The 288358-nt window shown below is 34.4% G+C and overlaps 11 protein-coding genes across 17 annotated transcripts in view; 4 read left to right on the top strand and 7 right to left on the bottom strand.

The window, feature by feature from the left end:
• Nucleotides 1-15190: 15190 nt before the first annotated feature.
• On the bottom strand, nucleotides 15191-34097 carry LOC102802946 (centrosomal AT-AC splicing factor-like). Its single transcript, XM_085497549.1, has 9 exons — nucleotides 33935-34097; nucleotides 33411-33583; nucleotides 31698-31863; nucleotides 31296-31382; nucleotides 30022-30095; nucleotides 25382-25667; nucleotides 18233-18344; nucleotides 17963-18095; nucleotides 15191-15624 (listed from the first exon to the last, which is right to left on the bottom strand). Exons 1-9 carry the CDS (start codon nucleotides 34070-34072, stop codon nucleotides 15540-15542), a joined length of 1254 nt encoding a protein of 417 aa, XP_085353675.1. The 5' UTR covers nucleotides 34073-34097; the 3' UTR covers nucleotides 15191-15539.
• A 2995-nt stretch (nucleotides 34098-37092) lies between these two features.
• Nucleotides 37093-57297, top strand: Copg2 (coatomer subunit gamma-2). Of its 2 annotated transcripts, NM_001184936.1 has the most exon segments (23): nucleotides 37112-37265; nucleotides 38349-38398; nucleotides 39404-39484; nucleotides 40955-40963; nucleotides 41078-41149; nucleotides 42994-43149; nucleotides 43299-43391; nucleotides 44153-44356; nucleotides 44474-44514; nucleotides 44659-44713; nucleotides 45126-45272; nucleotides 45865-45975; nucleotides 46215-46388; nucleotides 47053-47296; nucleotides 47586-47661; nucleotides 49256-49359; nucleotides 50790-50918; nucleotides 53216-53278; nucleotides 53414-53556; nucleotides 54633-54801; nucleotides 55206-55303; nucleotides 55914-56049; nucleotides 56290-57297. In NM_001184936.1, coding segments are annotated over 23 exon segments (2628 nt in total). In that variant the 5' UTR covers nucleotides 37112-37225; the 3' UTR covers nucleotides 56523-57297.
• Nucleotides 57298-61217: 3920 nt separating this feature from the next.
• Nucleotides 61218-125713, bottom strand: LOC102804806 (tyrosine-protein phosphatase non-receptor type 22-like). Its single transcript, XM_085496729.1, has 18 exons — nucleotides 125505-125713; nucleotides 123110-123212; nucleotides 115228-115292; nucleotides 114291-114428; nucleotides 113353-113421; nucleotides 112775-112837; nucleotides 112374-112516; nucleotides 112010-112076; nucleotides 111289-111366; nucleotides 110990-111103; nucleotides 91295-91337; nucleotides 90637-91200; nucleotides 79015-79095; nucleotides 74887-74935; nucleotides 72031-72097; nucleotides 68795-68948; nucleotides 68490-68549; nucleotides 61218-63906 (listed from the first exon to the last, which is right to left on the bottom strand). Exons 1-18 carry the CDS (start codon nucleotides 125601-125603, stop codon nucleotides 63818-63820), a joined length of 2046 nt encoding a protein of 681 aa, XP_085352855.1. The 5' UTR covers nucleotides 125604-125713; the 3' UTR covers nucleotides 61218-63817.
• A 30-nt stretch (nucleotides 125714-125743) lies between these two features.
• Nucleotides 125744-134842, top strand: LOC100372566 (translocon-associated protein subunit delta-like). Its single transcript, XM_002732479.4, has 6 exons — nucleotides 125744-125854; nucleotides 130898-131019; nucleotides 131723-131800; nucleotides 132076-132165; nucleotides 132298-132363; nucleotides 134705-134842. Exons 1-6 carry the CDS (start codon nucleotides 125791-125793, stop codon nucleotides 134807-134809), a joined length of 525 nt encoding a protein of 174 aa, XP_002732525.1. The 5' UTR covers nucleotides 125744-125790; the 3' UTR covers nucleotides 134810-134842.
• A 1850-nt stretch (nucleotides 134843-136692) lies between these two features.
• On the bottom strand, nucleotides 136693-151608 carry LOC100372715 (uncharacterized). Of its 2 annotated transcripts, XM_006813679.3 has the most exons (7): nucleotides 151341-151608; nucleotides 146727-146969; nucleotides 143363-145113; nucleotides 142928-143025; nucleotides 141709-142549; nucleotides 141190-141290; nucleotides 136693-138719 (listed from the first exon to the last, which is right to left on the bottom strand). In XM_006813679.3, exons 1-7 carry the CDS (start codon nucleotides 151504-151506, stop codon nucleotides 138596-138598), a joined length of 3324 nt encoding a protein of 1107 aa, XP_006813742.1. In that variant the 5' UTR covers nucleotides 151507-151608; the 3' UTR covers nucleotides 136693-138595. The 2 variants fall into 2 exon arrangements, with proteins under 2 accessions (XP_006813742.1, XP_085352854.1); XM_085496728.1 differs by lacking the exons at nucleotides 146727-146969; nucleotides 151341-151608 and adding an exon at nucleotides 145318-145335.
• A 97-nt stretch (nucleotides 151609-151705) lies between these two features.
• Nucleotides 151706-161600, top strand: LOC100372866 (pre-rRNA-processing protein TSR2 homolog). Of its 2 annotated transcripts, none has more exons than XM_002732481.4 (6): nucleotides 151706-151924; nucleotides 154944-155034; nucleotides 159130-159221; nucleotides 159313-159441; nucleotides 159850-159997; nucleotides 161081-161600. In XM_002732481.4, exons 1-6 carry the CDS (start codon nucleotides 151814-151816, stop codon nucleotides 161155-161157), a joined length of 648 nt encoding a protein of 215 aa, XP_002732527.1. In that variant the 5' UTR covers nucleotides 151706-151813; the 3' UTR covers nucleotides 161158-161600. The 2 variants fall into 2 exon arrangements, with proteins under 2 accessions (XP_002732527.1, XP_077863481.1); XM_078007355.2 differs by having other exon boundaries at nucleotides 151811-151938.
• A 1648-nt stretch (nucleotides 161601-163248) lies between these two features.
• On the bottom strand, nucleotides 163249-178456 carry LOC100373014 (NEDD8-activating enzyme E1 catalytic subunit-like). Of its 4 annotated transcripts, none has more exons than XM_085496725.1 (15): nucleotides 178405-178456; nucleotides 175837-175954; nucleotides 175595-175675; nucleotides 174805-174887; nucleotides 174477-174557; nucleotides 173950-173993; nucleotides 173143-173207; nucleotides 171905-172066; nucleotides 171240-171342; nucleotides 170565-170678; nucleotides 170329-170419; nucleotides 168784-168865; nucleotides 168495-168595; nucleotides 165856-165974; nucleotides 163249-165600 (listed from the first exon to the last, which is right to left on the bottom strand). In XM_085496725.1, the coding sequence occupies exons 1-15, from the start codon at nucleotides 178416-178418 to the stop codon at nucleotides 165494-165496; spliced, it is 1365 nt and encodes a 454-aa protein (XP_085352851.1). In that variant the 5' UTR covers nucleotides 178419-178456; the 3' UTR covers nucleotides 163249-165493. The 4 variants fall into 4 exon arrangements, with proteins under 4 accessions (XP_085352851.1, XP_085352850.1, XP_006813743.2 ...); XM_085496724.1 differs by lacking the exon at nucleotides 178405-178456 and adding an exon at nucleotides 177989-178138; XM_006813680.3 differs by lacking the exon at nucleotides 178405-178456 and adding an exon at nucleotides 177989-178138 and having other exon boundaries at nucleotides 171911-172066.
• A 197-nt stretch (nucleotides 178457-178653) lies between these two features.
• On the top strand, nucleotides 178654-190404 carry LOC100373159 (PRA1 family protein 3-like). Its single transcript, XM_002732483.4, has 3 exons — nucleotides 178654-178847; nucleotides 180840-181057; nucleotides 182964-190404. Exons 1-3 carry the CDS (start codon nucleotides 178669-178671, stop codon nucleotides 183101-183103), a joined length of 537 nt encoding a protein of 178 aa, XP_002732529.2. The 5' UTR covers nucleotides 178654-178668; the 3' UTR covers nucleotides 183104-190404.
• Nucleotides 190405-190618: 214 nt separating this feature from the next.
• LOC144347228 (C-C chemokine receptor type 5-like) lies at nucleotides 190619-202989 on the bottom strand. The gene is given in 4 exon segments (XM_078007352.1): nucleotides 190619-190878; nucleotides 200776-200974; nucleotides 202209-202631; nucleotides 202633-202989. Coding segments are annotated over 4 exon segments (1239 nt in total).
• A 6249-nt stretch (nucleotides 202990-209238) lies between these two features.
• Nucleotides 209239-224379, bottom strand: LOC100373309 (plexin-B-like). The gene is made up of 22 exons (XM_085496652.1): nucleotides 223333-224379; nucleotides 221299-221537; nucleotides 220522-220713; nucleotides 219866-220028; nucleotides 218743-218868; nucleotides 218234-218334; nucleotides 217920-218052; nucleotides 217306-217589; nucleotides 217165-217272; nucleotides 216887-217007; nucleotides 216673-216801; nucleotides 216234-216335; nucleotides 216037-216130; nucleotides 214416-214603; nucleotides 214153-214301; nucleotides 213894-214017; nucleotides 213642-213784; nucleotides 213337-213510; nucleotides 212749-212842; nucleotides 212357-212641; nucleotides 211435-211611; nucleotides 209239-211169 (listed from the first exon to the last, which is right to left on the bottom strand). Exons 1-22 carry the CDS (start codon nucleotides 224377-224379, stop codon nucleotides 210450-210452), a joined length of 4893 nt encoding a protein of 1630 aa, XP_085352778.1. The 3' UTR covers nucleotides 209239-210449.
• Nucleotides 224380-268079: 43700 nt separating this feature from the next.
• Nucleotides 268080-288358, bottom strand: part of LOC144347233 (uncharacterized) — a 22968-nt gene continuing 2689 nt past the window's right edge. Inside the window, exons 2-8 of the mRNA XM_085496723.1 lie at nucleotides 281291-281377; nucleotides 279943-279980; nucleotides 279551-279634; nucleotides 274090-274251; nucleotides 273655-273723; nucleotides 273009-273110; nucleotides 268080-271152 (exon numbers count right to left, since the gene is read on the bottom strand). Coding sequence (XP_085352849.1) covers nucleotides 270820-271152; nucleotides 273009-273110; nucleotides 273655-273723; nucleotides 274090-274251; nucleotides 279551-279634; nucleotides 279943-279980; nucleotides 281291-281377 — 875 coding nt within the window. The 3' untranslated portion in view covers nucleotides 268080-270819. The remainder of the gene's footprint in view (nucleotides 271153-273008; nucleotides 273111-273654; nucleotides 273724-274089; nucleotides 274252-279550; nucleotides 279635-279942; nucleotides 279981-281290; nucleotides 281378-288358) is intronic.

Below are 288358 nucleotides of genomic sequence, written 5' to 3'. Positions count from 1 at the left end.
TAAACAAAAAGTGAATGAATATTACAATTATAAATGGAACCAAGATAATCAAAGACCAGATTCAAAACTAAGAACTTATACATTAATGAAGAAAAATATAAATACTGAACCATACATTAAAATCCTTGATAATAAAGAAAACATTGGTCTATTAGCAAAATTGAGACTGAGTGCCCATAAACTAAACATCGAGATGGGAAGGCACAAAAGACCAAAAATAAAAACAGAAGACAGAAAATGCACTAAATGCAACCTACTTGAGGATGAAATTCATTACATCACAAAATGTAAACTTTACATAGATGAAAGAGAGTTGTTATATTCACATTTTTCAAAGAAAATTAACAATTTTCAACACTGTACAAACAAAGAAAAATTCATTCATATATTGAATACAAACAACACATATTTACTAACAGAGCTTATCAAATTTATAGAAACAGCAAATACCATTAGAGAAAACCACCTAATGGGTCATTAATATTTGTTTACACTATTCCATGTATTTGTATTGTAGTGTATTTTAGATATCTAACTTGTTATGTTTATTTTAACACCTTTATTACATTTTATAAACCAAAATAGATATGTAATTCATTCTAAAGAATTATCTTATCTTATCTTAAAGGTCCGGGGGCACACGGACGCACGTACGCACAGGTGTCAATCCAGACGACTAGTCCGAGTGGGAACTAAATATTATACCTACATCGGATTTTAATCAGATTGGGTGGGTGTTGACATGTTGTTTTATTGCGTACTGTTCTTTAATAAATAATTGTCATCGTGGTCGCAGTACATGTTGAACAATGCGAAATTACAAAGCTCTGCTAAACGCTATAAGATTCCTACCAAAAAGCGTGATGTGTTTTCTTTTATTTTTTTTTATTTTTATTTCCGACCAAATATACAAAATCTCCCGTTAGGAGTATTCATACCACTTTATTTTGTGAAAGGTGGAAAAAGTTTACCACAAGCGGTTAGGTTAACATTGATATTATCTATTGTAGCTATTATCGTCAGTTTGTTTGCATAACGCTGAGTGGCGTTGCCATGGTGGCCTATTTAAGACCATGCTATGTACAACAGGACTTATTGTATGTTGTGTTAATAGAAGCAAATATTCAACGTTTGACTATTTTATTCGTAATTTTATGTGATTATTCGCATTACAATGGGATGTCCCTGAATCATCCACTATGACCTCGTACATTCGTCGTGGAAAAGACATTTTTGTCAGGAATTTCACGGTCACACTTTTGAATAACGAGCTCTTTCATTTTGTAAATATTTTGTATTTATTTATAGTGCATGTGTTAATATGTACTTAAACTGGTAAACCTGAGAATCGTGTTTGACGACTGCTACACATTGTGACGCCACATCTTTATGCGAAAGCATACATTTGCATACAATGGACTTAAAAGGCGGTGGTCGTCGCGCCACGCATGTGCGAGATATGGGTCTCTTATGAACAAAGATGTCGACTTTGTCTGGTGTGCAAAGTATAAATATGGACATTACCAGACTTTAACTAAGTCATTTCTGTAGTGATTGAATGGCATCATACATGCAACGACCACCGCACCTTAAAGCAGAGGAGTCGTCACCTGCGCATGCGTCATATGGCCATAGCGTGTCATTGTTCACAAACTAGCGTCAACCAACGAGCTTTTGCGTTTTTAGCGTGTGTTATCGTCGCTTGGCACTCAATTCCCGCGCATGCGCAGGTGACTACCCTCCCGCTTTAAATTTAAAAAAACCTTGTTGTCAAAGGAAACAACTGTCTGTAGAGTATTCGCAAAATGTATTATTTTATAAACTTTAGATTATTAAAAATATTGTTAAATTATTATAGATGTTTCTACGCCATAAATGTCTTACTACATCTTTCTTGTTTGAACGCCCATTTATAAAATGGTATGACCGAGTTTATACGCGCAGATTCGATCAACTGAGTGGTCAGTCTACGTCGTCTGACCAGGTGAGCACGTGTACCGACGAGAAACTACAAGAATGATCGGACATAGATTAACTGCCCGAACGTTAACAGCGGTAAGTTACTGTATGCTTTTTTGTGTCAATATCCATACTTTTATGTATATTAGTATAGCTGTACACTGACGACGTCATACATGTCCAACGTGGCGATATATTTCACCAATGTAATATAGACATAGACTTAATATTTCCCCGGATTTTATTTTTCAAAACATGCAGTAAGTTGATGGGTATATCAAACTCGTGTCAAGCTATTTTTTAGTATTACAATTTGATATCAAGAAATAAAAATGGCCAATATGTGTTCCTTCTATAACATCAAATCAAAAATCAAAAAGACAGACATAAATATGGAATAGTAAAATCAATCAATAAAAAATATGGATTTAGTCTATGGGGTAATAATAATAAATGATAACCTCGAAATGTACTTCATATAAAAAGTTTAGTCATTGTTCTGTTAGGGTAGGTATAGGTAATATATAGGAATTGTTGCCAACAACAAATACTAATACACAATGCAAATGAGATACCGTTGCTTGTCAACTCAGGTATGCATTGTGTGTACATATAACCAAATGTCTATTGTAGTTATTAACATATGAGTTAAACTGTTAAAGTCGATGGGGTCGCATATGGGTTTCTTGGGCGAGCACATATTTCGATAAAAACACACTTCCACAAATTATTCGGATTTAAGCATTCAGCCCTGAATTGTGTTTTTCAATTGGGTTTGAATGTCAATAACCATGACCAATGTCCATTGGACGGTTTGACTTAAACCATAATATGACCAATTCCATACAATAACATATATCAATACTAATACTATACGTCATCTTATGGCATTTGATATTACACGTCCTCACAGTCAAAATATCGATATACACAATGTCTTATATAGTCGTTCAATACGTGTTGATCCATGGTGTTGACATTTCTTATCAGTGAATTAAATCTAATTTGTGTTTATTCTAGTCCGGTGGTTCACATGAAATTGGCGTTAAATGTTGTTGTATTTTCTATTTCTATTTCTGATGTTGTTTGATATCTTTAAATTGGGCGCTCATCATGTCTGACATGTTTAATTCCAGTTACGATTCAATGTTTACATGTATGTTATCTCAGAATCTCAGCGTTCAGCACTGATCTTGGCGTCGCGACCAGCCATGTGCCCCAAGCGAAACTAGCTTGGTCAACACCCGGTTAATCTGTTCACATATGTTAAAATTAACTCCTGGTCGAACCTTTGGTGCACATGCGAACACCGTGTGTGTATGTATGTATGTATGTGTTTATTTTATTTTCAGTTGATTGTAATTGCATTGATTATTAATATAGACATCAATAGCGCACTGTTACAAGACGGTAAATGCAATTTACGTTTTCAATTTGTGGATGATAACACATGTTGTGACAAATGCTTTCCAGGTAAGCCATCGCAATAACAATGTTTATTATAGTTTCCGTTTTCATGGATTAGTGTGTACGTTCAATATATTTTTTGCGTATGGATATTACAAATTCTTATCACAAATATGACCCACCAGTTAGTCATGCAATATTATATGTAAATATATGATCATATATCACATACAAATTTTTAAATCTGTATAGCAGAAATTTTTCAAATATTTATTTTCCAATTAGTTATAAAAAACAAAACCGTGCAATTAGAACTAAAAGATTTTAAATACTTTTCTGTTTAATATCTACTTTGTTATTTTATATTGAACCGTTAAATATTACAGACACTGACATATTAACATTAAAATAATATGTAAATGTTTGACAGGATTCTTCATGAGCAAGGTTTGGAATGACGTGGATCCTAATACAACAGAATGTAAACCGTGTCCAGCCGGAAGTTATACAAGTCATATAAACTACCTGTCAAGATGTCTACCACACACTCCATGTGGAACGAGAGAAAAGGATCTTTCACCTGGGAACTCCACATATAACACTCAATGCGCGTGTAAAGACGGCTATGAATTATCGCCAAGCGACCGGTGCATTGCAGGTTGTTTATTCTAACACATTTGATAATGAATGTTAATATTGAATATAACGTGAAAGTGTTGATTAGGTTGGGAACATTACACATTACAACATTTTTGTGCCAAATAATATACTACAAGTGAAGTATTTCTTGTAGCAACGTAAATGAATAAAGGTTTCTTTCTTTGTTATCTTAAGTATCCGATGAGAACGAAGATGAACAGATGGAAAATGGGATGGCAAGATTGGCAACAACGACTAGTTACATATTAACATCGTGAGTATACAACAAGCAATATTGGTGTATACTTAGACTGTCGTCAGTCTAGTTTATGCTGTAAATTTTACAGTAGTCAGTTTAATTAGTGATCAGCCACATGATTTATAAGGCTTGTTGTTCATGCTTGTACTTTGTCACAGTGTAAGGGGATTCTTTCACTGCTAGTATGGAGTAGACAAGACAATAGTATTGGAAATGAAATACACAAACATCAAAATATCGAGTTAAATCTCCTGGTTTTAATACCTCTCAAAATAATTACAAGGAATAAAGCACAGACAAATACAATGAATAAAGTCACTAAAATAGGGGATTGCATTGGTGATAACTCACAGTTCCAGGATGTATTAATGGATGACAGTCAATGGCTTCTGCAACACAACAACGAAGAAATACACGAGTCTTGCTTGCAGAGGAACGCTGGTATTCTGGAGGACACCGCTGAAAGCAGAAGATCGCAGAGCAGTTAAAGTCTCACAGAATGATGATTGTAGCCTGTATCACTAATCAAAAATTATCGTAGCAGAACACACAGGAAAATAAGTTGAAGTGACGGACACCAAGTTGAAATGATCGACCCAAACTGTCCTGAGTCTGTCTAATTAATAGGCATGATTCAGTGTCATCCCTGGGTTTTCACATAAGCCAATCAGAATGTGGTCTAGCTAGCAGCTGTGTCACGTAGGCAACTTTGTAGATCATAAACATCCTTTGTTATTCAAATAACAGCACACCTGGTAGATTACAATTCTCCATCCAAAATTGTAAACACAATTTGTTATGTAAATTACAAGCACACCTGGTAGAACCCACTGTCCTTCCAGAGCTGAAAACAAGTATAACCTGTCAATCACCTTTATGACAGTTATCACAGTGCGCACAGTTTCTTCCCATGATTCCATGCACACTTCCATTTGCAGGGTTTGAGGCAATATGACAAAAACATAAAATAACGGATGCTGACATACTTCCGCTTTTTGGTGTGTATCTGAGCATGTTTTTTTGTTTTTTGTTTACTTTTGCATGCTTCATACAGTGTTGTATTTTCATACAATTAAAAGTATTCATAGAGTTCATGTCAATACGTGTTTAGTCCAGAATGAATTATCAGATGTTTGTAGAAAATAACATGCATTTCCAACCGTAATCATTTCAATAATACGTGTGGTGTCATGGCCATCGTTAACAATACAATATGATATAATTGTTGGTAGTTTTATTTTCGTTTACAGCATATAAGAGTTATGCCTGTTTTAATTACTGTGACAATCGACGTGGTGTTTTAGTCGGTGTCAATTGAAATGCATGTCACATGACAGATAACGACTACAGTGTGTGACCAATATTTCGAACTTACATGGCAGAACGTCTCCAATATAAAGTATGAATTAACGCCTGGGTGCTTCTCATTGGTCTGCTTTTAAATCATTTAAAGCAATATGTTGAAAATAATTTGTCAATGTTTTAAAGAGTAGGTTCCATATTACAAATAATGCATAATAAATGATTGTATACTTCGTTTTATCAGGATGCCAACGCATACTATGACATCCAAGCAACAAACATCAAGTAGACACGTATCTCCAACTAATCGAGAGGCCAACGAGACTGAATTGGATGAAATGAAACGTGCGACTGTGAAAATCAACAGTAACGGCTCTAATGATTCATTAAGATTTGTTTGGATTTTAATGGTAGTACTCGTTGTTTGTGTTCTAATTATTGCAATTCTGGCTATAGTAGTTTGTAGAAAGAAAGAACCATATATTGGTAAGTATTTCGATGGGAAATTACTAAAACGTGTTATATACCTCAATCCTAGGTCAAAGTCAGTAATTTCCATGTGGGAATTGTTTATGAAAAAATGTTGTTTATATGTTCTGTCAAATAGATATTTTTTTATTTAACGAAAAAACACCATTACATATTTACTTACCTTTCTCGCCGCTTAATACACGATCATCAGAAACCACCAGGATGTGATCTTCAGAGTTCGTCGATAAGGCCTATTCTGTTTAGGGATTATTAAAATGGATATTGATGTCGATTACATGCTACGTTATTCCAACTTCTGATAAAGTTTTATTTTGAATATAACTCCCAATGTGTGCGCCGTTGAAAGGAAATGCTCTATACGAGATTGGTATGATGGTAGATACCTGATGTGTGTTATTCACAATTAATGATGACGTATGGAGTATTCATGTGTTGTTTTCTTAATGTATACAGTAAATGAAACTTGTACAGATCAATTATTAGACAAAGGGATTAATCGCGGGTAAGTACATTGTACATCTATAAAAGATGTCTTAATTGAACTCCCATACATATTTAATACAGATATTATAGTCCAGCTTTGTTTTGACAGTCTGTACTATTTTCCAGTAATCACACCGATCAGATTCCTATGACAACTACAACACGAATCGACAGAGCAGGGTCACCTACTGAGTGTTCCTCGTTAGAAGAAGATAGAGATGCAACAGATGATGATATTACTCCAATTGAAACGGCTACTGGTGTGTATAAAAATGACTTGCAACAGATTGTATTGGAGTTACAGTGAATACATGAAATCACTATTTCTTTGAAACTGCAGGTTTCAACTATTACCGGTATCTGAAATCGAAGTCACCTTAGCGTCTATTTTACCCTATTATTACGTCACTCATTCTTGTGTTTCGACGCACGCACTCTCACAATGATTTACTCTTTCGGAATTACTGTGGGCTGTAGTAATTCAGTTACAACAATAAAACTTAGATCTCGTTGAGAATGAGAGAATACACGTGACCGAATATTATGCCATTCTCCATGGATTTCGCGTATAAGTACAGATCTTGGTACAGTAGATGACGATAACGGTAAAGAATAAAACAAAACCATGTCACGTGGCTCCCTCGATCTCAGCGACCATTTGCAAATAAAGTATATACATGCATATTCATATAATTCAAACTACAACCAACTCTAAGCGTATCATCTCTTAGAGCATCCTATTAATATAATATATTTATAAAAAATCATAAAACGTATATGCAACTTTCAGTTATATGCTGACAAATTACATCATTCTAAATATAACAATTTAAATAATATACAAACTAAAACTTATATGTACTAAATTACAGAAAATGGTCCTGGTTTCGCTGAAACTGGTAATGCTCAAAGTAAGACTAGTCTACATAGACTAGGTAGGTATATGTAAATTATTCATCATATCATGTAAAATGATTTCATGTTTAAACGATTAGTTGTAATCCACATCCAAAACATACAAACCTGTTGTGACACAAATTTTAAATGAAAATTTTACAAAGTTTTACAAGTGAAAGTGGGACAGTGGCGGATACAGCAAAATGTATTGGGGGACCAAGCTTCACTTAAGATATACGGAGCAAAAATCGCAGAGAAAGCTATTCGTAATCCAGTTGATATGAATCGTCATGCGTTGGGGGGGGGGGTGCCCCCCTGCCCCCTGGATCCGCCACTGAAGTGGGATTATGGGAACATCACAGGCTTTAATCTGAACATGAACGTTATAATAACCAATTATTTTCTATATCTACAGAAAGTGATGTACATAATCAAGCCATGAGCACTGTGGTCCAGATTTATGCATAGATATATTTTCATTTCTTTATACCATTTCAAAATGTCTTTTGAAATAATATTATTTATAAATGATTCAACCAAACATTTATTTACCGTCAATAAAAATACTAATTCCTAAGTTTGATTCTGAGACATCTTCTGAATAATGCATAGTAATGTAGACTTCAGGACAACAACATTCTATTGATAAACAATTATTGTTGCAATATTATAGTAAATAAATTAATGTATTCATGATTATATAAAATTTACATATTTAGCTTTTCCTTGTATTTGAAATGTTTTTAGAGCAAAGTATTACCTAATTCCAGCACTGGGACAGTAACGTACATGTCATGTTTAGGTGTATTACGTAATACATGGCATTTCCTTCTCAGATCTGAGAGAACGAACACCTTTGCATAGTGTTTGCCAATTTGATTTTGTTTTGTTAATTTTGAGCAAAGGAGTCATTATTTCTCATTTTCATCATACAGCTTTATTTTGTGAAAAATAAACAAATTCAACTTCGGCATTCAAAGGATTGACTAAAGATGGACTTTCTTACATTTCTACAGTATTTCAAATGTCCACATAATTTTTTTAAAAATGAAATATTGTACATATGATCACACTTGTTTTTCTAGGAATATTTAACTTTTAGCTTTTCAGAAACAATTAGAAATAGCGATAATCATATTATGTCATGTATTTTGAATAGTGAATATATATGTTTTATGGTTACAAGTCTTGTGGAGGAGACATTTTCATACTTAACGTTTTGTGCATGTTATGTTATCCTCTTTGGATATGGCGCTATTATTTTAGTAATAAAATACAATTTGGTTGTCAGGCATGTGGTAATGAGATGTAGCACTGTATTTCCATATTAGTTCTTCAACTTCAACTACAATGAAACCACTTATTATAGTCATGTATCTGAATATAGTCTGATGCACTGCAATGACTATATGTTACAAATATCAATAATTGTTATCACTAGTCATTATAGTGCAAGCTGATACGCTCCCGTTATGCAACATTGCATTGTCCCTGTCTAACGTTGGCCAAATTGAAATTACGTCAAAAACAAAAATGTTAGATTCCAGAAAATATTAGATATTTAGCCACATACTTAAAAGATGATTTAAATATCAAAATACCAAGGCATAAACAAGTGTTTATGTTAAAGAATAAGCATTATTTACGTTATAGTTATTCAGTTGGTGTTCCAAACATAAAAACTCTCGGAGTTTGTATCTATTGGATTTAACGTTTTTACACAATGTAGGCATTTTCTTTTCTCAAAAGAATGTCCAAGTCTCTGCATTTTGTTCTTAGAAAATGATACCGATTAGCGAGAAGCATACAAAAACAATGTGGGAATACAATTTAAATGTCAACTACCGGGGTAAATAGCTCAGTTATTACACTCTTTAATGATTCTTCAGAAAAAGTTTATTCATGATTGTCTACACAAGTAGATGAAATTACTTTCCCCAATAATCATAAATACGGTTTTTATTTAGTGAATTTATTTTTCTATTAACATGACAGTAAATCTTAAAATCACAATTAGTGATTCAAATATTTAAAAGTTTGAAGAGAAAGTTGTCAATCTTGTGAATATGTAGTACGTGTATTTTATTTGCTTTATTAAATAGCATATATGGTTATATAAATTACAGAGGTGTATTTATAGCCAACATAAGTAATATTTTGTTCATTTAGTAAATAAATATATACAAATATGCTCTTTTATTTATATGCTTGCAATAGTGCAGAGTATGAAACCCTTGTTCACTCTGTGTAATGTTGTTCAATAATACAACCTTGTAATAGAATATATATGACAAATAGACAAAGCATGATTTTAAAATATGAAAAGTAAAAAGAACTTTCGACTTATTTCAAGAATTAATCACATTAATTTATATTTACAGTCTTGACAAAAGTCATTAAAAACACATTTAATGAAATAATGTCATAATTAATTTTGATTACAAACAAGTTTTAGGATTGAAACAACAGTGAGAAAGCAGTCTACAGAATGTCCTTGATTGATGTAAATATCTTACAAAAACATTGGTGCCTAATTTGTTTAATTATTTTAAGGGACATAATTTCCAGCTGTATTCAGATATTTTAGTATAAAAAACAATGCCTCATCGCAGAAAAAACGTGCTGCATTTAGACGTGAATAGATTCATAAAACATGCAAGATAACAGAACATCTTAGTTGGCTTTTGCCTAAGAATTTTGTACAGGTGTCTGTCAAAAATTGATGATTCACTGAGACAAATATATACTTAATATTATATTCATTGTGTAACTACTGTATTTAATCAAAGAAAGCTTAGAAAGAACTCCCATGTGCTGAGACTATTGGAGACACATTTAATATAATTCGAAATTACTTAGCTGAAAAGTAATTATGCAAATCAGAAAATTAATATGACCAGATTTGAGTGTAAAACTAATGAGGTCTGCGCAATTTAACAGAAAATCTATGTCTCCAAGTTTAATTGAAATGTGATTAGAACCAAAAAATTATGAATTATTATGCTTATTAGGGAATTAATATGAACAGATTTTTACCCCAAACTAATTAGGTTTGTACATTGTCCTAGAGCATCTTTGTACTAAGTTTCATTGAAATGGAATAATTAGTACCGTGAAAACTCCAAAATTTCGACCCCTCTAAAAATTCGACCGCCTATTTATTTGCCGGGTTTCGGTGTTTTATTTACCTCAAAATTTTCGACTCCACTAAAAATTGCCGACTCATTCTTATTCGAAAATTGCGACCAGTTTTAGTTTTCCCCCAAACGAAAAAAAACACGATGTGAGCGTTCAAACGGGACCTTCCTCAAAGGCATGAATCCGGGTTTCTGATTGACTGAGAGATTTTTATTTTATTGGTAACGAAAATATATTCTAAATAAACGAAGTTTCAAATAAAAACGAACACAAAAACCTCGGCATGCTGCGTTTCTGAATTGTTGATTATTATTACTCAGTAGTGATTATAATAATGTACACAAAATAAATTTGTTGAATGGTTATGAAATACAAATAAAAGTCAACTTAGTTTCATCGTAAGCGAATGATTCCGGTCTCGTATAAACGTTTGATGCTGTAGGATATCCGCCATGTTCTCTTAGGTCAAATAGGTCAAATCGCTAATTAACCAATCAAAAAGCTGGATGATGCCAACGTGTTCAAATTACCATAGCTTATTTAAATATGTTAATGTTATTGAACGCAATGCGGAAGAGATTGATGTTGTAGTACGATATTTTGGCTTGGATTTTGATGCGAAAACGGCATGATTTTTTTTAAATAAAAAAATTAGTTGTTTTTAAAAAATAAACTGGTCATCTGAAGAATAATTTAACATTGTTCACAGTGATAACAGCTCATTCTCGAAAGGAAGCTTACCCGCTCACGCTAGTCACGATAAAAATCATACACGTGTACTCTTGAATAGACAGACGTCAATGACTACAGTAAAACTTAGACTCTATTTTAGCCGGCAGGATTGATTGAAATGTCCGAAAAATGACGCCAAAATACACCTTAAAAGTCCCATTTTATTTTCTTAAATCCCATTTTATTTTTTAATCCAAGGGCGAATTTACGGCAGAATTTGGTCCCTCAAATAAGGGACACGTGAGCTTTGATTTTAACCGGATACATTGCACTGGGTCGGGGAGATCGTTTGCTAAACTTCCATGTATCTTTTGTCCAATGGGTACCTGTACTTCGAACATTCGCAAGTTTTCCTAGGTAGTGCGAGACAGCTTTGTCTTTTGACCTATTAGTTTTGTGCTGACCTCTTCTCCGCGTCTTGATGTTTTGTTTTGCTTGTCATAATACTCACTGATTGATGACTTTGTTTAGATTTTGAGTTACAACTCGGCCACGACCTTTGCTTTTACCGTGAAACATGAGGAAGTTTACGTCAATTGACGGACATTGCATTTTTTAAAAACTAATGAAGCACACTGTCTATCATCCCCATTTTTTTTGCTGATTTCTATTCTGAAAAATTCGACCGTCCGAAAATACACCTTAATTTTGACTCTAAAAACACGTCACATTTCTAACACCAATTATTTAAAACCGGTCGAAATTTTGGAGTTTTTACGGTACTTTAGATATCAGTGTGAAAGCTTAAAATTGGTTAATTATGCAAATTAGGTAATTAATATGTACAGATTTTAACCCACAATTATTCAGGTCTGTCTATTGTCCTACAGCATCCATGTACATTCATTGATATGTGATGTATAGTACCTGAGATATCAGTGTGAAAGTTGGTTAATTATGCAAATTAGGTGATTAATATGCACAAATATTTACCGGAAACTAATTGGGTCTGCATAATTCTAGATTCATTGAAATGTGATGATTAGTACTTTAGATATCAGTAGAAAAGCTGAAAATTAATTATGCAAATTAGGTAATTAATATGCACAATTATTTACCCTAAAACTAATCAGGTCTCTGCATAGTCCTAAAGGATCTATGTACCAAGTTTCATTGAAATGCGATGATTAGTACTTGAGATACCCGTGGAAAAGCTGAAAATTAACTAATTATGCAAATTAGGTGATTAATATGCACAAATATTTATCGAAAACAATCAATCTCTGCATAGTCCTTGAGTATGTAAGTACCAAGTTTCATTGAAATGTAATGCTAACTACTTATATCAAATGCTGAAAATTAATTAATTATGCAAATTAGGTAATTAATATGTACTGATATTACCATAAAAACTATCAGGACTGTGCAGTGTCGTATGACATCTATGTACCAAGTTTCATTGAAATGTGATGATTAGTACTTGAGATATCAGTGGAAAAACCGAAAATTGACTAATCATTATGCAAATTAGGTAATTAGTATCCACGGATTATTACCAAAAACTAATCAAAACCTAGCATTAGTTCAGAGCATCTATGTACCAAGTTTCATCAAAATCCAATGAGTGGTTGTTTAGATATCAGTGGAACAGTCATGGAACCACTAAAAAATAGCTAATTATCATGCAAATTAGGTAATTAATATGCACGGATTTTTACCAAAAATTAATCAAATCTGCGCATATGTTCAGAGCATCTATGTACCAAGTTTCATCAAAATCCAATGAGTGGTTCTTTAGATATCAGTGGAACAGTCACAGAACAGCTAAAAATTAGCTAATTATCATGCAAATTAGGTAATTAACGAGCATGGATTTTTACCAAAACCTAATCAAATCTGCGTATTGGCCCAGAGCATCTATGCACCAAGTTTCATCAAAAACCGATGTATGGTTCTTGAGATAGCAGTGGAACAGTCGGACACACATACACACACACACACACACACATACACACATACACACACACATACAGACACACTAACTGCAAAGACTCCCATTTTGTGCTTCGCACATGGGAGTCAAAAAGTAAAAAACGCCCTCTATGAATAACTATCATGTTGCAAGCTCTGCTTTGTATGCAAATCAACTCAAATAGTTGGTATCCAGTGGAGAGAGAAGTCAACAGTACCGTTTCCTTCTGAGAATCTACATCTTCAAACACTGCAATCTTTGTTTTTGAAGTACATTTTTAAATTAGTATTATAAAAGTTCTATCATTCTGTTCTAATAGCTGAAACAAATTTTAGTGAATTTTGATTTTCAATTGTAGAATGAACTGTTTGTCAAATACAGAATACATATTTTTTAGTACAATTTTCTTTTCAAAATGTGGATGCAACGTTTTACTTTTTATGTGTTGTTTTTTGATTTCATAACTTTGGACGTAGTTTTCTATTGGCTTCAGATCTTGATCAAAAGTTTGGCACCCAATTCATACGAGTGCTTTTATTGATTTTCTGACATCTCATTTTCTGTTAAGGTTTTATTGGTAGGCTTGCAAATGTGTACAAGACTCAAGTTGGTTTTGAAACCCAGTCTAGTATTTCCATGGAATTTGGGATACATTACCATGGATATTATTACTGTACTTCCCCGATCATAAGCCCCTCTCGAGTATTAGCCCACGAGTAGAGGGCATCCCAAGTGTTTTTACCGGGCATCGATGACATTTATTAAAATATGCATGTAAAAAGTGTAGTTTTCGAAATGCCAAAAATGTGATTGTCAAGTCGTGAAACCTGGTCATAGAACATTATTTTACTTTTCTGAATAATCATGTCCATTGAGACTATCGTGAATTGGGTGTGAATGAGCAAACTATTGTTCGACAAGACTTGTTGGCGAATACTTTCTCCACCCTCAAAAATTGCATATCAGCAGCTTTTAGGGAAAAAAATCAGTTTTTTGTTGTCAAAGTCAACATTGTGGTAATTCACTTCTGCATTGTGTTTAAAAAATTACTTCGTCAATAATCAGAAATCTTTGTATGAAACGGCATTTTGATTGGTTAACGAAAGACGTAAATGGTTAGGTCAAAGGAAGTTGTTTCAGGTCAAATCATTATGAAAAACATTATGGCGGGAATTGCTTTGTATCGAGTTTGCATACAATTGAAAACACTCTACAACATAAATGATAAAAATCTTGCCTGCGACAGTTTCAATCCCCACAGACCCTACCCATTTTTTCACTGTAAATTCAGACAGTACATGTATGTAAACCGTATTGTAATAAAATGTGTGTATTATTATTCATTGTACAAAGTGTCATGGAAATCAAATAGTTTTGCATTTTTTTCCTCAAAAAAATGTAATATTTCTCCAAGACGAAAAATGTAATTTTGACAATTTTTCGTGGGTGGTCCTCGAGTATAAGCCCATCCCCTAATTTTCCATATTCAGGCCCCTGGGCTTATGTTCGGGGAAGTACAGTACAAGATAAATGATTTGCTTCATTGAACACATACAAAAATGCATATTTCCACTGAGATCAGTGACCTTTGATGTTTATCACCAGTGATCAGTCAAGTAGAAACAGTCAAAATATTTTATCAGATTTTCTCAATTTTTGCATGATATTTTCATACAAGACATCTGTTTTTCATATTAAGGGAAGATTTTAACTGATGAATGAAGTGACCAAGTTTGATGAAGTTTGGAATACAATTAGTAAAGTTATTGTGCACACAACAACAATTATTAACGACGACGCCGCCCATGGGCAACAACGACGACAATGATGGACAGAAATTTTTCCCTTAATATACTTTTCTTCCATGTTTGATGATACAGGTAAGGTAAAAACCCTGATAAACTTTAAAATGTAAGCATTTATAACAAATGCATTGGTGTAACATATTGACTCACAATCAATGTCAAACATACAGTAAAGAGAAAAATCATTTATTGATAGAGTCATTACTTTACAGATTGAATCTTAAAAGTGGGTTAAACATCTACAAATAGACTGGTGAAAATGTGATAGACTGCCCTCTAGAATGTCAATCAGTGGAGATTGATGACGAGTGGAGAATTTGGCAATTTCTATACTGCCATCTATAATATATACAGAGAGATGTCAGCAGTATGTGATGCCCTGTAACAGAATCTTGACAAAGCATTGTCAACTTGTGGTGTTTTAGCACAAGCAGAGATGTCATTCAGTCAGTCATGGTGAATTAAGCAACACTTATAAGAACAAATCCATGAAAAGAAATTTGCTACATAATGGCTAACTAGTAGCTACAGATGAATGACTTGCTAACTTTTGTTTCTTGTACGATTTTCTGTTTGTTGATTCTCTGCGGTACTCATGTCTGCAAAGTGACAAGAGAACATGAATAACTTAGCATTACCGAAGGTTATCATAAATTGCATGTACCACATATCTATGGAAAATAGATAATAATTGACAACATGATTCTTAACAGATATCTACCACATACCATGAACTGTCACTGTAACCTTTGATGTACCACATACCTACACTGTTATATCCTTTGATGTACCACATACATACACTGTCATACCCCTTGATGTACCACATACCTAGACTGTCATACCCCTTGATGTACCACATACCTAGACTGTCATACTCCTTGATGTACCACATACATACACTGTCATACCCCTTGATGTACCACATACCTAGACTGTCATACCCCTTGATGTACCACATACATACACTGCCATACCCCTTGATGTACCACATACCTACACTGCCACACCGCTTGATGTACCACATACCTAGACTGTCATTTCCTTTGATGTACCACACACATACACTGCCATACCCCTTGATGTACCACATACCTAGACTGTCATATCCCTTGATGTACCACATACATACACTCATTTCCTTTGATGTACCACATACATACACTGCCATACCCCTTGATGTAACACATACCTAGACTGTCATACCCCTTGATGTACCACATACCTACACTGCCACACCGCTTGATGTACCATACCTAGACTGTCATTTCCTTTGATGTACCACATACATACACTGCCACACCGCTTGATGTACCACATATCTAGACTGTCATTTCCTTTGATGTACCACATACATACACTGCCATACCCCTTGATGTACCACATACCTAGACTGTCATACCCCTTGATGTACCACATACCTACACTGCCACACCGCTTGATGTACCACATACCTAGACTGTCATTTCCTTTGATGTACCACATACATACACTGCCATACCCCTTGATGTACCACATACCTAGACTGTCATACCCCTTGATGTACCACATACATACACTGCCATACCCATTGATGTACCACATACCTAGACTGTCATATCCCTTGATGTACCACATACATACACTGTCATTTCCTTTGATGTACCACATACATACACTGCCATACCCCTTGATGTACCACATACCTAGACTGTCATACCCCTTGATGTACCACATACCTACACTGCCACACCGCTTGATGTACCACATACCTAGACTGTCATTTCCTTTGATGTACCACATACATACACTGTCATTTCCTTTGATGTACCACATACATACACTGCCATACCCCTTGATGTACCACATACCTAGACTGTCATTTCCTTTGATGTACCACATACATACACTGCCATACCCCATGATGTACCACATACCTACACTGTCATACCCCTTGATGTACCACATACCTGGACTGTCATATCCCTTGATGTACCACATACCTAGACTGTCATATCCTTTGATGTACCACATACCTAAACTGTCATACCCCTTGATGTACCACATACCTACACTGCCATATTCTTTGATGTACCACATAACTAGACTGTCATATTCCTTGATGTACCACATAACTAGACTGTCATACCCCTTGATGTACCACATACCTAGACTGTCATATCCTTTGATGTACCACATACCCAGACTGTCATACCCCTTGATGTACCACATACATACACTGTCATTTCCTTTGATGTACCACATACATACACTGCCATACCCCTTGATGTACCACATACCTAGACTGTCATACCCCTTGATGTACCACATACCTACACTGCCATACCCCTTGATGTACCACATACCTACACTGCCATACCCCTTGATGTACCACATACCTACACTGCCACACCGCTTGATGTACCACATACCTAGACTGTCATACTCCTTGATGTACCACATACCTAGACTGTCATACCCCTTGATGTACCACATACCTAGACTGTCATACCCCTTGATGTACCACATACCTAGACTGTCATACCCCTTGATGTACCACATAACTAGACTGTCATACCCCTTGATGTACCACATACCTAGACTGTCATACCCCTTGATGTACCACATACCTACACTGTCATATTCCTTGATGTACCACATACCTACACTGTCATATTCCTTGATGTACCACATACCTAGACTATCATACCCCTTGATGTACCACATACCTAGACTATCATACCCCTTGATGTACCACATACCTACACTGTCATACCCCTTGATGTACCACATACCTAGACTGTCATACTCCTTGATGTACCACATACCTAGACTGTCATACCCCTTGATGTACCACATACCTAGACTGTCATACCCCTTGATGTACCACATACCTAGACTGTCATATATTTAATCTACCCACATAACTACTGTCATGTTCATCTAACAACCCCTTACCTAGACTGCCATCTTCTCCCCTGATTCCAAACTCTACCAAATGATGGTAGCCATTCATCATTGGTGGGTATTTTATGATCAAAGTTAGCACCAACTCGATTTGGATTTAGTTTTCGCTTTCGTTCTCTTTCCACTGATGAGAAATGAATAAAATTTACATTAGTAATATTAACAACATACTTAGTCTAATTAGTTTATTTTCAGGAATAAACTGCAAGGCTCAGCTTTACAAATTACCAAGACACTTGATTATCAATCTATACAACATACAATGTTTTAAGAAGTCCTCTTCTGTAGGACCAATCACAGGCACTTTCTCTTCATCATCTTGTAACCATGGTGGCAGTGCTCCAGTGTGTATATTACCATCTTTACTATTACCCTAGTAACATAGAAGCACAAAAGAATAGTTTTGTAAAATGTTTCCCAATCAAGTTTAGATTATTCATTTGTGATTTTGAAATTACACTTATCCAATACGCATTACCACTTTTAGCTTACAGCTTACACTGTAATGAATTAACATAATATGACATCAAATAGACAGATGAATAATACTCATATTATGTTTCAGTTTGAAATTGAGGACACACAGCAAGTCAATAACTCAGTACATCTATAGTGATATAGCCTTGACTCGTTAAAAAGAGTTACTGCAACAAGAGTGTCAAATTATTGTCACTGTAACAATATTTCACTAATATAAGTTAACACCTGCAACCAGTAAAACATTATTGCTCACACTGAAAATTACAATTGTTTACAGAAAAATCTGTAACTCAATCTTAAACAAAATAATGATGGCAACAACCATACTTCGAATTTATCTGGGTAAGCGCCCAGGGTCCTGAATATGGAAAATTGACAAAAAAGAGGGCTGGGCCTATGCCCAAACATCCCCTGCGAAAAAAAAAGATAATGTGCGAAAATTGACACACAGATCGAACTGCGACAGGGAATAGAATAGCAAATAAAAATATGCGAAAATAAATGAACAATTTGGAACATTAAAAGTATAACAAAAATAGTTTATTGCTTATAATATGAGCAAATAAACCAGAAATATTAAAAATCGACAGTGAGGAATCATTTGAATTAGGATTTCCCCATTGACAAACAAGCCCAATAGGAACTCAAAATGAACTAAAATGTCAGGCGTTAAACATACATAGGGGTCATACAAGATCAATAATAATTTAGACATTAAAAATTATGAAAGTTCATAGTTGTCTATTTGTACATTCATTGCCATCTTCGTAAAAGTCAAAACCCTCAAGTCGGCAAAGCATGTCACAGATATAATAGCTCTAGAAGCTCATTCATTAAAAAAAAATGACCGCCAGTCAGCCATTTTGAATCTGAAAAATAAAATGACGTGCATCAGGAACTCGTAATGTCTAATTTATGTTATAAGTTTGAACGAAATCCATCCAGAAATGTTTTATATTTGATGATTTTTTTAGCACAAAAATGGCCACCATTCTGCCACTTTGAATAGGATCGTCAAACAAATATATCTGTATATCTATGACATAATGTATAATGAATATTAAAAATTTGAACATAATCAGTAAAAGTATGGCAGATATATGGCTTTAGAAGCCCATTCATTAAAACAAAATGGCCGCCAGTCAGCCATTTTGACTCCAATCTGAAAAATAAAATGAAGTGCATCAGGAACCCGTAATGTCTAACGTATATACCAAGTTTGAACAAAATCCAACTGTAAGAAGCCGAGAAATACCTAATTTTGATGATTTTTAGTACAAAAATGGCTGCCATTCGACCATCTTAAATCAGATCGTGAAACAAATTGATGTGCATATGTATAATGTCATGTATGATGTATGTGTAAAGTTTGATTGGTCCAGGCATTTCTGAAATACAGGTCCGGACGCATACATACACGCACGCATACACACGCACGCACGCATACACACGCACGCACGCATACACACACACACACACACACACACACACACACACACACACACACACACACACGGACGGACACAGAGGTCAAAACATAAGTCCCTGTTTTCAGACTGTGTCTGAACAGGGACTAATAAAGAGACAAAACAAAAGGGGGTCGTGGCTACAATGGCACACAATGCTTTTGTTTACCATCAATCATCTTTGACCTTTAAGCATCTGCTTAATGATTGGCTAAGAATGACATCACTACTAGTGTTTCATCAAAGAGGTCAAGTCAACATTGCTTTCTTATCAGACTAGACACTCATCAATCATGGTGAAAGTTACCATTCAGCAAGTTCTGGCGATTGGAATGTCTCACTATATGGATATCATTGTGGGCTTGAAATAGGAAGATTTGCTTTTTCTCCAAAGACAGAAGAAAAATTTTCATGACAGAAATGTAATAGCTGTTATACATGTATGTGGTATTTTTAAATCTGTTGTCAAAATAAATGTACAGTGTAACAATAAACTGCGTAAAATGATACACCATTGCGTGGAGAGCTGCTATTTGTTATTTCTAACTGATATCAGGGAGAATACCTTGTTCATATGGGCGGGCAATTGTTATAATCTTCTTGATGCACTCAGACATTTTTACACTCTAAGGACGCAAGCAAAGATTTTTATTTCCAAAATAATAATTTAATTAAAACGTCAGTTTGCATTTATTCAACGGCGGCACTTACGAAGGCAAAGACTGTTTCCCAAGATGGTCGACTATGGTATCCCTTTGGAGTGTATTGTTTGTTTCCTTCGGCAAATACCACCGCTGCCACTGTCGTTTCATTCTAAATGGTCCGTTGAAATTTACTGGTTGCAGGTAGCTTGTTTTTTTGGATGGGATATATTTGACCGATGTGTTGTACTTTTCTAACAAGGACAGGAGATCGCCCCCTTTGGCGTTGCTTCGTCCATAAGCAAAAGGTTTCAGCTCCTGTCAAAGAAAACCCTGGTTCGTGCATGGAAAATTTTATTAACCCCTGTGTCCATGGATTCATGGGTCATGCAAGCATTACGAAAATTTTACTTGGATGTTTTTCAGGCCTTTTAGAATGACGACCGTCTTCAAATATTGTCCACTCATGGACACGCCCAAAACAACAGTAAAACATGCCCAAACATTTTTCTCAGCCGCATAACAGCCCACTGCCACAACAGACTTATATTTTATTATTTGCACTATTCATCTCTACAGTTACTTCTCTGTTTCAAAAAAAAAAAAATTTCAAGTTAAATAAAAATGTGTATTCTTTTTTGTCAACTTCAATGTACTTAACACCAATTACAATATCTGGTTCTGTTCCTGTCACTCATACTCGCTGTCAATGCAAGTCTTGATCACTTGTCATCCTTTTATTCACTATACAATGATGGTGTGGAATGCACACCATTAAATCTAACAATAGCGTGCGCATTCAAATATTTTTTAGTGAAATGATGTTAGTGCAGTGACATGCGCTTACGGAAGTGGAAAATACAAACAGACTTTCTAGTCAGTTCATGGCCATGGCAAAGGCGTTTCGAAGTCTCGTCACAGCCATAATAAAAACATAGTTGAACTCTGGTGACCTTGCCCTTTGTTATATAATATAATTCCCTTTATCATAGTTTGTTTCAATATAAATATGCATTGTCATAATTAATTTTGAATACAAACAAGTTTTGGGATTGAACCAACAGTGGGGAATCAGTCTATCGAATGTCCTTAAAAGATGTAAATATCTTACAAAAACATTGGTGCCTTATTTGTTTAATTATTTTAAGGAACATAATTTCCAGCTTTATTGAAAGTAATTGAGATATTTTAGAATAAAAACAAATGTCTCATTGCAAAAAAAAAAGTGCTGCATTTAGATGTGAATAGATTCATAAAACATGCAAGATAACAGAAAAATTTAGCTGGCTTTAGTTCAAGTATTTTGTACAGGTGTCTGTCAAAAATGAATGATTCACTGAGACAAATATGAACTGCCTCATTGTGTGACTACTGTACAGTGTTCTCCACAATCCAAATTAGCTGGTGGGTGGCCTAATTAGCATAAATTTGCATATTAATTTGCATATCATTTACATACAGCATTCTCGCATTTATGACATGAACTGCAATACACACTAAGTTATTTACTATTCTCTTTTTAATTTAATTTAATTTAATTTAATTGGAACATGTTACAATTTTTTGAAATACAAACACATTGGTCACTATCAATATTTACGAAATGCAAAAAGTTTGAAATCGGTGATTTATGCGTTCGCAAATTATTCTGCGTTCATGAAATGCAATTCGAGGAACCAAGAGCAAGTACAAAACATAATTGAGTTATAATGTAGAAAATATACGAGATGATTTGCCCACGAAGCCAAAACAGACAATTTGTCAAAACAAAATCCATAACATTTTTATTTGTGGCATCAGTACTCACCCGTGCCGACGGACGGTAAGATGCATTTACGCATGTACGGCCACGATACGTTGCGTTTTCACACATTGTTTTGGAATTCAAGAAAAAAATGCTAGCAATCGGCAAAATAAAAGAATCTGATATGTTCTCGAAAGATTAGACATAAAAAATAGATAAATTGAAAAAAGTACGTGGAAAAGATAACTAAAATATTATTCAATTACAAATACTCGCGGTAAACTAATCCAGCAGCCATGTTTGATGTTTATTACCGCTTTCCGAATTCAGTACACGAACACCCAGAATGCGCTGTTCCCCTATGCAACTTAGATACTAAATCGTTACAGCGCCAACAGCGGTGGGAAGCAGACGGCCGTTGAATGGGGTAGGCCAAAAGGTCATCAGTTTGCCTTCTCCATGCTGTTTTCACAATGAAAATCGAGCGAACGTTGTAAATACGGCTAGAATTAAAATTTTTGTTCGAGTTTACATGAAATCTGCTAATATATTTGTTTATTTTCTGTGCATATACATTTCGTTCGTATTTAAATTGAAACCACTGTAGTTGCGTATCGTGAGCAATAAGTGGCAACAATGTCGGGCGACAATGAATTCAAGCGATTGACACATTGCCATGAATACACTTGATAACTGCTTGCAGACTTCCAATGGACATTGTTTATGTTTGGACTGTTGAAACAATAGCAAAATAAAGGGTTGGGCAACTACTCTTTTGTTTAGGCTTGAGAAGAACAATGCAAGCATTTTACAAATAATTTCAGCTGGATGTACATTGGTGGGCGGGTGTTGAGAGTTACTGGGCGGCCTAAAACCCCTTGTGGAGAACACTGCTGTATTATATGAAAAGTAAAAAAAACACCCTTTATGAATAGCTATCATGTTGCAAGCTCTGCTTTGTATGCAAATCAACTTAAATAGTTGGTGTCCAGTGGAGGGAGAAGTCAACAGTACTGTTGCCTCCTGAGAAACTACATCTTCAAACACTGCAATCTCTGAAGTGCGTTTTTAAACTAGTATTATAAAAACTCTATCATTCTGTTCTAATAGCTGAAACATATTCCTGTGAGTTTTCATTTGTCGAATGAACTGTTTGTCAAATACAGAATACATATATTTTAGAATAATTTTCTTTTTAAAATGTGGATGAAATGTTTTGCTTTTAATGTATTTTTTATGTATTGTTTTTGATTTGATAACTTTTGACTAAACAGATTTTCTATTAGCTTCAGATCTTGATAAAAGTTTGGCACCCAGTTCATAGCAGTGCTTATATTGATTTTCTGACATCTTGTTTTCTGTAAAGATTTTATTGGTAGGTTGGCAAATGTGTATCAGACTGTGCAATCTCTCCATGAGTTGGTTTTGAAACCCAATATGGGATTCTGAGATACATTACCAAGGATATTATTACAAGATAAATCATTTGCTTCATTGAACACATACAACAATGCATATTTCCACTGAGATCAGTGACCTTTGATGTGTATCACCAGTGATCAGTCAAGTAGAAACAGTCAAAATATTTTATCAGACTTTCTCAATTTTTGCATGATATTTTCATACAGGACATCTGTTGTTCAAACTCAGGGAAGACTTTATACTGATGAATAAGGTGACCAAGTTTGATAAAGTTTGGAATAGAATTAGTAAAGTTATTATGCACACAGTAACAATTATTAACGACGACGACAACGACGACGACGACAACGACAACGCCGGACAAAATTTTTCCCTTAATATACCTTTCCCTTCCATCTTTGATGGTACGGGCAAGGTAAAAACACATGAGGTTGTTTTGTGCCTGTCAATACTAGTATTTCTAGAACACTGCATTTTCATTGGTCGAATTGTGTATAAAAAGTCGTCAACTTAATAACAATATTATATTCTGTTGACAGTGATTGATCACTCATTACATCATGGGAAAGAAGAAAGTTGCTATTCGCTATGTACTTGCTGTTGGAATGCCACATTACGGTAGCTCACTACCATTGGGTACTTCACATCTCCTTCGCCGAGATTTCTAGAATCTTCACGATAAAGACACAGTTGCCGTGACTTTTCGTGGAAAGAAAGTTTAAAACGTGATGCAGCACGATTATTGGCAAAAATAATGGACTTGAATTTAGCTGCTGGTGATTGTTACTATCTTAAACCAAAGTCAAAAGCATTCTCACACTCACCGAGGGTCAGTGTTGCGCAGTTTTGCAACATTGGGTTTCTTGCCAATGATCAGGGGATTCCAAAAATTCAAGATAACCTACGCAATTGCTATTTGATGTCAATATCCCATAACGTCTTTCATGACATGTTCAAACCAAACGGCCAGTTTCAGGGCCACCACATCTGCTGGGAGTATACCAATTACCATGTTATATTTTCGTTATTTTTACCGAGAAAGATGACACTGGGTGACATTATAGTGAAATTTTAGGTGGTCTACTTTTTAATTCAGGTGTCTTGGGAAGCCTGCTGTGCGTAACTGTAGCAACTAGTAAAAATGTATAAAATTTTAGTTTAGCTTCTGCAATAGTTTCTCTCGTCTTGGGTGGTCCAACTGACAACGTGGAAAGTCAGGATTAGTTAATTTTTCAATGAAAATAGAAGTCCCAAAAAAATATTAGATGATCATTTTTTTGAAATTTGAATCCCCCAAATAAGCGCCCACCAGCTGTGAAACCACCCAGGGCGATTTTTCGGATTGGTGAATATACGATAGAATCCGGTACTAATGCATTTACAAAAAGAAAATATATTTTTAAATATAACTACAGTAGTGTATTCAATGCTAACAACAGACAAAAGAACTAGAGCCAAGTCACTACATACCAATATCATTCTAATAAAATTTTCTCTCAATACCACAATATATATATAATCATACATAAATCATGAACTGCAGTTTACTTTGTTGCATTCCTAAATATATACATAATCAGTATCTCCCTACAGATGTGCAAATAAGAAAAACAAAATATGTCGACCTGAAATAATCAGAGACAATGTCATTACATACCTGTCTTTGTATTACTGTAAGTCCCCCTGATGACTTGATACTGACTGTCTTTACATGACTACACATCTGTGATTCCTTGGTTTTCTCATTCACCGATATGCCAACAGTGTTGGTTGTCATACTAGTCTGTAGCCATGGTAACACAGGAGTACTTTGAGATGACGTAGGAATAATTTGACCAGAATCAGGTTTTGGACTTGATGGAACACTGTGTGGTAGGACTGACGCTGAGGTAGCAGCAGGGAGAGTGTTGGTGCTGGGTTTACCTTGTATTGAGTAATAGTCACTGAAAAAAGAAAACATCCAGAAAGTAAACAACAAATACAGTACTAGTACCAAGGTACTTGTCTCTAATGCACTAGATAATTGTTGTACAATTAGTAAATAAACTGTGGCTTGCCCGAACTATGACAAATTGTGTACAAAATTATTACATTTATAATGGAGTATATCCACAACGATTAGGCAAATGAGCCAAAAAATAACATAACTTGGCTGTTATGGCTGCCAGAATTTCACTGAAACAAAAATAAACTTATTTACAGGGGCAGACCATTATTTCTTGGCTTTGTACTATGTCTAAACACAGTCCCTCAACACCCAGTTAGGAAACGCTATAATTGTTCTAAGGTGTGAATTAATCACCTGAATTCCGTGTTGAAGTGCGTGTTGTGCTTGTGGGAAGACAGCAGTGACATCATAGCATTTTCTTTGAGCTCATTTGAAGCACTTTTGTTCTGTGTTATGTCTACAAATATTCCATTTTTTTAAGCAAAGTCGGTAAATTTTATTTAAAGGTACAAGTCTCTGTGTGATCATATCGGTTTTGTGAAAAGGCATGTGTAGTTTAAAATCCATATTCATTATAAATAACGAATTTTTGTTTTTTTATTTCAAATTGTTGCTGCCATGTTCATTCATTATTAGTGTATGCGTTACGGCAATAATACCACGAAAGTTTCAACCCTGGTAAATCACGTTACCAACCCAAAAACAAACAGTCGTTATTAATTTGTAATTTGATACTTTTGGGCAATATTTTGTACCTTGTGCATAAGTGCCAGAAAGGTGTTCATTTCAGTCGTTCATTTTGCATTTGTTTTTGCCGTGTTGTATATGAATCAAGACGACTGTGTCGCTAACAAAAAATGTTATTCCATGAGAAATAGGAACAACAAAACCTTAAACAAGAGTTGGCAGAGCCATCTCGATGCTGGGAAAATAAGAGCTTGTTTTAATGAAAAGTATACATGAGGGTACGTGTTATTATTTATTTATTTTGGAAGCTCAATTTTTAACTGAAGGAATTAAACTAAATTAAATATTCATGTTTGTTTATTTTGAACCTTAGAAATGAGTACTGTTCAACTCCGGACGTTTAATTGTACTTAGCGTATGTTACTATGACAATCAACCAATTCGAGAAAAACAGTCGACATGACTAAATGCAAGGCCACAGCAAAATCGATGTTTCATTGAAATAAAAAAAAAAATAGAGAACTCTAAGACAGAAAGAGAAACACGAGTGATGTAATCGAACAAAAGGCATTACGGCAGCCACGTTTGTTTCATTTCGATCAATACAGTATTACCCACGATGCACTATTCCCATAAGCGCGAGTATGTGGAAGTTTATAGCCAAGCGTACAGTGGTCAAGAACAAGGTAAGAAATTATGTGACAGATCAACTCGATTTGCCGCCAATTTCCGGGTTCGGGTGCGTTTCATATAATATATATATATAATAATATTATCACTTTTCAGTCCTTGTTGAGGCACAAACTTATTCAAATGAGTTGGTAAACAAGAGACGATGGCAACTCCACGTTGTAGCAGATTTACACACTACTACAGTTCGACTAAAGTTAACAAACACCTTGGTCAGTCACACAAAGTCCCCCAAATTCAAAAGGGATTTTTAAATGTGTTTGGAACACGAGACGAACAATTGTGCATACATAGATGACGACTCTACGTTATGAGGCAGCGTGAAAATAACAATCTAAAACTTTGCTTGCAGATTTCCTGGGGCAGATTCACATAATACTACAGTTCGAAATACGTTCACTTTTATCAATAACTGAAATAAACACAAAGCCCAAACTATCAGAAAACACATAATTAGAGTGATGGTTTAACAAAATAACTTATCATTTGTAAATTCAATCCATTGAATCAAAGAAAGCTTAGAAAGAACTCCCGTGTGCTGAGAGTATTAGAGACATAGTAAAAATTAATTCAAAATTACTTGTACTTGATGATAATGATGGAAAGGCTGAAAACTAATTATGCAAATCCGAAAATTAAAATGAACAGATTTGCGTGTAAAACTAATTAGGTCTGCGCAAAGTAACATCTATGTACCAAGTTTCATTTAAATTATGAATTATTATGCTAATTAGAGATTTCAACCCAAAAACTGATCATATTTGTACATTGTCCTAGAGCATCTATGTACAAAGTTTCAATGAAATGGGATGATTAGTACTTAAGATACCAGTATGAAAGTTGAAAACTGATTAATTATGCAAATTAAGTGATTAATATGCATAAATATATACCAACAACTAATTGGCTCTCTGCATAGTTTATATTCATTTAAAGGTGATGATTAGTGAAAAAGCTGAAAATTAAATAATTATGCAAATTAGGTAATATGCACAATTATTTACACCAAAACTAATCAGATCTCTGCATAGTTCTAGAGGACCTATGTACAAAATTTCATTGAAATGTGATGATTAGTACTTGAGATATATGTGAAAATTCGAAAATTAACTAATAATGTAAATTAGGTGATTAATATGTACTAATATTACCCTAAAAACTATCAGGTCTGTGGAGTGTCCTATGACATCTATGTACTAAGTCTCATGAAATGTGATGATTAGTAGTTGAGTATCAGTGGCAAAGCCGAAAATTTACAAACATTATGCAAATTAGGTAATTATTATGCACAGATTTTCACCCAAAACTAATCAAAGCCTGGTATTAGTTCAGATCATCTATGAACCAAGTTTCATCAAAATTCAATGAGTGGTTCTTTAGATATCAGTGGAACAGTCATGGAACAGCTAAAACTTAGCTAATTATCATGCAAATTAGGTAATTATTATGCACAGATTTTTACCAAAAACTAATCAAATCTGTGCATTGGCCCAGAGTATCTATGCACCAAGTTTCATCAAAAACCGATGTATGGTTCTTGACATATCAGTGGAATAGACACACACACACACACACACACAGACACACAGACAGACACACACACATACAGGTGTCCCATGAATTGTGGAGCCACCATTGGATTAACTTTTAATATAGTTAAATAAACTTTTAATATAGTTGCGATATGAACTCGATTAAAACGCGTTCCTATATAGGGTTGCGTTTTAATTGGAGTTTAATTAAACTCAATTACAATGCATTACAATGGAGAATTGCATTTTAATTAAGTTTAATTAAACTAGAGTTGAATATCCTGTGACTGAACATAGAAATGTTTGCGAAGCTTAGGTTTAGTATCGGGGTAAGGTATGGTACAATTATATTAATATTAATATAACCTGAACCATACCTTCCCCAATACTAAACCTAAGCTTCACAAACCTGACTTAAATTTGATTAAATATTAATATATATTATGAAATATTGCAGAATTTTTGTTTTCAAGATGGCGATACCTACTATTGTCGCCGTTATGCTAAGAGTATCCTATTGTATCGACCTTGGTATATGCACATTTTCGCTTAAACTATCGTATGGCGAGTACTATTTGGGAGTTAAATATCCCAAAAATGACAAATATTATTTGCATTGCTGTTCTCTTATTTTTTCATTCGTTTTTTTTTAGTTAAAAATTCAGTCTTGTTCGTGGTCAGGTGCCAACTTGAAGCCATACACTACGACGATGGTGGTGACGGTGTTGTCTGTGTTTTTGCACATCCTCTTCATGCATATATCCTGCATCTACATACTGGGGTCCTTTTTCCATTATGTTATCTGAAATCGATGAAATCTTTGCATTTTCCCCATATTTCTTTAGAATAAAAAGCCCAGAAGTCAGAAAGTTGAAACTTCACAGTGGTGAAACTTGAAAATAAAGTTGTTTACGCCTGCACAAAAATGAATTTTGAGGTATTCTGGGTGAAAATGATGTCATACCATATGCTAATTTTATGTTAATGTAGACAGTGTGAATTATCGGTACCAGTAAGCTAATTTTAAGAACGCGAATACGTTAGCTAATTTTAAGAACTCGTAGCGTTCCTTAACCGAGTGTGAGGAGACAGTGGTCTAAACAAAAATATAGTAAAGTGTATCAATCACCCATACTGAATTACACCAGTTTGAATAAAATTAACCCAGTCATAGCAAATAAAAAAAAAACAGATAAGAAGGATGAAGTTACATTATTTCTTTTCTGATTGAGAAACAATAATGGCACATGTACGAGTCGTTACATCTTGTCTTTGAATCCAAAACAGCTCTGAAATGATCAAGAGTTGTTTATGGATGGATAGCTTGAAGTTGATTTTTTTGGAGCTACATACATCTAAATGAGGGTCTCAAAAACACTACATTCATGTGCAATATGTTATGATTATCAGTGTATAACTAACATAGTGAAAGGTACTCACCTACTACTGTGCTGATATAGTGGATATGATGCTGTAATCTGACTTCTGCTATTACACACTGATGTGAAAGCAATCTGATTGATTCAGGAAAAATAATACTTAAACAAAGCATAGTGAAAGACACACATATTTGACAATAAAAATAGTCCCTGTCACATATTTGACAGTAAATGACATAGTATGTCACATATTTGACAGTAAATGACATAGTCCCCGTCACATATTTGACAGTGAATGAAATAGTCCCTGTCACACATTTGACAGTAAATGACATAGTACGTCACATATTTGACAGTAAATGACATAGTCCCCGTCACATATTTGACAGTAAATGAAATAGTCCATGTCACATATTTGACAGTAAATGACATAGTACGTCACATATTTGACAGTAAATGACATAGTCCCTGTCACATAATTGACAGTAAATGACATAGTCCTTGTCACATATTTGACAGTAAATGAAATAGTCCATGTCACATATTTTGCAGTAAATGACATAGTCCCTGTCACATATTTGACACCAATATGAATGTCGTATGTTAGACAGGTGATGTCATATATAATATAGATATGAATCTCTCAGGGCTTCAAATTATCGGTAGCACAGACAACCAAATTATATTCCAGGGCTACCATTTTCTGAAATTAACAGCCCAACTGTACTACTAGTACTTGTAAGTTTCAAATAATTAAAATTGTCTCGCCACTTATATACCAAAATAATGATGTACGAGTTGTCCTACACAAAATGTGCTGATTCTTTTCATGTATTCACAATTGTGTGCATAGCTTGAAGTTCCAAACCACTGACAACATTATTGTCCAGCTATTAGCTTTAGAAATTGGTAGTACACTCATTTTCCAAAGAAAAAAAGCCAATCCTATATCAAATGTTATGTATTTTATATCACAGACAGTGGAGATATGAATGTCCTATCACACTTTGAGACTGGCATGTAATGAATTTGATAAATGATTTAGTTATTTTACTGACAGCTGTAATAGAATCATTTAAATATACATAGCTAATCACAGAATGTTTTATTTCATTTACAAAACAGTGAATTTAAATGGAGTGAATATCCAAGCGACATCAATTCCACTATACTAATACACCCAGTGATAATTCCCATTTTCAAGTAATTATAATCATGAAGAAGGATAGTGGATAGCAATATATATTAAATAATATATTGTTATCATGTAGTTGACTTAAGCTCATAAGGTTAATATTTGAAAAAAATATATATATATGGATACGACTTAGGTACCATATCACTGTTGCCATGGAAATCAGTTTTCTCTGGTTGTAGTAACTGTTGTCTTTTCTCTTCTACATTCACCATTTTCATAACTTTCTGAAAAAAAAATAAGAAAAAAAAATTAATTTAGTTGGTAAATTACATTCACAGGGACACTTTGCTTCTAAAGCCAGCATCACCTTCAAAGTATACCTGTGAACAACATCCTGCTATGTTTGCATTTCATATCATCATAAGACACAATAGTACTCATTCAGTCAAATCAAATTGTAGATGATTTGAATTTAGGTTGAATTAGTGAAACAAAACATTTTTTTGGTTCTGTGCGGTTCTGAAACAAACAGAATTAAAATATTCCCATTTCAAATACAATAGTATTCATTTAACATACAAAGTCAATGAAACACTTACCTCTTGAAATATTTTCTTTTTATTATTTTTAAATTCTGTTACAACTGATTTAATTGATTGTTGGTATTTAATCCAGTGATCTTCTGTAAATATGTATTTATCCTTCTCATTTTTATCCAGCTTGTGTTCCCATAGAAACTGCTTCACATTTTTCAAATGGTCAGCGCTGAAAATAAACAAGATGTAATTATTGGAAATTATTATTTATTATTTTAACAATATGCACGTTTTTCACGAACCTCCAAATGAGCTTGTATTTGTAAATTAATCCAAAACTTGAGTTACTGATAAATCTAAAAGACACTTTGCAAGAAATTAATCAGTCCAAATATTCATTGGAGAATCATCAATATTTTATCACATTTTGGATTAATTTAGTCTATGCATGCATGCTCAGAAGGTTGATATTTGTAGGCTTGAAATTTGTTCCTCTAATTAGTGTAATGTATATGTATGTAACGCTCACCCTACTTCCAAGGTATGTACACTGTACAGATATAGAGGCTATATTCTGCTGTAGTTTTATGAACAATATTTTATCTCTTGTATGGTAATTTTGCTACCATCACCTGGCTTTGGATGCTGATACATTGAACTCGTGCGTAATAAACACCAGCTTACAGACCTTTCTACATAGATAAACTACTAGTACCTGGTAAGTCATCACTTTATTCTCAGACAAATAATAAATAGACTGGCAACATGGGTATTTCTAACGTATGTCTCATGTTTACTTTTGCGATAACGTTTTAAGCTTATAAACAACTGGGAGAGATAAGAAAATGTCCACGAAGTCACGCGAAAACGCATGATCCCGAAAGATAATGCAGTGTTTCAACAAGAAGTGACACGAAAAGTCAGACTGAAGTTTCATATTTTCCTTACGTTAGAGATCCCCGCCAGCCCACAGACATTCATAAAACAGGTTCGGGTAACAATAAAACAGAAAGTATAAAATTCAGTTGCAGGTCAAACTAAATAGCAGTGGAAATAAACCATGTGGAAGTAAGTAATCAGCGTAATGTTGCTACACACATGTACAAAATCAAAATATCGCATTAGTACTATTTCAAGACTTATATTAATTTTGCCGCGATTTAGTTAACTAGTACACTACTTGCCCTGATGTATCATACTTTCAAAGGCTTTTTAATACATGATCGGCAAAATTTAATAACATAAGATCAGCTTTGTTGTAAACATGGCAACGAGAACTATTCTGGAAAAATAGAGTCACTATCGGAAAAAATTGCTGTGTTCCGGTAAAAGTCGTTCCTTTTTCTTAATTATACATTCAAGAAAAAAACTATGAAGATAGTCTATACTTTCAAATAATCATTCTTAAAATATGGTCACTTTTGGCTAAAAAATATATTATTTCGCAACTCAAAGTAAAACTCTTGCTTCCGGGTGGTCTGATCTGAAATGAATACAGAGAATGACTAAAATGCAAGTAAACGTAGATTTACGATGTGTGTACTCGCCATTTGGCACAATTTGGCAAAGCGTGGGACAGCAGTGTAGCCAAAACGCATGTTCGCTGGGGATTAGGCCGATTGACACCTTTACAAAAAAGCGTTGCCAGTCTGTTTATTAGTTTTCATCATTTTGTTATACATCAATCATGTAATCTTTCTTGTGGATATGATAATTTGCGAGTGAAATTATTTCCAACTCAAATGCAGTTACTATAGTTAAATAATATTTTCTCACCTTAATAAATGTACGATAAATCCTTTGAAGTTCAAAATAATATCTTTGTTGCTGAAATCTTTACCATGTTTCTGTATTTCCTGTGCACACATATAACACCAAAAATTGACTTCAAGTAAACTAGTATTATTGGATACTGTAGGCTTTTTAATCTCTGACTTGGCTTCTTTGATCTATAAAAACACATTAAATGGATTCACATCCAGTACTGAAGTAAGTAAATGATGCACCGACACTACTTCGTCTACATGTCAAGTAAGCTTCTCTCTTCACGTGAAAAGAAACAGTCATGTAGCTCATCTCCTATAATATTAATTGTTGACTAATTGCGAACAGTTTGGTGGTAATCAACAGTAATTTGAAACAAAGTAGGTAATCACTTTTTCTGATCGTACAACATCCCGGGCAATTCTAGTGACTGTAAGTGCATGTGACGTTTTACGGTCGACAGCGGCGCCGTTAATATCACAGTCAGCTGGCATGTTTCATATGTGTGCGATAAAATATGAGTAAATATATCTCACTTTTTTACAAAATCTTCGTAAAGCCGACTGTATCCTGTCTTTATGACGTTTACTGTACACGTGTTTTCTTCCATGGTCGTGATTTATTCGGCAAAATTCACAAAAGTCGTACGAATCGTTTGCACCGGATGAAGCCATTTTAAAATACCCACAATGCAAATCGCCATAACATGGTCTTTAACCCCAGGTTCAAAAAGATTTTCATTGTGCAACTTCAGGCGGCGCTCATCGGCAATTTCATTATGTAGCTCACATGCAATGTTTGTTCATTCACCAAAGTTATTATTAATATTAATAATAAAAAGGTTAAGTATATCAATCCCAACAATAATATAAGTTATATCAGAGGTACATTAACAATAAATACTTGATTATATTAACATGGAAAGTATACCAAATTTATGACAGGGTCACAATGACCCGCAGTCACGAGTGAAAAAGCGCTTGTCAGTTATATAACCATTACGGAAATGTATATGCTCGGTTCAGTCACAGCATAGAAGGTACTAACAGTTAGTACCTTCCACGGTCACAGTCACAGTGAATGGACTGTGGTTCAGTATATAACTCACAAGCGCTGTTTCACGTGTCACCTGACTATGACAGAGAATAATCATAAGGGACAAGCTTACAAGAAATAAAAAAAGCACTTCGCTTTTTTACAGGAAATAAGATGAAAGTTCCATTTATAGTAAACAAAAATAGGTTTTTACACTTTACAGATAAAGAAAATTCATATTTACATTTTTATAACATATTTGATAATTTGTGTTTAAGAATCAAAATTGGAAATTGCGTACAAATTACGACATTTAATGTGGAGAATGCTTTATACGCTTACAAAAAAATCTTTGTACAAATTACGGACGAATAAAATAGCTGATTACATTTTACACATTGGCCATATCTACGAAATTAAGGTTTTTTTATTTATTTAAATTACATTATTACGAAAATAAAAACAAATGATTACAGCTAACGAAAATACCCCTTATCGACCCTCTGATAATGCGTGACAAAAATAACCGATCAAAATATCCCGACGTTCTGTACAAACCTTAGAACTTTCCGTGAACATTCATGAAATTATAAATACAAAGCTAAAAAATCGCTTAAAAGATTCGTACAATCTAATTCTGACTATGAAAACATATATTACTAAAGTACGAAGCTAAGACTACTACAGTAATCTGCCAGTGAGTACGAAGAGAGTAGTCTAGTTCAGACCGCTTGGATTAATAATACATGTACATAGTTTTAGTTATAGGAAGCCGACCACCGTGTTTCATGATAATTCCGTTTGCTAATAAGTAAAAAAATAATTACACTGTCAATCTCTGATTCCGACTCTGGTTACTACAATTTCGCGTCAGAACCATTTGTTTCAAATTCATTCTCAATGTCCCACAAAAGCACTGGTTCGTATTTCATCGGCAACTAGTGATAACGAACCTGGCTTTCATATTAAAATTCTGAAATTGATTGTACAATGAATAAAACCATGATGTAATATCAATAGTGTGGGCGACCGTGAAATTGTCACTTACTAAGAATGAAAACATCGCATGTTTATTTTCTTCACCGCTAATTTGTTAATGATAAATTCGCTGTAATTTGTTTTTCCTTTTCCTCTGTGTGTAATAGTTATAGCTATTTCAATGAGAAAATGAATCGTACGTGAATCAAACCGTACATGGGAAGTTACTAATGTCCCCATATTTGTGTCTGCAGTATTACACTCGTTCAAATCACACCACATGCCTATTTTGGATCAACTACTTCTTTGTACACTTGCCATCATGTCATATAATGTGCTTGAAATTTAAACAAATACTTGTTTATTCAGAACACAGAAGTTGGCTCATTATACAATAACTGAACTGCGATAAACAGGGCAATGTTTGCCCTCACTGAGCATCGCTCGTCGCGTCTTCTATGTTTATTTACAGATATGCTGCCTAGAATCACATCATGTGGAAGTTTTTCTGTCGGCATTTGAAGACTTTGACACATTTCAAGTAATGTGTGTACTTTGATAAATCATCAGAATCGGTCTGCAAATTGCAAAATATCCACATCAGGAAATTCTTGTTTTGTTCTGTGCATTCGGTTGTGTTTGAGTTGGCAGGAGTTGTACTAGGGTGTCATGGAGACACCGAATCGCACGTGATCGCACGTAGGATTCCGTGTTCGGCGATCGAAGATTAGTTTACGATATGTTCAGCCATTATACACACCCATTCGAACTATTACTACGACCTATTACTAGATCAACTATTTTACCTAAGTTACCACGTTGCTTGACTGGATTTATTCAAAGACACTAGAAAATACATTTTGTTTTGTTTTATTGTAGTGAAAACTATAGATAACTTAGTCTATATACACCAACTTTCGAAGGCCATAACTTTCAGATTTGGCAAACTACTAATCGCTTGTTATTTTTTAAATATATAGTGTTCGACATATTGTTATCTCGAGTTAAAAAAACGGATCGAAATTTATCCCACAGACGGAGTATTTCGTTGTAGCTCCGTAATTCGCAAAGGTAATATTCCTTTAATATTGTGTATGACCACGTATAGAAATAAGCAATCAGTTCGCAAAATATAAAATAATAACAACAACTGTCATGGAATTATATTGAACAACCTTAATAGAGAAAGAAACAAGTATTATATGGTGATCCATGCTTTTTACATGAAGTCTAACATGTTACCTTGAATACATTACGGGGATAATCCCAAATGGGCATATTTTGTCAACGCTTTAATGATATAATTATATTTCATAAAAGAGTCGCATTTTGATGATTATTTTAAATTTACAAAGATGTAAATTACTGGAATCTCTTTGATGTATTAGTAGTCGTAAATATAAATTCGGTAAAGTACAAATCATCTGAGTCTATCTGCAATAAATTTTCAGCCTGAGGAGTACGGTATTAAATCGATCTACCCGATAGAAATAATAGCACAACCAAATCACTACCAATTGCGTGTCACGTGAATAGTTGGTTTACACATCGGCGTACTGAGAGGATGTAATTTTACTCGACAACGAAAATTTAATCGAGTATTTGTCTACTGCCCCCTACTAAGTACCACTTGTTTTTATTCTCCCACAATGCATTGTTGTCAATATACTTCCGTATGCGCATTAGTATGCGCAGTACACGTTGTAAGTGACGTGGCCGGTTCTGAGGTGTACAATCTTGTGTGGATTACCTTATTTGTATGGTCTCTAATACTAGTATCTTTTTGCTGTTATATTCCGATATAATAATTAATCATGCACATGTTAAAAAGAGACAAGAAGGACGAGGAAGATGGTAAGTTATTTTTCAAATTGTATGTATTTGTGGGTGTAGCAGAAATTAAATCGATATCAGCATCATTCATTCATCGTTCAATGTACACGATGGATGTCACAGTTTTGGGAGTTTTTTCGTAGCTTAAGACATTCACGAACCGATGGACAGTTTGTTGATGGATTACAGATCAGTATACACGTAGTACGGCTACCATCAACGGCCAGTGATATGCTATTCGAGTAATTATGAAGACTCGTGTAGTTAAAAAAGCTCATGGTAGTAGACTGTTAATTGCTTGATATTTTAGCCTGGAACAGAATTATCAACACGAGCACTTGTCATAAAATTGATCCGGATATTCACTGATTTATAATAACAATATTCGAATTCACTGCTCACATAATCACGTAATACTACTGCTACTACTAATATACATACAACAGTCATTTATTATGTAACCTAACCCCCCAACTTTCTGGTTGGTATACATTAACTATTTAGATGATATTTCAGCCATAAACTTTAAATTTTAGATTTCTAGTTATAATCGCCATCTAAAATTTCAAGATATGTCAATATTCCTACTTAGCAAACTTATGCCGACTGCACACCTTGCGACTATGAATGACCTGCAACTAAATCATATAGTCGAATTAATCTTAAGGTGTGATCATGTTTATGACTGAAAGTTTGTTGTTGTTGACTATTCACTGTAATTCTTGAATCTTAGTAAATAGTCGTCAACCGTAATTATTATGCAGTGTGCAATGCCTATTCACGACTATAGACGACTAACCAATTATATTTCTTCATATTTGTCATGTGATATCCAATAGTCTTTACTGAAAATCATTGCAGAAATGATATTGATAAGACAGATGAATGATTATATACAACTTTATCAAGTATATCCTAGTGATTAATAAATACTTTGGTGTGTTTGCAAGTATTCACCATCAGAATGTACCTGCAAACACAAAATGTACAATGTTAGTGAAATGAAAGTTCTTGGTTGTTACCACCACAGTTGAGTTCAGAAGAAAATCTCAATTTTCAATGTTCCCATCAGGTGAATACAAATATTTGTATTATTTATTTCAGGATCTTCTAATCCATATGCTAATTTAGAGAAAAGTGCTGTACTACAGGAGGTAAGTTTATGCATGTACACATAACTCAAATAATAGACTGTGTGTATGCATTTATCTGCTCATTTATTTGGCTGATCCATCACAGACCTATGGATGTAGAGATGGGGAGTGTCATACATATAGGTATGTACTTCTCCACTAGTTTTTGTTGGATGTGGGTTTCAATTCAATCTTTTTGCTGTTTGTAGATTGATTTTTTATTTGCATAGAAATTATGAACCTAGAAATTGTGTTCTATAAAGAAGATGCAGGTGAGAGACCCCCCCCCTCCCTCCAATTGCTTTGTTGATTTTCATGTGTACCAATGTTTTACAAAATACACATTCTAATTTCGTTGTATACACATTGCTAATAGATTTCTTCCTCCCTGACAGCTTGTTTATGCATTGCCTTGTGGGTATGGTAATAGACTACAAAAATTAAGTTTAAACATTAATTGTTTAATTGTTTGATTTATATGAAGTTATCACAAGGATATCTAAAGTATGCTACGACTGTTTAGAAAAAATATCAACTGACATGATGTGGCGGCATACTGTCTGAGTACATGTTTTTTTTGGTATTCTCGTAAAAAAACTTATTAATATACATCTTCTTGATTTTCTTGACTTTCTCACAATGAAATTTGTTTTCAAAAATGGCACCATTTTGGAAACCCTACATGATTGTTCCATATTTGGAATTAACATTTCTTTTAAATTTGGATGCAGATACATGTACCCCATCAAACACTGCTAAATTATTGCTCACTGTAACTTTCATAGAGATACTGTAGATGTATAATAATAAATAACATTGTATCAAGACTAGGTAGATAATTTACATATCAATGGTAACTAATTTACATTAATGGTGGCTAATTTGATTATTAGTGGTAGTTAATTTGAATTTTATTTTATTTTAAAATAGATATATGATAATGGTTATTATATAAATATAGAATTGTTCTTTTTGAGCTAAAGGAATACTGAAGGAACTAACACATTTATTTTTTTTACTTTGTAGGCAAGGACATTCAATGAAACTCCCATCAATCCAAGGAGATGCTGTCATACCTTAACCAAGATATTGTATATTATCAATGCGGTCAGTAAAATTAATGTTATAATTGGTTATACTGCCTTGTTGTGTTACTATGAGTACTAGCATGCCTACATTAGAGATGATGGAAAGACTTTCCATTGTACCCCCTCTCCCAATCCTAACTCTGACTTTCGCCCTACCCCCTCCCTCCACCCTCCAAATTAATTGTATATGCCCTTTTTGAAAACACCTATAGTTATCTTGAGGTGTATACACAGTGGAATTGGAGGAGGGTTGAGTAAGGGTAAGAGATGGAGTACAATGGAAAATATTTCTGAAAGGACAAGGAGTGCAAGAGGTTATAAGTTGACTCCCAAAATATATACCTATTAATACTTTACATCTCAGGCATGTATAGACACTGCCTACTGTACTTATTATGTATAATTTCAGACTGCCTTGTATTAGATGTATAGCATTGTCATCTCATGTTGTGATCTAGACAAGGAGACTTTATGACACCTGCATACATACATACATACATGTACATACTGAAAAATGGGTTATTATAGCACCAAAAACAATAGAAATTACCAGTTTGTAAAAAGCCATATCTACATATGTTCTGCTTTGAATTACATCATCAACATTGACACATTGCAGATTATTGGTATCATACTTTGGACACAGAAGTGCTATATAAACCTGTCACCTCTTTGAAATGTTGTGACAAAATGTATATTACACGTTTTATATACCATGTAACACTTGTCTTGAATGATATACTGCGCATTTTAAAGTTCATTATTTCTATCTTAAATAGTTGACAATTTTACTGAGATGCATGTCTTGCATGCTTATAATAAATAAAACTACTTTAATAGGCGGTTATTTATTACTTCATAGTTGGGTGCTGCATGTAGTTGGTTATGAATATCACCACTATTTGATTCACCTCCATTGATGATATGCTAATGTTCAGTTGGATATCACTTATTAAAAACATTTTTCATAAACAATGCTTGTGTGATCGATAGCACAACAGCTCACTGCTACATTAGAAACTCAGCACTCAAACAAAATAATACATGTATTTGTGTATTAGACATTAAAATATGACTTAGTTTGGCCATACACACACCTCTGTTAATTACATATCTATTACTAATAGAGAGAATACAGTATAATACTCTGGACATTAATTAACTTGCATCATGTATTGGAAAAAACTGATGTCTGATCATCACATGCATATCATAAAGACCTGAGCCAATCATTTGCCTGATCATTGAGAATGATACTGATAATGATAAATATTTAACTTAACCTGGGTACCATATAGTGCTTTCTTGTACTCATTTTTTGTGTAATAAGTTTGTAGAATGAAGTGGTCTTGTTCCATTCGCACAGTATATTCAATCTCTCATGTCACAACCTCCAGAAGTTTATATCATGCATGTTACCAATTTTGTTAATTTCTTCAATTTCTTTCTCTTTCTGTTTTTGTTTTTATTTATTACTGGATTTGCCCAGGAGCATGAGGTAATTCTTTGCTTTGTTTGTGTTGATAATGTTGCCGTATATATGTATGTGCTGACACATTTTTGAATGTCTACTCATGCAATGTTCTCTAATTGTCCCTCTTTTATATTTTAGGGGGAACATCTTGGAACAACCGAAGCTACTGAGACATTCTTTGCAATGACCAAGCTGTTTCAGTCTAATGATGTAAGTAAATCTCAAGATATTGGTCTAGGGGCCATGGTCAATCAAATCAGTGGTCTAGGAGCCATGGCCAATCAAACTAGTAGTCTAGGAGCCATGCCCATTAAAACCAGTGGTTTAGGAGCCATGGCCAATCAAACAGTGGTTTAGGAGCCATGGCCAATCAAACCAGTGGACTAGATGCCATGGCCAATAAAACTAGTAGTTAAAGAGCCATGGCCATTCAAACCAGTGGTTTAGGATTCATGGCCAATCAAACCAGAGGTCTAGGAGCCATGGCTAATAAAACCAGTGTTTTGGGAGCTATTGCCAATCAAACCAGTGATCTAGGAGCCATGCCCATTCAGACCAGTGGTCTAGGAGCCATGACCAATGAAACCAGAGATTTAGGAGCCATGGCCAATCAAACCAGTGGTTTAGAGGGCCATGACCATTCAAACCAGTGGTCTAGGAAGAAATGGCCAATCAAACCAGTGGTTTAGGAGAAATGGCCAATCAAATCAGAGGTCTAGGAGCCATGGCCAATCAAACCAGTGGTTTAGGAGCCATGACCATTCAAACCAGTGGTCTAGGAAGAAATGGCCAATAAAACCAGTGGTTTGGGAGCCATGGCCAATCGAACTAGAGGTCTCAGAGCCATGGTCATTCAAACCAGTGGTTCAATAGCCATGACCAATGAAACCAGAGGTCTAGGAGCCATGGCCAATCAAACCAGTAGTTTAGAAGCCATGGCCAATCAAACCAGAGGTCTAGGAGCCATGGCCAATCAAACCAGTGGTTTAGGCGCCATGACCATTCAAACCAGTGGTTTAGGAGCCATGGCCAATCGAACCAGAGGTATCGGAGCCATGGCCATTCAAACCAGTGGTTCAATAGCCCTGACCAATGAAACCAGAGGTCTAGGAGCCATGGTTGATCAAACCAGTGGTTTAGGAGCCATGGCCAATCAAACCAGAGGTCTAGGAGCCATGGCCAATCAAACCAGAGGTCTAGGAGCCATGGCTAATGAAACCAGTGGTTTAGGAGCCATGACCAATCGAACCAGAGGTCTTGGAGCCATGTCCATTCAAACCAGTGGTTTAGGAGCCATGACCATTCAAACCAGTGGTCTAGGAAGAAATGGCCAATAAAACCAGTGGTTTGGGAGCCATGGCCAATCGAACTAGAGGTCTCAGAGCCATGGTCATTCAAACCAGTGGTTCAATAGCCATGACCAATGAAACCAGAGGTCTAGGAGCCATGGCCAATCAAACCAGTAGTTTAGAAGCCATGGCCAATCAAACCAGAGGTCTAGGAGCCATGGCCAATCAAACCAGTGGTTTAGGCGCCATGACCATTCAAACCAGTGGTTTAGGAGCCATGGCCAATCGAACCAGAGGTCTCGCAGCCATGGCCATTCAAACCAGTGGTTCAATAGCCCTGACCAATGAAACCAGAGGTCTAGGAGCCATGGTTGATCAAACCAGTGGTTTAGGAGCCATGGCCAATCAAACCAGAGGTCTAGGAGCCATGGCCAATCAAACCAGAGGTCTAGGAGCCATGGCTAATGAAACCAGTGGTTTAGGAGCCATGACCAATCGAACCAGAGGTCTTGGAGCCATGTCCATTCAAACCAGTGGTCAATGAAACTTGTGGTCTAGGAACCATGGCCATTAAAACCAGTGGTCTAGGAACCATGGCCAATAAAACCATATATTTAGGGATCTTGGCTAACAGAATCACACTTCATACCTCACAGCTTGGTAGTAGGTAAATGTACTTTGTATGGATTAGAACCAAATGAGGTTTTGTATGTACAGATAATCAAGCAAACAATATATAATTTCCAAATTGACTTGTTTTTCTAGCCAACCTTGCGCCGTATGGTATATTTGACTATCAAAGAGATGGCTAATATTGCTGAGGATGTTATCATTGTGACCAGTAGTTTAACAAAAGATATGACTGGAAAGGAAGATCTTTTCAGGGCTGCAGCTATCAGGGCTTTATGTAAAATAACTGATGTAAGTTTTTAAAATATTAATGTATCTTTGGATTTTATTTTCAAGTCATCTTTCATTAAGTGAATTTTCACTTAAATTTATGAACATTTTCTGGCACAATATTAAAGTGACTTACAGTTTGAATGATAATACTGCACTGTCTATTGTAGAGTACAATGTTACAAAGTATAGAACGTTATATGAAACAAGCCATTGTTGATAAAGTACATGCAGTGTCAAGTGCTGCTTTGGTCTCATCGCTGGTAAGTATAGCCATGTAGATCATAGATAACTGTTCAAAGAAGAGATTTTCATTATTTCGTCAACTGATGTGGTATGAACAACTGAGCATGCTTAGAATAAATAATAATGTAAATAGCTTAGATTGTAATGCTAGGGTTTTTAGCGATGTCATGACCTGGTCATGACCTAGATCTGAATCAGTGACAGATGGGTCGTACCATTACCAATCTAAGTGGAAAATGTAGAGGGGTGTCAGGGCTACATTTTGATGGGAATTATAGTGGTGATAATGAAACAAATCCAGCTCTGATCCTGGTAATATACAAAGACCTGAATTAGCAAAGAAGTCAAGTTGTTATTAAAAGTACATCAAGGTTTACTCAGATTTATCAATGCAGTTTCTTGAGCATATATGAGACATAGTTTGGTTGCACTTGTGTACTCTGAGATTTTGGACTCGAGTCAATGAAAGTTTTCAGTTATCAGATTACGGGAAATCATTTTATGATGAGTTGTACCCACATAGAGTACATATGAATTCAATTGTTTGCAGATGTTCCATGTATTATTTTAACATGAGTATTTTATAATTAAATAACTGGGACTGTGACATTCATGTCTTGTTATCTTTTACTTGGTTTTTATCATTTCTAAACCTCTAAATAAAACTTGTTAATAAATAAATAGAAAAAAATCTGATATTGTTGAGGGTGTAGTGTTTGACTACTTGTTAGGGTGTGCATAATGTCTTGTACATTTCTCTATATATTTATCATTTTAGCAACTCATGAAGACAAGTCATGATGTTGTCAAACGCTGGGTAAATGAAGCAACAGAGGCTGTTTCTAGTGATAATATGATGGTACAATATCATGCATTAGGATTACTCTATCATATTAGAAAGAATGATCGTTTGGCAGTATCCAAACTTGTATCAAAGTACACCAGACAATCACTCAAATCACCATATGCAGTCTGTTTACTGGTAGGTATTGTATTTACATCTTCTGTTTTTACTAAAATTCAATTTTGTGTTTCTATAATATCACTGTATGAATATTTTTTAGACAGCTGCAGTCATGTACTGTATATATATTTTCAGATCCGTATTGCATGCAAACTTTTGGAGGAAGATGGTGCTGGGTAAGTAGTCAGTAATACTATCAACCAAATTTAATAACTATCAAAAATGGATGCTGCATTACCAGTGTCATTAAACACAATGGCTGCCAAAGAATGAATTTTACTTTCAATTCTGTGGATAACCCAATATGTTGTTTCTTACAGGCATGACAGTCCCATGTTTGATTTCATTGAAAGCTGTTTACGACATAAAAGTGAGGTGGGTATTAAATATAACATAACTAATTTGTGCATTGTATTTATCACTTTAAGTATCCAAGTAGTGTATTTGTAAGGTAAATATAATTATTGCCAAATGCCCATGGTTGCACATGTCTGGGAGATTGTGTCTTCAATTAAATTACAATTAGCTATGCTAATAGCATAGTGTGATGTGTTAAAAAATAGAAATGATAAATCTGTGACATGAACTTGATAGTTGGACCACGTGAATGTGGCGTTTTTGAATGTTTGGCACGAGTTCATGTATGTGTGAATGATGCAATGTATGTAACATTGAATCCTAATTGACATGTGGTGGATGTGGTAATGTTCTCTAGTTATATAATGTGTACATACTTTTGTTATCTTTGGGTATGACTTTATATAGTGATTCATTTTGTGTATTGTAGATGGTGATTTATGAAGCTGCTCATGCCATTGTTAACATGCATAACACCACAGCAAGAGAATTGGCCCCAGCAGTCTCTGTTCTACAGTTATTCCTGAGTTCACCTAAACCAACACTCAGATTTGCTGCCACTAAAACGCTAAATAAGGTGAGTGTGAATCTCTCATATAATGGTAAATAACATTAAAATAAGATCTCGTTGATGAGTTAGCATTACAGACATGTGAGGAAGTAAAACTGGATATAGAACTATAACATTTTGGGATGTCTAATCCCATAGTGTAGTGTCATTTCCAGCATGCCTTTATTTCTTTCTGCAGATTGGTACATGGTTTTAAATATCAACAAAAAGTAACCATTATCACTAAGCCTTTTTTAGGTTCCCCTCCAGTGCCCCTCTCCTAGTCTTTTAAGATTTCTGACTGATGGTCCTCCAGCCTTGGCACAAATACAAAACATCAAAAGTTTCTGTTACTTAATTATATAAAATGAGTATTTTGTTCAATTTCATAACCAATTTCTGATCATGGACAAGAATTATTACATAATGTTTCTTTTTGAGTTAATTTAGGTTGGCTTACTGATTTTTGCAAACATATATAGTATTGAAATCATACATTTCTAAATCTGTTCTGATTTTCTCTCTGATTTGACCTCAGTAATTTTGATAATTTAGCAGAACATGCTATTGACAGTGATATGTTATTAACATGTGTTTTACACTTAATAATGTCATCAAGGTATCAATGACACATCCAGCTGCAGTAACTGCCTGTAATTTAGATTTGGAAAACCTGATAACAGATGTGAATAGAAGCATTGCTACATTGGCCATCACCACACTACTCAAGGTGAGTTATAGAATCAAATATTGTTATCAATAACATGGCTTTAATTGATACAGTCGTAATCTGTCCTAATCTATAAAGTGGAACATGTAGAACTGTTATAAAATATATTTTTTTGTGTCTGTTCATTTATATTAGAGCCTTTTCTCTGATGTGCATTGAATGTGTTCAAATATTTATTATGGCACCATATAGAGAATGTTCTTTACAGTGACTTGTATAATGTGTTGTTGTTTTTGTAGACTGGTAGTGAAAGCAGTGTGGATCGTTTGATGAAACAGATTTCAAGTTTCATGTCTGAGATCTCTGATGAATTCAAGGTCGTTGTGGTTCAAGCAATCAAGTCATTATGTATGAAGTATCCTCGTAAACATCCAGTCATGATGAACTTTCTGTCCTCTATGCTCCGTGATGAGGTAAGAGTATGCTGTATGCACTGTAATATACCCTTAAATATTGTAATTAATTTTTGTTTTTTAGTGATTGGCAATTTGTGTTTCCAAAAATCAACATTTTAACATGTCATCAACCATTTCATATTACTACTAAATACTAATAGTCTATGTCATTTACAATGATATCAGTGGCCATAGATAGTTAGTTATTATAAACGGCAGTACCATATGTTTCTATCTGGCAGTTCATAGAAAGATGTTTGACTAGTTTACATAATCAGTAGTATCTAGAACAGAATTTAAGATTTGTAATTTTAGTTGGTGTGATAAGCCACTAGACTTAACAAGCATATTACCATGCAGTAAAGAAACAATGGTTTATTTAATGATTTATACAGCAGAACTAGCTGTGTAGTTCCCTCTCTTTGTGTAACTGTCGTACTGTTCCATCCACTCAATACCTTTTCCTGCACATCTCCATTGTTATAAACCATTTACATTTGTATTTTGTATTGTTTGTCGACCACAAACGAATATGAGTTAAAACAGTTACTAATTTAGAAAAGCCAGTCAATGCTAGGTGAGCTATGAGAAGTAGGTGTAACCTCTTCCAAACCTAGATGGCGGTTTATTCCCTTTGTGTATTGGAGAGTAAATGAATGTATATTATTATTGTTAAATCTAGGGTGGATTTGATTACAAGAAATCCATAGTGGATACTATTATATCTATCTTAGAAGAGAATAGTGAAGCTAAAGAAGCTGGATTAGCTCATCTCTGTGAATTCATTGAAGACTGTGAGCACACGTCTTTAGCAGTGCGTATATTACATTTATTAGGACGTGAAGGACCACGTGTCGCACAACCTTCTAAGTATATTCGTTTCATATACAATCGGGTCATCTTGGAAAATGCTGCTGTACGAGCTGGTAAGACAGCCATTTATCCTCCTTGTCTTTTCCTGGAGAAATCTATTTACAATCTATTTAATGTCCAGTCAACTCTTTCTTGTCTACATGGCTTATTTTGACATTTCTATATTTAGTACAATCTTCTACTTCCTATCACTGGAGTAAGACTCTAAATAAGTTCTATTAGATAATTACACGAGCTGTATGGTTACATGCTATTCAGTTTGAAACCATTGCAGGTTTTGTAGAACTTTTTGAAGAAAGGGTCTGTTAATAAAACAGTTAATAAGAGTCTGTATTTTCCTAGCTGCTGTTAGTTCTCTTGCTAAGTTTGGAGCCAACTGTGAAGACTTGCTGCCCAGTGTATTGGTGCTGTTGGAAAGGTGAATATATTGTTATAGGGTTCACATATGTCTGAAGATGGGTTTAAAGAAATCTTTTTCATGAAATAATCTGTGTTAAATGGTCCTTACAAGATTTCTTTGTAGTTGCAGCAATATCAATAAATTTGGTAAAAAGAAATTGAAAAATAAATGTCAATTGCGTAAAACGAGGAGTGAATGCGTAATAGCTGTGACATAAATAGAGACTCGTTCGGCTTTAGCGTCGTTGGCAATGAAACCAATGTTGCAATATTGTAGCAACCCGTACCAGGGAGAGTGGTTGAAATCACGTTGTTTTGGCTTTATAAAATATTTGGAGCTTGCGAATCCATACAATGTAACTTGGGCCAGCAATTTTGCAATGTCATGCCAGGATGTCACGCCGAAGACTTCTAATTTTTTAACCATCTTTCATCACAGCTATTGCATTTCTGTCATGAAAATTATTCTTCTGTCGTTGGGAAAAAAATCTTCCTATTTCTAGCACATCGCAATATCCATATAGCGAGACATTCCAATAGCCAGAACTTGCTGAATGAAAACTTTCATCACGATTGATGAACGTGTACAGTCTGATGAAAAAGCAATATTGACCTCTATGATGAAAACTAGTAATGATGTCATTCTTAGCCAATCAGAAGCAGATTCTTAAAGGTCAAAGATGATTGACAGACTGTAAACAGAAGCATCGTGTGCCATTGCAGCAGAGTCGTTTGCCGTGAGCCATTCAGACATGAATTAAAAGTGCAATGACAACGAAATCCATGAATTAAAAGTCAAAATTGTTTGTGACATTGACAAACTTTAGGACGAAGCTGTAGGGATCTTGTTCTACAGTGACAGTGACACCGACTTGGACTTTGGGGGTTTTGACTTTGGCGAAGATGGCCATGAACTACAAAATTTTTTGTCAAACAACTATGAACTTTCATAATTTCCACTGTGTGAATTCATAAATTATTATTGTTCGTGTAAGACTGTGATCCGGTATTTGTCAAAACCGTAAATAATTTTACGCAGTTTAACCCTGGACGTTTTAGTTCATTTTGTGTTCACGCATATTGAGTGTGTTCTTTGGCAGGGAAATCCTATGAATGTTTCTTCACTGTCGATTTTTATTATTTCTGGTTTATTTGTCACATTATAAGCAATACATTATTTTTGTTTTACTTCGAATGTTGCATATTGTTCATTTATTTCTCTTGCATGTTTTTGTCGCAGTTTGATCTGCGTGTTGACAATTTTTGCGAATTTTTGTTTTTTTTGCTGGGGATATCCGGGCAAACGCCTATCCTTATTATTTTGCAATTTTCCCCGGATAAATACGGTAATTGTAATCAATTTACTATGATTTGATTTGATCATGAACATATACCACCACATATTCTAAATGATAAATCATGCATTAATCAGTATGATTACATATGTAATCAATAAGGTGATATCGGGGGGGGGGGGGGCAAGAGCAGTTTTTTTAGTTGAGTTGGAGGTGACATTCATGTGTACTATTAATGTAGATATTTCAACCACCCTAGATACTATACCATGAACAAAATTAACAAGGTTCTAATACTTTACCTATGTTATTTTGTAGATCTTTGCTTGACAGTGATGATGAGGTACGTGATAGAGCTACACTATATTTGAGTGTTCTCAAACAACATCAGAAAGTACTGAATTCAGCATACATATTAAATGGTAAGTATATCGAGTATTAATATACTACACATATGCAAACTAATTAGCAGATCATTTTTGACAGTTTGTATCTTTCTAATATATTGTTAATATGTAGAAAAGTGTCCAGAATAATGTTTGGAAAACAATTGTTGACTTTTGATATGAACAGCAAGTGAGGAAATTTGTTTCCTACCAAATTAATTCATAGACGTTTATGAAAGTTGAATGGATACTGTCACCTCGTATAAATAACTTTTCAAAATAAATACATATCCTATTTGCTCTATTCAAAGCACATCTACAATATAAGTGTATGTAAACCAGCATACTGAATCATAAACAAACCTGTCATTTATGTAAATGCACGTGCTACTAATAGAGAAACAGTTACCTATTGCTGCAGTAAGCTTTTATTTTTTTTATTATGTTACATTTAAGAGGCTCATATACTTCTTGAACACTGCAAATATCTGATCCATAAAGCAACAGATTGCTTTATTAGTCCCCGTTCGAACGCAGTCCGAAAACGGGAACTTATGTTTTGACCTCTGTGCTTCTGTGCGTTCGTGCATGCGTCCGGACCTGTATCTTAGAAATGCGTGAACCAATCAAACTTCACACATACATCATACATAATATTATACATATGTACATCAATTTGTTTCACGATCTGATTCAAGATGGCCAAATGGTGGCCATTTTTGTTCTAAAATTCATCAAAATCAAGCATTTCTCTGTTGTTTACAGATGGATTTTGTTCAAACTTGGTATATACTTTAGACATTATAGGATGTTGAGACACATCATTTTGTTTTTCAGATAAGATATATCTCTGACTTGCTGTGACTGATTATGTTCAAATTTTAAATATTCATTATAAATCATTTCATAGATATACAGATATATTGGTTTGACGATCGTAATTAAAAATGGCCGAATAGTGGCCATTTTTGTGCTAAAAAATCATCAAATATCAAGCATTTCTGTCATTTATGGATGAATATTGTTCAAACTTGGTACATACATTAGACATTACGGGTTCCTGATGCACGTTATTTATTTTTTAGATCATATTCAGAATGGCAGACTAGTGGCCATTTTGTTTTAATGAATGGGCTTCTAGAGCCATATCTCCGAATGCTTTGATTGACTATGTTCAAATTTTATATATTCATTATACATGTATTCAAAATGGCTGATTTTGTTTTAATTAATGCTGTTCCAGAGCAATATCTCTCAATACTCGTTTGACGATCAGATACAAATGTCAATCATTTGAATGTTAAACAATCATCATAATCATATTCCTGACATGTTTATATTCCAGCTATATTACTATAAACAAAACTATATATCTTAAACTAACGGGGACTGTGCCATGCATGGCTTGTTTGATAGTCATTATGTTTGGTATTCATGATGCTTCAATGCTTTCACTATTTTTTCAGCCTTGAATGTGTCCATCGTTGGTTTGGAGAGAGCATTACATCACTATACCACTGAGCCTTCTGATGTAGCGTTTGATATCAAGAGTGTGCCATTAGAGACTCAGCCAATCACTGAACAAAAGACACCAGGCAAGTGTATTACATTTTCAACTCATTTTGCAACTTTTACTTCATATATAACTTACAAAACTAAGCTGTTTTTTTTCTAGATTTTCAGTATGGCCAACTCGAAGCCATGTTTGTCATAACATAACATGACCCAGACCATTTGTCTTTTTCTTTTTAATTGTCCAACAAACATACTTGATAAACAGTCACATCTATTGTGGCTTTCTGTCATGCCCAGTCACATCTATTGTGGCTTTCTGTCATGCCCAGTCACATCTATTGTGGCTTTCTGTCATGCCCAGTCACATCTATTGTGGCTTTCTGTCATGCCCAGTCACATCTATTGTGGCTTTCTGTCATGCCCAGTCACATCTATTGTGGCTTTCTGTCATGCCCAGTCACATCTATTGTGGCTTTCTCTCATGCCCAGTCACATCTATTGTGGCTTTCTCTCATGCCCAGTCACATCTATTGTGGCTTTCTCTCATGCCCAGTCACATCTATTGTGACTTTCTGTCATGCCCAGTCACATCTATTGTGGCTTTCTGTTATGCCCAGTCACATCTATTGTGGCTTTCTCTCATGCCCAGTCGCATCTATTGTGGCTTTCTCTCATGCCCAGTCGCATCTATTGTGGCTTTCTCTCATGCCCAGTTGCATCTATTGTGGCTTTCTCTCATGCCCAGTCGCATCTATTGTGGCTTTCTCTCATGCCCAGTCGCATCTATTGTGGCTTTCTCACATGCCCAGTTGCATCTATTGTGGCTTTCTGTCATGCCCAGTCACATCTATTGTGGCTTTCTCATATGCCCAGTCACATCTATTGTGGCTTTCTCTCATGCCCAGTCGCATCTATTGTGGCTTTCTCTCATGCCCAGTTGCATCTATTGTGGCTTTCTCTCATGCCCAGTTACATCTATTGTGGCTTTCTCACATGCCCAGTCACATCTATTGTGGCTTTCTCACATGCCCAGTCACATCTATTGTGGTTATCTCTCGTGCCCAGTCACATCTATTGTGGCTTTCTCACATGCCCAGTCACATCTATTGTGGCTTTCTCTCATGCCCAGTCACATCTATTGTGGCTTTCTCTCATGCCCAGTTACATCTATTGTGGCTTTCTCTCATGCCCAGTTACATCTATTGTGGCTTTCTCACATGCCCAGTCACATCTATTGTGGCTTTCTCTCATGCCCAGTCACATCTATTGTGGCTTTCTCTCATGCCCAGTTACATCTATTGTGGCTTTCTCACATGCCCAGTCACATCTATTGTGGCTTTCTCACATGCCCAGTCACATCTATTGTGGCTTTCTCTCATGCCCAGTTACATCTATTGTGGCTTTCTCACATGCCCAGTCACATCTATTGTGGCTTTCTCTCATGCCCAGTTACATCTATTGTGGCTTTCTCTCATGCCCAGTCGCATCTATTGTGGCTTTCTCTCATGCCCAGTCATATCTATTGTGGCTTTCTCCCATGCCCAGTTACATCTATTGTGGCTTTCTCTCATGCCCAGTTACATATATTGTGGCTTTCTCACATGCCCAGTCGCATCTATTGTGGCTTTCTCACATGCCCAGTCGCATCTATTATGGCTTTCTCTCATGCCCAGTCACATCTATTGTGGCTTTCTCTCATGCCCAGTCACATCTATTGTGGCTTTCTCTCATGCCCAGTTACATCTATTGTGGCTTTCTCTCATGCCCAGTTACATCTATTGTGGCTTTCTCACATGCCCAGTCACATCTATTGTGGCTTTCTCTCATGCCCAGTCACATCTATTGTGGCTTTCTCTCATGCCCAGTTACATCTATTGTGGCTTTCTCACATGCCCAGTCACATCTATTGTGGCTTTCTCACATGCCCAGTCACATCTATTGTGGCTTTCTCTCATGCCCAGTTACATCTATTGTGGCTTTCTCACATGCCCAGTCACATCTATTGTGGCTTTCTCTCATGCCCAGTTACATCTATTGTGGCTTTCTCTCATGCCCAGTCGCATCTATTGTGGCTTTCTCTCATGCCCAGTCATATCTATTGTGGCTTTCTCACATGCCCAGTCGCATCTATTATGGCTTTCTCTCATGCCCAGTCACATCTATTGTGGCTTTCTCACATGCCCAGTCGCATCTATTGTGGCTTTCTCTCATGCCCAGTCACATCTATTGTGGCTTTCTGTCATGCCTAGTTACATCTATTGTGGCTTTCTCTCATGCCCAGTCACATCTATTGTGGCTTTTTCACATGATGCCCAGTCATAACTATTGTGGCTTTTTCACATGCCCAGTCATATCTATTGTATTTTCTATCAAACAGGTGATGCAATGCAGTCCAAAACTGCTGATAAAATTGCTTTATCAAGACAAGATATCTATTCCGGTAAGAATTAAGCACTTGCATGTATATCGTATTGCACATTAAATAATGCATGACTGAAACTTTTATTTTGGAACAATCTTCATTTGTTGTTGTTTTGAGGCTAAACAATATGTCATTTCTGTTGCTTCTTTGCAGAACAATTGTCAGCTATTCCTGAATTTGATTCACTTGGACCATTATTCAAATCATCGTCTATGCCTGTTGAGTTAACAGAATCTGAATTAGAATATTCTGTACATTGTATTAAGCATACCTTCAGTAATCATATTGTGTTCCAGGTAAGACACTGACACCTATCTATTGTGTGCTTCATTGTCACATACACAATTTATTTTGTTCAGTGTTCTGATCCATTACTAGAGGCACATTTCTATAACAATGAAACCAAGTTTATGTTTATGTGAGTTGACAAGATTTCTTCAATAGTTCTCTCTCTTTCAATAGTTCTCTCTCTTTTATAGTTCTCTCTCTTTTAATAGTTAAACCCAATTTAAAGCTTGAGGTTTATTAGCTCCGCTGTCAACTTTGTCGAGCGGAGCTTATCATATGAGTGATTGTCCGTCGTCGTTCGTGTCAATGTTTTACTTTTTCGACTTCTTCTTGAAAACTACAAGCCTGAATGCTTTGATACTTGGTGTATATGTACCTTGGGTAGACCTCTCTCAGATTTGTTCATTTCATGATCATATCTTCAATTCTCTAATTTTGGTGAATATTTTTGGTAAAAAGTGATATTTTCGACTTCTTGTTAAAAACCGCATGTCCAATTGCTTTGATATTACATATATAGGTACTACATGTGGACCACTCTCAAATTTGTTAATTTCATGATGATATCTTCAATTCTCTAATTTTGATGAATATTTTTGTCATTTTTGGTAAAAAGTGATATTTTCGACTTCTTGTTAAAAACCGCATGTCCAATTGCTTTGATATTACATATATAGGTACTACATGTGGACCACTCTCAAATTTGTTAATTTCATGATGATATCTTCAATTCTCTAATTTTGATGAATATTTTTGTCATTTTTGGTAAAAAGTGATATTTTTGACTTCTTGTTAAAAACAGCAAGTCCCATTGCATTGATACTATGCATATTGTTAATTTTCTAATGATATCTTCTGTTCTTTAATTGAAATGTGCATTGCTAACAGCGGAGCTATCTCAGCCGAGAGGCTGCTTGTTTCTAATTTGACGCAAAAAATGGGGTGGTTTGCCTGCTGTTGGTGGTACAGTATCTTGTTCACGCAAGCACTGTCTATTTCTATGTATAAAAAAATATTTAACATAACTTTTGTCTATAAATATATTCAAGAATTGGAAGATTGATTTCATTATGTTTTGTTTTAGTTTGATTGTACAAATACACTGAATGATCAACTACTTGAGAATGTCACGATTCACATGGATCCTTCTGATGGTTTTGAAGTTGTAAATTATGTGCCAGCACAGTGTTTAAAATATAATACACCAAGTACTACATATACCTGTGTTAAAGTTCCAGATGATCCATTGTCAGGTATGTACAGTACTATTGTAGGGATACTGACAGATGCATTGTGGGAAATTATCTCAACTTATCGTTAACCTTTTCACCTCCAAGTTTATTCCTTCACACATGTTGAGACAATGTTTGTAAATTTTCTGTAATTTCAGTTTCAATTTAGGTTTTACTTTCTTGAAAATAATCTGTTTTAGATTAAAGTTAAAACATCGACTGCTGTCATTGAAAGCCTTCAAGGATAGTCACGAACTGCCGATGTCCAATATATAAAAACAGGCAACGTGTTAAGGGTACAGTGTATGCTTGTGAAATATGACAATAGTTTATAGTGACACCAAGGTTTCATCTATTGTACCTTAAAAGACATGCCATCAATCTTATTATACATAGTTCATCACCCTTTGTTTTACTCCCAACAGTTACAAGTACATTGAGTAATACAATGAAGTTTCTTGTGAAAGACTGTGATCCTAATACAGGTGAACCTGACCATGATGGATATGAAGATGAATATGTGGTAAGTTTACTAGTTCTACGCCGACTCATAGCTGGCTTGTCAGATTACAACTGAACCATGTATCAGCTGGCTTGTCAGATTACTACTGGACCATGTATCAGCTGGCTTGTCAGATTACTACTGGACCATGTATCAGCTGGCTTGTCAGATTACTACTGGACCATGTATCAGCTGGCTTGTCAGATTACTACTGGACCATGTATCAGCTGGCTTGTCAGATTACTACTGGACCATGTATCAGCTGGCTTGTCAGATTACTACTGGACCACGTATGCTATACAGTTGTAAAGATTACAATCTGATTGTTTAATTTGCACACTGAAATGACAACTTTCATTTGCTTGTCTTGGCATGTTTACATACTAATTATTGGACAGTTCATGATTGTTATCTACAGTTCTGCAAATTTAATATGATGTAAATTGTACTAATGACTGAACTCCATAGTAAACAGTGAACTCTACAGTCCATTAAAAACAACTGGTGTGATAACTGTTCATAAAAGTGTTAGTTAAAAAAATAAGTTCTGTTTTGGTTAAATAAGAATTTGTAGAGTTCAAATTAGGAAACTTATTATTGTAAAATTAATGCATGTTTTTGTTTTGTACAGTTGGAAGACATTGAAGTTACTGTGTGTGATCATATACAACGGGTTATGAAACCAAACTTTGGTGCATCATGGGAAGAAATTGGTGATGATAACCAGATTGAAGAAACATTTGCTTTGTCAGCTAAAAGTTTGGCAGGTATGTACTTGGCAAGTGAAGTGGGATTCTTTGTAAGGAGTTCTGCTGTCGATGTCTTATTCCAGAGGTCCCACTGTCAGTGTTTTATTCTAGGGGTCTCACTATATAAGTGTTTTATTTGAGAAGTTCCAGGGTATAATTGTAGATATTTTGTTATAATGATTTGCTATTTATTAATGGCTATAGAAGTGTTTACCAAACCAATTCCCATGCTTACATGAATCATCTCTTTATTTACAGAAGCTGTAAAGAACATCATAAGTTTCCTTGGTATGCAGCCATGTGAGAGGTCTGACAAGGTAGCTGAAGGTCGTAGTTCACACACCTTGTATTTAGCTGGTGTATATCGAGGTGGCCATGATGTTTTAGTAAGGTCTAGATTAGCTCTGATGGAAGGTGCTGTTACCATGCAAATTACTGTGAGAAGCACTCAACTGAGTGCCAGTGAGGTGATTGCTTCTGCTGTGGGATAACTCTTTATCTGGGATCTAATGGAGTTGCTAATATTGTATTTTCATCTTCATCGTATATTTCAGTGGACTGGTTTAATATAATATTATTACTACTAAGAGAACATGTTTGCTTTGAGAAATTTTACAAAACTTTAAAATTGTTGACTGATTATAAGATTTTTAGCAAGCTATGTAAAACATTGCCAATTTTGACATAAGCATTAGATGACTTTTCAGATCTCCGAGCATCTTCTCTGCTTGCTTATGTATGTTCACAACAGAAAGGGAGTCGTTTGTGAGCCTGTTTTGGTTTAGTAAACATACTTGTTGTCTCCCATGTATATCTTACAAACATAAGTACAAGTACGGATACCAATATGTTATAAATGGACTGAAAAACATGCATACCATATTATGAAAACTTCTTTACTTTCCAATATGGATGGCCAACAATACTGAATCTTCATGTCTGGCACAAAACTCAAACTATTACAGTAAAATGTCTGCTTAAAATTATATATTCCTGCTGACCAGAAGAGAAGTGAAACAATTTTGACCCCCCCTTTATATGTGCATCGTAGCTAAGCAACCAGAGAATTCAGAACTTGTCAACTTTAATAATAAAAAAGAGTGACGAAATATGAATTATTTGTTTACACACATTGTAGAATATTGTTTGGTGATTGCAATTAACACCCCCCCCCCCATGATGTGGTATTTAAATTTATCCATTTTACAACCTGTATACTTACGCTATATCAGTTACATTAAGTGGAAATAAACAGTGAGAATACAACTTGTATGGTTTGTCAATGGTTTCAATACAGTTCTGATTATCAAATATCTTTGTTCCCTATGAAAAGCATGTGGGTTGTGATATCACTACAGTACTGGCTGTGGGTTGTGATATCACTACAGTACTGGCTGTGGGTTGTGATATCACTACAGTACTGGCTATGGGTTGTGATATCACTACAGTACTGGCTGTGGGTTGTGGTATCACTTCAGTGCTGGCTGTGGGTTGTGATATCACTTCAGTGCTGGCTGTGGGTTGTGGTATCACTGTAGTGCTGGCAGTGGGTTGTGATATCACTTCAGTACTGGCTGTGGGTTGTGGTATCACTTCAGTGCTGGCTGTGGGTTGTGATATCACTTCAGTGCTGGCTGTGGGTTGTGGCATCACTGTAGTGCTTGCTGTGGGTTGTGATATCACTTCAGTGCTGGCTGTGGGTTGTGGTATCACTTCAGTGCTGGCTGTGGGTTGTGATATCACTTCAGTGCTGGCTGTGGGTTGTGGCATCACTGTAGTGCTTGCTGTGGGTTGTGATATCACTTCAGTGCTGGCTGTGGGTTGTGATATCACTTCAGTGCTGGCTGTGGGTTGTGATATCACTTCAGTACTGGCTGTGGGTTGTGATATCACTGCAGTACTGGCTGTGGGTTGTGATATCACTCGTGTGGGTTGTGGCATCACTTCAGTGCTGGCTGTGGGTTGTGATATCACTTCAGTGCTGGCTGTGGGTTGTGGTATCACTTCAGTACTGGCTGTGGGTTGTGATATCACTTCAGTGCTGGCTGTGGGTTGTGATATCACTACAGTGCTGGCTGTGGTTGTGATATCACTTCAGTGCTGGCTGTGGGTTGTGATATCACTAGTGCTTGCTGTGTGTTGTGATATCACTAGTGCTTGCTGTGGGTTGTGATATCACTTCAGTACTGGCTGTGGGTTGTGATATCACTTCAGTGCTGGCTGTGGGTTGTGATATCACTACAGTACTGGCTGTGGGTTGCGATATCACTACAGTGCTGGCTGTGGTTGTGATATCACTTCAGTGCTGGCTGTGAGTTGTGATATCACTTCAGTGCTGGCTGTGGGTTGTGATATCACTTCAGTACTGGCTGTGGGTTGTGATATCACTTCAGTGCTGGCTGTGGGTTGTGATATCACTACAGTACTGGCTGTGGGTTGCGATATCACTACAGTGCTGGCTGTGGTTGTGATATCACTTCAGTGCTGGCTGTGAGTTGTGATATCACTTCAGTACTGGCTGTGGGTTGTGATATCACTTCAGTACTGGCTGTGGGTTATGGTATCACTGTAGTGCTGGCTGTGGGTTGTGATATCACTTCAGTGCTGACTGTGGGTTGTGATATCACTTCAGTACTGGCTGTGGGTTGTGATATCACTTCAGTACTAGCTGTGGGTTGTGATATCACTACAGTACTGGCTGTGGTTGTGATATCACTACAGTGCTGGCTGTGGGTTGTGATATCACTTCAGTGCTGGCTGTGGGTTGTGGTATCACTGTAGTGCTTGCTGTGGGTTGTGATATCACTTCAGTACTGGCTGTGGGTTGTGATATCACTTCAGTACTGGCTGTGGGTTGTGATATCACTACAGTGCTGGCTGTGGTTGTGATATCACTGTAGTGCTTGCTGTGGGTTGTGATATCACTTCAGTGCTGGCTGTGGGTTGTGAGATCACTGTAGTGCTTGCTGTGGGTTGTGATATCACTTCAGTGCTGGCTGTGGGTTGTGAGATCACTGTAGTGCTTGCTGTGGGTTGTGATATCACTTCAGTGCTGGCTGTGGGTTGTGAGATCACTGTAGTGCTTGCTGTGGGTTGTGATATCACTTCAGTGCTGGCTGTGGGTTGTGGTATCACTGTAGTGCTGGCTGTGGGTTGTGGTATCACTAGTGCTGGCTGTGGGTTGTGATATCACTTCAGTACTGGCTGTGGGTTGTGATATCACTACAGTGCTGGCTGTGGTTGTGATATCACTGTAGTGCTTGCTGTGGGTTGTGATATCACTTCGGTGCTGGCTGTGGGTTGTGAGATCACTGTAGTGCTTGCTGTGGGTTGTGATATCACTTCAGTGCTGGCTGTGGGTTGTGAGATCACTGTAGTGCTTGCTGTGGGTTGTGATATCACTTCAGTGCTGGCTGTGGGTTGTGAGATCACTGTAGTGCTTGCTGTCGGTTGTGATATCACTTCAGTGCTGGCTGTGGGTTGTGGTATCACTAGTGCTGGCTGTGGGTTGTGGTATCACTGTAGTGCTGGCTGTGGGTTGTGGTATCACTAGTGCTTGCTGTGGGTTGTGAGATCACTTCAGTACTGGCTGTGGGTTGTGATATCACTACAGTACTGGCTGTTGTGATATCACTTCAGTGCTGGCTGTGGGTTGTGAGATCACTGTAGTGCTTGCTGTGGGTTGTGATATCATTTCAGTGCTGGCTGTGGGTTGTGAGATCACTGTAGTACTTGCTGTGGGTTGTGATATCACTTCAGTGCTGGCTGTGGATTGTGGTATCACTAGTGCTGGCTGTGGGTTGTGGTATCACTGTAGTGCTGGCTGTGGGTTGTGGTATCACTAGTGCTTGCTGTGGGTTGTGAGATCACTTCAGTACTGGCTGTTGTTGTGATATCACTTCAGTGCTGGCTGTTGTTGTGATATCACTTCAGTGCTGGCTGTGGGTTGTGGTATCACTGTAGTGCTTGCTGTGGGTTGCGATATCACTTCAGTGCTGGCTGTGGGTTGTGATATCACTTCAGTGCTGGCTGTGGGTTGTGGTATCACTGTAGTGCTGGCTGTGGGTTGTGGTATCACTGTAGTGCTGGCTGTGGGTTTTGGTATCACTGTAGTGCTGGCTGTGGGTTGTGGTATCACTGTAGTGCTTGCTGCGGGTTGTGAGATCACTTCAGTACTGGCTGTGGTTGTGATATCACTTCAGTGTGGGTTGTGATATCACTACAGTGCTTGCTGTGGGTTGTGATATCACTTCAGTGCTGGCTGTGGGTTGTGGCATTACTGTAGTGCTGGCTGTGGGTTGTGATATCACTACAGTACTGGCTGTGGGTTGTGATATCACTACAGTACTGGCTGTGGTTGTGATATCACTACAGTACTGGCTGTGGTTGTGATATTACTTCAGTGTGGGTTGTGATATCACTACAGTGCTTGCTGGGGGTTGTGATATCACTTCAGTCCTGGCTGTGGGTTGTGGCATCACTAGTGCTTGCTGTGGGTTGTGATATCACTTCAGTGCTGGCTGTGGGTTGTGGTATCACTGTAGTGCTGGCTGTGGGTTGTGGTATCACTGTAGTGCTGGCTGTGGGTTGTGGTATCACTGTAGTGCTTGCTGTGGGTTGTGAGATCACTGTAGTGCTGGCTGTGGGTTATGAGATCACTGTAGCGCTGGCTGTGGTTTGAGAGATCACTGTAGTGTGGGTTGTGAGATCAGTGCTGGTCGAATGTTGCTGACTGATGGTAAGGACAATCTTGCTACCTGGCTGAGTGAAAGTCTTGGGTCAAGGCAGACCCGATAGGCGCACCAGATTTTACCGTGGACACATCTTAGATTTCGATGTGTCTAACATCTTAGAATGACCTAAAACTCCAAATACAGGTAGTTTAATGTCATCCACCAGAATAACAAAGCTTGATTTTAAATATTCAAATAAATTAAGAATTTTGAGGCATCTCAAAATCTGGTCGAAAGGGAACTGAAATGCACAGGTGCCACTTGATGTCCTTTTCTACCAGTAGAGGGCGCTTACTTGCATAGTGCACATCCCGACAAATTGACAACACCCTAATTTGTAAAGTAAGGTAAACTTTACCCAAATATGGTAGTATAATGGTTAATTGTTATAAACTAGGCATCCCATAAAATTAAAAAGAACCTATGACTTATTCAGAAATCACGACTCAAGTCTTGTGTGGAACTTTTGACATACTATTATTTAATCAGAATCCTCTATCATGGTGAAAACACTATCACAACTGAGTGTTTGGAACTGCTCGTTTCTAATGCATTTATTATATTACACCTATTACTTCACACTCCAATTTAGGCTTCAAGTACAATTTATTGTTTACTGTATTACAATTTGGAAACTGAATTAACATGTATAAATTAAAGCTATGACTGAAATAGCCTCTGATAATCATGCATGTAATTTGTTACACTATCATTTCAGGCACACATGTAATGTATACAAAAATAAAAAGTCACATATATCAAAGGGCAATCGTTAAAAATAATATTTTTATAGAGCAATGTTTCTGTCATATGAATGAAACAATAAAAATATACAAATTAATGCATCATAAAATGAGGACAATATTATTCTAAACACAATAAAGATATGACGCAAACATTCTATCACAGTTGTTTATTATGATGGAGAGTAATATCTGTCTGACACCAATACATGTCAAAATCCAGAATGCATGAATCTTGTTAAATGATTTCCAATATTAAGAATTTAAATGAAATAACAAATATGTAAACACCACTGCACTCATTCAATCACTGGCAATATCAGTGTAAGACACTGCAACTAAAACATTCAACTTGCTTTCTATGCTAGTAATGTGTTTGGATTATTTTCTTGATTGTATTGTTATCCATTAGGAATGGATGACTGTTGCTTGTTAGGATGTGAAAATCATAAATAAGCTCTGCTGTCACAGAAGATGAGCACACTCTCTACTCCTAGCAACTTTAACTTAAATTTCAGTTAACAATTACTTATACATGAAGTTATAATTTGGGTCTGGTCTGTAAATGTGGGTGCGGTCAGATCACAAAAATACAATCAGTCATCAATAGAGATTCTGTGATTTTCTGTCATCAAATCTTTACATTGACATCAAACTGTGTCCAGGGCATTTATAAGTGTATACATTTGCAAGTCTTTAAATGTTCTTACTAGCACTATGATTGGGGAAGGGGGGGGGGTGTCCTCACACTCGGTAGTTCTCCCAAATGAGATTTATTTTTAAATTCTGTTTTCATTCAAGAATTAGCTCGATATGTGCTTCTGCTAAAAGGTACATGTAGTTAATTTGTCCTTCTTTGAAATATATATTAAACCATCTGAGAATAAAAACTAAACTGCAGGGCAGTATGTGGTGAGTAATATGCAGCTATGATGTGTATGTCATTTTGTCAAGGTAATATTTACTTGTTTTTAAATTACAAATATAAGTAGTACAATTAATTTGAATAGTAAATGCTGTTATCTCATTTTTTTTTTTTTAGATGTCAGTAAATCAGATTGGTTTAGCTACAAATTTGGCATTTGCCCCACATTTCAATAAAACCATTTTCAAGAAGGCATTTTTTAAAGAAACTTATAAAAGTTTTGTAACAAAATGTAAATTAGAAGTCATGTTACATTATATTCAAGTTGTTATGTACTATAGAAGTAATACACACCTTGTTATGCGAGTCTGTGTGTCTTCCTTTTAATCATATTCCAAAATAACTTAATTCCTACCTAACCATTAGCCATGTCACTACTTCTAGTCCAAAGATTTAATTTTTTTGTTAGGTCAAATGTCATGCTAACTATTGTGATTGGTCAAATGATATCAAATCACTTCAAATTCATAAAAATTTAATAAAATAACCTTCTTGAAAATAATTTTATCAATACGTACTGATTTAAAAAAAATCTTTTGAAAATGATTACTTTGATTGCATTTATTACAGATATGTAAACAGAACATTGCATTCATACAACAATAAACTTTAAAAACAGGCATTTTTTTTTTACTTCATCATACACAATATTCTTTGATCTAGCTTACTGGTTAGTTAATTGGTCCTGTGTTTATTATTTGTTTACATTCTTCCAGCTTTGGCAAAGATTCTGGTCAATAGGTTTCATTCCATTCACACAAATTATGTGTGATTTCACATTATTTTTATGTTTAAATATTTAGAATAAGCAATATATTTTAGGTTATTATTTTTTTTAATTGACGCAGTGTTAATTATCAAAGCTATAAACAACTGTGCATTAATAACTGTTATATATATTATATATATGATTTACAAAGACAGCACTGATATACATACATATTCCATCACAAACTGTTTCACAGTTGATACCTAACAAATTCTTTCATTCTTACATTTCTTGTAATAATTCATTTCTAAAATATTCACATTTATATCATATTGCGTAACATTTCAAGAATGCATGTATATCCTCATTTATTTATTGGCAGTCTTGCATAATTAGTTGATATTAATTACTTCAAATGTGCTGAGATAATAAGTTGTAACCGCCAAGATGGAGCTGTGACCATCAATATTATTTAAAACTGACTATTGTGTCAGATTATGTAAATTACATTTACAATGTAACAAAAATGCCCACATATACCAGTGTTCAATTCTAGCTGCCAATCTGGTGATTTGATGCACACAAATAAATTTCAAATAACAAGTCAACACTCAGTTTTGTGGAAGTCACATGACTGTATTCTACCAATTAGAATTCAGTTGAAGTGTGGCACCCACTAATGTTTAATAATGGGTGCACTTCGTCCTTTCCATCTTTGGGGAGGTTCTCTTGGCCCTGCTAAAACAAACAGCCTGTTAGGATATCCTGAAAAAAACAAAAACATGGATTCAGAATATAAAATAATTAATATAATATTAATATAAAATAATTTAAAACTGAATATAAATAAATACACATTATACATCTGAAAGATCACCTTGGGTAATGTTTTTACACTTTTTTCTGAACATTGTTTCGTACAATCAACAGTTTCCACGCCCAGCATTAACACTGATCTCATACAGTAGTTCAATTTACACTTTACTGTAAATAATATTAATTTGGAAGACCATACTAATTCATGCACCCAATTCAATTTGAATCAAAGAAAGCTTAGAAAGAACTCCCGTGTGCTGAGAGAGTATTGAAGACACATTAAAAATTACTTTTACTTAAGATATTGAAGGAATAGCTGAAAACTAATATGTAAATCAAGTAACTGATATGAACAGATTTGAGTGTAAAACTAATAAGGCCTGCGTAATGTAATATCTATGTACCAAGTTTCATTGAAATAAGACTGGAACAAAAAAAATATGAATTATTATCAGAGAATTAATATGAACAAATTTCAACCCAAAATTAATTGGGCCTGTCTATTGTTCTAGAGCATTTATGTACCAAATTTGATTCAAATGTGATGATCAGTAATTGAGATATCAGTGTTAGGTGATTAATAAGCATAAATATTTACCAAAAACTAATTGGGTCTCTGCATAGTTCTAGGTTCAGTGAAATGTGATGATAAATACTCTATAAAAGTTTCATTAAAATCCAATTAGTGGTTCTTTATATATCAGTGAAACATTCATGGAAACTAATTATGCTAATTAGGTAATTAATATCCACAATTATTTACCCTAAAACTAATCAGGTCTCTGCACAGTCCTTAAATAACTATGTACCAAGTTTCATTGAAATGTGATGATTACTACTTGAAATATCAAAAGCTGAAAATTCATTAATTATGCAAATTAGGTAATAAGCCATTTTTCGCAAGCTGCGAGATCATGCGTGACCACAGTTCACGCACCTTAGCAACCAATTGAGTCATGTGATACAGGTCAAACTTTCAGGTCAATATGGCAGCAACCACATTGTCCTATGTGTTGTAAACCTCATCTTCAAGCAATATATCTGTCCCAATGGGAGTCAAACGGTGCGCTTACGGCGAATGTAAGAGTGATTCTCATTTTCAGTACAACAATTATATGAATGCTGAGTTTATTTTGCGATTCCCTAAACCAAAAACGCAGTCTGAAAAGTGCGATTGATGGATCAGTGCCTGTTCTCGGACAAATAATTTTGGTCGACACAGAATCATTCACGACATGTACATGTACGCTTGTTTCCTGCATTTTGAGGCAGGAAAGGATCATTCGGAGTCGTATTTAACCCAGCAAAAGCGATTGCGAGAGGTGACGAATGTTGTGTATTCGATTGAGGACATCGCCGAGCGACAATCAAAAGAAGCGCCGGAAAACATTGAAACCTGTTTAATAGGGTTTGCAAGTTGTACTGATCGGAACTTTACCATGCTTGTTTTCATGCCAATATTTATTGTTTTAATTTTATGATCGTGTATTTTATTGCGACCCCGAACAAAATGTGGTTTAGCATGGGATTGACCATTTTTTTTGTTATTTACAACTCACAAGTGTACATCTTAAATTGTCTTATCATTAGTATCCCGATGAAAATAGCTATGCATTTAATGATAACAATATTGCCACAGAGTTAGGGAATACCTCTCCTGACAAAGAGCTAAGCCTGAATGTTGGCAAGTGAACTAATTCTATTACTAAGCGCAGAATTAAATTATAATATTTAATACTCGTACAATTTAATACTTATACTACCGGATTTTAAAATTAGTTTTAACAAACTTCCATTCTATGCCGAAAAGTTATGAATTTTCAAGCATGCTTGTTGTTTACAATAAGCAATTATATTGACTGTCATTTGTACATGTATGGATGCTTGTGCGTATCATGCAGTGTCGACAGATTCCTGTTATCATTTGAACTAATGTGTGAATCATGCAGTATTGGTCGTTTCCTGTTATTTGGAACCTCAAAAGCTGCTCACGCTAGTAATGGTGAAAGTAGCAGTAATGTGAAGTACTATTATGTGCCTTTAACATGAGATGCCAGTACACAGACAGATGTTACATTTGAACATGCCTGTCACCAAACAACTTAAAATCTTCGCACGAGTTGTAGGCCCTGAGCTTCTTCCGGTCATAGTCGGACTGATAACACATTAAATCATCGGACAATTCGAATTCTGGAACATTCCTGAAATCACTATAGAGTAGCCCGGTAATTTCAAAGGATCGATGAAATTGTAACCAAGTTTGCTAAGTCTTGAAGCAACGTAATTTCTTAGGATCATGACACAAAAAATCAGGGTCTTCCTCAAGCTCCAAATCGTGCACAGCTTCAGCGATTACAAGAAGAATATTCTTTTTATTATTTACGCAGGAAGTTTTTGAGCTGTGGCACGGTCATTCTGTTGAAGTCAGCCATGGTTGAAAATGTGAAGCAAATGCAATAAATCATTCAGAAATTTAACGCACGAAACTAGATACACGCTCGTTTTAGCGCTATTTTGATTCAAAGCTTGACCTGTATCACATGACTAGCAACCGGTTGCTAGATAATTTAACGGCCTTGCGAGATCTCTACCGAAGCGGAAAATAGCCTATTAATATTTACTCATATTATCCTAAAAACTATCAGGTCTGTGCCGTGTCCTATGACATCTATGTACCAAGTTTCATTGAAATGTGATGATTACTACTTGAAATATCAAAAGCTGAAAATTAATTAATTATGCAAATTAGGTAATTGATATGTACTAATATTATCCTAAAAACTATCAGGTCTGTGCAGTGTTCTATGACATCTATGTACCAAGTTTCATTGAAATGTGATGATTACTACTTGAAATATCAAAAGCTGAAAATTAATTAATTATGCAAATTAGGTAATTGATATGTACTAATATTATCCTAAAAACTATCAGGTCTGTGCAGTGTCTTATGACATCTATGTACCAAGTTTCATTGAAATGTGATGATTACTACTTGAAATATCAAAAGCTGAAAATTAATTAATTATGCAAATTAGGTAATTGATATGTACTAATATTACCCTAAAAACTATCAGGTCTGTGCAGTGTCCTATGACATCTATGTACCAAGTGTCATTGAAATGTGATGATTACTACTTGAAATATCAAAAGCTGAAAATTAATTAATTATGCAAATTAGGTAATTGATATGTACTAATATTACCCTAAAAACTATCAGGTCTGTGCAGTGTCCTATGACATCTATGTACCACGTTTTATTGAAATGTGATGATTAGTTCTTGAGATATCTGGAAAAGCCAAAAACTGATTAATCATTATGCAAATTAGGTAATTAATATTGCACAGATTTTTACCATAAACTAATCTGCACATTGGTTCAGAGCATCTATGTGCCAATTAAATTTCATCAAAATCCAATGAGTGGTTCTTTAGATATCAGTGGAACAATCATGGAACAGCTAAAAATCAGCTAATTATCATGCAAATTAGGTAATTAATATGCATGGATTTTTACCAAAACCTAATCAAATCTGTGCATTGGCTCAGAGCATCTATGCACCAAGTTTCATCAAAAATCAATGTATGGTTCTTGAGATATCAGTGGAACAGACACACACACACACAGACACACAGACAGACAGACACACTAACTGCAAAGACTCCCTTTTTGTGCTTTCCACACAGGAGTCAAAAAGATATTAATCGTATTTTATTTGATCTGTTTAAAAAATATTAAATATTTGTATCCTTTTAATTTACACAATGCGCAATGCGTGTAAAATAAGGAAGCATTGCTCTGAGAACTTGCATGACTTTGGTGCCATGTTGTGGAAAGTTCATCATTACCATTTATGGATAGTCACGGGTAACCCAATGCATGAATTCATATCTTTGATTGAGTAGCTGTTTTACTCTATGTCAGTACAAGCATACCAGACACAAAAAACTTTCAGTTGTGTAATTTTAAATTTCTGATTGCGATATTCTGACTTTATTATATATTTCTTGTGGAAAACATGTTTATCTTTTTTTTTCAGAATTGAATAATTTCTACAAAGCTAAGATTTTTGCTATACCTGTCTATGCTGATTTGTATTTTATTAATTACTCCCAAGATATTTGTTTCTATATTTATTCGATGTGTTTTGTAGTGCCAAAAAATCACTCAAGTGCTGGCTGAGCTTTTGCCATGGACAATCTGTCGGATATAATATACCATGGATTGATGATACTGACTACCTGGTAACTAAAAACTGATTTCAGACAAAAGCTAATTATGTATATATATATACAATTATGTACCAAAGTTGAAATTTATTCCATGCATACATATAACCCTCATAAAAGACCTTTTTTTTAAAAAGTCAAATCACACAGAGCTCCTCATTTATCAAGATTTACTTTTTTAACATTTAACAAAAAGTTGACATGCTCACAAATCTATGTCTAAAAGTTTGGATGTGTATTTAGTCTGTGATTGGCTGACAATGTAAATGTGATAATCTGTTAGCCAGTGTGTAAATAATGCTTACCGAGATGGTTTTCAGGGGCCTTGACATTGAATGTCGGAATGTGCTTTTTTTGTGCATTTTCTGTAAAAAGGTAGAAAATAAATAAATAAATGAATAAACATAACATGAATATCACAGACTTGTTTTTTATATTTGTACGGTTTGTTTGGTTAAAAGACATTGCTGAAAAATGTTAAAATGTATAAAGTAATATGCAAATTAGGCAATTAATATGCATATATCATTGCAAAACTGAATCTGTAGTTTCTTGAGATATACCAGTAGGTTGGACACAGTCAAATACAGAAAATGAGAATAAAACTTACTGATAACTTCTTCTAAATCTTCTTTTTCAGTGGGTTTTATTTGAGTGGGCAGTAGTGTTGTATCAGGAAAAGAACGTGTGGGAACTATTGCTTCTTGTCGTTTAACATCACAGTTAGAAGTTCCTGTAGCATCTGATTTTTTTTTTCCCGGCATCTATAATAAAAACATTTATAATCAAAAATCTACTGTAATTGTAATCACACATCAACATCATCTCTCTATAATCTGTTACTATTAAATTATTATTAGATATCATTTCAAAATATCAGTTTTTATTTGTTATTCAAAGTAAATATAAGATGTGAGAATGATCATCAAATCAATGTGTGATTTTATGATAGCTTAATAGTGACCTGACATGGTTGTTGATGGTAATTGCGCCCTCACCAACAACTCACTCAAACACAAACTACACTTGATATAATGCTGTAGCAAATAAAAGCTGCAGAAATGTTGTACTCTTCGCACCACATCATCAATGAAATTACTGATAAAATCAACAAAATAATAGAACCGATCATTGGTAAAATAATCAAAGTGTCTTTTCGAGATACAAGGACTTGATACATTATGTATTTGTTTGTATGTCAGCTAATTTTTAATTCTGACTGCAGCTACAGCATTTCAAATTAAAATGTAAAAATTGATATACTGGCTATTATGGAATGGCTGTCATCAACAACAAGCTTGACAAACTGATTGGTGCACACCTTGTTTGTGATAACAGAAAGCTACACTATCGGTGAGGGCGCAATAACTATTGCCAACCATGACAGGATAGGTATGATTTCTAATGCTTTATTACTACTAGCCATTAATATGTTGCACTGTAAGCAGTAATAAGTTAACTGTAAGTAATTGTATCTGTAATCACTTGTAACTGTAAGCACTTGTAACTGTAAACAGTTGTAATTGTAATTGTTACTGTAAGCAGTTGTAACTGTAAGTAATTGTAACAGTAAGCAGTTGAAGCTGTAAGTAATTGTAAGCAGTTGTAACTAGGTAATTGTAATTGTAAGCAGTTGTAACTAGGTAATTGTAACTGTAAGTAGTTGTAACTGTAAGTAATTGTAAGCAGTTGTAACTGTAAGTAATTGTAAGCAGTTAAAGCTGTAAGTAATTTGTAATTGTAAGCAGTTGTAAGTAATTGTAATTGTAAGCAGTTGAAACTGTAAGTAATTGTAACTGTAAGCAGTTGCAACTGTAAGTAATTGTAAATGTAATCAGTTGAAACTAAGTAATTGTAAGCAGTTGAAACTGTAAGTAATTGTAAGCAGTTGAAACTGTAAGTAATTGTAAATGTAAGCAGTTGTAACTGTAAGTAATTGTAAATGTAAGTAGTTGTAACTGTAAGTAGTTGTAACTGTAAGCAGTTGTAACTGTAAGTAATTGTAATTGTAAGCAGTTGAAGCTGTAAGTAATTGTAAATGTAAGCAGTTGTAACTGTAAGTAATTGTAAATGTAAGTAGTTGTAACTGTAAGTAATTGTAACTGTAAGCAGTTGTAACTGTAAGTAATTGTAAGCAGTTGAAACTGTAAGTAATTGTAAATGTAAGTAGTTGTAACTGTAAGTAATTGTAAATGTAAGCAGTTGTAACTGTAAGTAATTGTAAGCAGTTGAAACTGTAAGTAATTGTAAGCAGTTGTAACTGTAAGTAATTGTAACTGTAAGCAGTTGTAACTGTAAGTAATTGTAACTGTAAGCAGTTGTAACTAAGTAATTGTAACTGTAAGCAGTTGTAACTGTAAGTAATTGTAAATGTAAGTAGTTGTAACTGTAAGTAATTGTAACTGTAAGCAGTTGTAACTGTAAGTAATTGTAAGCAGTTGAAACTGTAAGTAATTGTAAGCAGTTGTAACTGTAAGTAATTGTAACTGTAAGCAGTTGTAACTGTAAGTAATTGTAAGCAGTTGAAACTGTAAGTAATTGTAAGTAGTTGAAACTGTAAGTAATTGTAAATGTAAGTAGTTGTAACTGTAAGTAATTGTAAGCAGTTGAAACTGTAAGTAATTGTAAGCAGTTGAAACTGTAAGTAATTGTAAATGTAAGTAGTTGTAACTGTAAGTAATTGTAAATGTAAGCAGTTGTAACTGTAAGTAATTGTAAGCAGTTGAAACTGTAAGTAATTGTAAGCAGTTGAAACTGTAAGTAATTGTAAATGTAAGCAGTTGTAACTGTAAGTAATTGTAAATGTAAGTAGTTGTAACTGTAAGTAGTTGTAACTGTAAGCAGTTGTAACTGTAAGTAATTGTAATTGTAAGCAGTTGAAGCTGTAAGTAATTGTAAATGTAAGCAGTTGTAACTGTAAGTAATTGTAAGCAGTTGAAACTGTAAGTAATTGTAAGCAGTTGTAACTGTAAGTAATTGTAACTGTAAGCAGTTGTAACTGTAAGTAATTGTAAGCAGTTGAAACTGTAAGTAATTGTAAGCAGTTGAAACTGTAAGTAATTGTAAATGTAAGCAGTTGTAACTGTAAGTAATTGTAAGCAGTTGTAACTGTAAGTAATTGTAAGCAGTTGAAACTGTAAGTAATTGTAAATGTAAGTAGTTGTAACTGTAAGTAATTGTAAATGTAAGCAGTTGTAACTGTAAGTAATTGTAAGCAGTTGAAACTGTAAGTAATTGTAAGCAGTTGAAACTGTAAGTAATTGTAAATGTAAGCAGTTGTAACTGTAAGTAATTGTAAATGTAAGTAGTTGTAACTGTAAGCAGTTGTAACTGTAAGTAATTGTAATTGTAAGCAGTTGAAGCTGTAAGTAATTGTAAATGTAAGCAGTTGTAACTGTAAGTAATTGTAAATGTAAGTAGTTGTAACTGTAAGTAATTGTAACTGTAAGCAGTTGTAACTGTAAGTAATTGTAAATGTAAGTAGTTGTAACTGTAAGTAATTGTAACTGTAAGCAGTTGTAACTGTAAGTAATTGTAACTGTAAGTAGTTGTAACTGTAAGTAATTGTAAATGTAAGTAGTTGTAACTGTAAGTAGTTGTAACTGTAATCAGTTGAAGCTGTAAGTAATTGTAACTACGCAGATTTAACTGTAAGTATGGTAATTGTAAATGTAAGCAGTTGTTACTCTAAGTAATTATAAACAGTTTTAACTGTAAGTAGTTGAAGCTGTAACTAATTTATAGTAACTGGAAGTAGTTGTAGTACATTCAATATTAAAAAGTTACAAAATCAAATCACTGTGTTGAATATGGATAAATAATAACTGAATAACACATCATCATTACCTTCAACTTTCCAAATGCTCCTTTCATCTTGTCAAGGATATGTGTTCCACCACCGTGTTCCATGTTGCTGTTAGATAAGAACATGTAATGGTGTTATCTATGTATACAGCCATCTGCAACGTCATGTACTATCACAAAAGAAGTATGATACATACAAACAAGCAGTCTGTCGGCTGAGATAGCTCCGCTGTTAGAATGCACATTTCAATTAAAGAGCTGAAGATATCATTAGAACATAGTTGAACTCTGGTGACCTTGCCCTTTGTTATATAATATAATTCCCTTTATCATAGTTTGTTTCAATATAAATATGCATTGTCATAATTAATTTTGAATACAAACAAGTTTTGGGGTTGAACCAACAGTGGGGAATCAGTCTACCGAACGTCCTTAAAAGATGTAAATATCTTACAAAAACATTGGTGCCTTATTTGTTTAATTATTTTAAGGGACATAATTTCCAGCTTTCTTCAAAGTAATTCAGATATTTTAGTATAAAAACAAATGTCTCATAATAATAATAATAATAATAATAACTTTATGGCATCCTTAGAAATACAATGTTTCTATCAGTTAATAGCAATAAAGATTAGTTGTGATAACTACTACTACAAAAAGAAAGTTAGTTGTTAATAGGATAAAGCAAGTGTTACATATCAAATGGCATTTTCATTCCTTGATTGAAATGCGTTATGAATATAATTGCCAATCTTTTTTATTATTACATCATCTTTTGAAGTCATCAAGAACTTAAATTTCTGGAGATCATCCTGTGTTTCTTCTGGAAATGTAATGTCTTGAATGATTTGTTGGCGTATTACTTTATATTGTGGACATATCATGACAAAGTGCAGTTCATCTTCTATTTTATTCTGTGTACATTGTTTGCAAATTCTATTTTCAGTTGGTATTTTTGGTTGCATATGCCTCCCTTTTTCTATTGCTAGATTGTGATTACTAGTTCGAAATTTTGTCATTGAAATTCTTTGCTTCAAATTTAACACATCCAAGTATTTTTCAAAATTATAAGAGTCTTTGAATTTTTCATAAGTTCTCAGTTTTGTTTTTTCGGTTATATTTTTTCTCCAGAAATTTATGTATTTTTGTTTGACAACTTTGCCAATTTTCTGTATATGTTTTGTTAACAAATCATTCTGTTGTTCTCGTGAAAAGTTCATGTTGTTCATAATTTTTTGTATTGAAGAATACCATTGTAAATTGGATTTCTTTTGTTCAAGGTATGCTTGTTTTGTGATATTATTGCCTGGTAATTTACTGATACGAGTCCAGTATTTTATTAAATTGATCTGAATGTCTACTAAGAGTGGGAATTCTCCTACTTCAGCTCTGCATGCAATGTTTGTCACAAATTTGTTCAATCCTAGTAGTTGTTTGTAAAAATTCAATTGTGTTTTTTCTGTTATTGTTTTGTCATTGAAAAAAAAAGTGCTGTATTTAGATGTGAATAGATTCATAAAACATGCAAGATAACAGAAAATTTTAGCTGGCTTTAGTCCAAGTATTTTGTACAGGTGTCTGTCAAAAATTAATGATTCACTGAGACAAATATGAACTGCCTCATTGTGTGACTACTGTATTATATGAAAAGTAAAAAAAAAAACACCCTTTATGAATAGCTATCATGTTGCAAGTTCTGCTTTGTATGCAATAGTTAGTTGGTGTCCAGTGGACGGAGAAGTCAACAGTACTGTTGCCTCCTGAGAATCTACATCTTCAAACACTGCAATCTTTGAAGTGTGTTTTTAAACTAGTATTATAAAAACTCTATCATTCTGTTCTAATAGCTGAAACATATTCCTGTGAGTTTTCATTTGTCGAATGAACTGTTTGTCAAATACAGAATACAAATATTTTAGAATAATTTTCTTTTTAAAATGTGGATGAAATGTTTTGCTTTTAATGTATTTTGTATGTATTGTTTTTGATTTGATAACTTTGAACTAAACAGATTTTCTATTAGCTTCAGATCTTGATCAAAGTTAGGCACCCAGTTCATAGGAGTGCTTATATTGATTTTCTGACATCTTGTTTTCTGTAAAGATTTTATTGGTAGGTTTGCAAATGTGTATCAGACTGTGCAATCTCTCCATGAGTTGGTTTTGAAACCCAGTATGGGATTCTGAGATACATTACCAAGAATATTATTACAAGATAAATCATTTGCTTCATTGAACACATACAACAATGCATATTTCCACTGAGATCAGTGACCTTTGATGTGTATCACCAGTGATCAGTCAAGTAGAAACAGTCAAAATATTTTATCAGATTTTCTCAATTTTTGCATATTTTCATACAGGACATGTTGTTCAAACTCAGGGAAGACTTTATACTGATAAATAAGGTGACCAAGTTTGATAAAGTTTGGAATAGAATTAGTAAAGTTATTATGCACACAATAACAATTATTAACGACGACGACGACAACAACGACGGACACAATTTTTCCCTTAATATACCTTTCCCTTCCATCTTTGATGGTACGGGCAAGGTAATAAAAAAGCATAATATAGCTCTGCTAGTTAAACAGTTGAAAATAGCTTAAAAAAATTAACACATTTGTCAAAGACCCACCTAAAGTGCCTAAGTATGAAATATTAAAACAACTGGGCTAGCAATGTTTTAAGAAGTCAGAAAAAGCACAAAGGTACATATATACCAAGTATCACACCAAGCTGTTTTCAAAAAGGAGTTGAAAATGTAAGGCTGGCGAAGATGAGCACAGGACAATGACAGTTAATCAACTAAGCCAACAGCTCAAAAATGTTTATATTTGATAGCAGTGTATAAATAAAGTTTAAATATAGGTTACGATGCTCTGATTTGTATAGATACCTGGAATCATTGCTTGCTATGGATACTGTCTCTTCATCATCATTATCACCTAAGAAACATTGTATAGATAGTATTATTATAAATCCGTCATTAGAAATGCCATACAGAGGTGTCTGAAAGTGTTATGAATGCATTTGAATATCTTTTACATCTTTACATCACATTCAAACTATTTCTTTTTTAACATTGGACATTAGTGAATTCCATCACTACATACAAGCGATCGTACAGCATAACACATTTATCTCTATCACTATTATCTCTCATTAAATCATTATTACAAGCAGAAAGAGTTTTGCAAAGTATGCATTCAGGCATTACGATAACCTGTGCTATGCATCTGTTGATATGACCATCATACTACCTTCATACATACTTGCAGTATTCTCTTGATAACCTTATAGGTATATAAATGTAAACAATTATGAATGCAGTCAAGAATGAAATTATCAACTCTTCCCCATATGCCATGTATTCACAAATAGACATTACTGCGAGTTGAATTCAGATTTTGCCCTACTGAGCATGGTAATGAACATACTGGTATATGCAATGCATTATGCGACAGAACTTTGTGTATAATATAAAATTTACAAGTTAAATAAATGTTATTCTGATCACAGGTAACATATATAGGTTCAACAGTGCTTGAATCTCATGAATATAAAAATCAGAAGATGCCTTCCCCAAATTTTTATTTGCATATTCCAATATGCCCCAAAAGTGCTAATTTTCCATATGTCCCAATAGTGCAAAGTTGAAAATTTCCATATGCCCCTATAGTGCAAGTTTGCAAATTTCTCATATGCCCCAATAGTGCAAAGTTGAAAATTTCCATATGCCCCTATAGTGCAAAGTTGCAAATTTCTCATATGTCCCAATAGTGCAACGTTGCAAATTTCCATATGCCCCTATAGTGCAAAGTTGCAAATTTCCATATGCCCCTATAGTGCAATGTTGCAAATTTCCATACATGTATGTCTCAATAGTGCAAAGTTGAAAATTTCCATATGTCCCAATAGTGCAACGTTGCAAATTTTCATATGCCCCTATAGTGCAAAGTTGAAAATTTCCATATGCCCCTATAGTGCAAAGTTGCAAATTTCCATATGCCCCAATAGTGCAAAGTTGCAAATTTCCATATGTCTCAATAGTGCAATGTTGCAAATTTCCATATGCCCCTATAGTGCAAAGTTGCAAATTTCCATATGCCCCTATAGTGCAATGTTGCAAATTTCCATACATGTATGTCTCAATAGTGCAAAGTTGCAAATTTCCATATGTCCCTATAGTGCAAAGTTGCAAATTTCCATATGTCCCAATAGTGCAACGTTGCAAATTTCCATATGCCCCTATAGTGCAAAGTTGCAAATTTCCATATGCCCCTATAGTGCAATGTTGCAAATTTCCATACATGTATGTCTCAATAGTGCAAAGTTGAAAATTTCCATATATCCCAATAGTGCAAAGTTGCAAATTTCCATATGCCCCAATAGTGCAAAGTTGCAAATTTCCATATGCCCCTATAGTGCAAAGTTGAAAATTTCCATATATCCCAATAGTGCAACGTTGCAAATTTCCATATGTCCCAATAGTGCAAAGTTGCAAATTTCCATATGTCCCAATAGTGCAAAGTTGAAAATTTCCATATGCCCCTATAGTGCAATGTTGCAAATTTCCATATGCCCCTATAGTGCAAAGTTGCAAATTTCCATATGTCTCAATAGTGCAAAGTTGCAAATTTCCATATGTCCCAATAGTGCAAAGTTGCAAATTTCCATATGCCCCTATAGTGCAAAGTTGCAAATTTCCATATGTCCCTATAGTGCAACGTTGAAAATTTCCATATGTCCCAATAGTGCAACGTTGCAAATTTCCATATGTCCCAATAGTGCAATGTTGCAAATTTCCATATGTCCCAATAGTGCAATGTTGCAAATTTCCATATGTCCCAATAGTGCAATGTTGCAAATTTCCATATGTCCCTATAGTGCAACGTTGAAAATTTCCATATGTCCCTATAGTGCAAAGTTGCAAATTTCCATATGTCTCAATAGTGCAAAGTTGAAAATTTCCATATGTCCCAATAGTGCAACGTTGCAAATTTCCATATGTCCCAATAGTGCAATGTTGCAAATTTCCATATGTCCCAATAGTGCAATGTTGCAAATTTCCATATGCCCCTATAGTGCAAAGTTGCAAATTTCCATATGTCCCTATAGTGCAAAGTTGCAAATTTCCATATGCCCCTATAGTGCAAAGTTGCAAATTTCTCATATGTCCCAATAGTGCAACGTTGCAAATTTCCATATGCCCCTATAGTGCAAAGTTGCAAATTTCCATATGCCCCTATAGTGCAATGTTGCAAATTTCCATACATGTATGTCTCAATAGTGCAAAGTTGAAAATTTCCATATATCCCAATAGTGCAATGTTGCAAATTTCCATATGTCCCAATAGTGCAAAGTTGCAAATTTCCATATGCCCCTATAGTGCAATGTTGCAAATTTCCATACATGTATGTCTCAATAGTGCAAAGTTGAAAATTTCCATATGTCCCAATAGTGCAACGTTGCAAATTTTCATATGCCCCTATAGTGCAAAGTTGAAAATTTCCATATGCCCCTATAGTGCAATGTTGCAAATTTCCATATGTCCCAATAGTGCAATGTTGCAAATTTCAATATGCCCCTATAGTGCAATGTTGCAAATTTCCATACATGTATGTCTCAATAGTGCAAAGTTGAAAATTTCCATATGTCCCAATAGTGCAACGTTGCAAATTTTCATATGCCCCTATAGTGCAAAGTTGAAAATTTCCATATGCCCCTATAGTGCAAAGTTGCAAATTTCCATATGCCCCAATAGTGCAACGTTGCAAATTTCAATATGCCCCTATAGTGCAAAGTTACAAATTTCCATATGTCCCAATAGTGCAAAGTTGCAAATTTCCATATGCCCCAATAGTGCAATGTTGCAAATTTCCATATGCCCCTATAGCGATAATTTCCATATGCCCCAATAGTGCAACGTTGAAAATTTCCATATGTGCCTATAGTGCAAGTTTGCAAATTTCCATATGTCTCAATAGTGCAAAGTTGAAAATTTCCATATGTCCCAATAGTGCAACGTTGCAAATTTCCATATGTCCCAATAGTGCAAAGTTGCAAGTTTCCATATGTCCCTATAGTGCAAAGTTGAAAATTTCCATATGCCCCAATAGTGCAAAGTTGCAAATTTCCATATGCCCCAATAGTGCAAAGTTGAAAATTTCCATATGCCCCAATAGTGCAAAGTTGCAAATTTCCATATGTCCCAATAGTGCAACGTTAAAAATTTCCATATGCCCCTACAGTGCAAAGTTGAAAATTTCCATATGCCCCTATAGAGCAAAGTTGAAAATTTCCATATATACCAATAGTGCAAAGTTGAAAATTTCCATATGCCCCTATAGTGCAAAGTTGCAAATTTCCATATGCCCCTATAGTGCAACGTTGAAAATTTACATGTCAGTATAGTGATAATTTCCATATGTCCCTATAGTGCAAGTTTGCAAATTTCCATATGCCCCTATAGAGCAAAGTTGCAAATTTCCATATGTCCCAATAGTGCAAAGTTGAAAATTTACATGTCAGTATAGTGATAATTTCCATATGTCCCTATAGTGCAAGTTTGCAAATTTCCATATGTCCCAATAGTGCAACGTTGAAAATTTCCATATGTCCCTATAGTGCAAAGTTGAAAATTTCCATATGCCCCTATAGTGCAAGTATGCAAATTTCCATATGCCCCAATAATGCAATGTTGCATTCCTCAATTCATTCACTTCACACTTTTCAATTTAGGTAATTCAAATACCTCAAAAACTTTTATGTAAATTTACCTAGTATTCATATCAATAATAATAACTGACTTTTTCATTCTATGTCAAATATGATGAATAAAATAAAATCCACTGCAAACATTTTTCCAAATTTGATATCAAAATAGCAGCTCATTTTTGTATGTCAAAATTGTGCAAACAAATTTGAACTTTTTAATTTTTCATGTATTTCTCAATAGTTTCCATGGTTTATTGTGCTATTAGTAAGAGCATTTTATATGCTTAGCAGTTATGAAGTTACTTACCTATAAACTGCTTAGATTCCTTTGTCCTATCTGGGAGTGCAGGGGGCAAATCCTCATCCCCTGTAGACACAGATCTAGGAGCTACATGATTAAACACAATAAACAATAATTGTGTTACTGTCACATTTTATCACAACTATGTCTTACAGCAAGTCTCAGAAGTATTGGCACAGCCAATTTGCAAACTTGAATTTGCTAACTGCTTGGGATTTGACTAAACAGTTGCCTTTCGAATCTCGTTGATGCTCACTTGTGGCACCTGTCTGGGATACCCCATTTTTTAAAGATGATTTGCTGTATATACCTGAGACATGAAAACACATGAAAACCTCATGACGCCAAGAATTTTGAACACACACAAATAGCCATCTAACTGTAAGACTGTCAGTGATTAGCACCTAAAAGTGTGATGACTGCTATTGTTGGTTTTCATAATGAGTCTGAAAAAAGGCAGTTTTGCTTCATGAAGGGACGTTCAATCTTATAAATTTTAGCAAGTTGTTATAATTTCATTGATGTAACCATGTTGAACCATCCATGCTCTGTATAATGTCCTTTATTTATATTATACTACATCAAATCATAGAATTTAGTCAATTCGCTAGCGAGTTTGCAAATTGGCTGCCCCAATACTTCTGAGACTTGCTGCAATAATATCAGACTGATTGGAAAGATTATAATAACATGTACTGCCTTATTAGCACAACAGTACTTGCATGTACTGCTTCATTAGCATGAGAGTACTTGCATGTACTGCCTCATTAGCTACCCATACTTGCATGTACTACCTCATTAGCTACCCATAATTGCATGTACTGTCTTATTAGCATACCAGTACTTGCATGTACTGCCTCATTAGCTACCCATACTTGCATGTACTGCCTCATTGGCATAACAGTACTTGCATGTACTGTCTCATTAGCATAACAGTACTTGCATGGACTGCCTCATTAGCATACTCGTATTTGCATGTACTGCCTCGATCATTAGCATAACAGTACTTGCAAGTACTGCCTTATTAGCATAACAGTACTTGCATGTACTGCCTCATTAGCATACTAGTACTTGCATGTACTGCCTCGATCATTAGCATAACAGGACTTGCAAGTACTGCCTTATTAGCATAACAGTACTTGCATGTACTGCCTCATTAGAAAACCAGTACTTGCAAGTATTACCTCATTAGCATAACAGTCCTTGAAGTACTGCCTCATTAGCATACAAGTACTTGCATGTACTGCCTCATTAGCATAACAGTACTTGCAAGTACTGCCTCATTAGCATACCAGTACTTGCATGTACTACCTCATTAGCATACCAGTACTTGCATGTACTACCTCATTAGCAAAGCATTACTTGCACATACAACCTTACTAGCATACCAGTACTTGCATATACTACCTCATTAGCATACCAGTTCTTGCATATACTGCCTCATTAACATACTGGTACTTGCATATACTACCTCAGTAGCATAACAATACTTGCAAGTACTGTCTCATTAGCATACCAGTACTTGCATGTACTACCTCATTAGCATACCTGTACTTGCATACACTACCTCATTAGCATGCCAGTACTTGCATGTACTGCCTCATTAGCTACCCATACTTTCATGTACTACCTCATTAGCATACCAGTACTTGCATGTACAAACACATTAGCATAACAGTACTTGCAAGTACTGCCTCATTAGCTATCCGTACTTGCATGTACTACCTTATTAGCATACAAGTACTTGCATGTATTGCCTTATAAGCATACCAGTACTTGCATGTACTACCTCATTAGCATACCAGTACTTGCATGTACTACCTCATTAGCATACCAGTGCTTGCATATACTACCTCATTAGCATACCAGTACTTGTAAGTACTATCCCATTAGCTACCCATACTTGCATGTACTACCTCATTAGCATACCAGTACTTGCATGTACTACCTCATTAGCATACCAGTGCTTGCATATACTACCTCATTAGCAAACCAATACTTTCATATACAACCTTATTAGCATACCAGTACCTGCATATACAACCTTTTTAGCATACCAGTACTTGCATATACTACCTCATTAGAAATACCAGTACTTGCATTTACTACCTTATTAGAATACCAGTACTTGCATGCATGTACTACCTCATTAGCTACCCATACTTGCATGTACTGCCTCATTAGTATGACAGTACTTGCATGTACTGCCTCATTAGCTAGCAATACTTGCATGTAATGCCTCATTAGCATAACAGTACTTGCATGTACTGCCTCATTAGCATGACAGTACTTGCATGTACTGCCTCATTAGCATAACAGTACTTGCATGTTCTGCCTCATTAGCATGATAGTACTTACATGTACTGCCTCATTAGCTACCCATACTTGCATGTACTGTCTCATTAGCATACCAGTACTTGCATGTACTGCCTCATTACCATACCAGTACTTGCATGTACTGCCTCATTAGCATGACAGTACTTGCATGTACTGCATCATTAGCATGATAGTACTTGCATGTACTGCCTCATTAGCTACCCATACTTGCATGTACTGCCTCATTAGCATAACAGTACTTGCATGTACTGTCTCATTAGCATAACAGTACTTGCATGTACTGCCTCATTAGCATACTAGTATTTGCATGTACTGCCTCGATCATTAGCATAACAGTACTTGCAAGTACTGCCTTATTAGCATAACAGTACTTGCATGTATACTGCCTCATTAGTATACTAGTACTTGCATGTACTGCCTCGATCATTAGCATAACAGGACTTGCAAGTACTGCCTTATTAGCATAACAGTACTTGCATGTACTGCCTCATTAGAAAACCAGTACTTGCAAGTATTACCTCATTAGCATAAAAGTCCTTGAAGTACTGCCTCATTAGCATACAAGTACTTGCATGTACTGCATCATTAGCATAACAGTACTTGCAAGTACTGCCTCATTAGCATACCAGTACTTGCATGTACTACCTCATTAGCATACCAGTACTTGCATGTACTACCTCATTAGCAAACCATTACTTGCACATACAACCTTACTAGCATACCAGTACTTGCATATACTACCTCATTAGCATACCAGTTCTTGCATATACTGGCTCATTAACATACTGGTACTTACATATACTACCTCATTAGCATAACAGTACTTGCAAGTACTGTCTCATTAGCATACCAGTACTTGCATGTACTACCTCATTAGCATACCAGTACTTGCATGTACTACCTCATTAGCAAACCATTACTTGCATATACAACCTTATTAGCATACCAATACTTGCATATACTACCTCATTAGCATACCAGTTCTTGCATATACTGCTTCATTAGCATACTGGTACTTGCATATACTGCCTCATTAGCATACTAGTACTTGCATGTACTGCCTCGATCATTAGCATAACAGTACTTGCAAGTAGTGCCTTATTAGCATAACAGTACTTGCATGTACTGCCTCATTAGCATAACAGTACTTGCATGTACTGCCTCATTAGCTACCCATACTTGCATGTACTGTCTCATTAGCATAGCAGTACTTGCATGTACTGCCTCATTAGCATGACAGTACTTGCAAGTACTGCCTTATTAGCATAACAGTACTTGCATGTACTGCCTCATTAGCATAAAACTACTTGCAAGTACTGCCTCATTAGCATACAAGTACTTGCATGTAATGCCTCATTAGCATACCAGTACTTGCATATACTACCTCATTAGCATACTGGTACTTGCATATACTGCCTCATTAGCATACCAGTAATTGCATGTACTGCCACATTAGCATACCGGTACTTGCATATACTACCTTATTAACATACTAGTACTTGCAAATACTACCTCATTAGCATAACAGTACTTGCAAGTACTGTCTCATTAGCATACCAGTACTTGCATGTACTACCTCATTAGCATACCAGCACTTGCATGTACTGCCTTATTAGCATACCAGTACTTGCATATACTACCATATTAGCATACTGGTACTTGCAAGTACTGCCTCATTAGCTACCCATACTTGCATGTACTGCCTCATTAGCATACTAGTACTTGCATGTAGTGTCTCATTAGCATAACAGTACTTGCATGTACTGTCTCATTAGCTACCCATACTTGCATGTACTGTCTCATTAGCTAGCAATACTTGCATGTACTGCCTCATTAGCTAGCAATACTTGCATGTACTGCCTCATTAGCATAACAGTACTTGAATGTACTGCATCATTAGCATGACAGTACTTGCATGTACTGCCTTATTAGCTACCCATACTTGCATGTACTACCTCATTAGCTACCCATAATTGCATGTACTGTCTCATTAGCATACCAGTACTTGCATGTACTGCCTCATTAGCATACCAGTACTTGCATGCACTGCCTCATTAGCATAACAATACTTGCATGTACTGTCTCATTAGCATGACAGTACTTGCATGTACTGCCTCATTAGCATAACAGTACTTGCATATACTGCCTCATTAGCATGACAGTACTTGCATGTACTGCCTCATTAGCATGACAGTTCTTGCATGTACTGCCTCATTAGCATGACAGTACTTGCATGTACTGCCTCATTAGCTACCCATACTTGCATGTACTGTCTCATTGGCATACCAGTACTTGCATGTACTGCCTCATTAGCATAACAGTACTTGCATATACTGCCTCATTAGCATGACAGTACTTGCATGTACTGCCTCATTAGCATACCAGTACTTGCATGTACTGTCTCATTAGCATACCAGTACTTGCATGTACTGTCTCATTAGCATACCAGTACTTGCATGTACTGTCTCATTAGCATAACAGTACTTGCATGTACTGCCTCATTAGCATGACAGTACTTGCATGTACTGCCTCATTAGCTAGCAATACTTACATGTACTGCCTCATTAGCATACCAGTACTTGCATGTACTGCCTCATTAGCAAAACAGAACTTGCATGTACTGTCTCATTAGCTACCCATACTTGCATGTACTGTCTCATTAGCATAGCAGTACTTGCATGTACTGCCTCATTAGCATAACAGTACATGCATGTACTACCTCATTAGCATGACAGTACTTGCATGTACTGTCTCATTAGCATAACAGTACTTGCATGCACTGCCTCATTAGCTACCCATACTTGCATGTACTGTCTCATTAGCATACTAGTACTTGCATGTACTGCCTCATTAGCATGACAGTACTTGCATGTACTACCTCATTAGCATACCAGTACTTGCATGTACTGCCTCATTAGCTACCCATACTTGCATGTACTGTCTCATTAGCATACTAGTACTTGCATGTACTGCCTCATTAGCATGACAGTAGTTGCATGTACTGTCTCATTAGCTACCCATACTTGCATTTACTGCCTCATTAGCATACTAGTACTTGCATCTACTGCCTCATTAGCATGACAGTACTTGCATGTACTGCCTCATTAGCTACCCATACTTGCATGTACTGTCTCATTAGCATACCAGTATTTGCATCTACTGCCTCATTAGCATAACAGTACTTGCAAGTACTGCCTCATTAGCATACCAGTGCTTGCATATACTACCTCATTAGCATAGCAGTACTTGCATGTACTACATCATTAGCAAACCATTACTTGCATATACAACCTTATTAGCATACCAATACTTGCATATACTACCTCATTAGCATACCAGTTCTTGCATATACTGCCTCATTAGCATACTGGTACTTGCATATACTGCCTCATTAGCATACTAGTACTTGCATGTACTGCCTCGATCATTAGCATAACAGTACTTGCATGTACTGCCTCATTAGCATGACAGTACTTGCATGTACTGCCTCATTAGCTACCCATACTTGCATGTACTGTCTCATTAGCATACCAGTATTTGCATCTACTGCCTCATTAGCATAACAGTACTTGCAAGTACTGCCTTCATTAGCATACCAGTACTTGCAAGTACTGTCTCAATAGCATACCAGTACTTGCATGTACTACCTCATTAGCATACCAGTACTTGCATGTACTACCTCATTAGCAAACCATTACTTGCATATACAACCTTATTAGCATACCAATACTTGCATATACTGCCTCATTAGCATACTGGTACTTGCATATACTGCCTCATTAGCATACTAGTACTTGCATGTACTGCCTCGATCATTAGCATAACAGTACTTGCAAGTACTGCCTTATTAGCATAAGAGTACTTGCATGTACTGCCTCATTAGCATAACAGTACTTGCATGTACTGCCTCATTAGCTACCCATACTTCCATGTACTGTCTCATTAGCATATCAGTACTTGCATGTACTGCCTCATTAGCATGACAGTACTTGCAAGTACTGCCTTATTAGCATAACAGTACTTGCATGTACTGCCTCATTAGCATAAAAACTACTTGCAAGTACTGCCTCATTAGCATACAAGTACTTGCATGTAATGCCTCATTAGCATACCAGTACTTGCATATACTACCTCATTAGCATACCAGTTCTTGCATATACTACCTCATTAGCATACTGGTACTTGCATATACTGCCTCATTAGCATACCAGTAATTGCATGTACTGCCACATTAGCATACCGGCACTTGCATATACTACTTTATTAACATACTAGGACTTGCAAATTCCCTCATTAGCATAACAGTACTTGCAAGTACTGTCACATTAGCATACCAGTACTTGCATGTACTATCTCATTAGCATACCAGCACTTGCATGTACTGCCTTATTAGCATACCAATACTTGCATATACTACCATATTAGCATACTGGTACTTGCATATACTGCCTCATTAACATACTGGTACTTGCATATACTGCCTTATTAGCATAACAGTACTTGCATGTACTGCCTCATGAGCATTACAGTACTTGCATGTACTACCTCATTAGCAAACCAGTACTTGCAAGTACTACCTCATTAGCATAACAGTACTTGCAAGTACTGTCTCATTAGCATACCAGTACTTGCATGTACTACCTCATTAGCATACTGGTACTTGCATATACTGCCTCATTAGCATACTAGTAATTGCATGTACTGCCACATTAGCATACCGGTACTTGCATATAATACCTTATTAGCACACTAGTACTTGCATATACTACCTTATTAGAAATACCAGTACTTGCATATACTACCTTATTAGAATACCAGTACTTGCATGCATGTACTACCTCATTAGCATAACAGTACTTGCATGTACTACCTCACTAGCATACCAGTACTTGTATATACTACCTCATCAGCATGGCAGTACTTGCATGTACTGCCTCATTAGCTACCCATACTTGCATGTACTACCTCATTAGCATACCAGTACTTGCATGTACTATCTTATCAGCATACCAGTACTTGCATGTATTGCCTTATAAGCATACCAGTACTTGCATGTATTGCCTTATAAGCATACCAGTACTTGAATGTACTGCCTCATTAGCATACTGGAACTTGCATATAGTGCCTCATTAGCATAACAGTACTTGCATGTACTGCCTCATTAGCATAACAGTACTTGCATGTACTGCCTCATTAGCATGACAGTACTTGCATGTACTGCCTCATTAGCTAGCAATACTTGCATGTAGTGCCTCATTAGCATAACAGTACTTGCATGTACTGCCTCATTAGCATGACAGTACTTGCATGTACTGCCTCATTAGCATAACAGTACTTGCATGTTCTGCCTCATTAGCATGACAGTACTTGCATGTACTGCCTCATTAGCTACCCATACTTGCATGTACTGTCTCATTAGCATACCAGTACTTGCATGTACTGCCTCATTAGCATACCAGTACTTGCATGTACTGCCTCATTAGCAGGACAGTACTTGCATGTACTGCCTCATTAGCATGATAGTACTTGCATGTACTGCGTAATTAGCTACCCATACTTGCATGTACTGCCTCATTAGCATAACTGTACTTGCATGTACTGTCTCATTAGCATAACAGTACTTGCATGTACTGCCTCATTAGCATACTCGTATTTGCATGTACTGCCTCGATCATTAGCATAACAGTACTTGCAAGTACTGCCTTATTAGCATAACAGTACTTGCATGTACTGCCTCATTAGCATACTAGTACTTGCATGTACTGCCTCGATCATTAGCATAACAGGACTTGCATGTACTGCCTCATTAGCATGACAGTACTTGCATGTACTGCCTCATTAGCATGATAGTACTTGCATGTACTGCCTCATTAGCTACCCATACTTGCATGTACTGCCTCATTAGCATAACAGTACTTACATGTACTACCTCATTAGCAAACCATTACTTGCACATACAACCTTACTAGCATACCAGTACTTGCATATACTACCTCATTAGCATACCAGTTCTTGCATATACTGCCTCATTAGCATACTGGTACTTGCATATACTGCCTCATTAGCATACTAGTACTTGCATGTACTGCCTCGATCATTAGCATAACAGTACTTGCAAGTACTGCCTTATTAGCATACCAATACTTGCATATACTACCATATTAGCATACTGGTACTTGCATATACTGCCTCATTAACATACTGGTACTTGCATATACTGCCTTATTAGCATAACAGTACTTGCATGTACTGCCTCATGAGCATTACAGTACTTGCATGTACTACCTCATTAGCAAACCAGTACTTGCAAGTACTACCTCATTAGCATAACAGTACTTGCAAGTACTGTCTCATTAGCATACCAGTACTTGCATGTACTACCTCATTAGCATACTGGTACTTGCATATACTGCCTCATTAGCATACTAGTAATTGCATGTACTGCCACATTAGCATACCGGTACTTGCATATAATACCTTATTAGCATACCAATACTTGCATATACAACCTTTTTAGCATACCAGTACTTGCATATACTACCTTATTAGAATACCAGTACTTGCATGTACTGCCTCATTAGCATACCAGTACTTGCATGTACTGCCTCATGAGCATGATAGTACTTGCATGTACTGCCTCATTAGCTACCCATACTTGCATGTACTGCCTCATTAGCATAACAGTACTTGCATGTACTGTCTCATTAGCATAACAGTACTTGCAGGTACTGCCTCATTAGCATACTAGTATTTGCATGTACTGCCTCGATCATTAGCATAACAGTACTTGCAAGTACTGCCTTATTAGCATAACAGTACTTGCATGTACTGCCTCATTAGCATACTAGTACTTGCATGTACTGCCTCGATCATTAGCATAACAGGACTTGCAAGTACTGCCTTATTAGCATAACAGTACTTGCATGTACTGCCTCATTAGAAAACCAGTACTTGCAAGTATTACCTCATTAGCAAAACAGTCCTTGAAGTACTGCCTCATTAGCATACAAGTACTTGCATGTACTGCCTCATTAGCATAACAGTACTTGCAAGTACTGCCTCATTAGCATACCAGTACTTGCATGTACTACCTCATTAGCATACCAGTAATTGCATGTACTACCTCATTAGCAAACCATTACTTGCACATACAACCTTACTAGCATACCAGTACTTGCATATACTACCTCATTAGCATACCAGTTCTTGCATATACTGCCTCATTAACATACTGGTACTTGCATATACTACCTCATTAGCACAACAGTACTTGCAAGTACTGTCTCATTAGCATACCAGTACTTGCATGTACTACCTCATTAGCATACCAGTACTTGCATACACTACCTCATTAGCATGCCAGTACTTGCATGTACTGCCTCATTAGCTACCCATACTTTCATGTACTACCTCATTAGCATACCAGTACTTGCATGTACTACCTCATTAGCATAACAGTACTTGCAAGTACTGCCTCATTAGCTATCCGTACTTGCATGTACTACCTTATTAGCATACCAGTACTTGCATGTATTGCCTTATAAGCATACCAGTACTTGCATGTACTACCTCATTAGCATACCAGTACTTGTAAGTACTATCTCATTAGCTACCCATACTTGCATGTACTACCTCATTAGCATACCAGTACTTGCATGTACTACCTCATTAGCATACCAGTGCTTGCATATACTACCTCATTAGCAAACCTGTACTTTCATATACAACCTTATTAGCATACCAGTACCTGCATATACAACCTTTTTAGCATACCAGTACTTGCATATACTACCTTATTAGAAATACCAGTACTTGCATTTACTACCTTATTAGATTACCAGTACTTGCATGCATGTACTACCTCATTAGCTACCCATACTTGCATGTACTGTCTCATTAGCATACCAGTACTTGCAAGTACTGCCTCATTAGCTACCCGTACTTGCATGTACTACCTCATTAGCATACCAGTACTTGCATATACTACCTCATTAGCATGCCAGTACTTGCATGTACTGCCTCATTAGCTACCCATACTTGCATGTACTGCCTCATTAGCATACCAGTACTTGCATGTACTACCACATTAGCATAACAGTACTTGCAAGTACTGCCTCATTAGCTATCCATACTTGCATGTACTACCTTATTAGCATAACAGTACTTGCACGTACTACCTCATTAGCGTACCAGTACTTGCATATACTACCTCATTAGCAAACCAGTACTTGCATATACAACCTTATTAGCATACCAGTACTTGCATATACAACCTTTTTAGCATACCAGTACTTGCATATACTACCTTATTAGAATACCAGTACTTGCATGCATGTACTACCTCATTAGCTACCCATACTTGCATGTACTGTCTCATTAGCATACCAGTACTTGCAAGTACTGCCTCATTAGCTACCCGTACTTGCATGTACTACCTCATTAGCATACCAGTACTTGCATATACTACCTCATTAGCATGCCAGTACTTGCATGTACTGCCTCATTAGCTACCCATACTTGCATGTACTGCCTCATTAGCATACCAGTACTTGCATGTACTACCACATTAGCATAACAGTACTTGCAAGTACTGCCTCATTAGCTATCCATACTTGCATGTACTACCTTATTAGCATAACAGTACTTGCACGTACTACCTCATTAGCATACCAGTACTTGCATATACTACCTCATTAGCAAACCAGTACTTGCATATACAACCTTATTAGCATACCAGTACTTGCATATACAACCTTATTAGCATACCAGTACTTGCATATACAACCTTTTTAGCATACCAGTACTTGCATATACTACCTTATTAGAATACCAGTACTTGCATGCATGTACTATCTCATTAGCTACCCATACTTGCATGTACTGTCTCATTAGCATACCAGTACTTGCATGTACTACCTCATTAGCATACCAGTACTTGCATGTACAACCTTATTAGCAAACCAGTACTTGCAAGTACTACCTCATTAGCATACCAGTACTTGCATGTACAGCCTTATTAACATACCAGTACTTGCATGTACTACCTCAATAGCTATCTGTACTTGCATATACTACCCTATTAGCATACCAGTAATTGCATGCACTGCCTTATTAGCATATCAGTACTTGCATGCACTGCCTCATTAACATAAAATACTTGCATAACAATAACAATGAGAGCATTCCCTTCATCTACCATTGGTGTGCATGCATGACAATCATTATGCATTCAGCACATATATTCTGTTCTTCTCTGTTGTAGATTAAATAAATCAATCTTATGTTCAATACCTGTAAATTTTGTAGATTTCCTACTCATATTAACAACCGCATACTGTATATTATCATCATCATCATCATCATCATCATTATTATCATCATCATCTTCATCATCATTATTATCACCACCCTTTTTAATTTCTTCATATGCAGCTTCCTTCTTTTGTGTGCCACCAGATGGCGGTATTCTTCCATGCAGAGCACTCAACTCAGCTGCGATACGCCTAATATCAGGGTTCTTTCTTTCACCACTTTCCTCTTGTTGAGTAAATTTTGTTTGTTTTTCTTTATTGTCTTTCATTTGCACTTCTTCATATGGGTTCTCATCTTTTGGATGTTGATTAAGTGGTTTATTATTCGCAAGTGGTTGTTCATTGTTTAATTTAGCCAGTAACTGGTCTTTAACAGAAGACACCATTCCAGGTCTGACTCTTTGGTACGTCATGCCACTGTCATCACTAAGATTCTCATCAAAACTTTTAGCTTTAGGGGGTATTATAGGTTTCTCACGGGTTTGTTTTGTGCCACGCATTGCAGGAACTGGTTTCTCATCTTTTTGTGGTGCTGGAAAGACATCTGATTCAAAGGAAAAAAAAAAAAAAAATTAATAAATCAAACACATTTACAGTCTTTGTACATCTCATACTAAATGAAAATACTCATATCATACCTAATTGTTTTATTGTGTTTCTACCCGGAACTTCATGTTTTTTCTAAAAAAGAACAGATTAAAGAATGATTATAGAAATGCTGATGTGTTACTTATACTATTTGTACCGGGAGGTGAGAGGGGGAGAGTATGTCCAGCAATGCATACATAATAGACTCAGAAATTTGATTTGCTTACAATGAAAATAAATTAATGAAGCAACACACAGAACTATTGGTAGTAGGCATACACCAGTGATGTATTGTGTATGTATGTATACTGTGAGTACACTAGTAATGTATTGTACATATACCAGTGATGTATTGTGTATGTATACTGTGAGTACACTAGTAATGTATTGTACATATACTAGTGATGTATTGTGTATGTATACTGTGAGTACACTAGTAATGTATTGTACATATACCAGTGATGTATTGTGTATGTATACTGTGAGTACACTAGTAATGTATTGTACATATACCATAGATGTATTGTGTATGTATACTGTGAGTACACTAGTAATGTATTGTACATATACCAGCGATGTATTGTGTATGTATACTGTGAGTACACTAGTAATGTATTGTACATATACCAGCGATGTATTGTGTATGTATACTGTGAGTACACTAGTAATGTATTGTACATATACCATTGATGTATTGTGTATGTATACTGTGAGTACACTAGTAATGTATTGTACATATACCAGCGATGTATTGTGTATGTATACTGTGAGTACACTAGTAATGTATTGTACATATACCATTGATGTATTGTGTATGTATACTGTGAGTACACTAGTAATGTATTGTACATATACCATTGATGTATTGTGTATGCATACTGTGAGTACACTAGTAATGTATTGTACATATACCATTGATGTATTGTGTATGTATACTGTGAGTACACTAGTAATGTATTGTACATATACCAGCGATGTATTGTGTATGTAAACTGTGAGTACACTAGTAATGTATTGTACATATACCATTGATGTATTGTGTATGTATGTATACTGTGAGTACACTAGTAATGTATTGTACATATACCAGCGATGTATTGTGTATGTATACTGTGAGTACACTAGTAATGTATTGTACATATACCATTGATGTATTGTGTATGTATACTGTGAGTACACTAGTAATGTATTGTACATATACCAGCGATGTATTGTGTATGTATACTGTGAGTACACTAGTAATGTATTGTACATATACCATTGATGTATTGTGTATGTATACTGTGAGTACACTAGTAATGTATTGTACATATACCATTGGTGTATTGTGTATGCATACTGTGAGTACACTAGTAATGTATTGTACATATACCATTGATGTATTGTGTATGTATACTGTGAGTACACTAGTAATGTATTGTACATATACCATTGATGTATTGTGTATGTATACTGTGAGTACACTAGTAATGTATTGTACATATACCAGTGATGTATTGTGTATGTATACTGTGAGTACACTAGTAATGTATTGTACATATACCATTGATGTATTGTGTATGTATACTGTGAGTACACTAGTAATGTATTGTACATATACCATTGATGTATTGTGTATGCATACTGTGAGTACACTAGTAATGTATTGTACATATACCAGCGATGTATTGTGTATGTATACTGTGAGTACACTAGTAAGGTATTGTACATATACCATTGATGTATTGTTTATGCATACTGCGAGTACACTAGTAATGTATTGTACATATACTGTTGATGTATTGTGTATGTATACTGTGAGTACACTAGTAATGTATTGTACATACACCAGTGATGTATTGTGTATGTATACTGTGAGTACACTAGTAATGTATTGTACATACACCAGTGATGTATTGTGTATGTATACTGTGAGTACACTAGTAATGTATTGTACATATACCAGTGATGTATTGTGTATGTATACTGTGAGTACACTAGTAATGTATTGTACATATACCATTGATGAATTGTGTATGTATACTGTGAGTACACTAGTAATGTATTGTACATATACCATTGATGTATTGTGTATGTATACTGTGAGTACACTAGTAATGTATTGTACATATACTGTTGATGTATTGTGTATGTATACTGTGAGTACACTAGTAATGTATTGTACATATACCAGCGATGTATTGTGTATGTATACTGTGAGTACACTAGTAATGTATTGTACATATACCAGCGATGTATTGTGTATGTATACTGTGAGTACACTAGTAATGTATTGTACATATACCAGCGATGTATTGTGTATGTATACTGTGAGTACACTAGTAATGTATTGTACATATACCATTGATGTATTGTGTATGTATACTGTGAGTACACTAGTAATGTATTGTACATATACCATTGATGTATTGTGTATGCATACTGTGAGTACACTAGTAATGTATTGTACATATACCAGCGATGTATTGTGTATGTATACTGTGAGTACACTAGTAATGTATTGTACATATACCATTGATGTATTGTGTATGCATACTGCGAGTACACTAGTAATGTATTGTACATATACTGTTGATGTATTGTGTATGTATACTGTGAGTACACCAGTAATGTATTGTACATACACCAGTGATGTATTGTGTATGTATACTGTGAGTACACTAGTAATGTATTGTACATATACTGTTGATGTATTGTGTATGTATACTGTGAGTACACTAGTAATGTATTGTACATATACCATTGATGTATTGTGTATGTATACTGTGAGTACACTAGTAATGTATTGTACATATACCATTGATGTAATGTGTATGTATACTGTGAGTACACTAGTAATGTATTGTACATACACCAGTGATGTATTGTGTATGTATACTGTGAGTACACTAGTAATGTATTGTACATATACCATTGATGTATTGTGTATGTATACTGTGAGTACACTAGTAATGTATTGTACATATACCATTGATGTATTGTGTATGTATACTGTGAGTACACTAGTAATGTATTGTACATATACTAGTGATGTATTGTGTATGTATACTGTGAGTACACTAGTAATGTATTGTACATATACCAGTGATGTATTGTGTATGTATACTGTGAGTACACTAGTAATGTATTGTACATATACCAGCGATGTATTGTGTATGCATACTGTGAGTACACTAGTAATGTATTGTACATATACCAGTGATGTATTGTGTATGTATACTGTGAGTACACTAGTAATGTGTTGTACATATACCGGTGATGTATTGTGTATGTATACTGTGAGTACACTAGTAATGTATTGTACATATACCATTGATGTATTGTGTATGTATACTGTGAGTACACTAGTAATGTGTTGTACATATACCGGTGATGTATTGTGTATGTATACTGTGAGTACACTAGTAATGTATTGTACATATACCATTGATGTATTGTGTATGTATACTGTGAGTACACTAGTAATGTGTTGTACATATACCGGTGATGTATTGTGTATGTATACTGTGAGTACACTAGTAATGTATTGTACATATACCATTGATGTATTGTGTATGTATACTGTGAGTACACTAGTAATGTATTGTACATATACCATTGATGTATTGTGTATGTATACTGTGAGTACACTAGTAATGTATTGTACATATACCATTGATGTATTGTGTATGTATACTGTGAGTACACTAGTAATGTATTGTACATATACTAGTGATATATTGTGTATGTATACTGTGAGTACACTAGTAATGTATTGTACATATACCATTGATGTATTGTGTATGTATACTGTGAGTACACTAGTAATGTATTGTACATATACCATTGATGTATTGTGTATGTATACTGTGAGTACACTAGTAATGTATTGTACATATACCATTGATGTATTGTGTATGTATACTGTGAGTACACTAGTAATGTATTGTACATATACTAGTGATGTATTGTGTATGTATACTGTGAGTACACTAGTAATGTATTGTACATATACCATTGATGTATTGTGTATGTATACTGTGAGTACACTAGTAATGTATTGTACATATACTAGTGATGTATTGTGTATGTATACTGTGAGTACACTAGTAATGTATTGTACATATACCATTGATGTATTGTGTATGTATACTGTGAGTACACTAGTAATGTATTGTACATATACCATTGATGTATTGTGTATGTATACTGTGAGTACACTAGTAATGTATTGTACATATACTAGTGATGTATTGTGTATGTATACTGTGAGTACACTAGTAATGTATTGTACATATACCAGTGATGTATTGTGTATGTATACTGTGAGTACACTAGTAATGTATTGTACATATACCAGCGATGTATTGTGTATGCATACTGTGAGTACACTAGTAATGTATTGTACATATACCAGTGATGTATTGTGTATGTATACTGTGAGTACACTAGTAATGTGTTGTACATATACCGGTGATGTATTGTGTATGTATACTGTGAGTACACTAGTAATGTATTGTACATATACCATTGATGTATTGTGTATGTATACTGTGAGTACACTAGTAATGTATTGTACATATACCAGCGATGTATTGTGTATGTATACTGTGAGTACACTAGTAATGTATTGTACATATACCATTGATGTATTGTGTATGTATACTGTGAGTACACTAGTAATGTGTTGTACATATACCGGTGATGTATTGTGTATGTATACTGTGAGTACACTAGTAATGTATTGTACATATACCATTGATGTATTGTGTATGTATACTGTGAGTACACTAGTAATGTGTTGTACATATACCGGTGATGTATTGTGTATGTATACTGTGAGTACACTAGTAATGTATTGTACATATACCATTGATGTATTGTGTATGTATACTGTGAGTACACTAGTAATGTATTGTACATATACCATTGATGTATTGTGTATGTATACTGTGAGTACACTAGTAATGTATTGTACATATACCATTGATGTATTGTGTATGTATACTGTGAGTACACTAGTAATGTATTGTACATATACTAGTGATGTATTGTGTATGTATACTGTGAGTACACTAGTAATGTATTGTACATATACCATTGATGTATTGTGTATGTATACTGTGAGTACACTAGTAATGTATTGTACATATACCATTGATGTTTTGTGTATGTATACTGTGAGTACACTAGTAATGTATTGTACATATACCATTGATGTATTGTGTATGTATACTGTGAGTACACTAGTAATGTATTGTACATATACTAGTGATGTATTGTGTATGTATACTGTGAGTACAGTAGTAATGTATTGTACATATACCATTGATGTATTGTGTATGTATACTGTGAGTACACTAGTAATGTATTGTACATATACCATTGATGTATTGTGTATGTATACTGTGAGTACACTAGTAATGTATTGTACATATACCATTGATGTTTTGTGTATGTATACTGTGAGTACACTAGTAATGTATTGTACATATACCATTGATGTATTGTGTATGTATACTGTGAGTACACTAGTAATGTATTGTACATATACCATTGATGTATTGTGTATGTATACTGTGAGTACACTAGTAATGTATTGTACATATACTAGTGATGTATTGTGTATGTATACTGTGAGTACACTAGTAATGTATTGTACATATACCATTGATGTATTGTGTATGTATACTGTGAGTACACTAGTAATGTATTGTACATATACTAGTGATGTATTGTGTATGTATACTGTGAGTACACTAGTAATGTATTGTACATATACCAGCGATGTATTGTGTATGTATACTGTGAGTACACTAGTAATGTATTGTACATATACTAGTGATGTATTGTGTATGTATACTGTGAGTACACTAGTAATGTATTGTACATATACCATTGATGTATTGTGTATGTATACTGTGAGTACACTAGTAATGTATTGTACATATACCAGCGATGTATTGTGTATGTATACTGTGAGTACACTAGTAATGTATTGTACATATACTAGTGATGTATTGTGTATGTATACTGTGAGTACACTAGTAATGTATTGTACATATACCAGCGATGTATTGTGTATGTATACTGTGAGTACACTAGTAATGTATTGTACATATACCAGCGATGTATTGTGTATGTATACTGTGAGTACACTAGTAATGTATTGTACATATACCAGCGATGTATTGTGTATGTATACTGTGAGTACACTAGTAATGTATTGTACATATACCATTGATGTATTGTGTATGTATACTGTGAGTACACTAGTAATGTATTGTACATATACCATTGATGTATTGTGTATGTATACTGTGAGTACACTAGTAATGTATTGTACATATACTAGTGATGTATTGTGTATGTATACTGTGAGTACACTAGTAATGTATTGTACATATACCATTGATGTATTGTGTATGTATACTGTGAGTACACTAGTAATGTATTGTACATATACCATTGATGTATTGTGTATGTATACTGTGAGTACACTAGTAATGTATTGTACATATACCATTGATGTATTGTGTATGTATACTGTGAGTACACTAGTAATGTATTGTACATATACCATTGATGTATTGTGTATGTATACTGTGAGTACACTAGTAATGTATTGTACATATACTAGTGATGTATTGTGTATGTATACTGTGAGTACACTAGTAATGTATTGTACATATACCATTGATGTATTGTGTATGTATACTGTGAGTACACTAGTAATGTATTGTACATATACCATTGATGTATTGTGTATGTATACTGTGAGTACACTAGTAATGTATTGTACATATACCATTGATGTATTGTGTATGTATACTGTGAGTACACTAGTAATGTATTGTACATATACTAGTGATGTATTGTGTATGTATACTGTGAGTACACTAGTAATGTATTGTACATATACCATTGATGTATTGTGTATGTATACTGTGAGTACACTAGTAATGTATTGTACATATACTAGTGATGTATTGTGTATGTATACTGTGAGTACACTAGTAATGTATTGTACATATACCATTGATGTATTGTGTATGTATACTGTGAGTACACTAGTAATGTATTGTACATATACCATTGATGTATTGTGTATGTATACTGTGAGTACACTAGTAATGTATTGTACATATACTAGTGATGTATTGTGTATGTATACTGTGAGTACACTAGTAATGTATTGTACATATACCAGTGATGTATTGTGTATGTATACTGTGAGTACACTAGTAATGTATTGTACATATACCAGCGATGTATTGTGTATGCATACTGTGAGTACACTAGTAATGTATTGTACATATACCAGTGATGTATTGTGTATGTATACTGTGAGTACACTAGTAATGTGTTGTACATATACCGGTGATGTATTGTGTATGTATACTGTGAGTACACTAGTAATGTATTGTACATATACCATTGATGTATTGTGTATGTATACTGTGAGTACACTAGTAATGTATTGTACATATACCAGCGATGTATTGTGTATGTATACTGTGAGTACACTAGTAATGTATTGTACATATACCATTGATGTATTGTGTATGTATACTGTGAGTACACTAGTAATGTGTTGTACATATACCGGTGATGTATTGTGTATGTATACTGTGAGTACACTAGTAATGTATTGTACATATACCATTGATGTATTGTGTATGTATACTGTGAGTACACTAGTAATGTGTTGTACATATACCGGTGATGTATTGTGTATGTATACTGTGAGTACACTAGTAATGTATTGTACATATACCATTGATGTATTGTGTATGTATACTGTGAGTACACTAGTAATGTATTGTACATATACCATTGATGTATTGTGTATGTATACTGTGAGTACACTAGTAATGTATTGTACATATACCATTGATGTATTGTGTATGTATACTGTGAGTACACTAGTAATGTATTGTACATATACTAGTGATGTATTGTGTATGTATACTGTGAGTACACTAGTAATGTATTGTACATATACCATTGATGTATTGTGTATGTATACTGTGAGTACACTAGTAATGTATTGTACATATACCATTGATGTTTTGTGTATGTATACTGTGAGTACACTAGTAATGTATTGTACATATACCATTGATGTATTGTGTATGTATACTGTGAGTACACTAGTAATGTATTGTACATATACTAGTGATGTATTGTGTATGTATACTGTGAGTACAGTAGTAATGTATTGTACATATACCATTGATGTATTGTGTATGTATACTGTGAGTACACTAGTAATGTATTGTACATATACCATTGATGTTTTGTGTATGTATACTGTGAGTACACTAGTAATGTATTGTACATATACCATTGATGTATTGTGTATGTATACTGTGAGTACACTAGTAATGTATTGTACATATACCATTGATGTATTGTGTATGTATACTGTGAGTACACTAGTAATGTATTGTACATATACTAGTGATGTATTGTGTATGTATACTGTGAGTACACTAGTAATGTATTGTACATATACCATTGATGTATTGTGTATGTATACTGTGAGTACACTAGTAATGTATTGTACATATACTAGTGATGTATTGTGTATGTATACTGTGAGTACACTAGTAATGTATTGTACATATACCAGCGATGTATTGTGTATGTATACTGTGAGTACACTAGTAATGTATTGTACATATACTAGTGATGTATTGTGTATGTATACTGTGAGTACACTAGTAATGTATTGTACATATACCATTGATGTATTGTGTATGTATACTGTGAGTACACTAGTAATGTATTGTACATATACCAGCGATGTATTGTGTATGTATACTGTGAGTACACTAGTAATGTATTGTACATATACTAGTGATGTATTGTGTATGTATACTGTGAGTACACTAGTAATGTATTGTACATATACCAGCGATGTATTGTGTATGTATACTGTGAGTACACTAGTAATGTATTGTACATATACCAGCGATGTATTGTGTATGTATACTGTGAGTACACTAGTAATGTATTGTACATATACCAGCGATGTATTGTGTATGTATACTGTGAGTACACTAGTAATGTATTGTACATATACCATTGATGTATTGTGTATGTATACTGTGAGTACACTAGTAATGTATTGTACATATACCATTGATGTATTGTGTATGTATACTGTGAGTACACTAGTAATGTATTGTACATATACTAGTGATGTATTGTGTATGTATACTGTGAGTACACTAGTAATGTATTGTACATATACCATTGATGTATTGTGTATGTATACTGTGAGTACACTAGTAATGTATTGTACATATACCATTGATGTATTGTGTATGTATACTGTGAGTACACTAGTAATGTATTGTACATATACTAGTGATGTATTGTGTATGTATACTGTGAGTACACTAGTAATGTATTGTACATATACCATTGATGTATTGTGTATGTATACTGTGAGTACACTAGTAATGTATTGTACATATACTAGTGATGTATTGTGTATGTATACTGTGAGTACACTAGTAATGTATTGTACATATACCAGCGATGTATTGTGTATGTATACTGTGAGTACACTAGTAATGTATTGTACATATACTAGTGATGTATTGTGTATGTATACTGTGAGTACACTAGTAATGTATTGTACATATACCATTGATGTATTGTGCATGTATACTGTGAGTACACTAGTAATGTATTGTACATATACTAGTGATGTATTGTGTATGTATACTGTGAGTACACTAGTAATGTATTGTACATATACCAGCGATGTATTGTGTATGTATACTGTGAGTACACTAGTAATGTATTGTACATATACTAGTGATGTATTGTGTATGTATACTGTGAGTACACTAGTAATGTATTGTACATATACCAGCGATGTATTGTGTATGTATACTGTGAGTACACTAGTAATGTATTGTACATATACCATTGATGTATTGTGCATGTATACTGTGAGTACACTAGTAATGTATTGTACATATACCGGTGATGTATTGTGTATGTATACTGTGAGTACACTAGTAATGTATTGTACATATACTAGTGATGTATTGTGTATGTATACTGTGAGTACACTAGTAATGTATTGTACATATACCAGCGATGTATTGTGTATGTATACTGTGAGTACACTAGTAATGTATTGTACATATACCAGCGATGTATTGTGTATGTATACTGTGAGTACACTAGTAATGTATTGTACATATACTAGTGATGTATTGTGTATGTATACTGTGAGTACACTAGTAATGTATTGTACATATACCAGCGATGTATTGTGTATGTATACTGTGAGTACACTAGTAATGTATTGTACATATACCAGCGATGTATTGTGTATGTATACTGTGAGTACACTAGTAATGTATTGTACATATACCGGTGATGTATTGTGTATGTAAACTGTGAGTACACTAGTAATGTATTGTACATATACCGGTGATGTATTGTGTATGTATACTGTGAGTACACTAGTAATGTATTGTACATATACTAGTGATGTATTGTGTATGTATACTGTGAGTACACTAGTAATGTATTGTACATATACCAGCGATGTATTGTGTATGTATACTGTGAGTACACTAGTAATGTATTGTACATATACCATTGATGTATTGTGCATGTATACTGTGAGTACACTAGTAATGTATTGTACATATACCAGTGATGTATTGTGTATGTATACTGTGAGTACACTAGTAATGTATTGTACATATACCAGTGATGTATTGTGTATGTATACTGTGAGTACACTAGTAATGTATTGTACATATACTAGTGATGTATTGTGTATGTATACTGTGAGTACACTAGTAATGTATTGTACATATACCATTGATGTATTGTGTATGTATACTGTGAGTACACTAGTAATGTATTGTACATATACCATTGATGTATTGTGTATGTATACTGTGAGTACACTAGTAATGTATTGTACATATACCATTGATGTATTGTGTATGTATACTGTGAGTACACTAGTAATGTCTTGTACATATACTAGTGATGTATTGTGTATGTATACTGTGAGTACACTAGTAATGTATTGTACATATACCATTGATGTATTGTGTATGTATACTGTGAGTACACTAGTAATGTATTGTACATATACTAGTGATGTATTGTGTATGTATACTGTGAGTACACTAGTAATGTATTGTACATATACCAGCGATGTATTGTGTATGTATACTGTGAGTACACTAGTAATGTATTGTACATATACTAGTGATGTATTGTGTATGTATACTGTGAGTACACTAGTAATGTATTGTACATATACCATTGATGTATTGTGCATGTATACTGTGAGTACACTAGTAATGTATTGTACATATACTAGTGATGTATTGTGTATGTATACTGTGAGTACACTAGTAATGTATTGTACATATACCAGCGATGTATTGTGTATGTATACTGTGAGTACACTAGTAATGTATTGTACATATACTAGTGATGTATTGTGTATGTATACTGTGAGTACACTAGTAATGTATTGTACATATACCAGCGATGTATTGTGTATGTATACTGTGAGTACACTAGTAATGTATTGTACATATACCATTGATGTATTGTGCATGTATACTGTGAGTACACTAGTAATGTATTGTACATATACCGGTGATGTATTGTGTATGTATACTGTGAGTACACTAGTAATGTATTGTACATATACTAGTGATGTATTGTGTATGTATACTGTGAGTACACTAGTAATGTATTGTACATATACCAGCGATGTATTGTGTATGTATACTGTGAGTACACTAGTAATGTATTGTACATATACCAGCGATGTATTGTGTATGTATACTGTGAGTACACTAGTAATGTATTGTACATATACTAGTGATGTATTGTGTATGTATACTGTGAGTACACTAGTAATGTATTGTACATATACCAGCGATGTATTGTGTATGTATACTGTGAGTACACTAGTAATGTATTGTACATATACCAGCGATGTATTGTGTATGTATACTGTGAGTACACTAGTAATGTATTGTACATATACCGGTGATGTATTGTGTATGTAAACTGTGAGTACACTAGTAATGTATTGTACATATACCGGTGATGTATTGTGTATGTATACTGTGAGTACACTAGTAATGTATTGTACATATACTAGTGATGTATTGTGTATGTATACTGTGAGTACACTAGTAATGTATTGTACATATACCAGCGATGTATTGTGTATGTATACTGTGAGTACACTAGTAATGTATTGTACATATACCATTGATGTATTGTGCATGTATACTGTGAGTACACTAGTAATGTATTGTACATATACCAGTGATGTATTGTGTATGTATACTGTGAGTACACTAGTAATGTATTGTACATATACCAGTGATGTATTGTGTATGTATACTGTGAGTACACTAGTAATGTATTGTACATATACCAGCGATGTATTGTGTATGTATACTGTGAGTACACTAGTAATGTATTGTACATATACTAGTGATGTATTGTGTATGTATACTGTGAGTACACTAGTAATGTATTGTACATATACCAGCGATGTATTGTGTATGTATACTGTGAGTACACTAGTAATGTATTGTACATATACCATTGATGTATTGTGCATGTATACTGTGAGTACACTAGTAATGTATTGTACATATACTAGTGATGTATTGTGTATGTATACTGTGAGTACACTAGTAATGTATTGTACATATACCATTGATGTATTGTGTATGTATACTGTGAGTACACTAGTAATGTATTGTACATATACCATTGATGTATTGTGTATGTATACTGTGAGTACACTAGTAATGTATTGTACATATACCAGCGATGTATTGTGTATGTATACTGTGAGTACACTAGTAATGTATTGTACATATACCAGTGATGTATTGTGTATGTATACTGTGAGTACACTAGTAATGTATTGTACATATACCATTGATGTATTGTGTATGTATACTGTGAGTACACTAGTAATGTATTGTACATATACCATTGATGTATTGTGTATGTATGTATACTGTGAGTACACTAGTAATGTATTGTACATATACCAGCGATGTATTGTGTATGTATACTGTGAGTACACTAGTAATGTGTTGTACATATACCAGGGATGTATTGTGTATGTATACTGTGAGTACACTAGTAATGTATTGTACATATACCATTGATGTATTGTGTATGTATGTATACTGTGAGTACACTAGTAATGTGTTGTACATATACCAGCGATGTATTGTGTATGTATACTGTGAGTACACTAGTAATGTGTTGTACATATACCAGCGATGTATTGTGTATGTATACTGTGAGTACACTAGTAATGTGTTGTACATATACCAGCGATGTATTGTGTATGTATACTGTGAGTACACTAGTAATGTATTGTACATATACCATTGATGTATTGTGTATGTATACTGTGAGTACACTAGTAATGTATTGTACATATACCAGTGATGTATTGTGTATGTATACTGTGAGTACACTAGTAATGTATTGTACATATACTAGTGATGTATTGTGTATGTATACTGTGAGTACACTAGTAATGTATTGTACATATACCAGCGATGTATTGTGTATGTATACTGTGAGTACACTAGTAATGTGTTGTACATATACCAGCGATGTATTGTGTATGTATACTGTGAGTACACTAGTAATGTGTTGTACATATACCAGCGATGTATTGTGTATGTATACTGTGAGTACACTAGTAATGTATTGTACATATACCATTGATGTATTGTGTATGTATACTGTGAGTACACTAGTAATGTATTGTACATATACCATTGATGTATTGTGTATGTATACTGTGAGTACACTAGTAATGTATTGTACATATACCAGTGATGTATTGTGTATGTATACTGTGAGTACACTAGTAATGTATTGTACATATACCAGCGATGTATTGTGTATGTATACTGTGAGTACACTAGTAATGTATTGTACATATACCATTGATGTATTGTGTATGTATACTGTGAGTACACTAGTAATGTATTGTACATATACCAGTGATGTAAGCAAATAACACCGAATAAACGGCAAGGTAAAGACTATGTCTAATTATAGTAAACACGTACTGCGTGCGTGACTCGAACCGGCGCTCGCGTACGGCACCCAATCGCCTAGCTTCACGCCACTACACGTCTTCCCCTCGGCCACCTGGCATCCCCAAAAAAGGATGCTTAATAACCGAACTTATTACGTGCAGAGAACACGAAACCCGTTCACGCGATCCGCGCCACACAGCGTGGCCAGAATGCGGCAAAGGCCTTCAGATCTGGCTGTAGTAGGATGGTGAAAGTAATGGTACAGCATTGTAACAGTGAATAAGTACTGAGAAATAATTCTAAACTCATAGTTGCTGTCGACATAGGAAGTAAAGTAAGCAAATAACACCGAATAAACGGCAAGGTAAAGACTATGTCTAATTATAGTAAACACGTACTGCGTGCGTGACTCGAACCGGCGCTCGCGTACGGCACCCAATCGCCTAGCTTCACGCCACTACACGTCTTCCCCTCGGCCACCTGGCATCCCCAAAAAAGGATGCTTAATAACCGAACTTATTACGTGCAGAGAACACGAAACCCGTTCACGCGATCCGCGCCACACAGCGTGGCCAGAATGCGGCAAAGGCCTTCAGATCTGGCTGTAGTAGGATGGTGAAAGTAATGGTACAGCATTGTAACAGTGAATAAGTACTGAGAAATAATTCTAAACTCATAGTTGCTGTCAGAGAAGAATCACACTAGTAATAACACTAGAATAACACTAATAATGAATAACACTAGAATAACACTAGTAAGAATAACACTAGTAATGTATTGTACATATACCAGCGATGTATTGTGTATGCATACTGTGAGTACACTAGTAATGTATTGTACATATACCATTGATGTATTGTGTATGTATACTGTGAGTACACTAGTAATGTATTGTACATATACCAGTGATGTATTGTGTATGTATACTGTGAGTACACTAGTAATGTATTGTACATATACTAGTGATGTATTGTGTATGTATACTGTGAGTACACTAGTAATGTATTGTACATATACTAGTGATGTATTGTGTATGTATACTGTGAGTACACTAGTAATGTATTGTACATATACCAGTGATGTATTGTGTATGTATACTGTGAGTACACTAGTAATGTATTGTACATATACCATTGATGTATTGTGTATGTATACTGTGAGTACACTAGTAATGTATTGTACATATACCATTGATGTATTGTGTATGTATACTGTGAGTACACTAGTAATGTATTGTACATATACCATTGATGTATTGTGTATGTATACTGTGAGTACACTAGTAATGTATTGTACATATACCAGCGATGTATTGTGTATGCATACTGTGAGTACACAAGTAATGTATTGTACATATACCAGTGATGTATTGTGTATGTATACTGTGAGTACACTAGTAATGTATTGTACATATACCAGTGATGTATTGTGTATGTATACTGTGAGTACACTAGTAATGTATTGTACATATACCAGTGATGTATTGTGTATGTATACTGTGAGTACACTAGTAATGTATTGTACATATACCAGTGATGTATTGTGCATGTATACTGTGAGTACACTAGTAATGTATTGTACATATACCAGCGATGTATTGTGTATGTATACTGTGAGTACACTAGTAATGTATTGTACATATACCATTGATGTATTGTGTATGTATACTGTGAGTACAGTAATGAATTGTACATACACCATTGATGTATTGTGTATGTATACTGTGAGTACACTAGTAATGTATTGTACATATACCAGCGATGTATTGTGTATGTATACTGTGAGTACACTAGTAATGTATTGTACATATACCATTGATGTATTGTGTATGTATACTGTGAGTACAGTAATGTATTGTACATATACCATTGATGTATTGTGTATGTATACTGTGAGTACACTAGTAATGTATTGTACATATACCATTGATGTATTGTGTATGTATACTGTGAGTACACTAGTAATGTATTGTACATATACCATTGATGTATTGTGTATGTATACTGTGAGTACACTAGTAATGTATTGTACATATACCATTGATGTATTGTGTATGTATACTGTGAGTACACTAGTAATGTATTGTACATATACCATTGATGTATTGTGTATGTATACTGTGAGTACACTAGTAATGTATTGTACATATACCATTGATGTATTGTGTATGTATACTGTGAGTACACTAGTAATGTATTGTACATATACCATTGATGTATTGTGTATGTATACTGTGAGTACACTAGTAATGTATTGTACATATACCATTGATGTATTGTGTATGTATACTGTGAGTACACTAGTAATGTATTGTACATATACCATTGATGTATTGTGTATGTATACTGTGAGTACACTAGTAATGTATTGTACATATACCATTGATGTATTGTGTATGTATACTGTGAGTACACTAGTAATGTATTGTACATATACCATTGATGTATTGTGTATGTATACTGTGAGTACACTAGTAATGTATTGTACATATACCATTGATGTATTGTGTATGTATACTGTGAGTACAGTAGTAATGTATTGTACATATACCAGCGATGTATTGTGTATGTATACTGTGAGTACACTAGTAATGTATTGTACATATACCATTGATGTATTGTGTATGTATACTGTGAGTACAGTAGTAATGTATTGTACATATACCAGCGATGTATTGTGTATGTATACTGTGAGTACACTAGTAATGTATTGTACATATACCATTGATGTATTGTGTATGTATACTGTGAGTACACTAGTAATGTATTGTACATATACCATTGATGTATTGTGTATGTATACTGTGAATACACTAGTAATGTATTGTACATATACCATTGATGTATTGTGTATGTATACTGTGAGTACACTAGTAATGTGTTGTACATATACCGGTGATGTATTGTGTATGTATACTGTGAGTACAGTAATGTATTGTACATATACCATTGATGTATTGTGTATGTATACTGTGAGTACACTAGTAATGTATTGTACATATACCATTGATGTATTGTGTATGTATACTGTGAGTACACTAGTAATGTATTGTACATATACCATTGATGTATTGTGTATGTATACTGTGAGTACAGTAATGTATTGTACATATACCATTGATGTATTGTGTATGTATACTGTGAGTACACTAGTAATGTATTGTACATATACCATTGATGTATTGTGTATGTATACTGTGAGTACAGTAATGTATTGTACATATACCATTGATGTATTGTGTATGTATACTGTGAGTACACTAGTAATGTATTGTACATATACCATTGATGTATTGTGTATGTATACTGTGAGTACACTAGTAATGTATTGTACATATACCAGTGATGTATTGTGTATGTATACTGTGAGTACACTAGTAATGTATTGTACATATACCATTGATGTATTGTGTATGTATACTGTGAGTACAGTAATGTATTGTACATATACCATTGATGTATTGTGTATGTATACTGTGAGTACACTAGTAATGTATTGTACATATACCATTGATGTATTGTGTATGTATACTGTGAGTACAGTAATGTATTGTACATATACCATTGATGTATTGTGTATGTATACTGTGAGTACACTAGTAATGTATTGTACATATACCATTGATGTATTGTGTATGTATACTGTGAGTACACTAGTAATGTATTGTACATATACCATTGATGTATTGTGTATGTATACTGTGAGTACACTAGTAATGTATTGTACATATACTAGTGATGTATTGTGTATGTATACTGTGAGTACAGTAATGTATTGTACATATACCATTGATGTATTGTGTATGTATACTGTGAGTACACTAGTAATGTATTGTACATATACCATTGATGTATTGTGTATGTATACTGTGAGTACACTAGTAATGTATTGTACATATACCATTGATGTATTGTGTATGTATACTGTGAGTACACTAGTAATGTATTGTACATATACTAGTGATGTATTGTGTATGTATACTGTGAGTACACTAGTAATGTATTGTACATATACCATTGATGTATTGTGTATGTATACTGTGAGTACACTAGTAATGTATTGTACATATACCATTGATGTATTGTGTATGTATACTGTGAGTACACTAGTAATGTATTGTACATATACTAGTGATGTATTGTGTATGTATACTGTGAGTACACTAGTAATGTGTTGTACATATACCGGTGATGTATTGTGTATGTATACTGTGAGTACACTAGTAATGTATTGTACATATACCATTGATGTATTGTGTATGTATACTGTGAGTACACTAGTAATGTGTTGTACATATACCGGTGATGTATTGTGTATGTATACTGTGAGTACACTAGTAATGTATTGTACATATACCATTGATGTATTGTGTATGCATACTGTGAGTACACTAGTAATGTGTTGTACATATACCATTGATGTATTGTGTATGCATACTGTGAGTACACTAGTAATGTATTGTACATATACCATTGATGTATTGTGTATGCATACTGTGAGTACACTAGTAATGTGTTGTACATATACCATTGATGTATTGTGTATGCATACTGTGAGTACACTAGTAATGTATTGTACATATACTAGTGATGTATTGTGTATGTATACTGTGAGTACACTAGTAATGTATTGTACATATACCATAGATGTATTGTGTATGTATACTGTGAGTACACTAGTAATGTATTGTACATATACCATTGATGTATTGTGTATGCATACTGTGAGTACACTAGTAATGTATTGTACATATACTAGTGATGTATTGTGTATGTATACTGTGAGTACACTAGTAATGTATTGTACATATACCATTGATGTATTGTGTATGTATACTGTGAGTACACTAGTAATGTATTGTACATATACTAGTGATGTATTGTGTATGTATACTGTGAGTACACTAGTAATGTATTGTACATATACCATTGATGTATTGTGTATGCATACTGTGAGTACACTAGTAATGTGTTGTACATATACTAGTGATGTATTGTGTATGTATACTGTGAGTACACTAGTAATGTATTGTACATATACCATTGATGTATTGTGTATGCATACTGTGAGTACACTAGTAATGTATTGTACATATACTAGTGATGTATTGTGTATGTATACTGTGAGTACACTAGTAATGTATTGTACATATACCATTGATGTATTGTGTATGCATACTGTGAGTACACTAGTAATGTATTGTACATATACCATTGATGTATTGTGTATGTATACTGTGTGTATAGTAATGAATTGTGTTTGTGGCCATATAGAGACAGAACACAGAGTGTTCTTGAAAAGGTTTGATTAAATAGACGGAAATAAGTAAGGTAATCACCTCATTGAAAAAGAAAAACATTTTCAACATGATTTGCAAATAAGCAAGAACACTCTGTTCTTTGATTGAGTGCAAGTAATAAGAGTTTTGGTGTGTGACGTAGAATTTAACAGCTGAGTGAAAACCTTGGTCAATTGGTGTCTGAAATATAGCTTTAAATGCACGCATGGACACATGCACAAAGCCTTAACCATAAATCCATATTGCGGACCTTGTTTGATCAAAAACTAACTCATTGACATGTGGTATTTCTAAAAATGTTAATGTCATTTATTTTTGTGATCATGAGACCAATCAATCCTTGTATTCGATACAAATCTGATCATATTTACCGGATTTTCACACTGAATGTTTTCATAAGTATGTCCAGTAAGATTCTGATGTTTACTCTTTATTTCTTCAATCATTAACTCTGATACAGCGAGATGCACAAACTCATATTGATCCTATAAGGCACAATTTACATGTACTTCAGGTCAACATGTAATTATCATATTATAAAGTCAGACAAAATTACAATAAATACTCTCCACAAGTATGTACAGTCACGTTGTATTGTAAATGATAATATCCACAGATGGGTGAGACAGGAAATGTTAATTATGGGTAAGTTTATGAGATTATAGCTTACCCTGGTTTGTACTATGGCTGGGCGTTGGCGTCTCATATTATCAATGAGATTGAATAAATCAAATGTTTCCTCTATTTTCTGTAAGTAATAACAAAAGTGATAATTGTCAGACCACCAAAGACACATTAGATTAAATAGTTGATATAGTGAGCATATGAATGACAATAGGATTAATTAATCATATGACAATTTAACAAATAGACAGACATAACAAAAGAGATTAAATTATGTGGATGGTTTCAAGTCTCACCAGAATTTAAATATTGCATAGAGATGAAGAAATCACCAAAAGTCACTTCCACTATGATTTATGTAGGATGGACGTACATATACCATCAGCATCAAAACAAACTTCACATACATATTTTCCAAACAATTGTATTAAATCCCTTTTCTTAGATCATCAAGCCATTGTTAAATTATCATATGATAAATCACAAATCCACCACTAATCCAAAAATCCAACACTAATCCAAAAATCCAACACTAATCCAACACCAAACATAAGCCAATCCTACATGAATTATATAATACTTTCACAGTTATGTAAGTTTTTCAAATCTTGATCTTGTCTTGATGTAATAAAAGGTTATATGTGTGGCCTTTGCGCATATGTGATCTCTAATTTGTTAGCAATAAGCCCACGCAGAATTGACAGCCATGACTTAATATACTTTAGTAATGCACAGGTCAAACCTTCCAATAGACTATATAAACTTACTTCCATTTCTAACAGTTTCATAACTAAGTCTAGAACAATAATAGCTCCAGTTCTGCCACAACCAGCACTGTAAAGAAAAGCATATTGTGAATCAGTAGGAGCAGCTTAATGAAGAATTCTTTATTTTCGCTATTTTTGCTGGATAGATGATTCAGTGAGAATAGAATCCAGCAAATAGAGTGAGAAACACAGTTTTCTGGAAGTGAGAAACAAAGCTCCTTGGGAGTGAAATGCACAACTCTGAGAAAGTGAGAAACACCTCCCTGAGAGTGAGAAACAGCATTGAGAAATATTATAGCTCCCTGAGAGAAAGAAAAATACACCTCCCTGAGACTGAGAGGTTTTATGAGTTAGCACAACTTACCTACAATGTATTACTATAGGTATATTATCATGAGGCTGCAGTTTTCTAAATGCCTTTATCATATTTATGATTGGCAATGAAGATGACGGTATACCATGATCCGGCCAGGCTTGATAGTGAAACTGAGTAAATTTACGTTGTTCCTAAAACAAATTGGAAAATAATGCTAATGACTTTAAATGGTATGGTTTTATGGATTAAAATATTATTGTATGCATTTTGTGTGTGCTGAAGCTACATGCAAGTAGCTGTTAAATACATGAGTTGTAGCTATGTTAATAAATAAGTAAGCAATAATTATAAAAACTATCAGCTTTTATGAAATGTTTTCAAATTTTCAGTGAAGCCCGTGTTTGTGTCATCCCCCCACCACTCCAAAAATAAGAAGGCGTATTACTTACATCACCCTTTCGTGCACAAATTTCTCTGACCACAACATTCTGACTCAAACGCTTTTCAGATGCCTATTTAAAACAAAGAACACACGGCGAGTAATATATATATGTATATACAATAAAGTCTATTTTGCATATTGAGAAGTACATCTATTTTGCATATTGAGAGGCACATCTAATTTGCATATTGAGAAGCACATCTAATTTGCATATTGAGAAGTACATCTATTTTGCATATTGAGAACATCTAATCTGCATATCCAGAAGTACATCTAATTTGCATATTGAGAAGTACATCTAATTTGCATATTGAGAAGTACATCTATTTTGCATATTGAGAAGTACATCTAATTTGCATATTGAGAAGTACATCTAATTTGCATATTGAGAAGTACATCTATTTTGCATATTGAGAGTACAACTAATTTGCATACTGAGAAGTACATCTATTTTGCATATTGAGAGTACAACTAATTTGCATATCCAGAAATACATCTATTTTGCAAATTGAAAAGCACATCTAATTTGCATATTGAGAAATTTGTCAATTTTCTAGAACAATGTGCTATAAAAAATGTGTTTACCAAAGTTATTGTAAATAACCCAAAAACCTTCTCATCATCTAGTTCTGGCCAGTATTTCTCACATTTAGCCTGAAAAACAGGAAAAATGAAAGAAGATCACACATATTAATTAAAAAGAATTAGGCAATTATGAATATTAAAAGTGTCCTGTGGGAAAACATGAATTATGTGATATATGGATCCATCAGTGAACAATGTATCATATAAATAACAAGCAGTCTGTCAGCTGACATCACTCTGCTGTTTTTAGATGCATAATGAAAAATAGAAATATCAGTCTAGCCATTAAAAGAATTTTGGATAATTTATCAACACTAAATAAATTAATCTGACAGAGGACGAAATCAATGTGATCTATCCAAAGCACCTACATATAAAATATTAAAACAATTGACGTTTTCAAAAAGATGTCAGAAATTGCCAAAAATGAAAACAAAGTACACATCAGAATTAGAGAATTGAAAATATCGTCAGGAAATGAACAAAACTGAGAGAGGTCCACTTAAAGTTAAGGTACCTGTATATCAAATATCAAAGCAATTAGACTTGCAGTTTTCAGGAAGTTTAAAATATTACTTATTACCAAAAATATTCATCAAACTTAGGAATTTGAAAATATTGTCACAAAATGAGGTCTACCTGAAGTACATATGTATGAAGTTTCTAAATCAACTGGATTATTCAGGAAGAAGTAAAAAGTATAAAGATGGCTATGAATCTGTAAATAAAGTATGAAGTGACCTCCTAATTATCAGACACCTGTGAGTAATAGTCTTTATTTTCAATCAATAAAAGAATATGGTGATATTTATTACATGGTAAGTTCATAATTTGTACTGCATTGTACCCACTTGTCAATTACATACCTGATTTGCTGATTCTAATATTTGTATGAAAAAACTTAATCACATTTAGCTCTCATAAACGTTATTATTTACCTTTCCATTTTCCACAGTTTTACAAGCCATTACAATAATCTCTACTTTGTAATGCCACATCATTCGCCAAAAGTCTACAACTGTATTCGGTAATGGTGCTTGGGAAGCTATGTACACTTTAGCTGCATCATCAACACCCTGCCAAGAATAAATAAGAAAATAATGTGCAGATTACATGCTACTAGTATTTAATGTGCAGATTACATGCTACTAGTATTTAATTGGCTGTGCTGGTATCACTATATTTTTCCAGCATCACTCCAAATTCTAAGGAATTCTAAAAACAAATAAAGTGGAGGAAAATATTTATTTTTAATAACCAAATTATTGGCCGAGGCACTCCTTGGGTCATTAAAACTGAATATTGAACAACAATACATTAATTATATGTTTTATTATGCTATATAAATAAACAAAACATAAATGTGAAGCAGAAAACATTCTGGTTTTTTTGTAAACACTAACTGTACATGTGCAATAAAGAAATCAACGTCACTGATGACCTTGAACATAAGGTATAATATAAGGTTATTACAAGGATACCTTAAAGTATGCACAAAGACAGTACAGCGGCAGTATCGACTAACACGCAGCATGGGTCAATGAGAGGTATCTTCATAATAACCCTATTATTATACATCTTTTCCTTCCAAGGATACATCATGGGAATGCCGAAATCCAAAAAGTTTAGAACAGTATCAGCGAACTTCTGTGTATGGATTCTGGTCAAAACAAGGTGGCTGCCATTATAGTTGGGTATTGTTGCTTGGATTTTTATTATTAGAGAACACTTAGGTGTGTAATCATTCCATATTTGGAATTTGCATTTTCTTATATGGTAGGATGAAAATACCCCGTAAAATACCGCAAAATTACCACACCCTGTAACGTATGGCGTTACGCTGACAGATGTATAATAATAAATAATTATACTTACAGTAACAAAGTTAGCATTGATGTAATCTGGACCTTGATTATCAAGTTTGACCCGGGTTTCATCAACTACATAGAAAGAGAACATGCATCATACAAATGTAAATGGGATATACATGGGAAACACTTCCTTGCTTTAAAATATCTAACAGGTAGTTAAAAACAAAAAATATTGGCCTCAACTACACATGACGCTAATGATGTGTTTAATGTTGTTCATACGACTGTGACTGATAGACAACTGTATAGGTTTGAGTACTGTAAACGAAAAAGTAGAATTGAATTCTTTTTTGGAATAATAATAATGCAAAAACAATTTAACTAGTACTTTCTAAGCATGGTCAGATCTGATGAACTCACTGGATAAATGCTGTTTACATATTGGCCCAAGTGTTTTTTGTTTTGTTTTTCAAATTACAATCAATCTTTTTTTCAAGAAAAGTAGTTTTGAGAAATCAAAAGCATTTCTGCTCACAGCTAAACTGTGACATTCACATCACAGCTAAACTGTGACATTCACATCACAGCTAAACTGTGACATTCACATCACAGCTAAACTGTGACATTCACATCACAGCTAAACTGTGACATTCACATCACAGCTAAACTGTGACATTCACATCACAGCTAAACTGTGACATTCACATCACAGCTAAACTGTGACATTCACATCACTGCTAAACTGTGACATTCACATCACAGCTAAACTGTGACATTCACATCACAGCTAAACTGTGACATTCACATCACAGCTAAACTGTGACATTCACATCACAGCTAAACTGTGACATTCACATCACAGCTAAACTGTGACATTCACATCACTGCTAAACTGTGACATTCACATCACAGCTAAACTGTGACATTCACATCACTGCTAAACTGTGACATTCACATCACAGCTAAACTGTGACATTCACATCACAGCTAAACTGTGACATTCACATCACAGCTAAACTGTGACATTCACATCACAGCTAAACTGTGACATTCACATCACTGCTAAACTGTGACATTCACATCACAGCTAAACTGTGACATTCACATCACAGCTAAACTGTGACATTCACATCACAGCTAAACTGTGACATTCACATCACAGCTAAACTGTGACATTCACATCACAGCTAAACTGTGACATTCACATCACTGCTAAACTGTGACATTCACATCACAGCTAAACTGTGACATTCACATCACAGCTAAACTGTGACATTCACATCACAGCTAAACTGTGACATTCACATCACAGCTAAACTGTGACATTCACATCACAGCTAAACTGTGACATTCACATCACTGCTAAACTGTGACATTCACATCACAGCTAAACTGTGACATTCACATCACTGCTAAACTGTGACATTCACATCACAGCTAAACTGTGACATTCACATCACAGCTAAACTGTGACATTCACATCACAGCTAAACTGTGACATTCACATCACAGCTAAACTGTGACATTCACATCACTGCTAAACTGTGACATTCACATCACAGCTAAACTGTGACATTCACATCACAGCTAAACTGTGACATTCACATCACAGCTAAACTGTGACATTCACATCACAGCTAAACTGTGACATTCACATCACAGCTAAACTGTGACATTCACATCACTGCTAAACTGTGACATTCACATCACAGCTAAACTGTGACATTCACATCACTGCTAAACTGTGACATTCACATCACTGCTAAACTGTGACATTCACATCACTGCTAAACTGTGACATTCACGTCACAGCTAAACTGTGACATTCACGTCACAGCTAAACTGTGACATTCACGTCACAGCTAAACTGTGACATTCACGTCACAGCTAAACTGTGACATTCACGTCACAGCTAAACTGTGACATTCACGTCACAGCTAAACTGTGACATTCACGTCACAGCTAAACTGTGACATTCACGTCACAGCTAAACTGTGACATTCACATCACAGCTAAACTGTGACATTCACATCACAGCTAAACTGTGACATTCACATCACAGCTAAACTGTGACATTCACATCACAGCTAAACTGTGACATTCACATCACAGCTAAACTGTGACATTCACATCACAGCTAAACTGTGACATTCACATCACTGCTAAACTGTGACATTCACATCACTGCTTGTAGCATTGAAAAAATAATAATTCCATGAGTTCGAAACTATCTGCAATTTTGGAGTAATAAAAGTTTATAGAGGCCTATATTTTGATCACATTATAGAATGTGTTAAACATTAATTTGTCACACAAACCATTAATTTGTCACTAAAACCATTAATTTGTCACACAAACCATTAATTTGTCACACAAACCATTAATTTGTCACTCAAACCACAGTTTTAGAACCTGACATTGACAAATGATAGTGTTCTTGATGTCAGTTATATTTAATATATATTAAGGTAGCATCTCAAGTTTGTGGCTTCCCATATTAACTCCTTCTGTTCTGGCTAACAATAACACTCTTTGCGGACAGTTTGTATGCATATAATTAGATATGCATACAAATTGGTGATGTGAAAAAAGGTTTAGAATTCCCAACGATTGACCTGTTTTTTTTTTGCCAAATAACGCATTTGTTATTTTTTTCACTCTCTCAAAACGAAAACTCCAATTTGCGCACTGAATGGTTTAAACAATGGGTGTTTACTTAATTTGCGCACTGAATGGTTTAAACAATGAGTGTTTACTTAAAGGGGAACTAAATAGACCCTATTTTGGTGTTTGTATTTATCAAGTTATGTATATTGATTATAAATTTGAAAAAAAAATAAAAAAAAATGATTATCTTCAGAGTTATGATGATTTAAATATGAGAAACCATAAACCTGCGAAGGACTTCCGTTTGCGCCATCTTGCCATAAAAAAAACGCCCTCATGAGGTATAAACAGGTAAGGTAACAAAGCATGATGACGAAATAGTATCTGATTAAATATAAGCAACTTAGGGAGCCATAGCTGGCTGGACTGGTGAATTGACTTCTAGTCTAGGTTGTTTTGACTTTTACGTTAATGTTATTTACAAGCATATCAACATACAAACATTATGGATGTGCGATTGATCGAGACAGGCATTTTGTTTTGTTTTTTGTCTAACTGTCTAATAAATGCTGTTTCCAGTACTGCACTGTGCGGCGTGCAAATTATTCAAAGTATGGATGCTGGAGTATGCAATCTTGAGATCGTAGGGTGGTGGTGGAAACATTTTTGTCCATGTATTCACGGGGCTGCACTGGCAAATCATGGGACAAGTGTCACAGGAACACCAAGCAGATTGTTCACAGACTTCCGTGTAATTTGAAATATAACTTTCATCCAAACAAGGGGCATCGTCAACGATATACTCTCATCACTCACACTGAACTGATCTGAATCGTCAAAGTGTACCGTACTTCCCTGATCATAAGCCCGGAGGCATGAACACGTAAAGGGAAAGTAAGGGATGAGCTTGTACTCGAGGACCAACTCAGAAAAAATGATTTTGTTTTGGGGTTAAACACTGTAACCATCTTGCAGACAACGAAAAATTATCCAAAAAAAATATTCGTTCACCACGCCGGGCTCGGGAAAATAATACTTATTTTTGAAAAAAAAATGCGTCATTGATTTGAATGATACTTACAATGAAGAAACAAACATGTTCATAAAAAACACACACATTTTATTACAATACGATTTACATACCGTCTGAATTTACGGTGAAATAATGGGTAGGGTCTGTGAGGAAACAGTGGACGAAGGCATTTATCATTATCTTCGTTTTGGAATGTTTTTGATCCTACGCAAACTCTCGACGCAAAACAATTTTCCACCATGAGGTTTTTCAGCACGATTTGACCTGGAACAACATCCTCTGACATAACAGGTCATGTCTTTCATTAACCAATCAAAATGATGTGTCGTAATGATGAAATTTTCCGATTATTGACGATGATTCTTTAACGAAATGCGGAAGTGAATTACTGCAATGTTAAAATGCGATCTGTAGCACTGATTGCAACGAAAAAACGATGATTTTTTTTCCCCTAAACACTGGCGATTAGCAATTTCCGAAATATAAACGACGGTTAATAGTAACCGTGGGTAAACTGAGTGTGGAGGAAGAATTTAAACACCTTTCTCGGTCGCCAACATGTCTCATCATTCAAAACCTAGGCCTTTCATAATAGTCTCAAAGTAAACCATGCCCAATAACCAGGTACACGCCTTGACGAACACATTTTTGGCTTTTCGAAGGCTACTACTCAAAGAAATATGGATTACTCCAGAATTGCAACATCGATGTTCATCCTGAGTAAATGACAGAATAGAAACGATGCGAATCACGTTGTGTACGTTCGCCATGCACTCTGAACTTGAAAGTAATGCGAGTTTTCTCATAAAACTAAAAGCATGAACCAAACTAATGATTATTATGAAATGAAACACACATTTTACACGCATATTTTAAAGAATATAGTCGACGCCCAGTAAAAACACTCTGGGCTTATAATCGTGAATGCCCTCAACTCGATAAATACCAAGTAAAAACATAGGGATGGGCTTCATACTCGGGAGGGTCTTAAGATCGGGGAAGTACGATACTTTGACGCAATTGGGCTTTCACTCTCAGAATACTGTGGTTCAAACGCATAAGGCTCTAACCCAAATTTTAAAAAGCACATTGTGCATATAAAAGTTGAGTTTATACTAGTAGTACACAATGCTTGGCAGCATGAACGGCTATGTACAATGGCGTATACGAATGCGATCAGATACTAAAACGTCATAGCTTTGAAAAGTACCCGGATGTTAAATATGTTCGTTCGTTAATTATTCCCCTCCATGAATGGCCTCCATGGCAAGCACTTCAAATGCCTATCCAAGCTACAGTTATAATTAAAACAAAATTAAACCACTGCAATATTATTTCAAATACAGTTTAGAATGTACACAACTATAAATTAAGGCCGCATTTAGGTTCGCTTTAATTTGCGCACTGAATGGTTTAAACAATGGGTGTTTACTGAATTTGCGCACTGAATGGTTTAAACAATGGGTGTTTACTGAATTTGCACACTGAATGGTTTAAATAATGGGTGTTTACTTAATTTACGCACTGAATGGTTTAAACAATGGGTGTTTACTGAATTTGCGCACTGAATGGTTTAAATAATGGGTGTTTACTTAATTTGCGCACTGAATGGTTTAAATAATGGGTGTTTACTTAATTTGCGCACTGAATGGTTTAAACAATGGGTGTTTACTTAATTTACACACTGAATGGTTTAAACAACGGGTGTTTACTTAATTTACACACTGAATGGTTTAAACAATGGGTGTTTACTGAATTTGCGCACTGAATGGTTTAAATAATGGGTGTTTACTTAATTTGCGCACTGAATGGTTTAAACAATGGGTGTTTACTTAATTTACACACTGAATGGTTTAAACAATGGGTGTTTACTTAATTTATGCACTGAATGGTTTAAACAATGGGTGTTTACTTAATTTGCACACTGAATGGTTTAAACAATAGGTGTTTACTTAATTTACGCACTGAATGGTTTAAACAATGGGTGTTTACTTAATGTGTGCACTGAATGGTTTAAACAATAGGTGTTTACTTAATTTGCTCACTGAATGGTTTAAACAATAGGTGTTTACTTAATTTGCTCACTGAATGGTTTAAACAATGGGTGTTTACTTAATTTGCCCACTAAATGATTTAAACAATGGGTGTTTACTTAATGTGTGCACTGAATGGTTTAAATAATAGGTGTTTACTTAATTTGCCCACTGAATGGTTTAAACAATGGGTGTTTACTTAATATGTGCACTGAATGGTTTAAACAATGGGTGTTTACTTAATTTACACACTGAATGGTTTAAACAATGGGTGTTTACTGAATTTGCGCACTGAATGGTTTAAATAATGGGTGTTTACTTAATTTGCGCACTGAATGGTTTAAACAATGGGTGTTTACTTAATTTACACACTGAATGGTTTAAACAATGGGTGTTTACTTAATTTATGCACTGAATGGTTTAAACAATGGGTGTTTACTTAATTTACGCACTGAATGGTTTAAACAATGGGTGTTTACTTAATGTGTGCACTGAATGGTTTAAACAATAGGTGTTTACTTAATTTGCTCACTGAATGGTTTAAACAATAGGTGTTTACTTAATTTGCTCACTGAATGGTTTAAACAATGGGTGTTTACTTAATTTGCCCACTAAATGATTTAAACAATGGGTGTTTACTTAATGTGTGCACTGAATGGTTTAAATAATAGGTGTTTACTTAATTTGCCCACTGAATGGTTTAAACAATGGGTGTTTACTTAATTTAAGCACTGAATGGTTTAAACAATGGGTGTTTACTTAATTTACGCACTGAATGGTTTAAACAATGAGTGTTTACTTAATTTGTGTACTGAATGGTTTAAACAATGGGTGTTTACTTAATTTGCTCACTGAATGGTTTAAACAATGGGTGTTTACTTAATTTGCTCACTGAATGGTTTAAACAATAGGTGTTTACTTAATTTGTGTACTGAATGGTTTAAACAATGGGTGTTTACTTAATTTGTGCACTGAATGGTTTAAACAATGGGTGTTTACTTAATTTGCGCACTGAATGGTTTAAACAATGGGTGTTTACTTAATTTGCGCACTGAATGGTTTAAACAATGGGTGTTTACTTAATTTGCGCACTGAATGGTTTAAACAATGGGTGTTTACTTAATTTGCACACTGAATGGTTTAAACAATGGGTGTTTACTTAATTTGCTCACTGAATGGTTTAAACAATAGGTGTTTACTTAATTTGTGTACTGAATGGTTTAAACAATGGGTGTTTACTTAATTTGCACACTGAATGGTTTAAACAATGGGTGTTTACTTAATTTGTGCACTGAATGGTTTAAACAATGGGTGTTTACTTAATTTGCACACTGAATGGTTTAAACAATGGGTGTTTACTTAATTTGTGTACTGAATGGTTTAAACAATGGGTGTTTACTTAATTTGCGCACTGAATGGTTTAAACAATGGGTATTTACTTAATTTGTGTACTGAATGGTTTAAACACTGAAAGTGTTTGATGATGCATGAGCAGCTAACTAATCAGTTTTGTAACAAATGTGTTTCATGCATTGATGATCCAGGGTGTGTGATTCAAGGTAAGGACATGATCTTGCTTGTTTTTAATTCAAAGCGATCACAGTGATCGCTTGTTTTGGTGGAACACGGTCTGAATAAAGAGCTTCACAGAACACGCCAAAAAATGATACCGAGTATTATCAAATATGGTAGTTGTCAAACACTGCAAAATCTGATATTCTTAATTGTAGTTACACATGAACTGTATGAAGGTTTTTTTAGATATCGTGCCGAACAGGCGTTTTTACGACACGGGAGTAAGCGTGTTTGAATGGTTGAACAGGGCCAGTATAATAACTCATTCTTTTTTTTGCTACTAGCATGCAAGCATTTTCCTACAATGAGACTTCTGGTCGATGCGTTGGTAACATTATCAACTTCCTATGACCTAGACCAAAATGAATCTAGTCATCTGGCAAAACAAAAGAATCAATCATGCAGTTGTTAAAGTTAAAGCAATCCTAACTTACACTATTATTTGGATAATTTGATATAAATTCAGAAAATCCAAATAAATTAAAAATTTGCCACAAACATGAGTCGCTACCATAAAGTAGTACTTTGGAGGCATTCAAAGAGGTTAAATAATTAAGTATTCTAATTGTTTAATTACTTGATTATTCTAATTGTTTAAATAATTAAGTATTCTAATTGTTTAATATGAATATTGTATTCATTCAACACACAGCTTGCTAAAAGCTCCACACTGATGACCATAATAAATTAATACTTACATGGCAAAATATCTCTGTATCTATTCTTCCGTGTATTACATTCTAATTCCCCAATTTTACTTGATTTTTCTAGTTTATACCTGGCAGATTTCAATTTTAGTTCCTGCAAACAAAGAGAATGCAAAATAGCAGATAAGTCTATGTGTAAATAAACATGAGATTGTTAATCCTGTAATTCAATATTGATTCACATTCACTAATTCAAGCTCTAGTGTTTTGTAAACATTACTGAGTGGACATAGACTATGACATGAAAACATTGAATAACCTCAACCATGCCTCCAGGAATATGTACATATGTAAACTGTTAATGTAAACTAAGGTATTGCACAGACTCTGGTATGCTTCCCTTATTTTGAACTCACTGTGAAGAATGATTCTTTATCTGTATTCACTGTACATGTATTTGCTATATTAGATGTGCATCTCAAATAGAAGGACACATAAAGCAAAAATTGATAAAACTCTGTCATTTCTGGAAGTTGAATAAAGCTACTAATTGAAAATATAATAAATTAATAAAATTACATTGCAGTTATATTTACATGTACGATTATGGGATATAATCAACTGAACTGCGATAATGTATATAGGTGTAAAAAAGTTAGTATAACTAATATTTAGAAAGTTATTTAATTTAACCAGACATACCATTGCACAATTTGTTTATTATCTTATATTAATTTTGAAGGCAGTATTCCCTCATGTACATTCAAATTTAAAAAGGAGATTTTGTTGACAAATTACTGTTAGCCAAATACATATAGACATGGATTCCAACAATTCCTCATGTATGCTAAATAGCAAGGTGAATATGTACATGACAACCTGGAGACATGACATCATATTTACTCATGACCTTGGTTTACTGACTCATCACATTATCTAGAATAGATGTAATGACACATGGTGAATAGAGAAACCAAGACCTGTCAACTGTATATTTATAGTAAATTCAGCCCTGTCACCTGTATATTTATAGTAAATTCAGCCCTGTCAACTGTATATTTATAGTTAATTCAGCCCTGTCACCTGTATACTTATAGTAAATTCAGCCCTGTCAACTGTATATTTATAGATTAACTGTAAGTACTGGTAAAGCTCATTTCGGCAGAAGAGGAAGTGACCACAAAAGGCAAACTTTTTTATTATTTAGTTATGATTTATTATAAGCATGCATATAACACAGTAAACTTCCTTGACCCAAATATTTCAAGAAAATTTCAGTTGGATTTGCATCAGAATGGGATTATCATGCCTTTCTTTTGAGGTCAATACAATCATTATCAAGAACATATTTAAATGATGTTTATGTAAACAAATGACTTCCCATTACAGTATGTTAAAATGAGTTCCTCTTTATTTTGGCTCTCAAACAATGTATGGTAAATGGAGGTTTTGTATGAGATCACAGACAAAGAATTAAATTACCTTAAAGTCAACAGCATCAATTTCAAATTGCTTTGTTAATAGTATGCCAATTTTCTGCCAAAGTTCAGTCATACTGAAGCAAGCTAAAAATGAGGGGAACACCCAAACTGCTCAATATATAGGTGAATCAATGGTACACATTTTTTAGGGAAAGGGAGGCTTATATGCCTATAGCTGTAACACCAGCAATCACTAAATAAAATTTACAGTTTTAATAATACTTCAAGTGTATCTGACAAAAAAACAATATTTCTTACCACCATTTAATTTCTCACATGTGGCCAGAACCATCAGTACCTAAGCTTACATCCATGCATGATTAAACTATTTAAAACATGATTGGAAGTTTCATTCGCAGAAATTAAACATGAAAACATTGACTTGTACATTTATTACCGTGTAATAAAGCATATACAGTTAAATACGTGACATTTTTGTAACTTAAATATTTGACAAAAATGTAAGACTATTAAATTGTTCAAAGCCACATACATGTATCTAGCTAAATGAAGGTCAAATTCAAGTTGAAGTGTTGATGACCATTGTTTAGCTTCCTTCTCACAGTCAACAAACCAGAAGCATTGGGCACCCAGTGCTGGGGTCTATTGTTCTATTACTGGTATGTGTACATTATTATGAAGCTATACTCATTTTTTTTTTTTTTTTTATTTTAAATCCCCTTGTTTTTCTTGTAGTAATAATGGGTGTATTTTACTTCCATGTGTAGCATTACAAGTAACGAGTCGCCAGTTATACGCCTCAGAAAAAATCTGTTTTTTACGAGATCTTATATAATTCTAAGATAGCCGACTCAGCATCAAAATAATAAAGATAAATTACTAGTAAATTAGAACTAGTATTATCTAACGTTTCTCACTGCCACACATTAAAATATTATTATTAACACGCACAATTGATAACAATGGCTAGGTCATCAAGATTTCCACTTCCATGACGATCTTACCTGAAATTCAAGCGCAAAAGTATCATTCCCGGATTTTAGACCATCTCTCATAAGTTGTACGCGCTCAATAAATGACTGCAAATTATCCTGTGCGGTCATCTTGAGGTTTTCGCGTTTTTCAAAAGCAGAGAATCGTACCAGGAAGTGATTTTACTCGTCAGCCATTACTGAAATGCCCTTTAACTCAGAATACAAAAAGTTAGTTGAACTCCTTAGCTGGTTTAATGTATCACGATTCTTGTCACGTGATTATATCACGTGGTATCTTTTCTTTCTCTTTTCCATCATGGCTGCCACGTATGCTGCGGTGATCTGTGCATTCCTTGTGTTTTTAACGTTCACTGTTCATGGTAAGTGCAGAAACTTCATTATAGCCTTTTCTACAGTTCCATCAACATTTCTGTCACTTCATATTTGGAGATGTAATTCCCATGTTGTTGTTATTGTTACAATAACAAACTTAATTTTACTGGACTGAGCATGATGGACGCTGGTTGCTGCTTTGTTTCAACATTGCAGTGTATACCATTCCGTTTATTTACCTGCCCACAGTCTCTCTATAGGCTAGAAAGCGACTGTGCCTGTACAAACAAATCGTCATAACTTTGTCGCACAGCCTTTTCACATATTATAATCATAACATTGTACACAATTGTGCAATGTTGTCCATACGCGATATTTTTTTTCAGTCACCGTCAATCATCTTCCACTTCCAGCTAGTGATCACACCTCACAAAATGTTGCGAATGTTTACTCTTGTTATTAGAGGCTAGTTATTGTGGCAAACAATTACTAGCTAGTTACTGTGTCTAACGGATTGTTTACAAAAAATGAAAGTACAGGATGGCAACTATAGAGGGCGACATTCACGTAGAGTATAGCCACCTGCTACACGTAAGCTCGGCTGGCGCAGTCGGGGCGATTAATTTGTGTTTGTAGTTTAAATAAAATAAAAGAAAAATCGCGAAATCACCCCGACTAGTTTATTCTGCAGGAAATTCATTGCTATTAAATATTCATGATGCACATATTATAATGAGGTGGGCGCGGAAATACGTGCATAATGAGGTCAACATGGTAAAGGTCACACTGCAGACACAACATGGCGGCACGTTGAAATTAGAGTTTGTCGTAGTCCTCATTTCTAATTCATCACAATGTGTAAAAAAGTAACTCTTACTAGTCCTAGAATTAAAAAAATATCGACTGCTACAATCAGCCGACGTCTTCTCGGTCAGAGGTCAGTTGAAGAGACGCTGTGATTGGCTCAGATGATTGTCAATTAGAACACTCATTAATATAATTACTCGTTGAAAAATCGACAGGTTCCTGCAGTGTCGATAGTGGGCCATGCAGAGTAAACCAGTCCGGGTGATTTCGCTGTTACAAGGGATTTTGCGCTAACACCTCCATTTTGCAATTTATTTAATTTTACTTAAACTACAAAAACAAATTAATTGCCCCGACTGCGCCAGTCTACACGTATGCTTGCATCTACAGAAGCCCAGTAAAATGCGAGTGGTTTAGTGAAATGCTTGGTGTACTAGACATGTCTGTCAGTAATAAATTATTTTTCATTAACTCACTTGAGCTAACAAGTCGCAAAGGAAGTCATTGAATGTTAAATTGTTCATTCCCTAAACTGTCTTGCCCCAGTCCTTTCCCCCTCATGTATTACTGTAAAATACTTTATTTTAGCTTGAATTAATTTTTGCTAAAAAGACTTTTCGTGTGTTTTGTATGGAATTTATTTTCACTGATTTGGATGAGTTAAATGTAAAATATAGAAAAAAAAGGTATATTCACTCAATTTTATTTTCACTGAATAATTACTTAAGGTAGCGAGAAGGGTTTTGTAACGTTTTCGAATAAAACATTCTCTGTCTGTTGTCTCGTTCAGAACAGTAATTTAGCTTATATATTTCAAAAGACTAAGTATAGAGGTACAAGTTCGTACAAACTGGACAGTCATTGTTTACATAATGATCACGTGACATCAAAAGTGGCGAACCTTGTAAAAATGACTAAGTCCGCGATTGCGAGAGCACACTGGGGAATTTCCTGGTGAAATTTACGTCATGCATTGTCCGTAATCAAGTCCATTGAAATGCGTCTCCGATAATCAAAAGACCTATTATTACGATTTATATGCAGGTTTGTTTTTTTGTCCCCAAATAATTTCATACTTGACACCTTTAACAGACTATTATTCTGTGACAAAGCATTTTCTTTAAAAACCCAGACATATTTCGCACCATCATTATCTTTTGAACGATAACTGCGAGTTTGAATGTCCTAGTCCAAACGCACTTGATTTGGCAGCGGTCCCAATGAGTCGTACTCAGTCAAAACTTCAACTCGAGAAAAACGCGAAAAACAGTTTTGGTTAATAAAACACTGTAGATTTGCTGTATTATTATAAATATACACTAACAGTGACCAAACATATTAACCACTGATATCATAGAACTCTACAGAGTGTCAGATAATGAATAATTTCAAGCTCGAGCGTGCAAAAATGAAGAAAACTGCTGGCATTTGAGACCGTACTCCAGGAACGTTCGGGTTTCTATTGTTATGCAAACGAACAACTAGGGATAATCCTCTGACAAACACTACTGTCCCACTACACGCTGACAGTTTACAAACAAGCTAATCCTTCAAGTGTCTCTTATAAAAGATCTAATAAAACGGTTTTCATGGTGAAACAAAATGGCAGATGTTTGAAAAGAAATTGCTGTTTCAAAGTGCGACACTGAATGGCAGATTTTTCTTTGCCTCGTCTGTCAACGCTTTCTTTCCTTCGCCATTGCGTTAGAAAAAATGGTATTAGTAAAATAGAATATTGACTTGGAAAATAAAACGATTTAAAAGAAAGTTGTGCAAAGTTACCGTACTTATTTCGTACAACCTCCCACACGCTTCTCCTTTCCAATCACATTTTTCTCTCGCTTTTGCGACCGCTTGTTGAATTCGACCAGACAATTTCTGCTTTGTTTTCGACCGTGCAAACCCCGAAATATCGGACTAAAAGAAAAAATTCCGAGGTCCACATTGTCTAATAATTGTCTTTCTGGTTTTTATAATGTTAAACAGCTGACAAAAGTTCAAATACTTTTTGTTTTAACTATCTATAATTATATGCACGCAATCTGACCCTTTGACCTCGATTTGGCTTGGACTGAATATTTTATTTTAAACAATATTCTGACGTGAAATACAAAATGTATTTCAACACAAGTACGACATGGTTGTCTGGTTTTTTGTTCCTGATTGTCGAGTCTTCGCGATGTGTTTTGTATAATTATTGTTGTTTAATAAAATAAAATAATAAAAAATATTACATCTAGAACAAGCATCCAAAACACGTAACAAGAGATTCCAGTTCAGTTTCTTTCACGATACAAGTGTAATACAACTATTAGATTTGAAGTGTCGTTCAGAATTTAATAACAGTTAATACTAGTATGTTCACACTTTACTATCAAAACCACCATTTCGATCACTCATGTGCCAGTGATCAGTGTTTGGGTGAGCGGTCGGTGTTTCAATGAGCGAGCGAGCGAAAAAAAACGCGATTAAAATGCGGTCGGTTTCCGGTCGGACAAGACCGCATGGTCGGAAATTAAGTGATAAGCGGTCGATGTAAAAGCGGAAGGTTGGGCGAAATGAGTACTGTATGCCCGGACTGTATGACCATGTTTCTCCGACGAAGTCTAGGATGACAATAATGCTGACAAGGGACGTTAGATAAACACGCATTGTTTGCGACGGAAAGCTTATCACCTGTTATATCAGAATCGTCAACAACAGAGTATACAGATAAGATGTTATCCTTTAATCCGTTCCAAAGATAAACATTATGCAAATATCCATGAAACGGCAGTTGTAGTCTTTTCTGCTAGCGTTTTAAAACACTAATTTAAGCAACGTTATTTCGCAATTTCGATCTTTTGTAAACCTGGGATGGTGTATCAAGGTCTAAAGTAACCGTTTTATCAATTTTTGAAAAATCAAGAAAAAAGTGAAAATTTCCCTTCTCGCTACCTTAAGCGAAACTAAATTTCAAGTGAAAATAAAGTATTTTAAAATATGTATTGTGTTGACATCAATATGTACCATTTATTATTTCACTGAATTGTGGCAAGACTTATTAACATAAAATATATAAAATTGGATGTGGCATCCAATCTGAAAAATTATTAACCCTTATCTGGTCAAGTCAATGTAAAAGTAATAGGGCTTGCAGGATAAGGGTTAAATCTAGCATGAATTAACCTCGCTCTTAATAACTAGCAGTATTAGCAAGAGGTAGAATGATTCCTTGGCTAATAATTCAGTCTTGTACATTGCTGTACCATGCTGCTGTTAGTCCCCGTTCGGACGCAGTCCTAAAACAGGGACTTACCGGTAGGTTTTGACCCTTGTGCGTCCGTGCATGCGTTCGGACCTGTATCTTAGAAATGCCTGGACCAATCATAATCAAACTTCACACATACATCATACATGATATTATACATATGCACATCAATTTGTTTAATGATCTGATTCAAGATGGCCGAATGGCGGCCATTTTTGTGCTAATAAATCATCAAAATCAAGCATTTCTCAGCTGTTTACAGATGGATTTTGTTCAAACTTGGTATATACATTAGACATTACAGGACCTTGATGCAAATAATTTTGTTTTTCAGATAAGGTTCAAAATGGCCAACTGGCAGCCATTTTGTTTAAATGAATGTGGCCCTCGTGCCATATCTCTGACTTGCTTTGACTAATTATGTTCAAATTTTAAATATTCATTATACATCATGTCATAGATATGCAGATATATCGGTTTGACTATCCTATTCAAAATGGCCGAATGGTGGTCATTTTTGTGCTAAAAAATTATCAAATATCAAGCATTTATGGATGGATTTCGTTCAAACTTATAACACACATTAGACATTACAGGTTCCTGATGCACACCATTTTATTTTTCAAATCGGATTCAAAATGGCTGACTGACGGCCATTTTGTTCTAATTATTGGGCTTCTAGAGCCATATCTCTGACATGCTTTGACTGATTATGTTCAAATTTTATATATTCGTTATACATCATGTTATAGATATATAAATGTATTCAAAATGGCTGATTTTGTTTAACTTAATGCTGTTCTAGAGCAATATCTCTCAATATGGACAAGTACTTGTTTGATGATCAAATACTAATGTCAATCATTTTAATTTTAAACAATCATCATAATCATATTCCTGACATGATTATATTCCAGCTATATTACTACAAACAAAACTATATATCTTAAATTTGATAACTAACGGGGACTGTGCCATGCATGGCTTGTTTTTGTAGATTTAAGTTGTCATCCATTATTTTATCAACTTTCAGGTGAGGCGTGCACTTCTCCACAAATATTAAATGAGAGAGTATATTCAACAGAGGAGTCCTTCACTGCATCAGAAACTGCTTTTATTGTAGAATTTGCGCTGTCTTGTAAAGATGGTGATAAGGTAAGTTCCATCACTTCAGTGTGGCTCTGCTTCTAGTTTCTCCAATTTATTCATCATAGTGATGGCATTACTTTTTTACCTCGCTGAGAATGTGCTAATTTGCTGTGATGTCAATATATTAGTGAGTGTAATGTTGATTGGTGAGTTCAAACATTTGAAAACAGTATATATTTGACCAATAAATACATGTACATTGTATACCTATTGGACATGTATGCATGCAATGTGAAGTCCAGAATCAGTTTTGGAATGTATGCATTCCACTCCCCATGCTTGTGGCTACGTCTTATCTGTGTATAAAAAAAACAAGAGAATTCAAGAATAGAACACATTCGTATAATTTCTGTACAATCAATATAATTATAGCTAGTATATTTAGTTATGTACACTTTTGATTGTCAAAATACTGCATTGGATTTTGATTACATGGTCTGATCACGTGATACCAGGGGTTACATCATTACATATTGAGTTATGAACTGTGTTTTTGATGTCGTTGGTTAAAATAAATTTGATTTACATTCTTGGAACAAGATTTCTATTGCATATCCTTGCATAGATATAAAAGTGGTATACCCTTGTGGTATCTTATAAATCCTCTGTCATGGCAGTCTTAGACATGTGGTTTATAAACAACTACAGCAGAGATCATACCGGTAATATTTATTGAATATCTGCACTGTGCTTTCTTTATTGTTTGTAGGATCTGTTTTTACATGCCGATATTAATGGTAGACAATATCCTGTATCAAGAATAATAGATGGTAACAATGAATACCAGGTAACAATCAGTGATCAAAATTCAGGTCTGTCCACCTGTCCCAAACTGGCAAAAATGGGATAATCCAAAGTCAAAATAAATTGCGTTCAGAGTTTTTAAGCCTGAAGTTGTAATTTATTTTGCTAGGGACAGATACATCATCATTTGAGACAGGCATTTTTATTCTCAAACCTATCCAATGATAGGCAACTTTAATTTTTAATTTTAACTCATACTGCAGATTCTGTTTCACTATTTGTGCATCTTCACAAATTTATGTATTATATCCCACTTAGGTTAGCTGGACTGATGAACATAAAACAACTCCCACAGGACAATATGTAATTAAATTTTATGATGAAGACGGATACAGTAAATTGAGAAAAGTAAGTTACTATCAAGTCAAATCTATGACCACAATATAATTTTATGGAGCAGTTTACTCACTGTTTGTACATGCTTCCCCTAACATATCCAGTCTTTGTATTATCAATAATTGAATTTAACTTTCTTTAAAGGCACAAAGAAGCGGAGAGAGTTTATCTGAAATAAAACCACTCTTTGATGTACAATTCAACCACAGGGTGAGTTAAGGTTACATGCCAAGTTTTGACATATTGGAGCACTGAATGGTGAATCTAGTCTGCACTGAATGGCCATGGTGGCTAATCTAATCCCCAATCCAACAAGATTTCATTACTGTATTCACTCAAGGTCACCCTATTATAAGAAGATAATTCCAAATTTGATTTCATAATTTATTGGATAAGATTTCTCATGTGCTGTGATCACACGGCAGCATTCTCACGGAGCCGAACTACTGCTCCTCCCACCGATTAACAGGAGATTATCTCCAATGCGTTCATACGGTCGGGAGCAGAACGAGAGCCGAGATCTTCCATAGTTCGATTCAGTTCGGTCAGAGCATGGAAGGTAAAATGAGAGGAGATAGGACGCTATTGTTCTCCCTTGTTCGATGATCGTTTCAATTTATTTACTTGGTAAACAATTCCGTAATGCGATTACGTGAATAATTAATATTCGGGTCGGCTCAATTCAAACATGACAACAAATCTTGCTGCACCAGTAAAACTATCAAGCAAGACAGCAACATAACCATAACCCAACATCTGTAAAACTGTAAAAATCGTTAAAATGAAATGTATTTATATGCTTATATCAGAAAACTGACACAACAATAACTGTTCGTGATCACACCATGGTTCTAACATCGCACCACCTTCCATATGATCACACACACAATGTATTTATAAGTATATTTGGTGTGTCGAGGTGGTGACAAAATGGCGAAACTATTGCGAAAACCGGAGACAACCGGGCGTGTAGTTTTTTCGTCTTTAAAAATGGAACAAGTTTACGTGCAGAGACTGAGCAGCGTATCATCCTCTCCAGCTAGAAAACAACTGACAAGTGTTTTGTTTTGGTGTCAGGCCTTGTCAATGACCTATGACGTCACGTGAACCTTTCTGCCCATACACTCTTCCGTCTCTTCGCTGATGCGCAGTGCCACTCGATCGTGACGGTGATTTTTTTTTTCAGTCACGAAAAATGTGAGTTCATCCCATTTTGCTTAGTAAATAAGCGGTACTGGTGACGAGGTAAAACAAAATATAAACAATAGCAATAAGGCGATATTGTCAGCTTGAAACTAAAGAAATAAATCGGATTAAAAGTCGTCCTATCTCCTCTCTTTTTACCTTCCATGGTCAGAGCCTAACAGAACAGTGCCCTCAAATAATTAGTATGAAAAAAACATAGTTGAAAACGATATTGGTGTCGAGCTTGTGGTGTTTCTTTACATGGCACGATTCTGTTGAGCTGGGAGAAAAAGAAAAAAACAATCACGATCGAGTCTGAGCATTGAGGTAGAAAAGACAATGAACTGGTGTTATGATTTAGGTAATAGTATCTCGAATAAACAGGAAACACAGCAGCTAAAATTACAGCCTATTTGCTTTAGTTATTGTTATTGTTCAACTGTTGTGATATGTGTGACAGTTGTCAATCTAAACCTACTAGGAACACGTCACCTTACCGTGACCGCTTCTAACACGTCACCTTACCGTGACCGCTTCTAACACGTCACCTTACCGTGACCGCTTCTAACACGTCACCTTACCGTGACCGCTTCTAACACGTCACCTTACCGTGACCGCTTCTAACACGTCATCTTACCGTGACCGCTTCTAACACGTCACCTTACCGTGACCGCTTCTAACATGTCACCTTACCGTGACCGCTTCTAATACGTCACCTTACCGTGACCGCTTCAATTTTCATTGAATCTGTTCAGTCCTTCTTTCAATGTTTTGTCACTTAATTTCGTACGCCATTTTTCTGTTTCTCGTTGACCTGTCAATCTATCACAGTATTTCTCTACTCTTCCAAATAGATATTAGGGCGCGTATCTCTTCATCAAATCGGAAATTGCGTGAAGTTACGAACGATGTTGTCTCCACCATAATTGAAATGAGGTTACTTGATAAAGACGATTGAGGGGGTGATTTGGGATCCAATAGTTGGGCCCTGCATATACGCAGTCGGGCCATGTCGGGGCTCAACCCTATCGGAGTTCAACCCCAAGGGTTTAATGGAGCCAAACGCATATACATGGCCATTTTTGCTGGCTCGAGCCGTAGGGCTCCGATAAAATGCTGTCATGTGAACATAGCAATGGACTGTTCTAAATCCCAAACCCCCATGATGCTTACATGAATTGGGATGTTTTCAGACCATGGTAGTCCTACATGTACGTGTTGTGTTACACTTGGCACACACAGTAATTAATCCAGTAGAATCACATTATATTAGAAGTATGTAGTTTTTGACATAGATGAGGTTGTATCATGCTTTCAATACAATATTGTGTATGAGATGTTTAATCAGGTTCTTATTGTTTTTCAGGGTGTGTCAACCGGTCCTTACGTCCAAACTGAAGTCCTAGCAGCATTTGTCGGCTTTTCTGTCTGGTACATGGCATATAACGCTAAATCAAAGATTCAAGCCTAACCAAGAAAATAAAGTTCATTTATTAAATTTTAACTGGTTTGTTACGAGTGTTTTATATTACACAGGAGTAGCTTGAATGTGTACTGGAGTGGTTCACTTTATTAATATAATAAATGGCCATCATGTATAAAAACATTCCCACGCACAGTATACACTGTATTAGCTCTTTTTCCATAAATGCCATATGTGTATCTATGGTAAAAATGAGTAAAAATGTGTGCTTTTGGAGTAGGTACGTCTTTTACTTGTGTCGGCCAGTTTCTTCATTTATTAGTAAATCAAACGGTTTTCTCTTGTGATGTTTTTAAAAAATCAAACCCAATTTCGTCACATAGACTATCTTGTCACACAATTTTCTCTAAAACCATGATTTCAACATGGTAAAACACCCAAAAGGCTATGGCTTATGTCTAAGTAGCACTTTTGAAATAAAATATTGAGATAAAATTGTCACCCTATTTAATAGGTTGAAATACCTATAAATGATGGAAATTAACTTGCAAGGATTATATATGAAATTCTTCTGCTTTGACAAGTGATATTAATAGATCAAATGCGGTAATAAACTGGTGGAGTGCATTTACATAAATGACCTAATGACGTGCGTAGACTGGACATCCATGGATTCATTGTCACAAGTTGTCATCCGTAGATCTAAACTGTTCTAAATGTTAATTGCAAACTCCTTTCTGGAATGTGTGTGCCTCCCAGAAACCTATAGCTTACAGATCATACCGCCTCATGTCAATCAGATGACCACATACATTACCATTTCTCCATGGAAGACCTTGTACAAGACAATATCAAGAATTTGCTCCATTACTTTATATGCTTATAGTTCCTCTCAAAATAAATGAAGGCCAATATAGTCACAATGCTAGTAATTGTTTATGACGTATATTCCATTGTGTGTTTCTTGGTAGTTTATAATGATGTAAAGCCTTTAGACAATTTTGATTGCTAGAATATCAATTTACAATACATGCACGCTGCAGGTAATTATTAATCATCAATTGATAAGGGATATCTACACTTGTAGATTATCTTGAAAGTTCTTAGTATGCAAGCACCCACAATACCAACCAAAATCAATGAGATTGACTTAACTAGATTTTCAATTTGTAGTTTCTGTCAGCCTGTTTGTCATATATACGATTACTAGTGTCAATTGTACTTGGGGAGGGGGGCATACCAGACTATTTTTAACCCACAATGCTTTACAAAACAACCTTAGATGAGGCTGCAGAAAAAACACCAAATGTGCAAGTATGGCAACTTAAACAATAACATTAGAACAGGCTGTTAACTACTATTAGCATATTCGTAACCATTCTTGTTGATGAATATTTTGGACCAATTAACCACAGAATCAAACAGAAAAAAATATTTCTGGTCCAAAGTGAAATGGACATTTGATATTCGGACTGTTTATGCTAAAACATAATTATAGCATCTTGCCACACAGAAGAATCTGACAGGATACTGCACACATGACAAAGCGGCCCAGTTAAAACCAATCTGATTAAAATCTGATGTAGTGTACAGGCTTTAATTTTTTTTTATTTTTTACTATGTTATTAATGTCTTTATTTCACTTTACTACTTTTATTTTAATATTGTGATTTTTTTTAATTCTGCCAGTGGGGATTTCGCAAACGAAAAAAGGAAAAAAACTCTTAGAAAGGAATAAACAAACAATAATTTTAATAAAATGAAAGAAATATAAACATATCCCCACAAGGATTTTAATCAGATTGAGTTAAAACGTACAAGACGTCACGTAGCATCATAGATGTCTATACAGTGTTCCTGCAAGAAATGAATTCAAAATTCTGTTAGATCATTATCCCACTCAACCCCAAGTAATCAAACAACACAGTAGGTTATTCTTGCTTGATTTAAATTTTATTTGTGTTTTAAAAGTGATTGATTTACATTCCATTGCATGAAAAATTAGTTTGGATATATACAAAAATGATACCCTCTATGTGGCTTGTAACAAAAAAGTACAGAAGATTGGTCAACTCTAATCAGACTGACAATGGCTTTTCTCACAATTTGAATTTGCTACTGAAAAGTCAGAGGCAGTGTGGACATTTTTTTAACAAATAAAGTGAACTTTTATAGTAATAATAATTTCAACTGTTATAAAAACCTATCCATAGTAAAAACGAATTAATGGCAATAGATGCCAGAAGAAAAAAAAAAACATTTCTTTAGATACAAAAAATTCAAAATGTTCCCATGTTAATATTGAATCAAAGAAAATTAGTTTGCCACTGTCTACATGTCTTAATCAAAACACACACAAATGGACTTCTCCTATCCAATTATGGACATAAAAATATTGAATACAACTTGCACTGTCATAGAAGATCATATCAAAATTTCTGCTATTACATAAATTGAGTTCATAGTTCTTGAATTTGTAAATCACGTTTTAATTTTGAATAGATTTCTTGATAATTGATGTCACCAACAATTGTGTGTTAAACTCTCAAATGGAGGTCAAATAAACATTAATACAACAGTTGAATCTCCATTGTTGAATCTCGAAACACACAAGATTTTGAAATGTTTTTGCAAGCAAGACTTCATAAAATAGATTTAAAACTGTATTTTAAGAGTTTGATATAACCTCAGAAGAGACCATAGAAAGACGAATTAACAATATAACTATAGTATTGTATATCTGACGTTTGGATTTTACGACAAGTATTAACAATTAAAGCAGTGACAATAGGGAGCTACTAGTAACAGACACCACTGGACACCACAATATGTTGTGATAATAATTTGTACATCCAGTGTGTATAGCTCAGTTGTCTCTGTAGCATACCAACCCTCTGGAATTTGTTATGTAACTGGTTCAGGACCAGATCCAAGTTTTGACATTGAATACTGCCCAAAACTGAAATTTCTGTCATGTGATTCAAATTGTTGAGAATACTGTTTTTGGTAGTTTGTGTGAAATCTGAATACAAAAGTGAGCATATACCTCCACCTCTGATCAATTACATTTTTACACATGTTTTTTCATTTAGTTTGACGGAAGATGGCAGCAGCTACACTCGCTCAACAAGAGGTTGAAGAAACAGCAGCATTATGTATTTGCTACTCAGAAATAGACTGATACATGTACTAATAAAGCAGTGAACAGACATAATGTACTTAACAAAGAAACAAGATATGTTTTCATCCAAAACATGGAAATAGCAAAAAATGTTTAGCAATCAACATCCTCTATTGGGATCTTTACAAAAGTGAGCCATAGTGACTTTTACTGGGATCCTAGGGAGTCACAATAATTTTCACTGGGATCCTAGGGTGTCGTAGTGACTACCGGGGTAATATGATATTTCATCTATCATGAATTCAATTAAATTATTATATAGTGAAAACTTACAGCAGTGAAATTAAACGGTTTACAGTTATTTCCAATAAACAGAAACTCAAACAATCAATTATAGATCATGGAAACAACTAGTCTTGTTTCATCTATTTGCTGCTGATTCAAAATAAAACCAGTGCAACCTGCACATTGAGTCCAATTACAATGCATAAGAATTCATTCACATCAGTGCATAGTGTTATGAGATATTATCTCTGCCTTCAATGCATTTCTGATCAGATCACTACCCAGCATAAAATGTGGGATTTCATAAAGCATGAACTGCTGAAGTTGTCAACAATGTGCTTTAGATGGAATCTTTCACAACACTGACATGTTTGTAGGCTACCTAGGCAGGTGGTAAATCACAGATTTTGGGCAACCTAGGCTGGTAGTTAATCATAAGACCCCTTATGTTTCTTTTTCTTCTTCTTCTTAGGTGCTGATTTTTTCTTGGCAGTGCATCGTTTACAGTACCATTCATCTGCTGATGGTTCTTCGGTGATACCAACACATGGCCTGTGATGCAGAAAATAAGAAATGCTTTATAATGTAGCTAGCTAAAAATCTATGCAGCATTTCACTCAGTGCCTAGCTACAATGCTCAAGCATGAAACATCGCTTCAGGGTGCTCCGCAAAATCACTCATTTCGTCAATCTTGACGTCTGTGGTGCGTTATTTTCATGTCGGACACAAACATGAATATATACGCTATACAATTTCAATATTAATTTACAATTTCAGAGCGATGTCAGTGTGATTTCCACGTAAAATTAACGGGGAAAGCATGATTCAGGCAGTCGTTTTGACTGCTCAAAATGACTGTCAGTCATGGGTTTATGCAAATGCAAGAGATTATGTAATTACGGAGTTGATGATGTAAGTGATATCATAGAGCTAATAAGAAATGATATACTGTGAGCTGTTTGTTTTTCCTCGAAGTGGTCTGGCCTGTGAGTGCAAAGAAATACATTCACAGTTACAGGGCTTGTAAACTTGCTTGATTCTTATTTTTCCAGCGGCAACAGACGGTAACTAGGTCAGTTACGAAAAGGGAAAATAAGATGGTTTTCACTGATGAAAAGACGAACCAAATTTAAAAAGTACAAATGTGTCTCAAAATAAATAAATTGAAAGATCCCCAATAAATGTTATGTTCCCTGAAATATATCCCTGCAGTGAAATGATTGGTGACTGACAACATTGCGTAAAAAAATGTTAGTATGCGTGTTCGTGCATATATTTATGTATACTGGTTGTCGGGCAACTGGGCATGCCCATGCCACACAGCCGTATCACAATGTTTTTTTATTTTTTTTACAAATTTGTTGGTGTCTTTTTTCATGTTGCATAACGTCATTATTGCCTAACCGTCCAGTGCTTTTTGTATAAACGATGCCTAATAGCAGCATTGTTGTCACATGAACCCTGGCCATTTCCCAACCAATCTTGCCTGTTTGTGGTTACACAAGGTTAACTAAAACAAAACCCACACTCGTTTTGCCGGACAACTCTCTAACCAAATCAGGTTCCAATCCACTATCATCTTAATCACAGTTCTTCTATAGAAGGACCGTTTCTAAATCTAGTTCTTCCTCCGCCTGGTACTCATAAACTAAATCCCAATCAGAATGGGCCTCGTAAGTGTTGAACAATTTAACAAATAACATATAGTGATGGTATATCGTAATAACAATAATGAACTCCCTACAGTGCAATATAGGATTTGGAATAGATTTTATTTGAGATAGAATTAACTCTTTATCCATTGTTTGTTCATTATTGTTATAGTGGATATACAGTGAGCCTCAGTATTTTAGATGTAAACACAGCATAGAAACAAACTCCAAAATAAACAAGCCATGCATGGCACAGTCCCGTTAGTTATCAAATTTAAGATATATAGTTTTTTTTATAGTAATATAGCTGGAATATAAACATGTCAGGAATATGATTATGATGATTGTTTAACATTTAAATGATTGACATTTGTATCTGATCGTCAAACGAGTATTGAGAGATATTGCTCTGGAACAGCATTAATTAAAACAAAATCAGCCATTTTGAATACATGTATAATGAATATATAAAATTTGAACATAGTCAATCAAAGCATGTCAGAGATATTGCTCTAGAAGCCCATTCATTAAAACAAAATGGCCACTAGTCTGCCATTCTGAATATGATCTAAAAAATAAAATAACGTGCATCAGGAACCCGTAATGTCTAATGTATGTACCATGTATGTAACAAAATCCATCCAGAAATGCTTGATATTTGATGATTTTTTAGAACAAAAATGGCCACCATTCAGGATAATAATAGGATCGTCAAACCAATATATCTGTACATCTATGACATGATGTATAATGAATTTGAAAATTTGAACATAATCAGTCACAGCAAGTCAGAGATATGGCACTAGAACCACATTCATTAAAACAAAATGGCCGCCAGTCTACCATTTTGAATCTTATATGAAAAACAAAATGATGTACATCAAAGTCCTATAATGTCCAACGTATATACCAAATTTGAACAAAATCCATCTGTAAACAGCCGAGAAATGCTTGATTTTGATGATTTTTAGAACAAAAATGGTCGCCATTTGGCCATCTTGAATCAGATCGTGAAACAAATTGATGTGCATATGTATAATATCATGTATGTGTGAAGTTTGATTGTGATTGGTCCAGGCATTTTTAAGATACAGGTACACACGCACACACGGAGGTCAAAACATAAGTCTCCGTTTTCGGACTGCGTCCGAACAGGGACTAACAAAATAATTTATGTTGACAGTGCTTGAAAGAAATTGAGTGGAATTATTATTCACTGATGTGATCTGATTTTTGGAATGAATGCCATAACTGCCAAACCACATGTAAATCAGAATGCAAGTCAATCACAACATGTTGGACTACGCGTCTCTTCTAAAAATAACTTTTCACTGCTATGGAAAGAGAATTACACATGTACAATGCTCACCAATGATACCAGTCATCACATGTGTCACATCCTATCATTGGACTTCCATCATCAGGCAGCTTACACTGTGGACAAATCCAGATTTTTTGACCACTGGAATCCTGTATAAATGTTAAATGTTTTAATGTTTAAAGAAGTATATGATTGTTTGCAAATCTTGTTGCTTACTGTAAAACCGTTTATTTTCATTTTAATTTAACTATTTTGATAATATGAAGATTTTAAATTCACAAACTTGGTAGGGAAACGATTAGTTCTAATGTGCTTTTACATGTTCATGTAGATTTAATTTATCAGATTTTAATTAATAGCAAAAATGGCGTAATTAAAAACCAGTGAATAATTACAGTACTTTAATAATAATAATGAGCCAATGATTGGGTGTAAGCAGTACTCTGATAGCTGGAAATAGACAATCACTATTTCATACATGTATATGCCAAAAGTCCTTCTGGTCCAAGATTGATAGTGATTTAAATTTTCCCTGTGACTTAATGTATAAATCGTAAACATATTTACCAGTATTGTGCTGCCGAGTGTTTCAGTGATCACTGATCGTTGTACACCGCTCTGCTGAGACGTAGATGCTGCTAATGTTGTAGACACAACTGATGCTGGTGGTGGCTGCGATGATGGTTTTGGTGCTGGTGATGAAACTGTTGTTGGAGGTGACTGTACAAAAGGTGGTGGAGATGGTGGTGTTGGTTTGGGAGGTGGTGGCACTGGCTTTGTTGGCATGTATTGTGGAGTGTGTTTAGGTGAAGGTTTTGTAGGTGCTAGATGGGGGGACATGATTACAGGTGGTCGCGATGGTTGCTGAAGCTGATATGGAAACTGTTGTTGGAGGAGTGGGGGAGGGGGAGGAGGTGGGGGTGGAGGTCCTGGTCGCATGGAGCCAGGAGGGCTATTTTGTAGAGCTGATGCAAATGCACCCATAGACTGAGGAGGTAGGTGAGGTGGTTGAACAGTGGGAATCATGGGCTTTCTCTGGGGAGGTGGAGGAGACAACAATGCTGGGTGACCTGGTCCTGAGTGCATCATTGATGGTGGAGGAGCCGCCCAGGATGCATAAGGTGTTGGAGCATGTGCCATCATAGAACTTATAGAAAATGGATATTGGTGATGAGGAGGGGGAGAGCTAAATTGGGGATACTGGAATGGAAATCGAGGAGCCTGATAAGGTGGTGGTGAAGAATGTGGAATGTGGAAATGAGGATAAGGGGGTGAAGGATTGAGTGTAGGACTGGGAGACTCTGGAAGAGGTTTTGGGAGGGAAGTCTGAGGACGTGGTGAGAGCACAGGGGGTGGTGAGGGAGACAGAGTAGGCGGCTTTTCTGGAACCACTGGTGTCTTGATGACTCTGCAAATATAACAAAATTGTGATTAAACCATTTGCTTTTGATGAATCTCACAGTTTTTGCTGACGAGTGTAACAATTTAACACTGATGGCATTTAATGCTGACATTCTCACATACTAACATGTCCAAATACATTGAAGTGTACAATGAAATCCTACCGACGTGATTTTCAAGATCAAAAGTTTTGACTTTTGATACATTAGAATAAGAACAAAGAGAAATAAAATATGTCTGTAAAAGCCTAATTCATCCAAGCTGATTGGTTGACAAACTGATGTCATAAAGATAGTTTTATTCGAGATGAGCTTCTATTATAAGCAAATATTAAATCTGAATGTTATTTGATAATGTAATAAATCAACAAGCGATATGTACTTACATTTTGGCAGGTGCTGAGGCATCACTTCCACCAGACGGCCTGGTACCAATTTTTAAAGTAATCTTAGGGATTTCTGTACTTGAAGATTCCGACTTCAACTGTTAAAATTAAAAGTGTTTAATGGATATATATATTAACAGAACTGAATCTTTTTAAAAAAAAATTGTTGACCGATTTATTTTTGGTAACTGGATAATGTTTTCATGTGTTTCCTTTCTGATGAACTCTGGTTCATTGGTGAAGATTCATTTTTGCTGCACAGACATAGGGAACCTCAACTTTTTGTTTCTTTTTAATTTAATTGATTTGTTCAGTTATGATGTTGTCAGACTAATTTTGATTTACACCTGAACCACCTAAGTCAGTTGAGAAACACAAATGATGTTGATGTTGCTACACAAACTACCGGTAGTAAAATATGACAGAAAAACCCACCTTTATTGTAGTTTCTTTGTTATCTTTATGCTTTTCTTTCTTATGTTTTTCTTTGTCTTTATGCTTTGCTTTCTCTTTGTCTCGGTGTTTTTCTTTATGCCTCTCCTTGTGTTTATCTTTTTTCTTCTTCTTGGCCTTTTCATGATGCTTTTCTGTACTTATTTCTTTAGGCATATCAGCCTTAATAGTTGCACTGCTTCCAACAGTTGATGGCTTAGGCTGTGAGAGATCAAGACCACTGAAGGTCAGAGTAGTTTTAGGAAAGTCTTTTGTTTTTATACTAATTTTTGGAATGAGAGGCACAGATTTTTCAGGTGGTGGTGGTGCAGGCTTCTCCTGAGATTGAGAAGAGTCCTTCTTATCTCCCTTAACAATTTTCTTTTCTTTAACTTTTTTAATCTCCTTATGCTTGTCTTTCTTTTCCTTTTTGTCTTTCTTTTTGGCTTTATCTTTGAGCTTCACAGGTCCCTCAAGTTTTACAGCATCATGTACTTTTGGGGGGATGTTTTCTGCAGGTTTCTCCTTTTCTATTTTTTTCAGTTCTACATTCTCTCGCTTCTCATCTTTTATTTTGAATTTTTTCACTTTCATCTTTTTATCTTTTTCTTGCTCTTTGCTTCTTTTCATCTTCTTCACAATAGGTTTTGAAGGAGACTGCTCCTTTAGCGGAGTAGGAGGAGCAGGTGAATCATCATCAATAAAATCATAAGGATCATGTGACTTGGGAGGTTCAACAGGTTTTTGCTCTTTCTGCTTAGCTTTCAACTCCTGCTCCTCAGCAAACTGTTGCTGTGACCTCTGAATGACAGCCTCAATGGTACTCTCAACAGAACTCAGCCGACTTGTATTGACATCAAACTTTTCCTTCTCCTTCTCTTTCTCTTCTTCCCTCTCCCTCTCCTTTTTCTCTTTCTTAATCTCCACATTTTCCTCCTTAATTTCCTGCTTCTCAGCTTTCTCAGTAATATGTTTCTGTGCTCTCACAATTACAGCTTCAATAGAAGCGTCCATGCTTTTATCAGAAGCAGGCACTAACTTTGATTCTTTACTTTCAGAAACGACATCCTCAATATCCTCTTGATCAGTACCATTTTTTTGTATTGTTGACAGAAGTCCTGTTAGTATAGGTGTAATGGCAGGAGGAGAACTTGGTGGTGCGTGTTTTGCTGGCGACTTTGTCCGAATAGGTGACTTTTTATTACTAGTTCTACTCCTTTCAGGTGACTTAGCAATCTTGCTGCCTCCTTTTGGAGAATTAGGCTTATTATGCAGAAGAAATTCTTTAAGTTTTGTTGCTTTTGAATCAACACTACCACCTCCACCTTTGGGTGATTTTGGTGACTTGGCACGTGATTTTGATGGTGTCAGGACTGTTGGAGGTGGCATCTTCTTGTCTTTATCCTTTTCATTGGAAGGTTCTTTCTCATCATTAGTAGCTGACTTGGCTGTGACCAGAGCTGATGGCAGTTTACTTTGCGGTGGTGTTGTAGCATCTGGCAGTTTCCCTTCACGTTTAGGTGTTAATACACCCTGAGGTGTCATGGATATTGCTGTCAACTCTTGTGGAGTTCCATCCTCACTGATCCGTAGTCTCTTACTAGATGGTTCATCATGTAATATGCTGTTTCTTTCCCGTTTTTCACCTCTTCCTGGTGTCCTTGGAGATGTTTGATCCATTGTAACTGGCTCTCCTCCCATTTCATGGACAGAGCCGGAAGGTCCAGAAATTGGTGAACCAAGCCCATCAGCATCTGTAGGGAACATAAATGAGCATTGTTATTATATTAAAAATGTTGAATAATAATGTAAAATAATGAATTTTTTGTGAAAAAGATTAACAGCAAATAGTGTTGATGTTGGATTAGAGAAATTTTTTGTTTACAAAAAAAAAGGCTTAGATTCAATAGAAATAGATATGTTCAGGATGTGCTGTGAATGAATATAATTGTTCTTACCACTAAGTTGTTTTGTTCAGTCTACATACAACAAGATATATATTGTCCATATTGCAAAGTTAGCAAAATATACAGTATGTACATTGACTGAACCACAAGCTATGGTAAACATTGCAGCCAGAATACTCTGTTTTCAAAACATCTCCTCTGTGCTGGAACACAACATTCTCGATTCTACTTTAAACATTAGCAATTAACTATAGATCAAAACAGGCGTACCATAGTAAATATACAATTATAAGTTAATATGATTGAAATCTCAATTGTGAGAGGTCTTTATTATTAAATTCTGCTAAGATAATTTTTTTAAATAAACCGTAGCCTGTGAAAAAGGCCATTGAACATTCACTGTCCTTTATCACTAGAAGTATTCTACTGACAACATAAACACATTTACATGTACTGAACTAGTGTAGTAATAATGTAAATTTCAAAACAAGTTTAATAAATCTGATATCATCGGTCACAGATTGAGATACTCTATTTATAACATGTATGCATTTCCAGTTGTTTTGCCAGTAGAAACTAACATCAGAATTGTTAATTGTATATGTGTTCTATTCAACACAGGAATGCCAGTATATTAACTGCAATTTAACAAATAATTTATTTTTGAAATAACCAATGTATTCATTGTTATATTGTATACAGACACTTATAGTTATACTGACATTTATAGTTATACAGGCAATATTTCTACTAAATTATGGGTTCCATTCCATCAGCAGTCTACATGTACAAGTTACACTTTTTGGCTTGTCGCTATTTTCAGTATTTACCAGTACTAGAAAAGTAGTTTTTTGTTCAACAGTTCCTATTTACTAGTGTTTATGTTCTCCACATGTACCTGTTCACTATGATACATACATGAATAAGGTGCTATTTTTAATGATCATTGGCCTACTGTCATTCTATACAAAAGTTTTGAGCTGTATTGTATAATAAGGTATTGTGATGCATCACTTGTTCATATGAGCATTTTCAGTTATTCCGGGAATGTATAATATTTCTATCCATACCTGTCTGTTATGCAAGGAATCATGACTTCAGTAGTTGTTCAGAGATTTCAAGAGGTAAAATGTAGAAAGCTACTGTCTGTCTGTCTGTACACATGTATACCGTATATGCGCTAATATAAATTACAGAATAATTCAGTATACAATAAATGTAATTTTGGTTTATATACACTATATTAAGATGTGTGATTCTAATAGTAGTCTAGAGTAAATATGCAATATTTTATTATTTCATACTAATAAAAAGCAATAAAACAATCTGGTATTTTATTCGAAATAGGTCATTGTTTTACCTGCTACCAGCTGATTTCTAGAATCACTGTTTTTTTATGAAACAAGCAAATTTACCATGAGTGTACCTATATTTGTCCTGCAACTGAGAGGGACACTTACCTTCAGGATATTGTACAAGTGGTGGTAAGTAATCAGGGATATAAATGAGTCGTTCACGGTGTTCACTGCTACCTGGCTTTGGATGATGTAAAGCATTATTCTTAACAAACGGAAATTGTGGTAACTCATGAGCAAATGGTATCTGTTCCACAACATTGGTATAATCCTCTAATTCAGCTATACTGATTCCAAGTTGTCGAAATGCATAACTCAGATCATCAAGGTTAGGTTCAGTACGATTATCTGTAAGTAAGATTCAACAGAGAAGATAGCTAGATAATGTTTATGCAAATACCAGTGGTTGACCTAAGTTTTGACACTGAATACCACTGCTAATCAGTCTTTCAAAGCAAGGAAATTATTATTATTTTTGTTACTTTCAAGCAAATCTAACTAACCCTTCAGGGTGATCACTAGTATTCATCATACATGCATTAAATAAGGTAAACAAGATAAAGTCAATAATTTTTAATAATTTTTACAGGAGTACAAAATTAGTTTGAAAACATGCAAAAATGGGTTGAAATATTATTTCATGAAAATAAATATATTTGAACAATAATAAGGACTCATCCAAAAATATTATTTTTGTTACTACATGTATATCTGGGTGCTCTGTGAAATTTGTTCGAGTGTTAATAAAAGTAAAACAATAAATACAAAACATTTTTCATATACATCATAACATAATATTTACTAATTCATTAATTTACTACATTTACTTGAGCATTCCAAGAATAGACTGACTATTGACCTATGACTGACACTACATGTAGATAGTAAAAACATAATTCACAGTATATAGAAATGGGTACAAAATAAAATGAAGCAAACAAACAAAAAAACATGCACAATTTAAATTGCTAATTTGTTATTATCAAGGACTTATAAGATGATACATGTATGTAACAGATATATCCATGTACAGTGATATGAAATGAAGATACCATAATCTTACAATTTTTAATGCAAGTATCATTAAACGCATCTCAACCAATAGCATCATAGAACACAATGTAATAGATACACTGTACATGGAAAGGTTTTAATGCATAAACAGAACTTGAGTGAGCAAGTTTATCATATAATGTATACGAATACGAACATTAGCAACATAATCTGAGACAAACATTGTAACATGTTCTTTCACAGATTACCAGTACTATAAATCATTAAATTTTCATTGCTAGCAATTTTCATGATTTGAATATTTTAATTCATGAAGACAAAATTAGTGAAAATCTGTCTCTTGAGAATTTGTTTACAGTAACTCATTTGCATAATTGTATGTACATTGGGAGTGCCATTTTGTGATCATCTCACAATTTGCATTATTTCAATAATTCGGAACAATAATAAGAACTATAATAATAATAATATAATAATAATATAAATTATTCAATTTGTGCAGAATATTCACTGCATATAACACAACTTACATACCTTCATCTTATAAATCATTGTTAACTTTTATATTTTTTCCTTTTGTAACCTCTTTCACCCATTCAGAGTCAAAACATGTATTAAATCTTAACTCTCCCACCTCAGCATATGTAGGGGAAAGTAAAATCGTAAGAGTTGCTAAATATATTGTACCCCACCACCTGGGATAACACAAACACATTGTTATTCCCACCGTACCTTATCTCTACACTATTGTGCCCAGGATTTTACCCTCAGGTGGGAAATTACAAGAGAAAATGCCTGAACATCACTATCCCAAGATTAGCCCGATTGTTGCCGCACATACCCTGAGATGAATACAGTCGATCTCGGCCAAATTCTAACTCAGCCAGATAAAAATAGTCAAACTCGGCCAGTTGTACGTTTGTAATTGTCCAAGTGTGAAGTGGTTAGTGACACAAATTTACCCAAAAAAGAAACTATATGCCACACAACATGCCCAGCAACGCTACTGTTCTTTTGACATGTTGTTGATTTCAATAATTCTTGTGATTGTTGATGATTTCAATAACACAAGTGTTCAAAAAGATCAACATTACATAAGAAACACAGACACTGCATCGGCGACGGTCTGGCTCTGCTATGTGAAAAAAATACAAATAATGCATGTCACCAGTGTATTGTATTATATAGTATTTTATTTTTTACTGTGATATGACACACCACCGCTGCGTCACTGAAATCAACAACATCTTTTAGTATATCATTTTTTACCGTGACGTGACTGAAATCAACAAGACTCTCAGACCATTAACACTCACATAAACTGGCCGACTTCAACTGTTGGCCGAGTCCTACCACCAACCAAGTTCAAATCTGGCCCAGTTTGGCAGACACCCCTGAAGATGGGGGGGGGGGGGGGGGGATAATATGCATTCATGTACATGATAATAATAACAAGTCATTGAAAATGACACAGTCCCGGTTAAATTTTTGAAAGTTCTCTTTGTGCTTGTCATATTAAAGCGTGGGGGGGGGGGGGGTGATGGGGTTCGTGAGCGTGTCCTTGAAACTTGAGTTCCAAGTGGCGTATACAACAGATTGTTTATTTACATCAAAACACGTGTTCCGTGTAATATGGCCAAAAATAAAAACAGCCGTTATTCGGCCATCTTTAATCTGATTATGAAACACACTGATATGTATGATGTATGTGCCAAATACGAATGAAAATGGTACATAAATTGTGGAAATATAGTAGTAAGGCCAAAAAGTCAGATTGCTGTCAATCGGCCATTCTTGACCAGATTTTGAAACAAATTGTCATGGACATGCATCCTAACATGTATAAAGTACATGTATGTGCCAAATTTGAATGAAAACTGACAGAGCACTTCCAAGATGACTGCCAGTCGGCCATTTTGAATCGAATCGCTAAACCACTGCATGTGCATATGTCCAAGATAAAGTACTAGGCACATGCAAAGAATGAACGGAATCGGTCCAAGGGATTCTTAGATACGACTCTGGACGGACGCACAGATGCACGGACGCACAGACTGAGACCGAATTATAAGTCCCCGTTTTCGGACTTCGTCCGAATCGGAATGGGGACTAATAATTTAATAGTAATAATTTATTGACACAACACCGATATAGTACAATACGGCAGTATGGCCACTAAATACAACTATTAACTACATTTAAAATAAAATTAACATATTTGGCGAAAGGTATCATAAGATAGCACTTAACAAATAAATAAATTTACAATCTTGATTTAGTATTTCAAATTCTGGAAAGCTAATATTGTGAAAAAAACTATCTCTATTTGATTTAATATCTGAGTTTGAACAGTTCATAACATAGTGTTTTTCATCACCCACTTCAGATGAGTCACACAATTTGCATATTGTTGGTAGTTGTCTTCAGATTTATAATTAGAGAAATACTACAATGATCCAATAATATATATTACCTACTTTAAATAAAATTAGCTTATTTATGAGTAATTCATTGACGATAAAATAATCTACTGTTTTCTATTTTGATCCTCTTTTTTTATAAACGGTAATATCAATAATTCGCAATCGAGAAAATTCGTTTGGGCAGTTTTAACACGTCGATGCTTGCAACAAATAACTGTAAAATTGCGTTTACGATCACCGTGTTTCAATTCCAGTTCGTTTGACTTTCTGATTCAACACCGAGAGTTGGAGCAATCGTTATGAGTTTGGTCAATTTTGTTTATTACCAATGCTTCTTCATTTTTAATGCTTGTTTGTTTTTTCAATCACGGCAACTTTGCCTGTGCATTTTGTCACAGTGTACAATCGACAATACTAAGGATGGGAATGATTACCGCCTGTGATGGAATATGTGTAAGAGACTGGGGAATAAGACTGCTTGGCGAGAGTGTGAAAGTCCGAGCTGAAACGAAACGCCAATGCGGCCGATCGTTGACAATCGTTCTTATGCATTAAATACACCAATGAATCCATGGGCAGAATCACTTGGCTTCAGTGAATTTACATGATATAATTTGTAGTAAAAAAGTAAAGCTGTAATTATCCAGATGAAAATGAGTGACTTTTATTAAAAAAGACCTATTCATTGTAGGTTTGTTTTTATGTATTGCTTTTATGATCTCCCTTAAAATTCCGGCCCTAATTAATATTCATGATTAAATGAATAAATTAGGCCACCTCCATATAAAGACCACCTGTCTATAAAGGACAGTTTGGCTCAGTCCACTGACTGTCCTTTATAGACAGGTTTGACTGTACATCATGTTATATATATATATATATATATATATATATATATATACAATGTATATATATATATACATATACATGTATTCAAAATGGCTGATTTTGAATGCTGTTCCAGAGCAATATCTCTCAATATGGACAAGTACTTGTTTGACGATCAGATACAAATGTCAATCATTTTAATGTTAAAAAAATCATATTCCTGACATGGTTATATTCCAGCTATATTACTATAAACATAACTATATATCTTAAATTTGATAACTAACGGGGACTGTGCCATGGCTTGTTATTTATGCATTATTAAGATTACTGTATGAATGATTTTTCTCCATGCAGCTAATATGATCTTAACGGCCATGCAAGTATTTCTTCTGCTGGTTTTATAAATGAACATATGTAAGTACAGTAGTGTGTACTCAAAACATGTACTTACATTGTTCAGCATAGCTGTGCGTAGTCTCTGCTAGTTTTCCAATGTAACGTTCTAAAATATCAGTAAGCAGGTCGCAAGGGGTAGTTTGAACGGCCTGCCAACCCAGACTTTGACAAATCTGAGCAACCACCACTTTCAACAGACTTCTAGTGAAACCTTCGGCCATCGCACGTTACATCTGGGCTACAGTAAATCCTGTAGCGTAGGGTAATTCGCCAAAATAAGGCCATTCTAATAAACAAAACATGAAAACCACTCAGCTTGCTAAGGTGTTTATTTGTTCGGAAAATCATTTCTCGGAAACAGGCTTGTTCTACAACAGATACAAATAGTCATGTATTTATTTCATATGTGGTGTATGTGACCAACATTGTGTTTTTAGTATCGAGGTACGTAATTCATATGCGATATCCATCAATAATTTGGAAGAAAATAAGAATTATTTATGCAAAATTTAATGACTTATAAGTATAATGATAATAATTAGTGTGCCGAGGCTGAAAATTATGGCAGCTTCTTCGTTCGAGCGGTCTGTGTTTTATCGTGGTGTAGAAAGTGTGCTAAAGGGATGGCCAGTGTTACAGGTAATTATATGCAGGTAATATCTTATAGAGAGATAAAACAATTGGAGTTCACAGTGGCTGTGTTTGCAATGTAAATTTATATTCACACATACGAACCGGTGATCACACGTGTGGCTTTAACTTCGAATGGAGTGTAAACCTTTATTCGTGTACTAATAATACATGTACTGTGTAGATGTATTTGTGGTATGATCAATATCACCTACAAGTGAGATCATCGTTGGTGATAAAACTTACTCACATTTCTTGGGTCTTTCGCTTACGTAACACGTTCGACTACAATCTGGCGCCCTCATTGTCATGATACCATATTACAACGTAGACACACTTATAAACACACACGGTAAATCACTATTGGAAGTATGTAAGAGCACTTGCATTAGAATCCTAAATGGTAGAATTTCTGGTGACTTGTGTGGTAACTTCACATGTTATCACTATAACGGCAATAGCACAGTAGATTATGCCTTAGCTTGAGCTTTTGAAATGCAGCTCAGATTCCTTGATAAAATCATTAAAAAAACTTTTTAACTTAATTTTAGAGTCTGGAATTTATCCAAAGTCTTGGAATATTAGTATTATTTCACACATCTATAAAAAGGGTGATTCGCACTATATATTTTCCACTATATATTTTTTATTAGATGCATAAAATCCTTAGGAAAGGATAAAAAGGGTCTTACAGAAAGAAATTAAAAAAAAAACTACAATCTAAAAAAGAAAACAAAAAATAAAAAAAATTCTAAAAAAAAATAAAACAAGTCAAAAACAATAAAGACAATTTGCAGCCAATGGTGAATACAGAATATGGAATGAACACAAAATGTGGCCTAATACACTGATAGTTGTTGCTGTTTTGTTCCATAGCTGTTTTTTAAGAAGACAGCTAAGGCTGGTGCTAGAGTATGGTTTGCCATAATCAAAATGAATTTATTCTGACTATTTTCTTTATCACAATTTGGACCCAGGAAACTACCGGGGAATAGCTGTATCAAGTTGAGTGGGGAAAACATTCTGTACTATATTAAATAAACAAATAACATAATTAACAATAATCAAGCAGGGTTTCGTAAAGGCCACCGCACAACAGACCACATTTTTTGTACTGAAAACAATTGTTAAAAAATATCTCCAGCTAAATGGAAAATTATATGCATGCTTTATAGACTTTCAAAAAGCCTTCGATAGTGTCTGGTGTAATGGGTTGTTTTATAAATTACTCAAAAATGAAATAAATAACAAAATCTATAATATTATTAAAAATATGTATTGAAATATGAAAGCATGCATTCGTTTGGAAAACACAATCACAAATATATTTGAGACAACAAAAGGTGTGAGACAAGGCTGTGTTATAAGCCCCACACTATTTAATTTATATGTGAATGATATGAGTGAATACTTGGAAGACAAATCCCTTGATCAGGTCACACTACATAACATTAACCCGCTACTTTACGCCGATGATCTGGGGCTAATTTCAATAACAGAAAAAGGCCTACAAAATGCATTAAATAAACTGCCAGATTATTCCCAAAAATGGAAAAACAAAGTAAATCTTGCGAAAACTAAAATTCTTATATTCAGAATGGCGAACACTACAAAGAAATGAAAAATTCTATTATCAAAATGAGAAACTTTGCTGTGTCAACTCATATAATTACATTTGTATCTTGAGATAATCTTTCAGTCAAATGGTAAATTTACAGAAGCTAGAGACAACCTAGCAGATAAAGCAATCAAAGCAATGTATGCACTAAAGCAGTCTTTACCAAAAGAAACAAACTGTAAAACGTACATCCATCTGTTTAATATATGTATCAAACCAATTTTACTATATGGATCTGAAATTTTGGGAATGGAAAATATGAGTAACAATAACTGGGACAAAATGCGATGTAGTACTAGCCAATGTGACTTAATTGAACTATTTTGTTCCAAGCAGAAGCCCATTTACTGTTAACAAGCATTAAAATTACAGTACCAGTTAAAATTATGAATTTTTGTATATTAAAAAAATTTTGATTTGCCATCTCATTTGACAATAATACTCATTTTACTTACATAATCTGAATGATCAGAGTTCAATTTCTAGCAGTAAGGGTCGTTGGATTCCCACAATCACACATAATAATTTAGTTATGCAAAAATTGACTTTTACTGCATACACACATGTACCTGGATTTTCCTCCAAAAAGGCATCTATTTAAATTTGTATTTCATAAAAACTTACTTGCTTTAAAAATCAATTTCCCAGGGATATTTGCATATCACACTCGTTGCAGACTCTGCAATGGGATCTTTGCATATCACACAAGTTGCAAACTCTGCAATGGGATCTTTGCATATCACACTCGTTGCAGACTCTGCAATGGGATCTTTGCATATCACACTAGTTGCAGACTTTGCAATGTGATCTTTGCATATCACACTAGTTGCAGACTCTGCAATGGGATCTTTGCATATCACACTAGTTGCAGACTCTGCAATGGGATCTTTGCATATCACACTCGTTGCAGACTCTGCAATGGGATCTTTGCATATCACACTAGTTGCAGACTTTGCAATGGGATCTTTGCATATCACACTAGTTGCAGACTTTGCAATGGGATCTTTGCATATCACACTAGTTGCAGACTCTGCAATGGGATCTTTGCATATCACACTAGTTGCAAACTCTGCAATGGGATCTTTGCATATCACACTAGTTGCAGACTCTGCAATGGGATCTTTGCATATCACACTAGTTGCAGACTCTGCAATGGGATCTTTGCATATCACACTAGTTGCAGACTCTGCAATGGGATCTTTGCATATCACACTAGTTGCAGACTCTGCAATGGGATCTTTGCATATCACACTAGTTGCAGACTCTGCAATGGGATCTTTGCATATCACACTAGTTATAAACTGTAAATATACACATACAGTTCTGTGTGAGGAATGATTTTTTTTATTATATAAGGACTGTGCCATGTCTTTGTTTTATTGATAATAATTATTATCTATCTTTATATAGTTAGCAGTACAACATGGTTGTGGTGGTCCTCACTCCATGGAAAAGGCAGTATGGTTTGTTACTGCAGTTGAACAGTGGTTCCAAGAAAATAGTAGGTATCAGTTAGACATTTTCAGAAATAACCTTGTGTCAATATTGAATTATTATGAAAGGAAAAATTATTATTTAATATTTCAAGCTCTGAATCTAAAAAATGTTGTGTGAAATGTTACTTATCATTAAACAAATAATGAATTATCATACTTGTCTGAATAAATGCCCAGGGTACTCAGCCAAGCACCCTACTCGAAAATTGGCAAAATTCCAATTTTTTGACATGTTTTTATTAAACTTCTTATTTAGGAGGTTGATAACAGCATAGTTTTGTGCACTAATATGTTCACAAACCCTGCACACACAAAACATGGATTAGCAAAATAATACATACATTTTCTTTCCAACTGACGTAATAACAGAAAAAAAATACATATTTCACATGGAAATAAAACGTACAAAGTTCTTGATGAAGTGTGATCAACTCCCATGATTGGCTGACCCATTTTATAACGTGTTGTCTTGTTTCACTGTGTGGTGCGCTGATATTCAGTCATATATCTAATCCACTCCTCCTTAATCTTCTCTTTAAATGGATTATTGGTTAGACAATCAGTGTACACCCTGTTGCAATGAAGACTGTGTTATTGTGATAGAGGGACTGTGGTTATTGTCAATGCTGTCTGCTGTGTCACCAGCTGCTTTCATCATACACGTATGCTGTTGAGCTCTATCTAAAACCAGTAGTCTTCATACATTGTCTGTGTTTACCACTATACAATTTTATTGACTGTCATTCATCCGTTTCTTGTCACCACAATATCTGACATTACCTTTTGTCCAAATCTCCCATTGCATTCTCAGTATGAAAAAAATAATATAAGCTGACAGCATTATGTGAACATAGCAGAATAAGCGTGGAAAAGCCATGCATATACTATACTTGAACTTATAGCGAATTCTTGGTTACAGCAAATATACAAAAAGAATGAAAACTTACCTGAAAATTATGTATTCTGGATCATCTTTGTGTCTACTAGCCCTGACTGACAATACTAGGTGTAACCATGTTTTCTCCCTCCTGTTGTAAACGTTTTTTGTCGTTGATGGGGCATTATCAAATCGAACCATAGTTTTGTTCATATTTCAAATATTTAATAACATATATTCATGTTTCTCTTGTAAATGTTTAATGTTGTTGCGAAATCCCAATCTGTTCTTGGTAATCCTCTGGTAGTTTTTGTAAATCATTTGTAACTGAACAAAAAGAAAAAAATATATACCAGTAATGCATTGTAATATTTTATTCAAATATATTGTAGAAAGTAATACGTATGATATTGTAGTATTTTAAAATATTTATACACGTACATTTACGAAAACGCCAACATAATATCGATTTTTCCTGCTCCAGAATCAGTCGTTAATAGCCTTGAAATCATAGATATTATCTGTGCAGCCTGCTGTTTGTAACATGGCATTTCACACCACACTTTATTTTGCATGCTCTTTTGATGAATATTCAAAGATACTGCTGTCCAGTTCATCTGATAGCGGACATTTCCTCTGGTGCAATTTACGCTGTTACTTGTCTCTCTGTTCACTTCCCGATTGCTATAAATGTTGAAAATTGACAATCTGTCATTCATGTTCAACTGGAATGCACAAATAACCCAATGAGAAAATCTATTTGAACAATGATTGCGGCATGGTGAATGATGTCTGAATAATCATGTGAATCACTCATTCTGATGAATTGTATAGTATATAAATACCAAGAGTTTGCCAAATAATTATTATTTCACTGATCAAACATGGTACAAGTCATTATCAAGCTCGTTCCTATTGCCCATGTGCCTCATCATGGCAAGGGTGATGAACTTTGTATCGGTAAAGAATACAAGTTACATCGTCACCATCTATATGATGTAAATGCAGTTGCCGTAATTGAGGATGGAAAGAAAATCGCAAGTCTTTGAAGAGATGCTGCAAGACAGATGTCCACCCACGTTGATGCTCGGATTGCTACGAACATCATTATTTGAAACCAAAAGGACCAGCTTCGTTTTACTCTTCAAGATTTGGAATGCTGTGATATTGTAACATTGTAAACACAAAGTGGAAAGGAAAAGCAGATTATTCACAGCCGTGGTAAATCATTTATTGCCACATACACATATTAAAAACTTATACCGGTACATGTAAGCACAAAGCAATCTGTCATTTTCAAAGCCAACACAACCTTCCAAAAAAGAACTACCATCAGCCTAGGAAGTTGCGACTTCTACTCGCATTTGCGACTAAAAAATCATAAATCATAAATACTCGCATTTAGCCTTACAAATTGATACATCACTCGCATTTAGTTACTAAATATCAAGTGCAGACACGCATTTAGCGAGTAAAAAGGAAGCTTTAGTCGTACTAAAAATACACTGTCTTAGAAAATCACGCAACAGAAAGTAGGTCATCACAACAGTGCGTAGTTTATTTAAAAAACATCGCACGATTCAAGTCACATGTGAAATTTACTTCTTGGAGACAAGTAGTTTTCTACATGTAATGTTTCTTTCAATTGGCTGCTGGAATCCAAAGAGTCGATTTGTAACCAATGAATCATTTTGTTACACTTTCATTTTCTTTGAGAGAAAAAACACTCCCTTGCGTCTGGTCATCTTACAGCAATTGCAATTGGCTCTTTCAATAGCAGTGTTTAACTCTTAGCCAATAATGACATTCGTACTTTATTAATTCACAGTGGGGAATAACCTGTTTCCATATCAGCAAATACTGCATTTCTTCTAGTTTCAATGTCGGTGCTAGTCGACTGTAAACAAGGTTTATTTATTTAGTTTTATTTTAGTGGACGTGATATTTCCGATACCGTAATGAGTCGGCAGATTACAAGCTTTTTCCATGTCAGTGCAAGTGAGCACTTATAGATACTACAGAAACAGGTGGAAGAAAGATTGTTCGATGGACGGATCTATTTGAATGGATTGATTTGGAAACTGAAAGTGCCGAACGAAAACTCCCTGATAACATTTACCGTGTGTTGTATGCGGCTGAATGTAAACTTGTTAAAAAAAGGAAAGCTTATTGTTACACACCATGTCCATGCACCACATCGCCGCAAGAGTAAAAGACAGTTCTCTTTCCATTGCATTCCAAAAATCAGATAAGTGTGATAAAACAGAAACGGACATGAAAGTAAAAATGAACATTGCCTACTTCATTGCCAAGCGAGAGATGCCATTTTCCAATTTCCCAGAATTGCTCCTTCTACATAGGAAAAATACACCAAAACACCAAACATGTTTGGCCTGTCTATGCTCAAGTTTCTGCCCCTAATGCTGAGTCAATGTAGCGATAACTGCTTAGATGACTTTGTGTAATTAACACATGGGACAATTCAAGTTGTGATATGACCGTCAAGATGGCGTTGACTTGTTTGTGGCATATAATTCCATGTATACAGTGTCCAAACTCATATGTATTACCGGTATGAATAAAACAGACTTGTACACTCCAATAAACGTTTTGTATTTTGCTTTATTTACATATAAAATATTGGCTGGTAAATTTCAAAATTAGCATCACCTTGCTGGTAAATATTTTGTCTTACCCGCATTTTGCTGATAATTTTTTTTACTGTTGCCAGCATTTGGCTTCTGGATTACTGGGACAAAAAAGTTAACTTCTTAGGCTGACCATACATTGATGTCAGGAGTTTTCCTAGAAAGGGAGGGAGCACTACAATCAGACAGATCACAGTTGAAGACTGTGGCCACATGTGATCCCTGGTCATTCAGAATTTTATGGTTGCCAGAGGATCTGCTTCCCAGGGTAAAGGGGCGCTATGCCCCTGGCTTGAGGGCGCTATGCCCCTGTTCCCTTGTTTAAAAAAATCCCTGGATGTTATTGACAGGACCAAGCTCTGTAAACTTGGAACGTGCATTTATTTTCACAATTTGGAAAACAGAAACGGTAAATAAAATAATGTCCATCAGTTTTATCAAAAACTTTTTTGATTTGGCTCTTAGTCAAACTTGAACCAGAAACTAAAGATTCCCCAAAGTAGCGGGTGGGCACTTAGGCGTATGAGTATGGTACAAGATTATAAATATTGAATGCATAATTTATCTGTTAACAGGTGATATTGAACAGTATGAAGTAGAAGATTTTCTTGCTGAGGTTCTCAATAATGAATTTGATACAATAGCAGATGATGGCAGTTTGCCTCATGTGAGTATGTGTTTGATACAATAGCAGATGATGGCAGTTTGCCTCATGTGAGCATGCATATCATAATATGCCTAATTTATCTATTTTCCAGGTTTCCAGGTTAATCTGCAAATACTTCCATCTCTGCAAACAAGGAAAGGATGTTGAAGTGATATCAAGTTTACAAGAAGCTCCAAACTCCCAGTTACCAGTTTGTGTACAAATGAATGGCCAAGATGAAGTATGTTTAAATGTTTGTTTTATCATTAATATTGTTAAATAATTGAAACAAGGATTATAACAAAACTATGTCAACTCATCGTTGACACTGACCATCAATGATGTCATACTACAATTTCTGAGGTATATGTTTATACTAAGATGTCATGTATTATTACTTGCTGGAACATTTTTAGTGACAGGATAACTTTTAGCATTAGTAGTGTTCAAGTTAGAGAGAGATCTTGGCACATGCTGACATGTGCTAATATGCGCGTGTGTGAATTGTTCCAATCGTGAGCTTGTCTGAACACTCTACATCACACACTAACATATATAGAACATATTGTTATTATATAATGCTACAGTCTTCCATTGTTGTCTGATCTTCATTGGATTTTCATCATCTGGTTATTTTTTTTTAAAACAGGAAATGGATGAAGATTCTAGAGGTACATGTCTAAATGAACATAATACATTAGCCAGACTAGGGGGTATGGATCTATGTTCAGAGGAGAGTAAGGATGATAAACCATCTACAAGTACAGATGATAATAGTATAAGGAATGATGACACAGGTGTGTTTACTGAATATTGGTCTATGTGTTCACTGTTAATGAAATATAAGGCATCAGTTGGAGCCAATAGATGCAACCTCTGTATATCGTGTTAGCAATGCACATTTCAATTAAAGAACAGAAGATATCATTAGAAAATGAACAATATGTATAGTATCAAAGCAATGGGACTTGCTGTTTTCAACAAGGAGTCAAAAATATCACTATTCACCAACAATGACAAAAATAATCATCAAAATTAGATAATTGAAAATATCACAACGAAATTAACAAATCTGAAAGAGGTCCACATGTAGTACCTACCCGGTATATATGTAATATCAAAGCAATTGGACTAGCGGTTTTTAACAAAAAGTCAAAAATATCACTTTTTACCAAAAATGACAAAAATATTCACCAAATTTAGAGAATTAAAGATATCATTACAAAATGAACAAATCTGAGAGAGGTTCACATGTAGTACTTATATATGTAATATCAAAGCAATTGGACTTGCGGTTTTTAACAAGAAGTCGAAAATATCACTTTTTACCAAAAATGACAAAAATATTCACCAATATTAGAGAATTGAAGATATCAACATGAAATGAACAAACCTAAGAGAGGTCTACCCAAGGTACATATACACCAAGTATCAAAGCATTCAGGCTAGTAGTTTTCAAGAAGAAGTCGAAAAAGTAAAACATTGACACGGATGACGACGACAGACAATCACTCATATGATAAGCTCCGCTCGACAAAGTCGACAGCGGATCTAAAAAACTCTTATGAAATAGGTTTTATTTAAATGTTTTTTTATCGGAAAAGTATCTATTTATTAATGCTTTCATGGTTTAAATTTTTCGTTTGAATTTGTGAAATGCAATGCACCATGTGAGTGCCATCGCATTGTAGGATTTCATTAATAAAACAGTGATATCTTGAGATGCATATTGTTAGGACTTTTTGTGACGATTTGTTAGCAAGTAACTATGCATGGCTTAGTGTTTACAACTTGCACATACTTTCTGTGTCAATTTGTTATGGACAATGAATGACATTCAACCAATAACATTCATAAATCATTGTTCTCTTTATCAACAGAAAATTCAATTACCGGAGAAACAGTGGCACAAGACGATGGATGGACAGTAGTTAAACATTCAAAAAAGAAAAAATGAAAGAGTAAAATATCCTCATTTGTATAGAAATATTTAAACCGAATAAATTATGTATATACAAGAATTTGTTTATGATGAACATGCTTATTTACATGTACACTTTATTTCTGTAAGTTTATTCCTGCACAACATATTCATTGATCTGGTTTGAACTATATGTACAGTGTAATCCCTTATTTTGATTCAATTTTTTGAACTAAACTTATCCATTGTACTACACACTATTTATTTTCACTCTGCAAAGAGTGACTTAAAACACATCATATGTGCATGGTGTGTTTGTGTTGTTTGTATTTCAATATCTGGAATGTTAGAACAGTTGCTTTGAAAATTTGATTTCAAAGATGAAATCGTTTCAATAAAAGGCTGCAAATGAAAGTCTAAAATGTTCCTAATCAGACGAGTATTTGCTCAAAATAAAAAGTCAGATACAATTCTGAAAAGTGGTTTGCTATTATTTTTTTAGTTGTAAATTTGATTTGAAAGGTAGGACAGTTGACAGGAATGCTCAAAAAGTCAGAATAAACAAGTGCACTGAAAATTGCATGCACGACTTCAAGTATCTGGACAAATTCTTTTCGCAAATAACAGATTGTCAATATTATATTGTTAAATAATTGAAACAAGGATTATAACAAAACTATGTCAACTCATCGTTGACACTGACCATCAATGATGTCATTATGCCACAATTTCTGAGGTATATGTTTATACTAAGATGTCATGTATTACTTGCTGGAACATTTTTAGTGACAGGATAACTTTTAGCATTAGTAGTGTTCAAGTTAGAGAGATCTTAGCACATGCTGACATGTGCTAATATGTGTGTGTGTGAATTGTTCCAATCGTGAGCTTGTCTGAACACTATACATCACACACTAGCATATTATTAAAAGTATTGAGCATATCATTCCGACGATGGTTACTGTGTTCCCAGTAACAGTGGACAGTAGTTTTCATACGATTCTTTGCTGAATTGCATGGAAACAATGTCTCCATAGTAACCCCAAACGACATTTGCTGGGTTCTAAAGCCACTGGATTACTTTGCATCATTAGGTTGGTAGGATACCTATCATCACTTATTACTGCTTATTGGCCAATGGCAAAGGTACATGTTCATTGCCCTCCCTGGCAAAGATACACACCAGTGCCTATCTAGACAATTGGTTGCTTGAGTATGCAGACCTTGCTGCCTTCAACCAGGGTATCAAAGCTGTATGTAGGTTTTCAAATAATCTTGTAAAAAAAAAAAAAATCAGCATGGCGAGCATTGCCAAGTGACAGCAGTGTTACAGTTAGTATTGTGCTTACGGTCACATTTAATACAATTGTCTCTACATCTCAGATTATTTATTGGAATAAAGCTTGTTCATTCCAACACACAACTCAATATGTTCAGTTCATGTGCAGGCAAGGTAGTGGTCGAATCCACCACTCAACCGATGCAAACTCTGTATTTTCTTGGATGTAGAAGACCGACATAAAGCATGCTCTCTAAAGTGGCACTAGCCAATCAATGACCTATCATATCCGCATTAAACTTTAAATTAGAAAGACTGCAGAATTTGTTTCTTCTGCTTAATGTGTTTTAAAAGTTTACACTATAAACTAGATGACATTACCAGGTACTTAGACATCGAGACCATTGACACATTGGTGTGTTGTAACAGGGGTATTGGGTTTTCTGCACCATGAATTTTAAGCTGCATGTCTGAATTCAGTACTCAACTGGCTATGTAATTATTTAACTTGGGCTCAAGGTAGGGAAACTAATGTAATATTCGACATTTGATGTTAATAGCAAACATACTATTGTAGAGTACTGTGGAAGTGGATTGCATCGAATGTGTCTTGAACCCACGACTGAGAAATGTAATCTTCATGCATGCTAATATTTTCATTATTTTATTATATACCGGTATGCGAGTGTACAGATCCATACAAATCCCGGACTTGTTTCAATTTGAAGATGGACAGTTGCCTGTGAATACAGGAAGGCAGAAAGGTTGTATTTGAATGTGTTTTGGATGTCTGATATGTTGTTTTTAAATAGAGGAAACTAGTATCTACTTATTTGAACCCATATATACACAGTTAAACACATACTTTTAATAAATCACAAACAAGTATCAAATAAATATTTACTTACAACAAATTTCATCAACTATAAAACATTCTGCATTTTATGCACAAAATGAATAATCGCTAATAAAGCAGTCTTCTAAATGAGATATCAATAACCACAATTGAATGCACAGTGTATTTGATATGTATGCATATTGTGATGTCTCCACTAAAATCTTGTAACAAGACATAATCTTATTTAAATAATATGTATGCAGCAGAGCAGTAATTCATAAAAAATAACTTTGATTTTGATGCATAAATTATTTAACGATGCATGTAACTTAATGAGGCATACATAAAAGCGACTTATCAAAATTAAGACTAAATCTTACCAAAATATAGTTTTAAGCACAATTGCATATGCATAAAATGCTATGTGGGAAACTAAGGGTCAAGTAATAGCCATATCGTAGGACTGTAAAAAAACATGATGCACACTCTTATGAAAAATGATACATAAAGTCAGAGGCCGTCAGATAAACGCTTAGCCACTCAAGATAGCAACGTATTTTGTAGGGGTTCCGAAAAGTTGTCATCTTGTACTGCAATCCTTGATTTCATCCAAGGATTTCAATAGGTGGAGCCTTCTAGAGAACTAGAAAAAAAAATGGCCATCTCTATTCACTTGCAAGTTTTTCAATGTACAAGTGTCTATATTATGGCAATGGTCGTTGTCAAATCGACACTAATGATACAGAAAATGTTTTATCAATCGCAGAAAAAAAAGATCGATAGTTACAGCTATCGATAGTCACTTTAAAAATTCTTGATCAATTCAGTATTGAATGAGAGTTGTAACCATCATTAGTATAAAAGCTTAAAAAATGCAGTTAATAAAGAGATACATACACTATTTAAAGAGATACATGCACTATTTAAAGAGGTACATGCACTATTTAAAGAGATACATTGCACTATTTAAAGAGGTACATGCACTATTTAAAGAGATACATTGCAATATTTAAAGAAGTACATGCACTATTTAAAGAGATACATTGCACTATTTAAAGAAGTACATGCACTATTTAAAGAGATACATTGCACTATTTAAAGAAGTACATGCACTATTTAAAGAGGTACATGCACTATTTAAAGCAATACATTACAATACATTTAATATGTAAAGATTCACACAATGTAGACAGTAGTAGTTTGAGCTTATGATATTTGAAAATATTGTTCAGTATAATAAAAATCATTCCATACATGACACCTTATCAGTAAGATTAGTGATACCTACTAATGAGGGGGGGGGGGGGGCAAGGGTTATTTTCGTTCAACGTAATTGCAATATTTTTTTGTTCGTACTACGTAAATTGAAAAAATAAATTCCGTATTTCTGTAATCACAGGCTAGACGTACAACGTAATCGATCAAATATTTTTTTCGTACACTGTAAAAATATGTCATTTTTCTCGGTACGTACAAGAATTTACATCCAAATAAAAAAAATCGTAAAGAATAATCCAGGGAAACTACATTATAGAAACTGTAAAACGACTAGATGACACAATTCACTACAAAATTGAATGTCAAGACGTAAAAGGCCCTCTAACCGAATGAAGAGCATTACGAGGGTAATATGCGCGTGCGTGGCGCAGCAATGGCGGAGAATTTGAGTCTGAGAGCTCTTCGGACCATTCAATGTTCCTTTTTTAAAACTGTAAACTGTAAAAACGTCTTTTTTTTCGTTGTAAATTGTAAAAAGCCCTTTTTATTTCCCGTAAAACCGTACCAGCTACCCCCCTTGCCTCCCCTCTACTAATCCCTCATCAAATTGTAATTGCTTGTTGCATGATGCAACATATCGTGGTTTGGTACTAAAGTTCAGCTATTGGTGGCATACTGATCAATAAATCATAACCATTATATTTACTAGTAAGTAATATTTCAAAAGAGATGCATAAACAGAATAGCATTGCTGAAATTTATGAAGATTATTAGTTTCATTGTGAAGGAATGAGTCTGAAGTCAAATTAACTGATGACTTTTATCTGACTTTACAGATTCTAAAAATGAATCACTCACACCAAGATCACTTTCAAATAGTCTCAACTCGGTTTCTGCATAGTTATGTTTCATATGGTCACATGACAGGTCACATGACAAGTGCATTAACTCAGCGCCACCTATGGATGTCTTAACATAATGCTTTTCTTTAAATATCAAACTGAAGACAGGATCTGGTAAAGACAATATGTCATTAACTATCCTTCCATTTTGGAGTTTTGATTATAATGTAAATTGACAACAAGAGATGAAGGCGTGGTAGGATCTGCAACAATCAATTCCTGTCCTTCAATCAAACCCAGTTCTGTAACAATAAATCAGAAAAGAAAAAAATTTACCTGACATGGAATTTAATGAATTTATATACATTTGTGTTCTGCTGTATGACCAAGAAATGTTAATATTTCACAAATATTCTACAATGGGCAAATGTGTGGTATTTTAATAGAGATGTAAAGCAGAATACATTACCAAAACAAAGTACAAGTTAGTATTCATTGTACACGCCTCTACTACACCTTTCCTGAATGCAACAGCCTGATTGATCTGACCAACTTACCTTTAAGTTTCTTGGTCAAATTGACTTTAGTTCTTTTTTCTATTGATTCCACAGTTTGCATGTAAAGTGTTCTATGTTTACCATCTATGGTGGTAGTAATGCCGGGTGCTTTCAGCTGACTGCAGAGAGAAATAATGCCACACATAAACAACATTTTGGATTTATGACTTCCAGATTAGTCTGTAGCCAGATCCCCATAGCAACCTGGCATGACTTTGTAAAGTGATTTGTGTTGAGTATATGCACATTAGATTGTTGTTTTGAGCTATTTTAAAGTGATTTTATACAGTTAAGAATATGCATATCTCAATGGGTGTGTAGTTGAACATTCAGCCAATACTGTAAGACAATTTTTTTAGTTATAACTATGGACACTTGTAACCACTATATCACAGCAGATGATACTAAATAAAGTACTGCATTGGTTGAACATCTACCTGCAATCGTCCTCACATATAATAAGTTAGGAATTTTAATGGGGTCACATGACCACATATGGTCATGACATATGTTGATCAGATCTAGTGTGCAATGTTTTCAATATAACACAGTGTGAATGTTTTTATGTACTCCTGATATGACTATGGATGTACAAACATACAGACGAACAATAGACTGACGGACGGAAGCTAGTAACCACTCTCCTGCAGGCAACATGCCAGATAATAAAGCTTTTGATTCCTAGATGAGACATTGTAAACTGTTATCAATAATGTTAATGCCACTGGTATTTTGTAAATCAGAGTCACTGAGATTAATCTTAAGGTTTGACACAGTAAATGTGAGCCACAGAAACAGGTAGCAGTGAAAATCAAAGAAAGCTTAGAAAGAACTCCCAGGTGCTGATAGTATTAGAGACACATTAAAAATAATTCGAAATTACTTATACTTGATGGAAAAGCTGAAAACTAATTATGCAAATCAGAAAATTAATATAAACAGATTTGAGTGTAAAACTAATGAGGTCTGCGCAATGTAACAAATCATCTCTGTACCAAGTTTTATTGAAATGTGATTAGAACCACAAAATTATGAATTATAATGCTAATTAGGGAATTAATATCAACAGATTTTAACCCCAAACTAATCAGGTTTGTACATTGTCCTAGAGCATCTTTGTACTAAGTTTCATAGAAATGGAATAATTTGTACTTTAGATATCAGTGTGATAGCCTAAAATTGGTAAGGTAATTAATATGTACAGATTTTTACCCACAATTAATTAGGTCTGTCTATTGCCCTACAGCATCCATGTACAACGTTTCATTTGAACGTGATGATTAGTACTTGAGATATCAGTGTGAAAGTTGAAAATAGGTTAATTATGCAAATTAGGTGATTAATATGCATAAATATTTACTGACACTAATTGGGTCTCTGCATAGTTCTAGATTCGTTGAAATGTGATGATTAGTACTTGAGATATCAGTGGAAAAGCTGAAAATTAATTATGCAAATTAGGTAATTAATATGCACAATTATTTACCCTATACCTAATCAGGTCTCTGCATAGTCCTAGAAGATCTATGTACCCAGTTTCATTGAAATATGATGATTAGTACTTGAGATATCTGTGGAAAAGCTGAAAATTAGCTAATTATGCAAATTAGGTGATTAATATGCACAAATATTTATCCCAAAACAACCAATCTCTGCATAGTCTTTGAGTATCTATGTACCAAGTTTCACTGAAATGTAATGCTTACTACTTAAAATATCAAAAGCTGAAAATTAATTATGAAAATTAGGTAATTAATATATTACCCTAAAAACCATCAGGTCTGTTCAGTGGCCTATGACATCTAGGTACCTAGTTTTATTGAAATGTGATGTTTAGTACTTGGGATATCAGTGACAAATTGACTAATTATGCAAATTGGATAATTAATATGCACAGATTTTTATCAGAAACTTATCACATCTGCGCATTAGTTCAGAGCAACTATGTACCAAGTTTCATCAAAATCCAATGAGTGGTTCTTTAGAACAGCTAACAATTAGCTAATTATTATGCAAATTAGGTAATTAACACGCACAGATTTTTACCAAAAACTAATCAAATCTGCGCATTGGCCCAGAGCATCTATGCACCAAGTTTCATCAAAAACCAATGTATGGTTCTTGAGATAGCAGTGGAACAGACAGACACACAAACACACAAACACACACATACATACATACATACATACATACATACATACATACATACATACATACATACATACATACAAACAAACAGACACACTAACTGCTTCGCACATGGAAGTCAAAAATAAATACCATCTTACATCAGTTATCAAAACAAAATAACAATGCTGCTTGCACTTAATTTGTATTTTCATCATATCATCGCAAAACCAACTGTAGACCTGTTTAAGTAGTTGGGTCTAGTTTTCCTATTTCAGAATTGTATTTTGCACAAATAATATGGGTAATAAACCATCATATCATATCATCTCATCTAAAATGGCCACCAGTTGGCCATATCTGATAGAATCAAAACAAAAATGTGTAGATGTTTGACATCATCTGTTGGATTTGTACTAAGTCTGAAACAAATTGGCCAACGAAAATCTGCGGCGGATCAGTAAATGCTTCTCATTTTGGACACTAAAAGCAGGATAGACTTCATAACTTACATGGATGAGTTTTCAATAAGGTAACTTAGTAATTCTTGCAGTGTAGTGTCTTCATCAAAGGTAAGTGTCTGGGGAACTTGACTACAAGAAATACAGTCTTCCTGTTGACAAATAGAACAAATGTTAATGATACTGTCATTTTCATCACAGCATGCTTGCAGGTTATTTTTGTCTTATAGTCAACTTATTCAGGAATAAGTATCAGCAATCAGACAGTGACATCTAAACAACCACTCACAGTGTAGATAAATATTTAATTTCACTGTCTTCTCTAGGCAGTTACACTCACCTTTCTTTCAGCTTCAAATGTATATGTATAAAGACCATCAATATCATTGAACACCATGTAATTATTAAGAGGCATACAACAACTGGTGAGATAAATAAAAGGTTTACAAAAATTACAAATCAAAGAAAGCTTAGAAAGAACTCCCGTGTGCTGAGATACTGAGTATTGGAGACACGTTAAAAATTAATTCAAAATTACTTGAACTTGAGATGTTGATGGAAACGCAGAAAATTAATTATGCAAATAAGGTAACGAACAGATTTAAGTGTAAAACTAATAAGGTCTGCACAATGTACCAAGTTTCATTGAAATGTGATTAGAACCAAAAAAATATTCATTATTATGCTAATTAGAGAATTAATATGAACAGATTTTAACCCAAAATTAATCAGGCTGTCTATTGTCCAAGACCATTTATGTACCAAGTTTTATTCAAATGTGATGATCAATACTTGAGATATACAGTATTAATTAATTATGTTAATTAGGTGATTAAGAAGCATAAATATTTACCAAAAACTAATATGGTGTATAGTCCTAGGTTCATTGAAATGTGACAGGTACTCTTGAAAAGTTTCGTTGAAATCCAATGAGTGGTTTTTAGACATCAGTGCAACAGCCATAGAACAGCAAAAAATTAACTAATTATGCAAATTAATCAGGTCTCTGCGTAGTCCTAGAATATATATGTCGCAAGTCTCATTGAAATGTGATGATTAGTACTTGACATATCAGGTGAAAAGCTGAAAATTAACTAATTATGCTAATAAGGTGATTAATATGCACAAATATTTACCCAAAACTAATTAGGTCTCTGCACAGTCCTCAAGTAACTATGTACCAAGTTTCATTGAAACGTAATCATTATTACTGGAAATATCAAAACCTGAAAATTAATTAATTATACAAATTAGGTAATTAATATGTACTGATATTACCCTAAAAACTATCAGGTCTGTGCAGTGTCATATGACATCTATGTTTTATTGAAATGTTATGATTAGTACTTGAGATATCAGTGGAAAAGCCGAAAATTGATTAATCATTATGTAAATTAGGTAATTAATAATATTAACAGATTTTTACCCAAAACTAATCAAATCTACGCACTAGTTCAGAGAATCCATGTGCCAAGTTTCATTAAAATCCAATGAGTGGTTCTTCAGATATCAGTGGAACAGTCTTGGAACAGCTAAAAATCAGCTAATTATCATGCAAATTAGGTAATTAATATTCATAGATTTTTACCAAAACCTAATCAGCTCTGCGCATTATCCCAGAGCATCTATGTACCAAATTTCACCAAAATTTGATTAGTGGTTCTTGAGATAACGGTGGAACAAAAAAAGTGACATACATACATACATACATACATACATACATACATACAGACAGGGTAACTGCAAAGACTCCCTTTTGTGCTTCGCACACGGGAGTCAAAAATCACTGTCACAAGTATTTTTTTTGGACCTAACTGCTTTCAGTTGGTTTAACAACTGAAGAGAGCATGCAACCTATAAACTGTTTGTTGTCATAGTTACTCACCTGGTTGCTAGTTTAAATGCTTCAGTTACACATGCTGCAGCAATGACTGCATTTGTAGATGCAACAGCGGGGATAATATGTTTCACTACACCTGCAACATCAAATATCACTATAGTTAATACTGAAGAACTTGGTTCACTGTAGCCATGGTAACTGATAATGCTGGGTTACATGATAGAATCCTTTCAAAGCTTAAAATGCAGAAATTAAACAAAACACAAAGGGTTAATTCTTACCCTGAGTCAGCCTGTATGTCACCCCCTGTATGTTATAATGTTTAGCTCTTTCTAATGCTTTGTCAAATATCCACTGTATATGTGCCGGATCATCACCATCAATGGGAATATTCTCTGAAATGACACAATGTTTAATCACAAAATACAAGACAATAGACCCATATGTGAGCTTTGCCAGGACATCGCAGGAAACTGGATTGCAAACAAGATTGAAAACTACTTGATTTCAAACACACGAATGGAAAAATCCATTTGCAAAAAATAGGATGTAAGAATTTGAATTCAAAATAGTCATTTTGGGCAAAAGAATTGAAAACATAAAATACAAAAATCATGAATAATTGAATCCTAAGAACATTGAACACTGAATATACACAAGTCATTTCAGATTTGAGTACCCTATCAAAGGTGGTGGAACTTTTGATATGCAAATAAGTTTTCAACCATTTAGGTCAAATCAAACACTGCTGGCAACTTTGCTAGGGATATAGAAATGTTTGAAGGGACATTGATAGGGAGATATCGGTTTGCATGATCAGTTTATTTTGACACCTGCTGTAACACACTGACAGGTGCATAGCCAGCACCCTATGTGTTCATAGTATATGTTATGCTAAGAATGGATACACAACTGATCTACAACATTTATAACAAATCAAATTTGATACGTCTTACCTCCAAATGGATGTTCTTGAGGCCAAACTAATACCTTAGCGTATTCTATGCAATGTTCTGGTAACCTTGGTGTATGTGCAATAGTACACATTGGAAACACCACCTGTAGTGATAAAAGACATGAAGAAAGTCACAGCCATGCAAATTGAAAGCAATCAGTTTTTTTACTAGTATTATACATGTTTCTATTCCATTTTATGAAATGTACATCAACATATACACTACTACAAATAGATATCAGCACTGGTCATCAATGTTACAGAGTAACATGTATATATAGTTGTCCCTTTCTCCTCATTAAGAGACAGGATTCCAAACACCTCAGTGTAAGATGGACTCAAGATGTTCAAATCCAGTCACCAAAGTGAGTATACCTGGCATAACAATGAAAAGTTAAAGTATATCAGTTTTGAAAGAAAATAGATACAGTACACAGACACAGGTTGACAGATTTGGGACACTTTCACAAACAGAAAAACTATGTGAGTAAAACAGTGAAATCAATAACATTTAAAGTGTGCAAATATGTAATAATAAATTTAAACAAATAAGCTTTACACTGTCAACATTTTGTTGATTGACAACACAAACTGAACACATGAATGATCTCTACCTTAGTTTGATGTGATCATTGAATTGTTGAAATCTTAGAGAACATAACTTACACGTACCTGTGGTGGGTAGAGATCTAGTGTACACTCAATGCATGCTGTGAGACCGGGCAGTATGACTCTGGCACTGCCTTTGAATCCTTCAGTACCACCGTCAATTAACGGAATAATACTGGATTGATCTAAAATCCCATCTTCATAATTAACTAGACTAAGCTGAAAAATAAAGATACTTGAAACATCAATTATAATAGAGAACATATATATGTACTTGCTTGATTTTGCATCCATGCTCGACTAAGTTGCCCCACCCCCAACTTTTCAGGAATTTTTATTTCTTGGGTCACATAAACCTTGTCTTTCAACATTGTTTGACTTTTCTGAATACTAATAATCCAATTACAGTGTGGATATTGACTGCCGTGAATAAATATGAATGAGTAAATTATGTTTCAACAATGACCTGTTAATGACAGTGAATACTTCTATTCACTTTCAGTTTAGCTTTTAAAAATTGCTAATCACCCCTTTTTTTTTTAAATCAAGCTGTGTTTTTTTAAATCAACTCCAACATATATACAAGAATATTGTAATAAAACGTGTATATTTTTTGTGACCATTTCTGTTTCGTCATTGTAAAAGTGCTGAAATCAAAAATGATGTTGCAATTCATTTCGCAATTTTATTTAAAAAAAAAAAGACGTAATATTCCCTTTAATCTGACATCTTGTGAACAAAAATGGTATTTTTTGATAGGGATTGCCTGACTTGGATTATTTGAGAAGAGTACCCTGGGTGCTAATCAGACAAATAATTAAAGGTGTTAATGCTATCACAAGAATAGACTGTATTTGTACAATTCTTATTTAATTACTCCAGGTGTTATTTCACATGAGGGCTAACAGATCAATGATGATTGACTGGTGGACAGTTATGAACATGAATTGTATATGCTACATTGTTTTTATTGCTAATTACACAAATTTATTGACCCGACTTTATTTTATGTGTATTTTATTGTCTATGGTCAAAGCAAGTAATATTTTATTTAATGATTCAGTATACAACAATGCGCTGTTTTGTTTACATGTGCATATACATTAAATAGCTTTTTGAGTAAATCCAATTTGGTAGACTGATAAATATTTCTAGATAACTATCATATGAACAAGCTGTATAACTATGTAATGAATCGCATTTCACATTCTCAGAAGTCAATCAATACATATAATATGCTTTGTGTCAACAAAAACAGATTGAATGTATTGTATGTTGTAGTGGTGTAGTCTTACCAACATTCCATTCAGCCACCTCCTTGCTACTATAGAGTCTAACCCACATATAACAATATGGAATTCTGAAACAAAAGAATGGCACATGTCAACAATATATGTATAAATGCTACTATAATGAGCAAAATAAGCAAAAACACCATCACTGTCAATGACATTTGCTAGGTTTACATGACAGCATTTAATTGGAGCCAAATTATTGCTCCACCCAACAATTTTGCATTTGGCTCGGCTCGTTCAGAGCAGAGCAGGATTAGCACCCTTTATGTGTGGTTCTTGTTTACACAGAACACAAGTCATAAACATACTGGGTTTTAATTTTGCTTATTTCGCCGACTGGAAAATGCACTAAATTAAAACCCAGTGAATATGTAAAATTTAGCATAGAACACCGTATTTAAATTATAAAAACCGTGAATTTAAAACCCACTGAATATGCCTGAAATGGTAAATGAGCGAAATTTAAACCCAATTAAAATTAGTCATTTTACAGTTTGTCCCCGTTTAAGACTACATCAAACAATGACTGATAAACTCAGCTAATATCTCACTCAGTGAATTGGTGCTACACATGTGAATGTATCTGTTCTATTATAAGCACATAATCTCAAATAAATAACATGTATTTGTATTTCTATAGTCAAAATAAGTAATTATTCAGTACATGTATCCATTAATCAAATCATACATGTATGTATGTAAGTGCTTTTATTGGAGATATGCGTCTAATAGAGCAATACTGTACACATGATGTTTCTATGGTAATGACAAAATACTTTACATAGATTTTCTGAAGACTATACTCACGTCTGTAATATGAACCATCACAATCCTGAATTTTTTGAAAATGACTACAAGCATTAGTCAAGGAAATGACAAATCATAAATTCCTGAGTATGCATTTAGTTCTTCCACCTAAACATATGTAATACAGATTAGCTGGTAATCTATATTACGCTGACAAGGTAGTTGCATCTCTCAACTATGACAGTTATTAAGAATTATACTACAATTAATTGAACTCAAGACATGCAAAGTAGAAAGTTTCTTCACTACATGAAATCTGAATGGGATACTTTGATTTCATGGTTGGGTCAGCATAAAATGTTTGTGTAATTTATCTTTGTTAGTAATTAAAAACATGTGAATAGTTCATAGTCCCCTGATGTACCTCAAAGTCGTAATGACAATAGAGGGCCCTTATATTCACTTCACTTGTACAATTACATTTCAGTACATTAAGTGTTTAAACCCGCAATTCCAGTATGACCTGTGCTAATGTAATGTTGCTTAAATGGAGAATGCTATTTTATAATTTCAAAATAAAAAGATACGGTGTGACATTACAGCCTGGTACTCTGTTATTTATAAATTTTGCAGCAACTTCAGCCTTAGATTTACCAACATCTTTACTTCTATAAATGATAAAAAACACACATGAGTTGATGCTTAATTGAAGGTAGGTTTGCAGTCTACAAGACGAGGTAATAAATAAAATATACTAGAACACAAAAATATGATATATAATAATATATATAATAGGCAATATTGGGTAATCATAAGTATTCAATATAAATAGATGTTTTGGGCAATGGCATGGGTACAGTATGATTTCCTGGGTGGACATTGCAGTCTCTGTGTCTTAGATGGACATCACCTTACCTAAATAAGAACTGTCTATTAAGATTGGAAACATCTATTGTGTCCATGTCAATGACATCAATTTGTCGAAAACCACTCAGAGCCTGAAATTAAACACACTTCATCAATCTATAGGATACATGGTAGTTGTGAAGGAAGTAAATACAGAGGTTGTCAGGTTGACCACTATTCCAGCCACCTTCAGCTTGCCTCACCTACATTAGTTTACATTTGAATGAATAGATGTGTAACCGGTGGTTCTTGTGGTCAAGTGGCTTCACATTCCGCCACCAACCCTCAGTACAAAACTATTAAGCACAACAGATTAAAGATATCAAAATGTTTAACCCAAAATGTGGTGCATACATGCATTTTTTTTTTTTCATAATTTTGAACCATTTGGACCTGATCGAATTCTGGCTGGATCTGCAAAAAATATTGTGAAAAGTGTCAAAATTTGACATTGATATTGAAAAAATTGGTGATATACAAAACAAACAAACAAACAAACACAAGAATTTTAAGTTATTCATTGATGTAATTTTTTTGGAGGAATCATATTACAAACTATCACATCAACACACACACCGTATTTGTTATATTGAAAATGGATCTTGAATAGAAGCACATACAAACCAAAAATTGCAATTTAATTTTTGAAATATTACTTATTTTGACCATAGACACCTCTCTGCAATTTACATGACACTATACGCTATTAATAAAGTAAATAAGATGTGTTTGTTGATGTGATGGATGATAATAAAGAGTGAACAATTGGTGAAACAAACAAGAGTTACAGTATGCTTACAAGATTTTTCAATAATTCACATCCCAAGCCGCCAGCACCGACAACCAATATACGACAGGTCTCCAATAAAAAAGTTAACATCTGAAACAAAACACAAGTACTACTGCAAATAAGAAATTGTGAAGCAATCATCTATGAAAAATGTGTGTTCAACATTTGTTAATAAACTTCATTAGAAATAACTGCCCTCTCAAGTTATATTTAGGAGAATACACAATTGCAGAAAATATCCATATTTTTACCTCAGGATTTGGTTCAAAGTCTGGATGTGCAAATGGCCCAGTCCGCTCTAGAAATTTACGAATATGATTCCATCGTCCAGGCCATTCAATGTCAACTCTGTTAGAGTCCACTGCCATTCTGAAGGGAAACAAATTGAAGATGGTTCACTGTATGTATAAAATATACATATACTAATCAGAATTAGATTATAACAAGGATGTACAAGTCAAGGGTATGCAAGTATGTAATATGTGATTAAGATCTTACAAGAATTAAAGGAAATTCAAAGAAATTGCGAGATGATCCCAAAATCTGGAAACATACAGTTCTAAAAAATACTAATGCAAATGAGGAATATGTGAAATAACTGACTACTGTTCATCTCAGATCATCTTTGATAGTGTTCATACTTTTTCACCAGGCATGCATGTTGCGTATTTTAATTCAGCGATAATCTTGCTCATTTCTGATTATGCAAAATAGACCTTTTTTATGGTCTACTGCATTCTGTGAATATGTCTGAATACACACAAAGATTGTCACATGTCACTGTACATGGTCATGAAAGTTACATACCATTTTCCCAATGTACAATGTATGCCTGTTCCATATGATATAGCGAATTGGATATTTTTGATATCCCACTCCCAAAATTCAATGATTTGATTGGTTGCGACAAGTCAATTGACAACTTGGCAGTATATTTTTTTAAATCCTTTTAGAATATACTAAATAATATTTTTGCTATGTACTGGTAATCTCAGCCATTCATCAATGTGTGTTTAGCTGTTAATTGCAAATACAGACATTGTCATTTCTCCCAACTAAAAATAGTAGTGCTTGGGAATTGTTTTTTATTAAATGAATAAAAGTCTATTGGTAGAAATGTTACCAATGTTCCCTAAAACAGCAAATATATTGATTTCCAAAAAAATCAGCAAAATCATTTGGCGGTCAGTTGACTATATTGTCAGTAATTGTATTTGATGATGGCAGTTTTGCATGCAAATAGTTGTGATCTAAAATGTTTATCTTTTGGATTTATTTATTAAGACAAAAAGCTGTGAAATGAATACATCGGGTAATTAAAATTTCCAATTTGTGACCGTGTGATATCAACTTTATTAAATTTGTGTAGTACTTTTTAAATTACTGCATTAATAAATCCAATATTACGAAGTCACGAATTGGAGATCCTCTATATTATAAATCATTGATTGTGGGTAATATGACAGTTTCATGAATGTGAAATTCTGATTGGCCCACAGTGATAAAACTATGATAAAATAATCAATAAAATTGTTTTCTCTGCTGTGTGACAGTATGATTGCTTGAGTGAATTGACTTGTTATTTACTCAGGCAAGTGTCGTTACCATGACAATTTACCATATCTCTAAGGGATGTAGTTTTGGGTTTGACTCCCATGGTCTGCTGCAGTTTAAAAAAAAAAAAAATGTTGAGAATATGACGTCTAGTTTGAGGGAACGTAAAACTGTCGACCCTGTGTACTGTTCTTGTTCTCAGTAGACGTAAAAAAAATCACAGAATCCTTGTCGCAATGAGTAGCAGATGATTGCAGGATGACTGAAACTAACTTACTCTAAAAATATGGTGTGAGTGCACATTCCAAGATGCTCATATCAAAAACAACATTTCAGTGGGAATTATTTAAAATATGTCAAAAGGCAGTGAAATACTTTATTTTCACCTGGAATTTATTTTGTAGACAAAGTAACGTAAATAAATTACGTACATGTATATGTCAATTCAATTGGCAAACTATTTAAAATGATAGAAGACTGATAAATATAGTTGCATGTAACAGAACAACATGTTCCAGAATCACTGATAGAGTTAGAGTTTATGTATATGATTTGTTTCTACCCATAAATTGCGAAATCTAATAAAACTGACATCTGATCTATGGTGTGATAGTAACTATGCAGGTGACACAATATGTTGTTTGTCTTTTCAGTTCAAACGATCTAAAATAGTGTACATGTATACATGCAAGTTTGAAATTGTTGAATGAAAGCAGACATAAATATATTTCCGTCAAACTGAGAAGCAATGAGTCTGAAACGACGACGTGTACATTATTGCAAATACCAACAATGAATTTCTATTTTAGGTCATGGCGCATTCACAATTAGCACCGACGTAATATGTACCTTTTTCTTCGACTCATACAGTCAATTTTCGGCTTTCGCCGCGAAGGATAGTAAAACGAGTGTTCTCAAACGCGATCAGATGTTCAACAGGTTCATACCAGATCTAGTGATTTCCTGGTCAAAGAGCGGGTGTGTCGTACGACCTGTCGCCTGATAGTGATACACAGCTTGCAGACCGAATAACCGTACATTGACCCTGACTGTCCCTAGCATATTTGTCATACGCATTACCCCCACGTGTTTATTTAAATACAATATAGTGAAAAATCCAGAGTTACTATTTTTTTATAAAACGATCATGATCTGAGATTGTTTCTAATAAATAATGATAATTAGTATAGTTATTATAGAAGGTCATAGGGTGACAAGATATCAAGTAATTGACCCATTACCGGAAAATAAAAATGCAAACTTACGGTTCCTCCGCCATCTTTGTTTCGTATCTACCAACGTTCGCCTAGGTGGTCTGTACAATGGCGATTTTCTATTTTATGCACAGAGGTATAGAAATATGCTAAACAAATTAATCTTTGTTGCAGTGCCGCAAATGCGGGTCATTTGTTGACAAAGGTAATACATAGCTAGAGAGACGCATGATTATAGATATTGTTAAATAAGCATTACATAGTATAGTATAGTATAAACTTAAAGGGTATTAAGGTCAAAGGTTAAAAGGAAACATGGATGATATTCAAGTCCCACCGCTTCGTGCTTTCAAAGACTTTTTGGGTGAATCTGCTCGGTTTCAGACACCTGCTTTTAACGATCTAATGAGATGGAATAATAGGGTTGTCAACAATCTTCTATACTACCAGACAAATTATTTTCTTGTTACAGTGGTTATGTTTTTAATCGTTGGGTAAGTAGCTGGTTGTTCAAATGTTTTGGCAGACGTCATTTATAATTAATGGAGGACGCGCCATGATAACAATGTTTTCATCAGGACAATGACATATAAGCTGGTAAGAAAAAGAAATGCTTGAAAAAAATTATGATGAGTGGATACAGTTTTAAAGTTCGCAGTTATGTGAAATAATTAAAAACATAAAATGTGTTAAAATGATGCTGTTTAGATAAAAATATGATTTATTAAAAAAGTAGATATCCTGTTTTTAGTTTCCCGCTTTTTTCACTTTGTACCTTTTGAAAATGCTTTATCCCTTGTAAAACTGATCTTAGGTCAAACATGCCTACATTATACATGACCTTCAAGAACAAACAAGGCATCCTAGTTTAATAATCTGGCCTAATTTAAATACCCCCTAGACTTGCGTACAGCATACAGTCTCTTATTTGCTTTAGTGCAGTAGTGTGTTTTTTTTAATAAAATAAAATATTATGCGAGTGTAAAAATGGCTGGGTTACCATGATAGCTGGAGACTTACATCCCTTGTAAGTGTTCCCTTGCTATTAATATTAATGAGCATTTTAGTGACCTCACAAATTACCTGGTAGCGTAATTTACATATAGGATTTGTTACATACCGGTAGCATATATACATGCATATAAGTTTACAAGATGGCCAAGAATGGTGGGCAAGTGACTGCGTACAAAAGAGACGATCACAACCGTTTATTGGCAAAGATGCAGGAATGCATTTGCAAGTGTATATGCATCAGATATAGAAAAAAATTGTAGTCCAGGCAGAAAGGCATATTTTAGAATGTTAGGTACCTGGGGTACTTATCATTACCTGTAGACACACTCGAAAAGCATTGCAACCAGAAGCGTACATATCGCATTCTCTTGTTGGTAGTCTCAAAACGATGCATAGCCTAGTATCTTTAGTGCACCTTTAACACAGTCTTGCGTGGCCATCTTCAAATAATTACCAAGAATATTGTAAAATGCAGGCATGCAAAATTTAACTTTCGATGTAACTTCTAATAAGCTATTGAGACCATTGTTTATGACAACTCCAATTTTGACCTCAATGCTGATTGGTTGAATAATATTCATCTTGTCAATCATTGCATCTTGCACTGAACACCTGACTGGTGACAATCATCAGTGTTGCAAGAGGGCATCTGCTAGAGATGTAAGTCTCTTGTTTGTTTTGTGGTAATTCACCATTTATACACTCACATAATATTTTATACCCCTCTACTTAAATGCAAGTATTACTCTGATAACAATTCTTATTATTGTTACAAGAAAGTCATCAGACACTATTTTTTCAACAGTAAACATCACAATGCATATTGAAAATCATACTCCTTACTCTTGGAAATAAGCCTTTATGGAACAGCAACCATGTAAAATAAACTGGATGTTTGTAACATAGGTATTATACCCTTGCCGATTGATTCACTCAGTCGCAAACTCACAAGCTCACACAATGCTGTAGATTTCTGTTATCTATGACAAGATCTTGTCACCACCAATCTAGATTGCAGGAGCTGTTGATTATGGGAGTCATCATGTAATAAGACACTATTAAAAAAACAAAAATATTTTTGTTATTTTACCAACTGATTTTGGAAAATTTCTCATTTACTTGTTGTCACAGAGTTGCAGATATTTGTAAAAACATTGCAGAAACTTGATTTCACCAGCAGTGGGAAGAGTACAAAATTTCTGCAGATTTCAGCACAGACTGTTCTATACTAATTACATGTAGTTCATTTTGTCTGAGAAATTTGCATTTGCAACAAAACTGATATTTTACACCCTAATATTTGTAACTATTGTATCCTGTATTGTGCTACCTTACCCAACCCAGTAACATTCATTGTATTCATTACCTGCCCCTGGCAGCATTTCCATATATACTGGTAATAGTTTCCATATGTTGTTTGTTCAGATTTCAAAATGTACACTAATTTTACAGCTTTTTTATTTCTTTTACAGCTGTTTACATCCAGTCAAAATGTTGATTGGTATTGTAGCTGTAATAGCAGCCTTCATGGGATTTATTATGGCCACAGAGAATAAACGACAAATGAAGAATTTTAAACAAGCTCATCCATTGATATGTGTACTTGCAATATTGGCCATTGGTTACTTCATTGTTTATGTGTTTGGAGGACTGCTGGTATTCATATGGGGCATAGCATTGCCATTAGCAGGTAACTTTTCACTCATCAGGTCACGAACAGCACACAGTAGTGAGCCTATTGTTGCCATAGAAACTTTGATATATTTATTAATAATATAGCTATAACTATTAAGATTTAGTTATATTAATGTTGGGAAAATATTCACTATGAATGGTGTTAAAAACGTGATCAGTGTTCTATATGTCAATCATCGTATCTTGGACATGCCTATATTATTAGGCCAATTGAGCACAGTTTGTAGCGGGTAGGGGGGTATGTACTTTAAGTTTTTATGCTTGCTATGCTTGCTCCGTTTTCGTTTCATTGTTTGAAGCTTAGGTGAAGATAGTCAGACATACTAATTACTGTACTTCGTGTTTTTTCACAAATCACCATTTTCAACTGAAATGAAATCTCATGACTTTGAACTTTAAGAAAAGTGTAAAAACAATTCAGGAACCGACTGAGATTTGTGAGAAGTACATCGTTTTGAATGATGTCAATGTTTTGTACTCTATATATATATGAATATATAATTAGCTAAAGTAAAATAATAATTTATCATTAATTTGACTTTTGTCAGACATTCTGGAACTTTTTGTATGAAAGATACATGTGGGTGTTTGTCTTTATTTCATCAGTGTTCACTTGTGTGGCACCCTCCCTATTTCAAAACATGAAATAGTGCAATCAGTGCAAAGCAATTGTTCAATGATAAATCTTATAAAAACATGACACACATCTGTCTTATTACCTGAGGGTGGTGAGTGTCTGCTGATTACACTTTGAGAAACAACAAAACTTTTGGGCTACTGCAGATGGCAATAACTTTTTTGCAGTTTGCATAATTCTGTAAAATTTACACGAAAAATACACAAAGGTCACTTGCTCATTATATTTTATGTATGTAGCTCAAAAAGAACAATTTTGTCAATTTCAGCAAATAACACCGAATAAACGGCAAGGTAAAGACTATGTCTAATTATAGTAAATACGTACTGCGTGCGTGACTCGAACCGGCGCTCGCGTACGGCACCTAATCGCCTAGCTACACGCCACTACACGTCTTCCCCTCGGCCACCGGGCATCCCCAAAAAAGGATGCTTAATAACCGAGCTTATTACGTGCAGAGAACGTGAAACCCGAGGCCGAGGGGAAGACGTGTAGTGGCGTGTAGCTAGGCGATTAGGTGCCGTACGCGAGCGCCGGTTCGAGTCACGCACGCAGTACGTATTTACTATAATTAGACATAGTCTTTACCTTGCCGTTTATTCGGTGTTATTTGCTTACTTTACTTCCTATGTCTACAGCAACTTTGAGTTTAAAAATTATTTCTCAGTACTTATTCACTGTTAAAATGCTGTACCATTACTTTCACCATCCTACTACAGCCAGATCTGAAGGCCTTTGCCGCATTCTGGCCATGCTGTGTGGCGCGTATCGCGTGGACGGGTTTCACGTTCTCTGCACGTAATAAGCTCGGTTATTAAGCATCCTTTTTTGGGGATGCCCGGTGGCCGAGGGGAAGACGTGTAGTGGCGTGTAGCTAGGCGATTAGGTGCCGTACGCGAGCGCCGGTTCGAGTCACGCACGCAGTACGTATTTACTATAATTAGACATAGTCTTTACCTTGCCGTTTATTCGGTGTTATTTGCTTACTTTACTTCCTATGTCTACAGCAACTTTGAGTTTAAAAATTATTTCTCAGTACTTGTCAATTTCAGTTGTTACTGAGATTTACTCCTGCAATGTGTTATTCACATTTTGGGTCTTCTTTTCAACTCGAAAAACTATGGTATATCACCAAGCAAACCCACAGCTGACATAATTAAAACACATGTTTTCACCCAGTCAGAGCAATAAATTCAAGCAATTAAAATGCTGGTATGATATAATATTCATTTGACTACCATGGTTTTTTTTTTTTTTTTTTCAGTTATTTTCCTGCATGCTTCATTCAGACTTCGAAATATTAAGAACAAAGTGAGTTATGGAGCAGAATCATTTGGATTGAAGAGAACGCCTATGGGTGTGCTGCTTACTGCACTAGGACAAGAGCAAGAAGCCAGGTCTTGAAAAGTAGCCAGAGGGATATTAAAAAAGTATTTTGGGTCACATCATCTCTAACATGGATCAGTGATGACCTTACTGGCCTTTTTACAATCAGGCTTCAACTTGATTTCCATCCCCCATGCCTCTGCACTCCTGTGACCTTTGACTCATGTGTACTTTTATTTCGCGCCACTGCCTCTTTTATAGTAATTTATTCTGGAATCCTCCTGACATAATGTGACCCATTTTTGGTACCAACTGCTTTGGGATTGAAAAAGTATTTATTACAAAAAATTCTGTGAAAGGTAGCTTATAAATTCTATACACGAGTATGGAAAATCTTTTGATTAGGTTTTGAAGATATCTGCAAAAAAAACTTCAATTCAATATTTTCTTGGACTGCATAGTATATCGCTGCACTCTGAATAATATATACACAGTCTCTGCAATTTAGAACAAACTGTGTTAAATGTTTGACTGTATTACTTGAAAACATTGAGTGTGGATTCTTGTGAATTTTTATTGAAAATGGGTGTTTGCAATTACCCTGTCTGTGTGTTTGTATGTACCGGTATGTCTATCCACCAGTATCTCAAGAACTGTTGGTCAGATATCAATCGAACGTGGTACTCGAACCTGATTAGATCTCTACGTAATAATTACTACCTAATTTGAATAATAATTAGTCAGGTTTTTACCTTTCTACTGATATCTCAAATACTAATCATCACATTTCAATGAAATTTGTTACATAGATGATATGGAACAATGCACAGACCTGTTTAATTGACTCCCATGTGCGAAGCACAAAATGGGAGTCTTTGCAGTTAGTGTGTCTGTATGTGTGTGTGTATGTGTGTATGTGTGTATGTGTGTATGTGTGTGTGTGTGTATGTGTGTCCGACTGTTCCACTGCTATCTCAAGAACCATACATCGGTTTTTGATGAAACTTGGTGCATAGATGCTCTGGGCCAATGCGCAGATTTGATTAGGTTTTGGTAAAAATCCATGCTCGTTAATTACCTAATTTGCATGATAATTAGCTAATTTTTAGCTGTTCTATGACTGTTCCACTGATATCTAAAGAACCACTCATTGGATTTTGATGAAACTTGGTAAATATATGCTCTGAACATATGCGAAGATTTGATTAATTTTTGGTAAACATCTGTGCATATTAATTACCTAATTTGCATGATAATTATCTATTTTTTAGTGGTTCCATGACTGTTCCACTGATATCTAAACAACCACTCATTGGATTTTGATGAAACTTGGTACATAGATGCTCTGAACTAATGCTAGGTTTTGATTAGTTTTTGGTAATAATCCGTGGATACTAATTACCTAATTTGCATAATGATTAGTCAATTTTCGGTTTTTCCACTGATATCTCAAGTACTAATCATCACATTTCAATGAAACTTGGTACATAGATGTCATACGACACTGCACAGACCTGATAGTTTTTATGGTAATATCAGTACATATTAATTACCTAATTTGCATAATTAATTAATTTTCAGCATTTGATATAAGTAGTTAGCATTACATTTCAATGAAACTTGGTACTTACATATTCAAGGACTATGCAGAGATTGATTGTTTTCGATAAATATTTGTGCATATTAATCACCTAATTTGCATAATTAGTTAATTTTCCGCTTTTCCACGGGTATCTCAAGTACTAATCATCGCATTTCAATGAAACTTGGTACATAGATCCTTTAGGACTATGCAGAGTCCTGATTAGTTTTAGGGTAAATAATTGTGCATATTAATTACCTAATTTGCATAATTAATTTTCAGCTTTTCTACTGATATCTAAAGTACTAATCATCACATTTCAATGAATCTAGAATTATGCAGACCCAATTAGTTTCCGGTAAATATCTGTGCATATTAATCACCTAATTTGCATAATTAACCAACTTTCACACTGATATCTCAGGTACTATACATCACATATCAATGAATGTACATGGATGCTGTAGGACAATAGACAGACCTGAATAATTGTGGGTTAAAATCTGTACATATTAATTACCTAATTTGCATAATTAACCAATTTTAAGCTTTCACACTGATATCTAAAGTACCGTAAAAACTCCAAAATTTCGACCGGTTTTAAATAATTGGTGTTAGAAATGTGACGTGTTTTTAGAGTCAAAATTAAGGTGCATTTTCGGACGGTCGAATTTTTCAGAATAGAAATCAGCAAAAAAAAATGGGGATGATAGACAGTGTGCTTCATTAGTTTTTAAAAAATGCAATGTCCGTCAATTGACGTAAACTTCCTCATGTTTCACGGTAAAAGCAAAGGTCGTGGCCGAGTTGTAACTCAAAATCAAATCATAAAACAAAGTCATCAATCAGTGAGTATTATGACAAGCAAAACAAAACATCAAGACGCGGAGAAGAGGTCAGCACAAAACTAATAGGTCAAAAGACAAAGCTGTCTCGCACTACCTAGGAAAACTTGCGAATGTTCGAAGTACAGGTACCCATTGGACAAAAGATACATGGAAGTTTAGCAAACGATCTCCCCGACCCAGTGCAATGTATCCGGTTAGAATCAAAGCTCACGTGTCCCTTATTTGAGGGACCAAATTCTGCCGTAAATTCGCCCTTGGATTAAAAAATAAAATGGGATTTAAGAAAATAAAATGGGACTTTTAAGGTGTATTTTGGCGTCATTTTTCGGACATTTCAATCAATCCTGCCGGCTAAAATAGAGTCTAAGTTTTACCGTAGTCATTGACGTCTGTCTATTCAAGAGTACACGTGTATGATTTTTATCGTGACTAGTGTGAGCGGGTAAGCTTCCTTTCGAGAATGAGCTGTTATCACTGTGAACAATGTTAAATTATTCTTCAGATGACCAGTTTATTTTTTAAAAACAACTAATTTTTTTATTTAAAAAAAATCATGCCGTTTTCGCATCAAAATCCAAGCCAAAATATCGTACTACAACATCAATTTCTTCCGCATTGCGTTCAATAACATTAACATATTTAAATAAGCTATGGTAATTTGAACACGTTGGCATCATCCAGCTTTTTGATTGGTTAATTAGCTATTTGACCTAAGAGAACATGGCGGATATCCTACAGCATCAAACGTTTATGCGAGACCGGAATCATTCGCTTACGATGAAACTAAGTTGACTTTTATTTGTATTTCATAACCATTCAACAAATTTATTTTGTGTACATTACTATAATCACTACTGAGTACAGTAATAATCAACAATTCAGAAACGCAGCATGCCGAGATTTTTGTGTTCGTTTTTATTTGAAACTTCGTTTATTTAGAATATATTTTCGTTACCAATAAAATAAAAATCTCTCAGTCAATCAGAAACCCGGATTCATGCCTTTGAGGAAGGTCCCGTTTGAACGCTCACATCGTTTTTTTTTTCGTTTGGGGGAAAACTAAAACTGGTCGCAATTTTCGAATAAGAATGAGTCGGCAATTTTTAGTGGAGTCGAAAATTTGGAGGTAAATAAAACACCGAAACCCGGCAAATAAATAGGCGATCGAATTTTTAGAGGGGTCGAAATTTTGGAGTTTTCACGGTACTAATTATTCCATTTCAATGAAACTTTGCTCTAGGACAATGTACAAACCTAATTAGTTTGGGGTAAAAATCTGTTCATATTAATTCCCTAATAAGCATAATAATTCATAATTTTTTGGTTCTAATCACATTTCAATTAAACTTGGAGACATAGATTTTCTGTTACATTGTGCAGACCTCATTAGTTTTACACTCAAATCTGGTCATATTAATTTTCTGATTTGCATAATTAGTTTTCAGCTAAGTAATTTCGAATTATATTTAATGTGTCTCCAATACTCTCAGCACATGGGAGTTCTTTCTAAGCTTTCTTTGATTTTGAATTAAAATCTGTGCATTTGAATTTAAAGTTTGAGCATACTAATTGCATAATCGTCACATTTCAAAGATGCTCTGTGGGACATGATTAGTTTAATGTTGCAAACCATGCATAATGATTTTCTAATTATTGTTAGCCAATTTTTTTATCTCTTAAAATCAGATTTAATTGAACCTTGTTGCAGAGGTACTCTGGAATAAATTAAACTGCAAACCACAGATGTACAATCAAATTTATTTTCTGTGATTTGCATAAACAATCAATAAACAATAACAAATATTAGTTGCCAAGCTTAAAAGGCTAATCTAAAATTTTAATTAATTTTTATTATGCCTCCATTGCTCTTCGCACACATGAGTTCTTCTAAGTTTTCTCTGATTTTATGATAGTTTTTGTGAGTTTATCACTAAAATAGTTCACAACAAATTTTAAAAATTCTTAGAAGTCAATCAAAAGTTTGAAATTTTCATGAGCTAAAGATCATTGGATGTACATACTGTAAAAGGGATAATTATTCACTGGGTTTTAATTATGCTTATTTTGCTGACTGGAAAATGCGCTAAATGAAAACCCAGTGAATATTTAAAATTTAGCATAGAACACATTATCTAAATGATAAAACCGTGAATTTAAAACCCATTGAATATGCCTGAAATGGTAAATCAGCGAAATTTAAACCCAGTGAAAATTAGTTATTTTACAGTACATGCATACATACAGTACAGGTGCAATCAGACAAGTCCCGGAAATTAATATATGTAGAAGTATGTACCACTGATAATAATTGTATTTATTTTCCAAATGAATTATTGTTCTGATTGACTGTCGCCCTTTACCACTTCATCATGCAGTGTTATTCTCTATTAGAATTAGAACAAAGCATGAACAAATATGGATGAACAAAAATTATTTTGGGGTCTGGTTATAGATTTTATTTTTCGCTCAAAAAACAGTTATGTACATAATTAGGATATATTGTAGTAGTATAGTGGTATGTATTTCAGATTATTTTATGTTTGCAGTGGGCAAAATATATTGAAATAAAGGAGTTGAAGTTGGTATATGCAACAAAATAGTATATTGTACTCTATTATGTATAACAAATAATATTATATGTATACAAGCGCACATTCATTCACTTGAATGGTGTAGGAACCTAGGTTGGGTTGCTTTGATATTAGGTGGAATAATAATTTTACTATTTATACTCTGTTGAAATGTACTCAAGATGAATGTATAGTGTAGTACATGTAGGAAATATATGCACATGAAAACAATGATCTGAATAAAAATTTACGGCTGGAGGTTATTCAATGTGACAGTCCAAGATGGCCGACTGGTGCTATTCAATGTGACAGTCAAAAATAGCTGCCTGATTACTTTTCAATGTGATAGTCCAAGACGGCTGACTGGTTACTTTTCAATGTGACAGTCTGAGATGTCCGACTGGTGACCATTCAATATGACAGTCCAAGATGGTCGACTGGTGACCATTCAATGTGACATTCCAAGATGGCCGACTGGTGACCATTCAATGTGACATTCCAAGATGGCTGACTGGGGACTATTCAATGTGATAGTCTAAGATGGTCGACTGGTGACAATGCAATGTGACAGTCCAAGATGGCCGACTGGTGACCATTCAATGTGACAGTCCAAGATGGCCGACTGGTGACCATTCAATGTGACATTCCAAGATGGCTGACTGGGGACTATTCAATGTGATAGTCTAAGATGGCTAACTGGTTACTTTTCAATGTGACATTCTGAGATGTCCGACTGGTGACCATTCAATGTGATAGTCCAAGATGGCTGACTGGCGACCATTCAATGTGATAGTCTAAGAAGGCCGACTGGTGACCATTCAATGTGACATTCCAAGATGGCTGACTGGGAACTATTCAATGTGACAATCCTGCATGTGAGCAAAAATAAATTAAAGTGAAAACTGACAATATTTAGAATGCCACTGTGATAATTTAAGCCCATCTTAAATAAATGGTAAAAGAATTGTAAATGATTGCTTTGAAATTGAATTGAAAATTAATCTTCTACATATTTCTGGAAATGTCATATTTAAAAAAAATATTATTTTGCATTTTTATTAATATACATTGTAGTTCCAATATACAGTTTTTATATACATCAAATGAAATAGTGTAAATGCATGCCATTTGTTCTGTAATTTAGTGCAACTATATAACTAGTAACTATTGCAATTCATTTGTAAACAGATTTGTCAACTCAGCCACCATGTAGAGAGTTGTGTGCCCATGTGTTCTTGATAGATTCATGTCAAACATTTATGTGTATTGTCTACACTATTGTGTTTAATTATGCAAAGTGTCTGTATTTACTTGGCCATCTTGCTTACATTACATTTATTTACATTATGTTTTCTTTTTTCAATATGTAGTATATATATATACTGGTATATAGTTTTGTTCAGAAGTACTGAGGGTCATTGACCAAAATGTACAAGTCAATAAAAGAGAAAACATTTGGGTAATACAAGGTCAAGGGTTATGAATACTGAATGGTAAAAATAAATTACAGTAATTCTTGCTCTTCAAGATGCTAGGTTCTTTTTTTTTTTGAGGGGAGTATTTGAATGCCTACGTTTCTCAATAAGCATTGTGTGAGCAGCGATTCTAAATACAGTCAGTGCTAATCACAAAGCAGGCTTCATATCTGTTGAAAGATTAGATTCATGTTCCAAATTGTTAAATAGTTTGTATGTACTTAAGCGATCAAATGAATCAATGTTACAACAGTCTTAAAAGTCAATAGCACTGACGTAAACTATGTAAATATCTACTTGTATAACCCACACTTTGATTATACCAAACCCCTGCAAAGCTAAACATGAATAGAATTTCATCAGGTTTTTTATCCAACAATACTTGAAAGCTGTAGCGATGATATACATCGTGGTCTGTGAACATTACAAGTATTTTCAACCATTGCTGCTAAGCTCACAAAATGTAAGGTCTAAAAACCAAGCATGCACTGCACTACAACATGAATTATGAAACTGTTTGGCAAGCCAAGCAACAATTATCAATATTTCAAATGCTTGTTTTCTGTATCTGCAGCTTCATTATATCCCCAAATCTCACTACAATAGCTTTAATATATCAATTATGTAAGCCATTCTTTGGGGTTGGTTTGTTTGTTCTGCTATTTTTTGCATCTTTATAACAGGTAACTTTTGGAATTAGAGTTGTAAACTTGATTTAAACAGAGTGCAGTGTGTAGCCATGACTCATTGACAAATTGATTGTCATATATTGAGTTTCATACAGGGTAATCGTTGTGGCACTACTAGATGTAAAGTATATTTACCTAATCTTGCTTACATTACATTTATTTTTTTCATTTTGCTATTCTTAATTATTTTCTAAATAAAGTGTGCGTTGTTACAACTGAGTGTATCACCTGAATATTTACACTTGTCAGTTTCCCCTCTAAGTTAATGAATTTTGGGTCTGTTTAATTCCACTTACCTTCACTACTATACCCCTCCCCATCTAACATCTAAATTTGAGGAGAAAATTTTAGGGGGGGTAAGAATACAAATCTTTTTTATTCACCGGAAGTCATTGTTGTCGGCTGCAAGAAGTCTGTACCAGTGTATGGTCAAAGGGAGACAACTCGCGGTGTCTCCAATGCGACATGTTCGCGACTCTTTTCAGTGCAATCATAAAATCCGAAGTGGTTTCCAAGTGTTCTAGGTAATATGTAACGATTAACATGATTGGCTGGGTTTGCTCTGAGTGAGCTGCCCTGTCGCCCAGCAGAACCTATGGCTTGGACATAGACTCTGAAGTCGTTAACGATGTCAGCCTGGACCCCAGCTACATTGCTTTCAGCTAAAATTACAATTCTCATTCTCAACCCTGAATATGCACGATAACATAGCCAATATTATGCTGTATACTTGCTATGGGATATGTCTTAGCAATGTACGTTATAAAAATTCTGTGTTAGGAAATAAAGATATTATGCATGCACTACAAAATATTGTATAACACTTCACATATATAAAGACCTGATTTGCATACTAATTATCAAATATTAAGCTTTTTACCCAACAGATTTAAACTATTTTATACACATGTGCTCTGGGATACTCCACAGGTCTGATTAGGTTTTAGTAGCAATAATAGTTATCTAATTTCCATAAACTTATCAACTAGTTTTTACTATTTTTCAATGTATCGTAGGAGTCTGATCAATTGTGATGGTGGTGACGGGATAGTGGTCATGTGACCTCATTGATATGCATGTCTATCTTGAGCACTGTTACAGATACAACCATGCAATTAGTGCTATCCTGGAAGCAATAGGCAAAGAATTACAAGAGATATGACTTAACATAATAAAACCATATTTGGTCATTTGATTTCATTTATAAGCATAATTATAATATCTAGAGAACCAATCCTATGAATGAGGCATCAGATGCCCTTGTATAATCATGTGACCTCATTAATATGCATAATTGTAATAATACCAAGAGAAATTCTAATAATACAAACGGGCAACCACTGCAATAATGAAAATAAATGACTAAACAGATGACCATATATGGTCATATTACCTCATTAATTTGCTTAAATGTTATACTCAAGCACTGTTGCAATTGGGAACATGCAACCAGTGTTATATGATACAGACATCGGATAAGACATGACTAACATCCAATGAGCATTATATGGTCATGTGACCTCATTAATATGTGTAATTATGACTTACATCAAAAGCCCATGTATGGGGTAAACAAGGCGTTGATTCAAATATGTTACTGCACAGGCTCAGTGGAATATGGGTTAAGTGCATATGCATGGTTTAGTGATTATCTTGCTCAATGACATTGCCAACAGACAGCTTGTATTAATGGCATAGTAAGTGAGCCACTCAAGTGCATGTAACCTATGACATGTTTCTAAAAACATATATGAGGTACAATCAACTCCAATTTAACACTTAACTTAAATTTAATTGGTTGGATCTAAATATGCGAACTCTTAATGTAATAATACACTTGATTTCTGTTTTCCGGTATATCTAAAGGACTCTCGAATATATATTTTTTTTGGTATAATGGGACCCTCCTGGAAATCACCAATAGTTCTTTCAAGGCTAGTCTGTAACTTTAATTTTATAAACAAGCAATGGCCATGTCATCTTATTAATATGCGAAATTCCAAGATCTAGAAACTATTGCAGAAAGGCATGTGTAACCAATGCTATAATTGAGATTAGAACTAGAAAATATGTTCAGTAGCGAAGCGGATTAACAGACGGAGGAAGCTGAGGTAATACGTTATAGATTATGGCGACCATGGATAAACACCGTCAAACATGAGATATTTTTAATTTGATTTGTATGGCCATGACAATTGATTACACGTGAACAAAATGCAGAACAAAATTAAAGTAATTTTGAAAAATAAACTGTGTGATCATTATGGTGACACGTGATCACTGATGTAAAATTACTTTTGGGGTAGAATTTGTTTGCCAACGTAATATCCAAATGTATGTACATTCTGTAATATCTAATTTCCCAGCTAATTTATTCAAATAAGCCTTCTTTTTACCCATTTTGTGGCAGATTTACGTAATTCGAACAGTTTCACGATTATACTAGTGTCCCTCATTTTGGTGGAAGAATGCAGTATACGACCGAAAACGTTCTACGTCACCCAAAGGGTCTTGTTATCAACTATTTCGGTGACATTTTTTCCATAACCGTGTCTTCACTAGAAAAATATTACAATGATATGTCATTTGAAGACACTGTCACTGTCTTTCATTTTGTTAATGTGCATTCTGCAATTCACGCTGATAAATGAAGTACCGCAATCCACACAGATAAACGCATAAGCAGAGAATGTTGCCATCAATGTTTTCTTGGAAGCCTGTCATGTACTGCGCGAAAAGTCATGCGTTTGCCATCTGGGTGTTGGGGTGTTTTCCAGTTAGTGGTTTCTGAAATAAGGTAGATCCAAACCCGGCGGGGCACTAATCTTGGTGATATGTACCATGCTTGCTCCTGATTTTTAATATACACTCCTCTCCTCTGCCTTCGCACATTGAGAATTGGAAATGAAGACTTCACTATTATTTCAATAACTATTTCAAAAACACTATTGTCATTTAATCCCCGAAATGTACCTTAATTATTTATTCTTATTTATGATTTCACGGACCGTGGTGTAACACAAACTCAACTTTTTTCTCCGTGAAAACATAAACATGGGTACGCGCTCTTCAAGATCCACCACCGAGTATCCTACCCCAATTCTTAATATGAGAGTTTAGCTTGTTTCTCACGGAAATAATATTATATTATATCTCTTGGAGGTATTGAACATATTCTTTATAAGCAATGAATATACCTATACCTACACTGATATATATATATATACTTCTTTCACGTCTCGAGATGTACAAAAACAGTCCAACATTCTCCTTCTCCAACATTCGTAATAACCACGGTTTATTGCAAACAAAGATACCACCGCACGCTGGATTGTAATTACTAAATTAATTATATTAACTTTTAATTTTAATAACATGCAAGTGATGCTTATAAAGCATATGTTTTCGAACAGTGTGTGCGTAAGTTTATAGCGTATTGAGTAATGTAGCGTTTTATGTTATGTACCATCGGTACCAAGGGTATCCAGGTCAGATGTTGGAACTGACGTCGCCGTACATGCGTCCCGGTTTTCAGACGGTGTACTGAGTTGATACAGCTGGCGGTGCTTATCGGTAATGAGTTGCGATGGTCTTGTTTAATGATCTTATTGTCGATGGTTTACTTTTATAACTTTCGGCTCCGACAAGTTGTGCTCTGATTTGAAACAACTGACCATGAAATCGTTGAAACCTAACACGAACATGCTTGATTCAACATTATTTGCAACTTTGCCGTAGAGTTCATGTAGACGACTCGTGTCAGGTAGATCGTTCACTTCTTCCACAAATATCTCTTAATTCTGGTATGATGACACAATCACGTTAAACATAGTTGGCGTTTTTGGCACTGCCAGTTGCAGACGCGTTTTAGTTGAATTGACTGTATGTTGGCCGTCGTTACGTCCATGGGGCATGTCCCCAGCCATAGAGACACATGTTGCCGATGGAGTTTTCTGGCAGATTACCGGGTGACACAGACGTTTAGAGATTGTCCTAATAGCAAATCGTTTCTGGCGATGACTTCGGCGCTCGTAGAATATATTGTCATCTGAAATACATAATTTTCTTGTCTTAATATTGCATTTTGTTTTCTATCTATGTAACTTCATGTGGATATCCTGATGAGATTTAAAGTTCAGTTCACAACTAACGGTTTTGCAATATTAGAGACTGTGAACTTGTCCATGGAGGCTGCAAATTATTAAATATTGTATTCACTGACATTTATTTTGTATTTACATTTGCAATGAGTTCCACAGTATCTTTTTCTTACTGGTGAGGCTACAGTGACTGTGTAGTGTTTTTGTTTTGTCGATTGTTGTCAGTTGTTTGTTTTGTGTTCTTGGAATTTTGTACAAAAATCAACAGCGGTTAGATAGGTATGTTATTTCCATTATGCAGTATATTGTAGACAGTACCTGTATACTTTGTTATCCAGCATAAATACCAGATAGCCCTGCGTACAGTGCTGTGTGTACGGGGACGCGTTCCGTTGATAGATGTCCCCACCAGAGCCCTGAGTACAGTCCTGTAGGTTGGCCTCCTTCCGCTGATCATTCGGCCCCCACAGTCCTGAGAAGGCGCATAGAGCAGGGATTCGACACTATTGTGAAGGAATGTATTGGGCGATTTAAGAGGCATTCAGCTTTGCAGTTAAAAAATAAGCAGGTCGTCACGTCTAACTATTCTGAATGCCTTAACTGGAAGTGAAATTACATAAGATTTCCCACTCTAGTCGATCAAATCGACATTTTCCAACGTCAACCGAAAGTATACGCCGCCATCTTGTTCTTGACGTATTTATAAACAAAACGTTGTTTCGTTGCGTAAAACTAGTTTTTGCCAACGTTCCAGTGCTGTAGGTTCGTTTTTCGGCCACAAAAAGGGTATTTGTGATCACTGGATTTGATCGATAGATGTTTTAGCTGGTTACAATCATGTAAACTGCAGAACGGTTCTCCGCCATAAATTTGTAGGCGGGTGTCGAATCCCCGGTCTATGCGACTTCTCAGGACTGTGGGGGCCGACTGATCAGCGGAAGGAGGCCAACCTACAGGACTGTACTCAGGGCTATCCCCACCACAGCCCTGCGAACTTCCATAGACAAAGTCCGGGACTTTGAAAAATGTAACTTTTTTAATTAAATAACATGCCCAGCTACCAAAAATGATGATCGATTACCAGATATATCCAGAACTCCCAGTTCGGAGTCCAATTGTCATTGAAATCGGCCACTTTGCCCTAAAAACTATCGCATTCTGTCGCGTGAATGAAATTAAAAATGGCGGCGTTTGGTGAATAATTTCTCCGGTACCTCCGCGTGTCCGTCTTTACTAGTCGTTTTTTAAAGACATTTCAGTTTCAGATAACTTTGTAATGGTTGTTACAGATAACTATCGTCATTTCAGCCGATTTCAACCGGGAAACTACTTATTTTTAACTTGCGCACCAATTCCGGTGCGCTCCCGAACTTTGTATATGGAGGTATGCAGGGCTGTGGTGGGGACATCTATCAACGGAACGCGTCCCCGTACACACAGCACTGTACGCAGGGCTAAAATATCAGACTGTTCGGAGGCATGGAATTGTAATGTAAATTTCGTTCATTAATATTGTAAGATGGCGCTTTCTCCGGGGCCTTCAGTACGGCAACCGAGGTGGCTCACAACATGGCATTTTATAAAACTATTTTTACAATTCATTTTTATTTATAATTCCCTTTTAATAACCATTTTCGGTTCTGAAATCGATTTTTGTTTCTAATATCTGTTTTCATTTAAAAAGAACAATTGTTTAAATCCGTTTTCATTTTCAAAATCCATTTTTGATTTAAAAATCCATTTTCCTTTTTTAAAATCCATTTTCGTTTTCAAAATCCATTTTCATTTTTAAAATCCTTTTTCATTTTCAAAATTCATTATTGATTTAAAAATCCATTTTCATTTTTTAAAATCCTTTTTCATTTTCAAAATTCATTTTTGATTTAAAAATCCATTTTCCTTTTTTAAAATCCTTTTTCATTTTCAAAATTCATTTTTGATTTAAAAATACATTTTCTTTTTTTAAATCTATTTTCGTTTTCAAAATCCATTTTCATTTTTAAAATCCATTTTTGTTTTTAAAATTCATATTTGATTTCAAAATCTATTTTTGTTTTTAAAATCCATTTTTGTTTTCAAAATCCATTTTCATTTTTAAAATCCATTTTCTTTTTTTAAATCCATTTTCATTTTTAAAATCTATCGTTTTTTAAATACGTTTTTGTTTTTCCTAATCCGTTTTTATTTTTAAAATCCATTCTCATGTTTTTGTTGACATTTGAAGTATAGGTATATAAGTATTTTTCACGTTGAAGCAAATTTTCCATCAGAATTTACATAAAAATCACTGTTGTTCCCCGCCTATCGCTTTAACTTTAACTGTTTTTAATTGTTTTTACTAAGACTCTCATTTCGATTCGATTTGTGTTTTGTATACCATTTCAACTTGACCTGATTTATTTTTTATTTCCACCAGTGACGTTTCCATGGTAAGGCTTTTTTACGTAAGTTATTCTTCAGACTATAACTTTAGCCGTGGTTCCGTGGCTATTTTAGTTCATAAAGGGTTTTGGGCTTCATCGGTTGGCTTACATTTTGACGTCAAATGCATTTGTGGTCAGGCTTGTCCGCCGACGACGTTGTCTTGTTTACCGACAATACCCTACCCGGTACCAAACGCAGCAAAACCACGACTATAACTTATTCTAATCAACTTTGGAGCTCTCGTTTTATCAGCTGTAACGTTGATACTCAGATTATAACAAATTACAGCTGTGGGTCTGCTGTGTTATCGTACCGGATAAGGTACTGTCGGTATACAAGGCAGCGCCATCGGTGTATGTACAGGCATACGACAGATGAAGATAAGAACCCCCTATGGAACCACGGCCAAATAGGGTATAGTCTGAAGAAGAAGAACTTACGTAAATAAGCTTGCCATGGAATCGTTACCGGTGGAAATAAAAAATCCGGAATCCGAGTTACAATTCCTAGTCACGTCATATGGGGTTAGAGGGCGAGGTTACAGGTCAAAAAGTGAAAATGAAAATGGTTTTGAAAATGAAAATGGAATTTGAAAACGAAAATGGATTTTAAAAATGAAAATGAATTTTAAAAACGAAAATGGAATTTTGAAAATGAAAATGGAATTTGAAAACGAAAATGAATTTTGAAAATGAAAATGGATTTAAACAATTGGATTTTAAAATAAAAACAGAACCCAGAAACGAAAGTGGGTTTTAAAAATTGATTCCAGGACCGAAAATGGTGTTTAAAAAAGGATTAACAAGTAAAAATTTGTTTTCAAAATGTAAATGAATTGTAAAAATGGTTTTATAAAATGCCATGTTGTGAGCCACCTCGGTTGCCGTACTTCAGAGTCCCACTGGCATGTTGATTATGTTCCGGCCCGTTTACTTACTTGTTGTCAGTGTCTGAGTGGTATATGCAAAATACGACCAAGTGAACGTCAGAATATCAAAAAAACAGAAACCTAAAAATCAGTTGCCCATGCCAAGAGAGCCGCAGAACCAAAACAATCTGTCAGCCGTCGCCGTCCACAGCAGCGATATGATTTTACACATCGAAATTGAGAATCGCAGGTGTAGACAATATGCATAGAAATGAACACTAAATACATCTATCCCGGCCAGCAATCGAATCATCAATCTTCATGAGTGACGTAACTGGCATTTCCATCTATTTGCTTCTATTCCCACTATCCTAAAACGCTCAAGTGAATGTTGTCAAATTCGCGAGTGTGCGTATTTTCGTACAGTGGCGTAAACATTGCTACAATCAAAGACGCGCTGAACAGAAAGTCAATTCTGGGCTAGTACCATTGTCAAATTCTGGGGAGTACAGGACTATTTATATGAGAGACGTTACAATAAGGAACTAATACAATTGTTTGATTTGCATATCAAAATCCTTTATTGGAACAGAGCATGTTCTATATTTACCTAAAAACAAAGTTATTATGTTTCTAGACACACAACAGACTCGAAACAATAGAAACCGTCCGATCCGAGCGACCTGCGTTCTTGAAAATCGAGTCTTATCGCCCTTGCGTTTCCGAGCAAAAAAACGTTGAGGCCAAAAACGACCGATTCACCACAACTGAGACTGTGCAGAGAAAGAAATATACCAGTAACGATTATAACAAATCAACACAACACAATATATACGGTTTCCTGTACTTTAATCACAGTCCCTCAACTTGTTGTTGGAATATATATTGTGTTGAGGGACTGTGCTTTAATAAACAAATAACAGGGATGCTGGTCACTGGAACCAGCAAGGAGGGGGATACACTGTAAAATAAAATAAATTAGAGACTTGATCGATGCTGCAGGGAACACTCCACTCTCCATTGGACAACAATGTGCAATGTTGCGTTCCTTCGTATCTGGCACACTGTCGAGGCAGCTGCACTACAATTTAAACTCGTGCTCTGTGTCCAAGGAGTATCGGCAATTGCACTGCTATCTGCTGCTACTGGTAGCACTGGTACAACGGGAGTAGTTCAGGCCATTCAGACTCGGGAAAACGTGTATTTTGTCGCTAATTTGCCGAATTTGATTGTGATGGTGGTTTGAATAGATTAGCACTTAACTGTATTCAGTTTTTGTGTTGTTTTTTCTAAGGTAAATGATTGATTACTGTTTAAATTCGAATAATTGTAAAGCTATGACGTCACTCTGGTGGTAGAGTGTCCCCCCTTCTCAAACTTCGTTCTCGCCAAGGGGCTTTCGCGCTCAGTCAGTGAGCTTCAGTGGTTCCTGTTGATCAGCAGGGATTACTGCACAGCACGTCTGCATATGTACCCCTGTATAGGGTACAGCTCACTGGAGTCAGGAATCAGCATCACAAGATGTTACAGGATCAAGTCAGGTCACCTTCCTGACTAAAGATTTTCCTTTATGTCACAACTTAAATACCCTAGCTAATTTATGGCCATGCAAATAATAAAATGTATATAACGAAATGATTGGTTATCTTGAAATAGCCGACAAATCAGTGTTGCAGAGGATGCCAATTTTGGTAGTGGAATAAACCACTCTTAATCCGAGCTCTACCAATTTAAAGTAGGAGACTCGGGTCAATGATGTCATATTTATTTTCATTGCCAACAACACTGAGCTAAGCACATTCAAAGGCATTTCACAATCACCATGCCACTGTCTGAGACGGTCACAGGTCAACTCGCACCAAAACCAACTCGCACCAGACCAACTCGCACCAATGCTAACTCGCACCAATGCCAATTGGTGCGAGTTGGTTTGGTGCGAGTTGGCATTGGTGCGAGTTAGCATTGGTGCGAGTTGGTATGGTGCGAGTTGGTTTTGGTGCGAGTTGGGTCGAAATCGTCTGAGACATACCATTATGCCACAGGGAGAGACAGGATGTATGTATCACAAATTCTGCTGACAACTCAATCCAGTAAGTGTGTATCAGCAGTCTTAAAAATAAACATGTGCAATGGGTTGTTGCAAAGTATCCAAACATGCGCGCTTTTCATTCACACTGCCAGGGCTCTGTACTTTTCACTTACAATTTATGTCACAGTATTGTTATAAGAATAATATTGCACTTGCAATACGTACGACGGGACGGATGATTGGTAAACGTATGGCACTGGCATGGTATGAGTAGGATCCATCATTATGTACAGTATCGCAATAATCCGAACGGTCAGTCAACATAACATAAATGTTCACTGAGTATATTTGTAGACAGATACGAGAAGTATACGTTTACTTTTGAGATGCAACTTCAATTCCGTCACGGTGCACCATCGTCCGCCTGCACGGTGTTGTTCCGTTCGGACATTCCTCCCTCTACAACACCGTGCGGTAATTCTATTCATAACCGTCTATGTCACGTGGTTGCGCCATAGAAAGTTTACCGACCAATAGAAAGCTTACAATGACTGCCAGAAAGCGCCTCTACATCTAAGCCAACACAGCTACCACTGCACTGTGTGCAGCGACATTTATTCTCGGGTCAGGCATTTTCACCGCCTGGCAACCATCATAGTGAAAACAAAAGGTGTGCTTAAACCGAAGAACGAAGAATATATATGTTATAATTAAACAGTATGAACGATGAGTGCATGTAAACACGGTTACTAAAATAGTAACCGTGATGTAAATGTATTAAACTGTTATGATTAAACAGTATGAATATTCTGTACATATGCAACATATTTAAATTTGGTTGTTTAGGATGTCTTCAAAGATGTCTTCGACCGGTGTTTCACAGCAGCTCACCCGGCAGCTCGCGCAGAGCCCATATAAATACAAGGTAGAGTGGTGCGCGTCTTAAATAGTGAATTAGTTCCGCCTCGAAGATTATGATAGCTTGGCCAAGCGCGTTGAAGAAAGAAGCAATATGATTGGCTGTTGGTAAACTGATTCTAAACTGTGAGGGCATTGTCACATACACGTAGTCCTAATGAAATACTTCAAGGTGATAGTGGAGTGCTTCGCCGGAACATTCACCTTGAAAATTCAAGATGCGGTGCACCCAATTATAACAACTTACCATGTAGCGGATTGATCGTACAACAAGTAGCGTAAAATAGAACTAAGTGTAAGTAGTACCAATACCCTTTCCTATAAGACTTTTTGAAGACACCGTATAACATAGGGTTCAGCACGACGTTCGTATACAGCAGTGGAAAGGCAACTGTTTCTGCGTTCACATCGTAATTTACTCCAATTCGACTCAGAATCAAGAAATTCTGCAAAAACATAATTTGTTTGTTATTAATTTAATTTATAAAGTAATTTACACGGCTATTCTCTAGTTAGAGATGTGTACGACAGCTTGCGTTATATTATAGGCGAATATATTCCATACCAAATTTAATAAATGTTATATTCAAGTTGAAATGCATTGTGTGTACTTATATTTGTAGTATATCAATAGAACCGTCGCTTTATTTCTGGCAATACTCGTGTCGCTTGTGTCGTATCTCGTAACTCATAATTTACAATCAGTTTATTTCATACTAGTAATTGTTTTTGTGTGTCTACAGTTTCAATCAATTAATTAAGATTAATCAATTTTCCGGGCTCGGTCGTTTGATTTATTGATTGACGCTTGTAATTATTGAATGTCGTAATTTACATATCTGATAATAAGAAACACATTTGGAGATGATTAATAAAATGGTCCAGAGCGAATACGCACGTTTTTTAAATTGTAATAATGCTCAGTTCATCGTAATTAATCGGCATTATTTACGCAGGTGAGCAGACATTAGAATCAAATATGGCCTCCCTTTTACAGACATGGCAATAATTTGGTTAAGAATTTTAGACATACTTAGTACATTTATTTTCAGCTAGAAATAGTAAAGAGATAAGAGGTATATGCCTTCAACAAGTCATCTTTATCAGTTCCTGCGGATTTAATCTATTTAGCCTGCTTAATCTATGGATTGGATGAGAATAATAAACATTAAATTATTAAAATATACAAAGAAACACAGTCACTAAAAGTATTCCAATCCTCGAGATTCCATTAACTAACGTCATATTTTGTTCACTTGGCTTAGATACGTTATAAATAGAAGTGTTCTGATAAGCTTTAGCATGAGTGGTCAAAAGGTATGGTAATATCAGTTCAATATACATTAATTAAATCTGATGCCACGGGTATTGAAGTTATAAAGCGAGTTAACTAAATCAATCTACAACTCAGTGATATTAGTATACACAATTAGTACAAAGTTTACAATTATATTTAAAAATAATGAAAAAATAATTAGTTCACTGTTTTCTGTGACAGACAGTATCGCACAATTCAAAACGCCGGAAATTAAAAAAAAAATAAAAAAAATTCGAGAAGATGATTGCATTTTAGATACAACTATGGAAGGTATTATGATAGTACTTGCATCGCAATCCAGGAACATTTTAACGGGTAATGTTTTCCGTCAAATTACTATCGTGTGTCCTGAGTATACTTACGAGATACGGTACCCAGAACAAGAAGAACACCACAGAGTGGGCAATAATGAGTATGGCAAACCGTCGTTCCGAGACACTTCGTTCCGCCACATAGCTTCGATTCCTGTATCTACACAGAATTCTAGCCACAGCTATGTTACAAAACAAAAACACACACAAGGCGACGTCAAACAAAGTTCCATTCAGTGGTAATATCGCCGCATAATATGTATCAGTCGTGTCCGTGTTGTAGTTCAGACAGAGAAACCAACCGTGTTTCAGTCCAATCCTTCCACTGTTGACGATCGCTGTAGGAATGGAGCTGGCGAAACTGAACACAGCAAAACACGTAATTGCAATTCTCACTCTCCGCGTGGTGACGTCAGATTTGTAAAGTAATGGCCGGTTGATGGCAAGATAGCGATCGACGGTCTGTGCCTGGACGATAAAAAAATGAAAACTTCAAAAATGCCCACGAGAGGGAGTATTGTATTCCACATGTTATGTCACCACCAATCCATTGCCTTGCACCGAGACTGGCAATACTGATACTATGCACGCATATCGTCATCAGTAAATCACTCACGGAGAGAATACATATTAACATATATGGAAAAGATTTTCTGTGACGAATAATAGTTACAGACGTAGCTATACACAATAGGTTACCTATTACGGCAAAGAGAACAACAATTGCGTAGTAGATGATGTTAGGCGTCCAATGCACATGTTCAATCTCTTCTGAAAAATCACAATGATCTGTGGAAATGTTGCAGGAAGTGTAGTTGTCGGTAGTTTCCATGTTTGGTCTAGTATGGTCAAATAAGTCTGTACTGTCTTTTTACGGTTCTGGTCAATGACCGCTTCAAGGTGAAATGCACATAATAGAGGCATGTGTTTTCACGGACTGCAATGTTACGAGTGACGTTCGATGTCCGTATATTGTAGCAAACTTGTAAATGGTCCAACAACTATCATTGAATCACTTGTCACATTATGCTAATGAGCATGTCGATGCTCACGTAGTTAACACATTAACGCATGCGCGTCAAAATTCTTCTGTTTTTACGCAAAGGAGAAGGAGATTTTTGATTTTTAACAGGTAACGTTTATTCCAGGAAAATATCAGCATGCGTTACAAGTAGTTAAAAAATGTGTATAAAAAGTTGCGATTTTTACATATAGTAAATAAGTAAAGTTTAAACAGAGCCGGCTGTTTATATCGTGAATACTAATGCATTGTCAACTACTTTACATAGAGTTTTTTTTTTACCCCAAAATGTATCAAAATGAGCCAACTTATTGCACAATTTTGCATATTGGTATTCAAGTAGGACACGTCTCTTGATTCTACCGTGAAAAACATCAAGTATATTACTGTTGCATCCATTCTTAAATTTATCAAAGTGCGTGGTATGGGTGACTATTTTAGCTGTGGTAAAGAGATAATTACTTAACTGAAAATCTGACTTTCTTCCTTTCATGTAAGGTGGACCCAACACATACCACGTGAGAGGATAGATATGCTATGTTTTTAGCTAATTTAAATATAGTTCTGAGTAGCTGAGTAAGACGTGGACATTCTAGGAACATGTGCAATAAATCGTCAGGTACGTTTTTACAGAAGGGGCACTCATTGTCAGTGTAACCTGAAACTTGCATGAATGTGCCCGTGGAAATGGCGCCTTTCAGAAACCGCCATTGTAAGTCACCTTGTTTTTGGGAACTGGAAAATCATAAACACATTTGAAATTGGGCATAATTTTGGTTGGGATACTTAAAATGTCTCTCCAGACAGTGTCTATAGTCTTGTTATAAAAAATAAGTGATTTGATTACAAGTTCGTATATAACCTTCTTTTCGAATTTGTATAGAGAGACTGAGTGCTCAACAATGGTATCGTCATTGTCAGATTTGATGTGAAGTGTGTACGCATACCTGGAGGTGTCTGGTGGCGGTGGTTCATCAGTTTCTTCGTGAAAGTACTCTATAAAAGGTAGGTCCGGGAGACTGGATATAATTCCTTTGTGTAGAGAATCAATTTTTTGTTTGAGAATACGATAGGAGTGTATTGGTACCGTTGATGCGAGCTCGTCTGCAGTTTTCCAACGACGAAATTTCGTGTTAATCAAGTCACCAATTCTGGTTAATCCAGCATGAGCAAAGTGATCAATAATGAATGGTTGTTCAGTATCAGGATGTGAAATAAGCGGGTTATTATAAATTGGTTCATTAAGGTATTCATGAATTTCAGTGGGTATGTTTGTCCGCCTAAATTCGACTCGTTACAGGCTGTGAGAATTTCACTGTAAAAAGAAGGAGCGCAGTAGTAACTATCTGGGCTTTCAAAACGTGTAGCAAAGAGATGTTTACTGTAGTTAAGGTTGTTGAATTGTCTGAGACAGTAGTCTGTGAACTGAAAGCTAGGATGGTCCAGGCCGGAGTAAAGGTATCGCTGTATATATTGTAGTCTGAATGATTTGATGCGAGAGTCAATATGTATGAGACCTTGTCCGCCCTCTATCGGTGGTTGATAGAGAACTTTGCGCGCACAGCTGATTGACGACTAGCACACGGCCCCGGTAAGATAATGCTTTGACAAACTGTCTCCAATGATGAAGCTTGGTATCAATCTTGTCAGTGATATCAGTCCAGTTGTTGTCGCTGAAAGCTTTTGTATTCCCGATGTATATACCTAATATTTTCAATCCTTGGTTATTCCATTTTAGACCAAGGGGTTGGTCTGGTCGATTTTTCCATGATCCGGTCCATAGTCCTTCAGATTTGTTCATATTGATTTTTGCGTTTGAGGCATTTTGATAGATATGGAGCCAGTGAAGTAGTTTTTTGAAATCACTATTTTTGTGATAAGGAGAAGGAGAAAGGTTTTAAAAAACAGCAAACAGATAAGACAATACAGAGACACTTTCACTTTTTATTTTTGTATTTAATTTGCATTCAATATACACTAGTATATTTCCCGTACCATAAACTGCCTAGTATGTACCCTTACGCGTATTCATTTAACATATTGTCTGGCCATGGGGGTAATAACCTAAATCAGGGTTACAAAAAGGATCTTTTAAGTAATTGCGCCTACACATAACTTTTTTATGCCTGGGTGGACACCTTTAGGCGATCGAATATTGTCCTATTACGGAGTGAGCGCTTGTCAGCTCAGATTGCTAAATAGTTGTCAGAGTATGGTGCCACTAGTACATCGAAACTTGGTTGGCATTGTTCGCATGGCGACGAGAACAATTATGGTGAAGATGGTACTGTCAATTGCCCCTAGACTGAAGTCAGCGTCTATTGTTAAACCCCAAACAAGAGGAAAACATGACTAATACTGCGACAATCGTGACACCCTAGTGGTGTAGCATGCAATGGAACAGATTTGATGATCTGTGATATTTTTTGTTTGTTATTTAGCAACATTTATTTGAGGAGGATGTTCTTTCTGAAGAACCACCAGTGCTAGTGCTACAATTCAATTAGGTTATTTTATTTATTTATTCAATACACAGTTCAACGGGCAAACCCACTAACGCTGAGTTTTCACAGTTACTTGACACATATGTCTTGTTGGTTACCCTGGTAACGTGGGTCTATTGTTTCTCCCGGCCATTAATTCTTTATACGTTCTTAACGGTGCGATAAGGGATAGAAAAAACGGCACACACTGAAAACAGCCAAAGTGGGAGAAAATAGCACACCGGCATTCTGTCAGTCGTACGGCGAGTAAATTACATAGCTGTATATTCCGGCAAACAAATTGTTTTCTTGTGCTAATTAATCGGTGATGTTAACGGTAAAATCATGTTTGTTCATTTTCACTTTCGATATTCATAATATTAGTTATCTCTTTCATTGTATGAGTGCCACACATGGAAGACACAACATTACGGTTGTATTTTAAACATATATAAGACCCACCGGCCCATTGAAAAAAACGGCTATATATATAATATATATTTAGAAAGATATCTGATTAGTTTACAAACAATAATGCTCTACGCGAGTCTCTCACCAGAATACGGTACTAGCCATTATAATGTGCATGTTAATGAAACAAACACAAAAAAGAAATATTATTCAGAAGATGAACAAATTAACGATAAATTTGAATTTCTTATGGACAGCGATGACATTTCAATACCGCTTGCCCAGTTCATATTAATGTAATGTAATGTGGTGTGGTGTGGTGCGGTTTAGTCTCAGACTAGTAATACATATTACTAGTCTGAGGTTTAGTGTAGTATAATTTAGTCTCCGATTTGTTTACAATGATTCAAAAAATGTAAATAATTGTGCGGTGCGGTGCGGTGCGGTGCGGTGCGGCGCGGCGCAGTGCAGTGCAGTGCAGTGCGGTGCGGTGCGGTGCGGTGTGGCGTGGCGTGGCGTGGTGCGGTGCGGTGCAGTGTAGTGTAGTGCAGTGTAGTGCAATGCAGTGCAGTGCAGTGCAGTGCGGTGCGGTGCGGTGCGGTGCGGTGTGGCGTGACGTGGCGTGGCGTGGTGCGGTGCAGTGTAGTGCAGTGTAGTGCAGTGCAGTGCAGTGCAGTGCAGTGCAGTGCAGTGCAGTGCAGTACAGTGTGGCGTGGTGTGGTGCGGTACAGTGTAGTGTAGTGCAGTGCAGTTTAGTGTAGTATAATTTAGTCTCCGATTCGTTTACAATAATTCAAAAAATGTCAATAATTAACTTGACACAATTGAAACAGTACAAATGGAAACAGCCACTGAGTTTAATTTTAGCGAATTTTAGGTTGCAGAGATATATTTACTTGCCAATGGTTTTATCACATTGTAATATAAGTATGTAATAATATTATCTGTACTGCCTTGGGTGAGGTGGATTATGGAGCCACGAATTCTGATTGAAATGCACCCGTTATGAACACACTGATTATGGTTATATTCCTGAAGCTGCACCACTTCATAATATTCATTGTGTACTGAACTATACAATAACTACGTGTCATCTGAGCAGATATCCACTCAAGTGTTGAGTGATTGATATTATTTGGATGCAAATAATATTTACTGTTCTTGGCGAATGGTTGCTGTAGATGGGTCTTCGCCTGCACTTAGTGTTTCGTCCTGCTTTGAAGAGCGCGATTTATGTAAAGATTGATATTCGCTGGCGGTGAATGGTTGCACAGATTCGTAAGCCCCTGTAGTTGGATTGGTGGTTGTTGTTGGGTCATCGCCTACACTTGTATCTGGTGTTCCATCCTTTGTAGAGCAGGATTTGTTTAAACATTGATACTCGCTGGCGGTGAATGGTTGCACAGATTCGTAAGCCCCTGTAGTTGGATTGGTCGGTGTTGTTGGGTCCTCGCCTACACTTGTATCTGGTGTTCCATCCTTTGTAGAGCAGGATTTGTTTAAACATTGATACTCGCTGCCGGTGAATGGTTGCACAGATTCGTAAGCCCCTGTAGTTGAATTGGTGGGTGTTGTTGAGTCCTCGCCCACACTTGTATCTGGTGTTCCATCCTTTGTAGAGCAGGATTTGTTTAAACATTGATATTCACTGGCGGTGAATGGTTGCACAGATTCATAAGCCCCTGTAGTTGGATTGGTCGGTGCTGTTCTTTGGACCTCGTGTACACTTGTATCGTGTGCTACCTCGTGTATCGCAGTGTCAAATTTGAGAAAATCCAAATTTATGAATTGTGTTTGTAATAGTTTCATCTTTCTCCATCTTTTTCTGTGTGCACATTCGTATATTACAATGACTGCTACAATAAGCACGAATAAAACAAACGCAACGACAGTTATACTGGCAATCATTGATGTGTATGACTCCCTAACCAGCAGAATACCTGCAAAATTATGAAAATAAATAAATACAAATATATAGTAGACATAACTATTACATATGTACTGAAGATTACACAGTATTCCATTAAATTAAATGTAGTTCTGAATGCATTTCTAAGTATTCGTGTATTTTTATTTATTGAGTTAGGGTTACCTAATCGCACCATGGTTTTGATTGATTTACTTGTTTTGTTGACCATGCGTTGATCAAGTGCTTCATAATAAAACGTCAGTTAAATGTTGGCTTTGAACTCAGACTATTCAAGTACGAGCTTTGAACCAAAGGACTGATATGCAAATAAGATAAAATAGTTCTTTCTAGCTTGTGTTATTTGAAAATGTTATTGAGCTTATAGCAAGATGTATAGTTCAATTATTTATTTAACGTTGAATGCATCTGTTACATAAACTGAGGGTACAATAGGAGCAGGGATATTTAGAATATCTTCTTTTGCAATAACGACTATTGAAGCTTTCACGACCAGACTCCTTGCTGTTAGAACAGCCAACGCGGAAATAGTCAACAGTCAGTGGTCAGTTGGTCAACGCGTCAGGACGTTGGAAAACCCATGCATATCTGACGAGATAGTATATTTAAAGCGGGGTCTGAGGTGATTTTCTGATTAGATTGACAATCATGAACATACCTTTACTGGAAGTCTTCAACGAATACGTACTTCTTTTTTACGATAGTGATAGCTCCACTTTCATGAAGTACACTACGGTGTTCGGGCATTGGAAGCAAACACGTCTATCTCAAATTACCGTACGTATTATATTGTCTCGTGGTGGACCACTTGACATCGGGGGCATGCATACTTTAGTAAATACCATTACACCCCCGTCCCTATAGATTGCTCGTTTGATACGAATCGCCAAGTGCTGCATAACAACGTAATCATGCCAGCCAATAAACAGTACTGCAAACAGCCTAATAAATGCCAACATACCTTATTCTTTTAAAGCGTGTAAAATAACTATACACAACAGCAGTCAAGTATTGTTGAAATGGCGTGTATGCTATTAACATGTGTGAAACAGGCCTTTGATGTACTGAGTAAACTTAATATTAGATACTCTTTTAGTTTAAGTTACATCCTACCACTTTCGGGCCCAATTTTAGCCGTGGGAACTGTCAAGTACTAAGGTAACAACTGTGATTCTATAGCACAAGATGATGACAAGTTTCAAGGGCGGTTCCTCTATAAAGTAATTAAAACTGCCCATCTTCCGTAAACAGATACACATTAATAATAATACTTTATTGACATCATTCTGTTTGAAGAGAACATACAGTCAAGTGCTAAACTAATAATTAAAATTTAAAAAAAGAAGAAATAAATATGTAGTTTAAATAAATACATATTTAAAATTATGAAATATTGATATATATATTTAAAATGCACCACATTCTCTAATATAGTTCGCAAGTTCTTTATCTACATTGCTCATAATGTATATAAACTTGTCATCTGCTAGCATATATCAATTGTGATAGGAATATTTAGTATCAAATCCAGTTGTTATTATTTTATTCGAATGCGTATTGTGCTTTATTATGTCAGTCTGCCCCTATAAAAGTTCTATCTTGCCTTCCCAACTCCTTAAGTGACCATTTTGAAATCCTGGCCTAGACCGCCAAACCACGTCTACCACACATGTGTACTACAGAGTATGTTAAGTATTGACATCTAGGGCCACAAAGTGTAAATTAGTTAAATGCTGTACACTTACTGGTTCAAAATGCGATCTTCGCCAATATTTTGTTGTGAACAAATCTTAACTCATTTCTTTATTAGTAATTATATGTACATTTATCGCCGACTTGTGGCGAATATTTATTTGTTCTATTGTGAGGATTCACATCATCTCATTCTTACTGGCGAAGAAATATACAAATGTTCAATACATGATGACATCGCGACATTTTCAATACACAAATTGTCCAATACTTCAATGAATGAATGAATTAGTTTTTTTTAAATGTAAGAAGGGTTTCAAAACAGTAAATCCAGAGGAGATTAAATAACTACATTTACGACTATTAGATACAATTGCTAAGTACTATGGTGCGTGTTTTATAACAGTTTTATTATAGTTTTATTGGCTATGCAGTTGTTTATACTAAAATCCATATCATTTATTGAATATGTTGAATACTATATGCACGATTAGAATTATATTTGTTTAAACATTTCAATATATTATATTCCAGGTTTATGTTTTGATATACTAGTGTATTCATGTCAATTATTAATATACAAGCCCCGTTCATCTTTGCAGTATCTTAATAATCAGAACTCCGCATTTCGTGTGTTATGTTTTTCATAATTTAACGTTTATACGAACCAAACAAACGTGAAATATATACTGGATAAATACTTGATTTGTAATAAATGACATATCACATATAATATTCTTGCTTACAGTTTGTGAATATTAGATGTAGCTCTCATTGTCACAATGACTTTGCTGGGGTTGCAAACTTTCATAAATATTAGACTTCTGCAACTCCAAAGCTTGATAATGACTTATTGTTGCCTCCTCGTCATTATTGATATTAGCCATATGTGTGTGTAATGCTTGATAATCACTAGTAGCAAAGGGTTGCATAGACTCATACACACTTGTATTTGTCTTATTCACCTCCTCGTTGTGACCATCATTTGTAACATTATCCACATACGTTTCAACTATATCATCATTCAGATTGCTTTGAGCTATTGGTGGTACCTCACTTGATGGCATTACAACGGGATTGGTAGAGACGGGTATGTGCAATGATTGATAGACACCGGTAGTAAAAGGTTGTACATCTTCATAGCTACTTGTACATTTCGTGTGCACGTCATTGTCACTATGATCTGTACCATGTATATCATTGTCTACATCGGTTTCCAATTCATCAACATTGTCTGTCCCTTCAGGTGAAGTACTAGTAGGTTCGAGATTAAAATCCAAACTTAGAAATTTGGCTCTCAGTTGTTTAATCGTTTTTTGTTCCTTTCTGTGTGCGCGTTCATAGACGACACAGACAACCACAATAAGCAAGAAGAGAACAAGCACGATGACAGATATACTGACAATAATAGCCGTATATGTCTCAGTGGTCGGATATTGTATGTATCCAATTCGGAATTCGAGGTTACCTACAAAGACCTGAAAATCAAATCACACCACTTGTAAAACGTATATACTATACACACAGCATTTAATATAAAGCACATGACAAAACAAATAAAATTCAAGAACACGCGATGTGTAACAGGACACGAAACACGAAAAAAAGTCATGTTTTTCCCCACAACAGACACAACACGACTGTTCTCTAAATGGTTAAATGCATAACAATCGCACAAGCCAATTACAACCATATAACGAATAGTAATCAATAACAATTTATACGATTTGTGCTACCACTTACCCGTACTTCCGGTAAGTCATTAAAAGTAGCAGTACCATTAACATTCACACCTTTAGGCTGTGATACGGGTGGTATACAGTTGACTTGATTATCAGCTAGACTAATGACATTACATGTCTCTGTCCCGATGTATATTTCTATTTCTTCCCTTGTGCTGGCAAAATTAAGGTTTTTTCCCTACAGAGACAATTGTGTCATAAAACATAAAACACGTGGTTCTTATTTTGCAATTATTAGCTAGCAGATTGCAAAGTTGCATTTTACTTAGTGTTAAAAATAATTTGTTTACACTTTGTACTCTTATTTAAATGAGTGCATTGTATTAAAGATTACATTTATTAGTAAGGAGGCAGCTTTAGTTAAGCCTAATCTCACAGAACATGGAAATAGAAAAAAAACTTCAAACACAGGTTAATGAAAACAACACATACACCGGCCACGTGATTTATAGCGTAGCTAATCGGCGACAGCGTTGTAGGTGGTGATTTACTGCATTAATACAGACGAGCCATAGTTTCCAACTGTAAACTTTATATCAGCTGGCCCAAAAAGTTATTTTAAGACAATAATTTGTTGATGTGCGAATTAAATAGACTTTTCCTGGTATTTAAGATTGAATTGAAACACCAGTTTAAAGAGATGGTTCCTTTGTATGATATGTGGTATAATTCTGTAACGCTACAGGCTTCTATGACATTTAAAAAAGTGGTTAGTTTACTAACAAATAAAATTAATTTATTTTTTCTTTTAATACCCGTCCTAAATAAATGAACAGAATTACGTACTTGAAGCAAGAAATATTTACACTGATTCTTGATAGTGTTATAATAAATTAAATTGTATATGTTGGTTAAATGTTATTTATTTAATTTTAATAATTGCTGCACATGCACTACTTAGTACATTCAACATAATTATTTACTTGAATTGTCAATTGCGCTCCTATGAATCTTTTGACGCTATCCCCGCCATCAAATGGAAAATATTCTGGATCTTCGTGAAGTTTGAAATCATAATTGGGTAGTTCACGGAGTTCTTCAACACCATCCATTAAGAAACCGATTGTGGCATATTCACACGCGTCACCGCACACAGTCTTTTGCAATCGTGATGTGACCTCTGATGATAATTCTGATGGCGACGATAAGCAAGATATACATGGTGTGAAGCATATCATCCCACTATTGGAATTCATGTCACAAGGTTTCTGTAATGAATTATGAATTTAATATTAAAAATTGATGATGAGCAATATATGTTCACTGAAAAACCAATGTCATAGCGTAATTCTAATTAGAAACCAATTACACTCACTGATATGTATTTCTTATCACCCATGGAAATGACAAGTCTGGGTTCCTGAACTGACAGGAAATATTCTCCATAAACTACAATTCGACGACCGCCACTATATTAAGAAAATATATAAGAGATAAAATAACCCAGGATTTCGAACACATGTAACATAGAAACAATACATATTACCTGACTCATTTCATTCCACGAACTAGCCGCATACAAGTATAAACAAGTAAACGTAAAAGTAAACGACTAAACAAATCATATGTTCTACAAATAACTATAATTATGACGCACACTTATTTGTTAAAAGTTCTCAGTATTTGATGAAAATTGCATTCAATCCTAATTATTTGTTCAGAAATAAATGTGGACTATGATTATTATATTATAAATTTCCCATTTAAAATGTTTTCTAAAATGATTATTATATGTCAACTGTTTTGTCGTTACTGCCTTGCATAAATATATAATAATATGAAAGAATAATAATATCGTTTTTGCATCGAAATTTTGAAGTAATTAATTCAGATCTTAATTTTAAATTTGTAAATTATTGAGAGCTGTTAGAAAACTACTGAGCAAATAAATAGATAAATTTACCTGAACATACTTGACAATGGAAAAATATTCTTAATTACAGGATTTTCTAAGTATTTATAATTTATAAGAGTAACTGGGCGGGCGGAGCCATCAAAGTACACTGTAAAACTGGCGGATGATGTTACTTGGTGTGAGCTTGATGTACAAATAATATTTGTTTCATTCACTTCTTCCCTGAAATAGATTAAAAGTTGCATTCAAGCAATACTCTGTGACAACAGCACAATTCGTGGTAAGTACATTAATTATATTTTCTTCATTTCGCCAAACACAGTTAGAAATACAAGGCTTTAATTAATATACACATGTACCTGTCAACACTGCATACTGAACCACCAATATCAGCTGTAATATTTCTACCAGCATCCATATATTGTCCCGATATTAGAATTCTAGTACCTCCAGCTTTGGGCCCAAAAGTAGGGAAGAAGCCCACTACCCGTTGTTTCTAAAACAACAACATCAAAAACAGCCATAATTAATATTTTTAAGCTTTGATATACACAAAATACTAGTAATATAATTCTGATTCGAAATCGTAATAGCTAATGTCCTACCCTCCATGTAAATTTTACTACATGTCCAGATGTTCCAGTCTGAGTTTTCCCGTCATTACCAATAACTGTTATACTTATTTCACCAGAATAATCAATATCACCAGACTGCGTTGTACATTCAATACTGTGAAAAGTGTAACACATGGACGAGTAAGAGCGTTTCCTTAAACGTTCTCTATTATGAAAGTAGTGTTCACGTCTGCCATGTGTGAATGTTTTGAAAAAAAGCACAGAAAGCAATTACTGCATACTATATTACCTTCTTGATACTCTGTATCTTTCTTGAATTACTGTACAAGAACGCCCTCCTACGGTGACACTCTTAACGAGAGAAAACATCTTGCCTAAGTTGCTGCCATTAATAATAATATCTGTGTCTCCTTCATAAGGTCCCGATGACGGATATATCTGACAATTTAAATTATAATTTTAGTTAATCTCGTATTACATGAAGACATAAAATAAACATATATGCTAAATGAATTACTCAATGATCGAGAATAGTACACATTGTAAATATACCTCACTTATAATAGGATCATCGCAATTCTCAGTTACATCTTGTGACCACCAATGTCTATTGCAATGTGATGAAATCTGACATGAACTGTCACTGACACACCATCCACATTGTAATTCCTCTCTCGTTGTTATTGTAGATAAGCATCCACTGCAGTCTTTACGGTCAATTCTACAGTCGTACAATGTTACTGTGTGAAATATTGTATATTATTACATATGTACTGCAGTTTATTTTGATTCGTTCCTGAAATCAAAATCGGTATTTCCACAACCCATATGCAAATGAGGTCTGAGAGCAAACAAAGTAGTCCCTTCAGGAGTACAGTTTTTCGAAATAAATAATATTTAGAAGTATGATAATTTCCCCTTGGGGTACATGAATATACTTGCCGAGTGAAATGAAATTTGAACAACAGTAATGGTACTTTTAGGCAGTCACATATTTTGGCCCAAACTAATTTGCATATCACCCATGCAATAATGTTTTCGGTATTTTCACGGTCGATATGCAAATGAACATGGTATTTTCATTGGCTACCGAACTATTTTTATTTTGTAAACACATTTTCGTCTGCTATTTTTATCCAGTTCAAATCGTTCAACAACATTTTTGGCATGTCAGGTGTACATCACATGGAATACTACGATTGGGAGAACTTAATGTATGTTGACCACCTGGAAACCGAGTTTTATAAACCTTGAAGGGCGGCTCTCAGAAGATCCACCAGCAGTAAAATCAGCGATTACTATGCAGCCGCAATCATCAGCATCGAGATACCAGGTTTCTGCTGGCGACGTTGCGGCGTTACTCAGTTCCAAATAAAAAATACCAACGCGAAAAGAGCAACATTTTAACCGGTAATGAAGACTCAGTCAATCCACGACCAGCAAGCAACATCACACACGAAGTTGTAGCGTGCAGCTCAGCGACAACCGCTGTCAACGAAAGTCATCTCGTCAGTGGAGTACCGCAGTTGCACGGCATGTTTGCCAATGCACAATTCTGTGGCGGAACTTTTAACTTCAACATAAACTGTGTATCATAGTCGTCCAGTTCAAGTTCTGGTTCTGCCGTGGTCCCAACTAAACGTCAACGAGTTATTTATTCGGACAGTGACTCAGATTAGACGTCTGATTTTAATTTCAAACAAACAGTGACACGCGTTCTCCGGGCGCGTTCTACACTGACACGCGCTGCTAGGGCGTAACACTTATATTGGAACATATTAATGGGCAATGGGGTTCCCCGACCTAAATTCCATCCCGGTTTGCACGTTCTTTCATTAATACGAAATAATCAAGTATGGAACATATGTAATAATAACAGAACCCCACACCCCCCCGTGGCTTTCGTTGCGTATGGAAGTTATTTTCACTCGAGATGCGGTGTATTCTGCTGTACTTTCACTCGCTTCGCTCGTGAAAGTACGGCCGCAGGATACACCGCATCACTCGTCAAAATAACTTCCATACGCAACGAAAGCCACGGGGAGGGTGTGGGGTTCTGTCATAATATGTCATATGTATTAAACCAAATTGTATGGAATTAATGCTGTATACGTAGTACGTTGGTTGTATTTTGTATATGTAACATGTCAGCACGTATTGTGTTCATACTCACCAGTGTATCCATATATGTCATCAATCTTATAGTTGTTATTCCATTGTACAGTTAAACTGACATTCACCTCTTGAACGTTAGTGTCATAGTTGTACTGAAACATACACACCACTCTGTATTTATATATATAGTTATACACAGTGAAATGAAAGATAACTTCATCTAAGTTCATATTTCAAAATCACACGTTAACTCACTTGTTTTGCATGACATAGAACAGTAGATTCATTATATCTAGTAGCTGCTACATAATCCTCGAAACCAATTCCTTTCAGAACGCATTGAAACCCAGGATTACCCTAAAAATGATATACATGATCAAACTATCTTTGGATTATTCACACTTTTATTTACCAACAATTATCAGAAACTCCAATGAATTTTTGTTTAATGTGGTTTTCATTATTTTATTGTTTATTAATTCATTTGATTGACCCTGTGATGCAACCCATTTCATTGCAACACGAAACACTATACTGGTTGATTTGGTGAATCTGTAAATGCAGTTATAAGTAGAACCAGGTGTTTTTTTAAACACACATTTACAAATTTGTAATGGAAGGACAAAATACATGACTAGCAATGTATACAATTGCTCAATACACAAAAGCCGTATATATAAATATAGTTATTTACCTTAGGTACGTTTGCTGCTGAGATAACAATAGGTGTTGCTTCGTCTACATGTATTAACACCTCACCATCTTGCTGTTCCAGATGGGGACATGAGCTCCACCCTCGTATGTCTCTACTAGAGAATTTATTCTGAAACACAGGCATAGTTACATTACTGCTAGTTCAATGTACACTTAACATCCATCATAAAATATGCCAACAACACATTACTTACATGTTCACCAACAACAATACTTGAATATGAATCCTTCATACATGTATCACTTGCATGTGTACATATATTTTCATACACGCACCAATCACAAGCCCAGTTACTGCTCACACAGTTTGTACATCTGTAGATAACAATTGCAGTTGCACTCTATGTATAGCTGTTTCTCTTAACATATAATTGGATATGTGTTCATAATAATCATTTTTAATTTTTCACAATAAACAAAACTTTAACAATTGAAAATACAATGATATGTTGATATTTTCAATTGAACTTACGATTTGTGGAACGAACAGTTAAAATAATGTATGTTAGTATCAACAAACTTGATATTTGTTTCTTTGCTTCTCAAATAAAGCACTGTAGTAACATGATCTGTAATACAAACTTTGTGATTGTTAAATGTGTCACTCACTCACAGTAATATATGTCGTGATATAGAAAACATAGTTTTTAAAAATCTTAATAACCTCGATTGGCTAATATTCAAATGTATCGAATGTAAAGTGAATATAATACTGAGGAAAAAACTATTTTCACCTTGCCCTTCTGGTATATCAGGTCTCTGATTGGTTAGTGGCGTTTCACATGTCAATGTTTGTCCAGATTGATTAGCAGGTGTGATAGAGGTATTTCCAAAATTACACTCATATGCAGGGATATAGTTTCTTTCATCAGGTAGTTCAGACACATGAAGTGTGATCTATACGATTATAGTAAGAATATTCAAACGGTAACATATAATATGGCAACACAAATGTACCACAAGTGCACAATCTTTAAAAAATAAAAAAACACTGAATCGCTGAACAAACTCAAATTGTGGTGCATAGCCCAAGAAGTATAGTGGGGGATATTTCACAGGGACTAATTATTGATATATGGATTGTCATGGTGAGCGTAAATATGTGTTTACATTATTTTATTACGAACGCTTTAAGTTGCAATAATACTATTTGTGTTTTCACTTTTTAGTAATTCATTGCAAAACATATTGAGTCATCCTTATGACAAGAAATACTGTAAACATTACCTGATTATGTACACTTTTCGGCACACTATCAGCTGGTTCTATTTCAGTTATATTAACGCACCTTTCATCAGAAAATACGCTAAGCCATCTTGATCTTATGTTCGAAAATGGACATTCGTTATACAGAGAACATCTACAAATACGTACATTGAAATTGTATTATTTTGTTATTTCTATAAAGTATAAACGAGCAGAATACAAACAGTGTGCAATTCTCAACGTGTTTTAATCAAGTGATAATATTGTATAACATATGTATATGCCAACACGGCACGGCAACATCTGAAATATAAACAACACATTGACATGTTGACCTTCGTTCCAATGTGCACCATCCACAGTAAGGATCCATAGCTTCAAAACACTCTCTACATGTCGTATATTGTTTACAGTTCTGTACCTCCAGCTTGTAAACCTAGAGTTAAGTTAATAAATAAGAATCATTATCACATTTTTATCTCATTAATTTGATTAACATACAGTTACAAGTTGAGTTTCCATCACCCAAGTGCGTCACTGATTCGCATTGAAGAAGATACTAAGTGTCCCAGAAGCGAAATTCGAAACAAATATGAAATAGCATGACTATAATCACTGCAGCAAAATACCGCTTGTTTCTATGACGTGTTTTAAAAACTCGAGATAATGAGATAATTACTTATTCAATTAACTTCTCTATTTTAAGCAAAAAGAAGTGACACATGGTAAATTTAAGAGTGACTTGTGATCATTGTTCATGTAAGGTGAACATGGTTGGTTAATAATAGATTATCAAATATTTTGTACTATATATTTGTAGATAATAAACAGATAATAAACTTACATTATATTCAACAAGCACATAGAGATATCGACTGTAAGCGTCAAACTTCGTATCATTGTAGACTCTTACAGGATCAGGAAGAATAACATTGTCATATTGATTGCAGTAATATGAATGAAAATGTACCTATAATTAAAGCAATAAGAATAATTACTATGTTACATTGCATACATATACGACCTCGTTGATTATTACATTTATGTGACAAATAAACCAAATGTGAACGAATTAGCTCGGTTTTACCTTTTCATTGAACACATCCAACTACAACCGAAATAATGTCTCGATAGCAACCTCCATATAATATCACACATGCTATTAACAATTGTCACTGATAGCATTTTTAACAAATTTACATAATTGTTTATAAGCCCATGCTAACGTGATCATGCACTTCATATTGATGTATAATATTCCAGCATTCCATTTAATATATTCTACTTTAATTTGTCCATCTCGGGTTCCTATAAACCCAACAGTGTGTTCTTGTACAGTGGTTACAGCAAAGGATGTAAGTAGTGTATTGGGATATTTCAGTACACCAACCATGGATTTCTTTGTATAGTAACCCTTACCTTCAGTATGTGTCCATCTTGTGTTCCTATAAACCCAACAGTGTGTTCTTGTACAGTTATTACCGCAATGGATGTAAGTAGTGTATTGGGATATTCCAGTACACCAACCATGGATTTCTTTGTATAGTAACCCTTACCTTCAGTATGTGTCCATCTTGTGTTCCTATAAACCCAACAGTGTGTTCTTGTACAGTGGTTACAGCAATGGATGTAAGTAGTGTATTGGAATATTCCAGTACACCAACCATGGATTTCTTTGTATAGTAACCCTTACCTTCAGTATGTGTCCATCTTGTGTTCCTATAAACCCAACAGTGTGTTCTTGTACAGTGGTTACAGCAATAGATGTAAGTAGTGTATTGGGATATTCCAGTACACCAACCATGGATTTCTTTGTATAGTAACCCTTACCTTCAGTATGTGTCCATCTTGTGTTCCTATAAACCCAACAGTGTGTTCTTGTACAGTTATTACCGCAATGGATGTAAGTAGTGTATTGGGATATTCCAGTACACCAACCATGGATTTCTTTGTATAGTAACCCTTACCTTCAGTATGTGTCCATCTTGTGTTCCTATAAACCCAACAGTGTGTTCTTGTACAATGGTTATAGCAATGGATGTAAGTAGTGTATTGGGATATTCCAGTATACCAACCATGGATTTCTTTGTATAGTAACCCTTACCTTCAGTATGTGTCCATCTTGTGTTCCTATAAACCCAACAGTGTGTTCTTGTACAATGGTTATAGCAATGGATGTAAGTAGTGTATTGGGATATTCCAGTATACCAACCATGGATTTCTTTGTATAGTAACCCTTACCTTCAGTATGTGTCCATCTTGTGTTCCTATAAACCCAACAGTGTGTTCTTGTACAGTGGTTACAGCAATGGATGTAAGTAGTGTATTGGGATATTCCAGTACACCAACCATGGATTTCTTTGTATAGTAACCCTTACCTTCAGTATGTGTCCATCTTGTGTTCCTATAAACCCAACAGTGTGTTCTTGTACAGTGGTTACAGCAATGGATGTAAGTAGTGTATTGGGATATTCCAGTACACCAACCATGGATTTCTTTGTATAGTAACCCTTACCTTCAGTATGTGTCCATCTTGTGTTCCTATAAACCCAACAGTGTGTTCTTGTACAATGGTTATAGCAATGGATGTAAGTAGTGTATTGGGATATTCCAGTATACCAACCATGGATTTCTTTGTATAGTAACCTTTACCTTCAGTATGTGTCCATCTTGTGTTCCTATAAACCCAACAGTGTGTTCTTGTACAATGGTTATAGCAATGGATGTAAGTAGTGTATTGGGATATTCCAGTACACCAACCATGGATTTCTTTGTATAGTAACCCTTACCTTCAGTATGTGTCCATCTTGTGTTCCTATAAACCCAACAGTGCGTTCTTGTACAATGGTTATAGCAATGGATGTAAGTAGTGTATTGGGATATTCCAGTATACCAACCATGGATTTCTTTGTATAGTAACCCTTACCTTCAGTATGTGTCCATCTTGTGTTCCTATAAACCCAACAGTGTGTTCTTGTACAATGGTTATAGCAATGGATGTAAGTAGTGTATTGGGATATTCCAGTACACCAACCATGGATTTCTTTGTATAGTAACCCTTACCTTCAGTATGTGTCCATCTTGTGTTCCTATAAACCCAACAGTGTGTTCTTGTACAGTGGTTACAGCAATGGATGTAAGTAGTGTATTGGGATATTCCAGTACACCAACCATAGATTTCTTTGTATAGTAACCCTTACCTTCAGTATGTGTCCATCTTGTGTTCCTATAAACCCAACAGTGTGTTCTTGTACAGTTATTACCGCAATGGATGTAAGTAGTGTATTGGGATATTCCAGTACACCAACCATGGATTTCTTTGTATAGTAACCCTTACCTTCAGTATGTGTCCATCTTGTGTTCCTATAAACCCAACAGTGTGTTCTTGTACAGTTATTACCGCAATGGATGTAAGTAGTGTATTGGGATATTCCAGTACACCAACCATGGATTTCTTTGTATAGTAACCCTTACCTTCAGTATGTGTCCATCTTGTGTTCCTATAAACCCAACAGTGTGTTCTTGTACAGTGGTTACAGTAATGGATGTAAGTAGTGTATTGGGATATTCCATTACACCGATCACTGATATTGGATCTTTGCCACCAGCATACCTATACAAACCATCCGTAGAACATTCCTAAAATGTGCAATTATATTGCATATACATAACAGTGTTATGCAAATGAGCATTGCAGAATGAGGTTCGGTGTTATATGTGAGTAACATGGATATATTACTCTTAGTAATCCGAAAATTAGTGTCAATAAGTGTCGATTAGTTGTCTTTACACCAATTGTGCAATATCTTATTTACCATATTGTCCCCGACCATGACACAGGACAAAATCTTCTTTCGATTAATAAGTCAAATCGCGTGCCATTATTTGTTATGGTGGAAATTAATGATGGTAATATTGTAAAAAGCGTTTGTAGTACAAACTAATAGAAAGTTGTTAATTTCATTTAAATTACCAGTAAATGTGTGATTATCTTTAATGCACTCATACGAGTTGGTGAATATGTGTGTTGAACAAAAAGTGGGTACTGTGGGAGTAGCTGACCAAGGATTACATCTGCACTCAAGTTAACGCTAATTAGTCACTCACATTTTTCTCTACATGCATGTGGAAGTGAAAATGTGATGTCCATGCATTATCTAAATTTTGTTCACACAATGTACTGCACCTGAGTATGTCATTTATTTGTATTGAGTACAAATGCCACCGCACATCGACTGCACTACAACCAAGGCACGAAAGACCAGAACCTTCTTCGACATTATACATTGAAGGTAAATGCATTCCAATCACACACACTATATATATATATATATATATATATATATATATATATATATATATATATATATATATATATATATATATATATATATATATATATATATATATATATATATATATATATAAATGCCGTGTTAGTCGTGTTGACTCATCCTGAGATGCACTAGGCCATACAGATGAAATCTACATGTCATCCCCACGAAAAAAATGTATATATAAATACGTTGAGCAAGTATCACCATTTAAATAATGTCACCAAAATCCAGTATCCAAAAAGTAGTATGCAGGGTTCTTTACTCGTCAAATTACAAGTCAGCTTTTAACGAACTGTCTCATGTTATACATAATCAATATTGAAATACAATTAGTGATACTGCAAGCTAATTTGCAATACTAGTATCTCAAAATGGCTTTTCACATTAATTTCAAAAACAACTGCCATAACCTTCTCAACCACTGCAAACCTGATTCTGTTACACACAAAAAGTACAGGCAGATAATGAATATACGCAAAGAAAAGGTTCGAGCTCACGACTATGGCAAAGTGCCTTGCCACTGTAGCAGGAGCACACCTTAGTACGTCATGTTCACCGATCCACAAATGACGGTTCAATCAATGGTATTCCCCATTTCTTTGCCCATAATTTAATATAATGTTATTAGAACCGAAAGTAGGTGATAATATTCCATGATCATTTCCCCATACATATGTTTGATGTATTAGATCTCAATAAGAACTGTCTGCATTAAAATGTCATTGATGGTATCATAACCACGTGTACAAGCGTGTGAGATACATTGTTTACAAAAATAGCCCATTGAAATTATAGCATTTAATTGTTTTTTAATTGTATGTGGAGGTAGGTTATATAACTTTTGGATTTATATTTTAGGAATATCAATTTAAGTGAGTTCTTTCTGATTCAAATCCTGGTTGATTACCACTAATAACGCCATTTAGTTTAGTTTGATTCATCAATAAAAGTCTGTGTGCGACTTTTAGAATGCAAATACATATATGTTTACAAAATTGACATGTATGTTTGCGTTAACTAAGTTGTATCCAATTATAATCTTTGTATATGTGTGGTCCGAATAGAAAAAATAAGAACAGTTGTACACATATACTTACAGGTATGTTGCCTCCATTGTCCCAGGTATAACACCGCGATTCAAAGATATGGTCTAACTGATATTCATCCCCACCCTGGGTAATACATCCAGATATCGCATCTATAAAGGCTTGTTCAATGTCTGTCATTTTATATATACAAATCACGGAATGTTGTAATGGTGTTAAACTCCATGGTGTTCTGCCTTTGCCAAATACAGCAAATAGAACGTGCTCATCGTCTTCCAATGACAGTGATGTAGCTAAATCTGACGCTGGTCTCATGACATCAGCTGCTTGTAGTAGATTGTATAACGTACTATCAGAGCCCTCACACTGTAAGGTTACCTCAGTGTAAGAATCGTAGTAGTAGTCGTTCCTCTCTTGACATACACGTACAATCCTAGATATGTACGTATTATCATTTCTACTCAATCGTTGAACAGTGAGAAAATAACTGAATCTGTGGTAACTGAATCCAGTTACATATATAACACTGTTTTCATAAAACCAATACATATCTACTGCACACTCCCACTCCCACGACCTAGCTGAGTGAAACAATAGTTCATCAAGTTGTCGTCCGGATACAGCTTGATCTCCAGGATACGCATTGCCTCGCCTTGGTGTGCCAACATACAAATTCGGTTTATTATCATAACCAGGTGCTACAAATCCAACTGTTGAGTCTTCCTTAGTTGGTGCAGCAACCCAAGTAACACTATCATTCAACACGGATAAGTCAGATAAATCTCTAATCTGACAAACTCCGCGATAACTTCCACATGTAATCAGATTATTGTAATCATAGTTAATAGATAATATCTTATTATAGTTATCAGTTCCATCATCAGGTTTAGTTGTTATATTATAGATGAGTTGTAAATCACTATCCAATCTATAGACGTAGTTACCACCACCGACATATACATCACCTGTGTTATCATTAACAGTCAGATGAGTAAACTCTAGGGTACTACTGGTAAAATTAACCATCTGTTTGGCGTTCCCACAAAATGTACAGATGATACCGTTGACTATTACACAGACCCATAATGTACGTGTCATTTCTTCGCAGAAAGTTTATCTAAAAATAATAAAAATTAAAATCATTGATGAAAGAAATTGTAAATTATGTTATTTAAAAAAGCAATGTTTTAACACTTTTTGTTCGTTTTTAGCTTGTTGTGGTAGTGATGTTTAACAAAAAGTTGGAATGCAACCTTTCCTTGTACTTTTCGAAATTATATTTGTTAACAATTGATGTGCCTATCGGGTGTTATATTAATGGCAATGTTACGCTTTTACTTCTCAACATTCATTCCGTGATAAACATGTGAAACTGTTGGGTCAGTAGTCCGCGTGTTTTTAAGTTTAATACCAAAGTGAAGTTAAAACCTGGTCGCGAAATAAAATAAAATGGAGGAAATCCCGGCATGATATGACGTATTAGCGTCAATGATTTACTCATTCCGCCAACCTGTGGGCTAAGGTCGCAGGACAAGTGTATTAAATGATTTGTTTTAAAATAAATACATTATTATACTATATGAATTCGGAATTGACCCGTCAGACTAACCATGGACCTACAAACCCGTAGTTCCATGGACTAACATTTGTAATTCTGCTGAAAAATCGTAATCGCCGTGTTATTCGATGCATGATATTTTCCTTTGTCCCAATGAGACCTGACCCTACAACCTACATCGACCTGCAGTAACACGCGAGGACCTAGCATAGGTTCGCTACTTGTTGTATTGTAACGTAACGTAACGTAACGTAAGATAAAGACACCTTTAAGTCATACACCTTTAAAAACAACACGATTAGAATATATTGATAGAATACATTGTGTAAATATTAACAATACACACTATGAATTACGTGTAATGCAATACTAGTTCCGTGTTTGGGCAACCTAATGTTCGTAAACACGTGACCACCTTACCTACTTGACACATGCAAATATACACCCTACCAATGTGGCCCCTTATATTAGAATAGTTGCGACGACATGGATTGTTGGAAGAACATTTATTTTTTAAATGTATTTGTGCCGACATGAAATACAGGATGGTCAATAAAACAAAAACAAAAACTTGCAATATAAATCGAGGGGAGCATAGTGTACAGTCATAAGGAGATTTAACTTGACACACCTGTATATATACCCAATAAATCACGTTCTTGCTCAGTCAGGTAAAACACATTATAAGTCACACACTGGTCTCGAAGCGTATACGTATACGCTAAACCCAAACTTAAATTTCACAATAAAATTGTGAATTTCACCCACGTGTACTGATTAGTCGTGCACACATGTATATCTCAAATTCTCCATTACGACATTCCGCATAACGTTTATCCGAGGTCAACTAACTGCACGTTTCGTGTAATAACGTTTTTGGACTTCAAACCAGTAACTCGACACTTTGGACTAAGTAAGAGTGCGATTCCCACCAAGACACAGGACCAAAAAACACTAGGTTGAATAACATTAATTTCTTTACCCTAATAACTAGTAATACCAACTCCCAGATAGTATTTATCGGTGTTATCGTTACTACCTAGACGTATGCTGATATGCAGCTAGGAGTTATCGACAAGTTATAATAAAGTACATGCAGATTAAAAAACCGCTACATTTCTATTCGTATGCAAATTGCCGTTACTTGAATGTCGAGTTCCGGAATTTTACAAGAATGTGTCTGAGTACTTCCTCGACTGTTGTTTTCACCTACGAGTGATATGTATTGGTTGCGAGCTTTGAATCCGTCTTTTTTACATGATAAACGTTTTCATTGAACCCATACGTTTGTTTGTGCGAAAACCGTGCTAATACGTGCCACTTATTACATTGCGAAGCATATTGTATTGCTAAAAAATAAACGTGAGACTGGTTAACTCTCGGCATGTATTTCAATTAGAAGTTGTTTACGTCAACTTTGGGCGTTCTTAAAGTCTGTCACAACATAACCCACTTTACATGTGTTGTTGGATTTAGCCTGGAACCTAACAAGAGCGCAGGGGCTTGTCGACTGACCGCCTAGGGGCTTGTCGACTGACCGCCTAGGGGCTTTCGCGGTCAGTCGACAAGCCCCTGTGAACAAGAGTATTGTATTTAAGTCTGAACACGACCACGTCGTTTAAAATAATTCAGTCAAATCTATGGTAACGACATACTTACCAAGTCTTCGTAATAACAGTACCAATATATCGACAACTGTACCAAGTTATGTTACCAAGTTACTCAAACCAGTTTGGGGTCACGTACTCATTCACCTTAGGATGGAGGGATCATTATTTGGAAGGGGTGGTCGGTTGTAATAAGCACATCTTCGTTAGATTACAGTAGGTAATATATAATTTTATTATAGCTCAGATTCGCGCGTTTGGGGGTTGATATATTTGCATATTGACGTCTTAGCAGTCAAAGACGTCATATTAGGTTTCTGAGAATGGTACATCGTTTGGGACGAGTTATGGTCTATATGAATTGTCAGTCCGACTGTGATAGTACAATTATTAGTTGTATGAGCACGGGGCAATACGTAAGGTGGTTACAATTTACACATTAATGCGTTTCGCATCTGAGGTTTGCATCTAGTTTGACGTACATACTTCTGTGAAGCTAGCGAACACTGCATCAGACGAATGATATCACTTTATCAAGGTTAAATTCAATAGTATTCCAAGCAAGTTGACCACAACAATAAATTTATCACGAAAACAAGAAACAATCATAACAATGTAAATAAAATACATCACAGAAATGTTTTAATGTCGCTTTCAGGCTTAAATTGTTTGTTTTGCATATGTCGAACAACTATTAAATGAATGTAGACAAAATAAGGAATCCTAAAAAACAAACAGAGTTAATTAAATTTTATATTGAAATAAAAAAAACACATTGAATTATCGTTTAATGGCGAAATAAATCTGTATATTTCATCTGGTAGACGCACTAGCATTACATATCAGCAAACATTTTTAAAAATCCCTAATTATGTATTAGTAGTCTGATTATTAAATATCGCCCTTTTCCACGGGATCAAGCATATAATATAAACATTTTTATTCACTTATTCCAAGCTGTATTTTTTGGGGGAGTGTGTCTTACTTTGGCGAGGCGTATTTTATCTGTTGTTGTATGTTCGTAAGTGCATCATGTGCCTGTAATTTCGAATATTCCACATGTATTTTTCCAATTGTGTTCCCCTGAATTGGTGGAGCAGTTACATCTATGAACGATATGTTGTTAGCCTAGCCTTACGCTCTTTAATTAATGTGGTTATCAGCATTATTTTAATAGTTGACTATATACAATATTACCTGACTCCAAATCAATCCATGTATTCGTGTCGAGAGTTATTTATGTTTTTGGAATTGTTTGTACAATCATTATCAATCTGGTAGAATAAAGAACTAGATTGATTCGCAGAAATCGAACCTAAAATTAAGACATTTATGCTCAATTTCATACAGCGTTCGCTTACGTGGTAAGGGCTGCACAGCTGCCACCAGCTGCACACACGCTCTGGATCTCTGGAATAGTACTGCTACTTGATCTGATACTAAGACATGCAAATTACTAAAACTAAGAATGATCTTAGTTTTATTAATGCTCCAAAGTTGCCAAATAATTCATTCATAGATTTTATGAGATCGCCATATTGTTTTCAATTGAAGACAATTTTGTTAATTTCAACTCTAGGTAAGGGGATCTAAATGACAATAACAAGCATCTGCCAATCACATTGAAGATAATATTTGGTTAAAAAACAAGTCATTGTCAATGACACGTCCCCGTTCCGTTCATATTTGAGTGACATATACATTCAAAGCAGATCATGACCGAAATACACCTGTATATGTACAACACATTGTACTAAATCTGAACAAAATCCATCCATGCATGACTGAGATCCGGTTCCGTAATTGTGAAAATACGTGATTTTGATGCATTTTCGGCCTTAAAATGGCCATCATTCAGCTATTGTTAAGCGGATCATGAAACCAATGCACATATCTATTTGTGACATGATGTACCATGTGTGTGTGAAGTTTGAACTTGATCAATCCAGACATGTCTCGGATACGGATCCAGAACTGAATTCTTTAAAACAAAATGGCCGCCAGTCGGCCATTTCGAACTTGATCCGAAAAAAAAATGACATGCATCAAGGTCCTATTATGTTTAATGTATGTACCAAATTTGAACAAAATCCGTCCATGCATAACTGAGATCCAGGTCCGGAATGGTTAAAATGTGCGATTTCAATGCATTTTCGGCCTTAAAGCGGCCGCCATTTGGCTATCGTTAATGAGATCATGAAACAAATGCACATACATATCTGTGACATGATGTACCCTGTGTGTGTGAAGTTTGAACTCGATCAATCCAGGCATGTCTCAGATACGAATCCATAACCGAATTCTTTAAAACAAAATGGCCGCCAGTCGGCCATTTCAAACCCGATCCAAAAAAAATGACGTGCAACAAGGTCCTATTATGTTTAATGTATGTACCAAAATTGAACAAAATCCGTCCATGCATAACTGAGATCCGGGTTCGGAATGGTGAAAATGTGCGATTTCAATGCATTTTCGGCCTTAAAGCGGCCGCCATTTGGCTATCGTTTATGAGATCATGAAACAAATGCACATACATATTTATGACATGATGTACCTTGTGTGTGTGAAGTTTGAACTTGATCAATCCAGACATGTCTCGGATACGGATCCAGAACTGAATTCTTTAAAACAAAATGGCCGCCAGTCGGCCATTTCGAACTTGATCCAAAAAAAAATGACGTGCATCAAGGTCTTATTATGTTTAATGTATGTACCAAATTTGAACAAAATCCGTCCATGCATAACTGAGATCCGGGTCCGGAATGGTGAAAATGTGCGATTTCAATGCATTTTCGGCCTTAAAGCGGCCGCCATTTGGCTATCGTTAATGAGATCATGAAACAAATGCACATACATAATTGTGACATGATGTACCTTGTGTGTGTGAAGTTTGAACTCGATCAATCCAGGCATGTCTCAGATACGGATCAAGAACTGAATTCTTTAAAACAAAATGGCCGCCAGTCGGCCATTTCAAACCCGATCCAAAAAAAATGACGTGCATCAAGGTCCTATTATGTTTAATGTATGTACCAAATTTGAACAAAATCCGTCCATGCATAACTGAGATCCGGGTCCGGAATGGTGAAAAAATGCAATTTTGATGCATTTTCGGCCTTAAAATGGCCGCTATTCGGCTATCGTTAATCGGATCATGAAACAAATGCACGGACGCACACAGGGCAATACATAAGTCCCCGTTTTCGGACTACGTCCGAACGGGGACTAATAAAACGGATATCATTTCATATTCCCGTGTTAATAAATTTGGCCAAAAACTGATTCAATTATGCCTAGAATATAATTATGTTGAACAGACGAACTTTTTTAGTTCTCTTACCCCTAGAGGTTGTAGCTGGTAAATTCTTATTTACGATAAAAGTGATAGAAAGCACATATATCAATAAGTTTATTTGAATAAGTACAATGAGAAGGATTCAGAAAAAGCTATCGACTTTTGTCATTAATACGCTTGAATAAAAATAAACACTAAAATAAACAGGAAGACTGTTGGGTCTTAAAAACGATCCGTAGTTTCTTTAAAGTGAGGAAACAATTTTAAAAAGAAGAAGATTTTCAAAGTGCCATTTAATATCTTTAAAAATCTAAATTACATTAGCATGTTTAAAAAAAGCGTTAATTAACGAAAATGATATTAACGATAATTTGCGATATAAGGCATAAACAATATTTTAAAAAGTTCACATTATCACTCGCAAATTACTCGCGAATTAGTTCGGAGTACACCAATTCACCATCCTCCACATGGGCTAATGCTTCTTTCAGACACCATTTCTCGTTGAAACCATCCACGTTGTTTATCAAACTATAATATAGCTGTTCTCCATTTAGTCTGTATCTTATTCTCTGCTTAAATATGGCAGTTGAATCTGTTATACTATCTTCAGTTAATGCGTTGCGACGTGATAAATGTGTTGGCATTTTAGCCATTGCAAAGATATAATTGGTCAATGCATGGAGTCGCTTTTCCATGCCTGAGGAGGTTTTCTTTGAAAATGGTGGTCCAAGTATGTGCCACCAGTAAGGTATTCGAAAGTCATCATTAAGAGAAATCTACAGAGATCATTAACAAGTTTGAGCAATGTATTTAAACTAGGGCACTGGAAAGAAAAAGAAGAAGAAAGTAATGAGAGCTAATCAACCGAAACACCTTGGGAATTCTAGAGGCGATCCTGTAGTGTTTTGAAACAATTCCTAAAGTAACACTCATCCAATTGATCAAACCGATCGTTTTTCATATTACAAAAATTATTATTAAACTCAACGATATAACAAAATAACAACAAGTGAAATGGTAAATGCAATAACATATCTGAAAAATTATAAAGCATCAGCGAAAGGTAAAATGTGCATTGAACTATTTACGATTGGTCAGTTAAACCTGATAGATGCCATCCATGAATTATTTAACACTGTTTATGCTTCACTTAGCTTCCCATCATTATGGAATTATAGTGATATAAATGTAGTAGTTCCAATACACATAAACCAAGTTATAAATTTAACCATTTTAATTACAGGAGAATAGGCAAGTTTCGTGGGAAGCTATTTACAAGTGTACTTAATAACAAAAATATGTAATTTTTCATTTATTTATCTATCGTAACACCATTAGACAACATATTTATCTGGAATACAATGGTAAATAAATATCTGTAACAAATTACAGAAAGTTGAAAATAATAACAAATCTAAATGGAAGGGTAAGAAGCTAAAACGACCTTATGTGTGCTTGTTGGACTGGACCGGAGAAATATCTTTGTGTGGCATGACGGTTTATATAAACAATTATTAAAATATGGAGTTACAGGCAATATGTATAAAACAATAAAACATATATACAGTAATTAGTATTACATGCAAGTAAACTGATGAAGACTAACAAAGGAATGTCAATCCTATTCAGGAATAGAACAGGGCTGCAGATTGTTTTATAGACCCGTTGAGTGAATCAATCCGGCCATTCCTAGCTTATGGTAGCGATGTTTTTTGGCATGGAAGTCTGTAATTAAAAAGGTTCATAGCAACCTCAGACATCTTGTAGATGTTTTATTGAGAATGATTGATTTCCACAAAACACAGTAAATAATAATAACAACAAATTATATTACACCGTGTATTAACCACTGACAAATTATTTCAAACGCAAAAATCAACTTGAATAATTCTTCATGCAACATTAGACGGAATATATTTACAACAAGCACTGCACAGGGAAAACATACACAAACTTTTAAGACGAAATTAGAATTTAAATGTTATACAGAAGACATTAAATATGAATTCCATCTAATAATATCATGCCAGAAGTATGAACTACAAAGAAAGGCTTAGGATATGACCAAAATAGATTCAATGACAATTGTGTTGACACTGTTGATAATATTTTCGACACATGATCATATATGTTGCGGAGTGCAATGAAATGATAACAACAGCAAAGCCGTTTCAAAAACGTTCTAATGGCTTCAGTATGCACACATGAGATATTCCGTTTCATTATTTTATGAAACAAATATAATATTGAAATGCAGCGTGCATCCTAGTTACTGGAAATAGTGTAATACTACCAGTGTATAAAACGGTTTTAGACAGTAAGTCAGTGATCATGGTCTATTTTCATTACACAGAAAAAAATGTTTAACACAAACAAAAGGCTTGTTAAATGGCCAGCAGAACATACAATTCAGGACATGACGCTTAATGACTGGTACAAATGTTTGTCATGAATAGAGTCGCATGTATACAACTGTAGATGGACTCTTTTAAATATACAGAAAATTCCATAATATGGCAATAAATTTGCATGCAAATTAGTGCAAAATGGGCTTCAAAAATCGCAATAAATCTAAATGTTAAATGTTATCTGTTTGATTGGGAAAAGACGTTCATATTAAACCAAAATTATCAGTGTCTACTTGTTTGGCCTTTATTAAATAAAAAGTGCAATATTAAGTGTAAGCCTAAAATAAACCTGTGATGTTGAAATGTAAGGATATGATAAGTGCAATCATAAATAGAGGATAGAGTAAAAGATATGTTTTTCTAATTTTTAACATACAAAATAACTATTATACTGAAAAAAATCTTTTATTCAGAATTGCGTGAATAACAACTATTTAGTTACATAATTTTGCACTATAGTGTCACAAATGTAGTCGAACAAAATAAAGAATTGAATTTTGTTAATTAACTTCATGATCTGTGTGGTAGTTTAAATTTAAAACTAATCTGTGAAAGCACTATAAAATATCACTAAAAGTACTAAAAAACATAAATGACCTATAACCAACACTGTAAAATTGCTGTATAACCATAATTAGTATATAACAAGCTACTAGTAAACATAAACAGTCTATTTTGACTAAAAGTAAGCATTGTGAACTGGTTCAATGAAAATCAAATAGTTTCCATAAGCAACATTGAATCAGAAAATCAAATAAAATAATGACAAGTGTAAAAATTATATCTTCATTGTTACCAGTAAACCAAATGCTATAGAAATTTCACAACGTATAAATCATACACGCAAGACAAAACAAATCACGGTGACTCCATATGCACATGCCGATTTGGATTGTCCTACTGATGCATACATCAGATGAAAGTAAATGGAAAAACATTTCCCAATTTTGTACAAGAATTCAAACACTAATAACCAACACTAATACTACTCCATAAATGTTGTATATATCTAATAATATATTTGTCTATCTATATCAATATATCTAAAATGAACATCTAATAGTTGCTATTTGTTATCAAATAAATATTACTATGAAGCTTATCTGCCATGATGAGAACTATGACATCACTTAACACAAATTAAATTTGCAGTTGTCTTCTAAATTATTATATTGTTAGACGTAAAGAACATATTTGTATTTGTGCCAAATAAGAATATTACTTGGAAACATTCTTGACCAATCATATGTCCTACATATTACTACGTATTACTACATCACATCAGATAACATAAAAGTGTTCAAGTTAAGAATTAAATATCAAAGCATTTTTGTCAGACTACATGGAATCTTTGGTAAATTTAGGTTGCCATCCACGTAGGTATTTGGCTATTTTAATTGCATGAAACTTTGTAATATTGAATTCATCACATAGAACATCAACATCCAAATCCAACAATAGTCCACCATCAATATCGTTTTGTAAAAACACATCAATAGTCTCTTCAGCAATGTGAATCTTCTCACGTAAAAAAACACTAACTTCCTCAACTGTCATTTCAGAAACATCTTTAGAGTAACTGCAACTACTATCACATGTGCATGATAATATATTTTCTGCAGTTTTCAGAGTTTGAGTTTGATCAAAATCTTCAACATGAAGTTGTCTGTTACTCGACTGCAAGATAATTGCAATAAAGCATTGTATTATTTATATAACAAAAAAAAATAGTAGGGGTGAATTATTGATATTCAGAAGATATTTTAGATAATCGTCCAGATATGGCTCAAAACTCTAAACTAACAACAAAACATAAGCAACACATATTATTAAAAATACAGTTGTCACTAACAAACTGCTCTTTCAAAAATAGCACGATATATCACATCTTTTTATTGACATAAATTATTATAATTGACGATGAAAATCTCACCTTCTGATGGTGCAATGATGGTGGTGATGGAGTGAGAGAATTATATCGTGGTGTAAGAGTACGTATACGTGATTCCTCAGGAAGTCCCAACTTGTTCATTTCACCACAAACGGACACTCCATCTCCAACATCACTGATATCACTAGCACTGTACTTCTGTTGGTAGATTTACAATGTTATTTAATGTCACAGAACAATAAATCAACAGACAAATAGTTTAACTGAGCATTGATATTTACTGAGAAAACTATTACACATAATATACTCATAAAATTAAATTTATTTTGAAAAATGTGACCAACAAAACATTTTACTTTTGCAATTATTGGTAATCTCCACCAACTCTTCAAATTCAGATTAATTTCGTATTTACAATGCCTTAGATGGTTTGCTCCTTGAGATATTTAATGTCTCAATCTTAAAATTTGAATTATTCTAATATTTATTTATTCTCTTCTTTCTGCCCCAATATGCCACTTGTTATCATAGGCTATATTGCTCTTTATATATATATCAAACCATATTCTAAAAGACATAACTCTCTATTGTGATTGAGACACTCTCTAGGTGAGATTAGTTTCTTTATTTCAAAGTGTGTTTTTGAACAAATACAAAGAACGCCATTACGAATGTTATGTATTCAAATGAAGTCTATAAAAACAGTTCTGTGACTTGTTTTGAAAAACCACTCACTGTGTGGCTCATACTTTTGTTATTTTTGCGGGACAGCCACTATGTGGTTTTGGGTACTAATCTGTGGCATTGTGTGCAAACAATTGTCGTTTCATTGATCCTGGGTTTGAATATTGAATTCATTTCAGATCTTGGTTTAATTTTCCATACAAGAGCTTTCCATAAATATACAACTAATTGTATTTGAAGTAATATTTTTGCCATAAAGCATACAGATACAATATACCTAATTCGTGAAGCACAAAACGTTAAGTTTTAGTCCCAGTAAATATTACCTTCTCTTTCCACTGTGATGTAGGACGGTCACGGTAATTTGTAGATTGTGGTCTTGAAGCACCCCTGCTGTAATCTGTAATCAAAGCAACACCAAAACAAACTGAAAAGACAAGCTGTGAGACACGATAACCTGTGAGATGAAACTATAAGTGTAGTCATGACATAAATATTGTTAGTATCTAAAATTAAATTAGTTAATTAAATAAAATCATTAAAAGCAAAATAATAAGATCATTAAGTGAGTTAGGCAGTGCCCTGCATATACATTATATATAACAAGTGTAAAATATATTTAATTTATTTGTGCTATGACTGTGACTGTAAAGGGACATTGACATGACATGCCCCTGTCTAGTAAACAAAAGGTAAAGAGTCAGCCTTTAAACAAATGCTTGTCAATATGCTTCAAAATGTTTGCACAAAGTTTAAATTTAATTTGTCCAAGCATAAGCGAGAGCTTGTTCCACAATGACAGATATGCTTGATTTTGATGCATTTTAGTATGACAATGGCTGCCATCCAGCAATCTTTTGATAGATTGACATAATGTGTAACATGAACTGTATACTACTGTGGAATGTCATTCATTAACCCAGATGGCCGTCAGTCAGCCATTGCATGTTGATATGTTCATGCTTATTACTAAAATCATATGAACCCAGCATTTAGTTTAATGTTGTTTACTGATAGTCATTTAATGTATTTCACCTTGGTTACGATGGCGACTAGCACCAATGCAAGGTGAAGCTGAGTGACAACTGGAACAACCACCATCACTGGGACTTTGTGAATAATTCAAACACTCTGTGAAAAACAGCAAATTTATTCTACAACCCTTTAAATACCACAGCTTTCTTTTGATCTGGGTAATGATGCACAGTTGCACAAAATACATGATGCAAAGTTAAATGAGATTGACCAAGGCACACCTGAAAACGCCAGTTGACATGTGTTATACTTTATTTTTTGAAAGGCATATCTGCGAAAAAGACCCTAGATGGGTGCCACATGGAAGAATAGAACCCAAAACTGATATTGAACTATGCCCAATGGAGACTAAATATATTAAGTAAACTACATCTCATGAGTCACTTTATCATCAAAGCAATCATATTACCATTATTTTGAGCATCTTGTGCTTGCATTGCCTTCTTCCCTTTATCTGCATCCTTTGATGACAGACTTGACAGCTCACTCGAATCCCCTGCAATAAACAGAGAAAGTATTGCAAGTTTAATATACATGGAACTTTATTTATTACAATTTCTTCTTGGTGTCACACCAGACCAAATACCAATTACATTCATAGCCATATAAATTAGTAACTCATTGTGCATATACCCACTTCAAAATAAATCTCTGAATGTCACAATCCCAATATTTGCTAATGTGCAACATTTCCATCCTTGAAAAACAAAACTGCAATTGCAATTAATATCTCCACCAACCAATACGAGACAAAACTTCTATGCATTCATCAGTGCTTCAGCAAACCAGTTCACCTTCTGGATCTCAATAAATAACAATAAGATAGACCAATAAATTATGCAATAGAGAAACCCATTCATAGTAAATATTTTGTCAGAAACCTTTGATTATTACACTGTAAGTACACTGTCACTGCAGGTTTTACAATTAATTCATATCAAATCATCGACCTACACATGTAGTCATTATGAATAGAGTAGACATACCACTGGTACTGCAGTCAATACTATCTTTGGACTTTGAATTGGTTATTCTCTGACGTAATTTTCTCTCAAATGCTGCAGCAACTTTATAGCAGTGGCCATCAATGACTTTACCATTTAGTTCTGCAATTGCTTTAATTGCTTGGTCACGATGAAAATATCGAACAAATGCAAAGCTTTTAGAAGAAAATATAAAAACAATCTGAGGGTACTAGAGGCAAGAAATTGATACAGGAAATATTTAAATTTCATGACTGATTAACCTATTAAACAACAAGAAAACACTGATACAGCTCTGTGCTTTGAGATGCAAACTATGAAAGCCACCAAATCCATGTGATAAAAGTTGCTAATAACAGAAAAAAAACATACATAATTTATAACAAAAGGAAAAATCTACAATTTGTCAATTTTTATGCAAATTTAAATGCACAGAGTGGAACCCCAAATTTATATGGTGTATGAATTATCTCACACCTGAATTTTATTAAGAACCATACAGTTGCCTTTGGAACAGCTAAATATTAACAAATTGTTAAACGAATTAGCTAATTAATAAGCACAAATTTCAGACCATAACAAGGTGTAAGATTTCTTCTGAAATACCAATATACAAGTTTCATTGAAATATATTGAATGGTTAATTATCATACAGATTAGACATTTAATGTGCATAAACTTTAAGTACTAAAGTTAAGAAACAGTTAGGTCTGCTGATAATCCAACTTTATTGATAATTTTGCATATTCACTGGGTTTTAATTTAGCCCACTTAGCTAGCAGCAGTGTAGCAAAAGTCCTATACAATTTATAACTTTAGGTAATTTATATGATGTGCAGGTCAGTAGTGTTGCACTGTATCCCCCTCGCCCAAGGTTCTAACAATATATATTGATAAATGTACACTTTGTCATGTGTTAACTTTTATAAACATAACTGTTGTGGGTATAATCTTATAAACACCACTTAACCTTCGAGCAGACTCATAGGGAGACTCTATTAGCTTTATAATTGCACACTTCAAAACTTACATATGATAATACAATGCAAGAGTAGTGGCAGATAGTTCAAAGATTATATCATCAAAAGCACCATAAATAAATAACAGAAATACAAACTTGTGAAAGAACAGGAATACAAATCAATCTGAAATTATAATCTCACCTATTGTAGAAGCTATATTCTGCAAATCCACCAACTGATTTCAAACCTGGCATTATTGCCTGAAAATAATTATACAGTATGCTAGCTGACATAACTAACTGATCTGGACAGGATATGTGAATGAAATATATCAGTATTATATGACTTATAGATGAACACACATGATGGTCTCTAATACAGTATGCTAGCTGACATAACTAACTGATCTAGACAGGATATGTGAATGGAATATATTAGTATTATATGACTATTATAGATGAACACACATGATGGTCTCTAGTACAGTATGCTAGCTGATATAACTAACTGATCTAGACAGGATATGTGAATGGAATATATTAGTATTATATGACTTATAGATGAACACACCTGATGGTCTTTAGTACAGTATGCTAGCTGACACAACTAACTGATCTAGACAGGATATGTGAATGGAATATATTAGTATTATGTGACTATTATAGATGAACACACGTGATGGTCTCTAGTACAGTATGCTAGCTGATATAACTAACTGATCTAGACAGGATATGTGAATGGAATATATTGGTATTATATGACTATTATAGATGAACACACATGATGGTCTTTAGTACAGTATGCTAGTTGACACAACTAACTGATCTAGACAGGATATGTGAATAGAATATATTAGTATTATATGACTATGATAGATGAACACACATGATGGTCTCTAGTACAGTATGCTAGTTGACATAACTATCTGATCTAGACAGGATATATGAATGGAATATATTAGTATTATATGACTTATAGATGAACACACATGATGATCTTTAGAACAGTATGCTAGCTGACATAACTAACTGATCTAGACAGGATATGTGAACGGAATATATTGGTATTATATGACTTATAGATGAACACACATGATGGTCTCTAGTACAGTATGCTAGCTGACATAACTATCTGATCTAGACAGGATATATGAATGGAATATATTAGTATTATATGACTATTATAGATGAACACACATGATGGTCTCTAGTACAGTATGCTAGCTGACATAACTAACTGATCTAGACAGGATATGTGAACGGAATATATTGGTATTATATGACTTATAGATGAACACACATGATGGTCTCTAGTACAGTATGCTAGCTGACATAACTATCTGATCTAGACAGGATATATGAATGGAATATATTAGTATTATATGACTATTATAGATGAACACACATGATGGTCTCTAGTACAGTATGCTAGCTGACATAACTAACTGATCTAGACAGGATATGTGAACAGAATATATTGGCATTATATGACTATGATAGATGAACACACATGATGGTCTTTAGTACAGTATGCTAGCTGACATAACTAACTGATCTAGACAGGATATATGAACGGAATATATTGGTATTATATGACTTATAGATGAACACACATGATGGTCTTTAGTACAGTATGCTAGTTGACACAACTAACTGATCTAGACAGGATATGTGAACGGAATATATTAGTATTATATGACTTATAGATGAACACACATGATGGTCTTTAGTACAGTATGCTAGCTGACATAACTATCTGATCTAGACAGTATGCTAGCTGACATAACTAACTGATCTAGACAGGATATGTGAACGGAATATATTGGCATTATATGACTATGATATATGAACACACATGATGGTCTTTAGTACAGTATGCTAGCTGACATAACTAACTGATCTAGACAGGATATATGAACGGAATATATTGGTATTATATGACTTATAGATGAACACACATGATGGTCTTTAGTACAGTATGCTAGCAGACATAACTAACTGATCTAGACAGGATATATGAACGGAATATATTGGTATTATATGACTTATAGATGAACACACATGATGGTCTTTAGTACAGTATGCTAGCTGACATAACTAACTGATCTAGACAGGATATATGAACGGAATATATTGGTATTATATGACTATTATAGATGAACACACATGATGGTCTTTAGTACAGTATGCTAGTTGACATAACTAACTGATCTAGACAGGATATGTGAATGGAATATATTAGTATTATATGACTATTATAGATGAACACACATGATGGTCTTTAGTACAGTATGCTAGTTGACACAACTAACTGATCTAGACAGGATATGTGAACAGAATATATTGATATTATATGACTTATAGATGAACACACATGATGGTCTTTAGTACAGTATGCTAGTTGACATAACTAACTGATCTAGACAGGATATGTGAACGGAATATATTGGTATTATATGACTATGATAGATGAACACACATGATGGTCTTTAGTACAGTATGCTAGCTGACATAACTAACTGATCTAGACAGGATATGTGAATGGAATATATTAGTATTATATGACTATTATAGATGAACACACATGATGGTCTTTAGTACAGTATGCTAGTTGACATAACTAACTGATCTAGACAGGATATGTGAATGGAATATATTAGTATTATATGACTATTATAGATGAACACACATGATGGTCTTTAGTACAGTATGCTAGTTGACACAACTAACTGATCTAGACAGGATATGTGAATGGAATATATTGGTATTATATGACTTATAGATGAACACACATGATAGTCTTTAGTACAGTATGCTAGTTGACATAACTAACTGATCTAGACAGGATATGTGAACGGAATATATTGGTATTATATGACTATGATAGATGAACACACATGATGGTCTTTAGTACAGTATGCTAGCTGACATAACTAACTGATCTAGACAGGATATGTGAATGGAATATATTAGTATTATATGACTATTATAGATGAACACACAAGATGGTCTCTAGTACAGTATGCTAGCTGACATAACTAACTGATCTAGACAGGATATGTGAACAGAATATATTGGTATTATATGACTATGATAGATGAACACACATGATGGTCTTTAGTACAGTATGCTAGCTGACATAACTAACTGATCTAGACAGGATATGTGAATGGAATATATTAGTATTATATGACTATTATAGATGAACACACAAGATGGTCTCTAGTACAGTATGCTAGTTGACACAACTAACTGATCTAGACAGGATATGTGAATGGAATATATTAGTATTATATGACTATTATAGATGAACACACATGATGGTCTTTAGTACAGTATGCTAGCTGATATAACTAACTGATCTAGACAGGATATGTGAATGGAATATATTAGTATTATATGACTATTATAGATGAACACACATGATGGTCTTTAGTACAGTATGCTAGCTGACATAACTAACTGATCGAGACAGGATATGTGAATGGAATAAATTAGTATTATATGACTATTATAGATGAACACACATGATGGTCTTTAGTACAGTATGCTAGTTGACACAACTAACTGATCTAGACAGGATATGTGAATGGAATATATTAGTATTATATGACTATTATAGATGAACACACAAGATGGTCTCTAGTACAGTATGCTAGCTGACATAACTAACTGATCTAGACAGGATATGTGAACAGAATATATTGGTATTATATGACTATGATAGATGAACACACATGATGGTCTTTAGTACAGTATGCTAGCTGACATAACTAACTGATCTAGACAGGATATGTGAATGGAATATATTAATATTATATGACTATTATAGATGAACACACAAGATGGTCTCTAGTACAGTATGCTAGTTGACACAACTAACTGATCTAGACAGGATATGTGAATGGAATATATTAGTATTATATGACTATTATAGATGAACACACATGATGGTCTTTAGTACAGTATGCTAGCTGATATAACTAACTGATCTAGACAGGATATGTGAATGGAATATATTAGTATTATATGACTATTATAGATGAACACACATGATGGTCTTTAGTACAGTATGCTAGCTGACATAACTAACTGATCGAGACAGGATATGTGAATGGAATATATTAGTATTATATGACTATTATAGATGAACACACATGATGGTCTTTAGTACAGTATGCTAGTTGACACAACTAACTGATCTAGACAGGATATGTGAATGGAATATATTAGTATTATATGACTATTATAGATGAACACACATGATGGTCTTTAGTACAGTATGCTAGCTGACAACTAACTGATCTAGACAGGTTATGTGAATGGAATATATTAGTATTATATGACTATTATAGATGAACACACATGATGGTCTTAAGTACAGTATGCTAGTTGACACAACTAACTGATCTAGACAGGATATGTGAATGGAATATATTAGTATTATATGACTATGATAGATGAACACACATGATGGTCTTTAGTACAGTATGCTAGTTGACATAACTAACTGATCTAGACAGGATATGTGAATGGAACATATTAGTATTATATGACTATTATAGATGAACACACATGATGGTCTTTAGTACAGTATGCTAGCTGATATAACTATCTGAACTAGACAGTATGCTAGCTGACATAACTAACTGATCTAGACAGGATATATGAACGGAATATATTAGTATTATATGACTATTATAGATGAACACACATGATGGTCTCTAGTACAGTATGCTAGCTGACATAACTAACTGATCTAGACAGGATATGTGAACGGAATATATTAGTATTACATGACTATTATAGATGAACACACATGATGGTCTTCAGTACAGTATGCTAGTTGACACAACTAACTGATCTAGACAGGATATATGAACGGAATATATTGGTATTATATGACTTATAGATGAACACACATGATGGTCTTTAGTACAGTATGCTAGCTGACATAACTAACTGATCTAGACAGGATATGTGAATGGAATATATTAGTATTATATGACTATTATAGATGAACACACATGATGGTCTTTAGTACAGTATGCTAGCTGACATAACTAACTGATCGAGACAGGATATGTGAATGGAATAAATTAGTATTATATGACTATTATAGATGAACACACATGATGGTCTTTAGTACAGTATGCTAGTTGACACAACTAACTGATCTAGACAGGATATGTGAATGGAATATATTAGTATTATATGACTATTATAGATGAACACACAAGATGGTCTCTAGTACAGTATGCTAGCTGACATAACTAACTGATCTAGACAGGATATGTGAACAGAATATATTGGTATTATATGACTATGATAGATGAACACACATGATGGTCTTTAGTACAGTATGCTAGCTGACATAACTAACTGATCTAGACAGGATATGTGAATGGAATATATTAATATTATATGACTATTATAGATGAACACACAAGATGGTCTCTAGTACAGTATGCTAGTTGACACAACTAACTGATCTAGACAGGATATGTGAATGGAATATATTAGTATTATATGACTATTATAGATGAACACACATGATGGTCTTTAGTACAGTATGCTAGCTGATATAACTAACTGATCTAGACAGGATATGTGAATGGAATATATTAGTATTATATGACTATTATAGATGAACACACATGATGGTCTTTAGTACAGTATGCTAGCTGACATAACTAACTGATCGAGACAGGATATGTGAATGGAATATATTAGTATTATATGACTATTATAGATGAACACACATGATGGTCTTTAGTACAGTATGCTAGTTGACACAACTAACTGATCTAGACAGGATATGTGAATGGAATATATTAGTATTATATGACTATTATAGATGAACACACATGATGGTCTTTAGTACAGTATGCTAGCTGACAACTAACTGATCTAGACAGGTTATGTGAATGGAATATATTAGTATTATATGACTATTATAGATGAACACACATGATGGTCTTTAGTACAGTATGCTAGTTGACACAACTAACTGATCTAGACAGGATATGTGAATGGAATATATTAGTATTATATGACTATGATAGATGAACACACATGATGGTCTTTAGTACAGTATGCTAGTTGACATAACTAACTGATCTAGACAGGATATGTGAACGGAACATATTAGTATTATATGACTATTATAGATGAACACACATGATGGTCTTTAGTACAGTATGCTAGCTGATATAACTATCTGAACTAGACAGTATGCTAGCTGACATAACTAACTGATCTAGACAGGATATATGAACGGAATATATTAGTATTATATGACTATTATAGATGAACACACATGATGGTCTCTAGTACAGTATGCTAGCTGACATAACTAACTGATCTAGACAGGATATGTGAACGGAATATATTAGTATTACATGACTATTATAGATGAACACACATGATGGTCTTCAGTACAGTATGCTAGTTGACACAACTAACTGATCTAGACAGGATATATGAACGGAATATATTGGTATTATATGACTTATAGATGAACACACATGATGGTCTTTAGTACAGTATGCTAGCTGACATAACTAACTGATCTAGACAGGATATGTGAATGGAATATATTAGAACACACATGATGGTCTTTAGTACAGTATGCTAGCTGACATAACTATCTGATCCAGACAGTATGCTAGCTGACATAACTAACTGATCTAGACAGGATATGTGAATGGAATATATTAGTATTATATGACTTATAGATGAACACACATGATGGTCTTTAGTACAGTATGCTAGTTGACATAACTAACTGATCTAGACAGGATATGTGAACGGAATATATTGGTATTATATGACTATGATAGATGAACACACATGATGGTCTTTAGTACAGTATGCTAGCTGACATAACTAACTGATCTAGACAGGATATGTGAATGGAATATATTAGTATTATATGACTATTATAGATGAACACACATAATGGTCTTTAGTACAGTATGCTAGCTGACATAACTAACTGATCTAGACAGGATATGTGAATGGAATATATTAGTATTATATGACTATTATAGATGAACACACATGATGGTCTTTAGTACAGTATGCTAGTTGACACAACTAACTGATCTAGACAGGATATATGAATGGAATATATTGGTATTATATGACTATTATAGATGAACACACATGATGGTATTTAGTACAGTATGCTAGCTGACACAACTAACTGATCTAGACAGGATATGTGAATGGAATATATTAGTATTATATGACTATTATAGATGAACACACATGATGGTCTTTAGTACAGTATGCTAGTTGACACAACTAACTGATCTAGACAGGATATGTGAATGGAATATATTAGTATTATATGACTATGATAGATGAACACACATGATGGTCTTTAGTACAGTATGCTAGTTGACATAACTAACTGATCTAGACAGGATATGTGAACGGAACATATTAGTATTATATGACTATTATAGATGAACACACATGATGGTCTTTAGTACAGTATGCTAGCTGATATAACTATCTGAACTAGACAGTATGCTAGCTGACATAACTAACTGATCTAGACAGGATATATGAACGGAATATATTAGTATTATATGACTATTATAGATGAACACACATGATGGTCTCTAGTACAGTATGCTAGCTGACATAACTAACTGATCTAGACAGGATATGTGAACGGAATATATTAGTATTATATGACTATTATAGATGAACACACATGATGGTCTTTAGTACAGTATGCTAGTTGACACAACTAACTGATCTAGACAGGATATATGAACGGAATATATTGGTATTATATGACTTATAGATGAACACACATGATGGTCTTTAGTACAGTATGCTAGCTGACATAACTAACTGATCTAGACAGGATATGTGAATGGAATATATTAGAACACACATGATGGTCTTTAGTACAGTATGCTAGCTGACATAACTATCTGATCCAGACAGTATGCTAGCTGACATAACTAACTGATCTAGACAGGATATGTGAATGGAATATATTAGTATTATATGACTTATAGATGAACACACATGATGGTCTTTAGTACAGTATGCTAGTTGACATAACTAACTGATCTAGACAGGATATGTGAACGGAATATATTGGTATTATATGACTATGATAGATGAACACACATGATGGTCTTTAGTACAGTATGCTAGCTGACATAACTAACTGATCTAGACAGGATATGTGAATGGAATATATTAGTATTATATGACTCTTATAGATGAACACACATAATGGTCTTTAGTACAGTATGCTAGCTGACATAACTAACTGATCTAGACAGGATATGTGAATGGAATATATTAGTATTATATGACTATTATAGATGAACACACATGATGGTCTTTAGTACAGTATGCTAGTTGACACAACTAACTGATCTAGACAGGATATATGAATGGAATATATTGGTATTATATGACTATTATAGATGAACACACATGATGGTATTTAGTACAGTATGCTAGCTGACACAACTAACTGATCTAGACAGGATATGTGAATGGAATATATTAGTATTATATGACTATTATAGATGAACACACATGATGGTCTTTAGTACAGTATGCTAGTTGACACAACTAACTGATCTAGACAGGATATGTGAATGGAATATATTAGTATTATATGACTATGATAGATGAACACACATGATGGTCTTTAGTACAGTATGCTAGTTGACATAACTAACTGATCTAGACAGGATATGTGAACGGAACATATTAGTATTATATGACTATTATAGATGAACACACATGATGGTCTTTAGTACAGTATGCTAGCTGACATAACTAACTGATCTAGACAGGATATGTGAATGGAATATATTAGAACACACATGATGGTCTTTAGTACAGTATGCTAGCTGACATAACTAACTGATCTAGACAGGATATATGAACGGAATATATTAGTATTATATGACTATTATAGATGAACACACATGATGGTCTCTAGTACAGTATGCTAGCTGACATAACTAACTGATCTAGACAGGATATGTGAACGGAATATATTAGTATTATATGACTATTATAGATGAACACACATGATGGTCTTTAGTACAGTATGCTAGTTGACACAACTAACTGATCTAGACAGGATATATGAACGGAATATATTGGTATTATATGACTTATAGATGAACACACATGATGGTCTTTAGTACAGTATGCTAGCTGACATAACTAACTGATCTAGACAGGATATGTGAATGGAATATATTAGAACACACATGATGGTCTTTAGTACAGTATGCTAGCTGACATAACTATCTGATCCAGACAGTATGCTAGCTGACATAACTAACTGATCTAGACAGGATATGTGAATGGAATATATTAGTATTATATGACTTATAGATGAACACACATGATGGTCTTTAGTACAGTATGCTAGTTGACATAACTAACTGATCTAGACAGGATATGTGAACGGAATATATTGGTATTATATGACTATGATAGATGAACACACATGATGGTCTTTAGTACAGTATGCTAGCTGACATAACTAACTGATCTAGACAGGATATGTGAACGGAATATATTGGTATTATATGACTATTATAGATGAACACACATGATGGTCTTTAGTACAGTATGCTAGCTGACACAACTAACTGATCTAGACAGGATATGTGAATGGAATATATTAGTATTATATGACTATTATAGATGAACACACATGATGGTCTTTAGTACAGTATGCTAGTTGACACAACTAACTGATCTAGACAGGATATGTGAATGGAATATATTAGTATTATATGACTATGATAGATGAACACACATGATGGTCTTTAGTACAGTATGCTAGTTGACATAACTAACTGATCTAGACAGGATATGTGAACGGAACATATTAGTATTATATGACTATTATAGATGAACACACATGATGGTCTTTAGTACAGTATGCTAGCTGATATAACTATCTGAACTAGACAGTATGCTAGCTGACATAACTAACTGATCTAGACAGGATATATGAACGGAATATATTAGTATTATATGACTATTATAGATGAACACACATGATGGTCTCTAGTACAGTATGCTAGCTGACATAACTAACTGATCTAGACAGGATATGTGAACGGAATATATTAGTATTATATGACTATTATAGATGAACACACATGATGGTCTTTAGTACAGTATGCTAGTTGACACAACTAACTGATCTAGACAGGATATATGAACGGAATATATTGGTATTATATGACTTATAGATGAACACACATGATGGTCTTTAGTACAGTATGCTAGCTGACATAACTAACTGATCTAGACAGGATATGTGAATGGAATATATTAGAACACACATGATGGTCTTTAGTACAGTATGCTAGCTGACATAACTATCTGATCCAGACAGTATGCTAGCTGACATAACTAACTGATCTAGACAGGATATGTGAATGGAATATATTAGTATTATATGACTTATAGATGAACACACATGATGGTCTTTAGTACAGTATGCTAGTTGACATAACTAACTGATCTAGACAGGATATGTGAACGGAATATATTGGTATTATATGACTATGATAGATGAACACACATGATGGTCTTTAGTACAGTATGCTAGCTGACATAACTAACTGATCTAGACAGGATATGTGAATGGAATATATTAGTATTATATGACTATTATAGATGAACACACATAATGGTCTTTAGTACAGTATGCTAGCTGACATAACTAACTGATCTAGACAGGATATGTGAATGGAATATATTAGTATTATATGACTATTATAGATGAACACACATGATGGTCTTTAGTACAGTATGCTAGTTGACACAACTAACTGATCTAGACAGGATATATGAATGGAATATATTGGTATTATATGACTATTATAGATGAACACACATGATGGTATTTAGTACAGTATGCTAGCTGGCACAACTAACTGATCTAGACAGGATATGTGAATGGAATATATTAGTATTATATGACTATTATAGATGAACACACATGATGGTCTTTAGTACAGTATGCTAGTTGACACAACTAACTGATCTAGACAGGATATGTGAATGGAATATATTAGTATTATATGACTATTATAGATGAACACACATGATGGTCTTTAGTACAGTATGCTAGTTGACACAACTAACTGATCTAGACAGGATATATGAACGGAATATATTGGTATTATATGACTTATAGATGAACACACATGATGGTCTTTAGTACAGTATGCTAGCTGACATAACTAACTGATCTAGACAGGATATGTGAATGGAATATATTAGTATTATATGACTATTATAGATGAACACACATGATGGTCTTTAGTACAGTATGCTAGCTGACATAACTATCTGATCCAGACAGTATGCTAGCTGACATAACTAACTGATCTAGACAGGATATGTGAATGGAATATATTAGTATTATATGACTTATAGATGAACACACATGATGGTCTTTAGTACAGTATGCTAGTTGACACAACTAACTGATCTAGACAGGATATGTGAACGGAATATATTGGTATTATATGACTTATAGATGAACACACATGATGGTCTTTAGTACAGTATGCTAGTTGACATAACTAACTGATCTAGACAGGATATGTGAACGGAATATATTGGTATTATATGACTATGATAGATGAACACACATGATGGTCTTTAGTACAGTATGCTAGCTGACATAACTAACTGATCTAGACAGGATATGTGAATGGAATATATTAGTATTATATGACTATTATAGATGAACACACAAGATGGTCTCTAGTACAGTATGCTAGCTGACATAACTAACTGATCTAGACAGGATATGTGAATGGAATATATTAGTATTATATGACTATTATAGATGAACACACATGATGGTCTCTCGTACAGTATGCTAGCTGACATAACTAACTGATCTAGACAGGATATGTGAATGGAATATATTAGTATTATATGACTTATAGATGAACACACATGATGGTCTTTAGTACAGTATGCTAGCTGACATAACTAACTGATCTAGACAGGATATGTGAATGGAATATATTAGTATTATATGACTATTATAGATGAACACACATGATGGTCTTTAGTACAGTATGCTAGCTGACATACCTAACTGATCTAGACAGGATATGTGAATAGCATATATTAGCATTATATGACTATGATAGATGAACACACATGATGGTCTTTAGTACAGTATGCTAGCTGACATAACTAACTGATCTAGACAGGATATGTGAATGGAATATATTAGCATTATATGACTATTATAGATGAATACACATGATGATCTCTAGTACAGTATGCTAGCTGACATAACTAACTGATCTAGACAGGATATGTGAACAGAATATATTGGTATTATATGACTTATAGATGAACACACATGATGGTCTTTAGTACAGTATGCTAGTTGACATAACTATCTGATGTAGACAGGATATGTGAACGGAATATATTGGTATTATATGACTTATAGATGAACACACATGATGGTCTCTAGTACAGTATGCTAGTTGACATAACTAACTGATCTAGACAGGATATGTGAATGGAATATATTAGTATTATATGACTTATAGATAAACACACATAATGGTCTTTAGTACAGTATGCTAGCTGACATAACTAACTGATCTAGACAGGATATGTGAACAGAATATATTGGTATTATATGACTATGATAGATGAACACACATGATGGTCTTTAGTACAGTATGCTAGCTGATATAACTATCTGATCTAGACAGGATATGTGAATAGAATATATTAGTATTATATGACTATTATAGATGAACACACATGATGGTCTTTAGTACAGTATGCTAGTTGACACAACTAACTGATCTAGACAGGATATATGAACGGAATATATTGGTATTATATGACTTATAGATGAACACACATGATGGTCTTTAGTACAGTATGCTAGCTGACATAACTAACTGATCTAGACAGGATATGTGAATGGAATATATTAGTATTATATGACTATTATAGATGAACACACATGATGGTCTTTAGTACAGTATGCTAGCTGACATAACTATCTGATCCAGACAGTATGCTAGCTGACATAACTAACTGATCTAGACAGGATATGTGAATGGAATATATTAGTATTATATGACTTATAGATGAACACACATGATGGTCTTTAGTACAGTATGCTAGTTGACACAACTAACTGATCTAGACAGGATATGTGAACGGAATATATTGGTATTATATGACTTATAGATGAACACACATGATGGTCTTTAGTACAGTATGCTAGTTGACATAACTAACTGATCTAGACAGGATATGTGAACGGAATATATTGGTATTATATGACTATGATAGATGAACACACATGATGGTCTTTAGTACAGTATGCTAGCTGACATAACTAACTGATCTAGACAGGATATGTGAATGGAATATATTAGTATTATATGACTATTATAGATGAACACACAAGATGGTCTCTAGTACAGTATGCTAGCTGACATAACTAACTGATCTAGACAGGATATGTGAATGGAATATATTAGTATTATATGACTATTATAGATGAACACACATGATGGTCTCTCGTACAGTATGCTAGCTGACATAACTAACTGATCTAGACAGGATATGTGAATGGAATATATTAGTATTATATGACTTATAGATGAACACACATGATGGTCTTTAGTACAGTATGCTAGCTGACATAACTAACTGATCTAGACAGGATATGTGAATGGAATATATTAGTATTATATGACTATTATAGATGAACACACATGATGGTCTTTAGTACAGTATGCTAGCTGACATAACTAACTGATCTAGACAGGATATGTGAATAGCATATATTAGCATTATATGACTATGATAGATGAACACACATGATGGTCTTTAGTACAGTATGCTAGCTGACATAACTAACTGATCTAGACAGGATATGTGAATGGAATATATTAGCATTATATGACTATTATAGATGAACACACATGATGATCTCTAGTACAGTATGCTAGCTGACATAACTAACTGATCTAGACAGGATATGTGAACAGAATATATTGGTATTATATGACTTATAGATGAACACACATGATGGTCTTTAGTACAGTATGCTAGTTGACATAACTATCTGATGTAGACAGGATATGTGAACGGAATATATTGGTATTATATGACTTATAGATGAACACACATGATGGTCTCTAGTACAGTATGCTAGTTGACATAACTAACTGATCTAGACAGGATATGTGAATGGAATATATTAGTATTATATGACTTATAGATAAACACACATAATGGTCTTTAGTACAGTATGCTAGCTGACATAACTAACTGATCTAGACAGGATATGTGAACAGAATATATTGGTATTATATGACTATGATAGATGAACACACATGATGGTCTTTAGTACAGTATGCTAGCTGATATAACTATCTGATCTAGACAGGATATGTGAATAGAATATATTAGCATTATATGACTATGATAGATGAACACACATGATGGTCTTTAGTACAGTATGCTAGCTGATATAACTATCTGATCTAGACAGGATATGTGAATGGAATATATTAGTATTATATGACTATTATAGATGAACACACATGATGGTACAGTATGCTAGCTGATATAACTAACTGATCTAGACAGGATATGTGAATAGAATATATTAGCATTATATGACTATTATAGATGAACACACATGATGGTCTTTAGTACAGTATGCTAGCTGACATAACTAACTGATCTAGACAGGATATGTGAACGGAATATATTGGTATTATATGACTTATAGATGAACACACATGATGGTCTCTAGTACAGTATGCTAGTTGACATAACTATCTGATCTAGACAGAATATATGAATGGAATATATTAGTATTATATGACTTATAGATGAACACACATGATGATCTTTAGAACAGTATGCTAGCTGACATAACTAACTGATCTACCAGGATATGTGAATGGAATATATTAGCATTATATGACTATTATAGATGAACACACAAGATGGTCTTTAGTACAGTATGCTAGCTGACATAACTAACTGATCTAGACAGGATATGTGAATAGAATATATTAGCATTATATGACTATTATAGATGAACACACATGATGGTCTCTAGTACAGTATGCTAGCTGACATAACTAACTGATCTAGACAGGATATGTGAATAGAATATATTAGCATTATATGACTATTATAGATGAACACACATGATGGTCTTTAGTACAGTATGCTAGCTGACATAACTAACTGATCTAGACAGGATATGTGAATGGAATATATTAGTATTATATGACTTATAGATGAACACACATGATGGTCTTTAGTACAGTATGCTAGCTGACATAACTAACTGATCTAGACAGGATATGTGAATGGAATATATTAGTATTATATGACTTATAGATGAACACACATGATGGTCTTTAGTACAGTATGCTAGCTGACATAACTAACTGATCTAGACAGGATATGTGAATGGAATAGTTTATAACAAGTCACTATGATGGTCATGTACTGGTATATTCAAAGTAAACAACACCAAATAATCATTTAAATATGAAATATATGAAGTATATTTTGACAAACAGCATGGCAGCAGTTTATTTTCACCATAAGCAACTAAACAAGAAACATGTTCTGGTTGCAATATGCTCGTAAATATTCAAACAGAAAACTGTTTTTAAAATTTATACAGCATCTGTTTATCCATTCAATTCAAATTATAAAGATAGTGGTGTAAATCAAATGCATACTCACTCTCAGTTTATCATGATTCATTGATGGAATGCATATGCTATAAAGTCCACATTTGCTTGCAGACAATTGGTCCCTCATTTTATAATCACTATCTTCCTGCTTATCTGAAAGGAAGCTTTCTAGTCAAAATGTATGTTTGAGAAAAGCTCGAAATTAATGCATTGAAAATGACAGACATGAATAGTGTACAATGTATATATTTCTAAAAATATTAAGGGATTCTTTGAGATAAACAATAAATGTTGAATCAACTCAAAAACATACACCAGGAAAGTCATGTTGGTTTTTGAGTCTCAGTCTGAAAAAACATCCACATGTCCCTAAATTAATGAATTCAATAAAAACAGTGTCAATCGATGTGTTTCCAAAGCATGTGTTAAAGTGCTAACATCCCCCATTACTTTCACCCACCCAACTTGACACTATTGTATTGGTCACCTGTCAGAAAGCATGCTCTTGTCCTTATTTTATCAAGATGAAAATGGCAATAGATCAACTAATATCAGCCATTTTGATTCATGGAAACTGTCCTACAGGGTCAAAATGTTAGCAACAGTCATATAGTTGATATTGCAAAATCATAGTATAATAATGGTGGCACACAGTGACATCGATTGATCATACTGTTAAATTGTTATGTAAAAAGTATTTATATTATGAAAGAATAAAACTGCCTTTTCTTGGGTGAATCAAAACTTTAATTTAATTCACTTAATGTTCTGCAAGTTGCTATTATAACACAAATAGGATTTTAACATTACTATATTTTATGAACTGCTATGAAAAATTATATTTTAAAGCGATTTTTCATAGTGATGAATTATCATAAATATAAAATATTGGTAATAATGTGCACAGTGAGTGACAGTAGAAGGAGAATTCATGCCATGAATAGTGGCCTCTTGGATATATGGGGTGATGCAATTATATCTTTCATTAAGCTGCATACCAAACATTTCTATCTATAGATATCATAATATATTCTTACATATGCACATAGACATCAGCATGTGAAATGTAAAAGTACATTAGGCTGGCAGGATAAGGGATAATACTGAGAAAACTCACCATGATGTTCAGTAGTTAAGGAGAGGTCATCAGTCTTTTCATTATTCACACCATACAGCAAAATACCATCATGTAGACTATGTTCAATCCTTATCAAGTAAGAGAGAACAAATTTTGTTTTAAACCTTGATATTAAGCAGTACACAGCTATTTGCTATTTTATTGGTTTTTGATGTGTGTGGTAGCTTCTCTACACTGACTCTAGCATACTAGTATTTGCTATATTTAGCTCTGTGTTCATAAAATGATTGTGGCTATTTGATTGGTCAATTGATAAGCCAATCAAATTGATCACATGTTTGAATAGAAAAGACTGAACAGAAGCAATGCAAGACAGTGTTTTGGATGAAGAGTAATCATTGACATAGATGATAAAATATCTACACTTGTATGTTTAGACTTACTGGTGAGGATAGCCACAAAATTATTTAAATGTTTTCTTCTTATGGTAATTGAATAGCAAAATATATCAAGCTGAGTTGCTGTTTCATAATGTCCACAATATCTCAGAGGAGGAGTAGATATAATGCATAATTTGGGTCAGTTTTAAAGTTAATACCCAACCAAATATGGTATGTCACTACTAACAGGTCTATATCCAATGTACACAGGGCCAGTATAATTGATCAAAGGCACTATTATGTAACATTTAAACTGTATGTTTTAATTGATATGTTAATTTGCAAAGTTTATAATGTATGCTCTTTGGTGCAGTGAATTATTAAACATAAAGCTCCTGATGAATGAGGTACTTGTACCTTACAAAACAGTTTCAATATTCATGTAGTTGTGTCTTAATTCCTCTATTACCGTATTTGTCCGCTCTACATGTACTTTGTATTGAGCAATCTTGTTTTGGAATAATCGACTCTCATATATACACTATGTATGGCATAATGTATATTGCATTAAGAGAACACTTATGAATAGAAGTAAACAATATAAATATAATAAATACATACCGGACAACATCTGGGATAGATTTCAAACAATCTAGCAGCGTACTGAATCCCATTTGTCTGTACTGAAAATATCGTCCAACCAGAGTCTTGTAATGAGGTCGAAATTCACCCAATGGAGTGGGATCTTTGCTTGATAACAGCACAGCACGTGCCAAAGTCTTATCCACATCAGGAACCTTCCCTGGCATTTTGGTCTAGGACAGGGACAAAATACAAAGACAAAATATATTGACTCTATTTCAAACTCCCTGAGTATATAATATAATAATATTGAATTTATTGCATCCTTAGAAATAATTTCCATTGGTTGAACAGCAATAAAATGTTAGTAATAAAGTACAATACATATAAAACTAAAGTAAAATGTCAGTTATTGTTATTTATATATGAAAATCCTCGGGTCAGATCACCAGGCACTCTAATCATGCAAAAATGTCCTGCAAAAGACAAATAAGATTAAGAGTAATTAGAGACATTAAAAAACTGACTAATTATACAAATCAGGTAATTAATATTCACAGATTTGAGTGTAAAACTAATCAAAATCCAAAGAGTGGCTTATTCGATATCAGTGGAAAAGTCACGGAACAGCTAAAAATTAGCTAATTATCATGCAAATTAGGTAATTAGTATGCATGAATTTCCACCAAAACGTAATCAAATCTGCCCACTAGCCCAGAGCATCTATGCATTAAGTTTCATGAGATATCATTGGAACAGATGGACACACATGTGCTTTGCACATGGGAGTTAAAAATAATGCCTGTCTGGTAACCCATATACCCGTATAATGACTATACTGAAAAAAAGGCATTTGTACATGGGTACATCTTTAAGGTCTACTTGAAATTCATAATTTTTTTGAACAAAATATCAACTTGTACATGCAAGACATAGCGTATTATTGAAAAAACACTAGGCCAAGCAGCACTGTGGAATAATAAACTGTGAATAATTAATACTCATAAAATAAATAGGTATTTCTACCTACCTACCACATTAACAGAAACACTTTTCTGTGTTTTTTTATCTATTTTTTTGTTAAGAGAGAGAGAGTTTTTAGATGTTGTTTTCACAAAATTAGGAAACAATTCCCGATTCCCAAATTACCGTCAGACGCGATGTAATTCTATTTGCGCATGCGTAACCTACCTAGCAACGGGTGAGGGTAGAACAAAAATATAATCAAAGAAAGCTTAGAAAGAACTCCCGTGTGCTGAGAGTATTGAAGACACATTAAAAATTAATTCAAAATTACTTGTACATGAGATATTGATGGAAAAGCTGAAAACTAATTATGTAAATCCGGTAACTAATATGAACAGAACAAACAAATTATGAATTATTATGCTAATTAGAGAATTTATATGAACAAATTTTATCCCAAAATTAATCAAGCCTGTCTATTGTCCTAGAGCATTTATGTACCAAATTTTATTCAAATGATCAGTAATTGAGATATCAGTGTTAATTAATTATGTTAATTAGGTGATTAATAAGCATAAATATTTACCAAAAACTAATGGAGTCTCATTGAGATGTGATGATGAGTACTCTTTAAAAGTTTCATTAAAATCCAATTCGTGTTTTTTTATATATCAGTGTAACATTCATGGACAAAATTAACTAATTATGCAAATTAGGTAATTAATATCCACAATTATTTACCCTAAAACTAATCAGGTCTCTGCATAGTCCTAGAAGATCTATGTAGCATGTTTCATTGAAATATGATGATTAGTACTTGAGATATCAGGCAAAAAGCTGAAAATTAACTAATTATGTTAATAAGGTAATTAATATGCACAAATATTTATCCAAAAACTAATCAGGGGTCTGCACAGTAACTATGTACCAAATTTCATTGAAATGTGATGATTACTACTTGAAATATCAAAAGCTGAAAATTAATTAATTATGCAAATTAGGTAATTAATATGTACTGATATTACCCTAAAAACTATCAGGTTTGTGCAGTGTCCTTTGACATCTATGTACCAAGTTTTATTGAAATGTGATGATTAGTACTTGAGATATCAATGGAAAAGCCGAAAATTGATTTAATCATTATGCAAATTAGGTAATTATTATTGCACAGATTTTTACCCAAAACTAATCACATCTGCGCATTAGTTTGGAGCATCTATGTGCCAAGTTTCATCAAAATCCAATGAGTGGTTCTTTAGATATCAGTGGAACAGTCATGGAACAGCTAAAAATCAGCTAATTATCATGCAAATTAGGTAATTAATATGCATGGTTTTTACTAAAACCTAATCAAATCTACGCATTGGCCCAGAGCATCTATGCACCAAGTTTCATCAAAATTCAATGTATGGTTCTTGAGATATCAGTGGAACAGACGGACATACGTACACACACACACATACACACACACACACACACACACACACATACTTGTATTGCAATATGTTCCGAGGACTTCATTGGATTAACTTTTAATATAGTTGAATTAACTTTTAATATAGTTGCGATATGAACTCGATTAAAACGCGTTCCTATATAGGGTTGCGTTTTAATTGGAGTTTAATTAAACTCAATTACAATGCAATACAATGGAGAATTGCATTTTAATTAAGTTTAATTAAACAAGAGTTGAATATCCGGTGACTGAACATAGAAATGTTTGCGAAGCTTAGGTTTAGTATCGGGGTAAGGTATGGTACAATTATATTAATATTAATATAACGTGAACCATACCTTCCCCCGATACTAAACCTAAGCTACGCAAAACGTATTAATAATCGAATTAACTATTAATATAAATTATGTTTTCCGAGGACTATGAAAAAGGTCCTCGGAAGGTGTGTATGTCCTCGGAAGTAGGTATATATCTGTATTTTTGTCCTCGCAACATATAGCAATCCAAATACACACACACCCACACAGACACACTAACTGCAAAGACTCTCATTGTGTGCTTCGCACACGGGAGTCAAAAAGTCAAAAGCGCATCGGTAGACATATGCAACCCCGGGAGGAGTCAGCAGCATATTTAAAACATTTTTCTAAAGATAGTGGAGTGTGTTGTTGGGTACAAACGAGGGCAACTAGAAGTTGAAAAAGATGATTTTTCAAAAAAATTGAATGAAATAGAGATGGTACATGTGTGTTCCACAGAGTAAAATATGACCTCCAAAATTCTCGCAAAAAAATTTCAACTCCCAAAATCTGTCCTACCTTTCGGTTTGTTGATCCCAGGTCATGTGCAATTACACAGGCACTTTAATGCACGCCTGTTATATAATACGTATTACTGTTACAGTAATAAGACTAATCAATTCAGGTTGAGATGTAATGAATATACAAATATACAACAGTAACATCAAAAACTCAGGGGTGGAAGAATTGAAAATAAATGAAAACAAAATCTTGCAGGAATCAAAGACAGAAGGAAAAATTGTGCACGGCTAAATTTTATTAAATATTTCACACATTGAAAAAAACTTCATCACGGAGAAAGACAGTGCAGAAGGGGAATATTTTGCATATTTTTTTTGATATCACCCACCTAGAGTTTCTAACGGTCAACCAATTCCACATTTCATCTTGTATTAGTTGAATCATGATTTGTGATTCGAGGACTATCCTAACCCACACCCTTGGGCTGTGTTGTATACATTACGAAAGCCGGGTTACGAGTCGTGAAGTTACAGGTCAGTACTTCACCACCCCACCCCTCCTCTCCACACACAACCCGCGGCCCCAAGAGCCATTGGCATTGCGATGCCAGTCGCAGCGTACGTTGCCTGGTCTAGTATATCTTCGGATGGCTTGGCTCCTTGATTCAACGCAAATCCACAGGACAGAATAACACAAATTAAGTACGTCGTCGTCGTTGACAGCTTCAGTAAATAAGAATATATAATTACCTGGTCAGCACGCCGCGCCCCTATTTACGACACTTTTACACCATGACCTCAATAGTGAACTCGTAGCCTCGATCGCCGCTACAAAATTGATAACACCGAAGTACTAGTTCCAAAAACTTTACATTGGTGCATCGAGTACACCTCAAACGATGTCTAGCATTACAACCCAGAAACTATCCTGACATTATAAATTGTTGGTAATACAGTATCTTCGAGTTGGCGCCACGAGAGGGCGCTCTTCCTCAATTAATAAGCGGGTTAGAAAATCTAAAGAAAGTTTGTTTTTGGCAAGTCTTGATAACAGATTAAATCGACAAAAGTCAAAAAGTAAGTTTCAATGATGATATAAAGTCAAAAAACCATATGATTTGGATGCTATCACACAATTCATATTAAAATAACACTAGGGACTGGACAAAAAGTATATAGGTAGGCCTGTGTTTTTGAAAGTCGCGTACATAAAAATATATGACCCTTCACAAACATTTGCATGTAATTTGCTGACCTCCCCTCTTTCTTAGTGTAAGGATAGTATATGTATTAAAACCATATATACATACTACGATATGATATTCTACGACACAGCTTAGAACTTTTCTACTACAATCAGTTGCCCCGGCTCTCATTGAGAAGAGAACGATGTATGATACTGTGTATGTACCACATTAAGGTGATACATACACAAAGCCTTCGATAGTGTTTGGAGAGAAGGACTTCTTTTTAAATTGGCTAATGCAGGAGTAACAGAAAAATTAATCCACTTGATAAAATCAATGTATAGTAATACTAAATACGCCATCAAGACTAACCAAGGCTATTGTAAACCTTTCATGTCTTCTAGTGGTGTTAAACAAGGGTGCAATTTAAGTCCCCTGTTGTTTAATATCTATATCAATGACCTATCTGTAAGTCTAGTACAAACTGAACCTGTCAGGCTGCATGACATGTCATTTAACTGTCTACTCTTTGCGGATGATATTGTCATACTGTCAAATTCAGGTTCTGGGCTACAAGACAGTCTTAATCTCTTTAATGACTACTGCAAAATGTGGAAACTGACTGTCAACATAAAAAAAAAAGTTATTATTTTCAACAAAAGGGGGAGAAAAATTATTGACATCTTTTTTCTAGGCGATGAACAAATAGAAGTAGTATCTTCATATACATACTTAGGGATCACCTTTCAGAATAGTGGCAATTTTACAGTCGTTGTTAATAACCTTGTAAAGAAAGCACAGCGAGCACCAGGGGTTCTAAAACAAACTCTGCTATTAAACAACATTATTGCCTCACCAATTAATGCAATTAAACTGTTTTGTAGTTCTGTTATGCCTATTCTACTATACGGCTCGGAAATTTGGGCAGCTTTTAATTTTAAACCTAATATCACCCCTGAATTATTTATGCAGAAATTATTTAGTGATAGCTCAAAAATTGAATCAATCTACATCAAATTCTGCAAACAACTACTTGGTGTTCACAAAAGGGCAAGTAATATTGCTGTTAGAGCAGAGCCTGGTAGTTATCCCCTAATTAGTGAAATTCATACCCAAATGTACAAGTTTTGGTTAAGAGTAAAAAATAAAGAATGCAGTAATATAGTTCACTGTGCTTATCAGTCAGAGTGTACAATCAATAGTAATTCATGGGCAAACTTTGTTAGCAAACTGCTTGAAATAACTCGATTAAATGAAACGAATCATAATGCTAACATTTTTAGAAACAATCTTAAAAGAATTTACTATGAAAAAATTTGTTTGCCTACTCTGTCCAAAAAGGAAAATAATAAACTACGTATTTACAATAAATACAAATCAGATTATGAATTTGAACCATATCTGAATAAAATTAATAATTTAAATCACAGAGTAAGTGTAACCAAATTTAGAATTTCAGCACATAAATTACCAATTGAAAAATTAAGATACCAAAAAATACCCTCAGAGCAAAGATTTTGCACACTGTGTTCTGATCAGTCTGTTGGTGATGAAATGCATGCTCTTTTTGACTGCAAACTGGATGAAATTGTAAAGGCACGTAGCTACTTTTGGAATATTTTAAAATTGCCAAAAGAAGATATGTTTGTGCATATTATGGGAATAAAAGACAGTTTCATTGCCAATAGTATAGAAATGTTTATTAACATAATTTTACAATGTAATACCTAACAGTTGTTATCTGTTTTTACAGTTTATTTTATTTTTAATATCTGTATTTCTTGTTATTGTGTTGTTGTTGTTGTTGTTGTTGTTTTTGTGTGTATGATTATTGACCATGGTTAATGTATTTCCAATTCATTAATTTGAGTCAAATAAAATATACTATACTACACAATTGTACTGGCACATATGTGAGAGTTGTGTGTTGAATCGTGTGCATTCTTTAAAATACGAGATACACATGTTCAATACCACTATTCTATATTTTATTACATACAACACTGAGATTCAGCCAAATATTACTGGTCTAACAAATTCTAATAATAATTGCAAAAGTATCGGGGAAGCCCTTTATGCAAAGCTTGTTGTAAGACTTGCCCACCACACAGTATAAATATGTTAATGAGAAAAAGAATCTTATTCACCAAATCATCTTCAGTGTATTTCTCTCTCTCTGATGTTGAATGGAATAAGATATATGATTCAAAACTAACTTAAACAATAAACCTATAAAAATACACACGATACTAAGATATAAGTTTGGGCAATCAAGGACTGCCAGGTCTATTAGTCCCCGTTTGGACAAAGTTCGAAACGAGGACTTATAATTCAGTCTCCGTCCATCCTCAGTCCCGAGTCATATTTCAGAACCCTGTGGACAAAATGTGTTCATTCTTTGTTGTGTCTAGTACTTTACCTGAGACATATGCACATGCAGTGGTTTACTGATTCAATCAAATATGTCTGACTGGCAGCCATCTTGTTTTTTTGGAAAATGTGGTATCTTATGCATGCTTTGTCAGTTGTTTTTCAAATTTGGTACATAAATTATACATCTTAGGATACATGTGTATGTCGAATCGTTTCAGGATTGGATCAAAAATGGCCAACTGGCAGCCACTTTGTTTTTTGAAAATGTGGTATCTTATGCATGCTTTGTCATTTTTTAAAATTTGGTACATGCATTGTACGTTTTGGATTTCATGTCAACAAAAATTTGTTTTACAATCAGATTAAAGATAGCCGACTGGTGGCCATCTTGATTTTGATCATACAACTATATCATCATCATTTTGACCATTCATGTTCGGCACATACATCATAAATATAGGAATACATGTTTATATCAGTTTGTTCCATAATCAGACCAAAGATGGCCGACTGGCATCCAGTTTGTTTTTTGAAAAATGTGATTTATTCAACAGGATTTGTCGTTTTTTGTTGAAATTTGATACAAACATTGTTTATGTTGAGATACACGTCCTTGGTGATTTGTTTCGTGTTTGAATAAAAAATTACTAACTGGCAGCCATCTTGCTTTTTCAAAATGTATTGTTGACATGTTGTTTTTCTCTTCAAATTATACATGTTACGATACTTGTCCATGACCATTAGTTTCACAATCGGATCAAAGATGGTTAACTGTCTGTAATCTTGCTTTTTGACCATACTACTATATCTCTGTACATGAACCTAGACAAAGGAAATTCGGTTTGAATAAAAAAAATGAATAGCTTATCCTGTTTAATTTCTGACCATATATTTCGATTTTGGAAGAGTAATTTAATACATCTAATTTATGTTGATACTAGACCAGCCATTTATTCACTCTAAATTACTGACTATACTTTCGGTCTGCAATTTTTTTTTGGCATGAATAACATTCCCCCTAATTCTAACGGGGACTATGTCATTCACAATGACTTGTTAAATAGGTAGGCTTGTGGCTACATGCAGCACAGCCACCATACCAACAAAAGTATCCCCTAACTTAGGATAAATACATACTATAAAACCTACACTAAAAAAATAAAATTTATAACAAAGAAAGCCAAATATACTGTGACGGAAAGGGTGGGTGGGCAGGCCCGTAGCCAGCACTTTTGAATAGGGGGTTCGAAAACAACAATAAATGATATATTTATTTATAATATTCAAAAAGTGTTTTTGAGCTCTGTTACATACATTTTTATATTCTCGGTTTTAAATTCAATTGGTTTACTTTGTGTTACGTTGGTAAGTTATTTCACATAACATTTTTGAACTATTTTACCATTTTAGAGAAGAGGTCCTAGGCCATTCCCCACCCACACCCTTGATCCATTACGGCAAAATGTTGTACACAAAAAAGACAAGACTGTACGTATCTTAGCATTATTGTCTAAGCATTTTAAGGTAGAATGCTACTCACGAGCTTTTTCGCTCTTCACAGATGTTAGCGCACATAAAAGTGACACAATTTCATGTCGAAATCTGTCTACAATTATTCATTTTAGTATTAGTCAATTATGTAATTTTATTTCTGTACAGAGCCTCACCACACCGTACAAAATGTAATGGGTAGAAAAGTGCATATCACGTTTTAAAAACAATACAACATCCATGTAAACATATGGTACTAAGTTAAGCTAAATTCATATTTATCTCGTCGTTTTAAAACTTTTAACAGATACAGAGCTAGTTGATATATGGTGTGGCAGTTTGTGTAGCGACGAAGTAAGCCCAGACTGTCAGTATTTGCATAAATCAGCCATTGGATCATTATAAAATGAACATATAAAATGAACATATAACAACAAAGTGAATTTCAATTGTCTACCATGCTAAATTCAAACGTATCACTGCAAAAACTAAAAATTTATTGATCTAACTGTATTTTTGTGTGTCTGCCTAATTCAACATTATGTTTATGGCCAAAACAGCGAAAACTCGTCAGTATATATTTTAATCTATAATTGCTTACCAATAAATCTCCCAGGTTATAATACTGCATTGATTTTTTCGAAAGTACACAGCGGGGATGATTGTGAAATTGAGGCATGCCATTCTTGCTGACAACATTTTTTTTATTCTTTGAGTAAATATCTCTTGTTTTTCAAACCAGGCAATGCCGAAACCATATTTGAACAGGGGATTTTTATGTGAGTTTCCCAAGTAAGTCTGCTAGTCTTGTCTAATCGTTTAAGCATGATATAACATGTTTTGGGGTTCCAGCTATTTATTATTAAATTTTAACCAATATAAGAGACAACACTTGAAATAACCACAGCATAATTGCAACATCGCTACATTGTTTGTACAACTATTAATGCCAAGTAGATATCTGCAAAATGTTGTCTGTACCCTCTCGATTTCCGAATTTTGGTACCCCCATATCGCTACCATAAGAAATAGTTGGCACAATGATTGCATCAAACAAATTAAATGCACTAACCAATAGCATACTACCAAGTTTCTTGCAGGACGTAAATTTGTTGGTTCACTGTAAATCTGTTTTTAGATGGCGGTAAAATAATATGCATATAGTAGCAGTTTAGCAGTAAACAAATAAATAAACTTCAATGACTACATCTTCTTTTTATGAACCCACTAAAAACATGGAAAATTTTCTAACACATGAAAAAAAAAAACGTGTAAAAAATATTTTTGAAAAATATGATTTATCGCATAGTTTCAGTGCTGAAGCAACACTGTGGGATAATTTTTTGGCTGCAAGAAGCGCTTCGACCTATACAACTTGTGATGATACATCTTCGTCATTTTTTAATGATGTTTTCAACCCTTAGCTGTACATTATATCCAATAACACAGGCTACACGTACTAATATAATAAGTTGACTACATTTGGCTGATACACTTAGAACAAAACAGTAGATATGCCATCATTAACTTGAAGAATACAAAACTAATGAACCAATATGAAAGTACAGTGTGGTGTGGTCGTCTCAATCCCGTTCGAATCCCACACTTTACTAACTGAGCGAGCACAAGACAAACGGACCTATTCAGGACCACCACATCCTTCAGAGAGTGACTACCATTACATTATTGTTTCAATGTTGCTTTAATATTGAACATCAGCTGCTTGAACGCGATCTCCATTACACCATCGCGGAATCACCGAATAAAAGGTTGCCCATTTATAACAACCTGTTTTGATTGGCTGCCGTTGAGCTGAGATGGCATAACTTCACGATTGACATTTAAAGCTCGTTGCCCTCTAAATGCTCATTACTATGCATTACTCATTACATTACTCTGATAGTTACCTCACGGAGTCAAGTGATTTAAACAATGATAATTATTTTAATTAATACTGTTTGTTTTATTATGTTCTAATCTACGATCATAAATCTATTCACTTCCAAAATTTAGGGGGTTCGACCGAACCCCCCCCCCCCCCAAACTACGGGCCTGGTGGGGAAGAAATGTCTGCCTTGTAGCCAAACATTGCAGTGGAATGTGACAAGAGAACATTATATAGGTAACTAGTTGTACCTTTATAGTAGAAAGGTGCTAGCTACACCACTGCCTAGATCAAATATTATTCATAATCATCATGGCTTAAGATAATTACATTTTAAAGATCACATTTGAATATATTAAGTATTAAGTAATGTAGTATAAAAGTTGTATTTGCATATTAATCTGCTGAAATGCTTGTAAAACAGTGGCTATTGGTATTGTAAACACATATTATACCATATTATATTACACTACAATAAATCGGTGTGTTTTAAGGTAGCAGAATAGTTTATTGGCATGAAAATGTACTGAAACATCTATAATCGGAATAAAATTAACAAGAAACCATACAATCTATATATGTTTGATTTGTACGTTTCTATTATTAATATTTTGTGAACATTGTGTCATGAAGGTCATGAAGTTTAAATTTTCTATTTTTGGCATTAAGTTTTTTTCTTTCTGAAAATTTACAAATTTCTAGCATATTTTTGGTTTTAAAGTTAATGTATACCGATGGTTTGCACGAGGTTTGTGGAATAACGCAATATATTTCACAAAAATGTAAATATGATATGAAGCCATATTGGAGACCCAGAAAAGCGAAACGGCGACATCGTAGCGCTACTCACCGAAACGCCATTTAAAATTAGGTCAACGGTATTGGTCAGAAACCGAACACCGAGAAATCGTCACTTTTATGAAACTTCAAGGTTAACTCCCGTTTTAGCAGCAAAATTTATATGGGCTAATAATAAATAAATTACTTTGAAAGTTGTTTTCATGAAAAATCATGAACCGACATTTATATCTGTAAAAAAAATTGTATTTTTGACCGTTTTCTTTCACGGTATAAAGTTTTGAGACGGTCTGTGCTGATAACGAACGGTAGTGGGCGGTTCTGTTTGCAGGTAGCAAACAACACAAATACTAGGCAGTTGAAGTGTTTGTCAATATAGTGTGTTTATTTTTGGGCCGTTTTATTCAACGAGTTTCAAAGTCTTCAAAGAGACAGAATAACACCTTCCGACACTAATTATCAGACTCCCGCGAGCAAACTTTTGCAGAATACGGTAGAAAATGCAATGGCGGCTGTGGGGGTAAGTTCCTTTTTAGTGCGGGTTGGGGAAAATGTCAATTTCCAAAACGAAAATATTGTAAATCAACTAACCGACGAGTTCGTTTTTGTTGGACTTGTTATTTTTGGGAGGGACCTTTTGTAGTGTTCTTGCAAGTTTAGTTTTCATTTTACCTGAATAAGCCTAAAGCGATTTTCAGACGAATTCGAAGAATTGATTTTTCAGACCAAAATTTTCCTAGGGTCGACAAAGGATTTACAAATATTTAAGTTCCGGCTACAAATATCGTTTTCTCAAATTGAAATCATCTCATCTGCCGAAACGCCACATGTCAACTTTATATTACGTAATATCACCAACAACGCCGTTAACTTCAAAAGAACCACATTTACTGATTGTAAGTCGCTGTATCGACAGTTAACGGCCAGTTGGGTCGAAGTTTTTAGTAAATACTAAACTGTGGTATTCAATGATACGAGCAATATACGTGGTGAGTCAGCACAAATGTAATATTGGTTCAAATATTCGGTAATTAATGAATTGTACAGTTCTATTCTATTGTCCATGGCGGCGCAGTAGCGTTTTTTTTTGTGAATCAAGAAGGTATGTTTATTCGCCATAGATTAATTTATGTAACATTTCCTGAAAATGCCATAAAAATATGTAAATAACTATTTCTGCTTCCATGTGTGAATTTTTGTCAAAACTTTGTTTGTGATATTTTCTTTGAAAAACGTTCACAAAAGTTTTAATAACACTTCTAAAACTTGGTTGTATTTACCAAATACCTCCTTTGCATTAGCATGATATACTTTAAAATGTTTTTTTGGCAGTTTGTCCAACTGAATGTTTACAGAAAAATGTAACAATGCCCTGCATATGTGACTTTTCTGTCGATATCTATGAGTGAATATTCACTGTCATAATCACTGTGGTTTGTGACGAGATAGTAACATATATGCAAATTTCATAGCAACCAACAGACTGAAAAAGTTGTGGTTGAACAATTGGTCGAAAATTTTAATTTGATCACAACAAATATTTTAAAATTTATGAATAATAGTTTGAAAAAAATTCTGAGAAAGCACTCTTAGTAGATGTCAGTTATGAAAATCAAATGATTTATGATGCATAATCATGCATATCATTATCTTTAAAGAAAAATGATAGTATTGGCATATTTTTAGTTTTTATTAAAGTAGACACCTTTGGATTAGTTTAAAAAACACAACAGATAATGTTCTGAGTAGTATATACATAGTGTAAACTGTAGAGAAATAGTGTGAATAATTTGAAAATAAAGAACTATTTCTTTCAAAAAAAGACAAAGTGAATAAACAAACAATTTTTACAGAAAAATTACAAACTGTAATGTGTTCAACAGATATGTATATATACATAATTACAAACTGTAATGTGCTCAACAGATATGTATATATACATAATTACAAACTGTAATGTGTTCAACAGATATGTATATATACATAATTACAAACTGTAATGTGCTCAACAGATATGTATATATACATAATTACAAACTGTAATGTGTTCAACAGATATGTATATATACATAATTACAAACTGTAATGTGCTCAACAGATATGTATATATACATAATTACAAACTGTAATGTGCTCAACAGATATGTATATATACATAATTACAAACTGTAATGTGCTTAACAGATATGTATATATACATAATTACAAACTGTAATGTGCTTAACAGATATGTATATATACATAATTACAAACTGTAATGTGCTCAACAGATATGTATATATACATAATTACAAACTGTAATGTACTCAACAGATATGTATATATACATAATTACAAACTGTAATGTGCTCAACAGATATGTATATATACATAATTACAAACTGTAATGTGCTTAACAGATATGTATATATACATAATTACAAACTGTAATGTGCTTAACAGATATGTATATATACATAATTACAAACTGTAATGTGCTCAACAGATATGTATATATACATAATTACAAACTGTAATGTACTCAACAGATATGTATATATACATAATTACAAACTGTAATGTGCTCAACAGATATGTATATATACATAATTACAAACTGTAATGTACTCAACAGATATGTATATATACATAATTACAAACTGTAATGTGCTCAACAGATATGTATATATACATAATTACTATGATGGTTAACATGTTCAATGCAGGTCCCATGCAACAAATGCAAGAGAAATACACAAAAATTAGCTGCATATAACCAAGAACACAATTTTAAAAAAAATGGACGCATGAGATGGCATTGTATACTATGAAGTTAGCACCTAATATTATATAGATACTGACATTGCCTCAGAACCTGAAGGCTGACGCTGAGATCAATACCAACGACTTGGAGACAAAAATTCTCGACATTGGCCGAGAATCAATAAAAGCCAAGATCAATAATTGTTTTTTATTATCTTGAAAAAGAACAACGAGGCAGTAAGCGAGGTAATACTGAGAGCAAAAATACACCCAGCCAATAAATGCATTGTAAAGTGTTATTCATTTTTTTTATTGTCTGCAACAATTTATGTGTCCCAGATGAAGAGGCCAATGTCAATATTTTTCAAATAATCATGTGGCCGCATTTGACCAATAACATTGACTGACTCATATTTTAGGGATAATAACATTTATTTGTAGAGCAGGCTGATACGAGTGACATCATTGGCTAGTATGATCAACAAACTGAAGCTGACATCCATGACGCCAATCACAATATCCCCGGTTCTACCAATAATTGATATTTGGTGATAAAATTATAGCACATAATCTGCTCTGAGTGTCAAAACAACAGAGAAACCTATGCTTATGATTCATATGCTAATTAGTTGTGATGTCATTTGTAGTTACGAGGCCAGAAACACCAAATGCACTGATAAATGATCTGGTCATCTCAAACACATACAGATGTCATATGAAATAAAATATGTAATATTTAAAACTGTTTTATAATACTTCAAGTTAAAAATTAAATCATTATTTATTATGAACTAAAATCATAAAATAGTTTTTCTACAATTATGCTACCGGTGACTAACCAGTAAGTCAATACTACCGGTATATGCAACTATGTGCCTTTTGTTCAAATGCTTGTAGCAATAATGCAACGTCCTGTGTTATCAAATATTCTGTTCCATGAATGTAAAAATATATTCTAAGTCACGAATGAGGTACTCTAAAGTACTTTATTTTCACTTGGAATTTATTTTTAATATTCTCGCTGAAGGCATGAATCAGTGAAAATATCTTTTTTATATTCAATTCATCAAAAATCAGTGACAGTAAATCTCATACAAATCAGACAAAATGTCTTTTCAGCAAAAATTAATTCCAGCTAAAATCATTTTTTTACAAAAATTCTGACATGTGAAACATAATGTTTTTAACCACTACCAGGGGTATATTGGGTTGCTCAATTGAAAATGCAACAATTCAGTGGCCAAAAAAATGAAGAAATTTTGTGATCATAGATATGTAATATACGGTAATACAATTGATACAATATTGTAATACAAAAGTATGAAGCAAAAAATACAGTAAATGCATGTGGTGAATTAAGTTTTAAGAAAGTCTTTAGAAAAATAGATAGTTTGAAAAACTATATGTCTAGCATACATTGTAGTTAAATAAAGAACAAATTCTTAATGTTGCTGCCTTGGCTTATGATACTGATGGAGATATATTAGTTGCTAAATGTACATACTGTAATTATTCTATTAGTAGCACATATTCTTATGTAAACTACAAAGTGTAGAATAAAAATAAGTAATATTTTAATAATTCAGTACACATGCAATTATTGTTCATATGTGCTTCTATTGGAGATGTGCTTCTAATAGAGCAAATATGAATGTGTTGTAATAGATTGTTACAATTCTGTTGTGGGAGGCGGAGATCTAATGGAGTGTTTGGGTCGCCAACCTCTAATATATTTAGTGATTTTAATAGCATTGAAGTCGGAGATGTTGAATTGTGATTTTAAAGTTTGAATATTTAACTCAGTGAGAAGCTCTCCATCAACATCATTATGTGCAAAGGTTTTAATAGTTTCCTCATCAATATGAATCTCACTTCGAAGGAAATTACCAACTTCTTCAACTGTCATCTCATCAATGGGTTTACTGAACTTATTTGTACTCCGAGTGGCAGAGTGGTTACTTTGTGTTGGCTCAAACACCTCATATCGCTGTTGGGGAAAGTTCTGTAGATGAAATGCAAACATACATGGTTTTAATAATACCATACAATTTGAACACATAATTCTATTACCGGTACTTATAATCAAGACATCCAATTGTTTTATATGTTAATTTACATAATTTGGAATTTGATATCACTATTTGAGAATCAACCCTTGTAGGATGAATATTAGAATATTCTGTTGAGTTATGAATAACAGCAGGCACTGTACCACTTTGAACAATGGTCACACAAATATTTTTAAAAAATAATAAAATTATAATATTGAGACAATGATTGAACTAATCTGAACAAAGTCACCCCAAAATATCAAATATGATTATCAGTTTTAAAGCAGAAACTGAAAATATCACTTTTGCCTCAAATCACACAAATATTAGAAGAATAGAAAAACACAAATATGATCATAGTGAATGAATAAGATTCATACCAAATATGGAAGCAATATAAACAATAGTTGCAACAAAGATTATCTTTTATGGAAACTTGTCATGGAACACACTAGGACAATGATAATCAATTATATCATAAACTCAGTAGATAAAACAATCAATCTTCACTTTCGTGGATGTCCTATAATTCAATTTGCTTAAAGCTTTCTGATAAAACTAAACTTTCTGAAACATATTTCTAGAAATGTGCATTGTTCTTGTAATTTCTAGTGGGAAGACAGATCAGTGTATATATCACCATAGTTACCATTACATGTATCTATTTATTGGCGATCCGCTCCGCTAGGATTGCCCTTAAAATCACTTTTGTGTTTTTGTGTGTGTGTCTGTGATTTCCAGTGTTTTCACGTATTAATTCTTTTGTGATTTTTTTGGCTTGGCCGATTTCGCTCAAACTTGGCAGGCAGGTCACACCATCACCCTAGTTATTAGGTAAAATCTGGAAAAAAGATTTGGCCCACCGTTCCCAGATGTATCTCCTCCTACAAATTTAGGATAAAACACTTCAGACATAGCTCATTCTACTCAGCTTGAGTGTGGGCACAAAGTTACTAATTGAATTTTTGATTCAATAGCACGAAATTTGAAACTGTTCACCATGAATGGCTTTTTAACTTTTCTGTGATTTTTTTTTGGCTGGGCCAATTTGGTTAAAATTGGCAGGCAAGTCACACCTTCACTCTAGTAAGGTTGTAAAATCTGAAAACAAATTCTGGCCCACTGTTTCCATGGCAACAGCCAAAAAAACTGATTTTTTGTATACCTTTGCGCAAAATGTAACTCACCCTACATTTCTACGATTAAAAAGCACGGACATAGCTCATTCTACTCAGCTTGAGTGTGGATATAAATTTACTGTTTAGTTTTTATATGTCTATTTGCATTACCAAGAAAATTGATCTCAAAGTTGGGGTAACTTTTCACCAGCAACGGCTTTTAACGCGTGTCTGATTTTTTTGGCTTGGCTGATTTTGTGCATACCTGTCAGGCAGGTCGTACCGTCACTAATTGGAAAAATATCCTGGCCCACCGCTGCCATGGCAACAGCAAAAAACTAATTTTTGAATACTTTCGCCCCAAATTTGTTACCTCCTACCAGTCTTGTAGTAGCAGTGTTCAAATGATCATGCTTTTTATTTTGGCTACGTTGCGCACTGGTATACGGTGCCTAGTTTTATTAGTAAACCAACGTTAGATTCACATTCATGTCCTACCATGGCAACAGCCCAAAAAACATGTTGCTTGTTTTTTTAGTGGAGTGGATCGCCAACCAGCCTACCGCCTTGTCTATCTTTGTTGTCATAGAATCAAATATTGTACAATATTATTGGTCAAACAATGTGATAATTGAAGCTCAGGAAAAATAAAAACAACATAATTTGTTATTTCATAATATGGACCATACCTGTTTTGGCGATTCTGGTGGTGTGGTCATAGGTGGTTTAGCCAGTGGGGATATCGGTGGAGTCATAGGTGGTGATTTAAAATGTCTTTCATTACCGGTTTCCTGTAGAGAAGGGAGACAAAAATTGTGATTAATATTTTATAAATATGTTCAATAAACAAAATGTCAAATTTTACAAAATGATTCTAATTTTTTCCACTTGTTTTGAATATAAATTTAATATTAGGAATTTTAATTGTCATAACAAATTTTCCAAAATTTCTCTCAGGAGAGGGTTCACTATAAAAATTCACTATTCCCAGAATGCATTGCAAATGTGGCAGTTTGCAAAAACAGTACATTATACAAAAGCAAATAACACAGTTGCAGCAGATGACAACTCAAACAGTGAGTTGTGAAAACAGACATCTATTACAACCTGGAATGTAATGAAGCCTGATATGGTACAAGAACAAACCTTATCACACGTATGATAACAAAACTATGATCACAGGCAAGATATATATGATAGATAAAATAATTGCCATAACTACAACAGAAATACTATTGATATGTAATGTTTTATTGTAAATGAATTTGAAAACAATAAATACAATACAGAGATATGCAACGTATAAATATATATTTTGGTAAAGAACAAACAGACCCTTTGTTTTTGATATTTATGTTTGTTGTTTGGTACATCCCACACCTCATACACTTCATGTTGATGTCTCTGTGGATCAAACAAACAGGATATACTGGATCTTTTCAGCTATATTCAGTGAACTCAGAGTAGTACCCTAACTGACAGAAATCAATCTACTGTACTCAGTGATTATCTTGGTGGTTATAAAAATTTGAATTATAATTCGCATCCTATAAGAGAATTGTAATTTGGTCTGTGTATAATCAAGAAAAAAATAAGATGATACAAGTATATGTGTGTTGTTATACTGCCCTCTATGGACAAGAAACTATTCTGGAGTCGTCATGCATGCATATCGATCACTACAAATGAAGCTGAAATGAAAGGATTAATTACATTTTACATATAGTGTCAAGAAAAAAATATTCATTTTGTTTTAGATCAAACATGTACCTGCTTTGGTGATTCTGGCTTGTTTGCATGTTGTTTCTGATATTTTGGTGATACTGGTGAACCAATTGCAGGGGATTTCAAGGTTTTCTTTATTTCCCCAATTGAGTGTGGATCAATAGAAACACCACAAATTAGTGGTTTTTCATTTTTCTTTCTTTGTTCCTATCAATATAAGACAATCATATTACTATTGCACAACACAAAACTAAATAGTGGACAAGCATGCAATTGTTATGATGAATGTTGCTATTATTCTACCTGATATATCTACTATTCTAACTGATATATCTGCTAATATAGCTTATATATCTACTAATATAGCTGATATATCTACTCATATACCTGATATATCTACTATTCTAACTGATATATCTACTAATATAGCTTATATATCTACTCATATAGCTGATATATCTACTCATATACCTGATATATCTACTAGTATAGCCGATATATCTACTAGTATAGCTGATATATCTACTAATATAGCTTATATATCTACTAATATAGCTGATATATCTACTAATATAGCTGATATATCTACTAATATAGCTGACATATCTACTCATATAGCTGATATATCTACTAATATAGCTTATATATCTACTAATATAGCTGATATATCTACTCATATAGCTGATATATCTACTATTCTAGCTGATATATCTACTAATATAGCTGACATATCTACTCATATAGCTGATATATCTACTCATATAGCTGATATATCTACTATTCTAGCTGATATATCTACTAATATAGCTGACATGTCTACTCATATAGCTGATATATCTACTCATATAGCTGATATATCTACTATTCTAGCTGATATATCTACTAATATAGCTGACATGTCTACTCATATAGCTGATATATCTACTATTCTAGCTGATATATCTACTAATATAGCTGACATATCTACTAATATAGCTGACATATCTACTCATATAGCTGATATATCCACTAATATAGCTTATATATCTACTAATATAGCTGACATGTCTACTCATATAGCTGACATACCTACTCAAATAGCTGATATATCTACTATTCTAGCTGATATATCTACTAATATAGCTGACATATCTACTCATATAGCTGATATATCTACTCATATAGCTGATATATCTACTATTCTAGCTGATATATCTACTAATATAGCTGACATATCTACTAATGTAGCTGATATATCTACTATTCTAGCTGATATATCTACTAATGTAGCTGATATATCTACTATTCTAGCTGATATATCTACTAATATAGCTGACATATCTACTCATTTAGCTGATATATCTACTAATGTAGCTGATATATCTACTATTCTAACTGATATATCTACTAATATAGCTGACATATCTACTCATATAGCTGACATATCTACTCATATAGCTGATATATCTACTCATGTAGCTGATATATCTACTATTCTAGCTGATATATCTACTAATATAGCTGACATATCTACTAATATAGCTGATATATCTACTAATATAGCTGATGTATCTAATAATATAGCTGATATAAATACTAATCTAGCTGAAATATCTACTAATATAGCTGACATATCTACTAATATAGCTGACATGTCTACTCATATAGCTGATATATCTACTCATATAGCTGATATATCTGCTATTCTAGCTGATATATCTACTAATATAGCTGACATATCTACTCATATAGCTGACATATCTACTAATATAGCTGACATATCTACTCATATATCTGATATATCTACTCATAGCTGATATAAATACTATTCTAGCTGATATATCTACTAGTATAGCCGATATATCTACTATTCTAGCTGATATATCTACTAGTATATTAGATATATCTAATATAGCTTATATATCTACTAGTATAGCCGATATGTCTACTAGTATAGCCAATATATCTACTAGTATAGCCGATATATCTACTAGTATAGCTGATATATCTACTAGTATAGCTGATATATTTACTAGTATAGCTGATATATCTACTAGTATAGCTGATATATCTACTAGTATAGCCAATATATCTACTAGTATAGCCAATATATCTACTAGTATAGCTGATATATCTACTAATATAGCTGATGTATCTACTAATATAGCTGATATATCTACTCATATACCTGATATATCTACTATTCGAACTGATATATCTACTAATATAGCTTATATATCTACTAATATAGCTGATATATCTACTCATATAGCTGATATATCTACTATTCTAGCTGATATATCTACTAATATAGCTGACATATCTACTCATATAGCTGATATATCTACTCATATAGCTGATATATCTACTATTCTAGCTGATATATCTACTAATATAGCTGACATGTCTACTCATATAGCTGATATATCTACTCATATAGCTGATATATCTACTATTCTAGCTGATATATCTACTAATATAGCTGACATGTCTACTCATATAGCTGATATATCTACTATTCTAGCTGATATATCTACTAATATAGCTGACATATCTACTAATATAGCTGACATATCTACTCATATAGCTGATATATCCACTAATATAGCTTATATATCTACTAATATAGCTGACATGTCTACTCATATAGCTGACATACCTACTCAAATAGCTGATATATCTACTATTCTAGCTGATATATCTACTAATATAGCTGACATATCTACTCATATAGCTGATATATCTACTCATATAGCTGATATATCTACTATTCTAGCTGATATATCTACTAATATAGCTGACATATCTACTAATGTAGCTGATATATCTACTATTCTAGCTGATATATCTACTAATGTAGCTGATATATCTACTATTCTAGCTGATATATCTACTAATATAGCTGACATATCTACTCATTTAGCTGATATATCTACTAATGTAGCTGATATATCTACTATTCTAACTGATATATCTACTAATATAGCTGACATATCTACTCATATAGCTGACATATCTACTCATATAGCTGATATATCTACTCATGTAGCTGATATATCTACTATTCTAGCTGATATATCTACTAATATAGCTGACATATCTACTAATATAGCTGATATATCTACTAATATAGCTGATGTATCTAATAATATAGCTGATATAAATACTAATCTAGCTGAAATATCTACTAATATAGCTGACATATCTACTAATATAGCTGACATGTCTACTCATATAGCTGATATATCTACTCATATAGCTGATATATCTGCTATTCTAGCTGATATATCTACTAATATAGCTGACATATCTACTCATATAGCTGACATATCTACTAATATAGCTGACATATCTACTCATATATCTGATATATCTACTCATAGCTGATATAAATACTATTCTAGCTGATATATCTACTAGTATAGCCGATATATCTACTATTCTAGCTGATATATCTACTAGTATATTAGATATATCTAATATAGCTTATATATCTACTAGTATAGCCGATATGTCTACTAGTATAGCCAATATATCTACTAGTATAGCCGATATATCTACTAGTATAGCCAATATATCTACTAGTATAGCTGATATATTTACTAGTATAGCTGATATATCTACTAGTATAGCTGATATATCTACTAGTATAGCCAATATATCTACTAGTATAGCCAATATATCTACTAGTATAGCTGATATATCTACTAATATAGCTGATGTATCTACTAATATAGCTGATATATCTACTAATATAGCTGATGTATCTAATAATATAGCTGATATAAATACTATTCTAGCTGAAATATCTACTAATATAGCTGACATATCTACTAATATAGCTGACATATCTACTCATATAGCTGATATATCTACTCATATAGCTGATATATCTACTCATATAGCTGATGTATCTACTAATATAGCTGATGTATCTAATAATATAGCTGAAATAAATACTATTCTAGCTGAAATATCTACTAATATAGCTGACATATCTACTCATATAGCTGACATATCTACTAATATAGCTGACATATCTACTAATATAGCTGACATATCTACTAATATAGCTGACATATCTACTCATATAGCTGATGTATCTACTAATATAGCTGATATATCTACTAATATAGCTGATGTATCTAATAATATAGCTGAAATAAATACTATTCTAGCTGAAATATCTACTAATATAGCTGACATATCTACTCATATAGCTGACATATCTACTAATATAGCTGACATATCTACTCATATATCTGATATATCTACTCATAGCTGATATAAATATTATTCTAGCTGATATATCTACTAGTATAGACGATATATCTACTATTCTAGCTGATATATCTACTAGTATATTAGATATATCTAATATAGCTTATATATCTACTAGTATAGCTGATATATCTACTAGTATAGCCGATATGTCTACTAGTATAGCCAATATATCTACTAGTATAGCCGATATATCTACTAGTATAGCCAATATATCTACTAGTATAGCTGATATATTTACTAGTATAGCTGATATATCTACTAGTATAGCTGATATATCTACTAGTATAGCCAATATATCTACTGGTATAGCCAATATATCTACTAGTATAGCTGATATATCTACTAGTATAGCTGATATATCTACTAGTATAGCCAATATATCTACTAGTATAGTTGATATATCTACTAGTATAGCCGATATATCTACTAGTATAGCTGATATATATACTAGTATAGCTGATATATCTACTAGTATAACCGATATATCTACTAGTATAGCTGATATATCTACTAGTATAGCCGATATATCTACTAGTATAGCCGATATATCTACTAGTATAGCTGATATATCTACTAGATAGCTGATATATCTACTAGTATAGCTGATATATCTACTAGTATATTAGATATATCTAATATAGCTTATATATCTACTAGTATAGCTGATATATCTACTAGTATAGCCGATATGTCTACTAGTATAGCCAATATATCTACTAGTATAGCCGATATATCTACTAGTATAGCTGATATATTTACTAGTATAGCTGATATATCTACTAGTATAGCTGATATATCTACTAGTATAGCCAATATATCTACTAGTATAGCCAATATATCTACTAGTATAGCTGATATATCTACTAGTATAGCTGATATATCTACTAGTATAGCCAATATATCTACTAGTATAGTTGATATATCTACTAGTATAGTTGATATATCTACTAGTATAGCCAATATATCCACTAGTATAGCTGATATATACACTAGTATAGCTGATATATCTACTAGTATAGCCGATATATCTACTAGTATAGCTGATATATCTACTAGATAGCTGATATATCTACTAGTATAGCTGATATATCTAATATAGCTGATATATCTACTAGTATAGCTGATATATCTACTCAATTGCAGTACTTTTTAGTTACGTCTTGCCTTTCATTACAAACATCATGATTGTGACTGTGTGTGGGAAATTGTGTGTAAACACGCAGTGATAAATCATGCAATGTACCTGTGATGGTAACTCAACATTTGTGTAGTTTTCTCGACAAGATACAGGCGGCTTTAAAACTGGACCAGGTTTTGTTTTCTTGTTCTACAATACAAAGCAAAATAATAGTATCACCATCATATATATTTAAGCATTTTCTCAGCTAAAAGGCAACTTTACCTCAAATAAATCAAAACTTTTTTTTAGGTTATTGAACCCATGCTATTCAAATTTCCCTCTTGTGGTTTTATGATTAAATGCATTCATTGTGACTAACACCCATTGTATCAGTGATACAATTTGTAAATATTCCATATTTACTCTGATCATTAAATTGAAGTTTAGATTATACATTCCCTGTTTAATTTATGAATATATCCAGCTTTGGAGACTAATAAAATAAAATCTCTTACCCGTGGTGGTACAGAAGGCTTCACAACCTGTGCATCATCTATGAACATTTAAATGAAAAAATATTTTTATTAATCTGAATAGTTACACCCCCTGAATTGTGAACAGGGAACGTGACCTGGGGTTAGACCGTCGCGAGACAGGTTAGTTTTACAATGTTTGAATGTATAATAATTCTCTACTGTTTTGTAGACATATGCTATACATGTTATACAATGTTTGAATGTATAATAATTCTCTACTGTTCTATAGACATATCCTATACAATACATACAATGTTTGAATGTATAATAATTCTCTACTGTTCTATAGACATATCCTATACATGTTATACAATACATACAATGTTTGAATGTATAATAATTCTCTACTGTTTTGTAGACATATCCTATACATGTTATACAATGTTTGAACGTATAATAATTCTCTACTGTTCTATAGACATATCCTATACAATACATACAATGTTTGAATGTATAATAATTCTCTACTGTTCTATAGACATATCCTATACATGTTATACAATACATACAATGTTTGAATGTATAATAATTCTCTACTGTTTTGTAGACATATCCTATACATGTTATACAATGTTTGAACGTATAATAATTCTCTACTGTTCTATAGACATATCCTATACAATACATACAATGTTTGAATGTATAATAATTCTCTACTGTTCTATAGACATATCCTATACATGTTATACAATACATACAATGTTTGAATGTATAATAATTCTCTACTGTTCTATAGACATATCCTATACATGTTATACAATACATACAATGTTTGAATGTATAATAATTCTCTACTGTTCTATAGACATATCCTATACATGTTATACAATACATACAATGTTTGAATTATAAAATCAATAGTTTTATTTTCTTTCCTTATTTTCCAGCATGTAGATCTGATTTTAGATTTGTTACTTTAGTTGCACTTTTTTAAGACTCTATGCTTTGGACAGAACTGCATCAACGCAATCATGGTAAAGCCAAAAAAAAAAAACTTATGTTGCCCTCAAGTCGGAAAATTGAAAATTAGGGTCTGACGTTTTTTTTTTTTTTTTTTTTTTTTTAAACTTCATAGTATTCGGAACATGTCAGAGAAATACAGATCAACCCGAGGTTCAAAAGTCGCCACTTATCCCCCGGGGACCCTGGGGATCAAACAACGGTCCGGGATAGCTAATTTTTAGAGGAAACACTTTTAATATTTGGGCCTATTGTTAAAAAAAAAAAAAAAAAAAAAAAAAACAACGCGACCTAATATTTCATATTTTTCGGTCGGTCGCTGAGAATTTTTTTTTTTTCTGACCTAAAGTAAAAAATGTTCACTCACCTTTTATATATTCATAATCATCGTCATCATTATTATCATCATCATCATTATCAATCTGTTTAATATCTCTTGTAACCCGATTTGGATCTGAAAAATCAAAAATATTTTCTCTACTTTTCTTATTATTCTTATGTAGTAAATTTTAGTCATTTCATGCGTGTTTAACATCACATGACATCACACTGTGGTTTATAAATCCACTACAATGTGACTGTACAAAACAAATATATGACTATGGTTTCATGAAATATGTTTCCATGATTATGGTTTTCTTGACTTGACAAATGAACTCATCACTAGGTGATATTCCACATTCTGACATTTTAGTTACATATCTCAGAGTAATCATCTCATGACCAATAAGGGTGTTAAATTGTCTGCCACATACTTAATTAATTGTCGCTATTTTCACTGAAGGAATAATTCAGTGAAAATAAATTCCATACAAAACATCCAAAAAGTCTTTTCAGCGAAAATTAATTCCAGCTAAAATATAGCTATACTGTATAGCTACAGTATAGCAAAATAATGTTTACATAAAAGGGGCTTATTATTTGTTATGCCTTCCATATTAAAAATTTTAAAAGAGAACAACAAGATAATTAGGGCAAGATGGCAGCCAAAATTAGTATGTTAGTCTGCTCCAAGGCAGTTGCATCATGGTGGAGGTGCCATGGGAAATGTGCCAGTTATAAGATGAATTCAGGCCAAACTTTGACTCCTAACACATATCTTGTCAACCTACAACCTGCATTACATTTAACACAACCATAATACTAGACAACAAAACAAAAATGATATCTGAATCCAAAAAATGAACACAACAATTGGTACATTTGCAATATCTCATTTAGGTTCAAAATTATGGAACAGTCTACCCGTTGCATTGAGAAAGGAAAAAAAAACAATTTTCAAAATTAAAATAAAAGAAAAGCTATTTTCAGAATATTTGAAGCGATTATATATATATATATATATTACATATCAGTATTATTAAGATTTGATATGTTGTTTTTCCTTTTTTTATTTGTTTTAATATTTCAGTGTAATTTCAGTTTAATTTTATAAAAACCTGTACAAGGGATCTGACTCAATTACATGTTGTTCTGTAGCTATTTCAGTGTCTACTGTCACTATAATATTTAATTTTATAAAAACCTGTACAAGGGATCTGACTCAATTACATGTTGCTCTGTAGCTATTTCAGTGTCTACTGTCACTATAATATTTAATTTTATAAAAACCTGTACAAGGGATCTGACTCAATTACATGTTGCTCTGTAGCTATTTCAGTGTCTACTGTCACTATAATATTTAATTTTATAAAAACCTGTGCAAGGGATCTGACTCAATTACATGTTGTTCTGTAGCTATTTCAGTGTCTACTGTCACTATAATATTTAATTTTATAAAAACCTGTACAAGGGATCTGACTCAATTACATGTTGTTCTGTAGCTATTTCAGTGTCTACTGTCACTATAATATTTAATTTTATAAAAACCTGTACAAGGGATCTGACTCAATTACATGTTGCTCTGTAGCTATTTCAGGTTCCTTTTATTCATGACAATTTTCATTACAACAGTGTTTGTAAATATTCGTATGTGTAACAATTATGGGTAAAGAAATAAATTATTATTATTATTATTATTATTATTATTATTATTATATGTTCGTTTTTGCACATATTTTTAGTTTTTCTTCAAAGAAATATTTTGTAATTGAAAAAATAAATAAAAAAGTTGATGATTTCATGTGACAATCAATAATTGTGTGACTCAATCAATTTATCAAGTCACATGCCAGTGATCTTTTTAAAGCATGTTGTACTTTTTAAGGTAGCAGAAAGGATGTTATGACATTTTTGAATATAAAATTCTCTGTCTGTTATCTCATTCAAAACCTCCATACATTGTTTGAAAGCCTGGATATAGAACATATTTGAACATAGGAAATCATTTGTTGACATAAGTGTCATGTGACAGACTAATTGCCAAATCTTGTCAAAATGACCAATCCCACGATTTCTAGACAACACTGCAGTATATTTCATGTAAATGTGTTCTGACTATTTTAAGAACCTGCTTTTTGAGTGTTTACAGAGAAGTGTTTTACAGTCCAGTAATTTACCACTATATTTATCACCTTTGACCAAAGACTATAGAGAAGAAGATCTTTGCTTTGACCAGCCATTATTCCGTAACAAAGAATTGTATTTTAATACCCATACACATTCACAAATCTCATTGTCTTGTGAATTTGAAACGTGTGACTGTAAAGTAGTAGATTTAATGAGTGGTCAGAAAGAGAGAGTTATACACTTATTTTTCAAAGTTCAGTAAACACATCTAGCAACTATGTACTAAACATAAATAACTTGTTCTAATATTACAAACAATTTTTTAGCTCCATGACGAGTGCTACTGCAGAACATAATAAACATAATTTTATACCATTTTTTTGGAAAACCCGTTTCCAGTAATAAGTTAGTTCCATTATTATGTAAATATATCAATTAGGAGATAATAAAATATTACTGTTCTGCAGAATTCACTGTCTGTTTACAAATAAGTTATAGTTCAGGTAAATCTGATTAGACACAATAAACAAACAAAACTAATATGCTCTTCATCACAGTCCCTCTATCCCCGGTCTGGAAACGGCTATTGTCCAAGGTCTAAGGTGCTGGGTATGGCTTTCTGTGAAGCATATAGTCTATTGATAGAAAAGCATTCCATTGAAACGATCGATTCATTGTTCCCTGCATATTCTAGTTTTTACAAATGAAAATTTAGACCATATATTTTGATACTTTTGTAGATTTAGAAGCTCAACACAATTCTTTAGACGGCAAGTCTTTCTATAGTGGCATATTGACATTATTATTTGTGAATATCGCACTTAAATTTGAGGTACTCTGTCAGAGATCGCAACTTGGAACACGTCTAACAACCTTGACTGGTTGGCCCCTTCTATTCATCATGTGTTTTAGAAAGGTCGATGTTTTTTCATTTATTGGATAGCTTAAACCTACATGTAGTTGTAGTTGGTGGATCGGTTTATTGTGATTGTAATACAAGTATGTTGTAATTACAGTAATATGTTCTGTTCTGGTCGCAGTTTGTGAGTGCTTAAGTTTGTGTACGCTCAGCTTTGTGGATAATTGTCCAAGATGTGAACGGTTTATTTACTCCCAACCAGCCTTGGGACAATAGACTGCCAAGCGTTTCCAGACCGGGAATAGAGGGACTGTGTTTCTGTGTAATTCATCTAAGAATGGAAAGTAATAGAAGAGGAGAGAGGACAAGTTTTAATCAAGATTTACATTTTTTTGTTTCAAGCCTTATCACTGTTTGCCTATTTTTTCGGTTCAACCCATCATTGCTTTAACTTATTTACTTAACAAAATCTTGACCGCAATTTGCTATGCTATATATGCACAGAATGGTGCACATGACAATATAAGCCATTCACAAGGCCTAGCTACCACTGGAGACAAAATACTTAGTTAGTTGTTTATCATTGTGAGTAGACGGTAGACTGTTTTGTTCCTGTAGTAAAAAATATACCATGTTGTATATGAAAGATCCAAGTAGAGATTTGTAGCACTTTCAGATAAGCTCAGTTGAGTACATGTGCACTGATGTGTGATGTTGGAAAAACATGATATATTGTACACAATAGTTTTGCCATTTTGTTTCTAGACTATTCATGACAAACTGACATTTATATATTGTGAAATACAATGCTAGGACCCTGGTAGGATCATGGAAATTTTTTATTGAGCCAAAATTTTAAACAAAAATGCAATAACTTAGCACTGCTCATTTGTTTAATGTTTCAAACACCTATTTGAGCAGTAAACTTAGATTTTTTAAATTTTTCATTGTAAAAAAAAATATTAGTAAAATTTTGTTTTTTCCTTCTCGCTACTTTAATTGAATTATTTAACATACTTGATGACACCAACTAACAAGACAAAAATACAGACATGATGTAGTAAGTCTTTATCGTCCTTCTTATACGCCCGTTATTAGACGTACTAGTAATCATAATGACCCCATAATTTATCCAATATTGTGATTTATGATCAATGTAACTCCTAACCATTTAAACACGGTTTGCAACAAACATTTATATTATTATTCAAATGAAGTCCTAAAGAAATCATTCTAGCATGATATTCTTCAAAGAAATACTAACTGAGACAAGTAACCTGTTGAATGCTGTGTGGGTAATATTTTTATATTGATTTTTGTTGCATTTGCAGCAAATAGTTACCAAACAATGAGAAATCTATAGGATTGGATATACCTCTCAGCTGGCTTCACATGCATAGTTCAAGACTGCCTAACCGGTGCTTATACCAGGATTTAGTTGCAGCACTGTGGTCTGTGGTTACAGCTTCATTTTCCGAGTAATCACAAGTAATTGACATTACAATAGAAAATAAAAGACTGGCACTCCCATACAATTAATAGCAAGTGAAATTCCTGGAATTGAAACATAGATTTTGAAGTCACTGGTGTAGGCATTGAATAACTTCAAGTTGGCATAAAGACGAGGTAGTTTATTTAATCAGTGCTGAACTAGAGGTTGAAATTATAATTAAGTTCGTTGTCATATAATTTGTTTATTTAAATTTCTCCTGAATTCAAATAGAATACACTGGTGAAAGGATGTTTTTGAGGTGTGGTTACATTGTGTATGGAGTGGTAGGGTTGGGTGTCATATAATTTTTTCATTTTCAACTCTCATGAAATCACACAGAATTTCACTTAATTTATTTTCGATGAAAAGTTTTCAAGCATACGGTGTGAATCAAATTTTCACTGTGCTGTGTCAAGTCTCAATAGAGTATGAGGGAAATGGCATTTTCACTGGAATTTATTTTAGCGGAAAAATGTTCACAGTGAAAGGAAGTATTCCACATTATTATATATATACTGCAGTTTATTTTGATTCGTCCCTGAAATCAAAATCGGTACTTCCACACCCCATATGCAAATGAGGTCTGAGAGCGAATAAAGTAGTCCGTTCAAGAGTAGCGTTTTTTGAAACATAGCAGAAATAAACAATATTTAGAAGTACGATACTTTACGTTTGGGTACATGAATATATTTGCCGAGTGAAATGAAATTTGAACAACAGTAATGGTACTTCTAAGCAGTAACTTATTTTGACTAAAACTTGCATATCACCCATGCAATGATGTTTTTGGTATTTTCACGGTCAATATGCAAATGAACATGGTATTGGCGATTCGCTCCACTTGGATTGCCCTTAAAATCACTTTAATTTTGTGTATCTGTGTGTGTGTGTGATTTCTAGTGTTTTCACGTATTAATTCTTCTGTGATTTGTTTGGCTTGGCCGATTTCGCTCAAACTTAGCAGGTAGGTCACACCTTCACCCTAGTTATCAGGAAATGTATCTCCTACAAATTTTGGATACAACACCTCAGACATAGCTCATTTTGCTCAGCTTGAGTGTGGGCACAAAGTTACTATTGGTAAAACCTGAAAACAAATTCTGACCACCGTTTCCATGGAAACAGCCAACAACTGAATTTTTTAATACCTTCACGCCAAATGTATCACACCCTACATTTCTATGATTAAAAAGCATGCACGTAGCTCATTCTAATCCGCTTGAGTGTGGGCAACAATTTACTGAGATTTGTTTTGGCTTGGCTAATTTTGTTTATAATTGACAGGCAGGTCGTACCGTCACTAATTAGCAAAACAATCCTGGTCCACAGCTACCATGGCAACAGCCAAAAACTGTTTTTTGAATACTTTCGACCCCAAATTTATTACCTCCCACTAGTCTTGTATTCATGCCTTTTATTTTGGCTACGTTGCACACCGGTAAGAGATCACCGACGCCGACATTGTTACACTGTATCAACGTAATCCCGACGCAACTTTGAACTTTGAATGAACTGTAAATGCTGCCTGCAATCTAGAAAATACTATCGGTTGGAAATAATAAATTTAAGGGATTGTTCAGTTACTCTGGCCTGGGGGGGGGGGGTCGGCAGATTCCATTTTGTCAGCAGTAAATCTTAGTTGACCCACCCCTATCAACAACAAAAAGTGGGCGACCCCCTAACATTATATTTTAAAACATGCTGACCCCCCCGAAAAACAAAGAAACATTTAACAGTTTTGGCTCTGACATGATTACAAAATGTATGATGTGCATTGAAAATATCGTGGTTTGCCGTATTTTTTAGTGTTTGCATTTAATAGACCAGTCACCTTAGGAGGGGAGGGGAAGCATAAAGCCAAAAAACGACTACAGAAAAGGCTGCAAGAAGTAGGGAAATCTATGCTGCTAAAGATAGTAAATAAAAACAAAGCTGTGGAGTACTCACTTGATAAACGCCCTTATAAGATAGGAAAAGAGGATTTGAATCCAGGCGGTTTGAAAACTAATTTGGATTTAATATATCTTTCATATCTTATAGACCAGGAAAGCTTTACACCTGAAGCACAGTCTGTGCTTATGAAAACAAAGGACACTTTGATTTTTGTATAAATTTGTGTTGGATTTTGGTATTTTACAGAGCAAAATATGCATATTTAAAAGTTAAAAAAACAAAAAAAACTATTTATTTATATACATGAATTCATTCAACTTTTTTGATTTGCTGAACAAAAACTGTCACTGCTCTTTGTACTAATTGCTGTGTTTTTCCGTCTCCAGCTACAATTGGATAAATCCAGTAAATATCTTATACAATGGTGACTTCAGACTTTAAATAAAATAATCTGATATCACATGGACTTGGGATGTGTTCAAAACTTAACTGTATAATTGCATGGGGCTCTGCCGCATTGCATAATCTGTTAGTTATTTGTCAACTTCAACCCCAAAATATTTAGCCTATAACATTTTTTGCATCACCAAATTTATAGGCAATATGGGTAATAGTTATTATTAAGAACACATTTGTACGATTAACTTTTTAATCTATTGTTCTGAAATAAAATTTAAAAAAATATATGCATAAGCGCGTGTGTGAATTGTGGAAAACAGGGTGACCCCCCCAATCGCAAAATC

This window comes from Saccoglossus kowalevskii, chromosome 3 (genome assembly GCF_978046115.1).
Source record: "Saccoglossus kowalevskii chromosome 3, keSacKowa6.1, whole genome shotgun sequence".
In the NCBI taxonomy this organism is placed as follows: domain Eukaryota; kingdom Metazoa; phylum Hemichordata; class Enteropneusta; family Harrimaniidae; genus Saccoglossus; species Saccoglossus kowalevskii.
This window is presented reverse-complemented; position numbering and strand designations above follow the sequence as displayed.

Bases quoted from the DNA above. Each gene is read 5' to 3' on its own strand.
- LOC102802946 (XM_085497549.1), bottom strand. From the start codon at position 34,072: ATGGCTTCATCCGGTGCAAACGATTCGTACGACTTTTGTGAATTTTGC. The intron at 31,383-31,697 runs GTAAGTGTTTCA...TTTTTTTTTCAG, and splicing joins AAAAGAAAATATTTCAAGAG to AAAGTTATGAAAATGGTGAA. The intron at 18,096-18,232 runs GTATGTTGTATA...ATTTCTCATCAG, and splicing joins AGAGGACTTCTTAAAACATT to TGGAAAGAGAACGAAAGCGA.
- Copg2 (XM_085496494.1), top strand. From the start codon at position 37,226: ATGCACATGTTAAAAAGAGACAAGAAGGACGAGGAAGATG. The intron at 45,273-45,864 runs GTGAGTGTGAAT...AATGTCATCAAG, and splicing joins CCACTAAAACGCTAAATAAG to GTATCAATGACACATCCAGC. The intron at 47,662-49,255 runs GTGAATATATTG...GTTATTTTGTAG, and splicing joins GTATTGGTGCTGTTGGAAAG to ATCTTTGCTTGACAGTGATG.
- LOC102804806 (XM_085496729.1), bottom strand. From the start codon at position 125,603: ATGACCGCACAGGATAATTTGCAGTCATTTATTGAGCGCGTACAACTT. The intron at 112,838-113,352 runs GTAAACACATTT...TGTTTTAAATAG, and splicing joins GGTTATTTACAATAACTTTG to GCATCTGAAAAGCGTTTGAG. The intron at 91,338-110,989 runs GTAAATATGATC...GTTCTTTTTTAG, and splicing joins ACATTCAGTGTGAAAATCCG to AAAAAACATGAAGTTCCGGG.
- LOC100372566 (XM_002732479.4), top strand. From the start codon at position 125,791: ATGGCTGCCACGTATGCTGCGGTGATCTGTGCATTCCTTGTGTTTTTA. The intron at 125,855-130,897 runs GTAAGTGCAGAA...ATCAACTTTCAG, and splicing joins TTTAACGTTCACTGTTCATG to GTGAGGCGTGCACTTCTCCA. The intron at 131,801-132,075 runs GTAACAATCAGT...TATCCCACTTAG, and splicing joins ATGGTAACAATGAATACCAG to GTTAGCTGGACTGATGAACA.
- LOC100372715 (XM_006813679.3), bottom strand. From the start codon at position 151,506: ATGGCCGAAGGTTTCACTAGAAGTCTGTTGAAAGTGGTGGTTGCTCAG. The intron at 145,114-146,726 runs GTAAGTGTCCCT...TGTTCCCTACAG, and splicing joins ACTTGTACAATATCCTGAAG to ATGCTGATGGGCTTGGTTCA. The intron at 143,026-143,362 runs GTGGGTTTTTCT...TAATTTTAACAG, and splicing joins ACAAAGAAACTACAATAAAG to TTGAAGTCGGAATCTTCAAG.
- LOC100372866 (XM_002732481.4), top strand. From the start codon at position 151,814: ATGATAATAATTAGTGTGCCGAGGCTGAAAATTATGGCAGCTTCTTCG. The intron at 155,035-159,129 runs GTAGGTATCAGT...ATCTGTTAACAG, and splicing joins ACAGTGGTTCCAAGAAAATA to GTGATATTGAACAGTATGAA. The intron at 159,222-159,312 runs GTGAGTATGTGT...TCTATTTTCCAG, and splicing joins ATGATGGCAGTTTGCCTCAT to GTTTCCAGGTTAATCTGCAA.
- LOC100373014 (XM_085496724.1), bottom strand. The intron at 168,866-170,328 runs GTGAGTAACTAT...TTATCTCACCAG, and splicing joins GCATTTAAACTAGCAACCAG to TTGTTGTATGCCTCTTAATA. The intron at 168,596-168,783 runs GTGAGTGTAACT...ATTTGTCAACAG, and splicing joins CATTTGAAGCTGAAAGAAAG to GAAGACTGTATTTCTTGTAG.
- LOC100373159 (XM_002732483.4), top strand. From the start codon at position 178,669: ATGGATGATATTCAAGTCCCACCGCTTCGTGCTTTCAAAGACTTTTTG. The intron at 178,848-180,839 runs GTAAGTAGCTGG...TTTCTTTTACAG, and splicing joins GTTATGTTTTTAATCGTTGG to CTGTTTACATCCAGTCAAAA. The intron at 181,058-182,963 runs GTAACTTTTCAC...TTTTTTTTTCAG, and splicing joins CATAGCATTGCCATTAGCAG to TTATTTTCCTGCATGCTTCA.
- LOC100373309 (XM_085496652.1), bottom strand. From the start codon at position 224,379: ATGACACGTACATTATGGGTCTGTGTAATAGTCAACGGTATCATCTGT. The intron at 218,335-218,742 runs GTAAGTTTATTA...ACTTAACTCTAG, and splicing joins ATGTGCTTGTTGAATATAAT to GTTTACAAGCTGGAGGTACA. The intron at 218,053-218,233 runs GTCAACATGTCA...ACGTATTTGTAG, and splicing joins TGGTGCACATTGGAACGAAG to ATGTTCTCTGTATAACGAAT.